The 264,946-nt window shown below is 46.0% G+C and overlaps 3 protein-coding genes across 3 annotated transcripts; 2 read left to right on the top strand and 1 right to left on the bottom strand.

The window, feature by feature from the left end:
• The first annotated feature begins 39,770 nt into the window (after positions 1–39,770).
• On the top strand, positions 39,771–157,834 carry LOC131294975 (protein O-mannosyl-transferase TMTC2). Its single transcript, XM_058323033.1, has 10 exons — positions 39,771–39,856; positions 77,932–78,487; positions 93,828–95,610; positions 117,486–117,600; positions 130,606–130,691; positions 144,122–144,366; positions 155,780–155,920; positions 156,046–156,130; positions 157,395–157,552; positions 157,658–157,834. Exons 1-10 carry the CDS (start codon positions 39,771–39,773, stop codon positions 157,832–157,834), a joined length of 3,432 nt encoding a protein of 1,143 aa, XP_058179016.1.
• A 101,563-nt stretch (positions 157,835–259,397) lies between these two features.
• LOC131282266 (uncharacterized) lies at positions 259,398–260,299 on the bottom strand. The gene is made up of 2 exons (XM_058311680.1): positions 259,900–260,299; positions 259,398–259,822 (listed from the first exon to the last, which is right to left on the bottom strand). The coding sequence occupies exons 1-2, from the start codon at positions 260,297–260,299 to the stop codon at positions 259,398–259,400; spliced, it is 825 nt and encodes a 274-aa protein (XP_058167663.1).
• A 2,480-nt stretch (positions 260,300–262,779) lies between these two features.
• Positions 262,780–264,183, top strand: LOC131281182 (uncharacterized). The gene is made up of 3 exons (XM_058310442.1): positions 262,780–262,874; positions 262,937–263,694; positions 263,761–264,183. Exons 1-3 carry the CDS (start codon positions 262,867–262,869, stop codon positions 264,021–264,023), a joined length of 1,029 nt encoding a protein of 342 aa, XP_058166425.1. The 5' UTR covers positions 262,780–262,866; the 3' UTR covers positions 264,024–264,183.
• The last annotated feature ends 763 nt before the right edge of the window (positions 264,184–264,946 follow it).

Here is a 264,946-nt window from a genome sequence, read left to right as displayed (position 1 = left end):
GAATTGATGATTTGTCTTGATTTACATTTAAATTAGTTTCCCCCCTCACGGCCGGCGATCGTCGGTTTGTTCTTAATAAAATCGTTTGATTGGAGAAGCTCGAGAGTTGCTTGCTGGCGGTGGATTATTCTCCGCCGACGATGGATGTCCCGTGCTGGGTACGGATTCCGTGATGTGTAATGGAACAACCGTCACCAGCGACCTCCCTTAAGCCGCAGGCAAACCAATCTTCCGGCTTGCCATCGGAAATAATTCCACATCGGAAATGCTGGCGTTAAAACCTCCGATGCTGCAATTGCCCAAACCACAAGTCATCCGTAAAACCGCACGTAATTTCGTACGGTTGGGTAGAAATTTCCCCGCCTCGCCCCACAACCCCCGATTGGATCCGGGCCAAATGCAATCCGGATGTGCAACGAGTTAATGGTTAATGGTTGTCGTACGATTGCATGCGGCACTTGTGGACGAGATTGCCTTCCCAGACGGTAGCTTCTACTCCTTGCGGGTAGATTTTTCCCAACTACCCAGTTTTTTTTTCCTCTACACCACACGGAGACTAATTCTGCTGCAGTACGACGGTACCTCAACGAAAACCACCAGGCACCCGGCACGCAGCCGGCAATTAGTCGAAGAAAATGGAAAACAAACCATAATTAATGAGTTCTGCATGGTGCACAACCCGTACGATGTGCTGATGTGTGGAAATGGAGCCGCTGATTGGATTTTCCACCCCCAACCCCGGGGTGGAAAGCAGCAGTCCACAACATTGCGAAAATGTCTGGCCGCACGGGGGGAGGGAAGGTATCCGAGATTTTGTAGAAAACAAATGGTGCCGGCAATTGGAACGGAATAATTGGAGTCTTATTTGCGAGCCTTTCGATCTCGTTGGTGTGGGTGCGGGGAAAACGATGTCGCTTCAAGACTGATTTTTCAGCCCGGCAAACTACTAGAGCTTTTGCTGACTTTTGCAGAATCTTACTGATAAACTTGTCGACAGCGTTTCTTTGAATAGAAAAACAAAAAAAAACCATGTTCCTTGGAGAAAATTTCCTGGCGCGAAAATTCTTCTTTGGCAGCTTCTTCACAAGCCAAGCTGTCGCCTTGCGGAACTAGCGAAACCCCCCACAGGGAAATGAATTCCTAAGACATGCTCTCTTTTTCGTTGAAAAGATCGTCTTTTACCGTCAGCAGGAGGGGGATTTTATCGGATCGAGCTTCTCTTCGCCGGTGAAAACGTTGAAGAAATCCTTTATTTGCTTCAATACTGACTGATAAACAGCATACCGCCAGTCCGCATTGACTGTTTACGGGACACGAGAAAAGTTTTCGTTGCCGGATTGATTAAACGTTGCTGATAGTGCTTGACGGCATAACCATGGACATACTAAATGGTGGTCATTTAGAATTTGCTTGGCTAGTTGGGCTGACAATTTTGGAAAAAATGATTTTAAAATTATTTCTTTAAGGCTTATCAACAGTTTATGAAATTGAATTGTTTACCGAGTTTGTTCATCTACTTACTTTATAAAATGACAACGATAAATTAAACCAAAATTTGGTGCAATGTTGTGTCTCGTATGCAGATAGAGAAATAAATATTAAGTTTTAATACGATTGCAAACGATTTGATTATGCAGATTGCCGATTACGGTTATTTTCTCATTTTTTTGTTTGATTTGAAACATTTCAAAGATCCCAAATAGAATGATTCTGTTTCATGAAAATATAAAGAATCCTAAAATATGTCCATCCCATCCCCGTTCATCGAAGGATCGAAGACAAAACGAGATCCTAACAGAGTGCAGTTCAGCATCATTGGAAAAACAAGGCAAACAGTTTTTCCCCTTTTCGTTGCGGGAAAACTCTTTCTTCAACCGATACCAAACTTGATCAAAGCATCCTTCGACTCTGTGATGTTCTCATCTGGGAGGCTGCTCCTTGCTTGGTGTGTGAGAAAGAGAAGATAAAACTTTGCATTCGAAGGAAACCGAAATCTTTGGTTGAGCGAGAAAGTAACACAGCCCAGGGTTGCGATAAAGAGAGGAAGAGAGACGGCTCTATACGCCTGGGACATTATTTGAGATAGGAAAAAATGTCCTTCATTCACACTCACTTTTCCGGATGATGTGGGATATTTTCTTTGGTTTGATTCTTTGCTAAGCAACCAGTGAGAAAAAATAAGTCTTCTTCTTTGGTTCACTTCTTTTTAAATCGAAAAGCGGTGATCATTTTGTGTATCCTTCATTGTATACATTATCTTTTCTTGTTTTTAAAAGCCAACCCCGTCACATCCAGCGGGAAATTGTAATGATTGTAAATCATCAATTATCGTAATCGTTTCGACAAAAGTAAACATATGAACATCTTGTACCGTTTTGGAGTAAGGCATCCGGAGGGGGCTTGCTGTACTAAAGTAATTTTATATCACCTCTAGGCGTTCCCATTTGGTCGTTCCCTTGGTGCTAAGTACTTGTGGTTCCTGTTTTCCTAAAGGGACCACGCAAGACGCTGGTTGATGAATGTTGTTCAGCCCTTTTAATTTCAGGCCCTGGCATTGAAGTAATCAAGTATGCACTCGAGTCAATGTGATGGAAAACACCCCGGAGGGGTCGTGCCTGTCCATTACCTTCGGTACCGCCAAACGGATAAGACGAGACGGTTCAAGGTTACCGGAGGGAAGTAATTGCTCTGCTCAACAGAGTGCAGCAGTAATGAAGAGCGAACATCCGGCTCCAGACTCGGGAGTGGTGAGGGTTGAGCATCCGTGCGGTTTTGATTTGAAACGTTGGCTCCAAAAGGAAATGGAAAATTAAACAGTAAACGCAATGGAAAGGATTCGCCCGGGGGCAGGGGATAAACGATGACATTTGGTGCTAGCGGCAGCAATTCGTCAAACGTTCGTCAAGCACATGTTTCCGATGCTTTAAGGGTTGTCTTTGGAAATGAGGGGAGATGGAATCTGGCCCTGATGCTAAGAGTGAAGTGTGTCTCGGTTGTTGATGTTTGCCTCAGGGAGAAGGGCCATTGAGTATGTTTCATTTTTCTTTAGGGTTAGGATTTTTCGAGAGTTTCAAGTGGATGTCGGGAATAAAGGACAAGTGTACCGGGCGTTGATCACTTATATTATCTTGTGTTATAAATTGACATATCAAATTTGAAAAGAAAACAGTGATTTTATAGACAATGAAAATTTTCATTCTTGTTAAAACAATTTGTTTAAAAATATTTCATTTTTAGGGGTCATAAGGATTGAGCAATAAAGTAGCATATTTCAAATTACAATGAATGCTGTTGCTTATTCGATTCGGGTTTTTTAATTCATCCTTCATTTTTCTACTTCGTCTAAAGTTGAATTATTTGAAACTCCAACGAAAGCCATTTATTGTGCCGTTCCTTCCAGAAAACCCTTCCGTGGGAGCTGGCGTGGCCAAAAATAATTCTCTCCATTTGCAGCCTGATTCGATTCCAGCCAACGTCGGTCAATGCTTGATCCCATCAACCGTCGATTCGATTCGGTTGACAATTCGAACCATTCTTCTCGAGCGTACGCACCGATGCACAACATCTCTGGCAGGGAAAATCGAGGGAAGGAAGTAGGGCAGCAGATGAAAGGCGGGGGTGAAAAGTGTAGCCATTATCACCTTCCACCAGTCAAAACCGATTTTCTCAATCTCATGAAAACGAGACGATGAACGAGGCGGGACTTAGCTTTCCACTTTTTCTTTGTGTGTGTGTCCACCCCGTAGATGAGAAAAGCAAATCATTCAAATCGGATCAACACTTTTCGGTGGAAGCTGAAAGGATGCCGAACGTTTTGCGGGAAGCACGCGAGACGGTGTCCAACGTGGTCCACCCAGTGGGAGTGATGGTGGAAGCTTTGTGTTTGGTCATTCATTTTCCTACCCTACATGTCCTCTGGTGGAAGCGCCCGTCGACGTTGTTCGATGTCCTCTGGATTTGCATGCGGTAGGAAGTTTGGAAAAATGGGACGGAAAAAACAATACAACGAAGGAAAACAACCGAGCGGTTCATCGCATTCAACAATGCGAGTCGATGGTGACGACGAGACATCTACCTCGCTACCGCTAGACCATGACGTGCGGTGCATCGATACCCGCCGAGTTGATTCGTTTTCCATTAGGGAGGCAACTGATCCTTGGGCTTTCCCGACCAGGGTCCGGCCGGGTTTGAACTGGTCATGCCTTGGGATTGGTTCGCTTTCGGTCTTCGTTATTCAATTCATCCGTTTGGAGTTGGTTTGTCGGGCAGCGTTTTTCCGAGGGATAGCCGAGGGAAAGGAATCCGCTTGAAACTGTCAGGACGTGACTTTACAGGATCAATCTGCACCGCTCATACGCAGTGGGGAAAACGGACAAACGACTCCCTAGGGTGCGTCCCGTTACAGACGCGGGAACGGATGAGGTTTTTCGCACAAATTTTCAACCCCATGCGATCGCACCGCAGGGACACGTTTCTGTTTATGGGACAATTTTCCCAAACTTGACCAACTCGTGGGGGGGGGGGGGGGGAGGGGGGGGGGGAGTTGTGGTAGGTCGTCTCACTAGCATGCGAGAAACCGATCCGATCTCGTGTCGGGATAATTCATCCGGCTGCCCCGAGGGGGACTGATACGGCGTAGTGCATGGAATGAATATTTCAATTCGATCGGTCCGTTTAAGCTCCACGTGAGCGTGTGGTGGTGCTAATGGTTGCGGGTTGGGGGAGGGAAAGGGTAATCAGTTATAAATGCAGGCACCACGAGGGAGCCCTGATTCTGCGTACGGCTTCATTACGGGACGAGCAAGTTGATTTTCCACCGGCACGTTGCGTCGCTGGGGCAACTTCGTAACTCCGGGATGCTGACCGAACCGATGGTGGAGAAGCCGTGAGTGCCAGCGGAAGGGTTTCCCAGGAGGGTGGAAAAACGTTGCCATTGATTGATGAAAGTGTCATTTGAGATGATAACTGCACCAGCCTGGGGATCGGCCCTTGACGGATCCCGTGGTGCCTTTCGGGGAACTGGTGGTACTTGGCAATCACGTTCAGGTGAAACACGAGATGAAGGCTTGACGCTATGGTTGAGGTCAAATGAAGCTGGGTGGATGAGGATAAGTATGGTTAGGAAAGCGAGATTCCGACTGCCCTCGGGGACCTGTTTGTCCGGGAAATATGAGGTGGCATTAGTAAATTAGGGTTATACCCGATGCGTCATTGGACCGCAGCGAGTTTAATTTGTGTTATTCCCATTTGACGCTTCAAGTATCAATTGTTGTTGTAACATATATTAATATAAGGACTGGAATGTTTTTAAACTCAAACATTTCAGATGATAGGTCTATACACATTAAGCACGGTGAAGCACTATTAACAAGACGTGAAGAGTTGCTTCAATAATGAAAAACAAAACACAACAAGAAAATGAAATTTGAATTTAACGCTCCGAACAATAACTTTTTAAAAGTTTGGACTAGTGATGGTTTTTTGAGCAGCTAAAATGCCTATTTAAAAGAATCGAGTAACTGTTTTGGCTTGAGCGCTGTATTTCATGTAATTTTATTGTATTTCATGAACCAAGCTGAATACGATGTATGCATTTCATCAAATTTATTTATTTACTTGTAAACAGAAAAATTACAGAAAAACATCACATCATAAAGGACATGGGTGAATCGATTCCCTTAAATTACTCTAAAGTTTTTGTAAATCCTGTTCTGACTAACAAAACAGACATGTAATTTTATCATGTATCAATTGCATACAACGCTTTGTCATCATTTAGCTTACACAAATCCGCTTTTCGTGATTCCTTTCAGCATCCCTTTTCCGTGTCAAAATACCGCAGAACCCTACCATTCTCTGTATATTTGGTTGAAAAACACCATATGCGTGGCATCGCATAATCCCGTGCTCACATTTATTTATCGAACACATTGAGCAAAATCAATATACTCCTCGATCGTTTCACCCTCATTCGGCCGCGTCCACTTCATTACATTACCGGCGATCAAACACCCTTCGACATGTTGTCCCTTCGTTGGATGTCATTTTTCACCCCGCACCCAATAATCTGCTGCGGCAGTTTTGAGCGACCATTAACCTCCCGATGGTAGCGGCAACAATTGTACCGGGCCGGTCAATTTTTCCACCAATCGAGAAGGGGATTGTAGTGCGCACGCAGCCGACTTTCCCAACGGTTTTCGTCCGATTGCGGGGACGAGATGTCCTGTTGAATGTACTCGAATCGCGCGGGTGATGGTAAGTTATTCACCCTTCTTACATTATTTTCGTTTTGTTTTGCGTCACAAAGGGGGGAGGGTTTTCCCACCAGAATACCGATGTGCATCCCGCAGGGCGCGCTTTACAATGTCCCTCTTTCGTCGAATGTCTTATCAAAAGGACTCTTTAATCAAATATAGACAACCGTCGGTCGGATCCGAATTGCAACGCCGGGTTCCCTAGAGACGGGCAGGAATGTGATTTGTTTGAATTTGATATTCTCCCCCGTCTCTATTCCCCTTTGTCCAGGATTCCCTTCAGCCTTCGCTTTTCCTTACGATAACATCACGGTCACGAGCAAAATTTCCCCCGTTAATGTTCTCGTGTTCGGTTGTCAGCGGGGGATTCTGTCCCTAGCAAAGGGAGAGAAAGACTTTATTGACATCCTGCTCGTTTTCCCAATTGAAATGGCCAGTTGGTGGTGAACACTAGAAGGAGCGGAACGTGAAGCCAAACGTAAATTATTCACGTAGCAATTTTAACGAATCTTCGAGCCGCCCATTGGCATAATTATTCGCACTTTGGGAAATGAGGATAATGGAAATTCCTTCGACCTGCTATTGGTGGTACGGGTGAATCGGGTGGTGGCATTCTCTTTGGGAAACCTCTCAAACACCCTCATTACGAGTGCACAAATGTGACCGGGACGGTATTCACGCAAACTGTCAAATATGAACCATCGAAGCAAAACCGACCGTGGCGTTGTAAAATAAAACCGTGCGTGGCAACCGGAACCGCGGATAACGAACCACTGACAGGGTGCCGTAAAATTAATCAAAAAATGAAAAAGCAACGGAAATGGAAAAATCCACAGCCAGCAGCCCAAGACAACCACGGTAGGAGGATGGTAAGCCGATGGGAATTGAAGGCGGCGGCTTGTGAGAGGAAACACGACATGCTGCAGGCCACCGGGCGATAAGGCGAATGGCGAAGAAGGAGATCGTGATACGCAAGCCATACTTTGTTGTCGCCTGTCAAGCGCCTGCCACGTGTTCCAATGATGCGTGGAGGAAAATGGCGAAACCGGGGGGCCTTCGGGCGGCGGCATCCCATCGCCCCCTGTGGAAGCGGAAAATAAACGCATAAAACAATCCCACAGCAAAACAAAAAGCAGACAGCCGCAAGAAGGCATCTGTTGTTTCGGCATTGCGCTGGCGTATTTCTAATGTTTGTGCAGCATAAATTATTCATCACTAATGGAGCGAAATACCGTACCGAAAATAAAAATAAACGTTAAAGCCAACTGAAGCAACACCGTCGACGATGCGGACGAGCTTTCCGAGTGTCGGGGCGAGTCCGGGAGGAAAACCACTGGGCCCGTTAGTCGAATGGTCAGAACGAATCCGATGGTTGTGGCGTTCTTCGGAAAGATGACGACGGTGAACGGAGCCGTGTCGTGTAAAAGAATGCTGCACCGTGGAAACACATTCACGCGTTGTAATCGTAAAGTAACATAAAATGTTTAGCAGAGTGCCGACCGCGAAATGTAAATGCGAAAAATGTTGCGCTGCGCCAAAGAGACCGACGAGGCGAAACAGTGGCGTGGTTCGATGATGGGATCGCTTCCCGTACGGGATGCTTATAAAAGGTCCTGGCCTGGCGAAACGGCTACAAGACTCGTAATGCGTTTTTATTGCAGTTCAATGGAAAGGCATGTGGTATTGTGGCACTGTATGTTCCGTGTGCCAGCTGAATGGTGGAGGAAATTTAATACGGTACATTATGTTTGTTGTGGTAAGAGTTCTTCAAACGCACTGCTTCTACAGAAACCGTTAAATTATTTATTTGAAGTCATGAATATATTCGTGGAAGTTTAATATGGCTACCAATACTCAATTTCGAACGAAATCTGAATTTTTTTCGAAAGAAATTCCACAGCGATAAATGAGACTTTCAATTCAAGCAATTTAATTGTTTATTTAACCGAGTTAACAAAAATCAACAAGTCCTACTATTTCTGGAATTTCGGACGACAGATGCCAGAACACTGGAGTATCCATTCCGTCAAGGTTTATTTATGGAAAGATTCCCTTAGACGCCCCGGTGAGCCTTTCCAAGTACGATTGAAGAGTTTCTTCATTTAAGACTCATTGAAAATTCATTGGTATTCCTGGTAAGGCATTCTCATCCCCACCCTGCCCACCCGCCTCCCACCAGGAGCACTAGTGCAGAACCCACCTCTTGTGAAGAAGTTTATTTTTGTATGACTCAAGCCACCGAAAATCATAATTCTCAATTACGTTTCAAGAGTTTCCCCGGGCACCCGGTGGGCTGGGAGCTCGGGTCCCATTTGAAAGATGTGCCCGAGGAGCGCTTCCGGAAAAGGGATAACCGGCGCAAATACCGGAACCTTCCTGCTCGCAGTTCGGAATCGGGTTTTTCGTTTGAAGTTTCGAAGTCATCCATTACGGGCTGAATTATTCATGGGCAAAATCACTCAACTTATTTAAATTTGACTCAATTAAAAATGTCGCCCGGTCGGTTTTACAGCAGCAAAGCTGGTACCCCGAGCCGGTGGCCGAGCGCGTGGCCCTCCGGAATGCCCTGGGAATAAAAAAGCCAGACCGTCAGCTGTGTTATGATGGATCGCTTGTCTGGAATATTTGATTAGGACGTTTCTGTGACTGTGCGCACTTCAAAAACAATCCTACCGAGAAAACGTTATTAGGTTTTGCAAGCATACTCAACTTTGTCAAAATCTTCCAAAAGAATTCCATACCATCGTGACGCGTTGTTGGAGAGCGTTCATGACGCTAATGATTAAGACGCAACCCGAACACAAACGCTCATTACGCTGCGGTACGAGACGGCAAACACTAATCGAATCATTCACACTTTTTCGCTCACGAGCTGCAGAACAAATAGATTATGCCAGGGCGAAGGAAAACAATCCCTTTCCCCCCAACGATCGTCTGTTCTTCCACCGAATCCGCTAATTTGTCCATCGGTTAGACTGGAAATGGAACCAACCGTCGGTGGGGTTCATAGATGGCTTAATTTGATTCCCATTTCCACACATCATAATCGTTCCGTTCTGGTGTTCTAATCGAATTATGCAGCCGACGACGCTTTGGCTGCTGCGGTGTCTTGAAATGTGAGACGTTGTCGCCGCATTCTTGGCGCAGCTTTGGATGGCAACATGGCGTAGACGCTTTTCTGCTGTCGTGAACATGTTTTTGAATGAGGTTAGCAAGATTTGATGCTGTTTAAAAACATCGAAAAACGTATTCGATGGATATTCACAAGAGGAAAATAAATAATTATTTAAAAAATATGACAATTTCTTGAATGAATCTTTTGATATTGCATAAGACCCCAGCAATGCTTTGAATGAATGAATATCGACAAAGCCATGTGCCGACTATGTGATCGATTTCAGCCACCAGGTCTTGTCATGTGCGTATTCTTTTTATACGCTTATTTCCAATCACATTGTCCTGCGAAACGTTTTCCAAAAAGCGACGGAATTTTTTTTTCGATTCGGCCAATTTATATTCTTTGCCATCGACAGCCGGTTCGGGTTTGGGTTGTGGTTGTTTCCGTTTTTATTTGTACTCTTTTCCGCGCTCAGCTCGCACGGTGCTGCCCCAGCAACGGGTTGCAAGTTTTGGCCAGCTCCGCTTGTTGCTCGTCGAAGGCCATGTTTCGGTACCAATTGGCAAGTCAATATTTCACGATAAGTTATGACAATTTTATTACGTCTATTATGAATTATTGGCTAGCTCGGCCCGGTCGTCGGGTACGCTGATGCTTCGAGAAGATATCTTCGATCTGTCGGTAACTACGAGCCGGCGTGGAGGGGCGAGATAAGAGAGGGGACAGCGAATAGTGACGCGGCCGAAAACCAAATTCGTTTGATATTTTGTCCAGTCTCTAGTAGACAGCTGTCAAAAGTACCATTTTTGGAAATAGGCGGATGCCTTGTTGGCCAGTAGATTGCCGTTTACTATGTCATGTGTCTGGAAAATACTATTTGAATAAAACAGCAATTGTTGCCTAAACCGGATTCGAATATTCGTTATCCAAGATTGATATATAAGAGAAAAGGAAATGCATAGGACTTCATTATTTGAATCATAAATAACACTTCATTTACAATTCTAAGTGAAGGAACATGAATCTTATCAATTTTTTAAATAAACTCGTAATTGAATTCTGGTGAATTGATAAAATTAAACGTTGCAATAAATGGATTATAATGAGAATCATATTTCATATTGTTAACAGTCACATTCACTTCTTGTAAAAAAATAAATCATACATAAGAAAAAATTTTGAAACCTACTTCCTATAGTTTGTCTTGGTTGGTTGCTATTTGAGAAATATAAAATAACTCATTTAATGTTAAAATAACATTGACTAAAAAAACGCAGTTGAAAGCTTTATTTTTTAACAGAAATAACTTTCGTTATTTGAACCCTAATCCAGTTACGTAGTGACTTTTATCTAGTTTGTTTGGGTACTTAAATGCCCATATTTAGAATTTCAAAAGTATTCTCTTTGTTTTTCTCTCGACAGCTGCAGAACTGTCGCTGACCACCGGCGGAAGTCCGGCACGTCCGCTTTACCATCGCAGCGTGAACCGGCGAGTATTATAGCGCCACTCATTAAAACTTTACAGCCGCTGGATCAATGTAACTATATTTAAACAGGACAAAAAGTTTCCCTTTTTTGAACCTTTTGTTTTTCCGTTTTTATTTTTCCCACTACCACCTTCACGGTTTTCATGAAATTTAAAAGTAGAGGGAGTAAAGAATAAAAAAAACAGATACTCACACATACAGATACTTCACTTGTGAAGAAGATCCACCGGATTGGCGGTGTCCTTCTCGGACAGACCGCTCCGGTGGACAATGCTCTTAGCGATGGCCATTAGCATGCTTCCGGTTTTGCTGTCCGCTGTGTAAACACGGTTCAACACTGGCCGGGGTTCGCTCGCACAAGTACCTGCATAGCAGCCACTCCACGATGGGTCGCTGTTGCACTGTCCGGCAACCGTAATCCCCCCCAAAACCGTAGCAACCCGTTGCCACCCTCGACGAAGTTCGTTCGCGTTGGCTTTAAAAGGATCGAGTTTTAAGTCTCATTTCCGCCGCTTCCGTTCCACCCATGCCACTGTTCCGGTTTTAATTTTGATTTCGGTTCATTCATAAACCCTTGGCGCTTGTTTTGGACCCATTATCAACCATCCCCATGGTGAGGATACTACTTCCGGCGATGGAGGGGGGAAAACGGACTACAAGGCCGGCTCGTGCCTACATTTTTTATCATAATGCCCTTTATTCTTCATTTGCATATTAATACAATTTTCATGTCACCACCATAAAACGACACGGGCGCGGCCACATTTGCACAAACACACGCAGACCCGCCACGGACCCGCTGGAGTGTTCATAAATTTTCCAATAAAACATGTTTCCACCACCAGCTGGCTAGAGGGAGCCAGAGAGAGAGAGGAAACGATAAGGGAAGGTTGTTGGGGGAGGAAAGCAACAGTGAGCTCTGTGGAAGATGGAAAATTATGAACCAGCTCACTCATTCAATCCTACCCTACTGCCCTTTGCGGACCGTTCAAGAGTCGTGGTGTTTTTTTCTGTAGTGTAAAAAGAATTGAGTAAAAAGTAGTTTATTTTTCCCCGACACTCACTCATTGACGCCTTCGGTTCCTCTGGAGAGTTTTCCCGCTGTGAATGGATGACTATTCCTTTCACTTCTGACGCTGTTGGCGTAGGATAATGGGGAAAACTAGTTGACTTCTGCCAGTGGTAATTTTGTTGTGGAAGGTCGCAAGTACAATGTCTCTGATAACCACGTGTTTGTTTAGTTTTTTAACCGTTTTTTCGTTCGGTGAATCAACAAAACGAGTATAATGGATGAATTATCTTCAATTGAGTTATGATAAAAATATGCAGCAAGGTTGATGAGGCAACCAAGTGAAATTAAATGAAAAACATAGACATGTTACACAAGAATACACTAACGAGGTTTACGCTTCCAATATTTTAACACACTTCATCAAAAGGATAGATTAGAAATTTTCCAAGGCGTATCAAACACTCAACACATATCGCTTGAGAATGGGTCAATACATTGTACAGTCATCCGCATGATAATTTCATGACTTTAGGTACAAATAGCTTATGAATTCTTTACTTCTATTTATACAGTTATTGATAGGTATGATAAAGATATTACCATATTAATTATATTGGTTGATGTACTAAATTAGAGTTATATATTATAGTTATTTAACATATTTACTCTGAATATTGGATTTATAAACAGGTACGTAACATAAAGTATTTCAATGGTTTTAATTCATGGATTGTAAATATGTCATAAGAAACAGATGCTTTCTTAATGCCCTTACTCTTATTCTTGTTTTTATAATCATCATCTCTTATTCCTATTTTTATTAACATAAATTATAATGATTACAACGATGAAGAACCGATAATAAAAGGATGATTTAAAATAATGTTGAGTAAATACGTGTTGTCAGTGATAATTTTTTGAAGAAAACCCGTCCCTTTAGTACATATTACGTCATGAGATCCGTGCGAAGACGGCCGTCGACGGATGCCAAGAGCTTTTTTTTCCTAAGGGTTCTAAAACACGTGCCAGAGAGCTCTGCTTGTTAATTTCACCGCTATCTGAAACCATTTATACCATCACCCTGCCCTCGCCTTGGAAGGATGAAACAATGGACAGCAAGCACACAAAAAAGATGCTTGCATAAAATATACACTGGTAAGCCTGCACACTAAGCGCACCTCCCGACCCCTGAACGACCGTTTTCACGCACAGCATCTTCTCGGCGGCGAGTGTCATCCTTTCGCATGGGAAAAGGAAAAATTTGACCAGGAATGGGCTAATTATTCGGACAAGTCGGGCTCTCGACCGTGGCCCGGTGCGTTGGGCATAAATTACACTTTTCCTCGAGAGAAAAACATCGCTTCCGCTGCTTCGCTGACCTTCTTGCGGCCGTTTTCCGGCAGGATGGGAGGACACGAACGACAGTTTCTTGTTCCATCTTCTTACCCCCTGACGTCGACAGTTCACGGTCCAATTACAAGACGCTCGGGTCGGCCCCGGGGATGGTCGGTTGATAATGGCGTTTTCTGCACCCGAAAACTGGCCGTTACTGGCCGCTGCTGCCGCAGGGGAAAACAGAGTGAGTGTGACGCCACGACGCGGCAGAAGAAAAGCCACCCCAGTATTCGTTGAACGCTACGAAGGAGCTGCGGAAAGCAGATGGTGAAAAAAGGGATCCTTCACTGCAAACGGAAAGGAAAAGAAGAATATCTCACTTTCCTTTCGGTTTCCTCCACCCCCCTCCCAGCAGGCCCCACCCGCCTGAGAGCCCTCGCTTCCGGCAGTGGCCCGTTTCCGGTAGGCACGCACTTCCTGAGGCTCGCCGTATCGGCCGACCCGGGTGACACAACAGGCGGCCATATTTACCACGTCATTCCGCTGGCTGCGTGAGGCCGGGGAAATGGCACCACGGGGTCCCGAAACCCGCGCGGGTGTGGGATGACATTTTTCACCCCGTTCTGCGGCCCGCTGTGTCCGTTTCCAGCGCTTCCACGACGCTTTCCGGCAGCGCAGAATGATGTCATTTCTCACCGCATCCGCAACTCATTGGCGAAGGGAACTGCGCGGTGCGCGTCGTGGGGCGAGCACTCCGCGGGTCCTGGACACCCCTCTGCCCCGCGGTCCTCTACCTTGACGTTGTCGCCGTCGTCGTCCTCGTGGTCGTCGCTTTCGATGGCAGCTTCGCCGGACGGATCCGGGAGCGATATCGTCGCCACGGCTCATTTGTTCTAATTACTTATGCACCCAGAAGGTTGTTTAATTAAACGACTAAATTATTTATCGCCCACGGGCCGACCGGGTCGGGTACGGTGATGGTCCTTGGAAAAGGAATCCACAATGTCTAAGGGGGGGGAGGGGAGGGAGTTCCTTTCTCCGAAGCACTCTGGGCGAGCGGATCCAGCGAACGCTTCGCAACGTTTGTTTTCATTTTCCAAAGCAAATAAACAGTTGTACCTACCTCTCTCGGAAAGTGTTAAGGTGTGCATCGGCGGGCATTGTCGATGATGGCGAGGCAAACAAAATACCCGCTGTGAAGTGGGTAAACAAACGAACCCGCAAGCCGGGCGTTGAAAGTAGTCGACTAATGTGTCTTAAATCTGTTAAGACGCTATTTGCCCGCAAGAGAGTATGTGTGTGTGTAGATTTGTAGGCGAGCTGCTACACTCATTTCGACAACCGAAATAGTGTAGGTAAATGATAGAACGACAACTTAAAAGAAGTTGAACACTTAATTAATATAAAATCAAGTTTCTCATAGACAATTTTACATTTCTATTTACCATATAGCATTCTTAAGAATAGATCTTAAGAACGAACGTCTGTATCGTCATAAGAAAGTAGGTCCCAAGAGTGAATCACTGTTTGAATGCTGAAAAAACAATGCAACAATTCATTAGATTCATTTGATAAGGATGATCTATTTGATTTGATCCATCTGTCTTTAAAATCCTGTCATTTGATCTGTGTCTTTTGATAAGCAACTGAAATTTGATTACTTCTGTTGAAAAAGCAATGCTTTTAATTTGATTTGAATGTTCAGCCTTCTCCCTTTGGGTTCCGATCAACAAAAATGGCCTTTCCTGGGACGATCGTTTGATCTTCCCGGCAATCCTAAATATTATTTGGGGCGTCCATTTCCGAACACACCTCAAATGGAGCGCCCCCTTAAGCCTTCGAGGCTGTGGGTAGACTTTCATTAATATTAATTGACTTTTTGTTGTTCAGCTCGGTCCACCGAGACTGGTGAGTGAAATTATTCATCCAAGCATGGACTTTCAAAATCATAGACTCACACCAGTCCAGCATAATGCCAGTCTTGATTCTGCTTAATTTTATCCACACTACTTCAGTGCATCTCCCGTATACGGATCAAAAGTACACCATTTCTCCTTGGCTTGGACGAAAACAACATTCACGATCGTCACCAACAACCTAACCCTTGACGTCGTTTCGTCCGTACGAAGGCAATTTCAACCGACCTGGGGCCATTTTTGGATGCACGAAGATGAAAATTTGTAACTATCCGCAAGACCGCTCACTCCATGCCCTGTTGAAGCGGGGTTCGAGGAACTGGTTGCTTATCAATTAACTATTCATTGAGTGAGCGCACTCCACCATGAAGCCTCATTCTTCCTCTTGCTATCCACAAGCAGTTCATTTTTGTCTCAAGATCAAACGAAATGCCAAAGTGGCCAAAAATCCAGTGTTGTTTCTCACTCAAACAGCAAAGCAACAAATTGTGGTTGGGAAGCCTTTCTTCTCTCTTTGCCATAAGCTTTGGACATCCGAGAAGCAGAAGATTATCTTTTCGCTCTTAAGACCCCGACGATCCGACCCGATAGGAATGATGATTTTACGATGGAAAAGAAACGATGGTAAAATATTTATAAAGATAGCAAGTGTTAATTAAACAACTTCGGCTACAAGGAAAGTTGTCGGTTGAACCAAGGCCCAGTGCGGCAGGTCCCAGTGCGGCAGTTTCCACCGGCGACCGGGCGCCTCCACCGGGCTCCAACCCACGGGTGGGATCAGTGGGAAAACGGGTGTTTCCATATTAATTTGTTTTCCCTTAATCTTCACCTCCGGCCCGGCACTGGTGCGTTTGGCGATACACTCCTTTCGGGTTGTTTTCGCTCTACACTCTCGAGAGTACCCAATTTTCCACTGGATTACAAACTTTCCCGAGTGCTCCCGGGTCTTTGCGCGAGCGGTTCCGACAAAAACTCGAAAGTCTGCACGTCTTGCCTCCGTTTGTCAGGGAGGCAGCGCCTTGGTTGGAACCGTGCGGTAGCATGTTATAAATTTTAATGGTACATCACCTCCACTACGCCATAGTTGGTGTTCAATCAGCCCGGCCTGTACACTGGGTCCAGTCACATACACATACACACACACGAACGACCCTCTATCCTTCTAACCGGGTGAAGGATGGTTTGAAAATTTGAACCGTTAACGACCGCTTGCAGGCAATTCGTTACTCGTACGGTAGAAGGAGCGGGCAGAGAAGAAGCACTTTAGGAAAAGTTACACACTATCGTGTCGTTTCTTTCTCCCAACCACCCATGGTGTCCCGAAGAGGCAAATGCATGCGGTAAGGTCACGGAGAGTGTGCGCAAAAGTTTGGCGTGTTTCGTTTAAGTTTGTGTCAAAGATACTTCCGGCTGGTTGATCTGGTGTAAAACTAGTTAAAATTTCATAAATCTTCAAAAAGATTGCGGTAATGAGTTTTGAAACCGATGCCGATAGTGTAAAATTGTTGCCGTCGTTTGGTGGCGGGAAAACCGGAAGCCGTTCCCGGTGCGATTCTCGGAGGGCGTGTGTTTATGCCGAACACCATCCGCTGCGAGACGATCCAAAGTTTCACCCGAGCGGAACAACTAGTTAGCTGATTGTTGAACCGAAACATTTTGAGGAATTATGCTCGTGAAATCGTACATCCCACGACCACATCCCAGCACATTTTCCGGGATGTTTAAGGGTTTGAAAAGTGGGTTTGTTTGGGCTGATCTTCTTTGAAGAGACATTAGTGTACGTTGAAGGTTGGTGGATGGTAAACAGCAGCACTTTGCAACTATTAGGAGAAAGATCAGCATGCGCGCTGAAGTTGCTAACCAACTCGTTGAATGTTTACTTAGCTGTTTAATCAACGCGTGCATCCTTCACCTAAAGTAGATGGAAGCGATGAACCCGAAAACATATTAATTCGTACTCGTGATCAATTATACGCCAGAGCATAATTTTCATCACTATGCAGAGTTAATTATTTGATGTGAAAGCAATTTCTACCCTTTGTTTGTCTTTTTTCATTTTCCCGTATTTCCGCTCTTTTCAGAAGTGAAAATCTTATTTAATTGGTGTAGAAATCCCCTTGAATCGGGTACCTTTTTGATGTGGGACTAGCATTTCCGTAGCATTTGTTAGTGAATATGCTCCAGGAACAAAACTCTGCACGGTGCAAAACCCGTTCCGGAGGGATTCTGTGGAAATGAGGGAAAAAATTGGAACATGATCCCGACGAATGGGGAGTAAGCGCGAAAAAAATGGCTCACAATTTTAATTTGCTACGGGTTTGAAAATTACACGAAACCTTCAGAAAATAAAGCCAGAGTGTACGTTCATTCAGGCGCAGTTTGGGCGCGGAAGAAAAAATATGATGAAAACCGAGACGCGCTGCAAACGATGCCGTAGGAAAATTTTTAGCCTTTGTTTCATTTCGCTGACCACGGTGGAAGTCTGTATTTCTGGTCACGGTATTCAGTTGGTCAACGTTTTTCGATAGTCCGAACGACCGACTTAATGAACACTGCGCTTCGTTGGAGTCTCCATATGAACGAATGCGCAAATTTTGTTAAGTAAATGAGCAATTTGTTTTAAAGGGCGTGGAAACTTTTTTTTTCCAATCGAGAATTTTGTGAAACCTTCCAAATATTTTTAAAATTTTAATGATTTGATATGCTATGGCACAGCGGATCCGAAATTACTATTTAATGTATAAAAAAATGATGGAGAAAATAATAACTGAAATGTGACAAAAAGGGAAAACATATAGAAAATTGCTCGAAACATAACGTTTCAGATTCCGGATCCCACTTTGAAGAATTCTACTTTAATTTTTTTAAATTGAATTTCATTTCCTCTTAGCAATGCTGCCTTGGGTTGACTGAAATTTCGTTCCCTCGACGAGTGCCAGTTTCTTCCGGGCTTCGGTGCAATTTCACGCCGATTTTATAAAGCAATTAAACGAAATGTGTGGTGATTAAAGGAATCGCACTTTCATCAGTACTTTTTCGACGCCAGTCGGTAGAGTATCTTCTCGATTTCTTGCGCAAACTGTAGGAACGGTTCGTTTTACACTTTTTAATTCCACCGTTTCGCACTGTCTCGCTGGTTCCCTTTTCTTTCTCTGTTTGCCCCAATAATGGTACCTAACTGCAAGGGTACTTGCGCGAACACTCCAACTAGCGATGAAACTCGGTAAACGGATTGGGGCAAACTTTTTTTTTTCGTTCACGGATGGCGGGATGGATTTATTCCGATTTCCATGGCTGAGCCGTGTGGGTCGAGTGGGAAGTCGTTTTAATTAAATTAAACCGATGGGTAAACGATAGGTGTAATTTCAGGCCTTGTCGACTGTCTACACCATATATGTTGTAACTGGTTGGTGTTGGTGCATGCACATTGTACGTTGCAATTTGTTATTCATGAAAAATTCCTTTCTTTTGGAGGTACTCTGATGGAGCCGTTTTTAGGATCTACTGTCCCAAACAATTTAAAATTCACCAAACAAGTGTTCAACTGTGGACTGTCAAAAGATCAAATCTAAACTTAAAACACCTCCCACGAATTTTCATCTACACGATCCTCGAATGCGGCTACTACGGTTGAGGTAGTTTAATTCAAACCATTCCTAGTGCAGCATCATCTGGCGGAAAGTGTTCGTACCAGGGAAGAAATTGTTCCCACGGTACAGGATCTTTTCTCTTACCCAACACTCTCTTACACTCTAACGCCGAGCAATCAGCCCACCCTACCGCGCTGGAGCAACTCGTGGAAAATCTTTCCGCCCGTATGAGAAGAATCTCGTTCGGGTAATATTCGAGACGGAAAATAGGAAAATAAACACTCCGACGACACCCCAATCCGCGGGGAGGGGTGAATCGAGTAGGCGAGGGGATGCTAGAGCGAGACAAACCGGGGAAATTCTCTTTGGCGAAAGAGAGAAGCACCGTCACGGTGAACGACGAGCCGTGAGAGTGTGGACCATGTTTTCATCTCCGAAGTGTTTTCCAGCAGCATAGAATGGTGAGAGTGTTTTCACCGCAGCATCCGAAAGGACCAAGGGCTATCAGGGCTGAGCGAACGAGCGGGGAAGGGGAAGGGTTCGCGGAGTGGGATGACAAAACAATGACCATGATAAGAGTGCCGTTGCAATAATCAACATTTACCACCTCACGCCTTCCAGCCTCCGCTCCGATGGGTGGTGAATTTCCATCCAAATTGGGACTCACTCAACTCACCACCGTCGGAAAACTCGTGGTGAATATGTCGATGGAAATTTGCATCGCTTCCGAATCCAAGCAGTCCCTTCGGGCTCTCGCATTCACGTGTCGTACATGTTTTCGGCGCATGCTCCGCATGGAAATGATGATCGAAATTCAAAATTCGAACATACACTCATTTTCCTCTCAGTCTCTCGCGCTCTCACGCTATTCCCAACGACGTTGTGTTTTTCTGCTCATTTTCCGGTCGAGAAAGAAGCCACAAGGGTATTAGAGTATATTTTTTTGTCTTTATTTACCTTTCCCAGTGACTAGTTTCGAACACGGAAAAACACCGATTCGGCTCACAGTCGCCGCTCTCGCGTGGAAAATGAGTGTTGCTCTCTCGGAGTACAAAATTTTTCCAGTGCGAGCATCTTCAATGGCTCAGCGATTTAAATGAAAGTTCGTGCGAGCGTTCGGATTTAGTTGCAACCGTGTCCTTGCGCCGAAAGGATGATGGCATTCAAGCGCGTCTCGCGAACCTCGTAACGTGACCGAGAAAAACTTTTTCCCCGCAATCACTTACCGTGGCGGTCGGAAAACACTCCCTACATTACCCGAGGGAAGGCGAAAAGCAAAACGCAAACGTTTTAGAAAATTCAGCGTCAACGCGAGTGTGGTTAAAGATTTTCGCTAAACGCTGGTTAGTTCATGTGTATTGTTTTTCGTTTCACACCATCGTGCAAGTCGGTGGAACGCTCTCGATTCCGGACTCCCCGGTGCGAGGAATTTCGGGCAAAGTTCGGAGATAAACACCACCATACGCTCCGTCCCGAGTTACCGTGCAGCAAGTATTGAAAATTCGCTTGCCATTAGTTAGTTAGCCCTCAAGAAAGCGTGAAAATGTATGTGTTTTGGTGGAGGTGGCTTCCTGTCCGGAGAGGCGAATCGAAATTTGTTCCTAGTTCTTTGTGAAAACGAGTGTGTTGAAACGCCTTCCTTCAAGAAATAGAATTGTTCAAAAGTTCGCTCTAAACTTTCATCGGAAAACTTTTAATGAACACAATGTTATTGCACTCTAGAAAATCATAAGAAAAACTCGTCCTTAAGCAAATCGCTACATATTGCTTGTATTCAAACCATCTTGAAAAAGGTTTCCCTTGGCCTTCGTTCAGTTGGTTCCAAAATCGATCCATCTGTTCCGTCTCGTCCACTTTCTTTCACAAACGTCACCTTCTGAAATTCGAAAGCAAGTTGTCGAAATGCAGAGCCATCACGCAGCGTGTGCATCACGAACGACTTCAACTGCCACAGCTTGGAGCACATTTTCTGCTCGCACAATTTTTCCACCCAATATTAAAGTGGTACCGGGTGCGGTAGACGGGCAGACGGAAGAGCCCGTACCCGGAAAGCAAAAGAAAAACTACATAAAAATTGGAAGTGGGCGGACGGTATTCCCTTCATGATCCGCCACATCCGGTGATGCCGCTCCGGTGGGAGTGGAGGGTGCCAACGGAAGAAAATTTGTCGAAGGTGGAGGGAAAAAAATGAACAAAAGTCGCTCGAAAAAGTATCGAAATGAAGAAAGCGTGCCACAAGAAGAAAAAAAAAACACACTCGAAAAAGAATGTGTCCAAGGACGAAAGCGTATTACTTAAGCCATCGAAGCAACAGCGTACCGAGCCCGATCGTACCCGGTCGTACCCGGTTTTCCCCCTCAAAAGGGGGAAGGGATGGGACGTCGAGCGCAACATGAACGATGGAACGAACATCTTGCTTTTCCATTAAAGTGATTGCAGTTTTTTGGCCGAGAAGCGTCCGCCCTTCGCATTCGTGCGCGTCGTCGTCGGGACGGGTTTTCGGGCTCCCGGGAAGGGAAAGTCGTTTGTCGTTTTTCACTTCCCTCTTCCTCCCAGGGGGGGTGGTCCTCGGTATTTGGCCCGGTCGGGGGATGACACTTTTCGCTAAAGCCTGTAGCCTGTGTACGGGAAACGGTTCCTTGCTTTGCCGTCGAAATGGTAAGATTTATGTGCTGCTTCAACAATTTCTAGCAGCCTTCCTCAAAAGATTTCCCCATCGAAATCGACGGTCGGGCGAACCCGAAGCCAAGTCTAAATTATCAACCAAAAATGGCTCCTTCCACCATCCGGACGGACGAGTGAGCGGAGGAAAATCCGAGGCGGAAGCGTACACAGGGGAGCCGCTGTTCGGGCTTTCGGGGCAGCTGTTTTATCGAAATTGAAAATTAATTAATTTCCCAAGTTGCATCGTTTACTCCGCCCCGACTTCCGGTGTTGCGCCGAAACGGAAGAGACGGAAGACGGAAGCGCAAGGCGGCGGTGACGAGACCGGCAACAGCAGCAGCATCCAAGCTGAGGATGCCTCTGCACAGATTGTTGTCTTTTTTTAAACTCTCCGCTCACTGTTTCTTCGGAACATCTTTCAAATTTTCTTTCTATGTTCGGACGGTGTCTTATGTCCACCTTCGAAAAACGAGCTTCGGTTTTCGTTTCCACCGAAAAACAAAACGAAAATTGCCTCGATGTCACAAGTTCCGTTTTGTGTTCTTTTTGAAACAGTTTTCTCAAACCCCAAATGGGTAGGTTTCCTTTTCCGTGTTTCTTTCACGTCCTTTTGCGCCAGCACCGAGCATCTTCGGTGAGGTTCGCAGAAATTTCTGTAAGAATCCTTCCAACCTTTTTCCTCTACTGTTTCCTTGCGGTAGCGAAGGAGGTGTTTAATTGGCGCCGAGACGCTGACAGTTCGTGCCGTTACCGGTGGAAGAACCTTAAGTTCCGCTGCGTCTTTGTGGAAGCCAACGGTGGGGAAGCAAACAGACACCGTTGACATCTGCAGTGGCTAATGAGAGGCTCCGGTACTTCAAAGGAAACGCGACGAAATCCGGCAGAAAAGCGGTTCGTCTGCAGCACCGTGTCCTGTTGGTTATTATGAGACGTCTCGCTGCCAATGGGGCGCATTGTCTCGATGGTCACGTCGTCCCGTTCGCCGTGAAAGGGCAATGAGATGGAAGAAAATCTGGGGGGAGGATCCCAACAAGGACCTAAGGTTTGGCGACCGGTGTATGAGTTTGTGTGTGTGTGCGTGTGTGTGTGTGTGTGTTGGCGAAAGGACGCAGTGACGGTATTTCTCGGTAGCCCGTGTTTGAAGACAGGCGGAGCCATGGACTGCAGAAGATCCTTGAAAGAAGAACGCACTTCAACCGGAGCGAACTTCGTGAAGTGTTTATCAGCTGAAAGTGCTTAGAGAAGACCTAATGGTGCCGTGATATTTTGCTTAATTGGTTATGTCTTTTCCCGAGTTGAAGCCGTGCTGAGTAAAAGAGTGGATACTCTATTATAGTGCATTCGACTGGGGGAAGTAATTTATCTGAATACGATAAATAAACTATAAGTTTGTTTCTATAAGCCATAAATTCGAAGCATCGATCGATCCGAAAGTGGCCATTTTCCCAATCAAGCCGCTTTTATCCTACGATAAAAGATGAAACGAGTTTTCACTTTTCTTATCGCCTCCCGAACCGAAGGTGTGCCGTGCGATGAACATTGCGAAAACTTTTTGCATAAAAACTTGTTTTAAATTACGTACAACAAACAAGAGAACGCAGCGAAAAAGCAACAGAAACCGGGGACGCTCGGGGCCAGCCAGCACTTCCCAGCCAGCCCCCGAGTGTTGCTCATAAAATTCTATTTTAAAACTTGCAGAAATCACTTTAATTTCCCTCAACACACAACAACCACAACCGGGTTTGTCCTGGTACGCCGCTTGCTTCCGTTCATCCGTTCGCTGGAGCTAAACAAACGCTCAAGGTGTTCGTTCGTTCGTTCGTTCGGTCGGTCGGTCGCCTCACCGGGCGGGGGCTGATTCGGTAAAGTTTTCCAACCCCAACACCACCCCACGCCCACCACCATATATTGGCTGGAGGCAAATAAAAGCTCAAGCATTCGAAACCCGGCGCTTCGCTTGTGCGCCCGGGGAGAAAAAGGTTTGGGCTCCGGGCATGTGTTTCCCCGTCGAACGTGTGCACCAGCGTCGTATTGCAAAGGAGTGAAATAAAATAACCAAACCAAATAATGGCATGGAAATGTATCCCCTATGCTCGGTGTTTATATGTGTGTTTTATGGTTTGCTTCAAACAAAACCAAACGTACAGCAAATAATACAACATGAAAACAAAACCCCTCGATTGAGGCAAAAAGAGAACAAGAAAACGAAACAGCCACCGGTTCAGTTGATTTGCGCCGCTCGAAACCGGGTTTAGATTCGCTTTGTGTCTTTCGAGGAGGGGGAACGCAGGGTTGAAAGGAAGGAAAGAAAATCAGTTGCAATTTGCAAACTTTCTCGATTGAGAGATAAATTTATAAAGATCCAGCACATAAAAGTGAAGTTTTGCCAGTGTTTTTTATTCCATTCGTTTTTGCACTTTCCCGGGCCTGGCCGGGCTGGGGACGAGTGGAAACCCCTGTCGGGGTGAGGGCACCGGATGATGGCAGTTGAATTGTTTCGCTGGCATGACGCTTTTCCTCGTTGCGGGGGGGAATTTGAATTTGGTGCTCGCTTTCTCGACGAAATGAAAGGAACGCCAAATAAAAGGAGAGAATAAAATCGCGAAATATCGCGCACGAAAATTGCGATCCCCCTCTAAATAACCAGGCGGGGACGGAGGATGGGGAGGGGGAGAAAAATGGCTGCTCGCTTCATACACCCAGACGCAGATTTCGTTTGATGGCACATGGTTTGCCTGTTTTTTTTTCGCCATCGTCGCATTTTCCGTGGGGTACCAGGATGATTTTTGCTCGCAAATCTTCCCACCAGAGGCCGGAATTGGTTTGGGAATGTTGTAGCCGCGCCTGTAGAGCCGGCTGGTCGGGCGGGGCCATTCGAGCCTCCGGCCCAAATGCAATAAAGTAGTGCTTGGGGCCCAGAATGGTATAAGATTCTAGAGTGACTTTTTGTTTCGGTTTTGGTTTGTGCCACAGTTTTGCTGATTTGAATTTCGCCATCAATTCTGCCGAAGACACACACACACACACACAATCCACGGGAGACAGTTTTGTTTTGCTCGCGAGAAGAAAATCACTGAATCGCGAAAGAGGACACCGAAATCCACCCGAACCAAAGTGCGCGACGCGGGGGGCAACGGGAACGGTGAATGGGAAAACTTTCCGGCGACCTTTGCGAGCGCCTTGGGAAGGTTTTTCCGGCCGTGAACGGTATTATATTCGGCAATGTCTCACACTATCCGCCACCGCACGCGCCCCCGCTCACACTACAAGCTCGTCCTATTGCTATTTACATCCGCGCAGATATACGATTACTCTATGTTTTGCTTTGTTTCGAAACGCAAGAGGTCGTCCTGGGTGGGAAGCGTGTCGAAGACACTTCGGTTTTATGATGGTATAAATATTCCTCACCAACACGGCACACGCTCGGTGCGGGATTGGCTTTACGGAGGGTGAAGTGTTCGGGAAATTGGAACCGTAGTGCAAAGAAATCTGTCCTGAGAAGACGCCGTTCAAAGAGCGCTGATCATCTGGGGCTCGGGTTGTGATTTTATTTACCGAGCAAGCAAATGAAACCATCACGCGGCAACAGACTGACGGAAGGGCCCGAAAATGGGCTGTCTTAGCGGTGTGTTAGTACAAGCAGAGAAAGGGTTTTCCCTCTTACTGTGCGCGTAGCTAACAGTTGGAAATGTTTAAATTTATCTTTAAGCCTGTCTCTGTTGAGAGTGTCATTAAATGAAGCTTTGTTCATTAAACCCTGGACGGGCTGGAATGTGATAAATTTATCCACCTTTCTTTTTTCTAAATTATACGCAGAAAAAAACTGAATTCTGGAGTGAATAATACTTTACGAATGACCCAATCGCTAGTTTAGTTTTGTTTCGGTTTTTCACCATAAAGCCGCAAAAGGGTTTTGCCCCGACAAAATAATCGAAAATGTGCTGGTAATAAAGAAACAAAAATAAAACAAATCTTTGCTCCACCAGCAAAGGGGGGAAAAAAAACCGTCGGAAACGGAAAAGCGCAATATCCTCCATTTGTTGTCCGTTTCATTCAGCTTGCTTTCATTTTGTTCGTATGCCCATCGTATCGTTTTGAGGATTTCTTCTAACGCAGGTACGGGAAGTAGGGATATTTATTTCGCTCGAATCGAATTGGGCAATCGGACGGTTTCGGTCTGGTCCGTTGTAGACGCTTTGTTCATATCCGGATCCGGATCCGAGGGTCCGTGTGCCCCAAATGAATCCTCATTGAAGATGGACACGTTTCACACATTTGACGTGGAACACGTGGTAAGTTAAAGGCGGGAAAAAAAACATACAAGCATTGACCAGCTTCCAGCCTTTTTCGTGTTTCTTTGTGGGCTTTCCCATCGTCTCCCGGTTCCGGTTTTTTTCCGAGCTTCACAAAAATGGTCCATCAGTGAGCGTATTTGTTCACGAAAACAAAGCAGAAAAAAGGTATGCTTGGAGAAAAAACTCTCCTCCTTCAGAAACGAATTTTCGTCATTTCCATCATTCGCCCGACCGATGGGTCTGTCCAGGGGTTTTTGTTCCTTCCTTTCTGGGTTTCATTTGATGTTATTATTACGTTTCTTTCACCGCTTCGAAGGACAACGGACGGAGCTCAGTGTCAATTTTTGCGTACACACTTTCTTTTTATGCCTCCCCATTTCCACTCGGCAAATAAATGTTCCGAGCACTGGATTAGTATTTCTTCCGTCCTCGGCGTTTTCCGTTCTACGAAATCCGGTGTCGCGGCAACCGCCCGACGAAGACCGTTATCGAAGAGTTTTCCGTTTCGTCGGCGCGATCCTCAATGAAAAGCTTCCCTCGTGGGTGCCCCGACTCGGTGCGATATCGAGCCGTGGAAGAGCAGAGGAGAAAAAAGGAAAACAAATAAAAGGGACATTTTCCTAAGAGAAAAACTTTCATCGGCAGCCAAATAACTTGCCTTTTCCGAACGCCGAACTTATACCCGACAAATAGAGGGCACACCCGGAACGAAGTCCACCCGGCGAAACGTCGTCAGTGGTTTTTCGGGTAAGGGAAAGAAAAACACCAATCCCAACGAAATCCACACCAGTGAGATTGTCTTTTTTCGGTTGTTTTTCTTCTCCGCAGTCGAAAGAAATCTTCGTGCGAAGAAACACGGACGGAAAAAGTTCCGAACGAAATATCGGAACATCTCCGCGGTCCTGCGGGGAGGGCGAAAGTGTGGAAAACATTTTGATGATCTGACTTCAAACGAGAGTGAGAGAAAAAAGAAACATACAAAACTCGGGAAATCGGTTGAGTTTCTCAAGTGACGCACGGGGAACACTGGAACCCCGAGGAGGTGCGGTATGCGGGCGGACGGAAATGAAGTGGATGAGACGATATTCGATACGCGCACGGATGCAGCAGTTTGGCTTCCGTCGCTAATCCTTCAGCTTTAGCCCAAGCCAGTCTGAAGGTATGCTCGTGTCGGTGGCGTGGAAACTTTATTGTCTCCTACTTTCGCGGCGACACACGACGGCAGAATTTGCACCATCGAGTATCAAGCCAACGCGCACACACACTTACCCACAGATACTTCATACATGCATGGTGTTTAGGATGTCTGAAAAATCCACACTCTGCGGGAAGCCAGAAACTCATCCGAAGCTTTTCTTGTCGGAAGGAATATCTTCCTGCAGCAACCAAGTCAGGTAAAACCAGTCGGCGACGCATACCTGACCCGAGGCGATTTCTGCCAGAAAATGGCTGGGGGAGAGGAAAAACTCAAGTTTTCACCAAACTTGTGAAACTCTAGTTTGCTTGGGGACGAGAAGCTCGTTCGTTGGCGTTGGACCGATGAAAGGGCGACGCGTTGCGGAGAAGTTGCCAAAAATTTACATAAATAGTTTACAGCTGAGGGCAACGTGGTGAAAATTGTGTAGCACGCGACCCCAAAACGTTGACCGTGGCCAGAGGATGGCCCCGTCTCGCTTCCTTCTGAATGCATGTAACGAAAGAAAAACGGCAACTACAGAGAAGCTGTATCACAGATGACAGAAAAAGGAAAAACAAAGCAACCACGTGGAGACGGTGCCCTGCCGGCATCGTCAACGTCAGAGAGAATTGCGTTTGTTTCATCACAGCAACCTCTGTGACACCGGGTGCTGGGAAAAAAGTTTCCGATAAAGTGATTGTTCTCAGCTGTCCACGGCGAACCGGCATGGGAACGATGGTCGGAAATAGTTGTTCCCTACTGTGCGGCTGCCGAGAAAGGATACGAATTACCTCAGTCGAGTTTAGCCGGAAAGGAGTTTGGCAACATCTTTGAAACAAACCTCCGCACTTTGGTGGATAGTTTTCGCTCGGACAAGCCTTTCGTTTCCCCTCGACTGAAAGCCGACTGTACGCTCTGGTGTTTGTATTCTTCGCTGTGCATAAACTATGTTTCCGCTATTTCTTTTCCATTTTAAATGTGATTAGGTTTCCTCTTCCAGGCACCGAGGAGGAAAAAAACAACGCCCAACGCTAGCGAAATTGTGAGCGAGATAAAAGTGCTACTTTTGTGCCACGGCAAGAATAGAGCGCGACAGAAAAAAAAAGTTCAAAAGAATACCGCCGGCGGCAGAAGCAAAAAAGGGTCACGCAGAAAAGTCAAAAGCTCAAGTGGAGTTGCGGAAAGTTTAAATATTCCGGCCAGCAAAGTGAGTGGCGGCCCTGGCAGTGGTTTGTCTCGGTGGAGTCGGTGGCGGTGCGTGCATGCGGAGCGGAAAATGCGCCAACCGTGAACCGTAATATGATTTTTCCAGCAACCGTCAAAAGCCGCTCTGCAAGTGAAAGAACGTTTTAGCAACGATGGTACAACGCAACAAGTCAAGGTGAGTGAGGCGTGTAATCGGCCGGTCGGGGAAGTAAGTGTTCCAATCGAAACTTTACTTCGCTACACGGTCTGACACAGGCGTTCACATTAATGACGTGTTTGATAAATTTGTTACGGGACCAAAGGGCAAAGGGATGGGAGTCCAAACTTCAGTTAAGTTAATCGAAATTGAAAATCATTTTCCGAGCGGAGCCAACATACATTCCGTTTCGTTTTCTGTGTTGTAATTCTATGAAACCAGTGTTTGACCATTACCCAACCAACAGCACACATTGGAAACAGTGCGTCAAATTCAAAAGAATAGAAACATCCAGTCCGCTCGAACTGCTTGCCACAACAAACATGACAACATGTCAGCTTTCCTGCACAATTTAATTATGTACCACGATCCATTACGCTGTCGTGTGGAACAAGCAAACCCTACGCACGATTGGCTCTTTCCAGTAATGCCACTGCATTACCAACCGGCTGTGTTCCAACGAAACAGCAGTCTGAATGAATTTCCGCCTGCAATCGGACATCGATCGGCGGTCCACGTCGTGCAACTATTGGATGCAGAACTCATTCAAGTTCATTATCATGAAGCTGGGCACGATTATAGTGCAGTTTGGGTGTGTCTGTGTATGTTTGTAATACGAAATCGATTTGAATCGACCTCGTACCAGAGATGCACCGGAATGAGAATACGGTGCATTCATTTACACATCGATTTGTGAGTATTTGAGCGTTGTTGATTCGTTTCTGGTACATTCCATTATGATGTCGTTATCCATTTCAATTAATCAGTTGGCCTTAAGCTTCACCCGAGAGATATACTGGTAACTACTTAATTTGATCACATTGCTAATAGAATGTATACTTTTCATATAATCGCTCCTAACACTACATACCACGTTGCACTAAGTCTTAAACAGATTAAAACAACTTACCCTACATTCAATTTAGCTTAATAGCCACACAAAAATATAGTGTGCATTATAGCCACTTGCCCTAGTTCTATATTCCAATGCCAAGGTCTACGAAGCTCATTTTAATAAGAGGTACACGCGTTAATCTTTAATTAAAAGTTTTCCTTGTTCACCGCGCATACGACTCCGCATATCCTCGGGTTCGATGCATTTTCTTCGATGCTTGTTCGTTCCACTGACCAAGCGCCCAAACTACACCGGGTACGGGAAAGTATTAACGAGGATTTCAAGCCTGCAAAGCGGCGGTCCCGTTCATTTCCTTACACCTTGGATGCACCTGGTGCTCCAATCGCTTGGCGGCTTCTTATTCGCCGAACGCTTGCCGCTACCGAACGATGGACGGGCGCTACGAAATAATTATAAAACTAATTTCCTTCCCATCCGCTTCGGCGTAGTTGGCCACTGAGCGGGGGCGTCCTGTGTTGGCCTTTTCCCTGCACTGCCTGGACGGTTTTATGACAAGATCCCGGAAGAACTCGTAGCGGAACTATGCTTTGCCAGCTGAGTTTGAGCCACCACCTACCCCGAACGGTGGAGTCCATTTCGATCGAAGCGTATCATCGGAGGACTTAGTTTTGGAAGCCATTTTTTACCAAGATGGCCTGCTTCCCGGACGTCATCGTTCGGTGCTACGGCTAAAGTGGCCAGTCACTGGTCGGTATGGCAAAATGGTGTGGCAAGGTTTCTGTAACAATAAAGTCCACTTGCATCGATAGTTCCAACCATCCTTCATGGTCAGAGGACGAAGAAGGGAGATCTTTCCAAGATAAACGGTCACCAACCAAAGGGGGCATCGGCGGGTCAGTGGTGGGTGTTTTTGGGAAGTACGCTGTACGTTGCTCCTGTGTGCCCTGAGGAACGGTAATTTATATTCATAGGCAAGCATTAAAACACCATTAAGATAATAAATTACGTTTGATTAAATCTGCATAAAGCTGGCATGTAAAAATTGTTGTAAAACTTACCCACCTCCGATGGCCTTGCCTCGGCTCGCAAAATCCGACAGCGGGCCGAGCTCGTAACACATTCAAAAACCCTCACACATACTCCCGCTCCCGGTGGGCGAGGAAGGCGGAAAAATGGCAACAAAAGAACGAGAGTGAAACCTCGTTCCGAGCAGCATTACCGGGAAGGCATCTTAGGCACTGGTTGGAGCTACACTTTACGGATACCATTAAACTGCTGATGAATACACGAAACGGCGGAACGCTACGAACGGCTTCGCTCTCGCAAGAGGATAAAGCTCCGGCCCGAAAAAGGATGCCTTCGCCGGGCGCGGACTCGGGCCGTGTCGGGCTGGCAGAAGGGGTGAAAGTGATTATGAGTCGCACGTAAACCTCCAAGGAGCAGGCCCCAGACCCCCGGAGAAGAGGCGAGCTGGCGAGGAGGGAAGGATGATGGGCGAGTTTAGCTCCACCCGGCGGGGAATTATTAAAATGTGAAAGACGATGATGTGCAGCCCGTTATGGGCGGGCTGCTTCCTGTTGGCGAGATGGAAACCGTCCCGTGCCGCGTCCATTAGCCGAACAATGAGCTACACTGTACACTGCAGCATACAGGGTCGGCTTCAGCAGCAGCATCGTTCGGTTGTGCCCTTACCCGGGCAGCATCGTTAGGTTTACACAAGTTAGCACCGAAAGTTCGCCGTCGTAAAAACGAGCGAAAACGGTGGCTTGGCTCTTCTCGGGAAGGAGTTGATGAGATTTACCCACGGGTTTCTGCAGGTTCAGTCTGGCAAGTTTAGCTACTCACTTTAGGGGCTGTGGGAATGGTCGTTTGGCGCACTCTGGGCGTCACACTGTTTGTTGTGGCCTCATTGCCGCTCGGTCCCAGCCGGTGCCCATCAATGTCATTCACTGGCGCGAGCTGAAGAGACGCAAGCTTTTATGACGCAACTGCTTATGCACCGAAACGACCTTCCGTGGAATGTGCTCGAGGGATTGCCAATTCTCAGCTACTGCCTGCAACGGGGCTGGAGCCCCTGGTGGTTGGAGGCCGCTTTCTTTCCATGTTTGCTTCCGTTACCCATTTTGATTTGCAGCGTCAATCTGGAAGGCGAGGATGGTCAGGAATTAATTAAAACTAAGCTTAGCACACAGTCAACGTACCGCGGCGTATGGCTAATGTACGAAATCAATGTTACAAGCCCGAACTTACTAAATTAATACGCCTCACCACCTCGTTATAAGCACTCAAATTTCACTAATGATGGCTTGAATGTCAATGATAATTACTATGGTTCACATACAACACCAGGGTAAACACTTGAACATGATTAATTTGAAAAGGGTAGTTTTTACAACATGGTGTTGAACCATTATGAAGAAGACCGCTATTTTACTTCCGCACTGCCTACGGTAGAAAATGGGCAGGACATCATTATCCCCAGTCATCACACCTTTCTCCGGTCAGTTTTAATTGGTATGTTATGTTTGTATAATTAGGAGGGTCTGAAGAAAATGCAACCCTGCAGACAAAAATCCTGATGGTTGCAAGTTTCCACAGTACTTTTAAGGGTATACCTTTTACGGCCAGTCGTAATTAGTATCTCACCTCATGTTATGATAATTGGAGGACAATAAATCTTTTGAAAATGTAACACTTGAGAAAAAATTCTCACAACGCTTGCATGAATCCCAGTTTAGGATTCGGCTTGCTGTGCCGACTAGTAACTCTTTTACTCACCCTTGGGGTTCAGATCCTTATATGGGATTCGAATCTCTATGACGACTAGCAACTCTTTTACTTACTCATTCACTCTTTCGGGATTCGAATCCCTGTTAAGGATTCAAATCTCCTCGACGACTAATAGATATTTTTACACGTTTCAAATAACAAAAGAGGTTACTTAAAGATTCGAATCATCGTGATTATTGTTCACTCTGATTAACATCTTTAAAAAAAAGAGTTGTTATTCTCATGATAACTTGCGGGAGCTATGAACTCGTGATATAAGAATTAAAGAAAGTTAGTGAAACATGTTGGTTTCTCCTCTCCTATGAAACTTCCTACTACCGCAAAATTCGAGTTTGACTGATGCATAGAAGCTAAAAACATATATAAAATTTAAAAAAACAAACTAAAAAGCTAGAAGCTAAATGGTCATTATTTTCGCTGGCTGTTTTGCGGTTGACAAACGCGACCGATGAACCGGTAGCCCCCGGTTTTCCTAGCGACGGACGGTTCTCCAGCCCGGGCAAATCCGACACCACACCACGCGGGAAGCAACCGAAATACGAGCCCTCAACCGGCGCAAACGAGCGGAAACGGCAACAAAAACACTTTTGACCGCACCCGGGAAATTCGAACCTTTCTCGCACCCATTTTCCCGAACGGAGCATAGAGGCCGCCGCCAGTGCGTGATGCCGATTGAAAACGTTAGTAGCATTGAACGGAGAAAGAATGGGATGGCATTGGGGCGTGATGCAGGAAGCATCCTGTCGAAACGATCCACGACAGTTTCGAGCTGCGCCACCCGTGGCCACCACAAAAGAACCATCACGCACGCATCGTACCCTTTCCGGTCGGAATTGGATTCGCTAAATACCAGCTGGTCGCGTGTTTTTGGCATTCGGTCGCGGTTGCAATCGATGCGGCCGGCGGTCGATAATGGATGTTTTAATTTTCATCGATTCGCGCGGAATTAGTTTTCCGGTGAGCTTGAGCGTTTGCCGGGAGAACAAAGCGGGAATTTTGAGGATTTGTGCTGCAAAATATCGAGATTGAAATTTACCCACAGTTTATAAACAGCATCCAGAATTTACATTCAGCTCGATGCGTGCAAAGGGGCGAAAGCCCTTAAGCCGCTTCTAACAAAAGGCTTTATGGAATGATTGTTTTATGAAACTTTCATCAGCTTCCTGTTTACAATGGTCTTGCTGCAATGGAGTGGTTTTTTTTAAATCCTTTTTTCCAAGGGAATATTATTGTTCGTAGGTTCGTAGGTTGACTTATGATTCGAGCGAAAATGATTGCAGAAAAAACAATGCATGAATAATAATTTTGTTGGCAATGCCCCTCATTAGGGAGTTTTAAAATTTGCTTTAAGCTGTCAGTACTTAAGAACTAAAAACTTGAAGTTTTAACCGCAAATTGAAAAGTGCACTGTTAAATATATTAAGTTCTTTTTTTTAGTTTGAAATGAAGAAACATACAAATTAAAATCCTTGCACCAGCTAAAGAGCAGGGAAAGCAAACAAAGTTACAAAAACAAACTCATCAGCACACAAAAGACGGTTGAGAAAGGAAAAAGGAACGAAATTCCATCCGTCCAAGGGGGAGCAAAAGTTGCATCGTCAAAACAGGACCGCTTGGGCTCCAAACACTCCCCAAACAAGAAACACCACAAGATGTCACATAAAAATCATTCTTGTCTAGCGGTTTGCGTGTGTGATGATGCAATGAGCAGGAAGCCAATGGAGCTGGAGAATTGACGGGAGGGAAGACCGGTATCGGCTTTTCAAGACGAGAAACGAACGGGAAACTTTCTACCGTCCCCGGGCGACCGGGCCGAAAGGGGTGGAGTGTTTGGCAGTTTGAAAAGTTTTCCACCCACAGTTCGGTTCGGTTTTGCCGGGGCTTTCCCATTGGCCCTTGAGGAACGAGCCTCTAGCTGACAATCGAAAATTTGCATATGTTACGGATCAGCAGTCGAACGAACCGCTGGCAGAGGGAAAGCTAAAGAAAAGCTGTTTTTTTTCTCCCTCCAACACACACACACACACAAAATACACACACACACCCCGAACATTCGAGTGAAATGTGCATCTGATCGGATGGACAGCCGACGATGCCATTGGGGGCGGCCATTTTCCGAAACGTCCGGGTCACGCCGGGATGCCGAATGGTAGACACAATTTTTGCCAGCATACGGGCCCCGTTTTCCCTGGCGGGCTTCTGGTGGCCAAACTTTCCCCCTTCGGGCGCTCTCACAACGCCTTCCTCTGGCCGCGGGAGCCGCGCTTCGATTGGCCTGCCCGAAAGCGAGGGCTTCACTGCCAGTCTGCTGGAAAATCTGTTCCACACGAAGTGTTCCCGCGTCCGGCCGACCTTCTCGATTTCCGAGCGGTCGCTTTTCCGTTTTGCGGGGTTTTCGGGGCCCCGGCCAATGCAAAGTTCATTCCGTGACATCCTGCAGATGCTTTTCCCTTGCGTACGTACACCACCGTCGCCCGCTAGTGCTTGCCAGAGTGCCATTGCACAGTAGTGTGGGCCAAGCGGGAAAAGTGATCGCAGAATGTACGAAGGAAATGGGAAAGTTGCAGAAAGTTTTCCGTTTTATTTATTTTCCAATGTTGATCCCGAGACTCCTTGAACGGAGCCGGCGCGGGTTGAAGAGCCGGCCGAAGGCGTGTGGAAGGGGTGGAACAAAATGCCTCGGTTGGAAAAAGGTTGAAGAAAATTGTCTTCTCGAAAATTTCATTATCTGAAACTGCCTGCAGGGGTGTTTGTGCGGTTGGGTAGCTCGGCTCGGCCCCCAAACATTCCTTTTCCCCAGGCCCGGTTGTGGCCCATTTGGAGCAGTCCGACGGAAAGCGAAAGAGAAAAACTGCTCGGCAGGAAGAATACGAAGCCATCTTAATTTTAATGAGCATCGGTTTAAGTTTCAAGCACCATTAATGCAACCCGGTCGAGCGAGCGGCCAGCGAAAGGAAAACGAACAAACGCTCCGCACCGAAGGGAAGAAACTCCTTTTTTTCTGAGGAATTTCGTGCAACGGGCCCCGTTTTGGCCATTCCATCGCAGCGCTTTTAACCCTGCCATTTGGTGGTGGGGAGGCAAAATGAAACCTGGAGAATGCGACAAATAAAAGCGAACGGCAAATCTAAATAAAGAGAAAATGGCGGTGAAAATTAAAGTTCACTCGTTTGCCTACCGGTTTTCCCGGCTCGGGTTTCGTGCCGCATCGTTCTTTCACCTTTTGCTCGGTTCATCCCGACTCCACTTTTGGAGTACGCTCGTACGCGATCCAAAATTAGTATAAAAGTTTAGATTGTTTCCATTCTTTCGACGGAGAGGTTTTTTTTCTTTTCGTCCGTGCCTTTCACAAGCTCGATTGGAAAGTAAGGAAATCTCACAAAAGGTTGACGGATTTCACACGATTGTTCGTACGATTGAATGATGTGAAAAACTGTTCCCGCACGTGAGTGTGTGTATAGTTTAGAAAAGGTTTTGAGTTTTGGAACTGAAAAAGCAATTTGATCAATATCTAACCGAAAAACGTACAAAACCCAAGAACAAACAAAGGCGTCTCTGTGCTGCTTCTTACCAGACGGAAAGCGAAGGTGGAAAATAAACCGTCAAATGTGATTTTTCTCATCCACTCCACACTCCACGCTCCAGGTGGAAAATCCATCGCACCGATGGGTAAATAAATCCATCACAATATGTACTTGCTTAACCCTCCAGCTCCCTTTGTTGATGGAGCTTTAAGCTTTTCCGTTTCATTTTCTTTGCCCAACACATATGCACACACGTCTCCTGCATTGCGATGCGGAAAAAAAGTGAGTTTTCCTTTTCTTCGGTCCCGCCACGGTAAAGAATGGTTCATTGTGCACACACACGCACCAACACGTACACGAAAAAGAATGGCCATTATGCGTTCGGTTTTTGGGGCGAGGAGAAGCATCTACCATGAAGCAGAGCGCAAGCAGAGCAAAGCGAGGAAATAAATTACATTTTGGCTAACGTTTTGTTGGCCCTTCCTTCGCGAGGAGGTATTTTTCGGGCCGACCCGAGGAGGCAGGAGGTGAAACGCGGGCCTTTTGCTCTTCGACATTTCGGCCAGCACGAGTAAAAGACTTCCGGTTTGGGAGAAGAATCAGCTGCGAGGCGGAAGTCCATCTTGTTCGGCTGCACTGTTGCACCTAATGGTCGAGTTTTCCGAACTCAACGAGGTCAAGTGCAGTTGCTCTTGAGGTTTTAAAATAAAGAAAAATTGCTTTGAATGCAAGAGTTATTTTTTCATGTTTGAAAGCTTTTTCACTAGTGCCTACTTATAGCTCGTTGTTGACTTGACTATGTATGGTTTTCATTCTCTTTATTTTTGAAGGTTTCTAGGAAAACACTTTGGATTATTACTTGGAAGTCCCGAAAATATCTATAATGAATAGTTTAATTGTTGACATTAAAATGCTTGCAATGTCAAGCGATTGTAATCCGCTCGTCAAAAGTGTGCAAATGGTTCCATTATATATTCGCCCTCCAAAAGGGCTTTCCACATTCTTTGGCAGCTCCACCACGTGCACAGTATGTAAATCGTTATCAGAACCTTTCGCTCCCTCGGTGCATTAATTTTGCAACATTTAGAAACTGCTCTCGCATCAGATGCACCGCCAGCGCAGCCCGGCTATGTCGAGCGCTGGCGAAGGTTAATGAAAATCCCCCCTCCCGCGCTGAGTGCACTTTTCACGGGCTCTCACCGTTCTGCCGGAGAGATAACCGCGCATGAAGCGCACGCCTTAGAAACGAACGTTTGCAGCGCTGCATCGAGCCGGAAGGTGACGGTAACGATGCCCGAAAATTCCAATGAAGCCATTCATTCAACGTCCAACACTATCCTTCGCACTCAACCCCCCCCTCAGACGGCGACAAGAGTCACCTTTTCGCCCGGGAGTTTTCCCTGCAGGCCCGCGGTGCGAAAGGTGGTTTGAATTTGAATTTTTGATTATAATTTGTACGTGGAAATGTTTAATTTTGGCATAAATCACGTTAGCTAACTTTGACTTGACTTCGGCTTGGCCACTCCCCACTCCTCCCCACCCCTGCCCTCTCCCCATTGGTTGCGTTTGGTACAAAGCGTGCAGGCTTTTATACCGGCAAGCCGGAAAATCCGCAAACCGCCGTGTGTGTGTGCTGCACATTGAAACACGCACAATGACGCTCGCACACGTACACGGCACGGTTGGGTGCACACTCGTTTCCCACGCGTGGCACACGTACGCTCGCACACATCACGGCCACGCGGAACGAGCGATGAATTTCGAACCGGAATGCGGCCCCGAAAACCTGCCGAGCGATCCAATCCAACACCCGGGGATGCAGTTATGTGTGCACAGGGAAGTGAGAGGGAGAGAGACAGGGAGACGAACGGGGTCCTGAATGGAAAGCTCAGGTGAGATGACATATGCAATGAAAAGCCAACCCAATCTGCTGCTGCTGCTGCTGCGTCCTGGTGGCGCTGAAGCTGATGTGTAATTTTCATACCGAGATCCTCGCTGCCGGGTCCAGGACCACCACCCGGCCGGAAAAACCCCGGCAGCCTGATCTCGATGATGGCGTCCCTTCATCCGGTCGTTGAATATTTTTCGGCGAATGGATACACCGGAAACCGGAGGCTCGGGGCAGCCCTCTTCAGCTCATTGTTTGACGCTGAATGAGCGTTGTACGATAAAATCATACGTCGACGCATGAATATGTTCCACTTCCTCGGGGTGTTTGGGTGTGTGTGTGTGTGTGCCACGGACGGGTATGAGTGTTCATCATCCGAGCCAAAGTTTCTGCCAACCGAAGCGTATCAGGGGAGTGAAGTTTCATTTCGTACAACGAAATGGAACGCTGTTTTTTTTTCAAACCATACTGTTGAACCAGACTTTAGTTGAAGGCAGAAGAAATAAAAAGGCTTATCCAAAACCTTCCGAAACCGGGATTGCCTTCGGTGGCTAAAAACTCGCAATGTGAGTGTCTTTTGGGAGATTTTTGCAACAGTTTAAAAAGCTCTCTGATGAATGGCATATATTGAAAGTGGGAAAGCAAACGATCGCATCGCAAGCGTACCGCTCCATTTGTCCGTGCACCCGGTTTGGTTTTCCCGTCGGTCGGATGTAAAATACCTGTTTCCTAAGCACATGCACAACTTTTGAGCTCCATTGTGCCACAAAGAAAGGGGCTAATTAAATGTAACTTAATTGGCTATTCGGACATCGCTTATTGCAACTGTTGTCAACAAATTATGTAACAAGCAAAACTTTTATCGCATACAAAATAGAGAACAATTTTCTACATACAAATCGAGCAAAAAGTTAACGGGGGAAGACCGTTACCATAATGTGTCCGGGGGCAATTCCCCGTATCGTGCAAATCACCACCGCTCTCGTGCGAAGGTGATATAAATCTGTCTCATAAACTGGAAACATTTATGCGTTCGTCTCCCGCGTTTTTTTTCCGCCCTTCCCTTAGTCCACACCCTGTGCCACTTATCGTAATTTTTTGTGTCCTCTCCAGCCTGTAACATCGGGCATAATGGATTGAGAAATTGGAAAACGGTCGAGCGAGTTTTTCCCATTTGCCGTGTTTTCCACACACACACCTCCTGGCTGGAAGCTGGGTAATGCACATTTTTCCCACGTGCTGGCCGGTGCTGCACTAAACCGATTTATATCCCTGCTTTCTTCCTCGTTCTGCTTCCTCCCCCCCTACCCCTCCGCAAGCCACCAAAGCGTATCAATTTATTCAGATTTAATGACCAAAGCCGGGACAGTATTGAGAATTATCGGTTTTTACTGTTTGCCCAGCATACCGACCGATGCTGCCGTCTATGTGTGTCTGTGTGTGCGTGTGTGCATGGATAGAGAATAAATGTTCCATAACCGGGCCGACCCAGCACACACACACACGCATACGTTTTACCCTCCAGTGTCATCCCGGCATGCTGGGAAAATCCTTTCGGCCTTTCATCTCTCTCGTGGTCGTCGTCGTCGTCGTCGGTGTCGTAATGAACGGCGTACTGTAGTTCCCAAGCTCAGCGCCATCGGGCCAACGCCGTGGGCTGCAAAATTGTGCATAAATTGAATTTCGATACGAATTTAATTACGATAATCTGTGCTAGTGGACCGGAAGGGGGCAGACGAGCAAAAGGTCCCAATCGGAGCGAGGAGCGGACCATGCGAGCGGGTGGGTGGAAAAGAAACAACCGGACCCCCAATGCGAGTGGCCACTTTATTTCGATATATAGGCTTGTGGCGTTTATGTTTCTTGTACCGCTGATCGATATCCAATCGAAATGCTGATTCGATGTTACTCTCGCCATTCGTTCAAACCCGGGCGCCATATGGAAGCGCTCGGCGTGTCCATTTTGTGAAAGCGGATTGGATAAATGCCGATGGTTGCACTTCGGTTGCTTGACGCGCACCATCGAAGGGCCGAAAGGGGGGGAGGAAGGTTGGCCCCCGAAAAGCCCTGTCCGATTCGCTCGCTTTTTCGATTGTATGTGCTCCGTTGGGGGTGACCTGTTGCGGAACGATTTCGGATACTTTCCGGAAGCCTTTCATCGCATCGCCATTCGAGGGGGCGGGGAATTAATCTAGAATCGATAGTTGCGAAATAAGCAATCCTCTTTCACGACCTCGGGAACGGCCTTCCTCTCGGGGAAAACACTCGCGGGCCCCGGGTTAGGGGAGAAAGGTATCATTTCAAACCAAATGTGGGATTAAAGCGATGCGTTTATTCGGCGTGCACAGAGTATCGGTATAATTGTTCACCAATCTTTCCGTAGCTGTAGCCACATGTTTGTGCTGAGCTTGTGCAGAGTGCAGATACTAACCGGAATCTATTCTTTCAGCTTTCGTTGCAGCATGGATTACGTTAGTTTAGGCTGTTGCTCGCTGGCCTTCGTGCTGTACATCAACACGCTGAACGCGGGATTCGTCTACGATGACAGGTAAGCGTCAAACAAATCGCATATATCGGTCTTGATTACCTTCAATTTTGGTTTATATAGGTGAAACAAATCTTTTATTACATTATCTTACATGGGGTTTCATAATAAATAATAAGAATTATTTTTGTATTACGTGTGAAATATTTCCAAGAATATTTGACGCGGGGTTAAACAAAATTTTTTCTTCCTCTGGTCCTCAAAATAATAACCTTTCTTATGAACTTTTAAAAGCAAAACTCACAAGTTATTTTTTAATAACCGTTTTAGTTTCTTACGGGAAAACATTTTTATATCCAGGTTAATGGTTTTCAAACATAGTTCTAAATTATCCGTTACTGGCGATGTTTTATTGATTACCTATGACATTTTTTTTTATTCGTCACATAGTTACAAAACAAATTTACGTTTCTCTGCTTTCCAAGAAATGTTTGGACTTCAATTTTCTTCGAATTTCACATTCCGTGGCAGTAGTAATGTTATGATGATTGGAATATATATTTGAAACTCGTTTTCAATACAGTTACTGAGAATAGGTACAGTGTAAAAGCTAGGAAGGACATCCGTATGTCCCAGATTTCTTCGAATTTCGTACCTAGTTAAAATCAAACCACTAAACCTTACGGCCTAGATATTTTTAGACCATTTGCGAACGAACTCAACAGCATTCGAAGGAGCGGAAACGAACATTCATCCGAAATTACGCCACAAAACGACCCAATGCCGATTGGAACGGTGTGTCTGCTGGCAGATAAGTACATTAAGAAGATTTATATTCAAATAAACCGTGCTCACTTACACAGCCAAATGTGACACATAATAGATTATGCAGTGTATTATCGCAAACGCACCGCCACCCCCTCTATGGCCCCGTTCGTCTCGGGGAAGGAAAACCGCTGGCCGACTACAGCACGGTCGGCGATGGAGGAAATAGGAATCCCTTTTTCCTCGAGCCGGGACATCTTTCGTCCCTCGGCGGCGATGAAATGGTTATTATTCCATCGCTTCAGGATTATTTCTGGCCTTTCTTGCGGTTTGGCACCGACGGCGGCCCGTCCGTTTGGTAACCACAAAACCCAAACGCGATCACATGGACCTTCGGGGTGTAAGTGTGCGTATCTATGCGAGTATGTGCGCTTTCGGGTTGCGTAGGATTCAATTTATCTTCCCACACGCGGCCGAAGTAAAAGGGAAAAGGGCCCGTCAGGGTTAACCTCACCTGACAAACTGACGAGCCGGGCCTGGGGTTGTCAGACGGTGTCATCGATTTCACTTCCGAACGTGCTCGCGTACGGCTGCGAAGACGCTCAGTCAAAACAATCGTCCTCTTCGAGCACATGTGTGCATCCACGTGAGTGTGAGTAGGGGTGGGTTTTTGCCTTTCTCGCACGCACATAAATATCGAACGCCTTCGAGCTCTGGGTTATATGTGATAATGATCCTTTCGGAAGGAAAGTGAAGGAGGGGGAAGAATAGGCACCTTCCCCCACTTCGCCAGAGTTTAGTTATTCGAAACAAAACCTCCTGAAGGCCTTATGTAGATATGGAGCAATTTTCCACCTCAACTTGCAAACGACTTCCGCTACCGATTCGTTTCCGTACGCACAGAGGTAACTAACGATTATGGGGCGCTTTAAGTCGCCCTTGGTTGCCTTTTAAATCCACAACCCGTGTGCAAAGTGGTTTCCTCCATTCGACCGGAACCAGCTGCACATCGGTTTGTGTTTTTCAATCCAATAGGAAACCGAATGACACCGCTTTCCGCTTAAACATCGGCCACAAAACAAGACCCAAGAAACGCACGCGTGCGGGTAAATGGAACACAGGGTGAGGGGTTGATTAACGGAAGGACAATCTGCACACTAATTCCCCCGGCTCGGAGGACCCACTGCTACGGCGGTAGTGTGTTCGTGTGTTCAACACCTCGGCTCCGTCGGAAGGCCGGAAGTGATTTGTTTGGTGGAAAGTGAATTTGTAATTGTCGGTAATTTTCTTGTCGGTTAGAGTGAATATCCGATTCTTGAAACAGGGGGTTGAACAAGGGAGTCGGGGGTGCGTGTAGCCTGGCGGTGGCAACAACTGGCCAGCGGCGGTGAGATATTGGAGACATTATCGGCAGCCGAATCTGGGAACACGTAACGAGGTGCTACGAACACCGAATTCTCCCGACGAATCCGACAGCACTTTGACCCTGCGGGTAATTATGTACACGCTATCTTTCGTCACTTTCGCGCCTTCGAGCGGGGGGGGGGGGGAGGTTGGCAATGGTCCTGAAGGGAGGAATGAGCGAGAAACGCTGTGGGAATAAGGATGAGAATTTATTGATTGGTACCACAGTGATTACCTTCCAGCAATACAACAGGACACATTCTGCGGGTGATTCTCGGAAACAGTTTTGTAAATAGCCCTTTCCGGAGGCTTTCCCATTTAATGAAAGCAGTGCTTAGCTTGGGGAAAACTATGTTTTAGACAAACATAATAAATAGGTATACAGAATGTTAGTAATAATTACCAGTGTTAAATTCTCAGAAAACCTTCATAAAACCATCTCATCTGCTGAACATTTTCCATGATGCATGATTGTTACCAAGAATTTTCTCCTCACGTTACATGAATGAATCTTCATTTTAGACGCAACCATTCTATATAGGACGCTAGCATGAAGTACCGTCCAGCAGCCATCGTATCGGGCGTCAATGGATCGACCTGCAATGCGGAGTTTCCGGGAAAAAAGCCCACACCCTAACGAACGGGTTGGTCAATTTCTGCCGGGCGACCGAAAGAAAGGCGTGCTCGTTACGCCAGATGAAAAGGAAACTTTTTCACCGCCCGATTAGAACAAACGTGTGGCGCTGAGAGGACGTGGTCGTGCTTCTCTCGACGACTAATTAATGACGCATGCGAGCAATATGAAACCTTCCCAGCGGGAAGTCCGACACCAGCCCATCCGCTGTGATGATGATGATGACTATGATGAGGATGAGGATGAGGATGCTGACGGGGATGGGATCATACTGCAGTGTAGAATGGCTGGTGTTCGGGAAAAAAGGATCTGATTAATCGCCATAGGATGCTTTTTGATGGCTGTTATAATGGGCTATCGGATGGCTTGCGTTTGTGGTGAAAAAACGGGCATATTCGTTACCATATTGTTAGGAGTTTCATAATGCGGTACAAATATGAACCCCCGAGGTAGCTTGTTTTCAACATCTCTGAAAATGGTTCAAATTTGTTGATGAGTCTTTAATAATGCCAGTCTGGAAGCTTATTAAGCATGTTGTAGAAATATTTCGCTGATATATGAATATCGTAATTTAAAAAGGGGTAATTATTTTTGTGTAGGAATCTTTGTTGGAACAGATTCATTTAATATAAATTAGTTTGTTTTAAACATTTTCCTTAAAAATATTGTTCACTTTTAACCCTTGCCTTAACATTTTTATTTGGGTACAGTAAAAGATATAATCTGAAAAGTTAAGCATTAAAATACATGTTTTGCAATTTTCAGCTATTTAAAATCTTTTCAATCGCCAAAAAAGGGGGAAAACGTTTTCCGTGTAGTAACAAAATATATTTTACGATCTTTTGTGACCAGTTCAATACGGCAACTCTTTCTATAACGTATGCTTCAAACTTTTCTGTGCCATCTGCTGCAAGAAAAGTACATGCGACCCGGCCAAATACACCTGTCTAGCTATTTTGATCAAATTCCTCACTCGATGTGCACTCACATTCCACGAGGTACTGGGCGTCTCCATCGGACGGTCACGAACCGTTTTTCCGGCTGTTTCGCCTGCTGATTGCAGCTCGCAGGTGGAATTCCGTAATAGAGCTACCAGACACACCGGTCGGTGCTGAACATTTAGTGCTACTCCGTCTTGTCACTCACCTTTATTCCGAAACTCTAGCAACTCTTCCCCGCCGCTCGAATCCGGCAAGGAAAAATACACATGTCGGCATTGGGGCACGGGCAAGGGGAATGTGCTGCGCCACGGCCCTCGGTAGTCAAGCATCGAACGAACGTGGCTCTTTGTTTTGTGTCGGTTCTTTCAACATTGATAAACTATTCAATTGAACATGGAAGGAATGTATCAGCGAGCACAAATCAAACGAAAAACGACCGAACCGGAAGGGTGCGCGACCATCCACTCCAAGGGTAGGGGGGAAGGGTTGGAGTTTTGGACAAGGAAAAAAGTGACCAATTGAATCACTGCTCCCGGTAGGGGCTGTATGAGCGAAGCCAGCGCCCGACGGTTCACTCAAAGGGGTATCGGGCCGACGTGAACGTTTAGCGAGCCGATGTTTTCGGGGAAAGGACCACCGGGTGAGGGTCGTTGGACGAACATGACAAGCCCGTGTACACCGTGCTTCGCCGGAGAACGCGTGTCCCGCCGTGGCTCGTGTCGGAAACAGTGGAAATAAAGCAGTAACAGTTGGAGACACGGAATGGGAAAATTGAGCGCAACGGATCGGTTGTTCTACACAACATGATTCGAATAATGATGATAAAATGTTTCGGCATTCCATTTGTGTGTTTATGCGCCCTTGCATGTGTGTGTGTATGGCTGCGTTAGTCAGCTTTGGCAGCTCGCTCATAAATCATCCACCTGCTCGATTATTAACCAACTGACGATAAACACATTTACCTGTGATTGACGGAGAATTGTTTGCGGGTGGAAGAGAACAGAAAAATGTATCAGGAAAAACGGTAGCCACATGATAAGGAGGCTCCCTGACATTGTTCGAACTAGGATCAATTTGTATTGAACGAGCCACAATGTAGAGTAAAGAAAAAAAGCAACGGGTTTGATTGGGAATGGATTTGAGGGAGAACATGAGAATAATGTACGATGTAATGGGGAAACAATTTGTCGAATAAATATTGCAAGAAACGCTAGGATAGTATCGCTTGTTGAAGAATGAAGAGTGATTTATTTTGGTGTATGATAATTTAATAATGGTGCACTATCATGACGGGCAGTTAGTAAAACCTTTAATTGGTACAATATTTTCAAGATAATTACGAGAATTCTTGCTTTCTGTGTTTTATTAAACTGTAAAATTTTCACATATTTTCACACATCACAAACATGTTATTAATTTTCAATCATACACTGAAGTATACCATATTCTATCACATCCTCTGCATCAACATGTGGCTTGTCATTTATTCCCCATTTTCTAAATTACTTCTTCATTCTCGTCCCTTATTTGAGACCGACAAAGTTCGTTGGTATGAAAAATTAACCTCATGATTTTAAAGACGCTTTTCTGCTTGAGTCCCTTCACGGGTTGGCATCGATTTTTCCCTTTCTCCCGACTCCTAAATCCATTCTCACTGCAAGAAAAACACACACGCCCCTGGTCTGTGATCATCAGGCAGACAGTCACAAGGCGTTGTTTGTTCCGAGCTCGCAAATCAAGAAAAGCTTCACCAGTCCCGGAGACGACCGGGTTTGAGAAAAACGAAAGCAGACACGCGGTGGAGTTCTTTTCCCGCGCGACGGTGTGGGTTCGTTGGTTTCGGTGTGGTTCCATCGTACGACCACGAACATTACCGCCAAGCAACGATCCGGGTGACTTCTTCCTTTCGTCTACGGTGGCGCAGTATTATTCTCCTATAAAAGCAATCTAATGACAATGATTGATGAAAATTATGATCTAATGCTACCGAGGGGGGTTTTCCGGGCTCCGTTTGGAGGGTGGGGGTTTCCGAATGAAATATGTTTTGTGGTATTTTCGGTGCGGTATTTCCATGCCTTGCGGTGTACCGTGCATCGACCGATGGATTCTTCCATTTCCGCCCCGGGTTTGCGATGGAATGCGGGAAAAGAATGGAAAAGAGTGGAAAACCGTCCGTTGCCCCACGAAACGGTACGGTTGTCCAAATTAATAACGAACCCGATACCGGCGGCGGGTATCTCGATATCACCGAGCGATTTATTTCGAGATCGGAGCGAACGGAATTCGCTGCATGACGGGTTGGCATTTCGGGAAATCGGCGGTTGTGTTTTCTTGGGCCCCCTCCCCCTCACGAATTTTGCCAAACCTCCCAACCAACCGCCCATGACTGAAAGCGGTCGTTTTGTCGTGGTTGTAACAACTTCTCCGATCGTATCTGGCGCACCGGCCTCGGAGGAGGTCATTTGTCAGGAAATGGTCGTCTCCTGTCGGAAAAACTGAACCGCTGCATTCAGCCCCCTCCCGCTCGGTCGGAAAAGGGGCGCGCGATGGGAAAAGAAAGAGGCAACGTTGGGCCTGCTGCTGAAAGTGATCGTAAAAGTGATTTTATTGACCGATACGCCGAGTTGGCTATTAATTCCTGACTCGCATAGTTCATACCCCCGAGATAAGGTTCCCGGCCTGGGGCCGAGTCCGGTTGTCGTCGGGTTCGTTCGGTCCGGAAATAGCGCACGGTTTCCGCCATTCCATTCCGATCCGGCGGATGGCGAAGAAAATCGAACCCTCACGCAACCGATTTGGCCACATTTCCCGGCCGGCCGGTGACCCACATACATGCGGGCACTGGTACACACACACACACAGGCAACGAAGGCATAGTTTCTGCTCCGTCAAGCGATCAACAGTTTTTTCGATAGCAACAGTTGCTATTTCCGGCACCGGCGCCGATTCAAACCGCGGACGGAAGGCACGCAATGGTGCACGAAAGGTGCGTTATGGAAGCCTTATGGCGAGATGGCGGCTCTTGCGTATTTCTTACCATGTGCGGATGGAGATATTCATATGGTGTCATTCGGTGGCATGACGATACATCTGATTTATGAAGTGTTGTGAATGCATTGCAATTGATTCCATACATCAATGTGGGATAGAAGGGTTTTTTTATCGATTTATTTCCGTCGATCTATAAAAACAAATAGGAAGGTAGAAAAATTTAAAAGTTGCCAAAAACTCAAAATGTGCTAATATCTACACATCTATGGGACTGATTTATGTATTCAAGTCTTACAACGAATTATTCATATTGTTGTTTGAAATGAACAAGGATCATTGCTGAAGTAAAGTGCTTAATGTATACGAACTTAAGGAATGTTGATATAACTGAAAGGTATTACAAACTATCTGTACTATTTGTATTGTCAAAATATTTTAAAATAAGAGCAAAATTCATTCTATTTTAATACATTCTATTTTACCATTTATTCTTTCTCCCCGTTCACTTGCAATGCAAAATGAGCTCAAACTGAACTGATAATCGAATCCAAACGTTTATTGAAACAAACGGCATTAATAAATACGATTAACTTTTCTGAGTGCACGCATAATTTTGCAATACAGATAACATGATATTTTTTTATCGCCATTAAACCGTTTTTATTTGATCCTGATCTGCTATCGTGGTTATTTGACAAGTTCTGTTGGGTTACAAACGACGAACTGAACAACCAAACAGTTTAATCCCGCTGTCCGTAATCTGGATCAACTTTCAAACCGACCAAATCAGATAATTATTTATACAAAAATATTTACCACCATTTCTCTGCCGTTCCCAAGCCCTGGAGCATTTCAAAGTTCGTCCCCATCCGCCCACCGCGTCACAAATTTGTCTGATCTCTTTGTCGTACTTACTCATCCCAACGCCAGCGCGCAGATTAACGGACCGTAATGTGGCGCAGATTAGCAGCCGGCGGGTGCCGGTGTCGATTCCGAAAAAAAAGCCCCACCACCGGATCGACACCTCCCGCCCGGCGGAAAATGGAGTAAAATGAGGGACGGAAATGAAGACTAAACTGACCCAAGTTCGTCCATTTAACGCCGGCCACCACCTCCTCCGCAGCGGGCGAAAGAGGTCTTATCTTAATCGATTTAATGTGGTCAATTTATTTGTAGCCCCAGCCCGTCCGTGCGTTTCCGGCTCTGTCCCCCCCCATCCCCCGGTGGTGCCTCACTTAGGTCACGTTTCTTTCCCATTTGTCCCCGCCCGAAGACGGCCAACCATCGACGTCGATCGGCAACCGTCGCTAAGGACCGTTAATTCCCTGTGTAATCTCGACGAGATTAAGCACAAACACTTAATTCCGTCAGGAGTTTTGGCCGCGTGTTGTGCCGTTTGTTGTTTCAGGCGCAATTTACACTTGGCAGAGTTCACGCGCTGATGGCGATTCCGGTTTCCGTTTCATTTCGGATTCGTTTGTGCGCCGTTTCGTATCGAACCACTATTTCGCCCCCTCCGACGGTGGAAAACTCCTGCTAAATGGCTCCGGCCGATTCCGGCACCATTTTTGCTGAAAGCCCATCTCTTTGGGAAGACAAATATTTGCTCAGAACCGCTAATCAAAACGAACACCGTCCCTCCCCGGTGGCGCCGGGCCGGGAATGCCCGTTTTGCTCGATGGAGTGTAGCCAAGTGACACACCGGCAGAAAGCGGGAAAAAGGGCAATCGGTGTGGAAAAACAAAATGATAACCAAAAAATCCCCTGATTTGTCGATGTCTCGAATCGAGGGGTTGTACGCCGCCGATGGTTGGCGGCTTATGAGTGTCAAGAAAAGAGAATTAAATCCTAATTAAATCAAATCGTATCCGATCGAAGAAAATGATCTACGAAAGCAAACGAGAGGGTCTTGGGATGATGAAATTTAGTTGCCGTGGAAGCCATTATTTATTTACCTTTTGCTTTTTATGACCTTTGATGTGCGTAACAATTTATCTTCTTGTGTTACGATATGCCGACGGAAAGAAAATCGAATTTTTATCCAATTCTGATGATTCTTTCTGATGAGCACGCCCTTGTAATAGGTTAACAAGCCATCTGGAAACATGAAATGTATGAAACAATGTTCATCAAAGGCAGTCACTACAGAGATAAGGATGACTATAGGACCTGCTTTTATACTGCCTTTTTTATTTTTGCTGGTTCGCTTCAACGTGTCGATCAAATACGAGTAAAACTCCCTGCCTAACAGAAATGCACAGTGATTGTTTATTTGTAAGGCAACCGAAGTGTGACAAAAATCCACCACTTTCCAAACATAAATTGCTGTCCCGATATGACGCGGGTAATCGAGCGGATTAATCTAGTGTGATAAAACCATCATCAAATCAACATGACCATGAGCAATTCTAATCGTCTCGCTTCCGGTCGAATTGTGAAATGACTCGTCATCCTTATCTCCGAGTCTATCTCGTCATACACGAGTTCCGAATCGTTCCGGTCAAGCTTAAAGGTACTCGTGGGCCATCGGACGTGAAAAGACCAGGGCAAACGGGGAAGTGAAAAAGTAGCACGAACCAACTCATCCACGTTTACGGCCCGATCTTCTCGTCTTTGCAGTTCACCTTTTCATGTGCTCGAACTGGGAAACTTTTCGTGTGTCACGAGTTTATGCATGGTCATGATATTTTATTCCGTCCCTTGTTTCGCATTGTGTCCACGGTGTCAATGAAACCGTCGAAACCGTAGCTGTTGGTGCCGAATATTTCTTGCTTTGGTTTTCCGGAAAGAAAAGAAGTCCAGAACAAAACAAAACCTGCACAATAACGTGCTCTTCCCCTCCCTTTGCTAGGGGCGGGAGATAGCAATCTGGGCGATGGTATGCGTGTCGGCCGGGCAGGCGTGCAAGGGGGAATCCTTAGCGGGCTTTAGCGTTCTAGTCAAGCGTAACCTCGCCCCCGCTTGCCGCTAAGCTCTCTTGCGACCAGCCGGAAAAACCGCAAACGCCACCAAGGTACCAGCAAGGAGGCAGGGCGCACCAGCACACGCGTGCCCTGCCTTACCCTGCCGTGACGAAGCCATTTTTCCCTTTATGTCGACGGTACGAATTGCTAAACGAGCGGGAAAAAATTACCTTCAATGAAGGCCTCCCAAAAGGGAAAGTCAAAAAACGGGGGAAGGAAAACACCAGCCAGAAACGACAAAAGTAATGGAGGAATATTTTCCGGTGGATTCTAAGGCGCGTTTCGTAATGCTTTCCGATGGTGACGCTGGTGATCGATAGTGACAATGAACGTTTGGTGCTTAGTCTACCCGAACAAAGAGTTTTATACACCTTCAACATTCTTAGGAATGCTTCATGATGTCATATTGTTTCTATAAAATATGCTGGATTCTCACTTTACGAACAAAAGGGCTTCTATTGTCATGTAAAAATTGAGGAAAACTGTATTCTTCCAAAATAATTGTTTTCTGTTACATTACAAAAATAATAAAATTATCATCCTTCGATCCTTCGAAAATTATCAGGTTACATGCATTCCACACACTTATTCACTACGTGAGTCTTATTTATATTCTTGGAAAAAAAGCTAAAATACATTCTTATGTTTTGGTTTCTCTTTTCTCCATTCCGTGTTCGAACAACGTATCTCATTTGGGTGAACCTCAGAGCGTAAAAATGAAATGACCGTTACAAGCACTTTCTATCGAAGGAATAGCTTTTACCCAAGCGTATCGTGTTTGTAACCTTCGGATAAGGCATGAAATCATTAAGCCAAACACTATTGCTTTGTCGATGGTTCCAGACGTGCCAGATGGAGAGAAGAGTAGAAAAAAAGGCCGAAGGACGTCGAGAAACGTTAAAGTTGAGTCGTTGTGAAACTTTATTTGCTAACGAGCGGTGCGAAGTTTTTGCCTGCGGTTTATGTTGAGAGTTCTTCAGTTTCGACTCTTCGAACGCCGCTTGTTGCTTCGGTAGCCACACTAAGATCGGTTTTTATGAGCTTTTGGGAGTTTGTTTTTCCGACCAGAGTGGTTCGATTTCGCTATCGAGTTTTGTAGAAAGGTTTACTTGTACGAGTACCAACTTAATATTGACATTTCAGGAAAACTGTTCTGTTGCATAATCATTTGGTCAAAAATAACAATATCGTTTGCTGTCTCTAATTTTCCCAACAGTTTATAACCATCTAGCCTAGTGTCCAATATTGTGTGGTAAATTATCTCTTGTTTCTCCTGCTGGAGGTAAATAGCATGTTGGGTGATTTCACGCCGGCAACAGGAAACCCCACATTAAATAAAACCTCATTTTTGTCCGTGCACTTTTTACGAGCACCGAAAACAAAATTAAACCCCACCCCGCCCCGGGTGGCTTCGGCTGGGAGGGCAAAGGTGAAAACATGGCACTGCTTGCTTATTACCTGTGCCTGTCTAATGCAGTCCTCCGGGAGTCCTTCATCCACCGCCCGAAGTTAATGGCATTGCCAATTTCGGTAAAATAACAGGATTTAATTAAATTTTTTCCAACCACCACCCTCGCGCCTTTCCCGCTTTCCCGCAGTGTGGTGGTGGTGGTGGGCTTCGCCACTCCGGAGACCAACAGATTCTAATTTAAATTCGTGCCTTCGGGTGGCACATCGACGCGAATGGTGTCCTCCGTGAGAGTTGCTACCCCGTTCCGGGGCGAAAGGAAGTGCTCGAGCTGCGCACTCACTTCGTTTGGGTGTCTCCGTAACAGTTCGAATCTTGCGCAACGAGTACCGAAGGCCGGAAGGAGTGTACAAAGTAGCGGCATCAGGCACACTAACGAATTGTTTTGCATTCCTCCCTGTTCAAGCCGTGTCTTCGGCTTTCCCGTGTTCCCTTTTTCGTGCCGTGCCAGCACGTGCGCAGCGGACCGTTTGCCACAAACTGCAGCCCGAAGGGTGCGAGATTTTGTGTTTCCTGTCTTGCGGTATTGACACCCCTGCGAAAGGTTGTTCCGGTAAGTGAAGGGTTTGGTAGAGCTGAGGGGATACCAGGAGTCAGAGCGGGGATGGGTTTGTTAGGGTGCTTGGCAGGCGTCAATGATTATCCACCCTCTTCCCCCTCCGGGGGCCAACATTACACATCCCAACATACCCGCCTCCCTCCGAACCTGCCCTAAAGTACTCTCTGAAAATCTGATAATATCCTCAAAGTAATCACCTTCAGCCAGCACCGACCCGAGCCGCCTGCAGCTCGATCAGCAGAAGAAAAGCGAAAAGCCTTTTCCCGCCTGCCTTTCCTCGTCGGTTCCGTTTCACAAGGTTCCAGCTCAGCGTTTCTGCATTTCAATAAAGTTCACCGTCGGGAAAATCCTTTCGCCGAAGCACCGGTGGCAGGTAGGCCGGGAGGAAGTAGAGGCTGGGGGGCATATGGCCTCGGTAGAAACAGTGGTACACCCTCGAACGCCTCTCACAATGTAGCGAGGCAGGCACAAACATTCCTCCATAAACAGGACTTTCCCAAGTAAAGCGGCATCCGTTGGCAAACCACGAGTCAGACACTCCCTTCGCAAGCGGTTCGTGTGTTTTTCAGCGTGCATTTTCGACCTGCTCGAAGATCGGGTTTCCTTTCGCCCAGAAGATGCCAGCGAACAACCTTTCCATGGCGCAGTTTATGCAATGTAAGCCGAAAACCCGAAACGTTTCATAAAGTTGAAAGATAACAATCATTTGATTATGATTACGCTTCGTGTCTCGCTGTCTCTGGCGCGAGGGGTGTCAAGGTGGATATTTGCAGCGCTTGTAACATTCACCACCGGGCTGCACTGATAATGGTTTTCAAATGGCAGTTTTTTTTTCTCTCTTCAAATCGACCTTCTATCCATTTCAAAATCCTTTATCGAGCCCTCGAAAGAAGTCGCTCGACATTTTCTTCAGACGTTGGAATTTCCATACCTGCAAGACGCTGGTGTAATCGACGCGACCGAGTTTGCTTTCCACCGCCGGGGGAGGGAAATTGAAACCACAGAAAAATCGCTTTCCATCAGCGCGAAACTAGAAGAAGGCGCTTTGGAAGCATTTTCGCTACGTACACAAGCGGCTCAGGTTACATTATTGTCGGCGGTGAAGCGACGGGGTTTTGAACGGTTATTTTGTGTGCCGGGCGCTGGTCGTCGTCGTCGTTTGCTTTACATTTCTGTGGGTGTTTTATGGTTAGCACCGCTTTCACTTTGCAACCGCTTCGAATTTCCCTGTCAGCTCGCGTCGGTGGATGGATCTACGATTGTTGTCGTTTCGTCAGGACGTTGTTTGAAAAATATCAATAGCCACGAACCGCTTTGCCGGTGGCTACGGCGTTTCGGGGACGCATCGCTTACAACGGCGGTGTCCTTTTCCCAGCCGGGTTTCTTTAGACTTCCCGCACCGAAATGTTTGGTGAATGCGGCCGGATCTATTTGTCACGGTAACCCTTTTTCCATGCCGCAGGGGAAAGGCCGGTGGGGCTGAAGAAAGTCAACTTTGTAATCAATACGGCGTTTTGGTTTGGCAAGCAAACGCAGCGAAACCGATGTGCTTGGTTTTGTGGGTTTTCGGCGGGGTTGGGTTTGTTTGATGGAGGAGGAGAAGAGATACCTCTGTTTCATTTCTTAGAAAAACCCTTCGCAACTGGATTGGTTGTTTTTTCTTTTTAAATGAAGGAATTCGAATCAATAATCGAATGCATAAAATGTAAAATGGTTTATCTTTGAATGAAAAATATGAAACAAAAGTATAACTAACACGTTATCTAACCAATTATTTTTTGTTTTATTTCAGGTAATTTCTACGTCCTCTAAACACTCACATTATCTTCCAAAGAAGTTGTATTCAGCGTAAGTACAACAAAATGCTTCAATTCGAACGATAAAGAAATGTCTGATTATCCTTTAACCGCAACGTAAAGCTGCACGCATATTTTGGCCAAATCCCTGTCCCGATAGACTTGATCCGCGTTGTGAATAGAAAATGACAAAAAGCTGCGGAAAAGCGGAATGGAGAAACATTTCCCAAACGATTGCACTGTATATTTATACCACAGCGATAAGGTCTTCCACCTGCCCATGGCCAGCGAAAGGATAATGGCTTTCGGGACGAGGAAAATGACACAGAGCAAGCAGAGAGAGAGATGACGATTGACACATACAGGAAAAAAAACCCTTAGAAAAGGAAAACAAGGGAACAACAAAAAATGATCATCATTTTTATGACATCGGAGCGGTAATGGCATCGCGAAAAATCACGCCAGTCGTAATTTGCCGGTTCATGGTTCGCTGGCCCCACTCCGCGGCGTTCGGCGTTGGTTTTGTTTTTCCACCGTGACAATTCGATTTCCGGACGCGGGGGCTTTCGGGCGTGTGGCGCCGCATGTGGTACGTGCGATATTTGGGGCCAGTTTTGTGCGAACGACATCCACATGCATATATGAATAGTCGTGCGTCAGCCGGCGCTTATCATTATTATTCCAACATGCATTCGCGTAGATTGACAGCTTAAATAAACGATCCACGTGCGATGTGGACCACGATCTGCTACGACCCACCCGCAGCATACCCTTCCAACCCCCTCCTCGTCGCAGTGTTCGTGGGCTCAAAGTTATGCCGCTGGTTGAAGCTGAAGGGCGTAAAAACAGCCGGGACAAAAACTGTCACAATCTCCCATCACGATGACGCTGCGACACGATGCGACACGGGCACACTCAAGTCTGCAACAAAAAGGAGAAAAAACATGGAAAAGAAAAGCCCAAACAAAAAATAAACTTTACGACCACATTCCGGGCCGATCGGAAGCGGCACGCAGCCACGCATGCCATGCGGACCCCCCACCGGATCGGTTGAGGAGCGATAAAATTTCGGAATGAGTTATCCTGATGCGTCCTGCGCAGAAATCTCCCGCCCAGGCGAGGACACTGTCACTCGAACGTACAACGGCATGTCAGTCAATCGGAGCTCCGGGGTGGGGCCCGGGAGGGGACTCGGCTATCATTTCCATCAAGCTCTCCCGGCGAGCGAAACGTGAAGTTTCAATCACTTTTTGCAAATGATTTTTAGAACACGCTCATCGCCGATACGGTGACATTTTTGTGCGTAATCAAAACGCTCGCTATCGGTGATATTGAACGGTTTTATCACCCAACCGAAAACGTATCGACGGTGATAAATACTTCCAAGAGGGGGAAAGATACCATGCTTTAACGAACTCGTCGAACTGCACTTGAAGGAATTTTTAAAGGAAATGCTTCGTTTGACTGATGTGTACCGCGACGTTAACGTACTTTCATACTATTTAAGATGAAGCTACTTACTAAAATCAAATGGATTTTAATTGCGTTGAAATTAAAAAACTAAAAAGAGAACAGCCAGTCACAGTATTCTTTCTAAATACAATTGAAAACTGAATACTTTGTTAACAAATTGAAAACTTAATCTTTTACATACTTTAATTGAAAACAAGAGAAGCTAAATTTAAAATCATACTCCTCTTCCATGATAATCGGTTGAATAGGGCTATTTTCCTTTCCTTCCTATTTTTATCCACACCCCAAAAACTCAACGAAATTTTTCCGAGCTCCAGTTTTCGATTGATAAACTACATAACTTTCCAAGGGAGCCATTTGTACTAATGCTGATTGCTGTTTGTACGATCGCAATTAGCTCGAATCGCTTGTTCAACATTACGAGCAGTGTTTGTTGAGTTCACCTTGTTTCGCACCTCACCAGCAAACGTTCTCCTTCGGCCATCGGAATTTAACCGAAAGCAAAACTTAGCCAAAGCGTCCATTACCGCTCGATTAGCCTACGGAGGGAAAGGCAAATGCGCCGGTGGTCGGGACAAAGGCAAACGAAATAAAATGAAATACAACACCATAAGCTGATTGTTATGGGCACCAGCGTCGTCAACGCCGTCACTTGGAGCAATAAAACATTTTTGTAATTAACCATCGGCCATCGTTCAATGTCGCGTGGGACCGTGGTGGAGACCAGGCGAGAGTCCCTGTACCTCGGTGCAGGACAGCTAGTAAGGACATTTGGCGACCGATGATGAACAGATACCTCCGACGGACAGGATGGCTCTAGGTAAGGCAAATATTTACCGGCCACCTGCGGGAAAACCACGTTGCCATCTGTTAAGGGAAACGCTTGCTAGAAAGACTGACTTAAGTAATCCTGCTAGTGTTGATCCTTTGTATGTGTATGTGTACATAGGTTTGTGTGTTTGTGCTATCAGGTGCCAGGGCAACGTCCGAGAGCGATGAATAATTTCTTCATTAGTTAATGCGTGTCGCCCACTAGACCGGGGAGAAAACAATGTCCATTAGAACCACTACAAACGAAATTTCGCCCGGAAGCCGGTAGACATTTTTGTTTTTGTTTTAGTGCCACCTCGTGCCCAACCTCGTTCATTCGGGTAGTTCGCTAGTGTTCGGCTCCATTTCGTAGGTATGCAAACCGCTGGCATAGCGTGAGACATCCCATTTGTAAGGCATCATCCTTCGTGGTTCGTCCCCATGGGAGTCGTTATTGTGATTGTAATGTAGAATTACTATTCATAAGGTTCGGTTCGACTCGGGCTTGTATTAGGTTGCGCTGACGGACGCAAGTTACAAAAGTGTGGAAGTAAAGTTGGCTTGATTCCGAATGATGAAACTTAATCGTGCATAAAATAGAGAGGAAAATTAGGCAAACACATTTCCGAGAGGCATTATTTTCTTTAGCACCTCACTTTGTTCATTGCCTTGGATGTTGTGCTACGGCAGGCGAGATTCAATGCTCGGAAAAAGTGTGGTTTGAGAATATAGGTGGAAAACATTACAGACTCTGGAGAGAATCATTACAATAAGAGTCCTCAATGGTTAAACATTAAAACTATTTTATATCTTTTTCAAACAGAAAATAACAGTAATCATTCAATGAAAGAATGGACTTTTTATTCTATTATACTTTCGTGGAAACAGATATTTATATTAGAATTGAAGCTAAGAGGATTTTGCTCGTAATAGATTCGCAGAAAACATGATTTGTACCCCACCGTGCATTCCAAGAAACTTCCTCTATCAACATTATGATTCCATTCCCTCGGGGAAAACTTACGCTTGTTTGTAAAATTGCAGTAACTAAGGCTTCTGTTTGCGGCGTAATCAGCTTAACGGAATTTCCTCCTACTGTCCATTCGTCTATCGCATTTTTGGCTGCGCTTACATTAGGCTTACCTTTTTTAGCAGTAAAACAAAAAAAATCCTAACCACCCCCAGGTCCATTCGACAAAAGCTCGGTTTGGTTCGCGCCATCGACGGCTGATGACTTCAGCTCGTTAATCTGACGGTGGATTACATTTTGGCGTTGATTTCCCTCGAGACATGTCGGACGGATGGCACCGAATGTTGTCTCCCGAACCGAAGCGCTCAATTGGACCTTGTTCCGAGCATTTTACGCCCTGGCGTCAGGGTGAACACGTTTTGGGTGACGAATCGAAATCGAAATGTCGCCATTTTGCTCGGCTTTAGGAATCGAGCTAAGGCCATGCCGGGTGGATCGAGGATGGATCAGCCTGTTTTTATTGCTCATTTCAAACGAACACGTGGAGTGGAGTGACTTCCACTATTTCCAAGCCAATGTGCACCGTTGGCGAGGCAACGAAACAAAGCATGAAATTGTTCCAAAGTGTTAAAAGCGTTACGGATGGCTAGCTTGTTCGCTCGAAACGATAGGTAAAGTCGTAAAACTTTGAACGATGACCATCCGTTTAGTTATCGGCACTATTGGACGGTTTACACTGGCGTCCGCAAATGAGTTTGGTGCACAACACCCGGTTTTCCAAAGTACTGTTTTTACCAACAACTATAAAATCATCGAACACGTTAAACAAGGTCCAGAATTGCTGACAACTGCAAGAAAGGAAATGAAAATAACAGCTTGTGATAAACGTCGGTGTTAGCATGTTTTGGAACAAAGCTTGAAAGAATTGTGTTTGTTTAATGTTGTTTTACCAGTTGTCGGTTCTGTTAACTGAATTTCTTTTCATTTATTTTATCCGTTTGTCGTTTTTTTGTTTTGGCTATAACTATATTTGAACATTGAATTTAACACTTTGTAATGTTCTGCAAAATGCTATCGTCAAAATTTACATAAATGAGGTACAAATAATCACCGATACCATATGCTTCACACATTACACACATTACACCCCAGGGCTTATTTTTTGTGCTCGATCGACATAGATCGGCCAATAATCAAACCATAATTTACACATTTTCAGGTAAACGTAACACGTCACTACCATTTAAACAAATTAAATATTTTGTTGCGTGTTTGACGTGGAAGCCAGCCGGCAGGAATTCACCCCGTGGGGTGCTCTTTAATTGATTGATAATATCGCACTATTTGCGTGTTTAATTAATAACGACGAATCCATGTTTTTTTTTTGCGCCCCAACGAACACAGAACCGACCCGCCAGGGATCCCCATCCGTCTGCCCGGTCGGACGATTCAATTATAAGAAAACTAAATGGAATTTTATGATCACTAATTCCAGCCCGGGGTTCGGGTTGGGCCCACCGGAGGCCGTGTCCGGGGTGTGTCGTGCTCCAGTGTTTCGACAACACATTCGAATAATTTCATCAACTGTAATGGGCCAGAAATGGAAACTCCTGGTCGCTCGACCGTGCGATCCACTTCGGGCTAAATCCGCACCGGGACTCCCGTTCCCGACACATGGACCCGCTTTTCCACCCTCCCCGTTCGGTCACCCTCCCCGTTGGCGAAGAGTCGAAGTAATTTGATTAAATTTATGTCCGACCGTGTTTTTCCTGATTGTTGTCCCTGGATGCCGTCGTCGGGTGGAACGGTTGTTGTTAACGTAACTTGTTTTTTTTTCTCGTAAAGTTCATTCCCCGTTACCTCACTGGAGGGATTACCGAGGCCGAGGTTTTCTTGGACGTGTTGTGTAAACGATACCCCCAGGAATGGGTAAGGCTACACAGTCAACAACTTTAATCGAAAAAGCGACGATTCAACGGTTCGCCAACGGGAAAGAGTGTTTTAAAGCACGGCGCAGTTTGATAATTAAAACTGTACGAAGACCATAAAACCGAAGGTTTTGCAACACACTACATTCCTACTCCGCGGAATAAGTATCGGCAGTAAAATTTACACTCCTTTTCACGATGGAACGGGAATGCGGGAGTCGGCTTAAGGTTTGAAGTTTCTGCCAAGCCTCGACGCGCCACATCCCAGGGTGGAATTAGCGTAAATGAATTCCGACGGACTTAATCCTACGCGCTGGTGAAGATCGTTCCCCCGCCCACTGGCGGCCGTTTTCCATTCCACTTTCCCGGGGCAGCGAGCTCAGAACGAGCATGGGAAAATCAAAATCGAAAACTTTTCCACCCACCGTGGGTGGGAGGGCTAGAACTTTTGCCTGCCAGCATCATCGGCGTATCGTTTTTTTTTCCTCCCTCCCATTTGGTTCAATTCTACTTCCTCCTAATACAGTTCACTCACTCGTCTGACGCTTTCCCGCCAGCCCGACCGGACGCCGCCGATGCATTAACGCTTCGAATGCCATGAATACTTAACAGCTCCGGTGCGGACGTTTCCACGGGGAGTGTTTGCACCTTTTCCGGACGGATTGAATGAATTTGCTCGCTCCCGCTCTCGACGGGGAAAACCTTTCCCGATCCGATGGCGATGAGGAAAAATCCTCAATAATTTAAATATTTTAATCTGCGTGTGATGAGAGACTTTTGGCGAACGGTAGAGCTGCACGTGTTGGTTTCACGAGCTTTGCGAAAGTTTCCATCCTCAACCACGGGGTAGCCCTCGGATGGAAAAGATTGCTCGAAGCGTGCCAAAGCCGTCCGTCCGTCCGTCCGTTCGTTTAAATCCCAGCCGGTCTTTTCCTACGCGACGGCGAATTAATGACTGCAGTAAGCCGATATTTAAATTTCCCTCCGTCGCACCGACAGTGAAACCCACGAGTTGTTACCATGGTAGCCAAGAATGGAGAGTATTGGCGTTTGGAAAAACAAAAAGAAACCAACAAATTTCACTCTCCGGTCGACCGGCGTTCAGCTGTTGAATGAACTTTCACCGGGCTCCGGGAAACGAAACTTGTGTTGCCTAATCCCTGATGGCCCTGAAGGGCCGGAAGGCCGCAGGAAATAAGTTCAAAATCAGGTCATCCTTGCGACGCCCGATGATGCAGTCGAGGACGTGGCTTCAAATAAACTTTTCCCGGCACGCTGGAAAAGGGTTTCCTGATGCTTTTACCCGAAACCGCACCGTTTCACGCCACGTGACACAACGATGCATTCTATCATACAAAGCTGAACTCCTGGAAATGAAAAGGGTGCCACCGCTTGACCTAGAAACGAGGTAATTATTCAATAACCTTTTTTGACTAAAACACATTTATTGATCGATACACCAAAAGTCATCACGGGGCGCTGACCTGTTCAGAAACATCCATTAATCTCTCTATTGGCTCGCTTTCGAGCGACCATCCATTACGGTCGAATAAATGACTGCTATATTTGTCGCTGTCCAAAACAAACAAACAAACAAACAAAAAATGAATGATAAAACATAAACATACTTCAGTACAGGGTACATACACTCTTTTTCCCTTTCCACGGAAAAGCTTCCGGTTTGACCACCGGGCGCACACACGTCCGCACGCAATTTGTCTGTCACGATGATGGACATTATTGACACCTGATATGTTTATACTCACGTCGGACATTTTGGTGCGTTTGTGTCCATCCAACCCCTCTTGTTTTTCTTCATATTTGCACAGTTGACTCTTCACCGATAACGGTGATTAAAGCGTGTCGGTTGTAATGTTAGCCACGTCGAGGAATGAAAATAAATAAAACTGTTTTTGTTCACATCTACCAGGTCAAAATGGGACAGAGTGGGGTGTAAATAAAGTAGATACAAGTTTGGATGGAAAAAAGGACCTTTTGAGAGTGCACTGAATTAAACAATGGTGAAAAACAGCAAAGAGGGTGGAAAAACCCTCCTGTCAATATGGAGCAGAAAATTCACAATTGACCTCGTTTTCCACGCCATGGATTGTTGGTGGATTTGTGAAAGGTCAAACCAGATATTGATCAACAAATGTCCCCCACTTTGGGTTTCACCCTCCGCATGCGGCTTTCCTGCCCCCGCCGTCGCTTGCTCGGTTGGACATATATGCGCGTGGTGCAACATCAGCTACAACATCGCCGTCCCGGTGGGATTTTCGTGATGAATTCATGCGGTTGTAGAAATGCCTGCCCGCGCTTTTAATGAAGATGCATTCCAGGGAGCATCGCATGGGGTTGTCGTGATCGAGGACGGCAACCAGGGGAAGCAACCAGGGAGGAAAATTGTGCTGCATTGCTCGTTCCCATTTTTCATTTTGGATTAATTACAAAATCAATAACGTTATCATTAATCAGGCACCGACAGACACACTCGTCACGCGCTTCCACAGCTGTAAGCCGTGTAGCATACGGAGCGGGAAAATTAAGCCACGGGAGGGAAAACACACATTCAAGCAGAGAAGGAAACATACGTTGGTGTACTTAAAAAGGGGTAGTTGTCACTTTGTCATAAAGGTCGCCAATGACGCGTATCGGGTGCTCGTGGATCGAACTTGGTGCTCCGTTCAGGCGGTGTAAAATCCATTCGGGAAAATTCCCTCCCCATCCCCATCCTATGGTGGTTGCAGTTGGAATAAATCATCGGTAAAAATATCCCCATGCGGACGGGGGGCAGCGATGCGGTTGTGGAAAGGTTGCGTGAATTCATCACGCCCAGTCGGCTGCGTGCAGGGGGAAAACGCGTGTTTTCCACCATTTTCCCCGGGGGAGACGATCCACTTCCATTGACATTCGGCACGCTATGGCAGGGCGAATGGGGGTGGCAGGATTTTTCACAATTTTTGCCCCTTTTTTGCACCCATTGAGTAATCTTTCGCTGCATCAAAGGTGGTCTGCGTCAACCACAATGTGTGCGTGCGATGATTGAGTACAGTTAAACATTCCAGCTTAATGATAATATTAATTTCCGATGCACATCTGCGTGAAATCGGGTGCGGGTGCGTTGTTCATACACATGATTATATTTATTTTTGCTCATATGGAACTTAAATTAGACACAACCGCCTCTTTATTTTTACCCTTTATTGGCAGACTGTCAGATCGTAATATGGGAAAACATATTTTAAATCAGTCATGTACTAAACAGTAATAAATATGGATTTAAGTTTATTTTAACTTAAGATCACGGAACAAATCGCAAATGTGGAAGATTATAATTTCTAACATATTTGAGTAAAATTTTAAATCATCTACACTTTATCCACCCTTCATATTTGAAACCCAACAAAACGAATATTATAATTTCCGTTCCATCTTCGAAAACAATATTTGTCAATATTTTTTTATGTTTGTTTCTCACTTGCGCAAAGGTAAGCATCATGCTGATTTCTTGTTTTGCCTGGCAAATATTCAGTTTTTCGTTGGTAAAACACATTCTACAACCGCTTCACATCCAATCCTTTCACTGAACTTCATTAGATTCATTTAAGCTTCGTGTTTATTTATGGCTGCACGTTGGGTTTGTTTCCCTCTTTTGCTTTTCACTCTACTATGAAAGATTCACCGCTTCTTAGCTACCCGTCCGTTCATCCGTTCCTTGTTTCCAGTTTTGTCTATTTTTTTTTTATGCATCAGATATCCTCTACATCGGTAGGATCGCCCTTACCTCCGATTATTCTCAACCCCGGTCTTACATTATGCAATATCTTCGCTTCAACGGTTTAACCACCGAATCCGACTCGGTCCGCTTGCTGCTGCCGCTCCAAAACCAGCATCGCTGGTGGGTTTCCATCGAAGCCAGAATAGAGGTTTTTCGCTGCCTCTTTTTGTTAAGCATAACAGTGTACCTTGGCTGCGGCCGGCCATTAGCACAACGCCGAACAACGTCCGGGAATGAGCGCAGCGCCGCAGTAATGAAGGCAAAAGAATCCTTTCAGGCAAACGGTGGAATGGAAAAAAAAATGCCAAACGCCAAGCAAGAGGAAAATGGGCTCTCATCCTCGACCACGGCACGCTGTGAAATAAGATATTGGACTGCGACGGACTCGTTCGTCTGGCTGTGGAAAACTGAAGCCGAACCGCCCAACTCCCCCCAGGTTGGGTGGTTTTTGCTGCCATTTGTCCAAGGGAAAAAACCGAAGCAAAAGAAACCGAGCTGCTCCTGCTGCTGCAGCATCCTGTGGTTGTGGATTAAATAACAGTAGAATAATAATTTATTACGTGCTAAAAATTTCTAAACCATACAGCTCTCGGCAGCGGGTCGATGAGTTGGCAAGCGAACCAGAAGCGGAGTCCCGACGATGGCAGCCGAGACCGGGGATACTAAATGGCATCTGATTATTCGGTACAGATCGTCGCGTTCTCCGCGGGGAGCTGATAGCTCCGACTTCGGTTGATAAACCGAACTGCTTTTCGCGCGATGAGCGGCTTTTTCTTCAGCTTGGAGTGACGGTTTTTCATTAATTTAACAATTCCCCCAGCGGTTGCGTCCTCGAACGATGCAGTTCGCTTGGGAAAGCGGAAGGTAAGGCCCTAGAACAGGGGCGTGGAAGCTAACTGTCCAACCATCCATCGACCAAGCTCTCCAATGCTCCCGGCAGATTCGACGGTACGAGCGAAGCGACGATTTGTACGTACGATACCCATCATAATCCCCGCTGGCCTGGTTTTTCCCCGTGCTCCCTTCGGCGAACGGACAAGACTGTCACAAGTTGTCACCACATTTCGTGAGCGTATCTCTGTAACGCGAGTTGCAGCAAAAACGACATAGTTTCCCCCGACGCAGTAGGAAGGAACAACCGGTTACAAGGGAAAGATAGTGAAAAATAAATATACAGCACTCACAAGAGATCCTTTCGACGGAGTGATCAAAATCCTTCTTCCACGAAAAACCGGCAAGCTCTCGAAAGCACCAGTTCCAAGGAGGGAAGATCACTGACGATTATTGTTGGTCGGTGTGGAGTGATATTCTATTCTTGACAGGTTCTGTGAAACCGGCTGTTTTTCATCGTTACTGAGTCGTGTTCGGTTTTTTTGCCTTCTTTCCTGTGCGCTCGTTACAAAGAAACGAAATGCAAGCACTCTTTAATGAATGCGAGCCGTGGCCATAAGTCTATTTTAATGAACGGCACGGGAAAACGGACAAAATGACTGACGCTAAGGATGATTTCTCGGAAAAGTCCGTAACGCTGTCAGCATGGTGCGTGAAGATTCAAGATGGCATCTTACTTGATCTGGTGCTGGCAAGATTTTATGATAACATTTTACTGTAGCATCGACTCTTGCAAATAATAAACTATGGCAGATATTAAATACCATAGAATTTCATGGAAAGAATTTCATTTAAACATCGGCACTGAAAAACACGCGTCACCAATTAACGTAGGACAAAAAAGAGGAGTTCTTTCTAAAATTCCTTCAAACAAAGAATAAAAGTGAAAAAATTCTGTGAAAAACAAAAGGAAATCATTAGACGACCGGACAATGCACCAAGAAAAGGTAGTCTGGTACTCGTTTACCAGATGCTATAACGTTGGACCACAATCATGTGTTAGTCGTTCGTATTACGGTCTTGTGTTCCGCGAAACCTTCGGGCTTTTCGGCTGCCAAAGTAAACAGAAAAAAAACCAGTACGTTGGATGGGACGTGGAAAATGGGACACAGGCAAAAAGGAAGCCAAAATCGCCCAACAACTACCCTAAATAATCTCATTACGGTCATCAATTGCGCCCACAAGTTTTGGCGCCATGGCAAAGAGCACACACCCTGGTCTGGTCATTTTCCGTTCCCATGGTGTTGATGCGCCCAATTGCAGGAGGGCGAATGTTTTGTACAATTTCACAAACCGCCTTCTGCTCGACTACACTTCCAGCCTTTATTATTTTGCCCAGCGATGACAGTAGGACCGTGGGAAGAGTGGTGGAATCGTGCTAGGTAGCGCCAGGCATCACCGAGGAGCATTCTTTAGGCGGCGCAAAGTCATCTTCATTATCGCTCGACTCATCAACGGGCTCATGGGTTGCCATTGGAGTAAGGAAGGTTGGCGTAAATTGACGCTTAATATATTGCATATCGTGTGCGAGTATCCGTGCGCTTGAAGGGAGGGTAGATTGGCCCGAGAAAAACCAGAAGTGAGGTCCGAAAAATAGAGAACTGAATCCACCATAATGAGCCGCAAAACGAACGCGCCCTCTTTCGTCGTTGAACCCATCGTTGGGCGGTTCTCTAACGTTCCACCTCTCGTCGACATCCGTTTAATCGAATCGAGATGGGAGGACATTGCCGCCTGAAGATGACCTCCGCTATCGTAGATTCTCGTTACACTCGCTGCCAGCCGGGGAATTTGGCGAAAGTGAGTGCCTTTTGGAGGGCACATCTTTAGAGGTTGCTCGCTGTCGGCTGCCTTCTTTTTCTCCGTTTATTATGAACGAGGCGAGTCGCCCCGGGCCCTGCCACGGAAAGCCGGTGGCCGCGTCTGGCAAAGTGGTTTACAAATTTCGCTCGAGATGTTTCATTAAGCAGTTTTGGTCTAATTATTTCAGAGTTATGTGGGCAATAAAAATGCTCCGGATGCAAGGAGCATTTCCCCGCCGCTCCCCGATCGGCGTCGTATTTTTTACTTCACCTTCGGAAGTCCTTCAGATGGTCGCATAAAACGAGGCGGGCAAAAAAAACGGAAACACCCGAAAACGGCAAACGCTCTCGGTGGATTCCGTTGGATTGGAACCAACCGACGAATGACGCTCGCATTGAGCGGCCGCTTCTATAAACGCGGATTACGGGGTTGGCCTACGGTGAGGATGGTGCTTGGCCGTCGTAAATTGAGCCCCTACACGATGGGCTCCCAGGGCCTGGCAAAAGGACTATTTCATCTGTGCAGTCATTAAACCCTCCGCAAAGCCCAGGCCCGGAATGGTGCAAATTGGACACCATTTCGGAACCGATTTACGGCATTTCGTAGCCGGCGTGTGCAAGCTTGGATTGGGTCCGGCGTTGTGCTTCAGCAAGTGAGAGGTGGTTGCGTGTGTGTGTGAGTGTGTTTGTGCCAGAAGCAGTGAAAGGATTTGGTCGAATTAGTGGGATTAGGCGTTGGGCCGGTACGGATTGATGAGTAAAATTTATGAGCCGCTCGAAGGCGCTTCGCGACAGGCCTTTGTGACAGCGGTGGAAATCTTGCCGAAATCTTAAACACCGTGTGCGGTTGTGTGTGTGTGCGCGCGCTGTGGAACATGTTTTCCAGCTACGTATTTATCCCCACCCCATCAACCTTCGGCTCCGGGGGGAAGCCATTTTGCTGCAGCGTAAGTAGCAGCGTTGCTCATGTTTTTCCCATAAATCCTATTACATGGCTTCTGACGCAATCGAGGAAAGAGTTTGCCAGTCGCGGAAGGCCACCGTGTGCGGCCGGTGTTAAAATATCGTAAAAAAGAATTATCGCTTCCGCGAGGCTAGCGGGGAAGCTAATTATTGACAAATGACGAAAAGTATCACAAATCGTTATAACAGAAGTGTTATAGGTGCTTGGAGAGCCATAAAAGTCCATTCTAGCGACACGTTGAGGTTATGGCATTTCCGATATTATTCGGGATTAGATAATATTTTGGAGAGCTCCTGAACCTTTGCCATTTAATATAACAAAAATAATATTTTACTGCTATACCCACAATTTTTCGTAAGTGCTTTTCTTTGTGAAATGCTTAAAATCTGCAACACAATTTCGCTCACGATGTATTTTTGGAAAGACTACTTCTCGTATCCAAGGAATTTGCGCATTCAGGTTTACATTTTTTGCCAATTTACGGTCGACCGGTGAAAGTAGCAGGGCGATGTTCAACAGTTGAATTGCCCCATTCACTGGTGTCCAGTATGGCTGGCCGCAAAAAAACTTAATGGAAAACCTCCAGACTGAGCCTTTCCGTTCTTGTTTTTTTCCACCCGCAAACAGCATTATTCGCCATGAGCGCAACCGTTCGAGTGGATTTTGTATTTGTGTTCTGTTTGTCCGACTTTGGTCCTCGTTTCGTTTTTGTTTTTAACCGCACAACAAACAGCATCGACCTGAACGATACCTGAACGATGCCCGGAACGACTCCACAAACTTGTCTGAAGAGTAGGGCAGGTCGAAAGGAGGAAGGAAAAAATATACCCTCCTCGAACGAACAACAAACTCCACCCACCAAGACAATGTTGCCTACCGATGGCCGCTTTTTGTCGTTCGCTTTTGATCTGCGAGTGCTTCAGCATCTTCGACGGTTCACGGCGTTTCCAGCGCGACGTTCCGACGTTCCTTGCTGACCCGTCTTCGCCCGCATTCCTCGTCCACCGATGAAGTAGAACTCGAACTGTTCAAGTTCGAAAACAACCAGCACACAAAAAGCGGAACCGAAGAAAGCGCAACTTCTGCTCGGGCAAGCTCGCGGCGGCTGTTTTGTTTTGCCAGCGTTAAACAAACTGCTTTCCAGGGCACTGATCAGTTCGGGGCTGGTTTGGAGTGTTCGTTGTTCGAAGCAAAAGCACTTCGTTCTGCACGTTCCGTTCTGTGCTCCTCACAGTTGATTGCATCCGTTGGTCAAAGCTTAGAGATGTTTTTCTGTTCTCTGGTTTGACTTACTGCTCGGGAAAAGTGCAATGTCTGCAAGCAGTTCGATCGATTGGAGAAGACGAAAATCGATACTGTCGAACGTGTCGAAGTAATTTCATTACGGATGAAAAGGAAAAAGGTGGAATAAAGTTTTCTGCTGCTCAGCAACAAGCAAATTCAAGGTATCTTGTACTTAAAAATTTTTGTAAACTTTAAAAAGCTTCTTAAAAATCATATACCCAAAGCATGTTGGTTTTATGCAAGAAATTTAAGCTTTTTACGTGAAATTTAATTAAAAGGCAGGTATTCCATGCTCGAGCTAAACTGGGTCAACCGGGCAAAAACTAACATGGTCTGTGCATGTTTGCCAACGTGTGCATTTTAATTTTAATCCTTTGACATTCGACCAACAGGTTTCCGGTTGGGAGCAAACAAAAACCTCCCGAAAACCCTTCACTCGGCTTACAACTCGCCCGTTTGACTTTGCTAAGTACGAGCCCGACAAAGTGTTACATTTCGGGATGCACGAATGGCACAAAAAAAAACCATGTACGGTACAGTTTTTCTGCAAAGTTGAAGCCATAAATGAAGCACGAGAGAACTGGGGACCCGGTTTTGCCCCGCTTCGTGCGCCCTTTCACCGAAACCGTAGGCAAGCAACAATTTGATATTCTTCGCCCTTGCGCCTCGGTTGTCCTTCCCTGGGCAACATAAGCACCTTTCCGACGCTCGGTTGGATCGCCGGGGTCGGGAAAGCAAACAAATCCTCCTCTAGGGAAGCCATGCCGGGAGGTTTTTGCTCGAGGCCTGCCTCCGCCCGTTGTGTGGACAAATTTGTGCGAATGTGTTTGCTGGTGTCTCATCGGAATTCTGGACATTGTCACTAATATCCCAGCGTATCCGCACGTCCTCGCATTCGGCATGTCAAACGGCCGGAGTACGGGTATTGGGCGGTTGAAATGTTTGAAGAGTTTGTGTCTCAGCGCGCCTGACGGGGGTTCGTGTGTTGATTTTCAACAGTCTCGTCCTTTTCACCCTCGGTTGTTCCGCTTTTCCCTATCAAAACCCTTATCCGAAAGGCTTTACTTTAGCAAAATGCGCTGAAGAAGTGTTCGGTTGAAGCTAAAATGAAACGGCATGCATGTGTGCCTTGTACTAGCATAAACTACCTTACAGTGCGCTTCTGCTTTCAGTTTCCCCCTTTTCTAGCTCAGTAAATACCCACGAATTCGTTGGGTAAAGGGTGGTCGAGAGTGGACAAGAGAAAAAACCTGTTTTTCCAACGGCTTCCGTAAGGTTCCAGTCCAATCCCACCCCCTACGGCTGTACGTATTCTTTCCGGAACCTACGCTGTCTGCTCTGCGCATATGGAACCAGGCTTTGTTTTAGCTTCCCACGAGTCACCGCAGTGGAATGGCAACTTTTCCTCCAGTCCGATTTGCCTGGCCAGCTCCCATGTTTTTTTTATCAGTCGTTGCCGGAAAAAGAACACACACATACACCCATGCAACCTGATAATATTTTTATTCAAAACACACATGTCTCGCTCGGGGAAAAAAGTTATTCTTGTAGAGTTCACCGCTGGCTCCGGGTTTTTCCATTCCGTTTCACCGTGCAACACCTCGTGGAAAGCTTTTCAACTGGTAATGGTTCCGGGAGTGACATACAGTTCCCTCTACGAGTTGACGCCATTTTTGCCACTTCATCAACTCCGGTTTCCTTACCAGTTGAATTTTTTATCTTTACTATATGCAACCAGAAGTTGCGTCACAGAGACACTGAAAACCAACTGTGATGGTTTTATGGTAAAACATAGAGCAAATAGGTATTCCTTGAAGCAGAACGTGTAAAGTTTCACTACAAAATCTTACAACTGCTAGAACGGAAAAATGTAGAAGAGATCTACATTTATTGTCCTTATTATAACATTCGACTATCGCATAAACATACAAACCCACATCAATTTAGATTTGAATATTGCTTGACAAGAATCAACGTAAAAAGTCTATCTCATATTTTCAATCTCTCTAAACTAAAATGACCTTTTGTTCCAATGGTATTTCTATATAATACACTCCAGCTACGGAATGAGGACAAACTCAAAGATTGAACGAAACGAGAAAACTATTCCCCTGCCGTTCCATGCCTGTTTTAATCATGCCAGTATATTGCAATTCCATAAAAATGAGCATAAAATTCTTTTTCATACACTCGACACATGCAAAACACACGCGCAAGTTCATTCATACTGAAAAGAATGTGTTGCATGAGTGTTTATCCATATTGCAGCCGGTACATACTGTCCTATGCGCTGTTCTTTTTCATGAAGTTCATTTTTATTCTCCTATTTCAAAAGAATGCTTGCATTGCAATGCTAACCCTGTGGTAAACATTTTTTTTCCTCCTTTGACCAACAGAAAGACAATTTTCACGAGTGAAATAAAGAGGAAAAGTGCTCCGTGCATGCTGCATACGGTGAAAGAACGCCAATGATGGAAGGAGAAAAAAACCAACCCCGGAGTGTTTTAGGAAGCAACTGTTGCGATGAGCTTTTGAGTTTCCAATGGAAAGTGATCAGCTAGTGTGTTCGAGCTTTTTTTATCAATGCCATACGTTTTTTGTAGATTTTCCTTTGGTAATTTCGCCCGGGACCAGAACACAAAGGAAAGCTGAGTTTAACGAAGTCGAGGAATTGAACTGAATGAACTAGTGGATGAATGATACTGAATAAAAATGCAACCTGGAGTAATTTTTTAAAATTAAAGAACTGTTTTCACACGTTTCACTGCACACTTTTGCAGTGGTTGTGTCAATTACACTTTTTTTTTTGTTGTGTCAATTACAATTGTTTGACAAAAACTAATTCTTTCTTATCGGTTTCTATGTTTTAATATCGTGCCAATTTTTGTTATAAAGAAAGTAAATTAATTAATCGTTCCCAGTTTGGCTTAAGTCCGCAACTCTTTTACATTAAATGAGCGGTTATATTAAGTAGTGGAAAATGTGTTACAAGCGAAATTAACTGTGTTCAAGAAAGTAGCAGTTTGTTCGTTCACTTGCTACACACATTATGTCAAACATCTTCGGATTTCTTTATGCATCGATTCTCAAGAATACCTTATATTTAAAAGTACTGAGTAAGCCGGATGAAAGGAAACAAAACACTGAAAACGGTTGTCAGTTGATTTCAGTAAGTTTTGCGCTTCCTTTTCGATCTGCAAATTGACTTTCTTTACTGAATTTTTCACTCTCTATTGCCTGTCTTCGTGATGGAACAGAAGGGGAAATTAATTTGCGAATAATTAGAAATTTAATTACAGCAACCGATGCCTTGCAACTCATCTGCAACGGAAGGGTGAACTCGATGGATTTTCAGTACTTCCATCGGAAGCAGGCGCAATCGACTGCAAAAACACGTAATCGTGAAAGTGTCCTTCGCTGCCAGAACGCTATATTTCCAATTTGCCGTTCTTAGTTAAAGTGACAAGAATAATTAAACAGTTGATGGTCGGTACGTGCTGCTGTTATAAATGCAACTGACAGAAGTAAATAAAAAATATTCTTTTGCCTATCACAAAGGCATTATTTTTACAACTTTATTTGGAACGCCGGAATGTCAGCAAAATACTAAAATTAAAACAGAACTTAATTTGTTTTGTGATAACTGTGGCTATCTTTGCCTTCCCCTGATGTAACACATTAATTCAGTATTCGACATCCCAATCTGAAAAGCATTTATCATTTCTCAGCAACACGTGTGGATGCTAATGTGACCGCTAACACCACGGGTTCCTTTCGGTTATGTTCACATTTGCCATCAAATCTACATTGAATCGATCCAGTGGGAGAAATAGTCCGACCGTTATCTTTACCAATAAGTCTAGCTATGTAACAGCTTTCAGCTTCCCGATGGTATCTTGCCTTCTCCCCAGAGCCTATTTCGAGTGATGGTATCTCAGGGCCCCACAAGGATCGCTGCAAGTGTCGCCCTGGAGAATGTAATGCATCAGATTTGTACATCAAAAATCCTTCGATTAATCATGCCCCCTAACGTAGCAGCTTCTTGGAGATGCTTGATAGCCGATCATTGGTTTCTCTGTGTCGGATGTAAGGTGTAAGGAAAACCGCAGACTGCTTGTGAAATTTTCTTCTGCTTCTACTTGTGTGCGTTACACGAATGGGTCGAGTGGTGGGAAGGGTTGAAAAGTGATCTGTTGTGGGATTTCTATTCCGGCTTATCCATGCCAATATTCTTAAGGTGGGCGACATGAAGATTTATGATGCATGCCCCCAGCGCGATGAGGTGTTAGTGCTGGAGCTTCCTCGCAGACGATGAAGAGACCACAGCCACAGGAGCCTCGAGCCATCGTCCATTGGTGAGCGTTATGAATGGTTACAGGTTATAATATACTACAAGAACCTCATGGCAGCTTCCTGGGAAGCTTGTACCGATGGCTTTGCATCCGTTGAAGGTATCACCCTGATTGCATCCACCAACCATCGAGGGATGAGCAGTAGATTCTGGTTGCTAGTACACGAGCGAGCCTCCTCGCCTATCCTCGTGCATTCCCAGTGACAGCTTCCGGATTCCGCCGAAGAGCTCCCCCACAGAGGACAGGTGTTTAATCCTGTGTCGCAACTTCGACCGAAGAAGCAACAGGAAGTGCTTCCGATAAAGGCCAGTGAAGAAACTTTTCGCCTGCTGGGAATATAGGGAACGGTCAGTTGATCCGGTCAGTCCTTCAACCGGCCAGCTCGGCAACGGTTTCTTTCCTTTCGCTCGCCATTTGAAGGAGGGGCCAGATTTATGAGCATCATTATTAAACGACAGCTTCGACTTTGGTTCATCTTTTCGTTCCATCACCGTCGGCATGGGCGTTCTCGTAAGGCGCAGTTACCGCAGCTAGCCCACGTTGGTCAATAAACCAGCCGGGTTCCCCTCCACCGTCCACAAGCCTTCCCGCAAACGGCCGAAGGCGCTCGTGAGTTCCGGCGTCCGGGAGGTTTGCTTGTTCCATAAATCTTGTTTGCTTTCCTCTTTAGGTCGGCGTCTCATTTTCACTGTGTTTGACAGCCGACTTTCTTGCCTATGGGAAGGAGCTGCTACCCGGGTGCTTGCTTTTACTTACCTTCCGATGTGTCCCCGATGTCCCCCCCCCCCTTCTCTACCCACGTCTTTGGCTGGCTTTTAGGAAGTGGCTTCAAGGGTGGCACCCCCTCCCCGATGGCTATTAGCTTCATGAAATGGACCGACCGAAAGTCATCGTCGTACGATTGCCTTTTTCCTCTCATCAGCATTATACAGCACAAACATCCTTAACGATGGACCGTAGAGAGCATTGCGCTATGGCAGCTCGAAGGAGCGAAAAGAAAGCAACAAGAATGAAAACCATACACAAGGCAACCTCGGAACGGAACAGATTGTACCGTAATGCATCATTGACAGTTTCGAGTGGAATCTAATCACGGCTAGAACGTTTTAGATTACGCCACTCATCGGTGGGGCCATTTCGTGGCCAAAGTCGTGGGCCGTCACCGCCTCACAATGGAAGAATGTTCGGTTCGGTGAAAAAGTACTTCACGTTGATGGTATATGAGCGCGTTTGAGACATCGGCACTTAAGTGAAACTGAAGACAAAAATGTGAATCACATATAAACACAATGATCGTATTTTTTCATCTCGAATTTCAGAAACAAGAAAGAGAACTATGATGTTTTTTTATATGAAAAACCTTAAAGCTTAAAGCTAGGTATATTTGATAGAAACAGATTAAGAAATCCATCATTGAACCTTTTCCTTCTGTCAAATGTCCTAATTTGAGATGCGACCATTTGAGGTAAACATACCCAACATTTCCTCAGAACCGACTTGAAATCGAACTCCACTTTAATCTGCCTTCGTTCACCGATCCATCCATCCGTTCCCCATTTAAAGCCGGCGCGAAACCATCTGGCACCCATTTTCGGTCCGGACGGTTCGTGCGGGAAAACAATACTGTGCTAATTTTCCATCCATTTGCGACGCGTTTGTTTTGACCGAGGCGAGCGAGCAGACGAGCGCTGTGTCTGTGTGAGCGCGTCCGGTTTCGAAACCTCTAAGCATCCGGCCATCCTCCCGGGGTTGGATGTAAACCGAAAAGTGGCACACGGAAAGATAGACCGGAACCGGGTGCCGAATCCTTCCAATAATCTTGCCAATGGAAAGAGGCCAACAAAAACAAAATCCCCAAAAGCATGAAAATGGACCGAATACGACAAACATCCTGTTCAACCACCGTTTTCCTCTTTCGACATCCAATTCGGTGGACGATTCAGGATTTTTCTTTTCGGATTTTTTTTTCTTTCCCCTGAACACCTTTTCCCAAAACGCCCCAAGACCTCAAACACTCCACCATTAGCGGGCCCGCTACGCCAGCGTCTATGACACCGGAAGTGGGGCAGGTAGGAGACAATCCTCCGCGTGCTGTCATGCGGCCACTGCCACAGGACCGATCGAGGGACATCGTGGGGGTGAGGTTTTCCGCCTTTCCCTCTGGAAGGGATTTTCGTTTTCACTCGTTACATCCTGTGCCAACACCAGGAACATCCTGGACCCACTCCAGTCGTCCGAACGGGGGTTTCTCCCGAACCTGTCACCGGAACGGTGGGCAACGATAGGGCGGAAACATTACCCCACCACCCTTCCTTTTCCTTCCCTTGGGCACCGCGCGTTTGGTTTTTCATGTTCCAGTTTTGCGCGTCGGTTTCGGTCGGTTTCGCCCTCCCGTCTGCTGAACGTTCGAGTGTTTTTCTTTTTCGCCAGCACCGGAAAAGCATGTGATTGTGTTTACTTTATTTATTTGCAATCTTGAATGTCATCATATATCTTACCGGGGTTCGTTCGTTTACACGTTCTCGTTCTCTTCTTTTCTCGCTCGCGCTACCCTGCTTTTGGCACATAATCACATGCTCTCAGGTTACTTGCCGTTGGCCCAAGTCTCCAGTAGCTCGTTTCCCAAACACTAAACTTGCTTGAGAAATGGTGAAATGGGTTGCTGTGGAAGAAATCGTCCCAATGCCACCACCGGTAGCTGTCTGGAGCGAGATGATTTTCCTTGCATTTGCTCCACATTTTCCAACTTCAATTTCCCCGGCGCAGCACGCTGCACCGAGAGCGTGGAAAGTGTATTCCTTGCCTCAACAAACCTGCCCCCGACTGCTTTACGGTGGGTTGTGTTTCTTTGTTTCATGTTTATTGAATTTTTATTCCGGCACTTCTTCACCGACACCGTGCGCGGGTTGGGGCAGGGGAGGCAAGATTTATGTTGGTAATGTAATGCACCCGTTGCCCGAACGACGGTGCGAGCAGATCAAACAAAGCTCCCAGGCTGGTTGGGCGGGAAGCGATTCGACAAACACCGCTCATTGTCAGAATGCGAAATTACGGTGACATGATGGCGTAAATAGACGCGCTTCGCTCTCCACGAAGTTGAGGTTAGGTGTGGCCGACCGATGGTACATTGCGTTGGGATAAGAATCGTTGTTGGGTGCACAGAAGGTTTTGGCAAACTCAGGCCTAACCCAACAACGAACCGACAGCGGTGGCTGCTGGGAAACTAATTAGCGATGCTTGGATCGGCAGACCGTCGGAATGCACAAATTATCTCGGATGGCAAAGGTAGTGAGCGGTTTCGTACCTTAATCTCTCCGTCCAACGTGGAGTTGCTCGCGCGAGTATGCACCGATGACGGGATGCAGGTCGAAGAAATTCCGCAATCACAACCAGCAATTCCGGTGCAGTGAGCTTATTATCGTATCCCAGCGAAAGACGACGAATTTGAGGTTTGCAGCTGGGAGCGAGTGCGATGCGTACGCGTAGTCAAAAACTGTCTGCCCCGTGGAACCTGGTGGATATTCACAGCGATTGATGCTGGCTGCTGCCGCACACACGATGAACATTCCTTTTGTTTAGCCAGAACCACCCCAGCATTTCGAACCTTGACCTGCATCAAAGATGGAAAACGCTTCACCGCGAGCAATGACATTCCTAGTAAAACAAGGTGATACTCGTGGGACTATGGAATGTTGGCTGAGGTGAAGTGTATGGTTTCTTCTTCCATGCTCAAGTCGTTTCAAAACGATGTAAGGAAGATGTTAACTAAAGAATTTGCAGAACAAATAATTTCAAAAATGTGTAACCTTTTTTTAATATAACATAACAAAGAGGTGATCTAAAGAAGACGTTTTTGATGCTTTTAAAGATTTGGATATCATATTTTTGGAGCTGTTTTCGAAGACTTGCTATCACATAAACTAAACGTTAAGGATCTAACCTAGAAACAATCAAAATAATTTCACATGCAGAACCTTTTTTCATCTGTTTTTTAAATGCAAAACGAGATGTTTCAAAATTTTAGACAAGAGGTTTAGCCTTGTATCTCCTTCTTATAAAACTTTGACTTATTAATAGTTTGGTATAGTTTGACCAGGAAGGCTCAGTATATTTCATAATTTGGTAAAAATAATGTACTTTTATGTATCACGAAGAAAGTTGAAGCAAACATTGAATCAAGACAGTTTTTCTTTGGATCAACGAGAAGTGGTAACATTTACAGATAATGGTATTGTTTTTGAATACAAAAGAGGCCCGTTTAATATCCTTCACAATGCCTGATGTTTTTATTTGCTTCTTTAAACGATCCTACACCCTACAACAAAGTAGGGTTCGTTATCGTTGCATAAAACGCCAAAGTAATACCCAGGTGCAGTCGGAAGCCCTCCAGTCCTGCAACTGAACAATCCATCGTCAGCTCATTCCCGTACTCACTCACCCATTGCTAAAGCCGGAGGATGAAATATGTTCATCAACTCTCGAAAGTCAAGGGATCCGTGAGCCGGGACAGTACTGGGAGTGGAAGGCGCCTGTGTGGAGGCGTACTCGGTGATGGATTGAGCGCGCCGATGCAAACCCTACGCCGTGCGGTGCCGGAATGTGTGCATGCATGTTCATTTACTCACTTCCCGTCACGAGTCAGGCGCGGTATCGACCGTGGCCCACGGTACTATGTGCGCCGTAATGCGAAAGTTGATGGCGTTGTGGTTTATAGGACGGCCCAGTTGCGCCCTACGCTTGCCCCCGTTTCCCCCTTTGGTGTGGTTCCTGAATTCACCCAACGAACCTTGAACACATCAAGTGCGACCCCAACCTGCATAAGGGAAAATGGAAGGCGCGAATGGGTGGTCGACGTGCGGGGGGAGGATTTGCATCGACGCGAGCTGAAATGCAAGTAAACGTTAATAGTCTGCATGATCGATTAGTTCTAGCATACCGCGGCGCTGCAGCATAATGTCTCAACTTTCACTGCCACGCTGCGTCGGTGTTGGTGGTCGAGACCAATTTAATCGTGGAATATTTCGCTCCCGGAAGGGCAATTCCGGGTCGGTGGAACGCATCGGGTAGGGTCGACGGGGGAGGTACTCAACTCCGATAGGGATTCGCACTAAGTGGCTTCGTTGTCAGCGGTATTAATGACGGTTATCGAGCGCAACAATACGATTATTGTAGAAAACAGCATTCGCGACTTGGCTATAGCGGGAAGCGCTAGGAGATTGGAGTTGGACTTCTAAAGAAGGATTAGCCGTTTCGGTAGTCTCGGTATGCCGTTTTCAGGCTGGAGCGATTCACGATACATAAATGTGTTATGCGTAGAGTTGTTTTTTGCATTGTTCAAGAGATTCATGCATCTTTTAATGCAGGATAAGTGAGTCCCAAATTCATTTATGTTAAAAGAACAAAAAACTAAAGACCAAAAAATGGGTAGAGAGATCCCTCACAACAGTGAAAGGATCATCAAGATTCGTGAAAGTTCCGTAAAAGATTCATGAAGATTCATTAAGGTTTCTTAAGATTCATAAATGTTTGAAAATTCAAATCCCAAATGATCCATGAATCAATCGGAATGAATCTTTGGTGAAAGATTCATATGAATGAATCCCGCCTAAAGATTCATAAGGCACAACACTAGTTACATATTCATCTTCATGAATATTTTGATTACACGATTTTCTAACGATTTAAATTGGTAACGTATAACTCACTAGCTATATTATAAGTAATATTCTATATCTGGTCAAGACACGACCCCCTTGTTGTGATGTAAGTTAAAAAACACATTCAACCATGTTTGCTCAAAATGAACTCGCCCAACTTAATGCGTCCCTTTGGCTTCCGGAAACCGGCCCAGTCATTGTTGAAAGTTGCTTTAAGCTCCTAATGAGAAAATAATTGTATCAAATATGTGCATGGATTATACTTTATGGTTTTAATTTATAAACACTCCAGTCGGCAAAGGGGTGACGCCATCAACGCCGGCGGATGTGGGACGTGCGTGGGCAATCAGGTAAAGAAGGCCATTCCATTGTGTGTCGGAGCCGTTGCCCGAGGATGTCTCAGAGTGTGAGTGGTATGCAATAAAGTCTCGACTCTCGCCCGACTCTGAAGGTGGAATTAATATGCATGAATGCAAAAGCCTTTCCGGCGCTGCGTCGGGACGGGACTCCCGGAACCATATCGGATGGGCGCGTGAACGTGAATAATGCAATTGCAGTGTCTGGCGCATCGTCTGCTAATTCGATTCCGTCATTAGTGCCCTATTAGACGGGTACGGGTCTCGGATGCCCCGAAGACGCCACTGCTTCGACTGCTTCTTCAGGACACCTGGCTGACTCTCTCCTTCGCTTCTGTTTCGTTTCTTTCAGGCGGGCGATCCTCGGCAATCCGGATGTGCTCGGCTCGGGCAGCTGGTCGCAGATGCTGCAGAACGACTTCTGGGGCACACCGCTGACGGACTCGGGCTCGCACGGCTCCTACCGTCCGCTGTGCGTGGCCAGCTTCAAGCTGAACTACCTGCTGGACGGCTTCAAGCCGTTCGGGTACCACCTGGTCAACGTGCTGCTGCACTCGCTGGCGACGGGGCTGGTGGTGAAGCTGGCCCGCCACATCCTGCCGGCGGCCCGGTCGGGCGCGGCCGTCGCCGGCCTCCTCTTCGCCGCCCACCCCATCCACACGGAGGCCGTGGCGGGCGTGGTCGGGCGGGCCGATCTGACCGGCTGCATCTTCTACCTGCTGACGCTGCTCGCCTACATACGGCACGTCCGGTGGCGGCAGTGGGGCGACGGGCGGCAGTGGCTCGCCCTGGTCGCCACCCTGCTCCTCGCCGCGGCCGCCGTCCTCTGCAAGGAAACGGCCGTGACAGCTTTAGTGGTGTGCGCGATTTATGACATCATAAAGGGATACGCCGGATCCAGAGATAAGGTACGCGCTCCAACTGCACTCCTCACCTTCCATCCCCTTTGCCCGTTGCCTTCCGCTCCTCACAACCGAAACTCACCCCTTTAGTACATTTAATTTTAAATATGTTTTATGTATACCATTTGCCACATCCCCATTGCATCAACATACCCCGCGTTCCGTTTGTTTCGCGTTCGTCGCAACAATAGCCGTGTACATAAAATAACGACTTACGGTGCTCCAGGGAAGCGGATGGCTTCGGTTGCCACTACGTACGCTTTGTGGCAGTTGCGATTTGCTCCGGGGTACGTTGAGAGGAACACAGTATAGTACACAGTTGAACAGTAGAATGAGCATTACTAAGCGCATTTGCTTGTGAAGTATGGAAAGAGATCTAGTCTCTTTTTGTCCTCATATCCTGCGAGATAAACAGTGTGAGTTTTCCACGAAGCCAAATACTAGAGATACTTTTTTATATTTTTCAATGAAAATGTTTTTTTTTAATGGAAGTTCTATAACTGAAAACGCTTCAAACTTAAATTGAAAATAATTTATTTTGTTTCTCGCATCAGTTTTGTGATATGCAATATATTTGTTTAATTACATTTTTCAGTAATTTGTCCAACGAAATTTTGAAGATTTACCAAGTACTCTACGCTAAAAGTAAAGGTTTTGGTTATTAAAAAATTGTTGTAAAGTAAAAGGAATACGATCCCTACGTTGAGATATTTTTTTTAAGTTGAATAAAACCTGTTAAGTTGTTTGTCATTTTTATCAGTTCACTTCTAACAACAAACAAACATGAAAATAATGATATGACATAACAAACATGAAAATAAATATGTTTCCTCTCTTCATGGCTACATACAAAAACACCATTTGACTTAATTTTATAAACATCTTGCTTTATTCATATGCAATACGCAATTTTTATTTTAGGTTGGTTTCTAGGGTTTAATAAATATTCGACAACTTACAACAAGCTACACTTCCATAATCCTCCGCTAACAGTTTGTTTTGACAGTACAGTACTGCGATGCCGCGCAGTAGATCAGGCTGCCCGGGCAGGCCATCTTTATCTTGATAAACTTTTTCGGACTTTTCCGATGGCACACGAAATAGTTGGTGTTGTCCGCTGGATCCGGCATTCGTCCCTCCAACCGACAGCGTGGAACCGCCGGTCGGGACGGTTTCTTAGTAACCGGTGCCGCTGTCGTGGTGATCTTTTTCACCGGTTTCCTTTTGCCCGGCGCGGGCTTCCGCTGCACCGGTTCACCTCCGGCCTTCGTAAAGTCCATCGAGGGCAGGAAGATGATCTTTTGGGCCGGCGTTTGTAGGCTGCTGTGGAGTCGTAGTTTTTCTGCCTCCTCCCGAATCATCTCCACGTACCGTTGGGCCGTCCGTAGCTCGCTCTTGAGCTGACCGATGTCGGACGCTGAAACGGAGCCCTTCTTGCGCTTCATCAACGGACGTTCGGTGGCCGGTGGGTTGATCTTCGCCTTGCACGGTTTGTAGGACGCCATGTCACACATGCGCGAGTGTTTGTTGAAGGCGGTAAGCGAGGGACAGGTGTACGACTGGAACACACCGTTATGGGGATTGCAGATGTAGTACCGGAAGCAGTCGGTCTTGTTGGGCTGCCGACTACCAACCATGCAGGTGACAACGGAGATCCGATCGTCGTCCGGGTTCGCTTCCACCAGCGGCAACATACTGTCCTTGTACTGGTCGTAGTCGAACGTTGAATCACCCAGCGTAAACAGCTTTCGTCTAAGTTTCGAACTCTTCACGCCCGGAGGTCCATCTTCTTCCGAATTTTGTTCTGCATCGGTCGAATCACCATCACTTTTGTCATCCTCAGAACCAGTTTCTTCGTTGTCAAACTTTTCGTTAGACTCGATTGCACTTAGCTGATCGATTCGTTCGATAATATCTCTCAGCTTATCGTAACTACCAGAAGTTTGTTCTTGTGGAAAAACAGGTCTCATTGGGTTTTGTTTATAAAACATTTGTTCATTTGTGCTGGGAGATTGTTGCACAGGCGTAGCATCAAACGGAGACCAATTTTTGGTGCCGAAATTCGCTCCTGGTCCGCTAGCTGCCGATGGTACTCCTGAGAAAGGATTGTAACCGTAGCCTGGTCCAAAGGGAGGCATCATTTGGTACGAATCCTTTGTCACGTATCTATTGCCATAGGCATCGTAGAGGATCTGTTGTGGTTGGTTGTACGCGAATGAATCATTAACCGTTTGCTTTACTGGCACAACATTACCCATCGTATTACGGTCCATTTGGAATGGACCATCAAGTCCGGAACCAACTCCCGGTGTTCGATCGTTCATCAAAGCGGACGTTGGTTTTGCTTGATCTAAAACGGGACTAGGTGGATTAACTGGAGATCCTGCAGTCGCCGGTTGAACAGGATTCACCGATATCGGTATGAAAATCGGTTTAACAACAGGTTCGGCTGGATGTGCGACGGTAGCCGGTTTTTGATTAGCGATAGCTTGTTGAGAGATCTGCAAAATGCTCCTTATGATATCCTCCATACCGGGTGGTATTTTAATCGGCGAATTGTCCTTCTCCCCTTCCTTCTCAGTGGCCGGTTTTCTTTCCTCACTCAAAACCGCCGGCTTTGGCCACGAAAAGGTGGTATCCTTAAACTGGTTCCCCATTCGGTTCAGCTGATTCTGCTGCTTGATGATCTCCTTGAGGTGCTCGAGATGATTTTTTTCGCTCAACGGTGGCGGCTTGCTTTTACTCTTCACACCACTTTGCGCGTCGTAGAATGCTAGAAAAGAATCCAGCTGCTGTTGGCTCAAGATGCCCGTCGGATTACTCGGGGGCGGTTTCGTTACAAAGTTGGATGGTTTCTTTCCAACGCTAATGGGCTTTCGAACGACCGTGGGCTCTACGTTGAGCTGCTCGGTGCTTCCATCACCGCTCGACTCAAGCTCGTTGAACTCCAGCGATAAGTCGTTTGCTTGGACTGATTCTTGCGATCTTTCTTTACTCCTATCCGGAATCATGGTCGTTCCCATGGTGTTGGTGAAGGCACCGTTTAGGTTCTCAATGCCATATACGTTTTCTTCGCTATGATCATGCTCGTTCTCCGACGACAAGTCACATTCCCAGTCACTATCTGCAATTGTAAAAAGATAAAAGAAAGGCATCAATTTTAACGTCACATGACCTGGGCACTGCATTTTTGATTCTCCGCAAATCACTTTCGATTGGTGTGTGTGAGGTTTCTGATTCGACAGTTTTTTCGGTTAGTTTGTCATTTCAAATGGTTGATGAAAACATAAAGATAATAGAAAAGGGGCAGCCAAAGGGTTCACATGGGTTTTTTCAAACCCGATGTCGTTCCCTCGATCGTGCAGAATCAATTAACACCCTTCCGTCGGCTGCCGTAAATCACGGGTGGCGAGACGGAAGAAAAGTTTCACTTGTCACACTTTAGAACTGGGTTACATTACTAGGGTACGCTGTGGCGGCCAACGATCGGCAACCGGCAGAAATGTAGTCCCATTTCACGGGCAGTTACAGCTGCCTTCTTTGCCATCGGACTGTGAATTGATACGCTTGCTAATACGGCCTTGTTTGGCTGCTATTTCGACTCTCTTGGATTTCAAACTTCTAAACGATTATCTTCCAAAAGGTATATATGCGTTAGTAAAACTCACCGGGAACTACGCAGGTGCCTAAGTTTTGCATGTAAACTAGACCTTTCTGGCACTGGGCCGCTACCCAAGCATGACTTTCATCAGCTAATACTGTACACCGAAAGTACTGATCGCAGCGCGATGAATGCGGTCTTGTAGCTTCGATACAATCGTCTCGGGTTTCTACCACTTGCGCTGACGTGTAAACGATAGATGGCACCAAGAGTAACACTACTGCTGAAAAAAGTCTTGCCATTTTAAGTACAGTTTTATGCCAATTTTAAATACTTTGAGTAACACTATTTTAATATTCCTTTTAAATACACTGTTAACACAACGGTGACCGTCTAACTAGATCAACTGCATGCTTTGCGACATTCTCTCCGTTTTGCGATGTTTCTCCAATCCACTTAATGATTACACGATAATGTTCCGATAGTTGTACACATCCAAGATGCTGGTTAAAGTGGACTGGTGCGATGTTTGAAAATGTGACTATATTCTCTGCCTGTTGCAACGGGAATGAGATGAGACTGATTCACTGGAAGATGCTTTCCCCGGCTCAGCGTCGTGTGCTAAAGAAAGTAACCCGGTCTTAATTGAGTCGGGAACGCCACAGCATACTCGTATGCTTCAGCTGCTGGAGCCAACAACGTGCGATATGTGAAAGAAGCGGAGAAAAAGAAATGGTGAGCAGTTCGATGTTTCGCAGCCGTGATGAAGAGGTGAAAATTGTTCAACAGCTCTGTTTACTCGATATATTAGAGTAAAGTATCTCAGGCAACGCATGATAAACCTGGCGTCAACGACTCGTGAGCTTTCTCGAAACCACACTTTCACTGTTTTCACTGCGTTTGTGGCATGCACGGGTTTACTACAAAAGATTGATTGAATACTGTTTTATCTTTTAAAGTTTAGTGATGAGGTTTTTAATAATTGGTTGTTGATGATCGTTTATGATTGTTCAGCTGTTAACAAAAAAACGGAAATAGTAATGTTAGTATATTTATCTTAACATTTAAACATCCAAGAAGTTTTAAAACATACACAGCCCAAATATTTAAAAAAAACTGGAATTGCAACCATTTTCCTGCCTTATGCTCTACGAGCGATGAGTACTGTCATCAGTTATTTAATCGTATATTATGTTGTGGTAAAGAATCTTTTCCATCCTGTGTAGGTTCGTTCTTTTTTCGTTTGATTTAATTTTTCTATTCCATATCCAATTTGTAAAATATGATTATTTAACTTATTATCATGTTATTCTATGTTTATTATTGATGAGTTTACCCATGTCAAATTTCCTGTTATTGTGAACTGTAAGTTTGTACAACATACAGTAGAAAAGACCCATTCATAGTAGATCAGTGATTCGTTAATCAAAGTCATTCAACAAAAGCTGGCACAAATTCGTTTTTCTTTTGGCAAACAAACTCGAAGCCAATCGGACGAAAGCAACAGGATATCAAAAGTGAAACCTCCTCGGAACCGGGATGGTTATGAATTTGTATTCATGTGTGTGCTCCATTTGTTTGCGTGTGAGTTTGTGTGTGCGCCCATCCGGAATGGAGGATACGAATGAAGACGATAGCGAGACTGAATGAAACTATTCAAAGCTCCGCAATTTCGCAACCATTTTGGGGCAAAGCAAGCCAGAACGCGTCCCGTACGGACGCATGAAGAAGCGAGAAGAAAGTCCTAACGGGAGTGAAAAGGAAATTGGAGAGGAATAATCAACGGTACCATTGATCAAGAGCTGCAACCGATGCTTTTGTTGTCTGCCAGCTTTACGACCCGGTGGGTGGGTGAGTGGGTTTGTTTCCAAGGACCAGCTCTGACGTGCCCTTCGAGAGACGAATGAAACGAGAAACGGTGGGAGAAAAGAGCAACCCAGAACGAAAATAGCGCTCCAGGTGGGTGGTGGAAAGCGGTGGCTCAATCGATCGGGTATCAACGGGGGAAGCGAGCGAGGAGGAACGAAAGGGCAAAGCAAAATGGATCGAGAGCGCACGTCCTTTCGGATTCAGCTCCAGAATCGCAGCGGGACCGATCCGGAATGCTTTACAATCATCTTTCCCGGTGAACAACCGTGAATTTAACTCCATTCAAATATTTGCTTTCACTCTTCTCGGATTCCAATTCCCTTCGACAGACAGTTCGGGTTCGTCGGGTGTGGTGGCTTGTATGTGTGAGTGTGCTTTGGGACAGTACCTCCATCGCAAGGAGTTTTGCACTCGGGAGTGCTCCCCGGGTAGCTTTTTCCGAGGATTCGCTCTACGAGCCAGTTTTCTATTTTTCTTCCCTCCTATCCTACATCACCTTCGAGGGCTGCTGTGCTCGTTTTTCTCGCGTGATTCCTGTTTTTATTTAGTCTCATGTTGGTACGTTCCGGTGGAAGTATTTTTAGCCTTTCCTCGAATCTTCATTTTCTTTTCAACCCTTCCCTGAGCATTCTCCGGATGCAGATTGGTGCCGGTAGAAAAGCGATAAATTTGGCGCACGTCCGTACGTCGCGCACTTTGGCGTGGGGTGAGGATGGAACCTGCGCAGTCGCCTTAGTCTCACCCGACCCGGAGGTTCATTGACAATAACTTCCCAAGTGTGCACAAACGATTCGCCCGAGCGGACAAGCACGTTCCCGACGATCCCGCGCACGCAACGAGCGGTGAAGAATGGGAGCGAAAAAAAAGAAGCTTGAAGTGCCTGCCCAAGATGGTTCGAGTGGCACATTCGGAAGGATGGTCCCAGGGAAAAGGCGACCGGATAAACGGATGCAACTGCTGCTGCTGCACCCGATCGATGCCAGTGTGGAGGTCGGTTTGCATGTTCGCTTGCGTACGTGAGAGATTTCTTGCACACAATCGAATGTTCCTAGTAAACAGATTTATTTCATCCGTTTCGGATCAATCGGCTGACGAGCCCGGCTGGGCGTCTCCATCGGCGTGCTGCCTTTGTTCTTGTTCTGCGAACGTGCGCCTCCGTTCCGGGGCGGGGGAAAAAACGCGCAGCACGACCGGAAGGATTTATGGGACATGCTGCACATGACTCACTTACGGCGAAGGATGGTCAAATTAACTCTCTAACTATCCTGTAATGCGAAGGATCAACAGGACGACTGAAGGAGGGGGATTTGTCGATCAGTGAGTCCCTACATCTGTCTTTCGACGAAATTGTCTGCTGCTATCGAGTATCGGATTTTAGAGTATTAAATGGCAACGCTTCTTTTTGTGACCAACAAGCAAAAAGATTTCATTTGCTTTAGCACTGATTTCTCACCCTGAAACGGTACGACTTTTTTTTCTGTCGCTGCCACTCATCTGCATACATTTTCACTCCACTCAGCGACAAACACCGATCGATTTCATTCCATTTCCAATCGGGGCCCCCCGAATCCAATCAAGTGCAGCACAAACATCAAACGTACTTTACAACCGGTACGCAAATAGACTAGTGACAACCGACTTTCGCCCGGTCTCTTGGCTGCTCAAAGCTGCTTTCGAGCGGATCCGCCCGAGATGGCGTCGATGCCATCTAATATCCTGAACTCATTTTCCCGACCCTTTCGGAACGTTGGAATTTAACATCTCGCCTGCCGGTGCAGCGTGCTTCGGGTTGCGGGGGCTTTGATTTGCCCCGCATCGGTTTCCTTTTTTCGTATGCGTTTTCCATTCGCACGCAAACGACTTTGTACCCCATTTGCATTGATGGAAAATCCAGCAGCATGCTTGCACCCGTGGTGGGTGCCGGGGGTGGAGTGCATGGCTTAATTCGGCTCGATTTTCCGATCTTGAATTGAAGTACGTCAATTTAAGTTCACCTATTCCCGGAGCTCATGAATTCCAGCTCGGTTCGGGCTTTCGTCGTTGATTATGGGAAAAGTTGCTCCATTTTCAGTCCAAGTGGCCAAGGGGAAACACGGCGTGGCGATGACGCAAAGGGCACCGTTGATGAGCTCGTGAATGAAAGGGGTGAAAAACATCTCCTATTATCAGCCACTAGTGTTCCGCCACTACCCGTGTGTGTGTGTGCATGAAGAAATCTTGTCGAACACCAGTTGCTAGGTATCCTTTTGTGTCGCTTCGAGAGCACTCTTGCTAGCACACTTCTGTCCATTCGAGGGCCCGGTTCGGGGTTGAGACACGCTTTTTGCAGCACTTCCACCCAACAGCATGCAGCAAAATGCTGGCAAGAAAATTAATATTCTACACCACGCCGCACGCCGAACCGGCTGAACCACCTGAAGCGGGATCGCTCCGTTTCACCGTACACGTAATCGACACGATTGTCGAAGACGATGATCACAATAATAACGATGATGAAGGCGAGGTGTTCGGTCGCGGATCGGAGTCGGAGGGACGGGAGGTCGGTGGAAAACTTTTCCTTCGCTGCTCGGTGGTTAATGGCAAATTTTTCCTCCTTCATCTCACGCTGTCCGAACGGGGTTGCTCAATTTCCTTCCGCTTTGCGCCAGTCGCTTTTCCGCTTCCCATCAAAGGAAAATGGCTCGCTCGACGGGGTACAAAACATGCGTCCGGGGAGAATAAACGAGCTGGTTGTTTCATACGGATACCCCTTCCTTCGGTACACGGTTTCCCTCTTTCGTAAGAGCCTTGTGCTGCTGACTAATAGCTCGCAAGTGGACTACATCAGTTGGTTGCGAAGATCAGGCGAACGTTGTTAGTAGAGTGAAAAGACAAAGCAACAGTGTAATACCGAAGTGCTTAACATGAGAGCTGTAGAGATTGTTGGAAGGAAAAAAAATATCATAAGCTTCAAATGAAGACCCATCGAAAGAGTGTAAGAGGTTTCAGGTGGCTTCAGAGATGGTAGAAAATAATCTTTTCAATCAAACTTTTGGATATGTTTCGATTACACAGAGCTTTCATTCATACTTTTATCTAGATATTGTGCAAGAGTAGAAATTATAATTCTTTGAACTAGTTTTATCAAAACGCCGAGGCTCTGCCTATGTTTAGAATTGGCTGCAAATAAGAATTAAGAAATTGTGGCAATAATCCTTTAACAAGTGGCATACATTGAATAGAGTTAAAGTAACCCACTTTGTTTTTTTTTCTAAAAAACTAAGATCGGAGGATTTTCCGTGGAAAAAAGCGGAATGCAATCCAACGCTTGTAAACCGTGGTCAAAAACTCGAACGAAAAGTGCAAAAGACACGTGAAACTTAATCTCCTTACGGTGGATAAACGGGTTAAACCGACTCGGTTTGGCGGATGCTATGCTTCAACAACGTGCGTTTGTTAGAGGGTTTTATTTCAAACGCCCATGCAAACAGGGTTCAAAGGGAAAACTTATTGGATTCTGAAGAAAGAAACCTTTATAGTGCCTTCATGAAATATTTCTGACTGCCCACGTCGCTTCTAAAAGCACTAACAGAAAAACCATCAACTGGTAAAGAGTTTTTACAAGCAAACCAGTCGATTGGTGTGAGTGATCTTTGTCGAAATGCGAGCGAAATCATAAAAAATGTTATTTAAGGTCTGCAAAACCGGTTAAATATCATTTAAATATTTTATCGTTGTAGGCTATTGAAGAGAATTCTGAGAAAATTATTAAAAAGTATGATCTAGAGTAATTAAATGTGTTGCAAATTTATATGCAAGACTTTATTTTCGATGTGCTTCGTTGGTTTTTTTAAATAAGCCTTAAGTTGTAACTTTCTCGTAAAGAAAAACCAAACTACAAGTTCACTTCTACTTTTACAGTCCTTATTTACCAGTTCACTTTATCTAGGTAAAAAATTACCTCAGTTTCAACACTCCACGCAGACTTATGCTCTCCATCGCCGATGTAACGAACGAGTAAAGCCCACGGCTACAAGTGCTCGCACCAGCCCTTCAACGTTGGCAGCAAATCAATTGGATCCGCTGCGAGAATTATCTTTCTGAATCAACCATTTCATCGCCGATTAGCAGTGGCCACGAAGGCATAAGCCGCACATGGTGGAGGTGGGTTAAAAAAAGCACAAACGCTTCGATAAGCGAACACCCGAGCAGAAAAAAGGGAAAACCAATGAGAGAGAGAAAAAAAACCTCTGCACAAACGAATGATGAAACGGTTGATCGGAATCAACCGCAAACCGCAGAAGAAATTCACTTCCGTGCTCGTTAGCAATCGATTCCCTTTACGCCCATGCCGGACGGATTTAAACGGAAGCGGTGTGTACCACCGCAAGGAAATGAACGTAAAAGCGATTTCCAGAAATCAAGTGATGAGCCACCTCATCCCGCGGCGTCGTTCCCCACCTATCGGACGGTACCGATTGGTGGTGGGGAAAAAAGCAAGAAAAATTCCCAACGGGATATGTTTGCATGACGACGGGAGAATGGGGCGAAAGGAAAAAACAACACACTGTTGCAAATGGAAATTTCTGTTTGCCCAGTCATCAGCATTATCGGTCTGATGATGATTATTGAGTGTCTGGTGGCCCCGACTTTCCCTCTCGACGCTGCCCACCAATGCTAATAATAATAAACGATTTCAAGACCAAATGAAACACAGGTTCTGCAACGTGGCTACAAAAAGACGGTGAATTGTATTCGCCTTGGTTGATTTATTGTGTGAGAAATATGAATTAAATTTTTCACATTTAAAGAGCGGTTCAATATTGATCTGATTTGAACGATGAGCAATATATAAACCACTATGGTGGAAACATTTTTATTGAACCCAAAACTAACAAGAAATACAAAAAAGAAATGAACGAAAATTATATTAAAAGCAACAAGAAGTTTTTCTTAGTCGACCCCTGTTGCATGAAAAATGTAGCTCTTCGACCATTAAAACGACTGCGAAAGCTCCTGCTCCGGTAGGTTGAGGTTTTCCCCGGGTGTCTACAACTCTTGGCGTCGAATCAAAGCCAGCTCAACCGTAATGGGATTCTGCTTTGTGAGCTGCCGGGCCAGGGCTCGAATTCAATTTTACGGATAAGGATGAACTTCGAGCCACTGATAAAGGGGAATAGTTTACAAGTTTTACAATCAGTTTGCCAGGCGATCCCCTCGCACTTCTCTCCACTGCAATCGCTCGAAGCGCCCGCGCGTCTGGCGTCAACTCCCTTTCCTGAAAGCGGCCTCGGTTGCGGCAGCCATCGAGCGCAAAACTTTTGAACTACCCGAACTAATCAGGCTCCGTAACCTTTACAGCTAATTGGCAATTTGATACAGAATGGAAACCGAAATGAATTGAAACTTCATCGTGGTAGCAGGCGCCGGTGGGTAGGGAACCTTTATCACCTGTCCCCCGTTCGGGTTTGGGTTCACTCCTATCTTTCCATCAATCGGTTTCACCGTCCCTCGCCAAGCTCACCGCCCGGAGAAAGAAATTTTCCACCGATGGAGGCGCCTGGTGATGGTTGCTTTTCATCAGCACACTCCGATAGCGCTGGCATCTGATCACTCATCCGGGCGCAGAAGAACCTTCGTTTCGATCGAGTTCGGTGAAAAACTAAAGAATTTTCAATCCCTAGTTTTCTAACACCGAGTCGGAAAATTGGAGCCTGTTACTACTGTGAACCATTTAATTGAGCTTATCTTGTGTTAGGAACGTTGGTAACGGTTGGCAACGGGTAAAGGGATAAAACCATGAACATACTGGAGGAAAACTGCACTGCCTGAGTTTTAAAATAAAAAAGGTTCCTGGAAAATTATTAATTGAAAGTGTGCAATTAAATCAGAAATCTCAGAGTAGAATGATCGGAATTGGGAATTTGTACGCGATTGAACAAAGCTCACCAAGACGAGAATTTTTCAACAAAAAATTCATTTTATGAAAAACAATTGTGATACATTAAAATACAACTTCATTTAGATGAGCATCGTAAAATATCTGACGTACTACAATTATAGTGTTCGATAGTCATTTGTACGACCAGGTGTAAAACGACATTTCCCATGTAGAAAGGGAAGTGAACTTCTTCCTACAACAGGGAAACTATTTTCATTTACACTTCTTCATCTTACAACCACCCGGAGGTAATGGAAACCAAATAAAAAAGTGTTGTTTGCACAGTCGTCTCGTCGACTCAATCCAGCATTGATAAACGGTTGGACTTTTCAAGAAAGAAACACAGTGGGAGGAATCCGTTTCACCCACGGATGCATGAATGGTTTTGCCAACAATGGCCCGAGCGGCACCGGCAGCTGGAGAGCGGATAGTTGAGCAACTTTTCTCATCTCATCAAGTTGATCCCGATGCAATGTTGAAAGGAATAGTTATTATTTAGTTTTTATTGTCGGTTTTGCAACGCTTCTGATGCTGTTCGTATTTCGAGCTTCCCGTTTCTGATTTCCACTCCAGCTTGGCGGGGTAAAACTTTCACCGGATGATTCGATGATAGCAACGGATCGATCCACCGTTCCAGCTGGGGAGAGAGGCGTGTCGGCGAGAGGGTTAAAACTCTTGCTTTTCAGCGTACGAACCTCGAATCGAACAATGGGATGGCCTCGATGAAATGAAATTATTCAGACATATCCGATTCTTACGACACAACAACCTACTCTCTCCTCGGCAGGAATCAACAGCCACGAAGCCCGGCTTGAAGCCTGGGTGAAAAACGTTCCCCTACTGCGGTGAACGGGTTTCTTCTTGAACAACGTCAAAACTTCCGTTCGGTTGATGGTTGCAAGATTCCAACCTAATGAATCTACCTCGAATAGCCACCGGGTTTTGTGTTCGAGATATAGAATTTGTAGGCCAACGCCTAAGCCGAGTTGGGAAGGGAAAACTTTGCGCCCTTACAGCGACGACCCGTGCGTTGGGATAGATCGTTCAAAAGCGATCAAATAAAACTTGTAAGAACACCCTTCACCAATGGGAAGTTTTGGTATCCTGTTCAAAAGCTCCCGTTCATTCAGTTGTTTTTTTTTCAGGTCAAAGCAACCGTTGTGGAACGAACGTTGGAGTGGTTTGTTTGTCGGAAAGAAGGAACACTTCTGGGTTGTAAAAACCTGGCCCTCGATCTACGGTGAATACGCTCGTGGCGAATAAATTAGTTCCAGCAAACTGCAGCAAGCGAACCGATCGGAAAACTTTACACTTTCCATTCGCACAAAAACCGCGACGACCGTAAGAGAAGGAGTGGAGAAAGGATTAACTTTTAATACGCGAAGACGAACGGTACAAGTAGACGAAGGGAAAGCGATCAATCGAATCGGTTTTGCCGGACGGCATCGAAATTAAAACCCTCAAATCCATCCCCACCCGAGGTCGAATGGAAAAAAAATATCCGCCCCCCCCCCCCCCCCCTCCCTTCAGGTAGCTCAATAAAACGATGAAAGTTGAAAGTCACCGAAGGTATTAGCTTTCCGACGCAGCAGCACTCAATCCAGCAGTCGTTCAATGCGAGGTAAAAAGTTTTTACCGATCTCAAATGGAATTTCGCAAGTTGCGCCCGCTCCTTGCCATAAGTTCGACGCTCGGCGCCCATCCATCACCATCCTTGCGCCCCGCCATCCACCCAACCGATCGAACTGAAGACGCTTTTGGCCCTTCGCAACGACATCGCTCGTAAATGCGACTCACGTTCCCCGGCTGGCACCTGTTCTGTGACAATATTTGAACGTGTCCTCGGGACGGGATGCAGTCTCGAACCGGCTCGGACGGGATGGTCATTTTTCTTCCACCTTCCATCATATTCCATTAGCGTGCGGGCGCCATCCATCCGTCCCACGCTTCCCAATCAGAAGGCTACCTTTCGAAGCAATCATGTCCCGTTCGGTGTACCCTTCGAGCGTGTCTCCGTACGGACGAAGTTGAAATCCTCGAGCTGCTAGCCATCATCAATCGATTGCCACCATGCCATCCGTTCGCGTTTGGCTTCGGTTTTGAAAAAAGTGCAAGCGAACGCGTGCAAAGAAAGCCACCTCGTCTCCGCGCGAGGAAAGGTAAACCGGATGAGGTAAGAAATATGTCGCAAATAAAAATCTACTTGAGCACAAACATTGACTCTGTAATAGAATAATCCAGCGCCACTCGGAACGAACCTCGTGCTCGTGGCGAAGAAGCGACGCTTCCACTCGAACACTCGGCCCAACCCCAACCGCTCGTCCCGATGGGACGAATTATTGGCTGTATAATGTATTGCGCGTGTGTCTGCCTTGGGCTCTTCCTTCGACTGTCCGAAGACGGTTCATCGGGTGCTGGGGTGGTCTGTCTACTGTCCGCCCTTCTCCCCTTTTCCCACACCTAAATGCCAATCATCTTCGACCGGCGAAGGCAGCGAAAATCTTTTTATTCCACCATTATGAACCCATCAAAAGTCAATGATCGTTCCCGGCGCGTCCGTTTCTCCTCGGGACGTTCTGCATCGGCGGGACTAATTTTTTCCCATCCCTTCCCTCCACGCGTGCCTGTGCTCATGCGGTGGCATTCTTCCCATTCACGGTCGCTTTCACCACGTGGTGGTTGTATGATTTATTTACGCTTTAATTAAGGCGGGATAAATAATTCAAACCGAAACGAAACCGAACGAACGTTTTTCGGTAGGAGCCGTTTGCGGTTTTTCTTATGTGAGAGATAATTTGGGACACCAAGAACCGGGACTTGCTGGTTGTGTTTATTTTGGTTCTCGTTGCGTAATGCTTTATTAGTAAGAAAATCGAATAACTTATCGTGCCGGAAAGTAAGGCTAAAGAGAAAGCAACCATGTAGGCCATACTGATGGTAATGATTATTTCTCTTTACTAAAGTTGTGTTACCAATTTCATGTTATACATCCGCGAGTAAGACTAAAAAGCCAAGAACTGATCATTTTTGCCAAGAAGTCTTAAGCAAACTTTTCACATGCTTTAGCAAAAATGAACATTTTATTTCGGTAGACGAGTCAAAGCACCTGTCAAAAGGGTTCTAGTAGTAGAAAGTATTTGTTTTTTAAGAACAGGATGTCCAAACGCTTGCGCTAATTAGAACATGGAAGAGTTGTGTAATTCAGATTCCAATCCATGAATCTGAGAGGGTCTTTGCCTTTTCATTCATGAATCTTTAAATGTGAGATACATGAATCGCAATGATTCTTCAACGGGTGAAAACTGATGTGTAAAAAATGGGACACCCTTTTTTTTTTTTTTGATGGCCCATGAAAGAATTGTGGAGATTCGTGACAAATCCATGAAAGATTCATGGAGATTCGATAAGGTTTTGAAGGATTTGTTAAGGTTTGAAGATTAGAATCCCGAATGATTCATCAATCCATATGAATGAATCTTAGGTGAAATATTCGTATGAATGAATCTTACCAAAAGATTCATAAGCCACAAGACTAGAACATCGGTCATGAATCGGGAAACACAACTGGTAACTTACGCAAAAGGGAAAAAAATGGTAATGCAAAGGGCAGACATTTACCGGCTATGAAGAAGAAGTGAAGACTAAAACAATAAAATTAACATCATGCTTGGAGGTTAAAAGAAACAAATTTCCTAGAATTACACTAAAATGACGTTACTTCTTTCACTATTTTCTCGATCGTGTCAAGTGTCGCAATTTGTGCAACGTTCAATACCGCAAGCTATAGGTCAAATTAACCCTCTATGTAGGGCTATTTCCAGAAAATTTCCCAATTCACTCCCTCCCTCCCAAACCATCACCCAATCACTCCCCCCATGTGAACATGGGTTATCATCTTGTTCGGAAAACTAATCAGTATCTCATTACTCATCTCGTCCTTTCCCCTCCCGCTGCAGCACCGTGCCCGCAGCATCGGCGTTCTGGCGCTCGCGTTGGCCGTAATTGTGCACTGCCGCCTCACGCTTCCCCGGCCCGCGACGCTCTTCTCCAGCGCGGACAACCCGACGGCCAAGAGTGGCTCCCTGTGGACCCGCTTCCTCACCTTCACCTACCTGCCGGTGGTCAACTTCCGGCTCCTGCTGCTGCCGGACGTGCTGAGCTTCGACTGGGGCATGGACGCGATCCCGCGCATCAGCACCATCTTCGACCGCAAGGTGGCGCTGGCCGGTTGTTTCTACGCCCTGCTCGGTTACGCCCTGTGGGCCAGTGGCCGTGCGTTGCGGCAACAATCCCGGGCCAGCGCGTCGAGCGGTGGTGGTGGTGGTGTTGGGAAAGGCAGTGGGACGTTGCTCACCAGCACGAGCAGCTTCAATCGGAAGCTGGCCAGCAAACTCACCCTGCACCGACTGCGAGCGGAGGGCCCGGCGGTGCTGGCGACGGGCGAGCCGGACGGGGCGGCCTGTGCGCTCTGCAAGCACGACATCGGGCTGCGGCACACCGTGCCCTGCCGGACGCTGCACAACAACAACGCCCTGTCGTCCATCATCTGCGGGTGTGCGTACGCGCCGGCATGCAAATATTTATCACTCTCGCCTTCGACACTGTCCAATTATTTCTGGCGCCCGGTCCCGGGTGGCGCGGCAGCAGGAGGGGCCACCGGTACCGGTACCAGTTCCTGCAAAGGCGGCAGCAACAATAACAACGACAGTGCCAGCATCAACTTCAACCAGGGCTTCCCGGGAACGATGACGAAGAAGTTCGCCTGTCACTGGCCGCTCGCCGGCACTCCCCCGGGCGGCCAGGACAAGCAGCCGCCCCCGGACCCGTTCCCATTTTCGTTGCTTCCCGACCCGTCCCTCTCCATGTCCTCGTCCTGCTCATCCACCTCCTCGTCGTCCTCCTCTTCCTCCTCCTCCTCCTCCTCGTCGACCTCCAGCTCTTGCGCCTCGTCGGTGCGAGGCGACAGTCCGGACGCTTCCACGGATGAAAATCTCTCACGCGGGACGCCGGAAAACTCGCCGTCGGCCGCCCTGCTGATGTCGGTCGCGCTGCTGACGCTGCCCTTTCTTCCCGCCAGCAATCTGCTGTTCTACGTGGGCTTCGTCGTGGCCGAGCGGATCCTGTACCTGCCGAGCGTCGGCTTCTGCCTGCTGGTCGGGCTCGGCGTGAGCGGTCTGATCGATGGCCGTATCGGGCCGCACCCGAGCCCCCGGCCCTCCTCGGGCTCCTCTGGCGGTGGCAAACAACATTCGATCCATCGGAACCACGTCCGCCGGAACGCGTCCGGCGGCGGAGGTTCGTTGCGGAAGTGGTGGGCTACCGTGGTGCACGGTGTGGCGCGGGGTGTGTGCGTTGGTGATTGTGGTGAGTGTGCCACTCGGGGCAGTGAAGTGGTTAGTGTCCACGATAATGCCGCCAGCGGCAATCGTATCATCGTCAGTGATAACGGTGCTAACGGTGCTTCCGGTGGTCGGTTTAGCAAACATCGCCACCACAGAATCGTCAGCACGGGCGGTAGTGAGGGTGGTGGTGCTTCGGGAAAAACACGCCCGACGGTGGCCGGCCGCGGTGGTCAGCGTAATCGGAGCGCCAAAGCCGCCAACCGTCGGCGGCAGCTTGTGCTGGTGTGCGTCGGAATTCTGCTGGTGGCGTTCAGTGCGAAAACGGTGCACCGCAATCGTGACTGGGCGGACGAGGAAAGCCTTTTCCGCAGCGCGATTGCCGTCAATCCGCCGAAAGGTAAGAGACCCCCTTTTTTTCTGCTGTTCACCATTCCAAACACTGCAACAAAAAATAAACACTGGGTCTTAAATCACGTCCCCGAAAATAAAAGGAATAAAACCCCCATTGCATGGCACACCCTGGCAATGAATGTGAAAGGAACCAGCCTACCACCCCTTCCCCCTTCCCCCCTCCACCCCACAAAGAAAAGAAAAAAGGGATTTCCCTTTTTCCCTGGGACAAAAACCCATTTGGCGCCGAGGTTTGAGCCTTCCGGTTGAAAGTGGACGGTTGAACCCATGCTGCCCGTGCGTTCCCGGGTTTGTTTTTCCCTCTCCTCACCCCTCACCCGTCTCTGACTCAGCTTAAGTGTCGCACATAAAGACGAACGCGCGTCGTGCGGACATAAAAGATAAAATTTAACGCCCTTTTTACCCGCACGTTGCTTATCTACCCCCCCCCCTAGGCGAAAGTCTCATCTGCAAGGACCGATGACGAAGGCACACATTTTTTGCCCTCCCCCTCCCTTTAGCTCCATCAAACTGGTCACCCATCACTTCTTCCTGCGGCATCCATGTGGACGTTTTCGTTTGAAGTCTCGCAAGCGCCCGACCGCGCGGTTAGCGATGCGCATTCGCCAAAGCCATTGACATAAGCATTTTACGCGAATTTAAAGTGATTCAAGCGTACACACTCAACCGCCGGGTATTTACGGCCGGTAGAGGTTTGTGTGGGTTTAAAAAATTTACAATCATCCATCCCGAGGCCCATGCTTTAGTGTGCTTTCCCTTTTTTCTGCTGGTCATGACAGTTACATGCTCATACTGAATATACTGGAAAAAGGCTGGTTTTTCTCAGAGATTGGTGCAGCGACGTGAGCATAAAATACGGCCATAACGTTTTTAGGAAATAAACAGGCGAGAAAAAAATGTTATACCGCCATAATTCCATGTAAACTTTAAAAAGATTACGTTGCGCAAACGTAAATTGAATTTTCATCTGGAAGGCAAATTCATTAGACACATGAAAGTGAAACGAAACCGGTTCTATTATTTCTCGGTTCTGTATGTTCAACTCAAATCTCAGCGACGAATTTCCTATAAATTGTTTTTCCTGCGGCAGAAAAATCAAAGAGCCTTCGGATTAAAGAAGCCATCATCAAACCAAACGACGCTTACGTTCTCCCAATGGACTGTTACCACATATGGTGTGGGGAGGATTTCCACAATTTTGGATTGCTGAATCACTCAACCGCATTTCGCGCGATTGCGGTGCGATAAGGAAAATTCCCTCCCGAGTTTGACGAAGAAACTGTTGAACAATTCACACTTTGAAGAAGAAAAAAAAAACATCAACCGAAGTACGAGCCGATGAGAAACCGCATGGAATCAGTCACTCCGTAAGAGGGAAATCCCCGCCGGGATTCCTGGCTGCTTTGTCACCCGAACCGCCCCGGTTTTTCGGGGGTAAGCCGGACGTATTTTTCCTTTCGCACCAGTACGGCTTCCGGGGTGCGATCCGGCGTGGAATGGAAATCCGTCTTCCGAATGCCACAAGGTGGGTTTGGATGTGAAAATTGATTGAGTTCCAGGGAATCTTCGCTCTGCGACTGTATGTCTCCAGTGGCAGACGGTTTCGAACGGTGAAAGGCCAACCCGAAAAGGCTTAACCGGGTAATGGTGCAGCGTAAATCATGGGCTTGCGTGAAAGTAAAATGAAGAGCTAGAGGGTAAGATCTGTTTTTTCCGTAAGGTGCTACGATTTATTTGGCCTTCAGTTTAAACCAGGCTTGGCCAGTAGATTATGCTGAAGAGTATGTCTTTTGATGAAATTGGTACAAAATCGCTTTTTGATTATGTTGTTCACCAGTAAACCACGTGATTATAAGGAAAATATGTTTAATTCCACTCATGTAAGTAGATTACAATTTTGCCAGCAAAAGTCTGTTTTGTGTAACCATTTCCGGCTAATTAATTGATGGCGCATTTAACTGATTATATACCCTCCCCCCTCCTTCCCCATGGGTAATCAACTCCCACCCAACCCTCCTGCGAAACTCGAGACGGACATGTCGTTAACGATAATGGCGGCGGTGGTCAGTTGTTTTCCACTCAGCTTGATTACCCTGCTCGGGGTAAGCGGGACGGTAGCAAAAATTGGTGTCTGTTTTTGCTGGCCTTTTAAATCAAGTGCCCTCAAACCGGCAGCTAATCACACGGTACACATCATTCGCAGCGGCCATCATCGACAGGCCGGGGGGGTTTCCCTCGAACGCGAGTGCGCTCGCCGACACCCGCTTGCATAGTTTATGAAAACGATAAATCTGACCCCGGCAGCCTAATTGATTAATCACCAACCCCACCGACCCCGCCCATCGCCGCCTCACACTGCCAGCGTGGGCGACAAAGGAAACATGAGTAAGCCAGTTGGAATATTTCGGAAAATTCAACCCTCCAACGCAAAACAAAAAAAAGGCATCCCGACCGAATTGGGGAGTGGAAAGTAACAAGTATGGCATACGCGCGCGCGGGAGACGCAGGAAGGAACCATGCGACTGCAGGACGTGGGGAGTGAAAAAATGAATGATAAATCACCAACTGACCAACCATTCGTGGGTGTTCTCGATGGTGGCCACAAAACAGATAAACGACAGCTCGACTGCTTCCGTTTGTTTTCCTTCTCCGTTGCAGGGGGGAGTGGCTTTTTTTCACCGTTTTTGGCACCAAAACGATTCCCATTTGCTTTCCCGAGGGGCACCGTGGGGAGAGGGAGTGGACACTCGTTCCTTTCGGTGGCTTTTCATATTGCCGGTCAAACGTCTTCTTCATTTCGGTCGGTGTCTGATGGCTTATGGCGTACATGATTTGTCATTTTTCTGACCTCCAGCCACCGACCGGGAAGGGTGGTTGAGGGGGAGAGGGGGGAGGGGGTCACCGGCCCGCTAATGTTGTACCATTATGAGCTGGTGTCAAATACACGGGGCCACAAAACACTCCGACGACACGACGCATTACAATGGAGGGGGCGCACGTGGTGATGATGACGTTGAAATCGGTGCTGGCGACGATGGCCGACCGGAGACGGAACCGACGGGAACCGCAGCGACTCTCGGTTCAATGACAAGCGAATCATTTTTCATGCTAAACCGCTTAATGCTCTCCGGTGGTCAAGAAAAACGGCACCCGCTTTTTTGACCGATGCAATAGAGATGCACGAAGGCCACACACTGATAGGTTTTAAGAGCAACGAACATTGCAGGAGTTTTATTTAAGGAACACAAAAGGAAACGAACAGAAAAAAACATTAATTTGAAAAATCTGATATAGAATATGATAAAATGTGTGACTTCCTGATTAACTTAATTTAAGCAGAAGTTCGAATGTTGTTTAATATAAATATGCAAGTTTCAATTCGTCGAAGAATGCAAACATCAAAAACAATTTTGTTGAAAGTCAACTTTAAAACACTAATTATTTCAATTTCATTATCCTAACGACATACAGTTGCTCCCAAAATTGAAAGTACTGTGTCGATTTGCTCCCAATGATCTTGTAAATAGATTTTTATATTTCCAATTGGCTTTGTTTTAAGCCATTACCTAATAAAACACCAAATTTAGATCTCACAAAATTCATGATACACCGTTTAGATCCTTTGTGGCCTACAGGGTTCAAGACAGCTTGCAAACTTGTTCCACACGTAACTTGAAGTTTTCATTTTAGTTGCGAAGTGGAGGAGTCAAAAAAGGAAACTGGCATTGATTTGAGGAAACAAATTATTTCACTGTCTTGCAAAGTATATTCAATGCAAAAAAATGGTGACATAGTTGGGCGGAGACATTCTACAGTTCAGCATGTTATCGACAGATGGTGATACGAAGGAAAAGTGACGAATAAACGCTAATAATCCCAAAATGGTACGGCAAGAACCAACCTCAAGTATATAGCATAACGTAGTTATAGAAATTAAGCAGAGTACACTGTTGCTCATGCTGCTAAAATCGGAGCTGAAAAATGTGTATGAAAAACAGTTGAAGCGTCGTCTTTGAACGAAAACAAAAACTAAGTGAAAGTCACGCAAGAACAGCTGACGTGACCGAAAATCATTTTCCCTTACAGCAATCACGGACAGTTTGAAATTAACACGGTGGAAAAACGCACATCACGCTACCAACAAGTGCTTTGTCTGGTTTGTCCGGAAGGCAGAATCCAACATGGAAAGTGCGAAAGGTTGCTCGTCAACGCAACCGGACGAAAACGAGCGACGAAAAACCCGAACAACACCCGACTCGAATCAGTTGGTAACCACCTCAATCATTATTATTTCACAATCGCACTTTCTGTGATTTAATGCACTGCGCTTCCTGCGCAGTTCCCCGGTTTGGCCGGATCCCGGCGACACCCGCAGTGACCCGCATCGGATGCGCGTCAATATGGCCGGCTGATGGGTTTGTCTAGGAATCGAGTGAAAGTCCACTTCCACTTGGGATTGTCCGGTGTTACTGTCTGTCGCTGGCGACTGGACCTCACCGTTCGACGCAATCTCGACAACGTAATGGGATGAGTTTCACGTCGTTAGCTGCGGCCATACACCCTCCTCCATGCCTCCATTCCGGTTGACCTAGTGGAACACGCCAGTGCCCAGACGGGCGCAACAGTCGATCCGTGCGACAGAAAATCAATTAACAGCATGGGCGCCAACGCCTGCACCGCATTCCACCCCATCGAAGCGTATGCTCGTTTTTGTGTGTGTGTGTGTGGCATTCATGATCCACACGATCCCAATCGATGTCCCGTCGCTTTCCGGTGAGCGCCAAAACCGAAACCGTAGACCGTCAACATCGTCATCGTTGTCAACGTTCGGGGGAGCGCTCACGGGAACACCGTCCAGCGTGATTTCCATCTCCCATCAAAGCGTTTGGCACGATGAGGGAAAAAAAGGGTTTGGCCCATGAGACGAGACTTCCGCGACGCAAACCCGGACCAGGCAAAGGATGGCGATTGCTTTCCACGCAACAATGCGTCGGCTGATGGATTTGACAGGTTATGTTCCCGTCAGGAGGCGGCGCGTGACAGTTGATGCGCAGCATCTGCCCGATAGCCGTAGCCGTTGGCAACGGCGGAAGTGAACACTGGATAAAATTTATTACTACAACTTGATGATGCCGCGGGTGGAAGCAAAAGCGATCAAAGGAGCCAAGCTGCTGCTTTCAGGTGACAGTTGTGTATTTGATTTGCTTTTTGCAGAGTCAGACGAACACAATCAATCGGAAGTAAGAAATGGTGTAGAGTGAAATTATCAAAATACTGTAGTGCCTGCAACGTTTGATGAAGCAAAGGTTTGAATTAAACCTTCCATTCCATGATTGGCAACATCTTCCTCATCAAGCTGCATCCGGTAGAGCTTAATCCTTCGAAAGATTAGTGATCCTTCTGCGAACGAAAAAAAAACCTACGCGTCATTCACTTTGGTGTCGGCAAAAATTCACGTCGGAGGACTTCACCATTGCCGTGCCAAGAGCCTCAAAACGACCACTTCAGTGCGAAATGAAATTTTCATCCCCGAAGGTTCGTCCAAAAAGCGATGGCAAATACGATGCCGCACCGTAAATGTTCCGTTAGTGTCGTCCCGCATGTGTTTTGCTCCTTCCAGGTTAGGTATATTTCTTCCACACCAAACCTCACCTGCCCGGCCACGGAATGTGGCAGCCATTTTTGCGCACTTTCCGTCCGGTGGAAGGCACTTGGCTGGCCCGCTCTTTGCCTCGCGCCCTTCGCAACACACAATTCGCAATCATATTTTTCCAGTCAATGTATTTTCAATATTATAATCCACTCGGTTGGGCGGGAAATGGCACAAGCAGCGAGTGGGTGATGGAAAAAGAAATTGCCATCCACCTTCGCAGCATGAGGAAATACGACTGTATGTGCGTGTGTATGTGCCTTATCGGCAAAAGTCGAACGCAAGGTTCACTGTTAACTGTACGATGTGTTTGGTACGGAGTGCCCCGGGGTCGACGGGAGTCCTTTGGGGTAGGTTGCAGGGATTTAATCCGCAGAGAAAATCACTCGTCGTCGTCGTCGTCGTCGTTGGTCGCTGTCGATGCGGTGAACTGTGTCTGCCGAAGGAAGCTCGATGCATTTGCTCGCGTTGCATCCACTGCCATTCCCACGAATCGAAACGTCGTGATCTTCCGGGCATCGGGTTGACATGTTACTTTCCGGAGCAGCTGTCAAGTGATTGAAATGGATGTGTGTGAGCTGAAGCCGTGAACGACAGGGCGCTGAGGACGAGTTTTCACGGAGAGGAGGGTGCATTTTAAAGCAGAAGTGTCCTATCACACGGTACATCAGTGGGCGCTTTGTCGTAGTTTAATATTTAAATGCACAAACCTGGTGTGATTTTGGGAATCACTGCCTCCCGTAAGCTGCAAAACGATAGCTCCAATCGGACCAATGACCGACCAATTTGCTGCAAAAAATAGAGAGGAAAAACATTACCTTACCAGGTCAGCATAATCTTGGCTATCGATTCCGTTAGGTAACGAAGGATTCCCATTAAAGGGAACAAGCGAGGAAAAAAAAAACATCACATCGTAAACCCGGTCATGTGTAACTAACGGCCAACTGCCGCAGTGCCGCACACGGGTGCTCCCTGCTGAGAATCCAGAAGCACACCAACGCCTCTCACACATACACACACACACACATCCTCCCAGTATCAGGATTGCTATCGATGCGACAGGATTGAATGACCCGAAGCGAAGGTCGAACTTTTGCGCTGAGTTGCACTTCGAAAGGCGCTCATTCCCTCGTCGCCACATATCCATTTTCCCAGAAGCGTGTCCCTGGTAGTTGTAAAGGTAGGCCGCTAGTTCCGTTGTGCCACAACAAACGCCCACAAACACACACACACACACACACACACACACACACACACACACACACACCGAGCCGCACACATATGGATGCCTGTGGTTTCGGCACGGCCGTGGTCGGATGCCTTTTATTAGTTCATCGAACGGTGGATGAGCTCATTTGAATTTTATCGAAATCGTTTTGCCGGCTGTGGTCGGTTTTTGGGAGCCGAACGGAAACACATCCCCTCGAAACACACACATACACACACATGGGTGGGGAGAAAAGTGCTACCGGTGCGACCACCGGTAAACCGAATAAAAACGGCCACGAAAACCGCCCCTTCGGTGAGAGGGAGGTGGTTGGTAACGCGAGCCCTCTACCACCGTAGGCCTGAGGTGGAAAATTCGGAAAACTTCCACCACCCAAACGGTTGGAAGTGGTGGATGTGGTGCTAGGGAAGCGATTCCAATTCCCGGTATAGATTAGCGTGGGGAACAACTTCAGCCGTCGGTTGTGTCGATAGTCAAACGGAAGTTTTTCGGAGCGATTAGAAAAAGTAAAACACTGGAAAGTGGCAAAGGAACAGGCAAGTTCGGCCGAGGTGGGGATTATCAGTGTAAATGGACAGATTATCATTCTATTAGTCGATTTTTCCTACGCCAGCCAAACAGTGGTCATTAACCGTTGGTAGGGGTGGGAAAAGTCGGCACTTGGGAGAAGGTTTGTCTGTTTGGAAAGTTACGCCACATTAGTTTCAGTTTATCGTAGAGAGGAATATTAGTGCTGATGTTTTTACGTATCGTTTTGTTTCCCTTTCAAGTGCAGTTTGTACTTTTCCGATAGAAAATATCGAAAATATTATTGCCGTTTGTTTCACACCGGAAAGGCAAACATTTTTCATCCCAAGAGAATCTCCAAGCCCGGTGGGAAAACCATCCCACATAGATATCCATATTGCTCTACCAAGTATGGCAAACCGATCCCAGTGTTACTTCGTGGAGGGAAATAGTATACAGTTTGCCAAGCGACCGGGGTGAAATTGTGCAGTAAATTATATTTGAACAGCGTAACGGTTTATGGCTCCGTAGCTGTTATTTTTTTTCAATGGGAAAACTATGTAGAATGGAACCAAATTCAGAATGGTTCTGTTTGGAAAAGATTTTGTTTGTTTGTTTAGTTTTAATCTTACACTTCACTGGATGACGATTATAGGAAAACAACAATTATTGTGTTGCACTCAGGGAGGAGGGGAAAAAAATCCCACACGAATACTGACGAATAAATCTGGTTGGATAGTAAATTTCAACCGTTTTCAATTAGCAGCCATAAATTTCCAACGATTAGGGCGAGATTTTGGACCGTATCTCATGGTCGCTTTGGCATTTGCGCCGAACAGGGGCAACGAACGAACACATGTTATCCCGTGCATGGAATTCATAATCCCACACTAATGATCCTAATCCGGTCGGCACTACATCGCGCGTAATGCCAATCGATAAAGCCACTCTCACTGCAGCACAAAAAGGCTCCCCACCCCGCCCAACCGCCCGACGACGATTGATCTTTATTCACGGAACGTGGTCGTTGCGCCACGTCCCGCCGACGCGTCCCCTTGCCCGGCGGTGCGCTGACTAGACGGTGCTCCCGGCTTCAGGCCGGCTCCGAAGCGCGCCCACTCATTCATTAAAACATAATCACCCGCTTCATTCGCCATAATCCCACTCGGGCGCGAGTGGCACGATCGATTATTAATAAACAAACTCGACCGGCGCGGAGAAACGATGGAAGCGTGCCCGTTTGCCGATCCCGGTACGGCACTCGAGCCACTCATTAGTGGTACCGGAGGCAAATTGATTAAAGGTACAAATTATCTAAATCAAAATCATTTACCCACGATCTCACGCCGGCTAGAGGCACGTGAAATGGGCAACGAATTGACAGCCCATTATCAGGGTGAATTGCTTTGGAGAGTTTTCATGGATTCTTTTGGCCGGAGCTTGTGTACCAAGTAGCCATAAACAGTTGGAAACGAAAAAAAAAACCGAAAAGTGTCTGCCCAAAAGGAGTCGTAAACAACTCGTTTATTAGCTTTCTTTTTTCGACTGACACTACTGTTACTGATAGTGTTACTCTCTCTCTCCCCGAACTAACCATGGGGCATGGGATGTAAACAGTTTTCCCGGAGTTTCCCCAGAGTGGGCTCTGCCCAGAACGTGAGGTAACTTTGTCCACCCGTACACCGACAAGGCAATGCGCCAGGAAATAATCTACCCCGGCCCGGAGAACTGCCAGCTTTCCCAATTTTCACTCCACCCGTTTGTCGCTTCCGGATTTATTTCACCCATTTACACCGTATCGGACCGTTTCGTGCGTCCATGTGTTCATCTGCTGCGCCGGGAAAACCGTTCATTTTTTACTACCCTACCCGTGTGTTGCAGCTCCACTTTTCCATTTTTCTGCCGGAAATTGTGGACTCCGCACACCACCGAAATCCGCTTCCGTTTCGTCCCCGTTTTGCAAAGTTTTGGAAAGTGGGATGTGTATTTTTATTCTTTTTTTTTTTTGGGCAAGACAAGTTTCGAGGTAACCGAACGCGACCTACGACACGTGGCGCTCCGGAAATGAAGATATTTATCTACCCTTCCGTACGGTTGCCACTTGCTCTAGCGGGTTTATTCTGCATGCTTTCGACCCCGTTCACTTTACAAATGACCGCACGGTTCATGTTTTGATTTGTAAATTTTGAGCAACATGTAGATTCAGTGATCCTTTTCGCTCGCATCTTTTCCCATGGAAAACTCTTCCCCGATCGGGGGGTGTTCGGTTTGCTGTCAATAACCCATAAGGGTGGAGTTTTGATCGGAAATAATGAACGTTATATTTCACAGTATTTCAATCAATACGAACTTGAAGCAACGAACATTTATTGCCACGATTCAGTCTTTAAAAAGTTTGTTTACTATTCTTGGAGTCCGTTTTTTATGCAGTTCTAGTTTAATGTTCAGTTCGAAATTACCGTTTGCTATTTGTTAAAAAAAATCCCCATAATTTGCAGTGAGCAAGAAAACAATCACTCTATTTCACTTTATTCGAAGGTCCCTACTGCTTGGTTCTGTTTCTAGGTGATTGCAAAACTATTGGGCTTAACTGTAATCATAAGCGCCACACCGAAAAACTCACATGGTGGTTTGTGGATTCACATGTGGCGAAAATAGAGGAAAAAATAATCCAACTGCTGCCAACACCGAGTGGAGTATTTACGGGACACGGATAACCTCCGTTGGCCCGAACGGCCCATTTACCGGGCGTTAGCAAATCTCCCCAGACGCTGGGAAGGTGGCCGGGCCCCGGGGCGGAAGACCGGGAAAACGATTTTTGCTTTGCAACACAAACGGCACGGGCTAAACTGGAGGCGGAAAAATTTGCTCCAATTTTCCACGATCCCAATTGCCCACAAATTTTACTCCTTTCTCTTGCCCCCTCACCGTGTTAGGTTTGAATTTCCCTGGGCCCTTGGCTTCCGAGCGGAGATTCAGCCGCCTTCGAGTTCGTTAGCGCTCGTCCATTTGCTGGCCATTTCCCGCACGCTTACCGGAGAAACTGCGCTATAGCTTACACTTGGGGGGAGTGTTGGTGGAGGTGGTGGTGGTGGTGGTTCTTGCTCGGCACAAAAACATGAGGCCCGAGGCCACGGTTACGCCGGTCGTACCTGGGAACCGAGGTGTGAAAATAATGTCTGATCAAAGTTGCTTCATTTCACCCCCGGGAAGCGTATAAAGGCTTCTCGATTAAGCTTTGAAGTGGTGGGAGGGCAAACGCTCGCTTCCTGCGGTGCCAGCGGAAGCGGTAGGGCAGGTAATCAGGAAACGGGAAATATTTCTTCTTCCCCCCATCCTCCCCCGCCCGGGACCGTTGCATTTGGCCGCATCCGTTGCTTCGGCCCGATTAGCCATATCATGGTTAGAGAGGAGTTTGTGTGCTGCTTTTTTTTCACCAACTTTCACCATTTTTTTCCGTGCTCATCCTTTCGTGCACTCGCCCCGGCCCGGTTATTCGGCCTCCGGCGATGGCAAAAGTTATTCCCCTATCCACCGCACTGAGGAACCAAACCTGTAAACATATCACGGAATTTATATCTTCTCTTTTTCATGATCCTTTCCATCTCTTTCCACCAGTTGGGTCACTTTTGCCGAGTGAGTGTATTTGGTGTAATTTTTCATCGATGTGGTTTTCATGCTACCGCCCCAGGCCTCCCCCCTCCTCCCCTCCTTACCGCACCGATCCCACCTTGACCGGCGCCCTTTTTGGGGTGAAAATGGGTGGGTGTGAAAAAACATCACCGGGCGACAGACGGCGGTCTGTTTTTGAGGCAGAGCTTTTTTCGTCGGTCGCCCGAAAGGATGTCGGTCGGAGAATTCTACACCTTGTGACCTGTTCTTTCCCGTTTGTCCAGCGGTTCAAGCGGAGGACTACGGGTGGGGGATTCCGGAAAGCAGAAATCCTACAAAGACCATGAGACGACTACATTACGGAGAAAGAAGATGCTGAGTTCGTATTTATGGTCGGGTTTGGAAATCGTACGGAGTAGTGTTTTTTGATAAGGTTCGTCCACCCAACCCTACGGAAAGGGTTTTATAGGAACCTTTTGTGTGCCTTCGAGGGCCGATTTCAGCATGTGTGAAATGTTTTCCCCCCCACGTTCGGGCTTACCCGAAGAAGTTATTCACACAATTTTGACCACTTCCTTCGCAAGTGTTTTATTAACTTGGTCGACGATTGTATTACAGGGTGACAGTTTGGGCAAACTCTTTCGAGGAGATATTTCAATCGTCAACGACTGCTTTCATTCAAAAGTGAGATTACTTCCCTCACAGCTTTTCCTTTTGATGCTTCTTTGTTCCGTCCGATTCTAGCCAATTTTCTTCCCTGCCTTCCGCTGCTGAAACCAATTCACACTCTGGCTTACCACCGGGGTGGCATTGGAAAAGTTTTCCTTACATCAACCACATCAACCCAATGTCGTTCCAGCTCTCCAAAGCACACCAATGCGTCCTTGCCTCAGAAAAAGAAGACCTCATCCAACACACGGTGGTGGCCGACTGTGAAATTGTAGCTTGTGTTAACTTTCCACACGTTTTTTTATTCTGTTTCGCTACGCTTTACATCACGGTCTATTCCCTCGCCTTTAGGCTATCGAGCCAGTCGGAAAATTATCTCATTCGTTTGCTATTTCCCGCGCGCACGGCCAGGCCGTTTCCAACCTCGAAGCTCCCCGAAAGTTTTTCTTCCGAAAGGCTCGCAAAAGGTAAAGCCGCTTCCTCGTTTTTTTTTTCCTATTCTCCGTTTCCCGAAACCGGTTGTATCCGTTTTGTTTCGTCAAGGAATGGCACGCTGGGGTTCCGGGGGGGAAAGGGGAAAAAACGGATGGCTAGGCTGTCAATGGCGATGTTGGACAAGCGTGCCAAAGGGTGCTGGGAAAGTTCGGAAAATTGACGCCAACATCCGCGCGGCGTTTGCAGCGCTGGGGCAAGGGAGTATATTATCAATGATATAGTGGGCTAGGGAGTTTTTCCTCTGTTTTTTTTCTTTCTCGTAGGGAAACTATAAACCTTTTCTACACACAAAGTGCCCGGAAAAAAGGATTCGAAGTGGAAAGGCACGATCGCGGGAAACGACAAGGAAAAAAGTACCGAAACGAACCAATCTAGCCAGTGGTAGTTAATAATTTATGGTTATAAACTTGTCGGAATTATTATGAGCGAATGTCGTGGAATGATTTATGAGGGTAGTTATCGGCAAGCGGAGGATTTTTTTTCTCTCTCCCTCTCCCTCTCTCTTTCTCTGACTTCCGTTTCCCTTCGTTTTCACAAATGTTTTCCCCGTCCGCCAATGGGGATTCCTTTCCGGTGCTTTTTCCGGTACTTATGGCTAAGGTGAGCTTCACTTTTATAGTCACCAGTTCTATGGCCCTTACCCATTTCCTTAGTCCCGTTATCGCACGGGTGAAAGCGAGCGAGAGTTTTGATAATTTCTTCCGATAGTTTCCGAACCCAACCCAAGGTTGGGTGCGAAGGGGGCCGTCAAACGAATGTGTTAAACTTTTATGGAGCTAATTTTAGGTATGCTTCTATCGGGCCGGTCTCTATCGAACATGATTTAACACGTTGTTTAGTGTGCCGCCGTGTCGAAAGGGATGGCGCATGTTTGATTTTTTCTTCATAACTTATTTTGGCATTGAACAATCGTCTTATCTCTTCAATTTAACTAAAAGACTTGAACATGGAATTTAAAAGTTTCCACTACTGTTCAGAAAACCAAATCTAATTGGACGAGTTCTAACTTTCTGAGATTCAAAATGTGTATGTCTACCCAAGAATCGGTACAAAACCGTATAAACGCTACGAGTACGCAAATGATATGCATAAAGCTACAAGAAATAAAAAAAATTCGTTGCCAATAAAATGATAATAGAGAGAATTAATTTGCATGCGCAAGCCCAGAACCTTCCTCATACTCTAGAGCACCAATGTATTCAATCATTTTCAATCAGGAATCAATTTGTATCCACTCAAATGTGCAAACAAACGGACTTGATTCCGTGACTTTAGGTTGATTTATTCCTTCAAGTAGAAACAGCTTTTCATAAAAAAAACATGAAAAAATTAAACATTCCTCAGATACAAATCATTGATGACAGCTGCGTTGACACCGGCGGTAACGACACTGCCTGCTGCCAGTGAACAACATCCTCATTAGCATTGATAAAAATTTAGTCCTACCATCTGGGACGACTCCGACCGAGGGAACCACCCTCACTCCATTGCGAGTCGGAAAATTCCTTCCTCAAGAAATGATCGGTAAATTGAGCGAAAATCCGTCATCCCGCCCCTCGATCTCGGAAGAAATGAAAATTCCAGCCCATCCAGCCGCGAGGACCGGTAACAACTTCAACCCACAGCCTCCGTAAAATATGCGATAATCAAATGCCATCGTTCCGCCAGTCCCCAGACCCGTTTCGACCCCGATGGGATCCGGGGCGCAATTCAATCGCACCGTCGCGCGGGGTACGATGCTAAATCGGGAAATTTCATTCGCTTCGGCTCGAATTTCCGCTTCCCCCAGCCCGGTGCGCAGTCGAATTGGGTTTCCCAGGGAGATATTAGAGCACGCCCCGGTTCGATGGTTTTCTGACGGCGCTAGCCCCCCCGGTTTATTGAAATTCCTCTCCACATTGGCACGGACGACTCGAGCCAATTATAATCGATAAATTTTGATTAAAGTCAATTTCACCAATAACGCGCACCAGCTGGCCCTCGGCGAGGGGCAAGAAAGGGCCCTGGCTCCCGTTCAATCAGCAATTCTAATGAAGGTGCCTCGCCGATTTTACATCGAGCGCGCGAGTCATCAAACAACGAACCGGTTCGAACGCTAAACGGATGACAGGCAAAAACTGAAAGATCTTCGCCATCTGTAATGCTTTTTGCTTCAAATAAAACTCCCTCCGATGGTGAAGATGGACGTACTTCAAAATCATGCTTTTCAAGTATCTGGTGCTCGGTATTCACATGACGCTGTGCCTTCGAAAGCACTGGTCCTGCATCCGAAGAACGCTTGAGTCGACCTTTCGGCATGCCGGAGGGCAACATTCTCCACATCATCACTTTTCCGATGCGCGCGGAATATCGAACGAGCGGCGAAAGTTTGTTAGAGCACATTTGAAGAAAAAAATTTTGGAGCAAAAAATCGAATAAACATTCCGTCCCTACGTGGACCGGTGAATTTGAAACCTGCCACGACCACCCGACCTGGCAGCAGACATATTGATGGATAACGGCTCCCGGACACGGGTCGGTGCCATAAAAATGAAGCAAAACACGCCCTCCCCGACTTCGGCCGGCGGAGAACCAACGACGTGAAGTGATTTCGGCAAACGCACCACCGAAGAATAACACCCCGCGGGCCAAAATGGAAACGTGGGTCGTTTGGAGAGGACTTCTTGCCGCGAGGCGAGTTGCCGCCGATGTGGTCGGTTTGTTGTTTTTGAATTATGAGTCCGCACGCGGAAAGCAGAAGACGAAATGGCCCCTTCGACCGACGGCGAACGCTGTTGCTTCAACGTGCTGAGTTGAATTTGACAGTGATGCAAAAATTTTCCTACGGCAATTTTCACCACAAACCATTCCCACTCCGTTGCGTATTGTCAGTTACTTCTCATTCCCCTTGCTCCATTCTCTAGCCTGGCTGCCTCGTGGGGACGTGGGGGAAGGGTGCATAAATTTTCCCGACCGAGCAACAGCGTCCCGATGATGGCGGAGTCCACGGAAAAATAGGAACCTTTCCGCGGAGGGATGCATAAATAAAAGGTCGCAATCACTGACCGCGCATATAAAGTCGATGCGAAAATAAGACCGTGGCGCCGAAAGGTTTTTCTTCAAATGTCCAAGAAATGGATGGTGAAAATTTGGTAAGGCAGGCAAACAAAAACAAAAAATAAATATTCGGAAAAACAAAACACCGCGAAGGCAAATTCGTGATTCGCATAAAATTTACTGTCGCTCTCCGGACGCTTTCCATTTCGGGCGAACGGTGGCGACGCTAGGCGGTGGTACGTTTTGCGATTTAATGTGCGCTGACCTATTTACGGACAATTAGGAATCAATTTGCGACGGAAATTACTGCCGCAGGACTGCGATTCGTTCCGATTCCGAGGACTCTTCGGTGGGCACATAAAAACCGCGCGCATCGCTAGGAGACAGAATGGAAATAAATTATACCGGCGAACCGAACCGATACCGGTGCCTAAACCGCACGCTCTTCGAGCTTAGCGTGTACGAATGTTTTTCGTGGTGTATGGTTCTATTTTTGGAAGGCCGAAGGAATAGGTAATGGGCCCTGCAGGAAGGAACCTATTGAATTTGGCAGCTTGGAAAACTTGGTTTCCTACATAATTCGACATGCCATGATTGACGGTGATTTGTGCCGGGGAGTTTTCCTTCCAACTCGTTTGCGAGGCACGCAAAACTTAAACCGTGCGGTAAAACCACACCTTGAGCCGCTCGAAGTTTTGGGGCCCCAAAATGTATCGTGTTGGGAGAACAATCCGGGTTTCGGTGCACCCAGCCTCTTACCTACTTTCCTCTAGCAGGTTGTGAACTACATAATACATTTTCAATATTCAAATTAACCGAATTCTGTCATCATTCGGTGTTCGACTTCTCATGTTCTTCGACATGAAGGTTTCCTGCATAAGAGTTCGGCTGTTGTCTTCCTCCGAACTTTGCAGTGTTCTCCCACGGGTTTTACTGCATCGCCCACAGTCGATCAATAACGATCGAAGCCGACGTTCTTGGAAAGGTCTGCGCCATTCCATCGGCCCGGCCACCATTCAACTGGTTTTCCCAGCAGTGGAAAAATTGAGACAGAAGACGAAGGATAACATCTTCTCGCAGCCAACGAGCACAAACAAATGGATGGAATCGACCCCTTTCTACGAATGGGAATGGTGGCGACACCGGGGTTCGTAACAGCATTCGCCGGCTCCGGAGCACACCGGAGCGTAGTGGAAAAGCATACGGCCACCGGCACACGGTGGTTCGACAACATCGACCGATCCGGCGTGAACGGAACGACGTTATCGTGCTGCCGGTTGTCATTTGTTATCGTTATGCGCATACCTAGTTAATATAAATTTAATTCAATTCCTCCGTAAACGTCATTATAGATTCAATTTCAAGCCTCGGGATGGAGATAGTTTTGCGATCCTTCGTCGGGTCGTTCGGGTGAGCAGAAGGGGCGCTGGCGGGGAGGCAAAACGGGGCCCAGTAATGGACTTTTTCGATCAGATACCACTAAACATTTGTGAGTCGTTTTTCAAACCGGGCCCGTCGTTTCCGGCACTCATTTAAAGGTCACTAAAAAGGTTAGACACGGGATGAAAGTGTGTGGCTTTGGGAACCAGAGGGGTTGAGGAATTAATTAGTTTTCGTGTGGAGATTGACGTTTTAATATTAACCAGGACCAAATTTAAATTTATTTCATAATGTTTGGCTAGATAAAAATATACTTTGCAAATGTGACGCAACGAAATAAGAGTTTTAAAATCACTTACTAATTTTACTAAACTTTTAAAGATGAGTAAAAACTTGTTCGGCCTTGGACTCACTCGAGTCGCAGGCAATTTTCCAAAACAATTATTATCATCGTCAGTTCAGGTTACGAACCTCTAGTGCTCCGTAGCAATTACTGCCAGCCAGCTTCGTTCCACTTTTTCTCAAGTTGGTCAATATTTATTTTCTGCGCAACAGAAAAAGCACTCGATACGCATCGGTCCACTTTGCACAAAATTTTCCCCTCAGCATGGTTTCCGACGCTTTTGCAGCGTTCAGCGACAGTGACAGTGCGTTGATAAAGTTTTCTCAAGATTTCGGCCCAAGTTCGTTCGACCGGAAAAAGCTACACACAAATATGCTTCATTTGGGACCCGGAGGGAAGGAACGTTTCGTTCGGGGCCGGGAATGGGGAAGGAAGAATGCACGGGAAACCACCAACCATGACCATGCAAGCACCCGGTCGGTGGGAAAGTCCTTTCGGTTGAGTTGATCAATATATACCCCAAACAGGGTGCGCCAGGCTTTCGTGATGCAACATTTTGTTTTATTTACCTTTTTTTTCTATCGCTTTCGTTTCTCATTTTCAAAGCCAAGAAAATTAATTTCGATGGTAAGTTTCCCGCCCTGCACCACCCCCGTCGCCATGGGCGCCGTTGTTGCTGTTGTTGTTTTTTCTAAGACAACCATCGCCTACCCGTTTGGCGCACAGGCATCCCTTTTTCCGCTTCGATGGAACGAGGGTTCAAAAACATTCCTTCTGGCAAGTAGAAAGGAAAAGACTTTAACTTTTCCGAAGGTGGTACTTTAAATTTTCTTCCACCAATTATTGCTTGCCACTGTGCAGCACGAAAGCGCTTGATTCAGGGAATGACGCAAACCACATCACGTGTTCATGTATTCTCAAAACGAAATATTCCACAAAGAAAGTCTTCATTATTTAATGGTTTTTATTGTAAAGGCAATGTTTTAACAGTCCACTATAAATTATGTTAAATAATATCCTATTTGAAATAGTTTTCCTCAATCTCTAGATCACATTCTTAAAGCTAATGTTTTACATCCCACGGAGGTTTATTCTCTTTCCTGTACAATCGTGATAACTTTGAAATGGTATTCATGAATTGGGCGAAGTAGAATAATTATGTAAAGGATTTGTGACTTTGTTATCAACTGGAACTAAAATGCTCTCGATTTTTGGGCCTACATACGGAATGGCAAAAGATTAACGATCGAGTGTTTGGTGGAAAGGGAAAAGTTGATACCAAAAAGTTTTCCACAGGTCCAAAACCGAAGTGAGCTAACATCGATGAAAACGAGATTTGTTGAAAATTTGTTAATAAGGATCTTCGGGGTGGAAGCAGGCAGCAAAACCCAAAAGGGATTGCGTTAGGGTTTGAAAAGAGAAAACCTTTTCCACATACAGGTAGACAATCGTGTTGTGGATAGAATCGAAAAACCCACCCCACATGATCAGAAGTTAGTGTTTCAACATTTGTTTGCAACAGTTTAATTGATTTTAATCGCACCGCGGAAAGGGGTTTTCCCGGACCCAATGGAAACGAGTCACGAGAGATTTTTATCGCACGCGCAAGGAGCCGGCTTTAAAGGTAAGCCTTATTTATGGGCTTTCCGACACCCGCGGAAATCACCTTAACACATGGGATTCGAGGGAGTTCATCTCTTTTCAATCAGCATAAATTTTCGCACCGAATCCTGACCGAATTTTCACCGGTGAAATTGTTCGCGTCCAATCTTTAAAACGGTGCAAGGAGGAAGGTTGTGAAAAATCTTACCTTGAAGTTGAATGAGAATCAACGCGCGAAAGCACCGGAATTCACGCGTTGGCCCGAAAATCCTTCCATCTAACCGAAATTCTGATGACTCCAGCAACAACTCACCGTTTCACTGTTTTACAGCGCCATCCGCAGCCATTTGGGCGTCAGAATAGGGGTTTTTTTTTTATGCTAAACATCGCATTTTCTTACTTTCTCCTTTTTCGCTCCATCGCTAAATCTGCCCCCATCGTTAAGGACGTGTTGCCGGTTTGATTTTGCTTACACGACGTAACGCTAGCGCAACCTTCGTCACCGCGCCAGTTGATTTTCAATCCGCTGGATTTTTCATCGTGTAAACGTTGGCATGGAACGATGGAAGCAGCAAAAGCGAGCGAGCAAACCAAATCACCGTGTGTGCACGTTATTTACTGTAGCGAACCAGGTAATTTATGGCCCCGGTTTTCACGCGCACCGTACCCTCCGCAAGCTCGCGCGCGCCGAGGGGCGTATCTTCTGGGGACGAACATTTTATGCTGAATGGGAAGTTTTCGAAGGGGGGAAAAGTAATGTATGAAAAGCTGGTGGAGGCAAGCAGGTAGAAAAAACTCTATCTCACGTTCGGTAAATTGTTACCGAAAGTTGGAAGCTAATTTTTCTTCACCGTACCTCCAACCAAGCGAGTTCGTTTGACGTGTGCCTGCACACGCAAGCGTTCGGAGGTGAATTAATTAAACCTTGCTGGGCTGCTTGCTGCACTTGGCATTATTAATTTGGCCAGGCAACATTGGCACATCATAAGCATCGATACCACCCAATACCGTCCTGGCGAAGGAAAAAAAACCCCTTCTCAGAGGGGAACACTTTTCTTATGGAATTCACGACCCAAAGTATACGCCAAGACGACGCTCACGAGGGACTAAGTTTTTTCCCCGGCAAGCCAAAGAAAAGCCGGTATTATTACCAGCCGGCAGATTGTGTCTCGTGTGTGTGTGTATGTGCTGAGGAAACTCTCCAACATCAAAAGCTTCCATCGAGAGGTTTGTGGCAGATGGTGGCGTTCAACTGAAACAATCGTAATTTCGTTGCCTTCACCTTCAGAGTCGAAAAACCATCGGCTTCCGATTATCGCACGGTACGATGGATCTGTGTGGGGCACGGGGAAGGTGGCCGTATGGTGTCTAGCTCCCAAGGAGCCTGGCGAATGCGAAGGGTTGCATAGAAAAAAATATCAGAAATCCCAACGATGCCGTACGAATGTAGAAAATCTGCGAAAAATGAGCAAATTTCAATTCCATCCTCAAAACTACTGTCTAGGTAGAAATGTTTGGGTGTGTTTGTGAGTGTGTGTGTATACTTATGGGAAAATGCTCCACCTCTGCCCTCTTCCCACAACCAATTCCACTCACTCATTGGCACACATTACCAAGGGCCGTTGGAGTGGCGCTACATTTAGTATGAAAGGAGAAGATTTTCGGTACTTAGTTTCACCGAATCATCAGCGTGCGAGTTTCTCCCATCGCTTAGCTTTTCTTCTCGTGTTTGAAGTATCTTTGAGTGTATATATCTATGTGTGTGTGTGCATATGTGCCAGAGACAGAAGATAAGTCGCCCCATTACCCCGTAGCATTCCGGTGGAAAGGTGTATATCCTTGACGTTGGATCCTTTTGCGAACGTCAGCTGTTTTTGGGGGGCGCCCGAAGCGGTGTCTCACCCAGACCACCAGCGGAATGTGTAATGGCGCTAATTTTGTCCACTTGTTTTCTCCCCTCCGACCCACCGTTAACCACCGTAGCCCACGGTTGATTGCTGAAGCTAATGATTCCATGAGCGGTCGGAGCATGAATTAATGCCGGATGGAAGGGTGAATCACGGTGAAGCGGGGTCTGGTGAGGGAACGTTGGTACCATTACTGAGAAAAAAAACGCTTTCAATGCTCAAAAGAGCCATGAATGGATCTGTTTCAGTGGCAGCGGTATTTATCTTTTCAAATTCAAGTAGAGAGGGGAAAGATTTTGTCTTATAAGGATATTTTCATAAGTCGTTGTTACGTCGGTGTCTTCCCTCGTTTGCCTGCGAGAAACGGACATGAAATTCATTCGCCTTCGCTTCATGAACCGAATCGCTATTTATGAGCCTTACTTACGCTGCATGAAAGTCAAGCTTAAATGAAAAGTACGTACGCTGGCAGATTTTAAGTGTACTTGTACTCACTGGTTATTCCTTGTTTCACTGTTTAAAAGTATCTATGAGAAATCCCCATTCAAACACAAGACCTGCAAGTGTATTTTTTGTGTTTCTAATAACCGCAATAACTCTTGTGTCGTTAGTTTAAGTATTTTACTACCGCTGACCTTTATCACGTGTCAGCTTGTCAGATTTCGGTTGCCGCTTAGCAGCCGCTAACGGATTGCAGATATTTTGAGGCAAGCCGTTTTAGCTCGTTTTCTTTTTGACAAAGGTTCGACACGTAACGCTCAAAACTGGAAAATTCACCTCCTTCCTAATGGCCTTGAAGAAAAGGATAGAAAATCCTTTTTACTGGCACGGGTTTGGGTTCTACTTGGCCACTGTTTCAGTACGATCGTAAAGATGCCTAAAACGTTTTCTATGGAATTATCACGTCAAAAGCAAAATCCACTTTTGGGAATGACAGGAATTGACAATAATTCTACATAGTAAAATACTTTAAACATGCACTACAACCATCTGTTTGTATTAAAGAAAACAATCTTTATGAGGATAAAAAAAACGAAGTAACAAATTTCAGGTATAAAAGTAATTTCGTACCTTCATCATTACCTGGTCGCTCTTGCGGATGGAAATAACGATAATTTCGGTTAATGCCTTCGCGAAAGGTCAGCTTTTTTGAGTGATAATTTCCCTAATTGCATTGATATCAACACCATTCGTACCGCATCTTCTTACCTTCATCCTCGCAAAAGCTTGCACAATCTGTGTTTCTGAAAAATTTCCATCACATTTACTTGCCAGCACCAAAAATGGGTTCACCTTTACCCTTCGCGGGATGGGATGAATTATGTAGGGAAAAATGGGTTTACTAATGAGTCAAGTTGTGCTGCCGAAACCGATAAAAAGCATTTCTAACAGTTTGTTTTTTTGTTCTTCTATTTCCCTCTTCCTTCGGCAGCCCTCGGAAATTTAGGAAGTGTCCTTAGTGCGCAGGGCCGCTATCAGGAAGCCAAGGAGGCCCTGAAGGCAGCACTCAGCCATCGCCCCAACATGGCGGATGTACATTATAATCTGTAAGTATGCAACATGAAGATTTGACTAACTTTTAAGTTGCGTTATTGTATGGGTTTGAAAATGTCCTATGCTTTCCCTTGCTTATATTGCGTTGTTTTACTTATTATTATCATTTCAATAGTGGTGTTATCCATTGCAAGAAAACTGTTCGACTTCCAAACGAAAGGACTTAAAATCCTCCCAACATCCTCACCAGGCGAAGAAATATATTTTCATTTTAATGTGCCTCACCAATCCGTTCCATCGACCAGATCTCTTCCAGAACCCGACGGGGAAAACAAACCTCAGCCAGGCGCCAAAAGTTGAGTGGCTAAAACGGGCGAAACCGATTCTTTCATTTTGCCGCCGTTTCCCGGATTGGTAGGGAAAAATCGGCAAAAGCTAGCCACGGGGAAGAAAAAAGGCCGGGCGTAATCTATCAATTGAAATGCTAAACTCAATAAGATAACCTCTCCATAATGTCACTTTATTTCCGTGAGCCATTCGGTGGCACCATTCGGGGCAAAAAGTGTCGGGCACATCATGACGACCAGCGGTGGCTCAACCGAACCACGACGGTGCCGAACCGATGCCGGAAACCCGCAACGAGGAAAGGTTAGCCCTGGCGCTATAGTGAAGTGAAGGGTGGTAAAAGACAAACCCACACGAGGCAAAACAACCCAGAGGCCGATCAATATAAATAAGGAAAATCGAAAGGAAACGAATGCTATCTGACACTGCCCCGCCACGTCTTCCCCAGGCTTGACGGCGGAAGGAGCGGTGGATGCCGGTTTGGCATATGAATCTTGGTCTGGCAGGCTAAAAAAACGGGAAGATAAAGGACCCGATCAATATTCCCCACGATCAACATCCGCCCGGCTCCGACCCGACACTCGAGTGACGCTGTCTCGAGCCTATAAATTTTCCCTTATTTATTAGTTTAGCATAGGGAAACCCATCCGGTACCAGGCGCGGCACAGGAACACGACCCACGGTGGTGCTGCTGCTGCACGGGAAATGGAATGGCAAGGGCAATCTCTTGAAGATTTCATCTCGTCGGGGTCGCCTGGTGCGGATGAAGCGAGCTGAAAACCGTACGCCCCGGAAGAGTCCCTCGGATTTCTCTTGACTTCTGATTTGCGGCGACCCCGCACGCCCTTTACCTTCGCCACGTTCCAGCGTCGGCTGTTTATCGAACTTTCGCACGATAGCTTGGAAAAGCGAGTCATTCAACCGTTGCCAATCGGACAAACCCGGTAGGGCTTTTATCCTGCGCTCAGTTTTATGCCACGGAAAAGAGCATAGCAGGAAAGGGCGGAAGGCGCAACTCGTCGAGTGAGCGATAATCCAACACCAACCGGGAACTTTTAGGTCAACTTCTCGGGGAGCGGCGCGGGGAAGGTCGGATCCGCAGGGGCAGAAGGTTCAATTGATTGAAAATCCTACTTCAAAGCTTTTCATAAGGTTCAGATTAGCGGTTGAAACTCATTTCTGCTTCGAAAGGACACCAACAAGGAAAAAAGCATCCTTCCGCATGACGATTATTGAAACCACAGAACCTGAAATGTTCTCCACGTCGAGAGGGCGCTCGGCTTTTCAGGTGCCGTCGGTGAAATGCGGGTGGAGTTTCCAGCGGTTTTGGTTTCACTTTTATTTCTTTTCTTTATTCTGGCTATGGAGTGGGAGTATTTCTGGAAGATGAAGTAAGATACCTACATCGGGGAAAGAACTCGACGGCGTTTTAGAGAAATTTTTGCCTTGGGTTAAAGTGTTAAACCATCTCCAAGCGAACGTTGGTCTAATCCGGAATCTCTTTAAATCCTCTGTAGAGCAGGAAGGAAAAACGCTGTCCCACCTACCGCCTTTTTCTAGACTGGGAAAAGTTTCAGGAACGCTTTCCCCCCGATGTTGTCTCGTAATGTCTACGGTTTAATTCATCCTAAGACAAAACAGGACACTGGCTTAGCGAAGTATCTTGACGCGCGCTTGAAAGCACACGGCAAACTTACCCGGGTCTGCTTTTATCATCCATCCGTGACAGCGCTGCGCCCGGAGGGAGAGGACATTAACGTTCGCCACCGATACCACCAGCCTTTTCCCGAATCCGGAAGCTGTCGACATTGAATGGGACAAACCGCTGACAGCTTTATCGTGTCCGAAGCGCTTGCCCCGGAGCGCCACCGGCATCGAAGGCTGGCGCTTCCCTTTTCATCCGGCTTTTGTCTGGCATCGGTGCAGGGAGAGGCCAGAAACAACAGATAAATAACCACACTAATATATATGTTTGTTGCCGAAAGGCGAAAGATAGATAGGTTTCTTTTGGCCCAACCGAGAACTGATGAGAACCTGGACTTTTGGATCGGGGCATATTAAAGCTTCAGTTAAACTAGGACTAAAGAGATGAGAGATATTTCCAGTTTCGTGATACAAGTTCAACGTTTACAATTTTTAGTATTAAAATTTGAACTAATATAATACAAAGTTAATTTTAAAAAACGCCATGGCTTAGTGGTTGGATTTTCTTTTGGTAATAAATACGATCGCTGTAGAAAAATAGACATAATCCATACAAAAAATGGACTCATGATTTTCCCATTCGGACATAAGAAAAAACCAAAAATAAAACGGCCCATCAGCTCCAATGGGCACCGATTCAACCGGACAGGCGTTCAACTGGCTTAATTGATTTCCTTTCGCTGGAGACGTGACCGGTTTCTTTAGGTAATCTTAACAACCCGTCTCTCGGCTGTGGCTCGAACCGCCCCGGTTCTTGGCAGCAAAATATAATAAGCAATCAAGTGGCAACCATCAACATCGTGCTCATTGCCATCGTCGCCAGGCATCATCATCATCATCATCATCACCATCTTGGACGTCTTTCGCATGGCTGAAGTGTTCCGAGTGGTCAATAAGACCGGTCGATGCTCCGAAGCAGCTCGTAATGGAGTTGGACAGTTTTGACAGAATGCCAAGAAGTAGGGATGGCCTGCCTTTTCTTAAGCCCTGTTAAGAGCCGAGCCGGCTCAACCTGGCGTACCACCTGGGGGTGGTGGTAAATAATTCCTTGTGCGTCTTGTAAAATCGAATACTGTCGATAACATGGCCATGGAGAACGTTTTTGAGGCAATTAACTGTAAAAGCGGGGGAAAGTGAATACCATGTTTTGATGGTTTTATCGACTGTGTTGCACTTTATAGATATTTATCGCTGAAGTGACACCTTCTCGGTTTCTGTCATAAAGCAGGTCAAGTAATACAGGTTGTATGTACATTTGCAGAAAAGTCCTATTCATCTTAGCGTACTAAGGATTTACCACACAGCTTTCTTTAGAGAAAAGCTCGACTGCTGAATGCGCTATAAATCCATCTTTCCCGGCATGGAACTACTCAAAACGTGTGAGTTTTACATGGCTATATATAAAAGATAGACTCTCTTATCCAGTTCTATACTTCACAGCCCACCCACCGGCACCATCACTTGTTAGCTCGCCGGAAATTCCCGCTCCATATCGCACATACTCATAATCTTTCACAAAACGGAATGAGTCTGTGCGGAGCGAATGAAAAGTCCTTTGGCAAACTATTTCCACTCTTCCGCTTCCCTCGGAACGCTTTCTCAATGCGATATGTTACATGGCATGGTTGGTTACAGTCACAGCAACAGTCAGCAGAAAGATACATTTCTGCATACTACAATCGTGCAAAAAGGGCCATCCAGGGCAAAATGGAGAACGAGACAGAGCGACAGAGTGAATAGTGTTGGAAAGTAGTGTCTGAAAGGCCGCTCCGGTGGAGGGCCCGGAGGAAAAATATGTACGGCGAAAAAGAGGCGACTCGGCTCTATTTATAAAATAACTTCCCCAACCCACGCCCCCCGCCCGCTCGCATGCCGGGAAAGCTTTTCGTGACGTTCGCAACCGGTGCCGCGAGCGAAATGTATGAAAATGTCCTTCCCATTCGTTGTGTAAGGGTAAGCCCCGGTCGGAAGCTTTCTGCCACGTTCCTTTTTGCAAGTGGCGATGCAAAATGGCTGCGAACGACGCTCGTATGGCATTTTCGCTGTGTGAAAAAGGCAATGATGTTTACTTCCTTCAGCGCGACAATGGCACCACGAGCGAGGGAGGGAGGGAGGGATGGGGAAGAGGGGATAACTGTTTGCGAAGAAAGTCCGCCCCGCACCGGAGGGAACGGCGCCATCGGAACTGGCGGCACGGGTACTCATTATGAGCATTATCTTCCACTGGCACTGCTTTCGGCTCGTGAAAAGAGCCACATTATGAGCACTGCAGCATGGCGAACCCGTAAACCGGCCCGTGGAACGTGGGAAAAAATGGGTACGATAACAAACGTGAAATGCAGGGCTACGGCACAAGAGACAAATCCGAAAAATACGACAATCTGAATGGAACATTTGCAGCGGATGGGCATGAATTGTGGCCGGCAGCCCTTCGCGCACAGTGCTGGAAATGTGCAGAATTGGAGTGCCGATTCTTGTATTGCAATTTCTTCTACTTTTTTTTGTGTGCTTGCTCTGCTTTTGTCAATTGTCAATGTTTTTTTTTGCGTCCATCAGATGTTTATGATAGGAACCGACGAAGAATAGAAAACATTCATCCGCGGGAAGGAATGAGCAGCTTTTTAAGAAAAGGACGTGCACGATGGGGTACTTACGGTGACATTTCGCAGACTTTTGTAACAATCATTAGCCAGAATAAAAACGACATTATAAGCTGAAATGCAAAGACCCGTAACCAGAACCAGTATTTCCAATGGGTATGGTAATGCAGGGATAAATGTTTCTGCCATTTCAACATTCAAAAATGAAGTTTTCGATTATTCTTTTTCTAGTAAGCCACCCACAGAATAATAACATATTGATCATTTAAGACAATTTTCTTGAATTGTCTTTAAGTTGTTTAAAATGGTTGGTGATGAGGTTATAAGAAGTTAACCTACCTACAAAGTTTCCAACAAACACTGGTTTTCACTTCTATAAAACTGATATCTGTTCCTACCTTAAGAGAAAAAGAGTGTAATCAAGCTAAAAGTCAAAAACTAAATAAACAATGAAGCTCAACCAACGCCAAGTGCCAAATGGGACGCCAGAACCGGTGACCTCCGTCACGGTGAATGGTCAAAAGCCGTAACGCCGAGTGCTGTCGGAAACTCTCGCTGTGCACACTCCCTTTTCTAACCGCCTCGGCAGCATTTCCACCGACCGGTAAGTGGTTTTTCACTGTTCCTTCACAATCGCCACTCATGGTCCGCCCATTTGGCACGAGCAAATCCTTTACGGCAACACAAGCCCCTCCCCCCCCCCTCCTCCCCCCCCCCCCCTTGGACAAGTGGAAAGCGATAAACAAACATAGGTAAAGAGTACGGATGGAAGTGGAGTTGAGCGGACATGAGGACGCGAGGGGAGACAGACTGGTGCGAACGGCGAAAGTCAAAAAATACTTGCGGAAACGGTTCGGCAAAATGAAAATTAAAAATTAATGCGAACAAATTAAATAAACACATTCTAAAACTATAAATTACTTTCGTCGCTTTTCGGTACGGTTCGGTCTGCTCTGCGGCGTTCGCTGTTGAAGTTGTGCCGCAAATTCTGGGCTGCGAATGCAACCCAAGGACGATTACTTGGTGCAGGGGCCTGTTGGTTCGTGCCCGGCTGTTGTGTTCCATTTCCTGGCCCAGACGGGTGAAACAGCTTGCGGCTCGTGCCACCGACAACAGGCATGGAAGCTGACTTTGAATGATGGCGCTAACTGGAATTGAAGTTTGAATGGAACCGATTTTACTCCCCGGGGTCATGCGAGCATAATCTAAGTGGACGTAAATTGTTTTTAAGCGATCATTAAAATTTATTTGAGCTTTGTCAACTTTCAGACAACGGTCTAGTAAATTTGAATTCCTAATAATAATTTAGTTTGATTGAGTTTTATTAAGCGTCATCTGCAAACATTTTTATCCACTAAAATTGTTTAGTATAATAGACACAGATACAGTGTTCCGCTGCTCAAAAAACACTGCAATATATAGTGAACGTTTCTAGTGAACTGTCCTAGTTTGTCCGATTATTGCGCTCCGTGACAACAAACTCGTTCGCTTTTCCTCAGTCCACAATCATCTTCGCGAACCAAGCGCAGTTTCCCGCGTGCTCGGTTGAAAAATGGTTACGACGCAATGGCTCAAGCCCATTTCGAGTAGTCTCCTGCCAGCGTACGCGGCTTCCAGATACTAATGGGTCTTTTTAAATGGCCCACTGTGGGTGCAACATACTTTTTTTATGCCCACCGACACTGCTCGTGCAGCCCGTGTTCCACTCCGTTGTTTCGACGGAAGCGCGCTATCAGTCGTTGGTTTCTTCCGTTTCCGCACGTTCTGAATGGCTTTTCCTGCAAAACGGAGGAGCGCGCCCTTGAGGCAGCGCCGGTGATCGCGTTGGCGCCAAATATTATATTCACGTGCCGCAAACCGAACGACTTGAGTAAAGGTGACCGAGGACAATATGAGCGTGGAAAATGGAGCTTTCCCGAGATATGGGTGCCGTTTACGTCCCCCCGGGGTGGGGGGGGGGGGGAAAGCAAGCTGCCAGGCACGCAAAGTGGGCGACACTGGTTTTATTTATCCAAACTGTGCGCGTGCGGCCCGAACCTTTGGTTGGAAGGATTTTTGTAAAGGATACTTTTTTTTGCAAATGGAGAACATGTGTTCGCAAATGGGAAGACTTACGCTTATGTGCGCATTGACAAGGGTACTGGAAGATCCCACGAACAACCGTTATTGTGGTTTCATGGTTTGCAAAACGATCGATATTGTTTTGTTCGGGGTTGGGTGACCTTTTTGTCGTGGGAAGAAGATGTAAATAATTGTTTTGTTCAAAAGTTTGCTTTTCGTAAATAGAAAACCTTTTCCAACATCGGCAGATTCACACATGTGTACCGACAATTAGGTCGTTGAACAATGGTTTTGAAGCCATATTTGCCCTTGACTCCTTCATCTCATTCTCAAATATACTTAAGAAGGTTTTTCCAGTAATCGACTCCTACTACCGTTCGAAACTCTCAGACGTACCGAAATAACCCCAAACAAATGAAGCAGGTTATGTAACAAACAAACAGTGCAATTAATTACATTCGCTCGCTTTTGCACGTTACTGGATGGTGCTCGAAACGCTCGTCGTAATATCGAACATGGGATGAATTACTTCCTAAAAAAAAAGCTCTACCCTGGATCTAAAGTTGTTGACTCCACCGAATTAACCTTTTCGTTCGAAACGATCTTACACTCGAAAGCTTGACTGTTTTTACCCAAAACCCGAACCCTTATCGGCGCTCGAGCGGGAAACCAATTTCCCTCCCCCAAGGCAATCGGGCCCACCAATGTTTGTACAAATCCATCCGATGTTGTGGTTTTTCCAGTTCCAGAAACCCCTTTCCGGAGCGGAGCTCGATGTACGTACTCGAGTCGCCGCTGGCGAGCAGTTAGTTACGCAAACTACCGATGTCGATGGGTGCAAAAATCGAACCGGATTCGAAGTCGCATTTTCCTGCACCATGAGCTGACCGCACAGAGGAGGTGGAAAAAAGTGTTACCGTTCGCCCCATGGTAGAATCAATCCGGTGCAACGCGTTCGTTGGGATGCAGCAGTTGTTGCCCCCGGTGGTTTTGGGGAAGTTGATGATGCCCGACGTATACGTCCACGCTACGAGATAACAGGAAATGTGATTTCTCGACTGGTATGGACAGAAGCCCGAATTTATCCAACGCTAGGTAGAACGGATTGGTTCGATTAAAATACTCAACACTAAACCACCGTTGATAGATTCGTTGGAATGATCCATGGTAATGTAACTGAATTTATCAGTGGAACATCATGCTTCTATCGAAGCCACTCCAATGCTTTCCAATGTGATGTAATAAGTCTCATGTTAAATTAAAATGCAACGGTGGAGTTCTTTCCCCACTTAAGAATTTCCATCACTACGCGGACTAAGCATATTCTGACAAATTTTGCACGGAACCTGCAAATACATACATACCCCAATAAATTATTTCATGCCCTCAGCAAAGTCACCGACTCGACAGTTTCTTCTGCCAAGCGAGCATTCATATTCATTATTAAAACTCATTAAAGTTTCCCCCGCCGTCGACCGTGCTGGGAATGTGAGTGGAAAGTGGCATGGAAGGAGGAAAGCTACCGACCGCACGTCAAATGTTCGCCGGCCGGGGTTGCCAGAATCAGGGAATTAGCTCGTCAGTATGAGACACATTCACCAGGAAGGATGTAAAGGCAAGAATAAAATACGACAAAAAAACAACGCCACAAAAACTGCAGATCCTCTCCGTCGGCAAATGAATGAAGAAAAATAAATCCCGCAAACGAGCGCTTCGAGCCGAATTCCGAACCTGGCACGAGCGCACACTCGTACTCGAGAATGTCCATCAAACCTCATTTGTCTGGGCTTTCGCTCACCCCTCGGACCCGTCCCCGGGTTTGCAGCTGGGTGGGGGGTTTCCCCGCCCCCGCCGGCTAATCGGGCTGGACTGACGAGAAAATGATAGCCTCGGATGGAAGCAGATTTATCCTCGCTCGCTCGAAAAAACCCCAACGTTCGCCTGTTTCGTTTCACTCCAAGGACAACAATTTCGGGGTTCGACGGTCCCTGGCCGGTTGAACGGGGTATTTTTCCACCAGGCACAAGGATGTGTGTGGCGTGTGTGTGTGTGTGGCAGTTGGAAGCGGAGGATAAACATCGTGACGGATTCGTTTCGTACTGAGTAAATATTCATGTGTGGCATAATAAATTACTCATCCGTTTGCGTTTTGGTACGCCCCGTCCAACCCAACCACCCCTATCTCGTCGCCCGACTCAGCTTTTCCACCCCGAAACCTCTTAAAAGTGCCTTACAGAGCATGGGCACAGTGGCAAATGGCAAATGTGTCGTGTTGCTGGCTTGTAGGGTCGTGCCCCGAACAACGAACCAACGATGCAGCATCACTTTTCGAGAAAACGATAAAATTATGAATTTATAAGAATGTCTCTGCTTCACTCTACCGCCCCTCCCCCATGACCCTGTGCCTCCCCTCAAGCGCCCAAGCCAAGGATATTATATCTCCGAGCATGAAATTGGACACCCGTAAAATTCTCTTTAAAAAAGTGGGAAAAAAACCCAGAACACTACTCTGCCGTTGCCTTTGCCGAAACCGAAAAGAGATATACACACGGGTACCGGCACATGGCAGACGGAACAGACTGAATTGACGACAAAATAACCTCGGGTCAGGGAGCATCTGTGGTTTGACGAAATTGTATCCAGTTGTGGTGAGCTAAACGGTTTCAAAGAGCGAACAACGAAATGTTTCGTGTGCATGCTTCAGGTCAAACAATTGTGCACATCAGTCACAGAAACGATGTTGAAGTTTAAATGCGACCGAAAACACAGATTCTTTGTCCTCTTAATGTGTCAGTTGAAGAAAAACTCGGGTTTGTAATACAAACAAAATATTTCTATAAGGCATTAAAACTGAATTCCTCTCAAAGTTGCTACTCGACAGATGCATAATTAGAAAATTCAACACCGCATCATTTTATCGCATCCCATCGCGCTCTTACCCAGTACCAAGACCATCTTGATCAATCTCCATTTTTTGACGCCATCGCCCAGCAGGACACACTCCGCCAGGGTTCGCTCATCAAGCATCGATTGAAGTTTCGATCCACCCTCTGCTCAAGAGCCAGCAATCAAACCATCGTCGGAAACTGCTTCGCTTGTGAAAACTGACGCCTTGTAGTAGGTCCTTGCCACCGGGGCCCGGAAATCTCAACAAGGTGTCAGCCACACTCGCTGTCAATCGAGTCGCTCGGGTCCGGTGCGGCGCCGAGCGGCAACCGTTCCGGCACGCTGCAGTCGATGGTGTTTGATTAATAATGCATATTCATCGAATTGCAAACAGTCGGCCGCTGAATCGGCACTGCTCGGTGCGGTGTCACCTTTCACCCGGTTGCGCCACGCGGCTTGTCGGAAGGGGGTGTGAAAATGAGCGATGCATCCCTCACCCCTCGTACTACCACATCCGCAAAGCGGACCGGAGTTTCCCGGAACCGGAATGAGCGGTATGTGCTTGAAACGGGTTGGAACTTAAGTCTGTCCTTTGCTGAAACCTGCCGATGAGTGATAGGTAGATGGTACTTATCGCAACTTCCCCGTGCAGTCGATGGTGACAGGGACTAAAAGCTGCGAGAAGTGAAAACGGATGCTTGAGAGGATAGGGATGAGATTCAAACGAAAAAAAAAATATGGAGGAAATGCCGCATGCACCAGCATGCAGTATTGGTGTAATTTTGAAATTAATGGCGTCAGAGAGCACTTCAAACATCGGCTAAGGACTTGGAGCGCTCGAGAGCGAGCAAAGGTGTTTGATGGTAAACACTGAGTATCGGGTGGTGTTTCATAGAACGGTCGAAGTTTTTCATGCTGATCAAACAGGCCACTTTAAAAGATGCAGAACCTGTCAGCATACGAGATGCTCCTCTAAGTGACGTCAATGATTTAACCCATACTTTCGCAATATGTTGGTGAAGAAAAATTTATTTTTCTCTTGTTTTTGGTTTTAAACAAGTTTCTTGAAATGGAAAAAAATACATTACACGCAGTTACCTCGCTCAAGGAATGCAACGAAGCGACACAAGAAACACTTCAGCAGCACTCGCTCATTTCGTGCCAATTACACTGAAGAAGCACTCGAAGGCCGCCGTATCTGGTTTGTCGGCCGTGCGCGCGTCTAAATAGCAACCAAGGAACTCCTCTTTGGCGTGGCAAGCCACTAAATTATCACGCCCGGTCGTTCCGGCGTGGAAATTTCATCGTAGATTACATCTTTACTCGGCCTCGGCCCCGAGTGGGCATGCATGGGAATGGATTTCCAAGAAGCGCGCTTTCACAGGCTCCCTTTGTCCATCTTTTTCGCTAAAGTTGGCTAATTTTGTTTCCACTTTGCAACCACTCGCTGCTAGGTCGGATGTGTACAGTGGCGAATCTTGAGCTTTTAATTGCAACTATCTGAACGTCGGTGCGACGCGATGCACAATTTGAGGGGGAAATCCGCTTCTGAAACCAAGACCTTGCCTTTGGGAAGAGCATCCAACTGTCAGAGGGTCGGTTTGTTTACTCCTTTCATAGCGTTTCATTTGCTGTACACATCTTAAGCACAAAGGGTAACTTGAAAACCAAACTATAAAAATGATGCTCAAACATGAATCATTAACGTGGGTACGAATCCGTTGCTTGTTATCGTGCAATCCTTTACCCTTCAAGTAATGTTATTCATGCACGAGTTACGGTAAACCATGGGAATGCAATTTTCTTTTTTTTCCCGCAATGCAACTTTGACAGGGTTGTTCGTTATGTTTTCTCAATGTTGACGATATGTTCTATCCATGGAAATGGTGGTATGAAAAGCATCGATTTCTATTTTTCGGATTATAGCAATTATTCTTTTTCCTTTCCTATTTTTTTTCGATTTCATATGACTGCCACATACATTTCAATCTGCTCACGCTTCGTATATTTAATAATAATAATAATTTTCTCAGTTCGTTGAAGAAATGCTGATCACTAAATGATTTGAATTATTTGACACAACCACCCTTGCTTGCACATCAAGAACAACCTCTTCTGTATTTAGCAAAAGCGAGAGATAAACCCACAAACCCCAGATAAAACTATCACTTGCTCGCCATGACGTCTGCGTTGCGTCCGTTGGCTGTTTGTTGTTAAAGGGACAATATGCTACGTTTACCCCATGGACCACTAGGCCATTAACTATTCAGCGAACTGAGGGCTGAAAAATAGTTTGGTCTACAAGAAAATTAAATGCTATCAACGCTTGCGTCCACTGATAAACGGGAAAACAAGGGCTCCTAACAGCAGCAGCAGAAGCAGCAACAGCCAACAACATCGTTACTAGGCAAGAGAATTCCATTCTTTTAGCAGCTCGACGTCAACAGTGCTTTAAGGATGTAGAACAATGCGAGCACTCTGTTTCTGGCATGGCACAATGGCCATGCGTCTGCTGCAGGTTTTCCCGGAAGATTTTGCTCGTTGTCAACCGTTTTAAATGGTAATTCAAGCTGGCGCGGCGCCTTGCAAACACTCCCAACGGCCTCAGCTAAACGCCGAGTGGTGCATTTTTCTCACAACTAATGCGTCTGCTTGCGTCTCGCCAACGGAAAACCCCACTCTCCGGACGAGTGAAAGTGTGCTTCTTGCTTTCTCCTGTCTGTGAAATACACCAACAAGCACTATCGCTCGCAATCTGAAATTAGGAATAAAATGTTTTAACGAATAGCTAATTTTCATTTCACCCCCCGTCAGGTGCTGGGGAATGAGAATGAGATCGGCTGGAATTCGCCCTTCCAAACGTTTGCGAAGTGCAAAGCAAGGTCGGCCGATCGCGTCTTGTGATCTGTGCGATAAGCAACAAACATCCCCGTCGACGGGGAAAAAACTAACGATAATCTGTGAGCAGAAGGGATAAGACACCATCTTCCATCACATTTACACCGTGAGGGCCGGCAGAGGCGTAATGAACGCAATAATAAAATGTGCTTATTTACAGGCGGGCAACAAATTACGACCACCGTTCCTGCCAGACTGTTGAAGAGTAAGGAGAGGAAGGGACAGCGTGGAGCTAACCAAGTCAAAAGCATAAGATAGGGATCGATTCAAAGCCCTCTTTTGCTTGGAGGAAAGTGTTATTTTGTATCGACACGATAAGCATGAAGGACAAACGAGTAAACATCTATAAGAGAGTTCTATAATATAGTTCTTTAAAATTAGGTTCATTTTACCAATTGATTGCTTACTAAACATTCTAGTTTAGGTTGTTTTGATTCGTTTACTTTAAGTGTTGAACATGTATAAATATGACTCTTTCGTTGAACAGTTCAAACACACCACCGTTACGTTACAACTATTTATTTTCCTAACAATCTCATTTCCTATTTACATTTCCCGTTGCAGAGGAATTTTGCTACAAAACCAGCAAGATTACAACGAGGCTGTGGAGAGCTTTCGCAAAGCGATACGCTTTCGTCCATCGCTGGCACGTAAGTATTCCGCTGGATGTTTGTGCACATAATTTAGCAAACCCCTCATCGCCACCGTTAGCGTGTTGACGCTTACCTTTTTCCGGGGCCAGATTTACTTCTCATTCGCCTAAGCGGGACCCCCCAGGCTCCCGGCAGCGCTTGCGGGACACTTTTCGACGCAAAGTCTTTGCCGAAAATTCGTTCCTGTGAGGACCCTTACAGAGCGAGGGTGTTGGTGATGGTGGTGCCGGGAGCCGGTTGTTTTGAAAGCCTTTTGCCCCCAACTGCCTCCGATCGAAACACGAACGCCTTCTCTCGCTCGTACGGACGTATATTCTGACACTTGCGTCATCTGTCAGTTAGTGGGAGTCTTAAAGAATTCCGTCCGTCCCTATTTCAACCCCAACCCATTTCGGGGCTGAGCCCTTTTTTTTGCAGCCGGCATTCCATCCCACCTGCACCGTCCGGGCCTGAAGAGCTGAGTGGATTCTTATTTTGGGAGAAAATCCAATTTCATCCCGGCACACCCTTCGCAGTAACGACGCAACACCACCACCACTACCACCACCATCACCGCCATCGGGGTTTCCGATAAGGCTTTTGTCCTTTTCACGCCCGCCCACTCCAGTCCCCACCCAACGCAAGCAGGGTGCACACATGGCAGCACCATCTGGCGGGACGTCTTTTCCAACGCTGGGTTCCTCTCTCTCTCTCTCTTGGCTCGAGGTGGATGGCTCCATCCAATCTTGGCAAGTACCAAGAAGGAAACAGTGTGCAAGCAGCCTGGCACGGGTTGGTCGAAAGTGTCTTCATCCGATAGAGCGGACCGATGTCCTGCCACGGAAAGGATGGAACCGAACAGATTCGATACACCTAGACTTGGTTTTGGGGCGCGCGGGCAGCTCAAACCCACGTCAATTAGTGTGACTTATAGGATAAGTGTATGTGCCGGCCGGAGGTCGAAGCACATCTTCTAGCAACATCACTCGACCCTTGGGGGAGGTGCGGGATGTTTCGTAAAGTAGGAGGAAATGGGTGACGCTGGACAACCCCGGTTCCGGTTGGGTACCGGAAAGTAAATGGAAGCTGTTGGTCAGTAAATCGATGCGTATCAATGTTGGCAAGCTAGGACAAGATGAAGTGGATCTAAGGGAGGGGGGGAGTCGATAGGGGATAGGGGAAAAAATCGCCAGAAAAATACCCCCAGCGTCTGTCTAATGGGGAAGTGACACTAAGCTCTCCGTTGGGGATGACTTCGAAGGTGACAGTGAGAGTTGACTGAATGCCAGCATGTCCAGCCCAGCGTGTCCATTTTCCACTTACTTCCCTCCCAACCTCCCCCCCCCCCCCCTCCCCCATTTTCACTTCTCATCTCATCGGAATCCGGGCTGAAAAAAAAACCACCCGGTTCGGATGGGAGAAAAATCGATCGGAGGCTAATGACGCTTCGACGCACCCGAAAAAAACGGCGACAAGGGCGCCTTCTTCGAAGCCGATGGCAAATGTTGTCGAATCCCTTTGCCAACACGCTGTTTTTTTTTTTTGTTCGAACGACTTTCGGCCCCGTTTCCCTCCGCTTATGGTTCGGTGCGCTTGAGCTTGACGGAAATGTGCCGTGTGTCGCCAGCACACGGTAAGGTATTTGGGGTTCGGTCGATTTCCGGGCGCACACGAGTCCCTTGGGAGGAACACCATGTTTTACACTCGTTACACACACACACACACACACTCGTGAAGCGTACCCTTGTGACCGCGCCTCGTGACGCTCGAAAACAATCTGTCACACACCGAAATCCATCGGCCGCACCGCCACAAACCACCCGGTGAGTTTCGTTTCCATGTGGTGACGATTTGTCTTCCATCGGTATGTTCCGAATGTCCCTTCCTGGACTGCCTGGTGAGAGGGGGAACGGTTGGCCCCGGGGAGTTACGGATGGGATTTCGATGTCAAAAAAGTGAAATGGACCGATTACTTCCAAACGGAACGTGGAACACGAGGTACATTATGGTGCATGCTGTGGGTTGAGGTCAGACGTTCGTTGTTGTTTAAGCAACGAACATACCGACAACACAAATCGTTAAATCATTTCGAAACTCTCAGATAAAGTACATACACCTTTGACCTAGTTTTATTAAAACATCAAAATTAATATGAAAAAAATACTAGAATAGAAGACATTGAAAATACTCAAATGTTTTCAAAAGTAAAAGTTGATTTTACAAGAAAGTGCATAGTGAAAACTCTCTTATTTTCTCCAAAGAATATCTCAACATCAGAATTAAACGAATTAACACTTACTGCAAATAATTCCATCGTATGCTAAAAATCAAAATTTAAAAAATCCACGTCTTGATGTTGAGCATTTACTCGCTTTTACAACCAAGAAAGTGTACGATCCATCCCGTGTTGCAACCACAGTGCAACGCCGGCCATCGACACCATCGTGTACATGCATAATTAATTTAATTAGACTGAAAATTATTTCAATAGAACCCGATATGCTTACGGTAAAAGCCCCGGCATAGGTCGCAATCCGGCGAACGGATTTGGTTGTGGATTGCACAGTGTGGAAACAGTTTGGGAAAACTCATACGTACAACACTTGTCTTTTTTCGGGGAAATGTTTTGAACTCTTTCCATAAGTCGGTTCGTTATGAAGCAATTTTGTGTATAAATTGCATATCATGACAGATAATGAGCTTTCCAGCCCGAGAAAGGAGCGGAAAAATCACTATCCAAAAGTCAGAAATCGGGGGCGAAAGTGAAGTGAGGGAAAGCCAACTATACCTGGTAAACCACCGGTCGCTTGAGTGAGGTAAAAGTTCCCTCGTTACGGCTTAATAGAATACTTAAACGAAAAAGAAGAGAACAACAAGTAAAAGGAACCTGCATCCCCGAGGCCACTGCCGAGAAAAACGATATACCGTGTGGTGTGGGTTGGTTGAGGTTTTCCTTCGACCATGATTGGCCGTCGGCCCACCCCGCCGTCTAACCGTCCACCCACGGCCAAATGGACGTGGAACGGAAGATCGGTAAAGAAAACTGGGCCACGCTGAAACGGGGCGGCGAGCTGGTTTTAATGAGTCTCAAAGTACAGTCAACCCCCTCCGGCCAGCAGGAGGCCACATATGGGGAGGTTTCCGTGGTTAGCCAGACTAAATGTTTGCATAATCTATTCCAGGAGCGTGCATCTCAAAAGCACCTGAACACTATCGACACATTAACTCGAACCCACCCCCCTCTGTGTGCCTTGCGCAGGGAAATGCTTTTCTATCTCTCATGGACAACGGAAGGAGACGGGAAACGACCACCATCGGGTTTGAACTTATCGTCAACGGCCATCGGTAGCGATGCAAGCAAACCGGCTTCCCATGCCCCATTGGATGCGGCGAATGGAAAACGAGTGGATCCTCAACCCACCTCTCCTCCCACTGGACGGGCAGCGTGAAAAACATGCTTTTCAATTTTCCATCCCGATGGCTTTAATTATCGGCTGGCAAAAGTTGTACCGCGCTACCCGCTCGAGGTCTCTCCCCCCCACCCCCGCTGGTTCGATTTTTCGATACCTAACCGATCGTAATTTGCAAATTTCACCTTCCATTAATCACAATTTATTTTACCCGATGGTTCAACGCAGGCGGGCGGGCTTGGGTGGCGAGCGACAGTCGGGAGGAATCGATTGTGCGATTTACCAACACCTCACTGATTCGTTCGAGATCGAGTGGATTTGAATAATGATGATCGATCCCGGGGAAAGCTTAGGGCGCGGTAGCCAGATCGTAGGTAGAGTGGTCAAGTGTTTTCGTGTTTGTTAGTTATCATCGGAAATTTATTTGCTCTTGCTTACTGGCATCAATGTGTATCTGGATTTTCAAAGCATTCACAGTGAATTTAATCATCTTTTAACAACCCTCAACATACACCAGTGCTCACTACAATAAGCATTCCGGTAGGTTCAATGAAATATTTACAAAATCTCCTTCCAACAAATTTTGTTGAGCGATGTTTATCTCATCAGTTATAACACAAACGATCGAGGTGGTCCTGGTTTGTGGCACGACTTGTAAGTATTTAGACAGTTCAACAGAAACCGATCCGAAATCGGTATCGGAAAACCTTAACAGGCTCCATTATCCCATTTTTAAATTCTTTCGGAAAGAATCAACACCTTGACAAGTCAACAGCTCTTACAACCCAGTGTTACTCTGACTATCGGTATCTTGTGTTGGCTTCTTAAGTGTGATAAATATTTCACCAAGAACCCTATCGCATACGATCATTTATTCAGCCTTTCCAAACACACTATGTCGGGTTGCGTTCGTTGTGAAAGCTATATAGATATAGAACGGTCAGAGTCTTCTGGCAGCAAACAAAAGATATGCAAATGGGCAAAGATAGAGAGAATTAAAGAGAAAGACCAAGGTCAACAAAAGCTCTCTGGTACAGCTATATCTCTAGAAAATCATACACTTCTAGAAAAGACAAAACCCTTTAGACGCGTCCATCACCAATGGGAGAATTTATTTTCCGAAACCGCATCGTTCGAAGGCTCTGAGTTGCAGACAGTTTTAAAGACGTCAAGTGGAAATCGTGCCTACCTTCATCGTTAGCAGTCCCTTAACGGGCCGGCAGTGGTCGTCCATTTCCCACTCATGCCCTGATGGGAGGGAGCTTTTCTCCACCGATGCTTCTCGAAGAAAAAGGGGTTGAAATGAAAAGGTGTGATTCCGGTTTCTCGCCGTCATTTTTCTTCCCTCTCCTCCTGTTCCGAGCAAAAGGGCCCCGTGTGCGCCCCGAGGAGCGAGGAAAGTTTGGTGACCGTCAAATGAAATGGGTTGACCAATTGAAATGTTTTCCCTTTCGGGTTGACCATCCAACTTCACGAGGCACGAGAAGGAGCACCACAAAAATAGGAATGAAATTGCGATCCTAGCCGCATCTAGGGCGTAAGGGATCTTGGGGGGGAAAAAAACCCAAAGGGTCTCGAAAAAGAGTCTATTCCTAACAGATTCATCGCAGCGCGCAAACGATGACCGTTCGGGAGAAAGAGAGAGAGGGGAGGATAAAAGGGGCCCTTGGAAAAGGTATGCGTGAAATTGATGATTTCATTAATGTAAAACGGTTGACAGTCCGGTCCCCCGGACCAAGGGGCGAGGGGGGAGGGGGAAGATTTCCTTCGCGTCCGCCGGAAACACACCCACGCTCTCGGCTGGTGAGAAGGCGGAAATTGAATTGAAATTATACCACCCGGGGACCTGGACTTCCTGAGCCCGAAAACGACGTCCACGACGGCACGAGAAGGTTCGTTTTCGATCGTTCGTTTTGTTCGAGGGTGCCGGCAAACTTTCCGGCCCTTTCGCCGATGGACGGAAGCGGGGAAGTAGGTTGGAAGGACTGGGGGGAAAAAAAAAGTAAAGCCCGACGACCCGGAGTGATTAATCGTTTCGGTGTGGGAATTGAAGAAAGTAAATTATGTATGGAGAGTGACTGATGTTTTGAGGTCTCGGAAGATTGAGTTAATGTTCCGGGGGGAAGCACTATTAACAGGGTTGTTTCTGAAGCAGGTTGTTTTTAAGTTTTATTACTTATTTGGAAGCTTTAATATTATCTTAAGCTATTTTACAGATGAAAATATAAACGAAGAAATTGGCTTTGGTTGATAAAACATTATGAATTTTCCAAAAGAGGAGCAAAATTATAGATGCTTGATTTTCCACCCTCTAAGAAGCTGCAATAAACATGTATTAGTAGATCATTCCACCCACTTGTCGTGATTGTTTGATTAGTTTCTTGCACGAAACGGTTATCGGCATGCACTTCCACTTTTACAGCTGTTTCAACAGGATCATGAAAGTCACTTTCGTTACTTCCGTGGCAGAAACGGTACGGCAAACTGCAAACGCCAGCAGAACCTCTTGACACTTATCGAAATGTCCACACCGAACATGCGTTTACTTTTCCTCCGCCTCCTGTCGCTGCCACCCGATCCAACCCGCCCGTCGATGAAAGGCCCCGGTTCGATAATTTATGCGAGTGAAAGCTAACATCTTCCAGGTTTGTGCGGGTGGGTTTGCCTCGGGGCGCAAGCACCAGCGTATCAATCAAACTGGGTGGATCCTTCGGGGGACAGGTCCGATGAAAGACGGCACCCAACAGCATCATTCATCAACGCGCGAATGGCGGACCGTGGCCGGACGCACCATGAATTGAAACGCAATCAATTCCAATCCCGGAACCCCAAGTGATAATGTTTGCTTTCTCTCCCACCCCGCCTTCCGAAGCTCCACAAGAGTTGGGCGGCGGTGGTGGTGGTGGTTGTGGTGGTGGTGGTGTGCTACGCATCGGCACGCAGCCGTTGGCCAAAGCTAAATGAGAGCCTAATCAAACAGTTAAACAGCGGTACGGAACCGTCTTTCCCAATGCTGCTTGCGCTCCTCTGCGCTTGGGAATGTAACGCGCTGGCACATTGTTGATTCGGTCCGCAAGCGGCAAACACGCGCACGCAACGCTGATTGCGCGGTACGCCACGGTCAGAACAACCGGGACGCCGCTTCACACTCAGCTCGCCGAGTGGCCACATCGGTGGTTCGACGGTGCGACCCATAAATTAGTTTATATTTTATTAAACCCAACCCACCGCGTCACCCAAAACCACCCCGTCCGCCTAAACAGATATGACCGTCGCGCTGGGAAATAGTTTTAGTCACGCGCGAATGGACATAAAAGTCACACACACACGGAGAGGGTAATTGGTCCGTTTTTTGGAGGTTTGTTTGTGGAGCCCAATGAAAACGATGAGAGGGGCGCAAATTAGTTTCACTGCATCCTAATAGGATGCAATTGCACTGCGCGCTTACATTCCCCCGCACCGTTGAGGCACCCATTAGGATAGTTGGCAATAAAGGCTAAAACTGTTTCTGATTTATTATCACACAAACACACATGCACGCACCCTCCGTCAGTTTGCTTTTGGCAATAATTGGATATAATATGACAGGGTTCGGGGGAAGGACGCCGGTGGCGAAGAGAAGCGACCACGTCAGCAACTACCGGCGACACTCCAGATGGACACAACATTAGGTGGTCTGTTTACCTTTTCCCTGCTTTTCCCGCCACCTTCTTCCACTTAACAAATACAGCTGCACCCTGCGACAGTGTACAAAAGAGTTCTACCCCGAATGGCGTCGGGTTATTTAATTATTTATTTGTTTGTAATTTGTATAATTTAGATTTATGCTAGCGGCATTTTACGATTGATTAATCCCCGTGAAGCACCGTCGATTGTCACCATCAGCGGGTCATTGGGATGGGAAAGTGATGATTGAAATTTTCATTGTTTTTCGAACATCCAATCGGTACCGTCATCGAACGTGTTAGAGGAAGTTGACGCAAATAGGGATATGTTGTAGTAAAACGTTTTTGAAATTAATTGTTTTATTGGCTTTACTAAGTGTTGTTTACTGTTTCGCGGTTATGAGGTGTGGGGAAAGACACTTTTATTATTAAAATGTTTTTTAAATTTGATATTTTATACTCACACATAATGCCGTTGAAACTAAGATTTTATTAATCTAAATTTGGAGTCATTGCTTAAATCAGGGGTCGGCAAAGTTTGGCCCGTAAGAAAATTTGAGTGCTTCATACCAAAAACACATCTCAATTTTTTCACGATTTCATTTTGTTTTCTTCCCAAAATTAAAGATTAAAATTGTTGAACGAGGTGTTTCTGGTGTATGCTGCAAAACAAAATCCAAATTCAATGAAAATAAGTGTAAAAATGTTTAAAATGTTTAAATTACAAATAATGTATCTTTTACCTCCACTTTTTGTAATGTATACCTATTTTTTATGTTTATGTGTTTACGTTTTAAAAAGTTTATATCATTCAAAAGTACCCACTTTGAAAACATTAAATCATCGTTTAAGGTATCCGGCCCGCGCTTTCGGTTTCCTTTTAATCATTTGGCCCTTTTTAGGAAATGCCGAGCCGTGGTGCTTAAATCAACCCATCTTGTGACAATGCTCAAACAATCCAAATTATTGCAAATCGCTTCGTCGTCCTCACTTCCCATCCATCACTTATAAGCGCTCCGATCTAAGTTGGTGACGCTACAACAGACTGTTCAGTCGAGCAGCTACAATGGTGTAATTAGCGCATATCTTTCACGAGAAGTGCTCTCGCAACGGAATGACCACGACGACATCCGAGATCGCAAGCGCTTTTGAGCGAACGTCTGAAAAGACCGTCGTGAAAACAAGGTGAAATCAATTCCCGTCCACTTGCGACGTGTCCGATTGGACGGTTTCGTACCATGGATCGTGACTATTGTCACGATGTCAATCGGTAGCTCGCGACAGCTTGATGGCCAACTACATCGAGCCCGTCAAACTGGCAAACCATCGCGAATCGACGGACGGTCGAGGCTGTTCGGTAGTTCAGCTTCCAGAACGACCTCCGAACGGTCGAGTATCGGTCGCTGCCTGCTTGTTAGGTTGAGAGGGTTTACTTCAACATTAACCAACATCAGAAGGCTTCCGGAGAAATAGTTCACCGTTTCTCCTCAAATTCACGGGTTCGGGTTTTTTTTTACCCGAACCACTGAAACGATTCACCACTAGGCTACATGTAAATGCACAATAATGGCGTATTTAATCATTTTAGTTTATACGATTTTATCATTACCACCGACGTTCATGACGTCCGGTGATTCCGTTTACTAATACATTATTCGCAATAAATACCTTCGAGTGGTATTGTAATGCGAAAGCTTTCCCACGATAGCAAGGATGGTTGGAACGTTAACGCAATCGCTTTGGTGCATCTTTTCTCCCCCGGCATGCAGCAGAAAAGCATTTCCACTTCGTCAACTTTCATCGAAATGTTGCCCGTTTTGCAGCGTGGAAAACGATAAAATTCGCCTCCCTGCCGAAGAAAAACTTTACCCATTGTTTCGTGCGGTAAAAATAGCATGTACAAAAAAGGATGCAGAGTGCCCCGGTGCACGATACAACAGTGAGAAAGTGTGTAATTTGGGGAATCTCGTGATTCATGGAGGGTTTTTTTTTCCCCCTACATTCCAACTTCTATAAATATGCCGCCACGGTGCAACAATAAGAGGCTTACGGAGAATATGTACTCCGCCCCGTTCCGGGAAGCAAAAGTACCGAAAGCGTGGAGCAACTTGATGCTGCACGGAAAATGTGCAAATCTCCGCACATTGGAAAATAATTGGCTCACAAAGTACGTACCATGTTATCTCGTCGAATGTGGTAACATATTCTAGAGAGTGGGAATGGTGACTACCGCATTGAAAAAGGGAAATGCAAAAACCAATGAGGGAGTCCCGCAGAGCAGGCCATGCAGCTTGAAGGAAGTTAAGTTAAGCCTTAAAAAGCTTTTCGATGAAAGTAATTAGCACGAATTTCTGGTTGCAAACTGGGAGTGTGTTTAAAGTTGTCCAGAGCAAATAGAGCGTATCACATTTTGCATTAATTATTTCCGTGTGTAGCTTACTTGTTCGCCGTTGGATCAAAACTTTCCATGTGGTAGATGCAGTTCCGCTCGAAACACTTTCTCCATAAGCTCCGATTTAGGCGACCTTAATAGAAGAAATATGTCGGCCAATGATTGGCTCGCAATCATGTCGATTCCAAGTGATCTACGAAATTAAATTCCGTTCCCCTAACCCTGCCCAGTCTAGCGCCCTACACGGAACCCCCCCCCCCCCCCCCCCCCCCATCACCCTGGAGCATTTTTCACGAGTCAACAAACCACATATGTGATATGATTTTGAAGAAAAATATCTTTCCCTTCGAACCTAACCCGAACCGCCCTCGATTCTGCCCGCAGGACACAAACAAACAGACGTTTCCTCACGTCCAGTGCATGCCAAAACACACCCACACACACACACACACCCACTCGGAGTCTGGGACACAAACTAGTAGTACACTCGCTTGTCAACCTCGATGGCTGCGGTGCGAAGGGGACGAAAATATAAATGATTTTTCCGAACCATTACTTCCAATTTTGTGAAATAGATGATAATTCAACTTTGCTTTCCGATGCCGCTCCCAACACACACGTGGCCGAGCTCGGGTGTTTTCTCTGTGGCCGTTGTGTCGGATTTTCCGGGCTCTTCCAGAAGCACTCCCAAATGGGTGAGTGCTGTGCGGTAGGGAGCTGCGGCTGCGGGGGAGAGGTTGTTAGCTGTTCCGTTTCGAGTTTCGAGCGCCGTACAGCAATACGACACACCGACGAGGCACGAAATTGTGACAGTGTCCAGTTTCGCGTGCAAAGAGATTTTCTTTTTTGTTCGCCGCCTTCAGGCACTTTTACGGCAGATGAGTGCCCTTTTCTAAGCCTCCCAGGCCTCCGTCGGTTGATTTCACCTGAGCTAGGAAACACGGTGTGTGTGTGTGTGTGTGTGTATGTGTGTGCATCGTTTACCGTTTGAAATTTAATCATACCGAGGCAGAAGAGAGGGCACAATCATGCCACCCCTTTCATAACGATTTCTGCGAGCTTCGTTGGAGCGCAAAGACTGGCGCAAAAGGCATCTCTCAAAAATGGCCGTCCGGTGGATTGATGTCGGTGTGCCATCGAAACCTCTTTCCCTTCCCCGGCGTCGGGTGAAGCATGGCCAAGCAAGCAAGAGGATGCATTGAATAAACGTCATAAACGAGTCCTCGCGCCCGGTGAACCGACTCCGAGCGAGAGAGTGAGAGAAAGAGGGAAAGTCAACGGGTGGGAACAAACCGAGCTAGTGGCCTTTAAAATTTATGACACAACGACTGCTGCGATGGTGTTGCTGGCGCTGAACGATGACTGAGCCAACGTGAGGAAACCCCAACCAGACCTCGGTCACATCCCTTCGAGGCATATCGCACAAGCATCGGCGCGTCGGAAACGAAGCAAATATGAGCTAGTGATCAGGCTGCGACATGGTCAGGAGTCGATTTTTCCACCACCACTCCCTTTGCAAGAAGAACGAACCGTGCCTTGATTGGGCGAAAAAGGCTTGCGGAGTAAAAATGGAGGCGCCTGGTGGTTTGTACGGAACAACGTCCATTCGCCGATCGACGGAATCGTACATCTTTTGTGTGCCGTGCTGCCAAGGGACATCTCCCCCGCCCCAGACGGCTGCGGGACATCGTTAAGGGAGTTCACGATTTTACTTCAACCACGAAAAAAAAAATGAAACGGAAAAGAATTTCCTTTCGCCGCACCTCCGTTCGGTTCGGTACGTGATCAGATTTCCCGATATGGTGGTATGGTGCGTCAAAATGGTTTTCCGCCTGCTCATGTGTGTGTGTGTGTGTGTCTTGGATGGATAACAAAAAAAAGAGTTCCAGACGCATAGACACAGCCAGTCGCAGTATCACCTCGTGCGAACTAATCGGAAGGAATTTGTATTTCAGACTCAACACAACCGGACATTTTCCCTCCCCCGTCCTGTAGCGAGCGAAGAAATTGAAAGCGATGAACTTGCATGGAAAAACGTGGCAAAATGAAGCACCTTCCTTTGTGTGCATGCAACGTTTTTTTTTTACACTGAGTTGCTAGCGTACACTCACGCTGGGAAACACGTTTGCTTCGCGGTCTACATGGGTGGCTGCTCCGTGGCGGAAATTGGTTGGAAAAGCTAGCGGAAAATATTTGACGCTCGTTTGGTTTATGTCACGAGAAAGTGTACCGGAATGGAAGAGATATATTGTAACCGAATCCATTTGCAGCATTCGGTACCGATCATTAAACAATAAGTTTTCCACGCCTAGAGTGAAAGAATTGATCGCTTAAGGGGAACCCTATTTTTTACCTGTACTTGTTTACTCGAACATGCATTTCACCGCTTACTTTAAAGAAAAATTTTAAAAACACTTGAGGCTTGCACCGTGCAAAGTGTGCTTTATTCATTCGGAATGCAGAGATTAAAAATGTTTCTCTTTTTACCTGAACCTCCCCTGAAAGATTAAAGTTTTTTTCGCTTCTACTCCGGTTGGATGCATTGATCAAAAGCTTGTTCTAATATTCATAAGACACCTGACATTTGTACTCATTCAACGTTCATTTCATGGGATTTAGTTAATTTTTTTCTCACTTTTTATCCCTTCTGTTTTCGCCGGTCGGCTTTATGAACTCAACTTTCGCCATGTAAAAAGAAAACACAACCGTATTCAGCATCATTGGAGGATGCTGAGAGTCGCCTTTATCTACGCTCGGTTCTGCAACACCAACCACATGACACTTATCCCCAAACGTCAAGTGTGTGTTTGTGCACCGCGCAGCTTTCGTGCTCGGTGTTGTGCTCGGAAAAGATGAAAAGCGTATCCTTCGGTAGCCGCCCCCCCCCCTCCTCCTCCTACACCTCATCCGTTGCTCATTTAATATTTCATAGTAATTATGATTACACCACTTGCCACGGTATGGCCGTTTCGCAAGGGAGCATCTCCTGGTCCTGGAGGGTCCCACGGTCCGGGCACAAAAAACTAAAAAAGAGTCCCATCAAAAGAGGTCCTATCCCACGCCCATGAAAAGGTAGGACACAGTGAAACGACGATGCTCTCGGAGCCATCTCGTTGATTTGGTGACGGCGTATCGTTCACGCTTCCTTAATGCAACTCGTTCGCCTTAATGGATGCGACACCACCATATCGGAGTGTGGGGTGCTTGTTCCAGATCCCAGCGTCCCGGCCGTTGCGGACGGATGAACCATCTCAAGATTCGTCCTGCCGATGAGCGGACGTCACAACGGTGTGACTCCGGCGTTGCTGCTGTGCTGCTCTTTTTTTACGATTTCGCTCGTCGTAAAATCACGCTAAAAGGCTTGCGGGTTTCCTGCTGCCGTAATACGTAAACATCCCATCCCCGACGACGTGCTGCGCGGAGGTACCCGGGGTAGAAAAATCACACGAAGCCGTCAATCTACCGTACGGAGATGAATGCCATTATCCAAATGCTGCACAAATCCTTAGACGCGAGCAAAAAAATGGAAAAACAACCCATCGCTGTATGTTAGCGAGACATATAGCTGCCTATCTGTGGCGTGGATGAGGGGATGAACTTTGAGCGTGCTGCCATGGGGTTTCTTTGAACTATCTTTTCATGTAATGGATGTGCTTGGCGTACGCTTTAGATGTCACGGGACATAAATGACACTTCTTTTAGCTTACACTCGTTACTCAAAAGTATCGTAAATGTTTAAAAACCCGTTGAGATTTTGAAATGCAGTGAGAAGATAACATTAAAGTGCATGCACATACGTTGCATTTTTATTGGGTTACTGTTTCACTTACATTGACTATATCATTAATGATGTAATAAATTTCAGGGAATTAGTTAAAAAATTTAAATAATTAAAATGCTGCTATATTACATCATTTTATTGAACTCTTGAAGGAAATCCAATGCAATTCACGCTCGTCATATCTTTTCCTTACTTCACAGTCGCCTATCTGAACCTAGGGACCTCACTGATAGCGCTGGGTCGGTGCCAGGAAGCGGCCAGCGTGCTGCGGGAAGGCTCGAAGCTGGACGGCACCGGGCTTCGGGACCGGGCAGCCCACGAGAACGCCCGCATCGGTGCACTGCTGCAGCTCGGCAATCTGTATGCCGATCAGGGAAAGCTGCAACGTGCCCTCGCGGTCTACCGGGAGGCGCTGCACACACTGCCGGAACGATATCCGCCCCAGGTAAGCATTGAGCAACTTTTCCAACCCCCTTTATAGAAACGGAAAACCGGAGGTTTCAAGAACCTTTTGGTACGATCAAAACCATCTTTAATTTTGTGACCTTTCCCATATCCAGAAGCTTTTCGCTTCCCAAGGAAAGAAGCAATTTCACACCTTGGCCAGATTTACGGCTACACAACGTCACGTCTCGAATATCGTTATCATGTCGCTTCCAACCCGCACCATTCATCGCTACGCGCCTCTCCTCTTCCTCACCCGGTGCCGGTACCGGAAGTGTTGAAAAGCTTTTAATGATTTCCTTCCGCCTAGCTGCCAACACCGGATGGAACCTTTTTTTTACCATCGCCTCCCCCACGTAAGGGGCGTTAAATTTGGCATCGCGCGTACACCGGAAACCGAAAAACACAAATCCCCTCCCCCCCTCCTCCCCCCCAACCCTCGGGAACCGACTACGGAAACGTGAGCAACGCACTATGGAGCGAAAAGAGCAAATTGCCGGGATAAAATTCAGAATCAAATGTTTTGCAATTTTTTCATTGTAATATCGTGTAATACTATTATATTACACGAAATTATGATGTTTCGGGACAATCCCGCCAGGTGGCGCTGCAAAAACCTCATATTTTTGGAATTTTCTATGGGTGCATTATTTTTTAATTTTTTTTTTTTATACTAACTTAAAGATTTTTTAAAGTTTGATATAAAACAAACTAAATTTACTACAAACTTCCATTCAAAATATTGTCATCTGGAATATAATTGATATTCAAAGCATCTAACGCGGACATAACGTCTCCTAACGAAGAGCTACTATCTGAATATTCTGAACTTGTACCATCATCTTCTTGGGTTTGAATTGGCAAGGGACTGTTACTATTTGAGGAGCTGTAATCTACGAAGAATGTTTTTACTGCGTCTGGGTATGGAATTTGTTTTTTATTTTTCAACGATTTAGCCAGAGATATTGTTGAAATGTATGGATCGGATGATTGTAATGCTCTCATAAAAATGTCTTTAATATTGAATTCTCGTGACATTTTACGGGCGTGTTCTCTTCTATCCCTTCTGTATATTTTATTTCTACCTTCTGCTGCTTCCTCTCCTAAGGATCCCAATGGAGCTGGGGCATTTACAATGATTTCACCTACATGCGCAAGAACTTTATGGACAGTGGAAGGCATTTTGTACCAATTGTAATGATGTATGTAAAACTTGTATGTATCTTTGCAATATAGACTAATAGTTTTTGGATTTAAAGGCTGTGAACAGTTGATGGCTATTAAAATATTTCGAAACCTTTCTATGAGTTCTGTTTCTATTTGCAAAATATCGCTCAATTTTTCTATGTTTGAAAAAGCCCGACGACAAACATTTCCCGTCGTACTATTTCCACCCATTTGCCTTGGTTCATCTACTTTTACACCAAATTCCTTGTACATCTTTTCCAATACAATTTTTTTTCGATCATTGTACATGCTTTTAAAATTTTTAGTAACCTTCCATTTTTTAAATTCAATTCTGTACGAAATGTGAAGCAAGCATTCGAAAAATCTGATCCAACAGTGCAGTGGAGATATTCCATAAGATAAATTCTCAGGAGTTGGAATAAATCCATTTTCTAAGTGCTCTACACTGTTCATTTCGGTTGGTTTTGCACCACATATACAACATGTTTGCATAGATAGAGTGTCGGTTAAATATGCCAAAATTTTTCCATCAATTAAACTCATGTAAAATGAATAGTTTACCGTCACATTACTTGTTTCATTTAGCTGAATTGTATAAGGAACTAACCTGGTTATTTGGCTTTTGATTTCGTCTACTGTTTGTAAAACTTTTTCTTTTGACTCTTTCGCAAACTCGATCACAATTGGCCTGCAAAACCTAACACTTTGAGGCATCAAGTTTATCCAGATGATATCTGAATCGTCACTGATGAACGAAAGACGGATAGGCGTTAATGCCGATACTAATAAATCACTGTCTGATGCAGTATTTTCTCCGGAACCATGAAGCGGTTGATTGTAAATGCTGTGTCCACTAGATCCGTCAATGCCCCACGAGCACAATAATACGACGCTTAGTGAATCACACAAAGAAGATGAAAGGTGTCGCAAGATTTCTGCCTTTTGTATTTCAATTATTCTACACGCAGTGTGATTAACCAACTCTTGTAGATTAACTTCAGCTTTTGTTTCACTAATAGAAATAAAATCTTCACTTGGTGCGCAGGTTTTTTTAAGTTTGTTGATTTGGTAATATGACGGAAAAACTTTTTTTGATACTTTATGCAAATCATTATACTGGGATTTTGAGAAACTATTGTCTATAAAACATGCCAACGCTTCTTCGGCAGATACTAAAACATCACTTTTGGTTGTCATTGGCATAACACTTGAAGGATTTTTCAAAAACATGTCTATCATACTCATCAGCCTTAACTGCTTTTCTTTAAAAGCTAACAACCTCACTGAGTATAATTCCTTTTCGAGATTGCCGTTGATATCTGTCTCTTTGGCCACACTTCGACGTTTATTCCTCACGCAGAGATCATTAAACTCTTTTTTTGGCCGTCCACGACTTTTGTTTTCCGTATAGGCACTAATGTCAAATGGTTTGTTCAACCAGATTTTCGAATCCTTTTGAAAATTCTTCGAGTTTCTAGCACATTTCTTCAATCTAGCCTTGAAACTTTTTTCCAGTATCATCAACTTATTAGTCACTTTCAATTTATCACACGGTTTGATGCTTACTTTACTTTCAATGAACTGTAAAGCATACCCAATGTTTTCCTTGCAAGAAGCATTGTTTTTCAAAACGTTTATGATATCATTGATTATAAAGGAACCCATCGTGAAATTATTAAATCAATCTCAGATAGATTATTTACTTGAAAACTAAAAAAACGTTGTTCGTTCTCCAAGGAGCTTTCTGACAATTGGTGTTTATGCTGTTCAAAGTAAAGCTTGAATGATGTTTTTATAAACGAACGTATGTTATATATGTATCTTTTCAAATGCATACCGCTATGGTATGCCGTTCGAAGGTCAAAATTTTAACATCTACCTTAGCTGTTACTGTATGGTTAGGGTATATTGTTTTCAAAAGCAAATATTATCAAATATTTGTGTTCACTTCTATGAGTTATCCACCCACAATTAGCGGCGTTTTACCATTAGGGTAGAAAAAGAGTGACAGGTATATCTACCCAAAATTCACGGCTTTTACAGGTAAGGGTACAAACAGAACAAAGTGTTAGTGTAGGGTACATTTATTATTATTTATTATTTTAGTGTAGGGTACATTATTCCGAGGAATTTTGGGTATAAAAAAATGGGTTTGTGAGCTGTAGAACAAGTAAAAGCGACCTGATACATTCAAAGCAAACCAAACCAAGTTTCATTCTTTGCCAGTGACTTGGCTTGTCTTTCCCCTTTTATGTGATGTTCAATCACTACCCTGCTTCACATTTTTCATTGAATGAGAATTTCAAATTTGAATGCATTGAATGAGAATTCATATTTCTTACCACACATGATGCTGCATATGGCATGATGGAGGCGCCTAGTAGCTGATAAACTATAAGCTTCACATCTAAAGTACAGAATAACGTAAAGATGCGCGCGTATGCGCAAAAAAAACTATCATTTATTGTTACAAAACATTCTAGGCTATAAGTGGGTATGCATCATATTACAATCTTTCGCAATCCTTAGCGATGGCATAAGGTTAAAAACAGAAAATTGAAAAATTTTCCGGGAGTTTTGCGAAACAATGCTTAATATTTTGTGACATTCAATTTCAATTAGCTTAAACTGTCAATAATTTTAAAGCTTGATAATAAACCTTTCCAAAACTGTGCTTGGAATCCAATTCCGACCATTATTATAGGAGTTACAGACCTTCAAAGTTGATGGATTTTTTTCAATTTTTCACGCAATATTTTCACAAATCTTGACTTTGAGAGGCTGTTTCTCAGAACCTGGAAGAGCAGAGGCTCTAGTTTTTGGGTCATTTCTTAGTTTCATCTTGTAGTTTAAGAAAACATGTCTCTTTTTTCTGAAATCCAAAAATGAATTTTTGATTTTTATCCCGGCTTCGCTCCATCGTGCAACGCCCGGCGGCGATCGTTGGTAGCCCACCGGCGAAAAATTATCACCGGAAGTAGCAAATCCGGATATCAGAGATTTTTATAAACACCTTCCACCACACCCAGAAGGTGGGCTGGTGGGGAGCTAGAGCCAACCCGTCTCGAGGGGGAGGGTGTTGTATCCAGCGCCAGTACGATTCGTTCGTGTGCCGGTGACGTTTCATATTTATAGTTATTGCCATTGCCCTTTTCCTTCGACTTTCTTTTCCCTCCGGTGGCCGGCCAAGCTCCGTTTTCGAGCGTTTAACGCGATGGAAGCCATCGAACATTGCCGCCGTGGCTAGTGAACGGGAAAGGAGCTAAGATTTTCACTATTTCCCGCTGGATTTTCCCCTCCCCTTTACCATTTTCTCCTTCCCATCACATGGTGTCCTAGTTCGGTAATTCTCTTCCACACCACGAGTGGGCCACGCTGGTTCGAAAAGTGTTTACACTTTCCCCTCGTAAAACGAACCGCTTGATCCCGTTGTTTCGCCCTGGCACGTTGGCTTTTCGTCATATTTTTTCACAACAACCTCGTTAACTCGTAACACCCATCCAACCCCTGAATGAATGGCTCTTCCGGTTGGATTACTGGTAAAGCTTCCTATACGAAAAAGAACACTAGTTCTCGTTCAAAGAACTTTTAAAGTATACAAAAAAATACTACTACGTACAAGAAAATCCCTTTTTAGTACTTTTAATTAAAAAGCATTGAGTAATTTTTCAACATTTTACCAATAGTAGAGCTTCTAGTGGAGAAAGTTGCCCTTCAAAACCTTCAAGGTCTGAAAATTACAATCCCGAGCCATTCTTAACCTCATGTCTGTAGGTTCTGTTTGCAAAAGAACGCATAAAAAAAGGATTTCCTTCGTAAGGAAAACTTTCGTATTATATTTTCCCTCCTTTCTGTTGTATAAATTGGGATTTTTATTAGTCTTATAACAAACCCTTCCCGTACAACAACACCAAAACCAAAACAATAACCAAAGCCGACGGTTTGTCGAAGAAGAACTCTCGGTCGTTCCGCGCCGAAATCGTCCGCCACAATTCACGGCGATCCGCTCGGTGTAGTTTAGTTTTATTAGATCGACAGTATTTCCTGGCATTTTACGAGCAACCAGACAGCTGGTAGGCCATATACAACGCCAGCGTGGCTGAGGGTTTTTGCAAAACAGAGGCACCGAAACCCGCATACATGATGTTTGATGCGCTGCATGGCGTTTCTCTTAAGCCGTTTTAGGTTCGGCGTTGGAAAATATGTGAAATTGAAGGCTTGTGGTTGAGATAATATCGTGGAGATAATAAGAGTAGGCTATGCGTTTTAAATTGGCAAACCGTTGATGTTCGAAGCAAACGTCAAAAATGAATCGTTATATTTTTGCTTTCTGGTGTTCCAACAATTTAAAATGTTTTGAATTGTCTGTACTTGTGGTAGGTTTTATCCGGTTTTTATTGATTCGTTCATTTTCATCCGTCACCTTTCCGAATGTGGAATTCTTAGAATCGATCAGTAGTAAACATGTCTTCGGAACAAAATTTCACGAAATGTTGTTGGAAAAGGCAATCGATATTTTGGATACAAATATTTCCATTCAGAGATTTACTCTGCCCTGACACACTCCTTTCCGGTGAAAAGCGGTACAGAAGGACATACACACGAAAATAGACACACACCACAATCACTCAGCAGGAAAAGCGAGAGTGGAAAGTGCCGGCGAATGGTGGATTGAATAAAATATTCCACCATTTCCGAGAAGCGCAATGAGTTTGTGGAATTGAAACATAACTTCCATCCCGGAGGAAAGCCGCCTGCCGTCCGAAAAGTTTGCCTCAGAGTGTCCTTCAACGCCAACCACCATCAGCCGACCAAAAACTCTCGCTCTAACACACACACACATACACTGGTGCGCATCACCAGATGGTCAATCCAACAATTTTCTCCCCACTTTAGCTTGACCGGAAAACTTCGGCTATCTTCCGGAACGGGAACGCCGAGGGACGGCGGAGTCCGTGGGAGTAAAATATTTCCGCAAAATATGCACCGTTTTGACCCACTCTGAGTGCCGCTCATTTTCCGTTTCCACTCACCCTCCCCCCTTCAATCGGTCGGGCGAGTGAGAAATGTGGAAAATTATTCCACCAGCCGGCGCTTGTTGCCCAACTAATAACGTTCAGCTGATATTTGTATGCGGGCTTTTGTGCCCCGAAGGCGTCGAAATGTGAGGAAAACTGAGAGTGGATTTTATTAAGAATTTTTCCGACGCCTTTCCCGCACGTTTTGTAGCGTTTAATATAAATAGTTTGAAGTTTCGGGGCATGATTTAGATTTAAATTATTGCATTTCCCTCGAACTTATGTTTGAAGAATGTCTTACAAACCATATCCGAGCGCATGTTGAAAGTTAAATATTTCCAAAGTCAATTGTGCTTTATTTGTGAAATGAAATTGTTGGTAAAAATTTCCAACTCAAAACAAAACGCCCCATAAACAAAGCGAATATGAAAGGAAGTAATTTAAATATGTTTCAGTCATGGGCTTTTTTTCCTGTCCCATCTGAACGTTCCCCTCGCCCAACTTGCCCGAGGTAAAAATACATTTACAAAACCCGAACCGATTTGTTTGCGCCAATCCAACAAGTGAAAGTTTTCCATCCCAACCACCGTATGTCGCGCCCCACACACTTTGTGTCACCTCCATGGAGACCGCCCGCACGCAAAACCATCCCGCTTTCCCGGACTTCGTTATCGCTAAAGGACGAGTTTTCCGGTTCGGTGCAAGCGGAACCGAATGCAAAATGCTTCCTCTACCTAAACTTGTTCCGAGCTCCGTCCCGACTACCACGGGTTGTGCCTGGGTTGCGGAAGGTGTGTTGGGGTTTGTGTGTGTGTGTGTGTGCCGAGGCAACGGGAACGCGGTGAAGATAACCATTTTTGCTTGTGGGAGAAAAAAAATGAACGGATCCCGGTACACAATCTGTGACAACGAAGTTGCAAATGATTACACTTTGTGATAAACTGAAAGCTCATGTTTCATCCGTTTGTGGATAAAATTTTTCCCGTCACCAGGCGCCAAAACTCGCTGCTTTTGCACGACGGTTTTTTTTTTTGTACCGCGACGCTCCATGGTAGTTCGTGCTACGCTTTTGCTTGTTGGTGTGCACAGTTTAAAAAAAATGTCTTCCGTCTGAGCGAAAATTAAAGAGACGTACATTCCACGCAAACAATTTTATTAAAGATCACGCGCGCGAGAGGGGAAAAAAACGCCCAGCATAACCGACACGCCGGCATATCCGCCCCGTCGGGGATCCCCGGATGACGATAGACGACAAACACGGTAACACGCGCAGTTTCATTAGAGAAATGCCTTTTTGCCACGGTCTTGTTTCTTGGGGCATCGTTCATCTTCGCCGGGGACGCTTTTGGAAGGAAGAAACTTCAAAGAAAAAGCGCTTCCAGCCTGTGTGAATGACTCCTCAAGAGAGAGAGAAAGAGAATATGCGACCGGCGGAAAAAAAACGGATGTGATTTATGAAAACAAGTTTATTCTTAATTAGTTTCTAAGATTTATACCACGACGAACGCGGCGCTGCAAGGAATGAGTCATTTTCAGTGTTGCGAGAAGATGAAAATTGTTCCGTTGGTAAACTTTTCATTTGCTGCACCGAGCATCTCACTCGACCAACGCCTTGAAGGTACTGGCTTTCAGTCATCAAAATTAATAAAATATATTTGTATTGCAGAATGTTTCACCATACACCAACGATTTTAGAAACATCTTTTTTCTACCACAAAAGTAACTTTTGCATGAAAGCTCGCTAAATTCAGGGGAAAGAACAAAAACCTCGACTGTCCTCGCTCAAGCTTTTACTGTGCTTTTCGATGCGCATGTCATTTGCGTGCCGGGGGTGAAAATCCTCCGATCGAACCCGCTGCTCTCTGGCACAGGGCACAGCAAAAAGGGCACACACTTTCACGTGACTCGTGATTGAACAGGCGGCTCGAGATTAATTTTCGTCTAACTGTTGCACAGTTGGAAGAAAATCGATTAGCTGGCTTTAGAAATAATAATGCTCCTTCGCCCGGGACTAAATATTAGTTAAGGTGAAGATATTTGTTACATGTCTCTAAACCATTTTGTGGAACGTAACGCACCAGCAGCAGTTCCCACGGACAATCCAAACAAACTACAACTACCCAAAAAAAAAATGAACAAAATCAAAAACGTTAGCACCTCGTAATCCGTAAATGGTACCTCCGTTTATTGGCGGTGGATAAAAACCACTTGAAATGAGATGCGTGTAAACGGTGCTCCGAAACCATATTGACTTTGTTTTTCAATTCCATTTTCCTACCACGCCGAGGCACGGCTTTCGGCGAGAGTCAACGAAACAACCGTAAAAGCCACAAAAAAAATCCAAACCATCATCAACAAACTCAAACGGTGTCGAGAAGGTTATAAAGCTAGTTTAAATCTTTCCCGACCAATTCAATTCACACCGTAATAAACGTTTATCTATCTGGCCATTTCGTTTCGAGGAGTGGTTTTGCTTCTGCTACTTGTTCTTCGTCTTTTTTTCCCCCCCTTATTTTGTTGCGCCATCTCCGAACGATTTGCCCACCTGACGGGGTCATTCAGTGTCCCATGCCGGCCAGGACCGCTGAAATCGAATCTGACCGTTACGAGAAGCGTCGAAAGCACTCCAAGGTGCACGATAAAGATATGTTTATGGCAGGAAATTGACTCTTCCATTTTTCATTCCCACCTCCCACCGTACGTTGTTCCCCCCAGTCCGTCGGGGTGGAATTGGAACCATTTTCACTCCATACCCAGGCGCTTCCGAGGGAACCGAGATGCTACAGAATTGCTCCATTAAATTTTATATGATTTCAAATAAAATAAAATAATCAATTAAATTGTCCATAAGGGTAGCGATGAGGATGATACGTTCCCGGTTGGAAGCATTTTCCCACAGGTTTCGCCGCTGGATAGGAAAACTTCCTTCCTCCCCCTGCTTTCCACTGTTTTGGGGAAGCGCGTCCCCACTTGGGACGAATCGGCAGGTGATGAGTTTTGCTCCGTCCTCCGTCCAAATGGTGTGCCGGCGCGATAAGAAACCTCCAGCACTCGTAGATGCCACAATAGGAAGGTAGCTGCATCCTCGGTAGTTTAAAAAAAGAGCGACAACTTTTCCGCGTGGAAATTATCTTCCTAATGGGTTGCACGGGGTGCGCAAAAAGTTCCACGACATTTCCTGCACCTGCACTTTTCCCATTTTGCCCATCCAAGCTGCGGGTTCCCTTTTCGATTCCCGAACTCCTTTCACTAGTTCACCAAAGGTCTGCGGGAGGAAAACGGTTGATTCTTCCATCGGAGAAAGTCGTTTCAAAAGGATCAACCAACGGAGGATGTCACACTGCCCGGGTAGGAAAATTGTTGTCCAACGAACTGAATTCCTGGTCCGGTTTTGCATCCGTATGCTAATCATCCGGTCGGTACCGGCGAGCAGGAAGCAAACTTAATTTCAACTAAAGAATTTCCCCATCCTCCACACTCACAGACTACGCCAGATCCCGGGCAGCACCCAATTTACAACACACCAGAAGATCACGATAATTGTTTGGAGAGGAAAACTTTTGTTCCCTTCCCTCCCGCACCAAGAACCCCCCGACGTAAGAGATCGCATGGAAAATGGCAAAATTTGTGCACCCGCTTTCAACATCCTGGGTGGCTTAATTTGACTTCGGGTTTTTTTCTCCCCATCGAACTTTACGCGGGGAACAAAAAAATTTTGTGTGCAAAAAAAACAAGACCGTCTCTGTCGCTCGCGAAAACTAGTGCCCGGACGTCAAAGGGGACCGATCAAGTGCCACCGGGCCGTCGCGGAAAAGCGCGTGCACTCAGCCGCACACAAATTTCCCCCCCACAAAAACGAAACGGAATGGACGGTTATCGTCGAAAAACAGACGCTGGTAATAATTGGATAATCATTTCTAATTAGAATTCGAGCCGCGGGGGAAGGGAACATTTTCTGTGCGCCACTCGTGCAAACCGGGGAGGAAGTCTTCTGTGGCCCGAGACCGGGTTACGGGATGATTTTTCCGCTCAAACTTATCTCATTTTCACTCCTTTTGTGAAGAGTTTAGCATTCGCAAGCCATTTGGAACACACCGGTTTGATGATAACGGTTCACCTTGCGCGGATCTGTCGTCGTCGTGGACGATCAAAGCCATTTCCGTTTGGCCCGTGTTTCGTGATTGTGTGGGTTGGGATTTGTCTTTTGGATGGTTTCGATTCGTCTTTCAATGCATTTGGCTGGCTTGTTTGATTGCAAGTGATGTTCACTTTATCCTTCCGTTGAGGGTTGCAAACGTTAAGCGAGTAGCATGTCAGATGAGAACCAGTGCAAGGTGCTTTTCTTTTCATTAGTTCAACTAGAAAGGCAAAGGCAAAATTGGAAAAAAAACAGAAGCAAACTTAAGTGACATTGCAGCAATTTCACCGGTCAATAGTAAACGAAGCAATTGCAGCTTTTACGGTTACGAGCGACACATTTTTCCACTCGCCCCGGGTGGTTCCGTTTCAGCATTCCACTTGCCTCACGAACGCGCACGATTAGGAAAAGCGACCACCAGTCGTTTGGCAGTCGGAATTATTACGAGCTTAATGCTATTGTGCGGTATTGGAGCGCGGGTGTTGTGTATCTAAATGTGCAAAACGTGTGCGCTGTGTATATTTTCATTCCCTGGCACGGCTGTGGGAGTGCACGCAGGCCAAAGGCCATAATCGAACCGCGGAGTGGGGCGGAAGAAGCAGCACACGCAAACTTTCAATATGGAACACAAAATTGCTCTTTTGAGAGCGAGGAAGTAGTACTGTTTTTATTTTCACCCACGATTTTTCCCGATGTTCACCATGGTTTTTTTTTTTGGAACAATGCGGATGCGCCAATGGTGCATTTATGAAAATTGTTCCCGTTGCTTTTAACGCAATGGTGCATAAACGTAATTTGAAAAATGAACATTTTCTCCCATTGTTGTGAGCGTTGGAATTATTAACACTTTATTATGGAACTCTAGACACTGCTATAACATAATTCTGTATTTTTATTTAAACCAAGTATGTTTAGGTTCCTTTCCCACCAAAACATTGTTTATCCATCTCGTTTTTTTTTTCAACAAATTTCAAATTAAATTCTCCATGACATGGCAACCCTGTCAGCAGCGTGTACTAACAAGCCCCCGTCCACTGTTTTGCTCTCCCATTCCCCCCCCCCCCCCGCAGGGTATCTACCATCGACTGGGTGACGTCTTCGCCCGACTCAACCAGTGGACCGAAGCGGAACGGTTTCAACGGGCGGCCCTCGAGGCCCAGCCGGATCACATAGCGGCCCACCTGTCGTACGGCACGATGCTGGCGCGAAATGTAAGTGTCATGTCACCGTCCCCACCCCCCATCTCCCATCAACGGAGCTTCTTCCCCCGAATCATTGCCCCGACGAAATCATCTGACGAAAGTATGTTTATCTTTTCCCATTTTATTCTATACAGGGCAGCAGAACCTCCGAAGCGGAGCAGTGGTTCCGGAGGGCCCTCCGGTTGGCACCGGACGACGCCAGCGTACACCATCATTACGGTAAGCATCGACAAATCGTCGAATCGGAACACCCATTCCCCCCGGGTTTGGTGCAGTCGGCACGGAAAGCTCACACAAATTGTATCCGAATCGGTGCAATGTGGGTTATCTCAAAGCGGGAGACTAGCGGCGGCAACAACAACGGGTTACACCCACTCTCCCACTTGAAAAGATGTTATTGAAGCAGCACAAGCAGCAGGATAACGATCTGAGGGTGACTTGAAAAAGGGATTCACATCGTACGAGATGGCGTGGCAGTGATCGTATCTTGACCCTAGAACCCTGCAATCCCCTCCCCCCGGCAACCCACTCCGTCCCGTCCCGGGAACGGAGCCTTTACAGCTGCCTGCTTGGACACGTTCCGGATCGGGGTCCGTTCGTCCCGAGGCGCATTTCCCCCCACCTCCACCCGGCTAAGGAAATGGGATGCACACAAACGTCAATGCCATCATTAGTCTCTGTCAGGGGGGGTTTTCCCTTACATTTTTATTATTATATCTTCCACCCGACGTCGTTCTCGGGCTCGGGTTCCCAGAAACGAACGGATCCTACCTCTCTCAACGGCAAACTTTGAATATGTGTGTTTACCGGTTTGCATTTCTTCCTGCGTTTTTTTTTATTTTCACTCCCGTTTGTTAGCAGAAAATTCGAGTGAAATAATAACAACCAACTTAGAACCGCTTCACCATCGTTCGGGGCGGTCTTGGAACGGTGTTCACTCACACGCAACAACCCCCCCCAGTCCGAGGGTGCAGGGACCGAACGAGGATCGAGTCCGCCCGGGAAACGGGAACGGAAAGGATTCAGTTGCTTGGGAGAAGGAAACAAGAAGGAAAAAGATACGACCCCCCCGATTCGGTAGAGTAGAAAGTAGCACGGAAAGTCAACAAAGGCGGCACGATCAAGAAAGAAATAATTGAATAGAGATTGTTAGAGGAACTGAAAAATCTGACTCGAAGAATACAATATCAAGTATCCAATTAGGTTGCTCCAGTGAACGCTTTGCATACGAAAGCGGCACGGTCCGATTCGGGGTGCCGGAACATAAAATGGATCGAAAAGTGCAAAGGAAAGCAAGCGAAGATATCATATTTTACGCTTGATAATTTGTTTTTCTTTTTTAATATCGATCGATCACCCTGTTTGTGTGTTGCAATTCCGACGTTTTTAATTCGTTCCCTTTGCTCGAAAAAGCCAAAATAAGCTATATTCGTTTTAATTGCAATTTCGTTCCACTTCCGTTTTCGTCCGCCTCCGATTTCAGCTGAGTTCCTGTCAGCCCAGCGCCGGCCGGAGGAAGCGTTCCAGTATCGGGTGCGGGCGGCCGAGCTGGCCCCGGAGGATTACGCCCTGGTGGTGGCGGCAGCCTCAAGCCTCCGGTTGCACGACCGCAAGCTCGAAGCAGAACGATGGTATCGTCAGGTAAGGGCTCGACAAACGAACAACGGCTCATAATGCAATGCTCGCTCACGCACGTTTTGTATTCTCTTTCTCTTTCTTTTAATCCATCGACGCACACCACGGTAGGCTGTGAAATTGCGGCCACAGGAAGCCCGAGCTCACACCAACCTCGGTGCGATCCTGCACCTCTTGGGACGGTCACAGGAAGCGGCCAGCAGCTACCGGGAGGCACTACGGCTGCAGCCGGACGATCTGACCACCCTCTCCAATCTGGCCAAGCTGGGCGTACCGGCGATATCCTGAAATACGCCGTCCCAGCTGCACCCCGGTCGACGGCCCGGAAGTTGATCGCAACCACGCAGCGACGGAGGGCTGGAGTGTTGAGCAGGGCAACATCATCGAGGGCCAACCGACGGCCGAGGAAGCAAGGAAACGGACATTAAGCATCAGAAGTATCGAATGGGATTGCCGAGAGACGGAATTGATTGAAACTGTTGTTCAGACCAAGGATAGTTAAATGAGCAGATACGCATTGGGTGTTTAGGAAAAAGGTATTGCTAGTGAAATTGGATTGTACATAGGCGCCGATTGGAAGCTGTTTTGAACCGGATTGTTGGCAAGGGCTGAGAAAGTCGGTAGGTTTAGCTAGAGAAAATGGTTGAAAATTTGACAATGGAATTCTACGGCAAAAGAACAGACTAGACAACGGAATCGTTTTGAAATCGTGCGAGCAGGTGGAGTAGGAAATCGAATGTTTTGTGTTGAAAAAAAAAAAATGGTAGGAAAAGAGACCCCGGCAGTTAAAAGGCACGGTCCGGATTGACAACGATATTTTTAACGTAACGTACGTGGGGTTTGAAGGAGATAATACAGAAAACAAAAAAAACACAGAACGTTATAAACGCAGTTACCCCCTTCTTGGCCAAGAGTAAACAAACTCGCGCTAGTAATCATATATTGTATATACGAGTTTAGCAAATAGAAACCTGAAAATGAAACACAACTGTACATAGAAATAATCAAACATCCCAAAAAAGAAAAGCCGGACAACTATTGAAACAAAACAAATTACAAACTGGACGATACCGTTCAGCAACATCCACACACACACACACATTGGGTAAAGATTATCGAGCAATGAATAACATTTATTATCGAGCGAGGATAAACAGACACAATCACAGGCATTTAATAACATGCTGATGAACGCTGTTTCATGGAAAGTATGGAAACAGCTGACAGTCATGGTTATCAGTCGGTCGGTTAGAGGCAATAGTTATTTGTTTTCATTTCAAAGCAAAATTAATCAACACCTCGCCGTTTTGCAAATGCCAAACTGGACGCCGGAATAACAAACGATATTCGTAAACAACGCGTTTCCCAGTTTGTAACAGTACCAACCAACGCATCGAGTAAACAATAAAACCCAAACAAATAGCATCAAACAATCCAACATGAAATATATTTAATGCAGAACAAAGCGCTGGAATAAACGAACAAAGCAGGCAAAGAAACAACATAACGGAAACAATAACTGACCAGAGAAAGATCAGAGTCGAACAACAGCAGGCTGTACAAGGTAGCAGACGGATGAAGATGTGAATGCCGAGATTGGGCTATTGGGCCCTTGGGTTGTTTTTGTTTTCTTTTCCTTTGTAAACACGATAAATCTACCATCGACAAATATAACACACTATACGCGTTCGTGCATCCAGTGCATCCGAACTCAGCAAAACAATATACCAATAATGAATAGGCGCATGAGAGAAGGTATAAAGGCAAAACAAAAGAACAAATTAACAGAAAAGACAGAAAAAACACCCCCTCTCTCTCTCTCTCTTGCATACACAACCACACGAACAAACAAAGTGAACAGACACACATTTATAGGCGGGCCGAACGGAGCCGGTCTCGGGCTCGTGAACGACGGATACATTTATGAATAAAATGCAAATTTATTAATGAAAACTTTCACTTGGCATTGGTTTGTGTTTTTGTTGGATTTAAATTTAAAATCATTGCTCCGCACGAGATTGACGGAGCCATATTCATGAGCGGCACCGTACGACCAAATGCGTAAGTACATTTATTTCGGATGAAAAATTAATAAACCAGCCCGGTTCGGTATCAAATCAATTGGGTTATTTTGTAAAAGCATTTCAGGTGATCGTTCAAAGATACATATTTGCGTATGGCATTATGTGTTAAAACAACGCCCCATCACTTTTAAAATAAGGATGAAAAACAATTCCATTATTTTCTGTGGAAGTGTACAAACTCAGTATAATCTGCATCATTCATTAATTTTCCAACAACGTCCCTTCGGAAGCAATATTCATTCCTTTCACACCAGCCATACTTAATACCATATGCCCGCTTCAAAATCGGGAAGGAAGCAAATTTGATTTTCCCAGAAGCTAATCGAAGCCCCACGCATCAACGGTTGAACGCCACCGAGCCCCCCCCCCCCCCCCCCCCCCCCCCCACCCCATAGGCGGCGCGAAGCAGTCGAGGTGTCGGTGCGTAACGATGGCGGAAGCGGACTTATACGGAAGACTGGGCGCCTCCATGGCGCTGAACCCTTCCAAAACTCTATGGGGCGGGAAATCCAGTCAAGGGAGGGCGGGGAGGGAATGTAACAGCTGTAGTTTGCTTCACAGTGTAACCCATCATAATGCGCGCCGAAAGGGACGTACCGTTTGTAAGAAGCGGGAAAACGGAGCTATGCTTAATTATTCATATATTTACAACGGCGCCAATCATAGCAAGCGGCACACGTGGTGCTGGAGAAACATTGTCGCGAGGCAAAATTAAATTAGCAACCACCGAAGCAAGCCCTCTCCAGTGAGGGTTCCCATTACTTCCCGAAAGCCTGCTTCGATCGGTGTTGGTTGTGAAAAGCGATGGAACGAGGGTTCGAATTGTACCACCTTTCCGAAATGGCATAATCATAAACTGTCACTCTTAACGGTACACACGGTACACCTCATCTTTCGTCGGCTTCCTTGCCAACCTCGAACCTCTCAATCAACGAGCCAGCCGAGCTGGCACTCCTTTTTCCAATTAGAATCCCTCCCAGCCGCTAGCTGAAACCCAATCAGTTTACCAACTTTACGATACGGGTCTCGTCGAGATTAGAATATTTTTCATGCCTTTATTACCATCCAGGGAAATCAGTCGATTTTCGGCCGTAGCCGGTGGTACACAACCCCGAAATGGTCGGGGGTAAAATCCCATGGTCTCCGGTTCCGGTCGACGAAGCGACGGCTTTCGGTTTGAGGGTACGATGAAACCGTTCCACCGCACCCCGTCTAAGGCCGGAAGCACGGTAGACAACTTTGGCCTTTTATGAGACGGCGAAGCTTTAGTCACTTCATTCGATGAACCGAAAAGCTGGCCATCAATGGTTGATGGTTACGAGCCGGGCCGAGAGGTCGGTCGAAAGGTCAATAAAAGTATTGCACACCGATCAGAGCCAATGCCCGAGAGATGAAGTACGATTGTTAATGTTACGAATTGGAATACGGGAGTGTGCCCTTTTCTACTTGCCCGGGGCTGTTCCAAATGTCCTCAGAAAGTTACACCGATGGAGTAGTCTTGTTTATGGTTATTGGCAGCCTTTGAGGCGTACGATATGAGATTCTGCACAAGGCACCTTAAGTAGTTTGGCATCGTGCTGATGGCGTACATCTTTCTATATCTTCAGTACTCCAATAACAATGATTGAATTCATTTAAAATATCTTTTGATTTTTTTATAACCAATCAATGCAAAGAGGAATTATTGCTATCTAATTCTCACAAAAAGATCCTGTAAAATATTGCATATTTTCTTCTAGATGTTGCTCCAAAACTTTAGCTATAGCGTAGGAAGTTTACAAGAAAATAAAGGCACGGACTTTAAACCGACTGTATGAAAGAAAAAAAACACATGATACTAAAGTCAATTACCTTTGAAGCACACCACGTTCAACGCGTTTTCATCAACCGCAATAAATTTGTATTTGTTTCACTTGCCACTGACAGGTGGAAATTATCGTCGGATATAAATCTGCTCGCGTAACCGTCGCGTGTATGTTTGTGCAGCGTTTTTTTTTGTTTTCCTTTTTCATTCATCTTTCCCCAACAGCCCTTATCTTGTTCAACATTTTCATGCAGGTGTTTCGAGTGCGAAAGTGCGGAACACAAAATAAAGAAAGACAGAAAAAGGTTGGCAAAAATGTTGGAGGCTGCAGCCAGTTTTCCCCCCGACATACTTACTGTGCCTCTCGTAGCCGGGCGTCCGGACGAAGCGCCCGTGGTCCCTGCGATGTGATTTATCGTGCACACCGAATACGGGATACACAAGCGAGGGTTTCCAGCGGAAAGGCAACAAAATGCAAACATTACAGCGGTCCAAACCGGGTCGCACTGGACGGTTAGAGGTGGTGGAGACTTCGAGTGGTTTTGAGATGTATTTAAACTTCATAAAATATACGAAACAAACGACGTGAAGGTTTGTTTGATGACGGTATATGCCCAAAATGTTTCACCCATTTCTTCCCGAACAAAACCCAAACAAACACGTGCTCAGTGTGGCGATTTGCAGAAACCTTCATTATGGCTGAAGTAGCAACAATTTATTTCGCAATTTAACCGAAAAATTCTGCCACCAGGTGTCGTTTGTCGTCTAAGGTCTCCCTTTCTGTTTTTCGATATAAAATAATCACATAGTGAACCATGAGAAGGAACATACATTCCATAACAGTGTATAGTGATATGTTTAAATAAGCTGCATAATTCGTTTTCGCATTTGCATAATTCGTTTTCGCAGTCTTAAGTCGAAAGAAATGGGAACTGTAAAATTTCCAAATAAAATTAAAGTAATTCAAATTTCAAACCACCAGATTTCACAAAGGATGGCAGTTCGTTGCAAAGTTTAACCGGTAGCAATAAATAAAATTGCGTCCTACAAATGTTATATTTCTTAATAAAGTAATATGAAATGTTGGTTGCTAAATTTTTTCGTTATTACATTTTCATCATGATTGATTATATTTCAACGGTTCTAAGAAAACCTTGTACGTAGCATTTTTCCCTAGTCTTTTTTGTGTTTGTTGGATAACGCCAAAGAAGCCGGAACTACTTCGCACGTTCCCCTTCACACACCCTTTCAACCTGAAGGCTGACGGAACCCCATCACATTCCTTTAGTTTGGCTTTGAGATGAAAATTAATTTCTCAACCTAACGCGAACAGAAACCCTTCCCGTGTCACCCGTGGCCATTGGCAGCACCGCGGTAAGCTGCTTACGCTTTTCCACCAACCAAAAAAGGGGTGGCGTTTGGGGAGGGGTGAAATTTATTGACAGTATTTTTCATAATCTTCAATACACCACCACAAGAATGTCGGCCTCATCGGGCACTTCTTTCAATCCCCGGGCGCTCGGCGATGGCGGCTGGCAGTAGGATCAAGATAAATCCTCCCGTACCCATCCCTTCTCTTCACTCCCTTTTCAGGCCAGCCCCCCACCATCGCAAAGTCAGTCGCGGCAAATGCTGCTCGCTGTAAATTGCGGTCAGGGCATTAATCGTCATGAGTCGTCTTACAGCGACAGCCGGTGGTACAATCCAGCAGCTCGCTCTAGTTTAGTAAAGGATAAGCACACCCCCGCCCTTCTCCCCCCTTCCCCGCACTGCCCAAAAGCGCCACGACCAGAGCGTCACGACTCGGCAACCACAAACACCACAAAACGTGCAAATCTTTCCGTTGTTTCCGACGCGCCACCGTAATGCCACCGGATGCGGTAAATGTCTTTTCATTTTACCGGTGGTTTTTATTAAAAAACATAACCTCCACGCCGTGGGGGTTGATCGGGTGGCAGACGGATGCTCCAGGAAGACCACCCGGTGAGGGGAGCAAAAGCTAAAAGAAGAAAAAACGGAACTAAAGACGCCCTTTTGGAGCCGTTTTGCTACGAACAACCAGGTTTCCCAGGTACGGCTCGCAAGTTGCTCAACGGGGAGGACAAAGTGGAAAATAGTGAGAAAATATCGTGTCACGCAGGTGTCCTTTTTGCGGTTGGCCATCCATGGCGGGAATAAGAAGGCAAGCGGTTTTCAATATGGTTTAATTTAAAAATATCTCATAGACCATAAAGAAACTTGCTCAGGTGCTGGAAGAAGGTGAGCATTAGAATGGTTTAGTTTGAATAACAAAGGAAACCCTTTTAAAAATTGAGTTATTATTTTTATGCTTCTTTTGAAATCTTTTTCCAGGTGCAATACTAAATCTGTAAAATGTTATGCTAATTATAGTACACAACCACCGAAGGCCACAACAACCGCTAGAGACTGAAGCGTGTCTTGGTTGTTTTTGTTTTCAGGATAAAAAAAACCTTTCCATTGGAAATCTTCGTGTAAAAGCACACTCTAATTTAACACAAAAGCTTTGCGCAACAACAGAAATTCATCACGTAATGGAACACACAGCATCTCTTTCACGGTCCACGGCGACCACCCTCCTTGGTACTGTTGGTGTTTGTGAAACATTTTCTGAATTAATCTTCAACTCATATCACACCGCACGACCCGACCACCATTTTCCCTGCCCGCAGATAACCAGACCGTGGAGCGAGAAAATGTCGAGTTCACGTGAACGGTAAACAAGCTTTTCTACATCCCGGCTCGTCCGCTCGACGTCAGCAGACGGTGTTTTCCGGCGTCACAGACCCCGGCCTACACAGCCGCGGCCCGAACCCGGCTCCCAACCGTGTGCGCAATTGTGAAACAATGGAAAAGGACGTTTACGGAATGAGCGGCGGGAGGGTGAACTGCACAACAAAACACCTTATTTTTCCCAGCTTTATCTCGCTTTTCTTGTAAAACGCACGGTCTAGCGATCGTCCCAAGGCCATGCGAAAGAAAAAGGGCAGAATAATGGTACAAGAAATCGGTGGTAAATGAAATTCTCTTCAGTTGTGAGTGCTTCGCGCAAAACAAAAAGGTCAGAGCGCTAAGACTGCTGCCGGCTTTTCCTGCCCGGCTGTGTCGTTGCATTCCACGGCCGTGGTTTCGATGAGAAAGCTCACCACTTTCCAATCGGTAGGTCTTGTTTACACTTTTTAAGCACTTACCTGGTCAATCAACTATTTCAGTACCGTTCGGGGTTTCAACGGCAATCAGCTTACGTCAGATGTACACGAAAAACAAATCAATTAACATCTGTTTAAGTTTATATTAAAACCATAAAGTAAAATTAAAGTTTCCTTAAAATAACAAAACTCTTTTCGACACAGCCTGAGAAACAGAACTGAGACAAAATGACTAGTATGCTGAGTAAAGAAATTATCGTCGGTAAACAAAAAATCAGTTCTATAAACGTGTTGACCAAGAATAATGAAACTTATCAGGGGAAATCAATTCCTACGGTATAAAATTACAATGTCTTGCTTATCATATACACGATTTTTTCAAAAACACAGTAGGCAAGCGTATTGAAGCCCAAATGTAGGAAAGAAAAATGCAAACAAAATATGAATAATTGAAATTGATGACTATAAACAAAAACGAAAAATTTGAAAGTCAAAGTTTTATAACAGTTTGTTTTAGTATTCGTATTACTTTTAATTGATAGATTCAGCTATTGTTGTATTGAAAAGAAGTTCAGCTATTGTACTCACTCGAATGAATTTTCTTGTCTTTCGAATTGATTGTATGAACATTCACAAAGTAAGTCTGAATCATGACGACTCATAGCCATTCCACCTCCGATGGCAATGATGGTTGAAAACTTCCTAGAACGGGCACTATAATGCGAAAGCTATGTTTCCTGCATCATTTTCCCTCACCAAGGTGCGCTTTCCTGCATAAGTTCAGCTCAGCGCCAGGACAAAAATCAAACCGAAACCAGGCCCATCCGAGTACAAAACAAAAAAACGAAATCAATGGTGACTTAATGGTGCTGATTCACTGCATCTCAAAAAACACCCAGACATCAAGAAATTTCATTCCAACACGAGGCATTCCCCGTTCGATTGCAAAAATGTGCCTGCCTTGGTGGGGAAAATGTTTTCTTTAAAATTGCCACACTTCCGTACCGCGGGCGTTCGTGGCGCGCAGTGTTTTAAGGGCGGAAGGACACCAGCGCAACTGTGTTGCCATTCCGGTCGTCGTTCATCATCTCATTGGCAGCTATTTCCGGTTTGCGAAAAGTATCCAAAGAAAAACGTCATATCCTGGGGAGTTTGAAAAAGGGGCTTTCCTCCCACCCTCGGCTGCTGTTGACTTTCACAATCAGGGTTTTCATTCCAGGATCGTCGCAAGGCCCGGAGGGTTGGGTATTGCGGATCTCTGTTTTATTTTCTTTTTTGAAAAACGTGCCACCGGAGATGTGCTTTTCGCACGGTGCAACAACGAGTTCGATTCACTTTTTGCACACTGAAAAAAGAGAAGGGCATTTATGGACACAAACAAAAACTGAAGCAGAAATTTATTGAATCATTACGTGTATAAATTAAGGGCTTCAAATAACTTTGATTGTTGTCTCTGGTATGTTGTTGAATTTTCTAAACTTCTAAACTTCTAAAGTCGGATTCCTTTTAAAACTATTTCCACCTTTTTCGTCACTTTGAAACACTGTGCACAACTGGCAGCAATAATTTGCTCACAAGCCCCCCAACAGACGACGAGCAGCCACCTCAGCCCCCTACTCCATACCCCCACCCACACCAAAGCGGGAGGAGAAACTCCACCGGAAATCATTGAACGTGGCAAGCAGCAGTGGGACCGAACGGAAAGATCACCACCATCACCACCACCCCCACCCGGGCACGAAGACGCTCGGGCAAAAAGGAAAACATTTTTCGACAGCAATTAGAGAAATCTCTTCAACTGGAGCACGCGCGCCCAACCCCTTGGCAACCCTGGTCCAAATCGGGGAAAATACGGACCGGGGGCAACGGAAAGTGCGGCCAAAGAAAGTAAGAGAGAAAGAGTGAAAAAAAGGACGTGAGCAGAAAAACTGAACAGTTTTTCCCTGGGCGGCAAGCGGGAGCTTTTAGCGCTAGAGATTGTGGGGATGTGATTGCTTCCGTCGCCCAGCACGCGCACAATGCACACACACAGGGTGTTCCCCCCGTGTGTGTTTGTACATGCGACTCGAAAACTGACAGCAGCAGTCTGTCGAAATTAAGAACTAATCAGAGCTCCCGGGATTCCCCGCAGTTTCTCCGCTCGATTCCGGCGATTCGACCGGAAGTTCTCGAATTCCTTGCCCGCCAACCTCTTTCGACGTTAATTCCACAGCACAGGAGAAAAACAGCATTAGTTGGCAAGTCTACTGGAGGTTTCTGTGCGTGTGTATGTATGTTTCTTCTCAGGCTTCGTCTTTTCGATTTTCTACCGATCGTTTCCACCGTTTTCCCACAAGCATCCCCTTCCGAGCTATCGACGTGCACCGGAAACTGCCTGGCGAACCCGCGGGAAAAAAGAGAACTTATTGGAAAGGGATTGATTTACGAGCCAGACAAGTTCCCGACGGCACAACCACGTGAGGAACAATAATTTGTTGTTCGTTGTTTTCTGGTGGTATATAAGCTTGATTCCTTTGCGCACCGCGTTACCTTATTTTTTCCATTCCTCCAACCGGATGCAGTTGGTCTCCACTTCCATCCTCTCCGGTGTACTTAAACTTGTCGAAATAACTTCAATCCTATTTGCCCTAATGAGAACTCAATTGCAGTTGCGTTCGCTGCGGAACGGAAGACTGCGCCCGGTTGGTTGTGTTTGATTTTCCAATTTTTCATCGCCCATCAGCACCAATCGCTGCAAAGTTTGCTCAACGAACGCGAACAATGGTGTGAAGGCGGATGATGTTCATTACGGGAAAATTTCTACTACATCAGGACGCTAATTGGCACGTAGTGTTTATGAGCAAAATGCTGTTTGTTACTTCAAGTCATTGCATTACGGTTGCCTGTCAAAAGCTGTTTAATTAAATTTGTAAATTATTTTTTCACTAACCGAATTTGTTTTTCAGTTATAGTTTTAATAAAAAGCTAAATGTATAGATAAAAACACGCTATTTAATTCTTATAGATGATCTTCGATCCATTCCAATTATTCCAGAGAAAAGAAACAGCTCACATAATAAGAAAGACGATCGTCAAAGTTAGCATCAAGATAGGAATTGTGAACTAACGATATGGAGTGTATCTCATCTTTTCTTAAAATTTTACAATTAATTGAGATCTGTTTCAAAATTTTTTAATATTAAATTTTAAAAAATCCTTGGTTATGGTTCAACAAGTGTTTCACCTTACCTTTCCAGACAAACGCGTGAAAGCTAGTAAAATAGAGCTGACCTCTGGAAAACGGTGGCGTTAAGAGTATCGTAAACCGTTTAACCACTGCCACCGTTATTTCCAACTCGAAGGTGTGTACGCCGGATTTATGTCCGCACCGCGTTGACCGTCTTGACCGGAAGTGCTGCGGCGTCGGCTTCGACAAGCCCGGTTCGCGTGGCCCTGCGTGTGTTTCTGTCGTCTAGAAGATCAAGTGCAAGTACAACTCCCGACACGTGTTATTTTACGTCCCCAGCCCACCCCGTTGTCCGTGTGAGATTATTGCCTTCAAGCGGTGCGTGCCTGCATTACGCCACGCCTTTGGTTCGGCTGGAGCCAACCAAACTAGTTCCTTAACAATTGTTTCGCGTGATCAAACTAATTTCAAGGATGTGGGCAGAAAGTTTCGCCCCCACCCCTGCGTGCCCCACGGCCACCACGTAATGACGTCTGACAAAGCACGTCAAACTGTTGACGGGTTTCCGGTACGCTCCGGACCACCTCGACACCCGAGCGAAGCCATTCCCGTGGTCTGATTTATGCCCTCGGGTGGCGGGTTTTGGCAAAAGTTTTCCACCCCCTCCCGAACTCGGTGGTTGTGCCGGGCCATTTTCCACCCGTGCCTTTGTTGGCTAATTTTTACGGCCCAAGGCACCTGAATCGGTGCTGGCGCAAAGGGGAACGGCTCCTCCGGTAACGGTGACTTCGCAATTAGCGATTTAATATTTATTGTGTTTACATTACTGTGCGGAAAATGTGATTAATGTCGGGATGAGCAGGCGGAACCTGCCTCATTAGGCGGGGGAGGTTGTTGATGTGGCTGGCACTGGGCTGTGGGAGAAAGGTGTCGGATGCGGAGGGGGGGGGGAGGGCGCGTGAAGCGTGAAGCGTAATTTTCGATGGAATGGAATTAGCCAGATTGTTGGATTGGGGCTTGCGCACGTGGGGCGCTCGCGATGGTGGATTAGTTTCTTGACACGCACCACCTTGACGCCGTGACGGGCGTGAAGCTCGCCAGTGGAGAACAAAAACCAAAAGAAAGACATGATGTGACGCCGTGTTTGTGTGCGAGTGTGTGTGATTGTTTGTGCGCCCATCCCGATCGAGCGAGTGCGTGAACCGGCTCGTTTATTATGCAAATTAGGTGTGGCATTTCGAGCCGCCAGCTAACATGCTAACACCGGTCCGCCAGGACCTTGGGATAAAAGGGCGCGAACCTAATTGACGAATGAGAGGAACAATGTGCGGGAAATTCGCTTAAGCTGCAGATAAGCGGGGAAGTATTGTAACAGTCGGTTGAAATTTCACACCCGCCACGTTGCATAAGCTGAAAAGTCACTCAGTGAAGCAATATTACTTCCCCGGGAATTCCAATCTGGTTAGTGGAAAGCATTCCACTATGGACTTCCGATGGTAACAATTTTTCGTTTCTTAAATAAGATGTGAGCATCTTTTTTGTTTAGAAAAAAAACAGTGTTAATTTGCATAAAATGACAAAAAATCTAATCAAGTAAAAGCAAATAAACTAAACTACTTATCATTATGATAAATCTGCTACCCAAATATAAAATGAAACATGAGATAAACGATACATCCCATATTTCAAATAATAATTGGAGTTTTCTAATGAATTGCTTTAATTATGAAGTATATGTTTTGTTTTCACAAACAGTTATCACATAATTAGAGTTTAATTATTTAATTCTATTAACATGATTGTAAAATTTAAAATTTGTATTATCGTATACGCTCATGTTGTTTAGCCTGATGCCGTTGACCCAAAAGGTGCACATTGGAATACGTTCCCCTAATGACCAAATTCTACGAATCTGTGGGAAAATAAATCTGGCCTTGCTGATACGATTTCCTTCCGAACGGTTGCATGCGTTGGTTACATTTTCCAACCTTGTTTGAAATCTGCCCAACACAGACGTTGTCCCATTCGGCACAAACAAGCTTTATCATTTCACGTACGTGCCATTTGTAACGTCAATAAAGATAATGTCCGTGCAGCGGACGTGTGAAAATGGGTTTGAAAACAGCGCACCAACACATTTTGACGCCGGGTGCCACAAAATGGTCCAGGAGCCGAACCAGCCCTTCAGTAGGCAACACACCGCACGGATCGGACGGCCATCACAAAGTCTGGGAGCCCTTGAAAATGCGCCCATCACGATGGACTCACAATTCGCCACAAAGTTCCCGTATTCCTTTCGGTACATTGTAATGGACACATAAAAGTCACTAACGGGCATTCAATGCATTCGAATGCAAAGCCCTTTCAGGATTTGCTACCTTCCGACCTTCGCATCGTCGGATGCGCAAGGAAAATCCCAAGGATAACCCAGCCCGAGATCTTCCCGGGGCAGGAAGCTTACAATATCTATGATAATTTTAGATGCCATCCATTGCTAAGCCTTCGGTTTCTTCCTAGGCCCACTCCCGCGTCACGCGTGTGGCTTCCCTTTGTCGCAGAAGGCAGAATCCTTGCACACTAAATTCTCCGGCGGGCGAGTGGGGGAGAAAAAGGCTTTACGGAGAGGAGGAAAAAATATTCCATAAAATAAAATAACCTTCAATCTTGCTCCGATTCCAATGGATTTACATACTCTTGTTTTGCCGTTGTCGTGCATATCCTTTTTGACTTTTCCTCCACCAATGGGAGGGGGGGGGGGGGGATATGATCCTTAAGTTGTCGTTGCTGGCAAGCTTTAAATCGAGTTTGTTGTCAACGCATTTTCGATTGTGTTGCCCGGCTGTCCCAAGGGCGGAGCCGAGAGTGTATGTTCGACTTCGAAATCTCTTGTAAGAAGCAACCACACTAGCTTTCAGTTATCCGGCAGAGGGACAAAGAACCCAGACACGGCTGAAAGGAAGGAGGAGCGGGATTTTCTTTTTCTTCCGTATGTCCTACCATCGAAGAAGGACACGTGCAGATGGATCGTACGTGTTTCAATGTCCCTGCACTTCGTGCATGCCGGAGTTTCTTCGAAACCACGAAGCCCAAGGCATCGGCTTGATCTTGGGCTCTCGTTCCTTGGAAGAAACCTCTCGAAACCACCCCGGGCCTGGGGCTGAAGTTGGACCCCGCACTGTTTGTGTGTGTGAGTGTATGTATATTTAATGCCGGTAGACATAAAATTTACATGTTTGCCGTTGGTTCTCGGGATTGACTTCTGAAGGCATCCGGCCCTACCTGACGACACAGTCCGGGCCTCAGTGCCGTCTGCTGTCGTCCCTCCATTCGTCATTTTTACCGAGGGCTTCTGGCTTCAGCAAGCAAGGAGCCGTTTCTTTTCCAAGAACATTTATCCGAGAGAAGTTGGATTTATGCGAAAGATGGAACAATTTATGGATATTGAAGGATAAATCAATTTCGGACAAATTTTCATCAGCAGTGGGTCCGGTGAGAACCGGTTCCGGTTCCCGTGGCGATTCACATTCGATTCACGTCCGGCGACCACGCATTGTCCACCCACGGAAGGCTTGGGTGTCCGTTTGCAGTACTATTTTTCCTTGCCTCGAACAACAACCGGCCGGACAACCCACAACTTCCGTTTTTCGATAAACATACACGCACAAACTATGGAACGTCAATCTTCAATTTGGTCACGTACAAACGTTACATCGTTTCCGGTGGGGTGCTGCTGACCGGTTGATTCATCGCCGCGTCAGATTGCTTCGGTCCGGCCGAAAGGGACGTGCCACGCCACGCACCAATCATCATTCACATCATCGTCTTCATCGTCGAGCCCAAGCGAAAGAAAAGCCTCCCGGTTATCGACAGCGTCCCTATATGTGATCTCCGAAACACTTGCAGCTGCCTCCAATTTGTGCGCCGGCATCTTTTAGGATGATGATTTGCCACTCTGCGACCCGGAAAACAAAAGCACAACGTCACGATAATTGAACGGAAAAAGTAAAGCCTAATTTATTTACTTTTCCCTTGGGTACACTCTAACGGATTCCGTTCATGCTTCGAATCCTGTCAGTAAGCAACATGATGATAGGAAGAATACTGTTTCGATTTACAAAACTATGGGCGGGAGCAGTTGTATCGATCCCGAAGCTCATTTTGATGAACTACTAGATAACGAAACATAAGTGAAGTTCAAGTTGATAGTATAATATGGGATAATAACTCACCAAGTAGCAAAAGACTGGACATGGTATAAAATGGTCGATAGACTACTTTGAAATATCTACAATTTTGCAAAATAGTGAATTAATGTAGCATCCACACATAACTATGCACCATTAGAAGCACAATTGCCTGAAAAATCGAAAAACATTACAAACAGTAATAGAACCGAAAAGAAATATTGTCACTGAAAATTCACTGCTCATGATTTTTAAAATTTTTACTCATTAATTCTTGAATGTTAGCATTGCCATTTTTAGCAGTATCATTAGTTTTTAACTGTTTTTACTGTCAGCTTTATTTATTTTCAAAATGTTTCTCTCTTTTCATTGCATTCTTTGATTTCAACAACTTTTTGTTTGTTTTTGTGTTTCAAACACACTACAACTTGTTATGTTTAATTTCTCATTCGTATCATTCGGTATTTCAGCATTCAATATTCAAACTAGTCAATACATTCAAGTAGGTTTAAATTTGGATTGAAATAAAAATATTTGCTGAAAATAAATTTTAAAAAAATACGACTTACATAAAATCATTCCTATATTTAAGAAAAACCAAAACCGGTAGTTAGTTATGTTTCGTAAATTAGTTCTCAGAGATAACCATTGTCTAGTTCGGATCTTACAAACGATTCCTGCAGGTGTTCACACGCTTCGATTGGAGTAATCTCTTGAATTCAAATAAATTAAGCTCGCTCTTCACGGAATTTCTGTCATAGAAGACAACTCTAGCTTAAATTGCCTCCTCCATAGACTCTTGCCGCCATCCGCCACAAGCGCACAATTGAATGCAATAAATAATAACACCCAGCGCTTGGAATGGCCATTTTCCAACGAGAAGCAACAATGCGCTCTCCCCTTGCAAGCTACAATTTCTTCGCCGAGCGGCCGTGTTCGATTTGCACATTAATCGTAAGCCACATATAGGATTGTTACCTTGTAGTCGTATATCTCCTGGCTGGCTTGGCCGGCGGCGGAAATGACAAAACCTTCCTGCCGCCGTGCCGCTCGAATTTGCTGCCTTCCCCTCCTGTTGCCACTACTCTTTTCATAAACACTCACACGAAGAGTAGTTGGTCGAAACGATAAGGCGTTGGGTTGAACTAATTGCGAATCGCTTCAGCACGCCGAAAGGTCTTATATTTTGCACATGTCCAGCTTCCGGTGGCTGATGATGCTTGATGCCTACCCGGTGTGTTACCCGGTCTACCTGCTCCCAACCCCCGCGCGTTCGGAACCCTCCACGTTCGTATAGGACGTGCTGTGCTCGGATGAGTTATTCAGAGCACAGGCTCATTCATTTTGCAAACCATTTCAAAACATCAACCTGCTTTTGCTGCCCATGCCCACCGGATGCAACCCTCCCCCCCTCATGCCGCCTAATGACCGCCCGGCCGGGCTCCATTTCACAAATATCGAATCGCAATGCATCCATTATCGTTCCCGCCCGCTCTTCGGCCGCATTTCTGGTGTCGCACCGCCCCATTGCATTGACATCAGTTCCGGCAGCGAACTGGACGCGAACAAACAAGTGGCCTTAGCCTCGATTGCAACACTACCCTTTCTCCACCCCCCGGTGGTCCGAGGACGTCGGTGGTGGAATTTCTAAACAATATTCCCGTTTTTCAATACTCTCCCACCTTCCACTAGCATATTCATACACACTTACACATTCACACACACACACACACACACACTATTGACTGCTAATGATTGATAACCTTATGTTCGTGCTCAATGTGCTCCCTCGGTCTGCCTCTCCAAAAACATAGCCCTAGCTGAAATTCTAATACTCCATACATCAGCCGCCATTCGAGTTCGCGAATTCGCGCGACCAAAGTCCGCGGAAAAACTGATACTAGAGCGCTTCGAACGTGTACGTGTGCGTGTGTGTCGGTGTGCTACTATCATCGCCCGGGAAAGTGCCACTGATATGTGCGGCGCAAAACGTGGGCCCGAATTGTTATGGTGGCAGTTTCTGCCCGAACGCGGGCGGGATAAATCCGTCGAAATGCAAAACGAGCCACCATGAATTGTGGATGAGTGTGTTGAATGATAAATTTTCGCCACTTGCCAACTAACCGTGCGTTTATTCGTGTGGATTGGACACGGTGTGGCACGTCCGAATTCGCGGCGGTGAAGCGTGGATCGGTTCGATATTGTTCAAGGTTTTGAGCTTTGCATGTGGCCATTAATTGCATTCTTCTCGGGAGGAAAGTTGTCCGACATTTCTACGGCTTCTAACGGAAAATCATTTTCAAACGGCAGGAAAATCATTTTCATACTTTTCATGAAAACTATGCACAACCATACCCGATTTGAAAGATTAATTATTTCAGCCAACTTGTATGGGATTATTAGACATTTCTTTACAAGAACGTAAATCCAAACATTGGAAATTCAATAGCGCTATGTTTGTCGGAATGTTATCCTAACAACGCTACACAAACCGATGGTAAACAACATGCTCTCGGTTTAGAACGGACACACTCGGAGAAAGGATAACACCGACCGGGACCAAATCGAAATTTCTTTTCGGCTCGCCCGAAAAGAAAACTTCACTGCGAGTTGAGACACGGACACGGAAAAAGTACAAATTTCCTGTCATAACAAACACGAGCAACTCACCTTTTCCCAACAAACCGGGGCTCGCACTTTCCGTGGAGCCAAGGCGTGCGGAACCAGGGGCCGATGGGTATAAGGGAAATATTTTTACAACATTGTTGTTGCTAAGGTTGAAACCAATATCCGGCCCCAGCAGTGGCTAAGCATCACATCCGCAGGGGAAATTAAAAAATAATATTTTCGTCACTTCTCGTGCGATGAGCGGACGAGCTTTTCCTGTCGGTTTTTTTCTATTCTCTTTTTGCTCACCGACGACACCTTGTTGTAGGCCGTTATGAGTTGAACTTTGTTATTTTGAGCATGTTTCTTGCTTTGTTTCATACCACACTCTGAACCAACAAACCGACGGCGCAAGGTTCTGGCCTATAGTCTTTCCTTCCAGGGCACACAGTATTATGTTTGATGGGGCGGAGTTAGAAGGCACCAACTCGAGCACTCAAGAACCGAAATTTTTTGGTATGCACGTATGGGATGGGAATGATTTCTTTTTCCTCTCTTTTCCCACATTACACACATTTTGGGGAAGGTAACCGCAAACATTTGCACAGGGTGTGTGGTTCGTTCTCGCAAGCGAACTTCACCTTCACCGACCAAAGGATACTTTTACTCGCACAATTAAAGCAACCCATGAGGTGCGCTGGGTTGGTTGTTGCCTGATTTCACTGGAAAAGGTTTGTGAAAATCCACAATGAACCGTCATGTTTCCAAGGCAAAGTTCATTAAATGTAGCATATGGAACGTAAGTTCGCATGCAGAACCAAACCGCAGGTCGGTCCACAAAATAAAAATAAAAACCCCAACCGGACCAGCGTGCGTCAGGGGATGATTGTGGAACCCCTTCACTTTATGCTCATCCCTTTCCGAGAGTCATCGGATGGAAGTTTTCATTTTCATTCCATGACCCTCCTTGAACCCTGCAGTGCAATGAAAGACGCAACCCGTGGACAGGATGGAGAGGCGAGGGGTTGGAATGCATCATACCATGGTGAATACACTTCACTCACGTTGGCGTGAAAATGGGATGAAGATGGCATCAAGTTTTCGGGTCGGGTTTTTCCTCCCCCTCCCTTCGATCCGGTCAACCACCATGTTTCCATGGCGTCGCTGGACATTTGAGGATCAACGCCTGGTAGAACCGGAGTCGGAGCCTCGGGGCCCGGAACGGAACCACTGGATGTGAATGTGCACGCTCTGGCCAGATGGAACGGAATTTAAATGCTTGTCCAAGACAATCATAGTGGTTCGTTGCGGCGGGCAACCCGAACCCGGTTGGTTTTCATTTACAAATACCGGTCGAACCGGGGGAGCACACGGGGATATAATTGGTACAAACAATCCGAGAGGGTCTAACCAGTACAATGCTCTTTTTGCAAAGGGACCAATTTGAGGATGCAAAATTAGTTCATGATACAAGAATTGAAATCAAAATTGAGTATTCAAATTGATTTTTCAACGTGAGATTTGTTTGATTAAATGTAGATTCTTTTTGTACATGCAGTCATTGGAATGAATTTGAAAATTTGCGTATTTTTTGTACTATTTCAATGAAATAAGTGATTGAACCAGAAAATAATGAAAAAGTTATAAATTTAGAAACATGTAATTTAATTTAAGTATGTGTTAAACTTTTAAACCTTTGAGCTGTTGGCCAGACAATAATGTTTACGTCAACAATAACTATTCAATCGCATTTCTCGCAAACAATAAATTCAATAATAATGCAAACAATAACTATTTGTTCGTATTCATCGTATTCTCACGGGGAATGTGATACAATATTTATTTGAAATTAAAATGTCTTATTCGCTCCAATGGAAACATTTTCGTAGTATACCAATGTGGCGATCAGAAACAAACTACGCTCAACAATAACAGATACAAAACGAACATGGCAAAATTGTGTTGTATTTAATAAAAATGTATCTCTGGTGTATCATATTCAACATTAAAACTCACCAGAAATTAACCAACCGGAAAACAATTGAAACAAAGTTTCATTTCATACACCAGCTTTTGGAGAAATCGCATTTGTCCACCTTGCCGTGCGCTGGAATCACACAGTTCAGCATCTTCTTGTATTGCTTACCTTCATGTGGAAGCACTAACCCGCTGCCAAGATCGCTCGCCATCGGAGGACATTCCCTACATTTGATAAACCATTTCCTGCCGGGAAGAATGCGACGACAGGCGTCCAACAATGATGTCACGAGCCATTCACTTCGAGCCGAGCGTACGGAACCATTCGTTTGCACGAATCCGTCTCAAAATAAGCTTAGAATAGAGTGCGCCTGCCTCCGTTCCTCTGCGCCACTCGGTGGCCGGTGCTCCTTTGCGTATCCTTCGCCAAAAGCGTGAAGGAAAACCATCACCTAGTCGTTAAGCGTCTCGTATTAATCCGTTACTTTATATGCACATATAAATTACCGCCTCCGGCTACACGCCGTCAACTGTGCGGAATTAGAATTCAAAGTAATTTGCGGCGAGTACGAGCGTCCCAGTTCCGACACGGGAGCTGCATCCGAATGACAGTTGACAGGCGTCGTCCGTCCGTGCAGTGCCGGTGCAGAATGATTGTTGTTATGCGAGAAACAAACCTCAAAAGTGGTGCCAAGCCTCGTGTTGCTTGACGGGAAGTGCTCGATCTCGGGGACCGGGTCGCTGAGTGTTGACCACGGCAAGCGGCAAGCGGCAGCGCTCGGCGGCTGGCTTGAGGTAACGTGTTGATTCCGGTTCCCATTCCCGATGGAAGTACCCGGGATCCTGTTTCCATGCTCAGGAATCATGCTGATGCCGTTGATGAAGAAAGGAAGCATTCGAGCGCCTGGAAAAACTGTTGCCAATTTCGGTTCATTATTCTCGTCTGCCAAAAACCGACCCACAAATACACAACCACATACACAAACACACACAGCCACATGGGCACACATATACACATCTCTCATTGCGGAAAACACAGGGCACCCAACCGAGCGGCTGACACTTGCGAATGTCGACATTTGGCCACCAGCAACTGGTTGGATTGTGCAGGCGAATGGGTCGTGTTTTTCCCGCATTTCTCCTTCACACCCCCCCCCCCCTTCCTCCCCTCTCCCTTCCAACCCACGGGCTCCGATCCGGAGTGAAAATTAATGCATTTCACCACGATGATAGCACCCGGTTGAGTGTATTGAGTTCGTTTTGAAGCCTTTGTGCATCGGCGGTGCATCCGAACTACGGACGCCGCCAACGAAACGCTGTGCTTCTCCGTTTCGACCGTAAAAACGGTTCCATTTCGGTTTGTGGGTTTCCCGCGCCCTCCCGTGTCCCGGTCGTCCTACCCGGGTTTTTGGTAAGAAATTAACATTTGAGGTTTTTGAGGTGTAATCTGCCAGTAAATTGAATCGCCGGATGGCTGCATGCGTCGGGCCAGCGGATATTCATTGGGGCACATGCGTTTTCGGTGATAAAAGGGTACACTGGCGCTGGAATGAGAGAGTTGCGTCATCAAGAAGGTTGCCTCAACGTGGCAGTTTAGTAGAACACTTTTATTTATCAAAGGAAAAGGAACCGGAATTTATTTCATTCTTCAAGTGCATTCAAACTACACAACATAAGTGACTTCCTTGGCATGAGAAACCTTGACACAGATTTGGTTTACTACTTTTATCATCCTTTCGCTTGAAAAGCAGCGATAAACAGCTGCATGCAAAGTGCAGTTCGCTTGCCCGCTGGAAGAGTTTTCCGAAGAAGCTTAAAAGGTTAACTGCATTAAAACATTTCTCGCCATGAATTTTACAACCAGCTTGAGCTTCAATCCCGGCCAGTGTATTGAGCGGTGTCGTTAAGATGGTTTTTTTTGTGTTTCTCGCGTACCCTGACGTTTTATGCATCCGAAAGTCCACATTGCGGATTTTACAACCCTGCGCTGAAGCTCTAGTTTGCCAACCGTCTCCGCCGCGGGGTCACATTTTATGACATCCATCTGAAGCCCGTCCGCTGAATGCATCATTTATGCTACAGTTCCATGCCGAGACTGCGGTTCCCGAGGTTCCCGGGAACGTTCGGTTGCTCGGCGAAAGAAAATTCCACCTCAGCCCTTTAAGCCCTTCGTGTGGTTCTAATTTCTCTCATTATTCAAAAAGCAACCGCCTCTTTCCACCCGTTAACCGTCAATGAAATATAATAAAAAGCTGCCTTCCGGCCCCCCGGGGGAAAGGTATTGTGGATAATTTATGCAATCATTTCAGCCAGTATTTCAGTTTGGTAAAGGAAAATCGTTCTTTCTATTTGTGGCAGCGGGCTCGTGCTTCCGCAGCTACTTCTGGGGCATTGCTCCTTCGAGTGTTCCTTTTGATGAGATCATTCGTAATTGTTCCGCAGAAGCCGCAAAGGGCGTCCTATAGTGAGTAGCGATTTTTCATCCCCTCTCAAAGGCGGAGGGATTTTGGAAAAAATAAAAATGGTTCCACCAAAAGCGCGTATTTTTCACTTCGAACCATTGCAAGGGACCCTTTGTCTTCAGAAGGGGCATTAACATTAACGCTTTCATCGGGAAGAAAATGTTTCATTCTCCGCAGTCGTCGGTTAAATTATTCATTGCAATTAAAAGCTAGTTAAACTGTGTCAGTCAGCTATCTTTCTTCTAAGACTTGGTTCTTAGTAACTTCAATAAATACATATTCACGGTACAATGCTATATGGTACAAAAGTATAAAGTAAGAAGATGGAAGACATTAAAATCGTCCGTCGTTCGGCATCCACTAAAGTAAAATGTAAATGTGTAAAGCACCTCGTGACAACCGATCGATTTATCGCGCCGTAGGTAATACTTTTGGACGCTTTAAACCCAAACACTGTGATCACTTTCGGAGGTTTTCCCACAACTTTTTCCATCCCCCCCACCCATTCCCTTTCTTTGTAGTGTTTCTATGAGAAATTTAAATTTATTTTCCTCTTCAAATACCACCGTGACGATGTATTTCATTAGGATCTTTATTGTGGTTTTCATAAAGTCCTAAATGAAACTTGGGATTTCCAAACGGGTGGTGAGGGTAGAAAGTTTCCTCTACGGTGGAGTTATTTTCGGACAAGGAAAGTTGCTTGCGGTCAGTGGCCAGCTTGTGATAAACTTTAGACTATCCCAATCCTTTGTCTTGTGGTTAAGTTTTGTCTTTTGTTTAATCTTCATCCGAGGAGAGTCGTGAAACATGCTTAACTAGACCCAAAAGAGTTTTTGTTCACTAATGCAACAAAACCCTAACTTTATTGTTTGATATGTCACGTTAATTGTTTGGAATTTTTTAACAAAACTCAGCGAACTATTTAGAAACTTTTTTTTAAAAATGTAACTCGTCAAAGGTTATTGGAAATTCGAACATGAAAATTGCCTTCGTAGCACCCAACGAAATCGTTCCCTCACGAAGTAGCTGCTCAATATGTAGATGTGTAAAATGAATGACTCAATAAAATTTTACTCATCGACTCATCTGCGCCAAAACGTTACAGCCCTTGCGGCGGAACGGACGTTGAGAATCCGTTTTACACTCACGCTGCTTCTGTAGAAACCAATCGGCAGTATTCCCCTCGGGGAAGGAGACAATAAAACCAGAAAACAATCAACTGGCGGCACAATTTTCCCGAAGAAAAACCACCACCCAAAACCCACCTCGAATCGCACGTATGAGCAGGGAAATGGGTGTCCCGTTTATGCGTTATTACTTTGTCATAGTCTCTACGGGTGTGGTTGTGTAGCAAACACCCACAACCACGTGCGCGAACACCGGTAAACCGAGTGTTGAGGTCCAATTTCAAAACCCTCCTCTGAAGAGGCATATACAAGGGTTTCTTTTTTTTTTGTATATCATTTGAAACCATTCCCGCTCCGGCTGTAAATTTAGCGATATGGCGACGCCAAAACTTGGGACAGTATTTATTAGCGAATAAACGAATATACGATCTCCCTGCGGAAAATGCCTACTCGGTTTCGGATGTGGATTCAATTTTCATTCCATTCTGGTAAAGGGCCTTCCGGGCAGCGATATTTATGCACAGCTTCCCGGAATGGCGATTGGAGCGGGGAAACTCAACCAGCCGTAAGAAAATTCATTTCGCAAGACGCTGGATACGAGGGGTTGGTAGGTTGATTTTGAGGGCTGCGTTTTGGTGCGGGGTTTTGCAAACGGGCCTCCAAATGGGCCATATTTAACGGCAAGGACTTAATGAAACAACGTTCCATAAAATGGCACTAATTTATGAGTCGAGGGGCGAGCGAAGGAATATCACATTTTTATCATGCATTGTTTGCAAAAGAGAGTTTTTGATCAAAGTAAAGGTGTTGCAAATGCAACGTGAGTGAGAAAAACAAAGGAATTCTTTAAGAATTTCGCTAGTGGAATAAACTAAAAAATTAGTCCTTTATTCGTATTGGATTTTTTCACACTAAGTCTGTCACGTCTGTGGCCCCCCTTTATATCCTTTTGCCCGTGAGTTCCACGGGCAAAATAATACGTTGGTACTCAGCCCGTTACGTTAAGCTGCTATCGTTACAGGGTTTCTACAAACCATTTGTAACAAAAGGATTTATGAAAATGTTACATGGCTAATATTTATGTAGTGCAACTTTGCTTAGCCTTGGGTTTTGTTATGTTTCGTTTACGGAACTCTTAAGATACAGGCACTAACTTCTTGTTTTTCTCCATTTAACAGTCGCCCAAGCAAAGATCAACTAATTTGAAAGCGAAAACGGATGAATAATTGAAGCTATAAATATTCCACCCGAAACATGTCCCCGCCATTCGGATGAAACCGTATCTCGACGGGATTCGAAGTGAATCGACTTGAAATCATCAAGTGTATTTTCCAACCCTGCCCCTCCGTCGCGGACGACACTCGCTTTCCCTCTTCCGGGAGAAAGTTTTTGATTTATTCATTGACGAAATATTCCTTTTGAAGCCGGAATTACTTTGACTCGCGGTGTCTAATCGGTTTCCGGATGCTTGGGTTTATTGATTTTCCGGCTTTTGCGGTATTTGCGTGGCTCGGTGGTGCGTCGCATGTTTGCCTCGCAGCGAAGGGCACCCGAAAAATGCTCCCCGGCAGAATTCGCTCCCATTTCCTCCGGCCGGGGGAGTTATTTACCAGAAATACCATCCAATACCGCCGAATGTGACACACCGAGGGGGGTGTGCTTGGTTTAGAGAATTATGCCAAAGCTATGCTATTGATTTATGTCGCTTCATCGACAGTTGCCGTGCCAGAAGAAAGTCCTTCAGCAAACCGTGGGAGTATCTATTCAGGGAATTGATCAGAGAGAACGGTAGCGGTAACATTGCTGCCATAATTTCCACCCACCAGAAACGCCAAAGTGCCTCTTTCGGAGGAAGTTAACAGATGATTAGTTCCACACCAAAGGACCCTTTGGGGACCCAACGAAAAGGGACTCACTTTCCCCAACCAAAAGGAAGATGATGGCTCCTTGAGAGCAGCCCTTTCTCGTCGTCAACCGTGGCGTACGGTTCCAGCCCTTGCCGGCTCTCGGTATCAAATTGCTACCATTCATTGCACATTCCAGGCACACTTGAGACCGGACGAGGTGACAGAAATACTAATCAAAGCTCGCCAATAGATCAAACCTTCGGCCCCCCCACGAAGCCTCAGATGGTGGGGCGTCCTACACAGTGTCGTCGACCGCGCGAGGATGGATTAGAATGTTGTGGAGATAATGTAGAAATCTCCCCGGGACAGCGCCCTACCTAAGGCCTTTGCACTTTCTTTTGCAATTTGCTACCTCGAAGGTCCTGAAGGTCCTCGAGGCACGGATCGATTCGCCCGTTAGGGACGATAGCGATAGCTCCATTCCGTACTCCGATCAAAACCTTAGAATCCAAGCCATTAGCAACGACCGTGCTGATAGGAATACGAAATTGGTGCGTGTTCTCCGGACGACATGCCAGCGTCTCCCTGCCCTCCGTTTCAAATGGAGGGGATCAGCCCCTTGTCCATCGGTTTGCCCAAAAGTGACCGATAGTTGTGATCCTTCCTAAGGCGTTTACCTTCCGAAAAACACGGAACGCGTTCGAGAAACGATCCGAATGTGTGTATCTGTGACTTCACCCAGCCCCGACCGGTTTGTTACCGGAATTGATCAAATATCGACAATGTGTTCACCAACCGTTCGAAAACGCTCGTCTAAAAGACGCCTCCCCAAAGCGGACGACCGGATGCCGAAAAAGCAAAATTGGCCCGGAGAAGGAAAACCCAACTCCCCCGGCACCAAGGAGGAAAAAAAAGAAAACGTGAACATGACACGTGGAGAAAATCATTTTCACAGATCCTTCATCTTCCATCATCAATTGTGATTCCTCACACTCCAAACCGACGGGGCTTGGCGATATCAAGGTCGTACGAAAGTGAGGACACCCTTTTTCCCGCTCGCCAAGCTCGGGATTTGGTTCGGCCGATACCATCATCATCATCAGTCTCCGCCAAAGTGCTGATAAATTGCTGGAAAATATTACAAATTAGGCTACCATTCCATCATCGTTTACTTCCCCGTCCTGACTCTGTGTTCCCTACCCTGTCCCATCCATTCCAGCTTTCGTCCAAGCCCCCTCTAACGCGTTCCAGAACGGGTCCGCGAAAACGGTTCGCTGCTTTTCATTTCTTTCTATCACTTTTGGGCATGTACACGTTAGACTTTCCTTGGCGTTCCGGTTCGGTCCTCGAGGAGGATGGAGGCCTCGGAAGCGTCCCCCTTCCCCATGCCGTTGCTAATCATTCCATCCGCTTCCGGCAAAACGTTGCTCGAATCCATTTTTCCTCACATCGGGTTCGACCAAGGGCCGGCTGCCGAAAACGTGAGTGAATTCCTTAAACATCCGTCTCCCAAAGCTGTCAGATCGTGGGGTTTGAGAAATACTTCCTCCGCCACCCTGTGACCTGTTGTTGTTGTTGTTGAAGTCCTCAATTCCATCAAGAATAAAAAAAAACGGACCCGGTTGAACAAAACTGGTCCAAACAATTTCAGCTCCGATTCTGTTACGGAGTCAAACCTCCAGCACAAGTCTCACTTGACCAGCATCGCCTAATTCGTTTCTCGTTTCTGTAAATGTGGTCTGCCACATTAACCCTCTTACTTTCCTTTTCACCATGGAGGTATTTTTCCAAGCGTTCTTTTTTTCACTAACTTCGTGTGTATGTGTGTGCGCTCCATAGATTCATTCTTAATTGGAAATTCTTCTGGAAGTATAATCCATCCATCTCAACATTCTCTGCTGCTCATGTTGATGAGGGTTGAATTTTCGCATCAATTTTACCCAAAAATGTCATTCATCGCGTCAAAGGCTCGTCTCGCCGGGCCATGTGTGCGTGAGTGTTATACAGTGAGAGCGAAAGAGAGAAAATGAGAGGGGTAGGGTTTCCTTGCCACTTAAAGTGGGAATGAACAAAAAAAACACAGATTCAACGACGGTTGAAGGATATCGTGTGGAAATCAGATCAAAGCTTAGCATGAAACAAGTGATTACCATTTTTGCCTAAATTTTAACAAGTTCAGAACAGAGATTCAAATATGTTATGATTCGGAATGAAATTTAAATGATTAATCTAATACCTAATCTAATATAACCTAATCAAAGCTGGGCATAGTATCAATCAAAGCTGGGCATAGGGATTACAAGATTTGTTATTTTTATCTTGTAATCGGCATAACGATGTTTTTAAACAATTTAAATAAGCTTATTAAACTGGTTTTAATTATTTTTTCATTTCTTAACGGATTTTAAATCAATTTTTCTTTAGAATGTCGCGCATTAACGATTAGCGGTTTATTTTTATTTTTTGTCATATAGAAGTAACGTCTTTGTTACAATTTTCAAATGCACATGTTTTTAAATGTAAAGTTGATACAAAACTGTATCAAATCGACATGGCAAACCCGACATTGAGAATCACTGAATTTACCTATGTTTGTTATATCTAAGCACTCTAAACCTAAGACTTTTGCAACCACATAATAAACGACTCGTGACAGCTGTTGGTGTAGAGAAAAACCAAATTTTCTTCTCTCAACTTTCACTAATCCATCCACTAATTGCCCGTTTATCACCACTCACATCCCGTCCCATAACGAAAGTGCTCGTTACTCTCGCAGGTGCTCAAGAAAGCTCATCTACTCATCACGCCGGCATCAGTTATAATTCCCTCCATCCTCAGTGACGTTCCCAAAACATCCCCTCGTACCCTCGAATCCTTTGAGACCTCTGAAGGTATGTACGTCCCTTCGCTACACCGAGCACCGATTTCCATCCTCCAGAAGCTGGGCCAGTACTTGAAAAACTTTCAACATTAAATCACATCTCGGCAAACTTCCATCCCGTACATCCGGCCACACTGTCGCACGCTTCAACCCATTCGTCCGGGGAGGGCGGGAGAATGCTCGTGAAAAACCTTTCAAAACATTATACCTTTCTTACGCCGGTGAGTCGCCGCCTGGGTTTGCTGGTTTGCTTCGGCTTGTCATTTGCTTGGGCTAAGCATCGGGCAACCGTCTTCCGGTTGAGGAATGTGAGAAATAGCATTGAACGTTGAGTAAAAAGTTCTGGAGCTACTACTCGACTACGTGGCAATGCAGGAGGAAAGGTGTGATGTTGGTTCGTTTATTTTTTTTCAACAGCCTTTAGTTGAACACTTTCCCCCGTCAACACGACGAGTTACGATCCATTTATCATGCGTTTAATATTTTTATAGCACTTTTTACGACACATTAACTTAACAATCACAAATAAAAATATCTTGCAGCAATAATAGCCTTGCATGCTCGCTCCCGGAGATGCCGGATTCACGTTCGTTTCGATTTTCTTCCCCCGCCAAACCAGGAAGTTGGCGGGATGATGACGCCTTTGGGATCTCGTATGGCTCGTACACGACGGTGTTACCGTTAGGAATCCGTGTGGCTAGACGAATAGAGTCTTCCGGCGCTCGTCTACGGAAACACTAACTTCTCAACCCTGATTCCATCGCTCCCTCACTGTTTCCCAATCCAAACTATATACCCGTTTATATCATACACCATGTCACCCGTGTCGGAAAGTTGTGCAGCTCACTCACTATCGCTTTATACAACACACCCGGAACGTACACATGGTCGGTGATGCTGGATGTCGAGGGTTTCCGTTTTGCTTTAATGAAACAAGAGATGTTGCTTACTTGTGAATGTAAGTCATTTCCTTCTTTGGGTTTATTCACCTCACTCTTGATGCGACTCTTTAACGATGATTTATTAAGAGCAGTAAGAGGATGCATTATGGTGAAAAGCGTTACGAAAAGGTTTAATTGCACAGCAGAGAGTGAAAGTGAAGAGATATAATTAATAGTTTGTTTGAAAATGTTGCTTTGCGATGCTTTGAAAATGAAATTAAATCAAATTTATCGCAGAAACGAACTAAAACCTAATTCAAAAACATCTCATAAGAGTATCTCCTCTGCAAACTCTACATAAAAGAACGTACAAAAGCATTGCTTACTCGTGTAAATTTAAATCTCCTCGGTAAGAGCTTAGCTTTCGTACTCAAACGGAAAACGTTCACGCTAGGATAAACCCACGGAACCACACGGGAGGAAAACAATGGCATAGCAAATAGGACGCACAAACTTCCGCCTACGAGCAAACTCTTCCTTCGGGACATGTGACAAGGGGAGCGGGAAATAAAAAGGGAAAGTAAAAAAACAAAATACTGATGACTGCTGACAGACTTTGCAAATGGATGAAGAATAGATTGGTGGTAGTTACTGGTTACGACAAAAAAAAACCATAGACAAAAAGTTTTCTTCCACATCCGTGGCGTTTCGTGCCGATTTTTCCTATCCACATCACACATCCCACCCACGAGAATTGTGACGAGAAATTTTCCGCCCCGTTTGGGGACTAGTCCCGCGCCGAAGCCCACCGAACTGTGGTGGAAAACGCGAAATAAATGCGGAAAATGTCACGCTCGGAGCGCTTAGACAATGCGCGCGAAAGTAGGACGAACCCACGAAGGCGTGCTGGTTCCCGGTTTCCGGCACCTGTTTTTCCCGCTAAACGGCTTTTTCATGTTGTTGCCCCGCGAGCGCACACATCACTTTGTCTTACGTCTTATTTTGTTCCGCACGGCTCAAACCCCTTAGGGGACATAAATTCAGTGCTTTTCCTTCCGCCAACTTGGTCGTTTTTCTTCCCCCAAATTCATGGGGGAAAAAGTAACGAAAACACGCGTTACATATAGTTCATCACTGGGCGTACGAAAAAAAAACCGGAAGTAAATCTTACACACCGTATATCCGCACGTTCCTTGTTTATCTCAAAACAATGTTCTATTACCTTTTTCTTCGTTTACTGAAAGAGGGCCTTCCATCAACAAGCCCATCGAAAAAAAGAAGAACCTATAGTTAACAGATTGGAAAACTTGAGGAAGACACCCTGAATTCCATATAAAAATAAAAATAGGGAAAAGGAGTTCTTAAGAAAGTCAAAATTAATATTCCAATGTTAAAAATAAAGTTAATGATATTCTACAAAAAGAGAGACGAGTAAGATAAACCATTGTTTAAGAAAATGTGTCACTAATTTAATTAAAAAGGATAATGATGAAATGGACCATATTTCGCTAGAAAAATCAACTCCAACCAAAGAACCGTAAAAGTATTTGCTATCCTGTCGTTAATTTCCTCAGGTTTTTTGGAATTTTAACGGTTTTCCCCGACGCCACTCGCCATGTTTGCGAGATGCTTCTCAAGAATCCAATCATCACTCCATATGGTAATTAATATTCAACCTGAGCACGGATCATCGCACGTCTTACCGATGAATTGAAGCGCCCGTAAACGAAAGCATAATCTGCTTTTAATACCACGAAACGGGCTGCCCCGCCCGCTGCAACCCGTGGTTCATTTGAAAAATGAAATAAATCTCCAACTCCTACATCATTAACGAACAGTTTTATCTGCCGTGGATTAGGAAAATGTTCCACCTAAGCCGCCAAACCAGCGTGTACCTTTTCATTGCTTCCGCGTTTTAAGCGGGCGGTTTCGGTAGAAGAAAAGTGTTTATTGCCTTTCACTCCAACGCCGAATCGAAGCGCTGCTGCTTCTGTTTTCACTCCTGCTGTGGTTAAATCATGCAGAAAAGCATTAAAGAATTTAAATAAATTACGTTTATGAAGTTTCACTGCCAAATTTATTTACATGCACATTCGAAAAGTGCTCCCTTTTTGTCGGTCTTTCTGCATGGGCGGGGTAGGGAGGGGGTTTAGCTTACCCGAAACCCTTTCCCTACCGCCGACGAAAAGCGTGAAAATGGGAAAAGGGATCCAAGTTTCCCGTGTACATCCATCAACGCACATCCTTCGAAATTCCACGCTTGCCGAGTTTTTATCAGCCGATGCTTCGAAGAAGCGGCCACTCCCGCCTGTTGGTCCCCGGTTAAACGGAATGCCTCTTCCAGATTTTCCACCGAAACATGCATACACACACAGACACACGCATAAGTATCGCTCAATCTCGACGTGCGGTGAGCATATTTTCCCGTACCATACCATGCACAGCCTTTTCGGCACACCTCACTCACCGGGAAAAGCCATCGCAAACACGCACGCAAACCCGACTTGAGATTAGCATTCTTTATCCCACTTTTCACCCAGCTGTGTCTTTTCCATCTGATACGTTTTAGCCCTTTTTTGACATATGTTTTGCCACCCAGCGTACCTTTCGCTGCCGCAAAGCACGGCCACGGCCTTGGACGAACTCCCCGGGCGGTGTGTGGTAGGAAAAGGTAGCGCCGGAAAAAGCCAACTGAATGGATGGAAGGAGACGGGAACCGCTTGGGAAAAAGAAAAATGCTGTCATGTCACGAGAGTACGTGCGCCCCGGTCCTGACGCACCAGTCAGACACAGTTTGCTAGAATCCATTTTGTAGGCCTAAACCCCTTTTCTAAACCACGCAGCGTGCGGCCAATTCCTAACCTCCACCCTTCCCCCGCTCCACCCCATCGCCTCGTATGCCGGGCTGTCACAAGTCACATAAATGCCACCCTTACTCACCCTGTCAGCGACGCGCAAAAACTGTTCATTTTGAACTGTACGCGAGCTGACGAGCTGCTTCCAGAAAGGAGCTTCAACTTTTCTTACCAAAAAACAAAGTATAAAACAAAAATACAAAAAAAAACCTTGAGAAGGCTGAAGAAAATTCGTTTTTCTTTTCTGACAACTTTTCCACATCGCCCTGCTATTTTTCCCCGGGTCACCCGAACGATAACAGAATCGCCAACAGCCGGGAGGGAAGTAAAAAGTTCTAAATTTCACACATCATTAGCTTCCAACTCGGAGGAAAGGTTGGGTTTTCCCTTCCACAACCCATTCGACCATTTTCGGCTATGACGATCGCAGGTCACGATCAGACCTAGTCCCCCTTTCGTCATTTTGAACGTAGCTGATTTGAATTAGATAAAGACAGTTGAAGTTGAAATGAAGCAATATCACAGATGAAGCTAACAGACGATGGTTTTGGGAATGCATACCATGCCGGTTGCTTGGAGCATATGGTTGCAGATGAACAAAGCAGTGCCTTCCATGCATAGCCAAGCCTTATGGTCATTCGAAAGGATTTTTCATTCCACCACAGCACATCGTTTGTTTTCCTCTGATTTTATTATAACACACTGTTCGGGATAATATTTCTCGAAAAGAAATAAACATCACGCCTGAACGGACACCTAATACATCACAGCGTAGATGTTAATATTGGGAAAAAAGGAAGGCAACAAAATTACGCCATGCATCAGTGCGCGGTACCTGATTCAATCCATATTTTGGTAGCTTCACCTTCATCTTACGGGTCCACGCCGGCATTCAATATTCATCATCCTTGGTCCCGCTTTGCATATGGGCTGATTGAGTGAACAAATCGTACGGGCGAAAGTTATATGGCGAAGGTAGCAGTATGATTTATGCAACCTGGCGAAAAGTGTAAGCTAAGCAAGGACGAGCGAGTGAGTGGATTCTACACGATTTTATTACATTCTTTACGACTACAACAGATGTGCTTGAAGGAGAAGTAGAACATTATAAGCCTTGTAATCCAAGATGGTAGCATGTGAAATGTTCTCTTAAATTATGAATATTTCATGCTTGATGCGAGAACATAATATAAAAGGAAAATATATACCCAACATGTTAATGGAAACACTAAATCTCACCTAATTAAATGTAAATAAGTGGTTACAGAAAATACAACTTTGAAGGTATATCAATTAATTCGACACGCAAAACTCATCTTCCAAACCATCCTCTGGCAAGACTAGTTGTTTTGAGAACGGCGTAAGGTAAGTTCAAAAGGAACATTGGCAGCACTGGTACAAGTGAAACAACAAAGTACCAAACACCGAACACAACGCTCTTTATCATCCGATGACAATCTTCTTCTTTTTTCTATCTACCGACCACTTCCTCACCATTGCCCTGGTCTTCCGTATGGTTTATTCATTTTTAATGCAGCACACTCACGGAATTCATTTGTCAAAGTCATCATCGACAACAAGGCAACGGCCATGCTGCTGGTCCCGCTGCTGTGTTTCTGCCGCCGGATACAATGAATCCACCCTTCGCAGAGCCCATCTCCCATGGGGAAACGCCGACGCTGCTCACCGCCAAAGGTCGAAGGTTATCTTAATGCGAGGCCACGAGCTCGTCCACGCCACCAGTCCAATTTCCCAATGATAAACGACTGATCCTACAGGTGAATGGTACGGAATTTGTCATGCTCCTAATGTCAGGCCCGGGTCGCAGGCCACCCCCGCTCCCCGCCTCCAGGTCCCCCGTGGCCCCCCGGTTTCGACTGGCCATTCGACCGGCAGGGGAAACTCGCTAGCTAATGGTTTATTATGTCCCATCAAACATGATCCAGATGAGGCATTTTTCGGCAGCCTTCCGTACCTAACCCCGAGCGAGCTGGATAGATGGTGACTTGTTCGGAATGTATAATTTTCGGCCCACTGGCCCGTTGTTTTTTACTCCACCCTCGGAGGATACTATCCTTCGCGGAAGCTGCGCTAACGATATGCTGCTTGTTGTTGTTGTTGTTGTTTCATGCCCCTCCCACGACGCTGCCTCGTTAGCCTCGGCCTCTAGCCTCGACGCTACAGCGGACGATGAGAACACAATCTACCCCGGGAAATGGAAACATTTTAATGATGTCACAATGATCAAATTGTATCGGCCACTCTCCCCAGGGCCCGTTGTATCCGACCGGGGCAGGGTTCGCGTGGGACTTGAGCTGGCTGAATGCTAAATGACGAATGGCCATCGAGCGATCCTGCGGCGTCCGAAACAAAACGAGAAATGGTGTGGCCGCATTATTAATGTTCAATAATCAATTTTACCTATAAATTACCAAAAAAAAAGGTGTCTTTAATTCAGTACTCCATCATCATTACGAAATCGAATGAAGGGTCTTTGTTCAATGTTGTCATTTTATTTTATTTTAACCTTCCCCAGGTAAGGTTAGCGGCTGGACTGCTTTTAACAAAACAAATCAATCAACAAATCAAGCTTTTTCTTACTATTTTGATCAATATTTTTAACAAACATATTATGATCAACTTATGACATACCACAGTACAAAACCTTCAACGTTTTTCATCATAAAGATTATATTGAACAAGTAAAGTCAATATTGTTTAGCTTCTCACGTAAAACGGTTCGCTAGTGCGGATTTCTAACCTTCGATATATTTCCAAAAGTCCAAGGTCTTTTAGACTTGATACAAGTCTATGGAAATTTGCACACTTCTCCACCTTGTTTGCATGTGACGTACGCATGACGGACAAGGCCAGCGTTCTTACAGCGCCTTTCAAACATGCGCCCCATCCGTAGCTTGTTATCTTCTACCGTGAAACACAATCCACCCCGAAGGACATCCCGCACGGGAAAGGAAAGCGTCACAACGGGTCCCAGTACCGGCGAAAACGTTGTCGTACCCTTCGAGTCAGCCAAAATATATATTTAGTGACACCCGTTGTAAAACCCACCCATCAGCCGGGGCTGGCGCACCGCGGGGAGAAAAGCCAATTATGCAGACAGGCAGCGCGACTTGTCGGGTTAGATTTATGTATGTTTCGTATGCGACGCTGGTTCGCAGAAACTTCGTCCCCAACGTCAACCCGCGCTAGGGCCGGAGCGGTGGAAATTTATTTCCGGATAATGATATCCTGCTGGATCAAATGATATGTGTCAATTTACAGCGATGCTGAACCGAAAAAGGGTACCCTTCAAAATGGGATCGAAAGTGTGCCCGGCGCCCCAGCTTCGAGGAAAGGTTAACTCCAATGTAAATTCAACGTGACAGCATTGGTGTTGGGCGTTGCTTGGGTTTAGTTGACGGCTGAAGAGTGGCTTCATTGGATTGAGAAGAACCCTTTTGTTCCCTTTGAGTGTTGTTATCGTGACACGATTGAAGAAGGCCAATTAAGCTAGACCAATTTCTGCTAGGACTCGAATCAAACAACAAGATGGGATGCACGCTAAACTTTCGTAATTTTGTTTTCAAAGCATTATCCCCTCTATTTAGATCTACTATATAGGACGATGTGATAGTTTCTACATATTTCTTCCACTAACTACACTACATAATTCAACCATAACATAACTTTTCTCTAGCATTTTTACTTCAATCTTTAACGAACTTGATTCAGCACTAGATCAAAAAGTTTCTTGACTCTTTCGTCTATTTGAACTTTTCCAGTCAATTTTTGGATCGATCCGTTGTAGTTAATAATGTATACGCCTCGCAATCGACGACTTTGCTATTGTTTCGAATAAAGTTTTCTTCTCTTTCCACAAGGATCAACCATTTTCCCTCGTCATCGATGCGTTCTGAACAGCTCAGTCAGAACAGAACAGTCAATGTCAAGCAAACAAGGAACATTTGGGAATAAAATCCTCTCCCTACCTTTTTTTAGATACAATGAAAATGTCATCGAACTGGATATTGAAACCCTAGGTTAGCCACGGTCCAATGGGTTTCATCAATAAAAGTACATTATTGTGTTTTGCTAGCCACTTTTCTCACTTTGACGAAAAAGAAATGTTGAACGCTACTGCACTCTGTCATAGAAAAATATTCTTTTTATGACTGTCGTACTTAACCAGGAAGCGGTTAGCCTGGAAAAACTTTTTACCATGAGACTTATGACATACGGAGGACACCTGTGTAGGTCTGACTGTTGTAGTTAAAAGTTTTGGCTTTACTTCCCAGTACTTTGAGACATTCTCTATGTTACTTTTGTCTGCTTGTCATGTCGATCATATGACCGAAGATAATTATTAATTTTCTTTTCCGGAAAATACATTGTTCTTCTCTTATGAAACTTGATCATGTCTGCAATGTAATTCATACAAAATAATCAATTTGCTTGACTACTCATCAATCAAAAAGTGGCAGTTTATAACTACAACCATTTTGGAACATGTCAAAACCAAATGCATGTGCTTTCCAGGAAAGGATGCGAATTACCGGCTACGTCCAACTACCAAAGCATAGCACCACAGTGACTTGTTAGGTCACCCTTTTTCCAGCCCCGAACCTCGCAACAATGAAATCCAATCAACCACCTACCAGCGCTCGAATGAGGATTCTCTTGACTTCGCCCCCGTTCAGCTTCCACAGTGAACGAGCTGCTTCCCAAATGAGATCCACAATAATATGGAATACACATTTTCCACCAGCGCCACTATCCCCATTGAAGTGAGGGAGCATATGAAGGTGCTTGCAACTTTTATGTTTTGTTTTTTGGTAAAGTCCGGGTGCGTATAACATACCGGGGCGCACCAAAAATCGATAACAAATTTATGAAGTGTATGGAAATTGCTATCGCCATTAAGGGTTTCCACATTCTTCACGGGGCAAGCGAGCGCCAGTTGATGACAGCTTTTATCACTTGGCTCTTCCCAAAAGGTAACAGCACTGCGAGCATCACGATGTCCTTCCATTTTACGGTGACGCTTATTTAAAAAAAAATTATGTATAATTTTCATTTTCCTTTGCTTCCCTCTTTTAGGGAACATTTTGGCTTTTTGTGCTGGAAAAAAAACGATACCCCATCACGCATTCACGCATAAGTTAAATCATCTTGAAAGGGGAGCCAAACCCAACTGGCCGTCCCTAGGTATAGACGAAGCGAGAGGTTGCTGAAAAGGATAAATTAAAAAAGCAATTTGGAACCCAATAAACAGTGGAACGGAATAATGAAGCAGACGCCTCTTCAACACGATATGGGCTTGCTTTTATGCGTTGGTGTATATTCTTCTTGATTTTGATCCTTTTGGGGCAAAAAAAACCATTGTGTCGCAAGGGTCAAACGCCTGATTGTCCTCTGCTGATTTGTCTTTTCTTTGATATTGTGAGCAGTTTATAAAGCGTTTATTATGCATTAATTTGTGAATATGCTCAGGCGACCAAAAAGGTTCATTTAATTGAACAAAATTGTGCCTTAATGCTATGCTAATAACTGCCATAAAATTGTATAATTTTGAGGAATAATCCTGTTTGAAACATCTTTTCTCATTCTTGTGTTTTGTATATCTATGCACTTGATTCTGTATTTATACTATGTTACAACTGGTCAACTCAATAACATGCTTTGGAGGTTTCGGTAATGGAAGCTGCAGGGAGTAACAAAAAACCTTCCACACATATTCAACATCCATTTGAGCAACATTTTATGGAGCTGAAAGATTGAAAATTAAACAACATGAACAACAAAAAAAGGAAAGTCTCACAAATTTGACATCCATTCCCTCCTTATCGGGTGCCGCGGGAAGTGTAGAGGACATGAAAATGGCACTCAGCTACACGCTTCTTGGCCATTAAAGCATCGTTCGATCCACGAAACATATTCCCCTCATGCTGCGATGTCGAGAGCCCAGAAGCGCGCATGTAAAGCAACATGACCCCGGCCCGATGATGGTGCACCACACCCGGTTCGGTGAAAAAAAAAAACCTCCCGATCTCAAAATTTTCATATCATCCAGAGCGACAGAGTGGGTACGATGATATCCAGTAGGGAATTCAATTGCTTCTCCATTCGCGCTCCGTTACTTCACATTTCCCTGCGCTTAACTTTACATTCCGGAGGAGTGTTGTCCTTTTTTTTTTAAAGCTACAACCAAAGCCCCTCCATCACATACCGTCCCACGCAAACGCTTGCGCTCGATATTAATGATCCGTGAGCACTCACTTTGACAAGCGCGTGGGGTGTAATGGTTGGTTAAAAATGGCTGGCTTAAATATTTTTCGCTTTCGTTTTCTAACCCCCTTTCTCCACTCTGCAAAAAAGCGGAAAAATCGGTGTAACTGAATGTGGTAAGTTACAGGGGGCGCGGGAAATAGAGAGAGAGAGAGAGAGAGAGAGAGAGAGAGAGAGAGAGAGAAAAAAAATGTGAAAATTACATCGCCCTCGAGCACGACAAAGCGGCTGTATTTATCGGAACAGGTGTAGGAATTAATTTTTCCACCGCTTCCAACCCCAATGCCGCGATACCTTTCCGTCCGGAAAATAGCCCCCATTTCGAAGGTCGCAAAAGTTTATCCAAAAATTTCTCGCCACTTGCCCCGACCCGCCCTCATCAGCTAGGAAAGACAGAAGCGAACAAAATATGACGGAGGATCAAGGGAACGTTCGAAATTGCACAACTTTTCGGCACGCGGCAATCATTGGTGGCACCGTTTTCACGGGAGGCGGAAGATTGGCTCGTGATTAGAGCAGGAATTAATTTTATGGAAATCTCAGAACTTCCAAAGTTCAGGGGCTCGATCCCAACGGAAATCTAAGTATCTAGAGAGGCAGACCTTAGAGTAGAATCTAGGTGCGATATGGTTGTTATTTTCTCGTGCGAAGAAAAATGATTTACACCCGAGCAAACACAGCTGCTCGGCCGCAGATTGTAACCGCTCTGGGATGGGCCAATTGGCCGTGAAATATTCCCCATCAACAAACGCCTCGCGGATCGGCTTCAGCTACGGGCTGCCAGTTAATGGCTGCCGCGTGTACTTATTTATCCATTCAAACGGCTAACAAATAGCTTCACTAATCGAATCCCGGGATGGTCCGGGGTCGGCGAGATAGGTTCACTTTCCAGCCATCATAAATCATTCCTTGCGAAAAGCCGCAACGGAGAATATGCTTTCAGGCGGGCACACGTAATGTGGGGTCGGCTGCCCTGTCGCTCTCCGAACGTCCTCGAAGGTGGGCAGGGCGCACGCACACTGTGTCGATGATTCATCCAATATCCATCGACCGGCATCCAACAGGTGCAAGCAGTCGCCGGTGAAGCGTTTGCTCTCGCAAAACCTCCGGTCAATATAATAAAACATTCTGCTGAAAGCCGTTCACGGCACCGCTCGGTTGATGTTTACGCTGAAAGTGGTCCAGGTGGGGCGGATAAATGTGACCACCCCACCCATTGCCACACGCGCGCGCAACAATTCGCTTCGCCACACTTTGTGTACATTGCACCGGTGGATAAACTCCATTATCGGTACACGTCGATAACCCAGCTCGACGCCCGAACCCACCTTTTGGCCAACCGAACCAAAGTGCCACCCAGCGCTGCGGGGACGGGTTCGACGACGCTGCTGGCCGGTGGTATTAAGTGCAAATTTTCTTATCACTTAAGCAATTTTCCACATCAATTCCTCCAACCGGTCGGTTGGTCGGTCCGTCTTATACCGGCGAGCGGTGACTGCAACCTAAGCCGGGCGACTTGCCGAGGTCCATCTTTTATCGTTCACTGCATTCTGCTCGGAACGTTCCCATCTGCGGAAGCGAGAAGGAGTGAGTGCTCCAACCAGTGGTGCGGGATTAGTCCTGCCCCAAGCCTTCCTCCCAGGCACACGTTTTCGTCCATGCAGATTTAACAGGCTGGAATAATCCTGTCTCCTTGCCCCCAACTCTCGCCACTGCGCTTGGGTAAATAATAAACACGAACACACTACTACACAGCAACGTGTTACTATGAGGCCATCGAACGCAAAGATCCCTATGTATTTCGAGGATAACATCCGCAAGAATCTGTGGCAAACAACTTAGTGTTTACATACATGTTTTTATAGGGTTTCCTAGTGAACGGCATTTTCACCTTCTTGGTGTCACGAGTTATTGTTTCAAAATTCGTCTAATGTCTGGATCATAATCTATTTGAATTTCATATATAGTTTCAAACAGTTAGTTACAAATAAATAAAAAAATATTTGTTTGGAAGTTCGTACAACGAAAAGAATACAAGCGGTTGATGAACAGAATGGTGGGAATGTGGACAAAAGAAAGTAAATTTTAAATAGAAGTAGTAAATAAAGTTTATTTATGGAGATGACTACTTCTCCGCTAATCACATGGCATTATTGACGACGACTTCTACGATTTTTTTTTAAATAAAATATTTTAAACTTGCCCTCATTTAATATTCACTAATCCTTCGAATTTCGTTACAATTCAGGCCTATTAAAATACTCAAAGCAACTAACACTTCTCAGAATATGTGCTAGATTCACAGGAAACCAAATACTCAGAGACAAAGTTTGCCATTATCTTAGCTACATCTTACTAGGTTCAACTCAACAGCATCCCTTACGATGCTTCCGATGAAGAACCGACTTGTGTCTCCAAATGTTTGCGCCTGTAACATCGAGCGTAGAGGGAAGCTCATCAATCTCGCACGACGAGTGCGGAAAAACAACACAGTGTCTGAAAACGGTCACCCGAGGAGGATGCTTGCCTCCCGCCTCCGAAGGTGTGGACAATCTGCGGAAAGTTTCTGTGCGCACATTGCGGCCAGACAAGACAACTGAAAGAAAGTTACAGCGGTTTAGTGCTTCGTATAGTTATCCAACCGACTCGACTGCCTCGAGCGTCAAGTGTCGTCGCTTCCCAGTCGCAGGAGCTAGATCTCTTCCGTAAAAGCCAGCTGTAGTGGAGTCCACTTCAACCACGGCTAGCCAGTGGTACTCGCCGTTTTGCTAGCGATTTTTACACCGCCCGGAATACCGTCCACGCCGGAAAAGGGGAACCGGGTGTGGCAACAAATTTCATAACTTTTCTCATAACTCATCCTGACGAACGATGGCGTCTGCTGCTGACTGCTTTGTAATCACACAACATTAGTGGCGCTGCGATTCCGGAAGACAAACCCGGACCACAAGCGAATGGCGAAGCAAAGGCGTGAAGGCAACATTTTGCCGTCGGCGGGTAAAAAGTCCGCCGCTTCCGGTTTCTACCCCCCCCCCCCCCCCCCCCCTCTTGGAGTGTGAATGGTGTGATGGTCACTGCGTCCAAATCGGTTTGGTTACGCCTTTGGGGCCGGAGGACAATGACGAGCAGTAATTATGTTGGGACGCGTTGGCAGTCAAAAGCGCCAGCGCTGAAACGCGAGCCATATCCTGCAGACGTCATTGAGAATAAACAGCTATCCGCTCGGGGAGGAAATTAATCCCACGGAAGGTATGCTGATGATAAGCAATTATTTCCATCTCGCTGAGCGATTGAGTCATTAGATGTGACTTAGAAGGTTTTTAGCTGTTCGTTGTTTGGGCCATCCGATAGCATCACAACAAACTATGCGAAATGTTATTTATCCAACAATCAAGTATACTTGTAAGATACAAAAAGCAACGGAAAGTGCCAAATTAGTTCTGTTACAAAATAACGAAAGAACGGATAAGTTGAAATAAAGAAAAGATCGAAAAACTTGAAATCGCCTCAGGCGTTGTTGAATCCACCAGCGAAAAAGAAAAGATAAACTCCCTTAGAGCCAACATTTGCAGATAGTGTTTATCGGAACAGATTAAAGCTAAGGTTCAAATGCTTTCGAGTAATACGTTGAACAACAGTCTAAAGAGATAGAATTTGGATAGTAGAGCTGTAAGCAAATATTTTGAAACGTTAAAGACTTTATTTTTGCTCCTTATCTTATCTGCAATATGCAGTGGGAGTGTCTGCTTCCATAAGCGTTTACAAATACTTTTCCCCACTGTAGTAAATTTACAGAAAAACTTTCCAAATAGCAATATCTGAGCAAACTGCTGCTGGTAAAAAAAAAATAACGAAAGAAAGGTAAAAGCTCCCCCCAGTATTTCAAGGCACAAGCACACTACAATGAAAAAGCTACTTAAAACAAAACCCCTAACTAACGCCGTTTCCACAAGCAACAATTTCCTCACCTCGTGTGGTCTCCCGCTTGGATGCCGTTCGAAAGTAACCCTTCCAGGAGCAACAATTTTACCCCCTCGGGAATCGCACACAGACACACACACAAATACATACACACAGTTACACCCAAACACAACCATCCGAAGGGTGTTGAACCACTATAAAAGGATCTCCCGGGTGGGGCCGACCGGGGCTAGGTGCGCATGTTGTTTACACGAGCTTCCACTTTTCGCAAACCAACCCTGGCACAAGCTGTTCGTTGGAGCTGTAAGCTAAAGTTTCCACTTGGCAATGGTTGGTCTGTCCGGGAACAACATCTTCCACCTCCCCCCACCTCCGTACGGGGAAATGTTTTAGCACTGATTCATGCCCGAGGCTTTAAACCACCAGCCAACACCACTCCACCGGTGTGCTGGGGGGAGGGTCCCGGGGCACCTCCGAAGGGCGAAGCCTCACTCAAGAGCAGGAACAGTGCTTTTACATCATTTGCTCATCAACATACCGACACCAGTGCCCATTTTCCAACCGTTTCCCATTTGAGGAGCTTGGAAAACATGGCCCCTGTGTTGCTCAACATTTCAGGCTTCATTACTCACGCTGTATTAATTCACTCAAAACTCTCTAACCCCATCTCCGCACAACACGAACACGATCAACCATTTGCTGGGCCCTGCCCGACTCATCTCGCTTGGCACCTTCGCTCTTACCCCAACCAGACCATGAGAATGGTAATCTATAATTTGAACATCCACCAAACCGAGCCATCCACTGCTGCTGTTTCTGTTGCCAGCGTTGATCCATCATCCGGCGTTGCTGGCGAGTGGGGAACTTTTTCCCCCAACAAACCGGAAGAACAAAGCGCCAGAAGTCTCCTGGTTTTCCTGGCCAGCAGGAGGGGAGGAATTGTCCGGGCTGGCAGAAGGAACAATTAACGAAAACAATTTCTGCCAAACCGGTTGTCGTTAGTGAGCGTTAGTCTTAGAAAAACTCCGCAGACCAGGAGGTCGGGGTGTGAGGCTGGTGGAGGAATGGAGGAATTATTCCCTAATCGCTCAAAGTACGCTAATCGGGAGCCAAAGTTTTAATGGAAAAAGTGTTTTCGGTTGACCGAACTGGGGGAAAATGGGCTACGTGGGGGAAGGATGTTGAAACTCGAGGTTTCCAGTAGGTAATTAAACGATTTAATAACGATAACTTGCTATTTTGAACCGTGTTTTTTTTTTTCTTCTGCCTACAAGCAGCGCTGTTAACAGCACAACTGCTGGTCCGAATAGCGGAACATCTTCTGAAAGTGGCGAAATTTTATTTTCTTAATCGTCGTTCCGTTGAAAAGAAACGTTAAAATGGCAAACTTTCAAGCGCTTCGATTAACTTGTTCCCTCTCAAATGGTCCACTGGGCAAAACAGGAAATTATGCTCAGGGAGCACAATACAGAAATAATGACCGACTTCTCTGAGCACGGTAAAGTTGAATGCCCCACATTTGGTAAGCATTTCGACATCAATATGAGACTATATAGACTAGAAACAGGTTTTAGCTAAATTTGTAAACGAGGAATGGTTTATAACTTTCAATCGAAGCATACTCTAATTCAAAATTTTGTTCGAGATCCACTTTGAGATCACCATCATAATTAAATTTTCATAAAAGCATTTACATCAGTTAATTAGTACTTTTATTTTTATTTGTTTGTTCCCCGTTCAAATTAAGAAGTTCAAGCTAATAGATACTTAGAGATACGTTTTGTTGCTTGTTATTTGTTACACTGTATTTTTTTTAAGATTTTAACGAGTTCAAGAGGCCCAGTTTCTACTCAATTTAATTTAAATTTTCTATTTATTTATTTTTTTCGTATTTTAACACAAGTAATCATTACATCGCACACCCTCGTTCAATCCGTAATTGGTACGAAATAAAGTCTTAAAGTTTCAGCTCCCCAACGTCGTCACACTATGCTTTACTTTTGGGTGCATCTTTACAGCCGGTAGTATTTGTAACGCCTGTTTTTATGGAGGACAGCTTGCTCTCGACCAATAACATCGTTGTAATCGGACACAATCATAATTTTCCATGCCGTGGCGAAAATTTCACTCTCGGTATGGATGGAAAAAAATAAAGACAGCGAAAATGAACAACAAAAACAAGCCCCAACCAAAGCACACTTCATTGGGCATCGGAAAAACGATCCTCGGCGTGGCAATAAAAGTGACAATTTCGCTAAAGTCATCCTACTTTATGTGCACGAAGGGCCTTCCAGGGATCGATTTAATTTCCTTCCACCATTTATTACTGTATCGCGCCCCCTCCCCGAAGGCGAACCCCGCCGACGGTTCCTGCAAGAAGCTGGTCCTTTTCCCGAACACTGCACGACCGACCCTCAGTCGCGGCGGTTGGATTACTTTACCCTCGTCACCCGAGGGACTCCACGGCCAGCGCCAGACCGGAATTACAAAGTGTAAAGCAGTACCCTCCCGCGCCCCCAATCCCGCGGTAGTTTAAGTTTCGATCGCGTTTAGTTGCAGAGTTCGTCGTTCGGGTTGGTTTATCTTCCGGCCCTAAATGGTTGATGGGTTTGGGGTGTTCCCCTCCCGGCTGACTTTTCGGCAAACGTTGCCCCATTCTATTCCGGCGATTGTATTCGCCTTCCTCGGGAAAATTTACCTCACTTCCGACATGAATAACTCGCACACACACATAGACACCAACACAAAATTGGAACCGGTTTCGATTAAAATCGGTGACGAGATCGTTGGGGCTGTTTGGTGACCTTCTTCGCATGTTCTCGTGCCGCTTGTCCCTTTTACGTGAGCGGTTTCGTCCTTCTCCGTGAGCGAATATCGAATGCCAGCCGGTAATAAATAAATTTAACTTCTTTATCGACCGAGTGCCCCTTACCGGAAGCGATGTCAACGAGGGTGCCATTTTAAAATGGGTTACATTTTACGGCGTCATCCGCCCCTAAGCTTTGATGGTAAATTCGGTTCAAACGACCTTCGGTGATGGGAAGAGTATGATACGGACCAGAATCTGAAGATTAAACTGTTATGTTCTATAGAAATTTACTCCACCCAAGTTTTCAAACAATATTCCTTAAAAAGTGCCTTTGGAAAACAAGCAAAATGCAAGACAAGTTCAAAAAACGCATTTATTTTTCTATGTTCATTATAGCACCGTCAATGCCAATAAATCATCGACAGATTTTTTGTTAAAAATTCCCAAAATCGAAATTTACACTTTCCCAGCTGCCAATAAACTTCGCCAATGATGGATGAAACTTACTAGCACCAACTTTACAACTCAACAGTGTCATTAACATATCTTTCCATCGCCGAAAGAAAGTACGGAGTGCTATTCCTTTTTACAAATTCACCACAATTCCATGCTTTTCCCCTGCCGTTGGACGGGAAAGAAATAATCCCTAAACCACATAACCACTGAACTGAATCTGTCTCGAGCAAATACACTGCCAGAAGTCGAGACTTTTGAACATGAAGATGGCCTCGGGAAGATTACACAGCTGCTACCAACTACCCGGAGCACAATGTTTTATAAGGAGTGGTTTTTGTTTTTTTGCTTGGATTGGTGAACCAATTTCACCAGCACTCGTTTTTCTTCCATAGTTTTGAAATGTTTTTTTTTGTTTTCTTGTGAGAAATTTTCGTTCTTAAAATTCAGAAAAGAAAAGCTTAAATTACAAAGAAGTGTCTTCAAAAACTTCACTCTATCCTGCATTAAGCTGTAACCGAAAGCCGGCAGAAAAAAGAGAACAGTTCATGTTTGCACGAAAGATGAATCCCACAAACGTAAGGTTCTACAAAGAAAAGCCCTTTGCCACGAGGGGAAAAGTTTGATTTACGCTTCGAGATAATCCGGACGGCGCATTGAAGGGCATTCGTCCGAGTCGTCGCTGAACTGACGGAGCCCAAAAGTCAACCGATGAGAATCGCAAAGTGATGACCACAATCACAACTCGCCATTCGTCACCATCGTCATCGTGCAACTTTTTGCACAGCCGGAGAAAAAACGACGAGGTGAAGAATTTCCCAAAGTTTCCAAAGACAATGAGAAGAACTCCAACCAATCTATTTCAACAAAAGAATGAAATAACAATGAAAGAAAAGCAGAAAAACTACCTTGCGACAAAAAGGAAAACGCCCGATTGCAAACTTGTTGATCAGCCTGACGAGCGGTAGGACAGTGGCAAAACTCTCATTCAAAAATGATGGACGTGGTCGGTCGTGAGAATGCCGAACCCCGGAGCGATGTGCTCTGCGAGTATGTTGTTCTGTCCTTTGGCCGACGGTTGCTTTGTTTTAAAATTTATGCTGTCGTCCATTTTTTATGCCGCTCCACGCTCCCCAGGAAAGGGAAGAAAAACGCTCGAATTCACATCCACATCCACGATCCGTTCGGCATTCAGGACCCCCACCACTCGGTCGCCATTTGCCATCTCGTTCGCTTTGTTGACTTACATTGTTAGGGCAAAACGTCACCGGCTTCCACTTCGTGCCATGTTAAGTATTTTCTTTTGCACTCCTCTCGGTGCTTTTTTGTTATTTATTCCCTCCCGTAAGACGTTCGCTTACCGATGCGCTTCACTTTGCACGAGAAGCCGGGGATTTGTAGTCGAACGCGAGCTGGTAAGGGTAGCTCCCCGTCTGTATTTGATCTGATCATTATATTTACATCCGACGGAGACCTCGTAAAAAGAATGCTTTTCCATGGATAAGATATCCAATTTGGAACCGTACCGGCGGCGGGAGGTAGGTAGGAACTTACCACCGACCGTCTCGCGAAACATCATTGACGCTGCTGACACTGTTGCGTTCGGTTGACATTGTACAACATCAAAGCATAACATCGGGACGGTGGCACCACAACGCACGATCTTTTGCATGCCCCGCAGCGCCGATTCGATTGTTTTCTTAATTCGATTTTATGATCGTTATCAACTTACAAATTCACTGTCAACGCCAAAGTGCTCCGCTAACGAAGTTAGAAAACTTCGATTGTTTGCCTCGACGGGAGGATTGTGCACGGATTGCGAGTTTTAATCAACTTGTAACGCGATACAAATTTATCCGGCAAATAAACGAGTTCGAAATGCGGCGGAGGCTGTGTGTTGACGTTGCTATGCGAATGGAAACAGAAGAATCATTTGATTGAACGTAATGAAGCACTTTAGCGAAAGTTTGTATAGCTTTGAAATCGATGTAGACTGAAAAGCATGATTTATTGAAACAAAAAAGGTGTTACCGCAATAAACCAACTGTTTCTGCTAATAACTTTTTGTTTGTAATTTTCATTCTCTAGAGTTCATTTCGTAACTAACAATAACCTTATTTTCCCAACAGGAAAGCGTTAAAATGATTTCGTTGATTTATTTACATCCCACTTAAAGTTACCAAGCGGTTCAACTTTAACATACAATTCTTGAAATCGTTCATGTTTCACGAGAGGGTTTAAACTTTTGCTTACTCGGAAATTGTACCCTACACGATCTGGTACTTGTTACACGCAAAACCAAAAGAAAATTTTCCAAAGCGTCTACTCATGTTTTTTCCTTCTCTCCTTGCAAGCTTCAGTTTTCACGATGGTGCAAAACGTCTTCGTACCGTCGTACGAAAGAGAAAAGCACGCAGAACTTGGTAAAATTCCTGACATTTAATTTGGATATGACAAAAGCAGTTCGTCCGAAAGTTCAACATTAGCCACGAAGAGCCCACTTCTGCGGGGCGGATAAAAGAGACTTTCCAGTGTCGAAAAGCCTACGAGAGAAACGTACAATCGGTATGCGATTGTGTCTTAGGAATGGGGGAAAATAAAACAAACACCTTTTCCTAGTAGGTTTCAGTTTTCACATAGAAAAGTAAAAATACCCTAAACCTTACCCCCAAAGATACCGGCTCTTGATGTGTACAGCGGCATAGAATGAAATACGTTACAGGCTTCTACAATTTCGCTGACGTAAACGGATTTTTCTTTGCCTCCCTTTTCGTACTCTATTTGATGTAGTTTAAAGGTACTAGGTAAAACGGCCCGGTTACACGGCCCAGTTACAGGTCCCGGTTCCAGAGCCCGTTGACAGGTCCCGGTAACACGGCCCGTTTACAGGGCCCGGTAACACGGCCCGTTTACAGGGCCAGGTTACAGTGCACGTTTACAGGGCCCGTTTACAGGACCCGTTTATAGGACCCGTTGACTGGACCCGGTCACAGGGCCCGGTAACACGGCCCTTTTACAGGGCCCAGTAACACAGCCCGTTTACAAAGCCCGGTAGCACGGCCTGTTTACAGGGCCCGGTAACACGGCCCGTTGACTGGTCCCGGTTACAGGGCCCGGTAACACGAACAATTTACAGGACCCGTTTACATGGCCCGGTAAACGGCGGTAACACGGCCCGCTTACAGAGCCCGGTAACATTGCTCATTTACAGGACCCGTTTACAGGACCCGTTTACATGGCCCGGTGTCACGACCCGTTAACAGGACCCGCTTACGTGGCCCGGTAATACGGCCCGTTTGCAGGGCCCGGTAAAAGGCCCGTTTACTGGGCCCAACCTTATGGATGTAGTTTTATTTTGCGTTGGTTATTTTTATTCTGCGTTGGTTATTTTCATCACGTTGAAGAACCACCTTTCCCAAGATTAAATGCAATGTTCGATTCGAAATTGTCCCCAAAATCACGAAAACGTTTCATTTCGTAACTATTTCAAACTTTTGAATGAAACTGTATAGCAGTTTTCCGCTTTGCTTTATTTTTCGGCAAAGTAACCATCGATAATCAATGTAACCATCGATTACCAAAAATTCATTCAACGTTCATCAAACCGCGCAACCAATCAGAGCGCAAGAAAAATTTTCCCTTCCATCGTGCATCCTTAGTATCCTTAGCTACAGCAGCAAAGTGCGTGGGATAACCGGAACGTCGAAATTGTGCATCTCAGTTTCGCGCTCGCTTCACTCGTTCAACGGTGCTATTGCTATCTAAGCTCAAGGTCGAAATTGTCGAAATTGTCGAAATTGTTTGCATCTCGCTTACGTGCTCACTTCGCTCAATCGTACTGTCTAATGGAACCACTCAGTTAGCGGAGTTTGTATAGCGACTAGGTAAAACGGCCCGGTTACACGGCCCAGTTACAGGTCCCGTTTACAGGGCCAGGTTACAGTGCCCGTTGACAGGTCCCGGTGACAGGGCCCGTTTACAGGGCCCGTTGACTGGACCCGGTTACAGGGCCCGGTAACACGGCCCGTTTACAGGGCCCGGTAACACGGCCCGTTTACAGCTCCCGGTTACAGGGCCCGTTGACTGGTCCCGGTTACAGAGCCCGTTTACAGGACCCGTTTACCACGGCCTGGTAACACGGCCCGTTTACAGGGCCCGGTAACACGGCCCGTTTACAGGGCCCGGTAACACGGCCCGTTTACATGGCCCGGTTACAGGGCCCGGTAACACGAACAATTTACAGGTCCCGGATACAGAGCCCGTTTACAGGACCCAATTACCACGGCCTGGTAACACGGCCCGTTTACATGGCCCGGTAATACAGCCAATTTACAGGTCCCGGCTTCAGGACCAAAGCTTATGGATGTAGTTTTATTGTTGATTTTATTCTACGTCGGTCATTTTCATCACGTGAAGCACAACCTTTCCGAAGAGTAAATGCAATGTTCGATTCGAAATAATCCCCAAAATAATGAAAACGTTTCATTTCCTTCCTATTACAAACTTTGAATGAAACTGTGTAGCAGATTTCCGCTTTGCTTTGTTTTATTTTCCAGCAAAGTAACCATCGATAATCAATGTAACCATCGATTACCAAAAAAAAATGTTTCCTCTCCATCCTGCATCCGTAGTATCCTTAGCGACAGCACAGCGTTAAGGGGAAATTCCGACGCTCAGGGGAAATTCCTACGCTTAGGGGAAATTCCTACGCGGTAGGGGAAATTTCTACGCGTAGAAATTGTTTGCATCTCACTTTCACCCTCCCTTCACTCGCCTTCAACGCTATTGCTATCTAATGCCAACGTCACGTCTAACTGTAATTTAAGAGGGCGACTAGGTAAAACGGCCCGGAACACGGCCCACTTGCAGAACCCGTTTACAGGGCCCGTTTACAGGGCCCGGTACCAGGGCTCGTTTACAGGGCCCGTTTACATGGCCCGGTTACATGGCCCCGTAACACGGCCCGTTTGCAGGGCCCGGTAAACGGCGGTAACACGGCCCGTTTACAGGGCCCGGTAACACGTCCCGTTTACATGGCCCGGTTACAGGGCCCGGTAAAACGGCCCGGTTACAGGGCCCGGCAACACGGCCCGTTTGCAGGGCCCGGTAACACGGCCCGTTTACATGGCCCGGTTACATTGCCCGTTTACAGGACCCGTTTACATGACCCGTTTACATGACACGGTAACACGGCCCGTTTACAGGACACGGTTGCAGAATCCATTTACATGGCCTGGTAACACGGCCCGGTAACACGGCCCGTTTTCAGGGCCCGGTATGGAAGTAGTTTTATTATTAATTTTATTCTGCGTTGGTTATTTTCATCTCGTTGCCACCTTTCCCAAGAGTAAATGCAATGTTCGATTCGAAATTGTCCCCAAAATCACGAAACCGTTTCATTTCCTTTTGTATGCCCAGAGAAAACGGAAACTATTTTAATACGATGGTGCAAACATCATCACGCATAGGGTACACGGTGGTGCAAACATTATCACGCATACGGTATTTGGTTTCCCTTAGCAACAGCATAGCGGTTAAGGGGAAATTCCGACGCTGTAAAGGGGAACCTGACGCGTCAGCACAGTGCATCTCATTTTCGCCCTTCCATCGCTCGCTCACTTCTCGCTATTGCTATCTAATGCCAACGTCACCTTTAAGCGCAATTTTAGAGTGGACTAGGTAAAACGGCCCGGTTACACGGCCCACTTGCAGAACCCGTTTACAGGGCCCGTTTACAGGGCCCGGTACCAGGGCTCGTTTACAGGGCCCGTTTACATGGCCCGGTTACATGGCCCGGTAACACGGCCCGTTTGCAGGGCCCGGTAAACGGCGGTAACACGGCCCGTTTACAGGGCCCGGTAACACAGCCCGTTTACAGGGCCCGGTAACACGTCCCGTTTACATGGCCCGTTTACAGGGGCCGGTAAAACGGCCCGGTTACAGGGCCCGGTAACACGGCCCGGTAACACGGCCCGTTTACATGGCCCGGTTACATTGCCAATTTACAGGACCCGTTTACAGGACCCGTTTACAGGACCCGTTTACAGAGCCAGGTAACCCGGCCAATGTACAGGACACCGTTACATGGCCTGGTAACACGGCCCGGTAACACGGCCCGTTTTCAGGGCCCGGTAATACGGCCCGTTTACAGGACCCCGTTACACGGCCCGACAACAGGGCCCAACCTTATGGAAGTAGTTTTATTATTAATTTTATTCTGCGTTGGTTATTTTCATCTCGTTGCCACCTTTCCCAAGAGTAAAAGCAATGTTCGATTCGAAATTGTCCTCAAAATCACGAAAACGTTTCATTTCCTTTTGTATGCCCTGAGAAAACGGAAACTATTTCAGTACGATGGTGCAAACATTATTACGCATACGGTAAATGGGGGTACACGGTGGTGTAAACATTTTTACGCATACGGTATTTGGTTTCCCTTAGCAACCGCCTAGCGGTTAAGGGGAAATTTCTACGCTGTAAAGGGGAACCTGACGCGTCAGCACAGTGCATCTCACTTTCACCCTCCCATCGCTCGCTCACCTTCTACTATTGCTATCTAATGCCAACGTCACCTTTAAGCGCAATTTTAGAGTGGACTAGGTAAAACGGCCCGGAACACGGCCCACTTGCAGAACCCGTTTACAGGGCCCGTTTACAGGGCCCGGTACCAGGGCTCGTTTACAGGGCCCGTTTACATGGCCCGGTTACATGGCCCCGTAACACGGCCCGTTTGCAGGGCCCGGTAAACGGCGGTAACACGGCCCGTTTACAGGGCCCGGTAACACGTCCCGTTTACATGGCCCGGTTACAGGGCCCGGTAAAACGGCCCGGTTACAGGGCCCGGCAACACGGCCCGTTTGCAGGGCCCGGTAACACGGCCCGTTTACATGGCCCGGTTACATTGCCCGTTTACAGGACCCGTTTACATGACCCGTTTACATGACACGGTAACACGGCCCGTTTACAGGACACGGTTGCAGAATCCATTTACATGGCCTGGTAACACGGCCCGGTAACACGGCCCGTTTTCAGGGCCCGGTATGGAAGTAGTTTTATTATTAATTTTATTCTGCGTTGGTTATTTTCATCTCGTTGCCACCTTTCCCAAGAGTAAATGCAATGTTCGATTCGAAATTGTCCCCAAAATCACGAAACCGTTTCATTTCCTTTTGTATGCCCAGAGAAAATGGAAACTATTTTAATACGATGGTGCAAACATCATCACGCATAGGGTACACGGTGGTGCAAACATTATCACGCATACGGTATTTGGTTTCCCTTAGCAACAGCATAGCGGTTAAGGGGAAATTCCGACGCTGTAAAGGGGAACCTGACGCGTCAGCACAGTGCATCTCATTTTCGCCCTTCCATCGCTCGCTCACTTCTCGCTATTGCTATCTAATGCCAACGTCACCTTTAAGCGCAATTTTAGAGTGGACTAGGTAAAACGGCCCGGTTACACGGCCCACTTGCAGAACCCGTTTACAGGGCCCGTTTACAGGGCCCGGTACCAGGGCTCGTTTACAGGGCCCGTTTACATGGCCCGGTTACATGGCCCGGTAACACGGCCCGTTTGCAGGGCCCGGTAAACGGCGGTAACACGGCCCGTTTACAGGGCCCGGTAACACAGCCCGTTTACAGGGCCCGGTAACACGTCCCGTTTACATGGCCCGTTTACAGGGGCCGGTAAAACGGCCCGGTTACAGGGCCCGGTAACACGGCCCGGTAACACGGCCCGTTTACATGGCCCGGTTACATTGCCAATTTACAGGACCCGTTTACAGGACCCGTTTACAGGACCCGTTTACAGAGCCAGGTAACCCGGCCAATGTACAGGACACCGTTACATGGCCTGGTAACACGGCCCGGTAACACGGCCCGTTTTCAGGGCCCGGTAATACGGCCCGTTTACAGGACCCCGTTACACGGCCCGACAACAGGGCCCAACCTTATGGAAGTAGTTTTATTATTAATTTTATTCTGCGTTGGTTATTTTCATCTCGTTGCCACCTTTCCCAAGAGTAAAAGCAATGTTCGATTCGAAATTGTCCTCAAAATCACGAAAACGTTTCATTTCCTTTTGTATGCCCTGAGAAAACGGAAACTATTTCAGTACGATGGTGCAAACATTATTACGCATACGGTAAATGGGGGTACACGGTGGTGTAAACATTTTTACGCATACGGTATTTGGTTTCCCTTAGCAACCGCCTAGCGGTTAAGGGGAAATTTCTACGCTGTAAAGGGGAACCTGACGCGTCAGCACAGTGCATCTCACTTTCACCCTCCCATCGCTCGCTCACCTTCTACTATTGCTATCTAATGCCAACGTCACCTTTAAGCGCAATTTTAGAGTGGACTAGGTAAAACGGCCCGGTTACACGGCCCACTTACAGGACCCGTTTACAGGGCCCGTTTACAGGGCCCGGTACCAGGGCTCGTTTACAGGGCCTGTTTACATGGCCTGGTTACATGGCCCGGTAACACGGCCCGTTTGCAGGGCCCGGTAAACGGCGGTAACACGGCCCGTTTACAGGACCCGTTTACAGGGCCCGTTTACAGGGCCCGGTACCAGGGCTCGTTTACAGGGCCTGTTTACATGGCCTGGTTACATGGCCCGGTAACACGGCCCGTTTGCAGGGCCCGGTAAACGGCGGTAACACGGCCCGTTTACAGGGCCCGTTTACACGTCCCGTTCACATGGCCCGGTTACAGGGCCCGGTAAAACGGCCCGGTTACAGGGCCCGGTAACACGGCCCGGTTACAGGGCCCGGTAACACGGCCCGTTTGCAGGGCCCGGTAACACGGCCCGTTTACATGGCCCGGTTACATTGCCCATTTACATGACCCGTTTACATGACACGGTAACACGGCCCGTTGGACCCAGGACAACAGGACACTGTTGCAGAATCCATTTACATGGCCCGGTGACACGGCCCATTAACAGGACCCGTTTACAGAGCCAGGTAACCCGGCCAATTTACAGGACACCGTTACATGACCTGATAACACGGCCCGGTAACGCGGCCCGTTTTCAGGGCCCGGTAATACGGCCCGTTTTCAGGGCCCGGTAATACGGCCCGTTTACAGGGCCCAACCTTATGGAAGTAGTTTTATTATTAATTTTATTCTGCGTTGGTTATTTTCATCTCGTTGCCACCTTTCCCAAGAGTAAATGCAATGTTCGATTCGAAATTGTCCCCAAAATCACGAAAACGTTACATTTCCTTTTGTATGCCCAGAGAAAACGGAAACTATTTTTGTACGATGGTGCAAACATTATTACGCATACGGTAAATGGGGTACACGGTGGTGCAAACATTATCACGCATACGGTATTTGGTTTCCCTTAGCAACCGCCTAGCGGTTAAGGGGAAATTTCTACGCTGTAAAGGGGAACCTGACGCGTCAGCACAGTCCATCTCACTTTCGCCCTCCCATCGCTCGCTCACTTCTCGCTATTGCTATCTAATGCCATCGTTACGTCTAACTGTAATTTTAGAGTGGACTAGGTAAAACGGCCCGGTTACACGGCCCAATTACAGGACCCGGTAACAGGACCCGGTTACAGTGCCCGTTCACAGGTCCCAGTTACAGGTCCCGTTGACAGGTCCCGGTGACAGGGCCCGTTTACAGGGCCCGTTGACTGGACCCGGTTACAGGGCCCGGTAACACGACCCGTTTACAGGGCCCGGTAACACGGCCCGTTGATTGGTCCCGGTTACAGGGCCCGGTAACACGACCAATTTACAGGTCCCGGTTACAGAGCCCGTTTACAGGACCCGTTTACCACGGCCTGGTAACACGGCCCATTTATAGGGCCCGGTAACACGGCCCGTTTACATGGCCCGGTTACAGGTCCCGGTTACAGGGCCCGTTGACTGATCCCGGTTACAGGGCCCGGTGACACGACCAATTTGCAGGTCCCGGTTACAGAGCCCGTTGACAGGATCCAATTACCACGGCCCGTTTATAGGGCCCGGTAACACGGCCCGTTTACAGGGCCCGTTTAAAGGGCCCGGCAAACGGCGGTAACATCGCCCGTTTACATGGCCCGGTAATACAGCCAATTTACATGTCCCGGCTTCAGGGCCAAACCTTATGGATGTAGTTTTATTGTTGATTTTATTCTACGTCGGTCATTTTCATCACGTGAAGCACAACTTTTCCGCAGAGTAAATGCAATGTTCGATTCGAAATTGTACCCAAAATCAAGAAAACGTTTCATTTCCTTCCTATTATAAACTTTGAATGAAACTGTGTAGCAGATTTCCGCTTTGCTTTGTTTTATTTTCCAGCAAAGTAACCATCGATAATCAATGTAACCATCGATTACCGAAAAAAAAAATGTTTCCCTTCCATCCTGCATCCATAGTATCCTTAGCGACAGCAAAGCGTTTAAGGGGAAATTCCTACGCTGTAGGGGAACCTAACGCGTAGAAATTGTTTGCATCTCACTTTCGCCCTCCCTTCACTCGCCTTCCACGCTATTGCTATCTAATGCCAACGTTACGTTTAAGCGCAATTTTAGAGTGGACTAGGTAAAACGGCCCGGTTACACGGCCCACTTGCAGAACCCGTTTACAGGGCCCGTTTACAGGGCCCGGTACCAGGGCTCGTTTACAGGGCCCGTTTACATGGCCCGGTTACATGGCCCAGTAACACGGCCCGGTTACAGGGCCCGGTAACACAGCCCGTTTACAGGGCCCGGTAACACGTCCCGTTTACATGGCCCGGTTACAGGGCCCGGTAACATGGCCCGTTTGCAGGGCCCGGTAACACGGCCCGTTTACATGGCCCGGTTACATTGCCCATTTACAGGACCCGTTTACAGGACCCGTTTACAGAGCCAGGTAACCCGGCCAATTTACAGGACACCGTTCCATGGCCTGGTAACACGGCCCGGTAACACGGCCCGTTTTCAGGGTCCGGTAACACGGCCCGTTTTCAGGGCCCGGTAATACGGCCCGTTTACAGGGCCCGGTTAAAGTCCCGCTTACTGGGGCCCAACCTTATGGAAGTAGTTTTATTATTAATTTTATTCTGCGTTGGTTATTTTCATCTCGTTGCCACCTTTCCCAAGAGTATATGCAATGTTCGATTCGAAATTGTTCCCAAAATCACGAAAACGTTTCATTTCCTTTTGTATGCCCAGAGAAAACGGAAACTATTTTAATACGATGGTGCAAACATTATTACGCATACGGTAAATGGGGTACACGGTGGTGCTAACATTATCACGCATACGGTATTTGGTTTCCCTTAGCAACCGCCTAGCGGTTAAGGGGAAATTTCTACGCTGTAAAGGGGAACCTGACGCGTCAGCACAGTCCATCTCACTTTCGCCCTCCCATCGCTCGCTCACTTCTCGCTATTGCTATCTAATGCCATCGTGACATCTAACTGTAATTTTAGAGTGGATTTTCAGAATGTTTTTATTGCTTAGGTTTCCATGTAATTTAAAACATGTCCCATAATCTGACCGTTTCGGTCGCTTTTTTGTTGACCGACGCATCTTAACAAACCATCTACCAATCATGCCCAACCGTTTGGCCCATTTCAGGCTCTTCGTTGTTGAGAAATTCTTCACCCGGCATTCCAATCATTCACGACCCTTCGCAAGTATCTGTTTTGGAGCAGTAGCGTTTACCTCGGCCATATCCGGCCATTCACACGTCATCGGATGCTAAATCCAGATTCAGAGTTAGGCAATTTCTTACACCAAACCGAAAACATTCGCATTCTCCACCATACTCTGCCTTTAAACTTGACCTAATATTGCCAGAAAAAGGCCTGCAGCAATGGCCACAAGAAATCTATCAATCTTATTTTTAGAAAGGAATCGAAAGCACGAAAAAAAAAACGGTGAACACGCCTCGTCGATCGATCGGTTAACCTGACCTTTTTCCATCCCGTTTTGGGCATTCATAAAAATGGACCTTTTTCAATACTTACAATTTTATGACCATTTTTGTACGTGCTCATTGGCTCGGCGAAAAAATCGCAAAAATCGTTCGTTGTTGCTAAACCTTTGAAGATCTTCCCAGCATCGGCAGCACCAGCCTTCGGAAGCACATTTTCTCGAGAAGTTGGGCTGTAAAAAGAAAGTAACCTTTCGTTTGCCTACTTTTGTTAGAGTCGCACTAAAAGTTCTGTTTATCAAACAATAATACTATTCGAGTCTCGTTGTTTCCCAGTAGAGAAAGTCACTTCCCTAGGCACACATTCGTCATTTACAGTGATCCGACTTTTTGGGCAGGAGATTTTTCGCCCCCGAGCGTGTATTTTTTTCACTCACCCCGGCCCCTTCCGAGCTCCGAAACAAAAGCGGGCCACTGAAACTCGATTCTCTTCCCGGCTGAACTTTGCCCCCGAGTAGCCTGAACTGTAATATTGGCGGAGTTAATTTATCGTGTTTGTTTGACTTTGTTTCAAAATTTCATTTCAACTCGCAGCCCTCGGGGTCTCGGCCGAATTCGTCCAGCGCGCTCGACGCACCCCAGCGAGCCGAAAAGCGTCTTCCGACCGTCCATTGGTGGCCTCGACAAGTCGGCGTACCCTTCGTCAAAGTTGCGCCCGTTTCTGGTGATGTGAGGCGAATTGTTAAACCCGCCCCGCGTGCATGGGAGGGAAAACCCCCCGTTTGCGAAAGCAAACACCGATCCGACGCAATTTGGGCGTGTGATGGAGTGAAAATGGCTGATAAACTGGAAGGGAAAAGTTTTGATAGGTTTTATCTCCCCATGGAAATCGGCACCGACCGCCTGGCTCCCGGCGTGGCGGAAAAATCAACTCTCTCTCTCCCTGGCTTCGAAAAACAAAAGCGTTTGCGTTCCGATAAAACTCGCCGAATCAACGTCGGGCACGTTCGGAGGGTGAATCAACGTGCACGGGGCTGGGAAAACTCAAACCCGAAAAATGGTCGGTCAGAGACGCACCCCCGTTTCGGGGTTCTCTATCAGCCTCGATATACAGAGCGTTCTACTTCCAAATCAATCGTCAGCAAGGAAACCGGGGAAGGAAAGGTTAGTCTCTAATGAGATTAGATCATTTCAATTTTCTACACTCAAGCCCGGACGTCCTTGTCCGTGGATTTGGACGGGGAATTGAATTCGAAACTCTTCCCCAACTCCGCGGAAGGGAGCAGAGATATGGTAAAAAGGGGGTGCGGTAGGCAAATTTGCCATGAAATAATATACCGCTCGATCACTTCAAAGCACCAGTAGCCGCTGTGGCGGAAAATCATCAGTTACGGCAGGTGCTGCCAGCCAAATTGGCCCCACCGAGCAGGAAGGAAGCAGTAACAAACTAACGGAACCGAAGTAGCGCTAACCGCGGAAGACTCGTTTTAAAATTAGCAAGCTATTTTGCCGTTTTCTGCCTTGTTCAATTTTAATCCTTTATTTCAGCAATATAAATGCAAATTATAGCTCCCGAGGCAGCGAGCTGCTTGTTCCGCTCGGCCCCGTTCGAGATGGTGACGGTCTTCCCGTTTGTTCTCGGAGCCTTCCTTGAGCGTTCTCACTTTCTCTTCTGATCGCGCGGTGGAGAGTTTGCTGCCGTCGCTCCGTCACGGATGGCATACCGCTTAAATTACGCTACATTTCTGGACAACAAGGACAAAGCCCCGGCGTCGCACGGTAGCTGACAGTGGCGTTTACCACAATAGATCCACGATCCACGTCGCCAAACGGGGTAAGACCGGGTTCGCTGCTATGCATACAATTAGATGCTTATGAAGGATTTGCTGCTTTCAGGTTTCCACCGGTCGTCTCCTCGATTTCGTGGAGACGGCATTCCGGTGGATCGTATTTTGATGAAGATGTTGCATACATTTTGCAACTTAGGCGGTATGATGTCTTTTCACTCGCGCGCGCGCAAAAAGATACAGCATGAGCAGAAGCACTGCACGGTGGAGAACTGCTGTCGAGCATCGAGTGAGAATCATTCGCCTCGAAAGCAGGCGAGCGTTTCCTTCGGTTCGGTTAAATGCAGATTACGTTGCACCGTTCCATCATACCTGCCCGGAGATGACTTGTTTTTCGCGTGCAACGTCCTCTTTTCCCATGTGCTCCTAACATGCACGTAACATTTTGCCTCAGAAAAGCAATGCCACCACCGTTTCGGTAAGCGGAGATGAAGCGATTAGCTTTCCGCAGACTTTGTTGATAGCACGCACGCTTCCGCTTGCTTCCAACAACGAACTGCCAGCGAACTGCTGGCTCCAGTGCGGGCCGTTTTCTTTGCAGTAAATAAACACCAACCATGGGACCGAGCGACTTCACACATTCCTCTCTCAGAACAACGGCGTCTCGACTTACCTCAAAGGACAAGCCATACCGTACACCATCACGTGCCGGTGATCCGTGTTCCATGGGCTGCATTCATCAGGATTTATGATGGCCCATGCATTATCCAGCGATGGAACATGGTTGTGCAGAATCTCTGATAACACTGTTCGCCCGCGTACCACGTCCCAAGGGGCATCGAGATACCAAACTTTTCATCAACCCTGTTCTGGCTGATCCAGAATCAACCCATTACTTCTCAATCAAAAAGAGCCGCAGCAAAATTGCTGCATCCAGAAAAAAGCACACCCGTCCGATGCAAACCACCAGACGCGGGACGTTCTCTGCTGCAAGCAAATAGATTTTGATTACAAACGTGAAACGTTCTTTCTCGGTGACGGTTTTCCACGACAAAAAATTGAAGCGATAGGGTTAAAAAGAATAAAAAGGGGAAAACAGTGAGTTGTTGAATTACGGTTCTCGTTTTCAGTTATTTCTACGCAGACGAACTAGTTTTTACACCACTTCCAGCCTACCCAATTCGGATGGCTTAACGGTGGGCAAGAAAAAAAAACTGGATGAATAGTAAAACCAATCCACCAGTGTGACCATTACTAGCTACCAGACGGTAGACAAACGCATTCCAACGGAAAGTCTTTCACTAAAAGACTAATAAAACTCGCTGCAAAAAGCTCACGATGTGTGGTTGAGGATAAAACTTGAGTCGAAGGATTCAATTTCCAGCTGTACCAGAATGTGCAGGAAAAACTGCTTCGCAAAACAAGAAAGACGTGAATGAAATCTGAACCCAGGAGAACGGTCTCGTCCGCACATGATTTAGAATTCTACACGACGAAGCATCGAACACACAAAGCACCAAAACAGCGTGGAGGAATGAAAATCTGCCCTTTAAAAAACACGGCACTGGTACGCTTGGAGTTCGCATTTACTTTCTGCGCATCCCACAGTCGGTGGGAAAACACAAGCCCGAACCGGTAGAAAATAAAGGCACATCGTAGCCGTTGCAACCCGATCATTGACGGATCAACTTTCACCAAACTATGATCCTGAGGGAAACTTTATCATTCGTTTATCGCGAGTTGCACAACGAGCATTTCCGTGCCGAACCACCACTGTCCGGCGGGCATTCGGCTGAAAGCGGACACCGGGATGCATCTGTTCGGAACACACAAAACACAACACGTGATCGAGCTCTGTTTCACATAAACTGGAGAATTTTTCATCACGAAAACAACGCCCGTGCACGTGTGTTTCATACATGCATGCGATGGAGACGCATGGTGGTTCATGAGAAATTTGTCAGCAACAAATCATACCCGTATCAACGATACGTTAAAGCTGATAAAAATTTGTTCATTTGTTTGAAAGTTGATGCAACGCATACCGTAAGTAGATCAATCGATCAATCAAATAAATTTTCATAAATTTGATAGTAAAAACATCAGAACAACTTTGACAGTTTGTTTGAAAAACAATCATCAATCATTAAATTAAGCATGATTAAGCTTTAAGCATTAAATAAGATACTCGTGATCTTAACAAATAAAATATTTAAACTATTTTAACCTTCTTCTCATACTATACAACAACACGAAAAATATAGCCGAAAGTAGTGCTGTTTCCGTCCCTGGAAAACAAAATTGATATTTGACTTGGAAATATTCACCCTGTTTGAACTTGTAGATGCCAACCGATGCCATTCTTTTAATTTGAAGAAAGCCTACGAACATATCTGGGCGGGTTGTTGGAAGTTTTCTCAACATGGCAAACATGTTACTCGCTTGGGGCGTTCGGTGAAATCAGGAAGAATTTATATTCTCCAGAAGGTCCCCCAAACTAAATTAGTCGAATCTTGGATGAGTGATGAAATGGACCTTTGTACCACCACCACCAACAAACATTTTTCGGATTAATTTGGTGAAATTTCTATGTTATTTCAGTCACCGGCAGGACCCAACAAAAGTGGACCTTATGGTTTTACTGGTTTTGCTCTTGAGCAAGTGTTTGAGGGTGGTATTTATTATGCCGATGATAGACGCTCCATTCTCCCGACACACATCAATGAATAGAGCTTTCGAATTTGAATGTTAACTCAATTTCATTCTCACTTTCCTTTCGACACCCCCGCACCCACATCACCCGGCGGGCAACATTCGACTTGAGTAAGCCGCACTGATCCCGAGCCATTATTGCCTCGAAGGCACCGCCTCGCTTCCCGCACACTCCCACTTCCGCCCGCAGCCAAAGGTGAAAGTGGACGCTTGCAAACAAGTTTGCTGAAAACGGACGAGGATCCTGCCCGCCTTTGTGTGGCACGTCCGGCGGAGTGGGGGGGAGACAAAGGGACGTTCCATGCTGGGACGAAGATTGAAAGTAAATGCCGCTGCAAAACCGGAGAGGTTATACATTTCTACTAACTTGCGAATGCCTGGGGCATCCGGTCCTCTTATATCGACCGAATCCTTCGCTCCACTCGAACACAAGAGAACCCGAGGCCTAACGTTACCCTAATACCGTAGGCCCGGGGTTGACGAGATTCGGAATCATCCGGGATCGGTCCGCCTGCCCGGCGCATGCTTTCAAGTCTTTGGACCTTTTGTCCGAAAGCCACCCCACGTCGGTCGAAAACATCGAGAACGCTCGAGAGCGCTCGCATTCCCGCATCGGGATCGCCCTGCTTTCCCAGGCGCCGCAGCAACCCCCCACACAAACAACCCGCGCTTCCCCGTGGCAAAGCAACATTTTCGGATGCGATGAATGAGCAACAAATATTCATGATTCATAATAAATCTCAAGGATTAGTCCTTATCCAACCGTCTTTGCATATACATACACGATGCCGTCGGAAGCGCCGGCTAACACGACATCGGAGTACGGTTTTCATCTTGAAACCTCCCTCCTCCTTGCACCGCCCCGTGGATCACTTCATGCGTCTTTAGTTGACCGACATTCTTGTCGTCTCCGGGATCCGAAAAACTAACCTTACCTGGGGGCCTGCGAACAGAAGATATCTCAACGTAGAGCGAATACCTTATGGGCCAGTGTTGCCACCGTGTTACCTTACACTGTTGCGAAAGAAGGTACGAGTCCCTCCACCTAACGAACTTATATCAATGCATGAAATTTTTATGGCTGCTTATTGCCATTTGTCCTGCGCCATTCCGTCGCTTTGATGTTGTATTAGCAAGGGAAAATGTTTGTAATGAAGGATAAGTTTACTTACTGTTAGAATGCTTCTATGTTTTTACGAAATACTCAAACATGTTGTTTCACAACCTTGTTCCTTGTGCAGAAATTATAAAAAGTGATTTTTTGATGAATAAAACTAACCAAACTAATGATTACAGAAGAATTTATTAATAACTCACGTCTGTTTTAAATGAACAATTTCCATTAATCTCACATCTTTGCCCTTAGACAGGTCATCATTTTTGCAAAATCAAATTAAAACTTATAGCCACATCATTCACTCCATGCCTGAAACACTTTCCTACGGCATTATATATTTGTGTCCCACTCTCGGTTAACGTTCCCCCAGGAGTTCATTACAATACCCTGGTAGAGTGGTTTATGCAGATTACAATTAATCAACCCTTGCTTAAAACGTAAACAGCTCCGTTCGACCACCTTCAAAGTTTTTCCCCTCTCCATTGATGGCCTGTATTATGCTGGGCGTTTATTTTAACCTCACACTGCGTGGTTAAGTAAGTAATTGTAAAATACTGACACACACATATACATGGCGAGAAACCAAAATTAAAGAAGACAACACCGACACCGGAGATGTCCACAAGCGGTGCCTGGTCTTATCATTTGACCACAGTGTCTAATGAAAATTGACACAATTTTCATTAAAAAACAGTTCCTTGAACGCGTCGCAAGTAAAAGCATCCCTCCTCCTGAAAGCAGCATGGTCCCCGGAAAGACTCCTGCTGGTTTTTCCCCCAAACCGGCCACCTCACCGCGCGTGCTACAATGAGATGTCCCGGCTTGACCTCGATCCGCTTGTCAAATTAAATTATGTGCCATCGTCCGGGTGTTCACACGGCTAGCGCATTAGCATCCTTTTTGTGTGTTTCCTTTTCTATCGTCCATTTTTCTCTGCTCCTGTTGATGGCGCCACCGTTGTCCACCTCCCTCCCCCCGTTTGTGCTCACATACCTAGGAGCGCATCGGTTCGGTTCACTGTTCGCTTGTCACCGGTTGATGAAATTAAATTGATGAATATTCACTCATCATCACGGCCTGTTGTTATTTGCTTTTTATTATAATTCACTTCAGGCGCTCGCAGGAAAATGCCCGCAAGGGATCGGAAAGCCTATCCGGCCGGGGGCCGCTTTCGGTTGGAAAAGAGCAAGATTTGACCCGGTGGCATACGCGCCAAACCCGGAGCGACAAATGGCCCTCGAAAGCATCGAGCGTCATCCAGCGACATCCGGCAGTCCTCATTTTCATCATTATTCCGGTTCGGTCCCTGAGTGCGTAGCCGCTCTGGACGCTTGTTATTCCTGACCACATCCCACACACACAGCGGAGTACATTCGCACGGCGTACGGTCTCGTAGGAGCATAAATTATCCTTCCGCCTTTTAAACCACCACCGAGGCCGAGGCCTGCAACGGAACAGTCCAACTCATTTAGCTCCTCGCTGTGAGACTCTCATAGGCCAGTCTCATAGGTAAAAACGCGCCCCGGGGAGCTTACTCATTTGGAACGACCTCGGGGACGACCGGACGATCCGCATTCCGGAAACGTGACCGACTGTTCCCGAGTTTGCCGAGTGAACGGAATGCAAAAATCACGTCAACTGTCAACCCCCTTCCCCGTGAGGACATTAGCGTTTGGCTGCTTCGCGAACACAGGGCAACCTCAATTTGATGGCAATGCCCTCCAACAGGTACCCCAATGGGATGGGAAAAGAAAATCGCCAGCAACGGATGAGCGATGGTCTGCGCTCCATTAGGTGCAATTTGAAATTCCAAATCGGCCAAACGTCGAATCTCGGGACGAATAGTTCACCCACACTGGCTTTAGCGAGCTAAGGACGCAGATTCTGCGAGCAGGTTCGTGGAACTGTTTACGCGGCTCCTGACGTTATTGTAGGTGGTTCGGAAAATTCAACGCATGATGTGCGTTTGCAAGTACGTAGTTCGGAAAATCACAACACGGAACATGATTTCCCGGCCCGCTGACAATTAGCAGCAAATTCTAAAAACATCGGACCGTAATGACTTCTTCCAACACCTTCGCAATTAAAAGCAGAGTGTTCTAGCTTTTCGAAACTTCAAAATGTCATATATTTTGTCGTTGATATGTCGTTATATTTTGTGTTTGCAAATTAACCGTTTTGTACATAGAGAGCCGTTCCGGTTACATCATTCAAAAACTTGTTATTTTAAGAACTTCCGCTTCCGAAACTCTGTATTAGTTCCGTTCGTGAATCAAATCTGCACTTTGTTGAGATTGTTGCTACTGCATTTATGATCGATTACACGAGCGAAGTCATCAAATTATAGCAGCGAGCTTGTTTTTGTAGCTCGACTCATTTGGAATTTTACCAATGTGTGTATTATTAGCTGCGGCCAAAAGCTATAATAACATTTGCTCAATTGAATAAAAGGTTTACACACATCAATCAATGACATGAACTGAGTAAATATGGCGTTTTTTAACAAATGGCAGTAAACACGAAATTTGTAATGTATAGCCAGCCATGTTTAATTATTATGCTGGGCAAAAATGAATCTCCACATCTTCAATTAAAATATTTGAACGGTGTTTAAGACTGTAATTAACCGCCGGAACTGTAACGGAATGGAAATCGATTACGCTTTTGTTCCTGTTGGAATAGTGATTACAGACCAGGTGACCGGCGACGACGTCAACAATACGGGCGTACAATAATCAATCGATCTACCTCACTCCCGCGGCAACCGCAGCCTCTATCCCTGTTTTACCTTTCGAACCCTTTAGGCCTACTGCAAACCGGGCCGCGCAATGAGAATGCATTGACGCAATGACGAGCCGTAATAAGAGGCCAGCATTAGCAGTAATCAGGAGGACTCGCAAGCAAACACATCCGCCGGATATCGCAGCCGCACGAAACACAATAGCGCTCCAGCGGGTGGGTTGGTCCGGTGGTAAAGTGGATTTAATTATGTTGACTGCTTTTGAGGTTCATTTTGGGTTCATTACGCCGCTGTCCAACGTCGACTGCAACCCAATATAGGCGCTCGGTGTCCTTTGTCCTGTGTCCTTTCTGGTGGTCATCGTTTGCAGAAATTTGCTGATGGAACATCATATTGAAATTCGGTGTATGTTTGTTAACATTATTTTGAATAAGCTTTAAGCTGTTATAAAGAAAAGGAAACCTTTATCTAATGCTATAATAATATACTATTTTTAAAGTGAGATCCCTTGTTCCGGGGATTTTCTTCATCGGGAGAGTGATTGACACCACCACTCACAACAATTGCAGCCCAGTGCAATCCCACACAATATTTCTAACACGAAAAACGCTTCTCTCGCGGGACAGAATAAATTATAGAACGCCACTCCATCACTCCGGAACAGAATAACAATGTACAAATCTCTCCTAAGCTTCCCATATTATTCTCTACCGTGCGGCAAAACCTTAAACAAACCGGCGAAACCTGTCCCTGTTTCGTGCAAGTGCATACGAAACTGCATCGCATCAATTCCGTCCGCCCGGGAGCGAAAGAACCCCGACGGAAGGACACGGTAAAAATGTCGCTGCATTTCTTGCGCAGTTTAAGGATCAACGTTTAAGAGGGCAATTTATGAGCGCCGGCTTCGTTGCACCGAGGGGTTTGCAGGCGAGAAAACGTTTCGATGCCACTTCCTTGGTTTACATTTAAGCCGTCAGCTCAGCGCAGCGGTGGCGGGTACATATTATGATCATGTTTTAGTCAGTGCTTACAAAACACCGACCCACCACCACACCCTCGACCCCATTGGTGCTTTTTGGAGGATATTTTGAAGAAAAATCTCCTTTTTCCAAGCGATGCCAACCACTATCTCAGCCAAGAGCAAACTCGTCTTCTTGAAACGTGCTCAAGAGGTTGTGCCGTTAGGAAGCTTCCGGACTTACCCGGACGTCAGGGGGAACTCATAAACATGCCGCAGTGTCGTGCCTGGAGAGTGCATTCAACGGGGAAAAATATTACACACTTGCATTCGGGAAAAAAAACAATGGCCATCAAGAAAAAAACAGTGAAATACACTTTCCTTCCTTATTCGTCCGTCCAACTAAAAAAAGTAGGCTTACAAAACATGAAGAAAGGGAGGGGGGAAGTAGAAAGGCATGTCCTTAAAGCAAACGTACTCGGTGTGCCATTCTTCACACACGGTCCTCTTCAAAATAATCATGCACTTGTGCAACGAAGCGAACAATGCCGAATACGGGACACAAAAGTTCGTGCTCAAGAAAAGCGGGCCGTTTCCGGGGTTTCCCCCCCCGTGAGTTCGTCGAGCAAGTTTCCTATCCATCACTTAGTGTCCGGCCCCCTGTGTGGCAGTCCCGGGCGAGTGCCATCCAAAACCGAAAGTAAAATGACAGAAAAATGCTTTCGTAAAAGAATGTTTCGCCCTGTCGCCTCCCCTCCACCCACCCAAAAACGTGATTGTGTTTGCGGTGCAAAGAAGCAAGAACAACACCAAAGTGTAAACTTTTTCTCCCCCCACCCCCCGCACTCCCCGCGGGTGGACAAAACCCGTTTCCGCCTCGCCACCGTTCGATCAGGTTGCGGGAACTTTATATTATTGAAAAACTTTCACCCAAGCTAAACGGCAAACTTACCCCCAAGTCAGTTATCGGCTGTCGGCCCCGGGCTGTGGTGCCCGATTGGATCCGGTTCGGTCGTAGCCCGCTTCCGGGCTGGAGCCGGATACAGGTCTCCGGATCTATAGCGGTTCGCGTTTGTTTGTCCAATCGTTTCCTTCTCGGCCGATGGATGGGAGAGAAGAAAAAAAACCCGGAACGGCGGTTATGTGCAACCAATGGGATCGGGTTGTTACTTCGGTTGCTTTCGGCGGTGGCTGGAGTAGCGTCCCGTGGCCGTGCGGGTGTTGGCGTGCCGGCCAACAGCTGTCCGGGGGAATGATGCGCACTGATCGGTTTAGTGTGTAAACTTTAAATTAAAATCCAAACTTACTTTCTGTCATCGGTCTTCCGGAGGCAATCACCACCACATGTGGCAAAAAGTGAGGAAACGTGAAAGTCGAAATGAACGGAAAAATCGATACGGTCATGACACACCACATCCTATATTAAAAATCGATTAAAATGGATTAGAAAAGGAACCAATAAGTAATCAACAACTGGTGTACGAGATAAGACATACCGTGTGATAACTCAAATATATGCCTTCATTTAAAAATCACATGATTTCATCACTTTTGTGAAGGCTAAATTGTAAAAGTTGGGTACATAAGTATAACAAGTAGGACTAAACCTATCCTATTTATACCTTTTAAATAAAATAAACAAAGAGCAGGTTTTATGAAACACTTTACCTAAGCTGTGTTATAATTGTTTTTTGATAGAAAGAAAAAGTTTTGCTAAAAATAACACGCCATTTGAAATGAACACTATCTTACAACAAGAGTGGAACAATATAAAAACAAAATGTTAATACTTTTGGCATTAGCAACTACAAAACCCTTTTGGCCCCCATTCTCCGAAAAAAGTATACACATTTAAATAACTATGTTTCGCAATGTCTGTTAAATAAATATCTTGTTGTCTCGTAGTCTAGTCAAAGTAAAATTAAAGTAACTTTTCCTGGAACTGCTAATTGATTCCCTGATCACCTTGCTGTTCCATTAAACTTAGAATTACACTCGACAGGGAATTAATATCATTCCAGCAAAACAGTGTTACAAGCAAACCGACGACCGGGAAAGGAAGGTGATCAGCACGGAAGGGAAACAACAAGCCAACATGCGTTTTATCACCATGAAAGTAATTTTGCTTCACACATCATAAAGTTCAACAAACACATCACAAAAAGTGCGCACCGAAGAACGTGTTCGCTCTCCCCGTAATCTCGTGCTTCGCGTGCTTCGTTGTGCTCTGTTTGCCTAGGGACGAAGACTAAATAAAGTACCAAGCGCTAAGCTCAGCATTTGACGCGAGGCGTCCAGCACAACACCCTAGCGTATGCCATTCCACTTTTTCTAGGAACCGCCCCTCCATCCCTCCCTGTAGAAGGGACTGCAAATGCGTCCGATTATTGGTGCCGAAGTCATCTCGATTTCGTATCGTGCTGTTAATTTGCTGCGACTTTACTGCCCCATCCGAGGCCGGGGCAGCCAACACTCACCCGATACCATGGCGATGGCCATTACGTTTAATGATTCTCGACATCTTTGCCACCCTGCACCCCCTGGTCCCGCTTACATCGATCAATTCGCGCCGGACAGCCGAACGGTTCGGTTTACATGACACACATTTGCTCGCCCGCCACCATCACAAGCCCATTCGTCGTTTTATCGCGACGGTTTTAGTTACTTTTTACGACCAACAACAAACGACGCGCACTAATGTGAGGCCAATTTTCAGCATTTTCCATCACCGTGCGGACCTGTACCGCACCCTCCGCCTCGCAACGGTGTAGGGGTGTCGAGTTGTCCAGGCTCTAATTGTAACGCGCGCTTCACCACCGAACAATCGTTCGCATCACGGCTCGAAACGGCTCTCGGGAGACACATTTTCCGATTTCCTATGGAAAACTGCATCGCGTCGCCGTTGCAAAGCCCCCACCCCGTTTGGGGGGAGCTTCACCATTGCACCATTGTTCGACCGGGAACATAAACAGCTTTTGTTAGCTTATCTGTCCGGTTGTAGCGAGGAAAAATCGTTGATCGTTGTTCGTGAAATAATTTCCTTTGTGTGTGATGTTTGCTTTCCGGGGACCGATGACCATTCATGACCCGAACCGCCGTAGTGTGCCGCCATAGAATTTCAAGTTTCCCGCGAGAGTTTGTCGGCTAGCTGATCGGTGGAAAAATTCTGTAAATGCTCAGTAAAACACACTTCATCCGGTCTGCTACTAGGTGTAGCCTTATCGAAAATGTATACATTGCCAGCCTGAACCACCTCTGAAGTCAGTCACACTGGACACGGTTACTGCTGGTTGACCATACGTTCGGTGGTGTTTTGTTTGTTGTAATTAGCTTGCTTATGTACCCCGCTGCTGGCACCGTACAACTACACCTTGGGGGATATCAGTCAATGTTTCAGCGGCGGACATGAACCAAACTGTTTGTTGTACGCCAACGAAACTCGCGACGAAACTGACGGCGGAACAAAACGGCACCTAAGCCTCATCAACTTTGCAACGCTCAAACAACATTTCTCCCGCGTGTCTAATCCATCCTGCCGCCGGATCAAGGTTCCATTTGGCCAAACCGGCCAACCCGCCCGGTGGCCGGCTTTTGTCCGGAAAAAGTTCAGAGAAACGAAATATAAAAAAAAACGACACCAAAACGAATCCCCCATCACACCACTTGACACTGAGCCATCTTTTCACGGACCGGCGAAACCAAACAACCACGCGGCCGGCCGGACGGCGCGGACCGTAATCTTGTTTATCACACGTTTCATGTGAATTGAAGATTGATGAAGATTAATGTAAGCTTTATTTTCAATATCCGGTCACCTTTTTTTTTCTTTGTTTCGTTGTTTTTCCGCCTCATTGGGAGACTTAGTTTTACGCATATATATTTTGCGCACGGAGCTGGTTGTGCCTGCGGGTCGAGTTGAAGCGGTCGGTTGTTGTTTTACCGGTACACCTGAGCCTAAGGATTAACCATTTCGTGCGTACGAACTCAACCGATGTTGGGCAGGGTTTGATGTAAAAGATAAATCTGGAAGCACCAAAAGAAAATAGACTAATTTTGTCTTAACCAATGGTTCATGACATTTAAAAATCAAACATTATTTTCCTGCGAAATCACTACCTGAAAAGGTGAATTAAAGCCATATGCGCGCGGTTTACTCCCTACTGCTAATTATGATCTACCTAACAGATGAACCCCAGCCAACATATTTTCACCACTCCAAAGTCTAATTGATCACGCACGGTAACGGCAACGACAGTTATCCACGTCGTAATCCCACCGTAGACGGGTTGTCTCGTTATGAATATGAACCAAAAATTAACTGATTCCATCGATGGACCCCAAAACTACTCGTTACTAGGCTCACGTCTACCATGGCGATTGATTTATAATGGCTTTCGCTCCGTATGTCCACCCGGAACCGAACCCTCGTTGCTATGACCTCGTACAGTTTTGCACTCGCAAGTGCTTTTCCAACTCCCGAGCAACTCCCGGGCCTCAGTCTCACCGAGGGCAATGAGTGTGCATCCACTGCAGTGTCCTCCCCGGCAGTCAGCAAAGGGGAAACGACAACCAATTGGCTTCGTTAGGTGCAAATCACATGCGCTCGAATTTATTACTATTTTTGGACACCACACTTGCCTACCATGGATGGCCATCTCGTTACGGATGCTTTCCGATCGGCAAGAACCGGCGGTCTGCAATCTCCGAAACCTCCAACCCGTCGACGAAGCCAGTATGATCCCGTGCATGATTGATTAAGCCCTCGACGCGACGCTCCGACCACGCGAGCAACGACGATAAGCGTTCAGCCCCCCCTCCCCCCAAAACGTGCCATTTTAATCCGTAAAACGGACGAACGTGTGAGTGTGTGTGTGTGTGTGTGTGTCGGTGATAGTGACACGTTTCTTCTGACCATGACTGATTCCAGGATGGACACATTGGGCTGTCCCGGCGTTCGGTTACTCGATCATGACGCCCATGCAGACATGCACCATCAAGAATTCATAATCCGGAATCCGTGGTTGTGTGCATGTCACGCAAGGGTTTGCTATCGCACCGTAAGATCATTGAAATCAGCATGATTGAGTTCGAGATGACGGAGGGTGATGGAAAACCGTTGGCTTCTGAGTTACATTTGATCCAAAGTTATCTCATCAGCTTCAAATAGCAATTAATTATCAATTTGAGTGTGTAACTTTTCTGCCCCCAAAATTTTATTTTATTCTTCATGATTTATTTGATACAAAAATCATTGATATTTTTCGTTAAATCATTGTTCAACATTAGCAAAGGAAAGACATACAATTTCCTTAATACAGGAACCATTTTTACAGGAAAATTAATTACAAATAATCTAATGTTTCGTTAAAGACTAGCGAATAAAGTATGAAAATAAACTAACGAGAAATCAAATTTCACCTTTCATTGAAATTCCATCATTAGAACAATGAATATTGCTCTTCATCGGAACAATGGTTCGCAATTAAAAAACCCTTCCACCCCAACCCTTCCCCATTGATGATGTCGTTACAAATCATTGCTCACCACCACTGACAACCGGCGTTCATCCATCACGTTGCCGGGATTTAGCGATGCCACAAATGGATTTTATTAATTTATTAGCACCCACTCATGGAAAACCGTAGCCAGAGGTGCACAAAACACACACACAAACACACACTTTTTCCCTGCCATCACAGACAGGTGGGGCAGTGGGTGGAAAAAATTACCTAAACCATCAGCTCGCACTCGAGTGAGTTTTCATTTCCAGGGCAACCGGCTGAATAAATCCATCCACCCCCGCATCGCCCGTCGCGCCTTGTTTTCCCCTTCTCATCCAGAGGGTTTCAACTGTGGCGCAAAGTGGTGCCCAACGTGGGTTCCCTGTGTCTCACACGCTGGCAAATCTGCGGACAGACCAATCTGCCGTGCACCACCTACGTCTGCGTGTACGTGTGCGATTGATAAGCAGGACATTGTTCATTAGTCTAATCCTGTCGATGGTCGATACCGTGCGTGCACGCACCGGATACGGGACCGAGGCAAGGATTTGTTAAATTAGTCGCCTACAAACCTCACAGCCTGCACGCCGCAGGGATGATGAAGAGAGAAGGAGAGAGAATGGGTTAGTGCCTATTTTCCGACCGGCAACGTACGGTGAGAGGTGGGATTAAACTACGGAAAGAGTTTTTCGGTACGAAAGAGTGTGTCATCCTTACCACCACACACTTCCCGGTGAAACCTCTGAATACCCAATCACTGCAGCTGCACCGACGTGGAAACCATTATGGAATTGCAGCACTAATCTAGATTGACAGATGGGGAAAAGTGTCCTGGACCAAAGCTCCTTTTATCCCACCGATAGCATTGGGGCAGGGAGTGGGAGGGGAGAGGTACATGGACGCACTGGTCCGATTACCATTTCTCTTGATCACACAGTTCGTGCCTGGAGCAGTTCCAATCTCAACCAGACCTTGATGCTTTTTTCACGCTTTGTTTGTGTTTTTAGATGAAAAGCAGTCCCGTACATTGATATCGAACGATAAAGGATCCTATAAACATTAAAGCAACCCTCATTTATTCTTTTTTAACTGCTGTTTATTCTTTAGTTTCGGGAATCTAATCAATGCGATACAGCTGAAGCTTAAAAAAAAGCTTCTTTCACATGCCAATTAAATGAACCAAATTGAAACCAAACCTGTCTCAGACACTGAAATATTATACCGGCAACGTGGTTTTGTTTCTTGTGAGCAAATTAAATTGGCAGGCGATAAAGGAAAAAGTTCGTATAGAGCTGTCACTAGAGGGATAGCAAATAGGGCAGGCAAAAGTGTTGCCAAAGGTACCGGACAAAGGTAGCAAAATGGGACTTTCATGACGAAAAAAAAGGGAAATCGGATCCGAAAAGTGCTGCGTTGGCTTTAAAAGAAAATCATTTCTACCCATCGCCGGCCCAGGCATCCCAGCCCAACCTTGTCACACCGACCGGACGCATACCGGTGGCCGGTTCCGGTTAAACGGTAAACCACAATCATCATTCGCAATGCCAAACCGTATTTTGGGTTTGCGAACGTTGTAAACACCCCTGTATGGGCCGCCCACACAAAACCCCTACCGTCCGACGGATGCTCGGTGTCAGCCGAACGGTCAGCCCCGAATCAATTGGAAAGCACTGGCCGAGGACAATAAATTTAAAGGAATCCAATTTATCGCTCCGACCGGCTGCTGCCCGTTGTGTGTGTGTGTGTGTGGGGGGGGGGGGGGGGGGATTTTGCGAACCCGAACCCAGTCATGAGTTAATTTTTCCCGATTGCTTTCCCGGGCCCGCAGCCAGGACCACCTCCGCTTGCATCTCCAACAACCCTCGGGATCGATGGCGCTGGATGTGGAACATATTTTGTACCCAGCACCGCAAACCATTCGTACAGAAATGTCCCAAAATCAACTTAACTGGAACATGGGCTCGAACGAAAGAAAGAAATGGAAAGAAAGCTAAAAAAACCTGCCACAACAAAACTCATCGGTATCAGTTGCTTCCATGCGTCACATTTTACGATTTTCCGCAGCAATAATCCCCGGAAGGGCCCGTTTGCAAAACCCCAAACCCGAGCGCGTTTGTTTGTGGTGGCCCATAAATTATGCAACACTGATACGCAACCCTCCGGGAAGCGGTCGATCCGCTCGTTTTCCGATATTAATTTATTTTTACCTAAAGTTACTGATAACAAAATATAGTCTTTGCGCTCCTTGTTTGCTTTGAATCTTAAGAAAAACAATTTCTTATGCCAAATAAGAAAACTATATCCCCCGTCGTCTTCCTGAGCCCCAGAAGTAGGAAAAGCTCGCGCCTCCCGCACTCCCATTCAAAGAAGGCAACCTTCAATATGCGTCTACTTCGTTCCTAATGTGCTCAATTTGGAAAAGGGAAAACTTTCCCCAAACCAATCAGCGAAAAATCCTTGTTCAATTGTTCAATTGAAATCTTTAGCCTGCTTTCCTTCAATCAACGGCCTTCGCTCGTCGTGGCAGGGGAAAAGCGCGGACCGATATCCATGGAAATTAACGCTTTATCGAGATTTACAACGAAATCGAAAAACTTCCACCAGTTGGTGGGTTCGTTTGTTTGCTTGCTTATTCAATCGTTTGTTTGCGCTATCCACCCCCGGCACTCGGTTTGGAGGACTTGCGGAAGGTGTAAAAGCGAGCACGGAACTTCTGGACGTGGAACTCCGGGAGGGAAACTCGCGCCCAAGTCGCCCCCGCGCTAACCGTTTTAGCTAAGACATTCGTTTTCGCCTGGACAAAGGTTGGCTCAATTGGATCGAGGGGGGGGGGGGGGGGAGAGAGGAAAAGCAAAGAAAAGCTATCCTCCCCGGAGCCGGACTTGAGCCCGAGCCGAGCATTCATCGGAAAAGAATGAACGAATGCGATAGAGGAAAAGTTTCTGATTTCTCGTCAGTCTTAATTGGCATTAATCAGCTTACGGTGGGAAGTGATTTCCAACTGCCAATGAATGAAAAACTTGCCCACACCGAAAGCTAGTTAGGAATGCCTGGCCAGTGAAGGAATTGCGAGCGTGAGTGGTACGGAAATTCGGTTTTTCTTTTTTCTTTTTTGTTTAAGACACACCCAAACGAAATTCCGTTCGTCCAATTTTCTCAAGCTGCTTTCGTATCCCTAGAAATTGTATATCCACGAGAAAAAAAAAGGACAGAAATAAAAACACAAAGGAAAAACCATCAGATCTTGGGCCGAAGGTGAAAAGCGAGGAAAAACAAATCTCCTTGGAAAACATTTCTTAAGACAGAATTCCTCGATCTCGCACAGTTTATCGTTCATTTTCGAGAATAGTCCACAGGAATGCGTTGAGCTACATGTGACTGTCTCTGGCAAGAAGGAGGCCATTCCGATACCGGACCACGTTCCTGCACGTTGCCAAAGTTCATGCGAATGGAACACTGGTCCCGGCTACATCCCCCGTACCCACCTTCTCCCACCACCAACCGGCGTAACCGTCCACAGCCGTGCCCTTTGCGTCACGTCTAATTCCATTAATTTGTCTCTAATGAAAGGACGGACGACGTAGCAAACTCAGGTTGCTGCGAGTGGAAAACGGTAATTTGATAAGCAGCAAACAGACACCCGCCTCGGGCTAGCAGGACTCGGTTGGCAAAGAAATGGCTGCAAAGACGGTACCCGAGACCCGGATCGGCACGGAGAATAAAAGCAAACAACCGATGGGCACTAATGAAATTTAGTACTGACCAGGCATTAGGGTTTCCAAGATGGAGCCGCGTCGGTCGAACGGCCAGAACCGCAAGATAAAACTTTTGTCCCATCGATCCACTGGAAAGCAAAAAACACAAACACGCTCACGCACACACAACCACCTTCGCATTCGTAACAATAGCGTAACAAAACTGACCAACCTTTATCTAGCGCTCGCTGGAAAGCGGAGTAACTGCGTGCTGTGGAAATTTGTTTCATTAGAATCTTGGCAGACTCTTTCACCTGCTTACCATAGAGAGTGCGAGGGAGAGAAAGAGAGAGGGTGACACTCCACTCGGCATTTCATCTTTCTGTGGAAAACGCAAATGGAAATGTCATTCAATTTACTGGTCCGCCTCTAATTTAATCGAATTCCAAGCCACTCTTCATAATTAAATCGCACAACATCGATAGAAGAAATAACGTTGGCTGGCAAAAAGTCGACTTTGCAATACACGCCAAGAACTTCGAGGGTTCATGTTTTCAACGTCCCCAAGAGACTCGTTAACAAAGCACGAGTACCACACCGAACTAGAATCGCTTCCGTCCGTAGTTGATGATTAATTTCACCCTGAAATGCACCCTTTCGTGTGGCCACGGAGTATACGAAACAGTCATGTGCGAGTTATGCATTGATTTACTCAGGGTTATGAGAACAAAAACTAGACGCCTTGACGACTTCTACCTCTGGGCTCCAACGACTCCATGTGTGGTTGATTGAAAATTTCTTAATCCCACGAGCAAATCACCCGCCAACATGCGATGGCGGCTTTCAACGAGCCTAACCACGCGCTGATTTCTGTCACCCGCTCGAACAACGCCAAACGCAAGCATGAAAGCTCTTCCGAAAGCTTACGCCACCGACAGCAAAACAAAGACCTCCTACAGAAACCTTCCTAGGTGAATAGAAAGGGCCTTTCGCACACGCCACTTTCGCTCCGTCAAGCACCGACTTGCTTCAATCCACGCCCGAGGAAAAAATGCATTCCCGCGCCGTAATTTACACTCGACTCAGCACCTTAGGAAAAAAAAGGATGCGAATAAAAATAGTCACTTCAACTAGAGCGTGGGGCACTCACTACCCCCTTTTGCATTGCGAAAACTCAAGGGGAAGCCGGCATTAAAAGCGACATTTCCTTCGCGTTTCCAATTGCACACAAACAAATGGCCTTGTTATTATCGTGCCGCAAGCTTCCGACGGATGGCATTACACATTTTCCCACATATGCAAGAAATATGCCGAAGAAAGAACTGGCTTTGACTGAGGCAGAAAAACAGAAGGAACAATGTTCCCTCCACCGAAACGAAAGTCATCCACGCGATTACACCATGGTAAGGGAATGGGAAAAACAAGAGCTAAATTGTTTCCGCAGCTTTTTACCCTTCTGCTTTCGGTGGACGAAGTTTCTTTCTTCATTCTTTAAAGAACACTCGATAGCGTTCCGAGGGCGCCCAGACATCGTGATGTCCTTGCACGAAGGGTCGCGCAGCTCGTGGCCTTGTTTTAGGTTGCAGCACGGGTCACAGAGCAATAACGTGTGCATTCATTAACGGATGTCATGTTCGTTGCAAATTTATCACTCCAGTAACATGCGGCACGAAACTTTGCCGAACGAATCGGTTAGGCTTGTTGTAATTTGATTTGAAAATCGAAGCCGTTGATCCTTCGTACTGTGATGACGTGTGTTGTTGATTGGGAAAAACAAACATGGAGTTTAGTCAGCTTGGATGTTAGCACAGAGACATATCAATCAAAACCGATGTGGGCTCAAGTAATACCAAACAAAGCACATTGGTTGTAGATTTTCCCTCACCTGCAAAAAACAAGGTTAAATTCATTACACATTTTTCCACAATTTGCTGTTTTCGTAATCATGTCCTTTCTCCTCACAGTAATAAAATTTTAGGCAGGCTTCACGGAACAATAAAACACAAAAAAAGGAAAACATGTTTTTCGCCAAACACAAAAATGTAAATCGGCCAACATCGCCATGAATCGTCAGCAATTGTGCCTCAATGGAAACCCGACCCGGTCGCTACTTTACACGTCATTCTTCGCTACCTCGAAAGGCCAAGTGCCCCTCGCTGGGACATAAGTCGGTGAGGTAAAAGAAGGAATACGCTCGTTTCGTAGATTATTTCCTTCATTTATTTTATTTTTTCATTTTCTCGCCCCCCCCCCCCCCCCTCCCCCGCGGTTGAAACGGTTGGGAATGGGTCCAGTCTCGAATGGGGCAATGAGCTTTCCGCTGTTGGGGTGTTTTTTTTCATCCCTCCCGATCCCTCGCTAGGCTGAAGCAAAAGACAGTGCGCAACCGGGGAACCATTTAACATCCATCTCTTGACCACCTTTTCCTAGGTGAGGCGTCCGTGTTCCATCCCCTTCGATTGCCTCCACGACAGGACAACGAAACGGCGTGAAGAGCGGGAAAATTACGCCGGTTTAATGAATAGCATTAAGAAATCGAAGTTCAGCAGCGGGCGCGAAAGTGTGCAGTGAAAAGAATGGCCATAACACGCCCCCGGCCGGCGGCAACGGAGAAAAACTCCGAGCCCGGATGGTGTTGATGGAAATTATGTTCGACGTTATTGTAACGTTTCACTTCACGCCCGAACGGGGGTTAGCGGGTGTGTGTAGGGGGTACGGAAGGATATTTTCCTGCCAGCCCTGCAGGAAGGATCGGAGGGCTTTCATTACTTTTATGATGTATATTATCATAAAGATTTTCAAATTTCCTTTTAGACTTCCGAGATTTTTCACACTTTTACTCGTGTTATTTTCTTTTCTCTCTTTTATGTTTCGGTCATGTTCGAGAACCGAGCATCGTTTCTTGAGCCGTTTTCTTCGGAGAGGGCTGAGCGTTCAGTTTCCCAGTTTTTCCTCCCCCTCCCCCCACTACATCATTAGATCTTTTTCTACCTCGTTTTTTTTATCAGCAGGGTCGAACGGCGTCAGGTGAAACGGAAAGCGAGTTCGGGGGCCCGCGAGCAAGTGCCGGAGTTAAACGGTTTCCACTGGAATTGTGGATTGCCACGCTCGCCAGCTCGGGCGTCCTTTGACCCATTAGGTGGATCGCGATGATGAAGGAGGGGGCCCCAAAAAATTTGCAATCGACTGCAAATTGACGGAATTTACCATCCGGCCGATACACCCAGCACCATTTTGCTCGCAGGGAAATAAAATGGTGGGACGATCAAGTGGGAGGCCATAAAAAAAGAAGTGTACTTAAGGTGCTGCAACGCAAACATCGTTACGGCTCGAAGTGATTTATGAAAATTTCTAGCTTAACATAATTTCCTCAATGTACAATTTTATGTTGAAATTAGCCTCGTGATCCTTGGGGGCAAAATGTTTGGCTTGCTTTGAGGACATAATCAATGGGTGTCTTGTTTTTTTCTCGAAAATATATTATGAAATCAATTTTAATAAAGATATAATCATAACAAATATTTTAAAACTGTTAAGCAAAATATTTGATAATTTTATGTTCATGAAAAATTCCAATTCTAACACATCCATCTATTCACGTGAAATGCAATTAATTGATTTGACCAAAAATCACAGAAAATAAGCTAGCCAACATTCGACGCTGCAACGCACCCCAATTAAAGCTCGCAACATCAACAACAAACATAAAACAATACAGTTTAGTGAAACACCGCACGTGGTGTATCACTCGCCTGCCGACGGCGCGATGGCTGCGAAAACATTTTCGCAACATAAACACCGCTGCCAAACATAATTATGCCCGAGGAATTCGAAATCGTGCACCAATCACAACGTGCACCGAGCGACGGAAGGGCTAAACCGTGCCACATTCGCCCGGTCTGCTTCTGCCGGCCGAAGCAACAATGCGCTTTCCCAAACAGGGAAAACCGCCGGCGGGCGAAAGGTACCCGCGAGGATTCATTTATTTTTCAATCAAAACAAAATAACATTATCATATCAATGCAACGGTGGAAAAATTATGCAGATTTGTGCCATTAACCAAAACGGGCCCCGCGCCGAACGGGGTTGCCAAAATCGTTTACGGGCACAAGCGAAACCTCTCCCCCCTCCTTGTGGCAATGTTTCCGTCATGTTGCAAAATTTTCCGATGCAGCGTAACTTTTCCCCTCCACTTCCACGAACGATTCACAGGCAAACAATGGCCATAGCTCGTCGGGGCGCGGGGGGCAAGCATAAAACGGTGTTTCGAAATTCCATCAGCAGGTCGGTAGGGGGGAGCAACGGTGGACAGTTTTCTGCTTTCCCGGACATGTCGTTTGGCGGCTCAATCGAATTTCGATAGCCGACGACCGGTGCGTTTGAAAATGTTTGCTACTGGGGTGATGCATTGCACGGGTGGGAAAAGGGCACGGGACACGGGACGTAATAAACGTCGAGGGCAGTTCGTTCGGGAAAACCCTATTCCCGGGGAATGCGGCCGCCGGCAAACTGGAATCCGGAAAAAATCGTTTAGCCGCCATATCCGAAAATGCGCTACAATTATGCAGGTCACAATAGCAAGCATACCGCCAGCGACCACCGACCGTTTTCCACAACGGCCCGAAAATCCACCGCCCTCTCTCCGCCGCCGGAAACTCCCGATATGAGGCCTTTTTTTCGTTCCCACCCCCGGCGCAGAACAAAGGCGCCTACCCGGAAAAACTCTTATACGAAGTGAATTTTGATGATTATGATGATAATAATAAGCATATGGATTATGCATAGTCACGAAACGGTAGCAACAGCCCCCAGCCAGCACAGCCGAGCACACGAACCAACGACCTAAGCACCACAAACATTCACCGGATCAGAGCGTCGAATCAGTAGCAAGGTGAAGTTTTTCCTTCACAGTGGAGTTTTTCATCGAACCACAACCCAGACCCGACTCAACAACTGGTTCTCTGTTCTTCTCCCAAACACAGAACATTCTCGAGTTGGCTTTAAGCAATGCCAAAACAGTAGGAAAATTGTTGCGTTTCGAAAGGCACTCCCGAATAGTTTTATACGATCGCGCATACAACCGCTGCGTTAGCTTCATGCGTCATAAGTGGTTAATAAAAAAAGGAGGTTACTAAAAGCCAACGACGTACCGTGGCGCCCGGAGCGTTTCCAAGCACATTTTTCCGATTGCAACGGTGTGTGTGTGTGCGTATCACGAGGTCATTCATCAAACACCATCCATCAGCAGTATGATGGAGTTATAAGCGTCGGGGCTCGATGAAATAAGTGTATATAAAACAGCAACTGCGTGATGTGGATTCCTTATGCGCCCGTTCACTCATGCAAGCGCCCCGATGCAGATGGAACGGATACGAATCACATTCATAATCGTGCAATTGTTTCTCCATCGTTTCTGTTGTTTCCTTTTTTTATGGTCATTGCTCACGGTCACGATCCATCTTAAACAGCAGGGCGGTAAAAACCTGAGTACTGACCTTCGCATGAGGCGAGAAAATAAATGCAAATGGTTTGCGGAGGGAAAGCCTCGATGAAAGTGAAGCAATACGTTTATACAACCCGCGAAACTCTCGAAATGATCACACCATCACGACCATACGAGTCAGAATATTGATTATGTCTTATACTTTATTTACTGATCTCTTATTACAGTGTGAATTGGTAATTAATTCCAGAAAACAGTCTTCGAAAGATAACCCTAATGAACATTATCCCTTTATAATTTTCCCGAACTCAGATGGATTATTTCTATGCATGAAGAGGTATCCAGTTTGGTCCTAGGTATCCTACCCTGCCATGCGACCATGTGTCTTGGACCACCAATTTGATGAGCCAGCAGTGAGCACATTAAACCGCTCCATCGGATCTAATTGTTGATGTAATCCGTAAACCACGCCAACTAACTATTCGTTTTGCTTCGGGTGACAACTTTCATGTTTCCTTCTCCCCCGAAGAAGCAACAGCAACATAAATCGATCCGATCGATGAACCCCAAATGGACGCTCCGTGCCCCCGGTGCGGGTGCCATCCCATAAGGCACGCTCAATTGATCAGAATAATTGGTCATCGGGATTGTAGTACAATCCATTAAGCTTATCGCAACGATGCGACGCGTCGATAAATTATCTTTTGCCAGGTCACTCTCCCTTCGCCAAGGCGCAACACGTCCCACGTAAAATCCCCTTCGAACCCACCGCCTCCCACCCCCCGAGGGGACTCCACTACTGAGTGCAGCAACCTTCGCGTCCGCTTTGCCGGCGCGTCGTCACCATCGGGCCGTCCCCGGAATAATAATAAGTGGATTTTCTTTTTCTATTAAAATTTCACGCACCATCGCACCCGCCTCGGGACATGCCATTGCCGTTCGGCTGCGATGTCGCAGCATCTCGGAAAGGTAATTGCGCCCAAAGTTGGAAGCTTCGTCCTGTCCTGCGTTCGGACGCAAATGGAAACACACCATCACCGGGAGCGAAATCGTGGACTGAGGGCTGAAGGCGAACCGAGAACGGAAAAGAGAGAAGCAAAAACAACATCCTTACACCGTCGCGCGTTCGTCTTAATCCAGCCATCCAACAGCCCGCAGCCAATTGTCAACTTCCCGTGATGTTTCCCGGCCACGATTCGGCCACGGGTAACCCGGCACCGAAGGCAAATAAAGCACGACGAAACGAACCCCTCGGAACTAACGCGCGTGGGGCACGTTGGGGAGTGAAGAAAAAGGAAGCAGGGCAGGGCCCTGTTTCAAGGCAAAAAACCGAACGACCGAACGAACATCTCCCGCGAGAGCTTATGCATAATCTTACAAATGTTAATAAATCTTTTCCGCTTTTCATTTATTTTTCCACCATCGTGTGGCGCGCCTGTTGTCGTTGCGGCTACGCCACCGCAGCGCCCACCGAGCGAACGAAGGAAATGGACAAAGTGAGGAAAATTAAATCCACTGAATTCAAATCCACCCCTACTCACCCGCTACCGGCGTACGTCCACTCCCTTCGCGCGCGAGCAGCAACCAATTCCCCGTGGCATTGGCTCACGCCGGCAAGGATTCCCTAGAAATAAAGAGACTAAGGTATTATAGCTGTACGAATATATATATATAGATACATATACATGTCTCCACTCCCAAGCCATTCGCCCCCAAGGGCACCAACCGGTGGGAGAGGGGAAACGGAAACCTATTTTTTCAACTAATTTTCCACCCAACCACTGGCGGCATTTTCAATTTATCCCACCACCAAGACGACGGACTCACCGCCTCATCTCGCAAGGGTCGACACAAAAGAAAACAGACGGCAGACAGAATCGGCGAAATGAAAAACGGCTACCGTGGATTGGCAAAAGCACGACCAATTCCTGGGGATGGTTTAATGAAAGAATATTGCGGTTTTGTTCGGGGAAGCACACTGTTGGACAGATATTATCCTAGCTGGCGTGCGGCTTTTACGAGCAACGGTTGACTGATTAATGTCAGACTGGGCAAGTTCGGGCTACTGCGACCTTTGATGGCATCAACAGATGTCAAGAAACCACCGATAAATTGATCAAGAAATCTTTCCCATGATGCTTTTCACCGAAACAAAGCCTGCTTCAATTCGGTTGAAAGTTAATCCGCTTACATTCAACACGTCGCACGGATAAACCCTCTTTACCCAAAGGTGTGCACAAAACCTTTTATGTTATCATCAATCTAAGCATCAGCTTTGGGGCCATATTCCAGCGAACAACAACCTTCCGAGCCGAACCCGAACAGTCGGGTTCAATCGAACCACTCAAACCACCAACACAGCATTGCTACAGACTCACCATCCGAAAGCTTCAAACGCTTGCTTGGAAACCGTCGACTCTCTTCAGCTGATAATCTACAACCTTCGCCCCCTGCCATCTCCTTGGCAAACACCGATAAGCATAACTAATTCGTCGAAAGGCGGCCCTTTCCGCCGTAGGTGGTGGCAAAACAATTTCCGAAAACAAAACATCTCATCAAACGGCAAGATGTTTATGAAGTGCCAACCCGATGGAGGCGCCTGGTTGATGTTTTCTTTTAATATCAAATGACGTCCCGGCGATCGCGCGCGCGTTTCCGAGAAGGGAGCGTTCCAAACGTGGTGGTGTGCCGATTTCGTCTCGATGTATCGTGATTATATCATTCCCAAAAATCGATTCTATTTGCTAGAAAACGAGACGACACCGGGCGAGGTCCCGGGAAATGGAAAACCGGCGCAGATCAAAGTGAAATCTTCATTAGAATCGTGTTTTATCACAAAGCCTGAGTCGGCCCTGAGAGGTAGCGCATCGAATGCTGTTATCAGTGTGGGTGCATATGTTTGTTGGTGTGTGTGTGTGTGTGTGTGTGCGTGTTGTTGTGTGCCGATTGGAAAAACATATCCGACAGCAATGGCGCCCAAACGCTAAGCACATTGATCCAGTACACACAGGTTCGGATCACTTATGATAATCAGTTTCCAATTAGTATTCATTTCCTCCCGGGGTGCTCTTCCTCCCCGCTCCTGCCTCATTGAAAATGCGTTGGAAATACTGCTTGTACACACCAACACCTCGGACGCGTACAATCCATTATTCGTACGATCAGACTTGCTACGACTTCACTCTCGAACAGGAACCCAAACTCGAACCGTATCAGTTTCGGAGCATCGGAACTCTCCAACAAACATACCTACGATCTTCCTACACCACACTCAACCCTGGACTAAACCTAAGGTATAGGTATCAAATTAATTAATTTTCTCTTCGTATTTTTGTGACCCTAAAATATTGTACGCAAAATGCAATCCAACCCACGCTAGGATACGGCAGGTGCATGGTTCCAATGTTGCAGCCTGCACCCTTACCTGCAAGGCCGACCGCCTCTTTGAACCAATCCACATCGGCCAGATCAATGCACATACGGTGGGTTTTTTGTTCATCGCATCCTGCACATCCCAAACACCCAAAGCCAAACGAAAGAAAGCTGAACGTAATTGAATTTTAATGGTCAAACAACCTCCCGTGGAACGCACGCTGCAGCCTACCGGAAGCTTTTGCTCTGGATCCCGTTCCGCCAGGCCGTGTCTTTGACAGCCTGGGACACGTCCTAGGACAACCACAACGAGCGACGCGTGCCTACTACTTCAAACGCACCGTCGTACCTCTTGGACTCGCCAAAGAACACACCGTGCCCGAAAAGGTGGCCGAGCTTTCCGAAAGTGGCGTTTTTCGTAAAAACGACCGCACCGAAACGATGACGATGGAGTGCCATAATCGTTCCGTTGTGCCACCGCCGGGTAATTCGTATCCCCGACGGGATCCGTCGGCCCTGGTCCGGGAGTCGTACCAAATTCAATAAAGAACCAATCACTTTGGCGATAAATTAAATTTTTCAAATTGGTCTGTTTACTCGCAGGCGCGAGAGGGTCGACGTTGGGCGAGTGGGATGAAGAAAGTTCGTCAAATCATGCAGGCCAACTCCCTGCACGGGGACTAACGTGCATCGTCGGCGTAAGCCGGATGCATCCTTCTGGTTTGTTGGACGCCATCCGTTAAAGCCGGCTTTTGATTAAATTATTAACAAGGAAGGTTTCAATTTCTTTCCCCAACTCGCTCGCATCGTCGTTATTTTCTCTGTTTGGCAAAACCTAGTTTAGTTTTTCCTCCAACAGCTTCCACCGAGAAGAGAAAGAAAAATGAGAACGCCAGTATCGCGTTCAAAGCAGCATGTACGACCGAAATAATTGTCATTCACCCGTCCGATGCAGCGCCTCGGAAACGGGTTTTTCTCGAGAAGTGCAATAATGTGCGATGAAACGCACACGTGCAGAAGAAACTTCTTTTGCGAGGAATCCATTTTTTATATTGCCATTCTTGCAACTTTTTCCCAAGCGTACATTTTAAACTCAACCATGTTCGCCCGGCAGCTCGGGTGGAAAGTGTCTCTAATTAGAACTATTTACATAATTATCCACTTGTAAAACTTACTTTCAACACTTAGTATTTTTCCCCCGTCGCAACCCGTGCACAATTAGTTTTTTTTTTCAACTTCTTCCGCTTGCCTCTGCCATTTTGCTGTGGCCGTACGAAGGGAAATTCCTCAACAATGTTAACCCGACACAGGAGCGCGAGGCGACTTTCATCACGTGCCGGAAGCCAGTCAGAATCGTTTCACTAGTTTGACCAGTGTTCCGTCAGCGGCGATGGCTTTGGCCCTGGCCCGGGGGCTCGTTATAAGAATGCACCCTCGCCGCTCTTCCGGCCGCACGTTCGAGAAAACTTCGAAGCAACGCTGGCTTTGAAACCCATCCGAGGACCGGCGTGGACAGAAAAAAAAATCCCCCGGGGAAAAATATCTTCTCAGGTAGCCCCGTTCATGTGTTTGCCTGTTTTCCAGTTCCTTTCCACTGTGTTTCGGAATTTAATTTCTTTTTATTCTGCCCCGACGGGGGTGAAAGAAGAAATTGGTGAAACTTAACGAACTATCCTTGGGAAAACTTTTACCGCCGCGAGAAGTTAATGTAATTTGCTAGCGTTTTCCTTTTGCCCTTGCCCGCCGGTCCGTGTGATGGAAAACAGTGGAAGAAAAACATTTATAAAAAACTTCAATAAATAAAAGTAAAGTTTTGAGTAGTTGAATGGAAATGATGAACGGATCAATTCAATTAGTTTGTCCGTAACTTTAGATTGCAGAACCACTTTGGTCTGTTTGTGGGTGTCCTAAAAGCTTACCGGTGCTGTGAAGTTGGAAGTAAGAAAGGTTTCGAAAGCGGAAAATTGTACAGGTACATTGAACAACTAATTAAGTTTTTACCAAAAGACAGTTTAATTCTTTCCAAAAACACAATATAAAAATGGTATATCCAATTGGTTTTATTTGTTAACCTGTTTCATAATCCATTTCAATTGCTTTATTAGAAAATAAACAAATTGCTATCCTGAAATATAAATTATATTTCCTCGATAGAAAATATTTTCCTGAAGCTAGTAAAGTAAATAGTTTCGTCCACAAAATAAATTATCTTAAAATAAAACCCGAAAAACTTAAAAAACGGCAAGCAAAAATGCCATAGGCAGGTGGTTCAATCTCCCTATGTCTGAATCTCTGGAGTGTGCAACGTTCTTTTGCATGTTGTAAATTTGATTCGATTTGTCTCATAATCATTGGTAATTTAATGCTAGATTAAGATTTAATTCGTTAATTCTCTATTGATTGGATTTCATTTGTTAACGTGTCCAAGTCCACTTAAACCTGTTTCATCTGCTGTCGATTCAAAATTAGAGAATCATTCCCAGTCAAATTAATTGCTTGAGTTATGTATTTTTGAGCATTTGCTCAAGAATTATCTCTTCACAGCCATTAAAACGACGTACCGTGAATATTGAACTTCACTTCCAGCTCAATATGGGAAGGCTGTTTCACAGATGGTCTCCAACGCTTCTTAGAGAGCCTCCTTTTCCCGCAACACTCATGTTTGAACTGTGGCTAAACTTGCCTAGATCGAGCGAGAACATCGCAGCCCGTGCAAGGTGCGAACGGATCGAGCCAGGTTCCGTCCCGCACGATGCAATATTTGCTCGGTATTCGTTCCGGTTGGTTAGAAATGGGCGCTTCCACTTCAACACCCCGTCGCCGTGTGCTGCCATTACAGACGCCTTTCCGGGGCGGAAGCGCCCGGATCCGGGCACCATGCTCCTCCCACCATGGCGAGCTGATCGGCTGAAGTGTCGGCTATTTTCCTGCAGCACGGCACTGTAACATGTGTTCCAATGTGATAATATTTTCATTATATTTTCATGTAGTTTTAATTAAAACGATGCAACATGTGTAGCGAAGTGAAAACATTTTCATTATAGAAAGCGAACCACTACGAGCGGCGTCGACAGGGCACCCACACAGCACCATGGGGCGTAACGGGCCCGGGGACGGCGCGGGAAAAAAGCGTCTGAGCTGGTAAAAATAGGAATTCGTGCGTAATAGCAGTCACTATTAACCTCAGCAGCAGCAAGCTCGCCGACGGTGAGCGCTGGAAAATGGCCAACCTCCTTGAGCTTATGTTGCGTGCTTCTGGTTCAGTTTTCCGACTTTCGTTTTCCCCCACCCGCTTCACCCCGGCCCGACTGTCAAAACGAGTGCCGACGAGAGTCAAACATTCCATTCCACAGCAGGAAAAGTACTCGAGATTTTCTCGAATCGAACAGCATTTGCTGGAAGGGAAATCCTTTCCCCGGGTGTACGGAACGGCTGCGCCAGCTGACTTTTCCAACCCCGGGCACGTGCGTTTGCGAAAATTGTGTAGACCTCTAAACTAGCTTCGTTTCTAGTGTTGTGCTTAATGAATCTTTTGGCGAGATTCATTCATATGAATCTTTTACCTAAGATTCATTCAGATGGATTCATGAATCTTTGCGGATTCGAATATTCAAAGCTTAATGAATCCTTCGAAACCTTAATGAATCTTCATGAATCTTTCATGGTTCTGTCATGAATCTCCTCGATTCTGTCATAGGCGTGGACAATGAGACCAAAAAAAAAAAAAAAAAAAAGGTGGTCCCTCAACCGACTTTTGGTTGGTGACTTTACACCATTTGGTGTGTCTTTGGGATTCATGAATCTCGCGGCGAAAGATTCATGAATCCCTTATAAGGCAGAGATTCATTCAGATTCATGAATCTGAATCCGATTTACACAACTCTATTCGTTTCTAATTGCCTCGCCGCTTCTTGGAGACTGTTGAAGCGAAATTAATTTAATTGAGCCAGACAGTAAACTGATGCTTTCTAATTTTAAACCATGAGCTACCCAAGGCGGTACATTGACTTTTAGCAGTTCTATTTTAGCCAGTTTCTGAACGATTCCTTTTCATGCTATAATTAAATATGAATGAATCAATTATATCACTTTCAAATCCCTTTTGAAACAAAATATATTTCTGTAGTGTATGCCAATTTAATACAGTTCATGCTGCATGTTGTCTATTGTGTTGCGAATATGTGTTTTCCTTTTTATTTTCCACCAACAGCATTATAATTTGGTTTACTTCCACTTCGACGCCTTCCTGCCGTACTTCATCCTCCTAGCGAGGGTATTTATTCACCGATTATCTCCATTCTTGTTAGCCCTGTTTTCCCCCACCCATTCACTCTCGACAGGGTTCGGAAAGGGTTTTGAAGTGTACCCTTACCCGCCAGCTTCCAAGCCACTCAGGGTAACGTTGTTGGATGGAAAAATCGGACGTCATCAACAAACGAGCGCGCCGGACGTCGGGCGCACACTTTTTCACACACTTTTTCGAGACACTGCGCCACTTCATTTACATAATCCTTTCGTTTTATTCCACCGGCCGATCCTCGTGGCTTACGAGCGAGTGATTTTTCCCGCAATTTTTCCCACATCTCCCAAGCACCCGACCCCTTCTTTCCCGACCGGGAAACCCATTGGCTCAGCCAATGGTAACCAATGTTTTAATAAACTTTCACATTTCAACAAGTTCCCCATTTCTCCACCGATCGGCAGGAGAAGGGGGACTTTGGGTGGGGTGGTGATGGTGGTGCTGGTGCTTCCACAAAAGCAATTTTCATCCTTGATGCGAAGGGCAGCGGCACGCTCACGCCGGTGGCAGTGGCCACTACCGGGCTTGACCGTGCCATGGTGAGCGCTGTGATAATAAATGGAAATGAAAATAAGATAAATTCCTATAAACCTCCCCCTTCAGCCGTCCCACGGTTTCTTCAGCTTCAGCGAAAGAACCGAACGTCACGTCGGCCAAAGTTTGGTAATCATATTACAGCGCGTTTTTCGGTTAGTTCGTTCGTTCGCTCGTTCTCCTTTGGTGATCCCACTTCATTTCTGCCCGTTTTATTTCCGAGCGGCTTGTTTTATTTGTGCCCTCCCGTCCCCGGGCCCTAAGCGAAGCAGCTTCACTGTTTTGATGAGTTTCCCAACGCCACGCCAACCCTCGAGCCCTCAACAAGTGCGCCTGGGATCGTTGACTTCGCCAGCAGCCCAACCGACAACCACTTCCGGACCACCGTGAGGACAAAAATAACAATCCAAAAACGAAAACCGCACAGCATAACAATGGCGCTGACCATGGGGTAAGGAGGGGGGGGGGGGGGGGGGGGAAAGGAAACTAGCGAACCCAACCAGTGGCTAGTGGTGGGCTTCGCACGAGACTTCCATCATAATTTCATTAATTTGCCACAAAAACGAGAAGACAAGAGAATGAACGAAAATTGTCCCACAATTCGCCCTAAGGAGGCAAGGGCTGACTCTGTCGGTTTCGAAAAGAGACACACGCCGCACGGAAAGGAAAAACCCCCCGGTTCGTTCACAACTCTCTACCGAAGGCGTAAGAAAAACCGTCCCTTTCTCCGGAAGGATGATTTCGGAGCAGATGGCATCGGTTTGGGAGGGAAGGGCCATGGTCGAAGGTCTGTTCCCTTCTGGTTCTCGAGGACGCAGATAAGATTCGGACCGACTCAACACCGACCAGCACCGGAAGTGCTCGACCGTCCCCTCCTCTCACCCCGCCCGGTGGACTGAGGAATGATAAAGTTAATGTGTTTGTTTAATGATCCTCAAATCGAATTACATCCCGCCGATGGTGATTGATTGCGCTGGAAATGATATTAGGGAGGGCTTGCCGGTGCCCCCTCGCACCGCTCCACCTTTCTCCAGGCCCCTCACGAGGCCTAAAAACAATTGCCAGTTGCTCGTCGGAGCCGTTGTGCTGAGTTGTGTTCGTAGACTTCGCAGGAATTGTCACCCGGGAAGTCAGTTTTGGGAGCGACCTTACGGTAACTTGCAGAATTTTCTTTCCTCAGAAAAGCCTCCATAGAAATTGTTCACAGCTCTGCTGGGAAACGGTGGACCATTTTTCATTTTCTCAAATATGTATGCGTTTCGGTGGGAGTTTCTTGTCGCTTCCATCGGTGCCGTCCATAACCACCTCAAGCGGGCACAGCCTCAGGGCTGCGGTATGTTTCAATAAATTCTACGGATGGAAGCAATCAATCTATCGGCAGAATTTTGTTGATATAAAGTTACCGTCAACAAGTATCCCAACCTTTACCTACGCTGTGATTGAGGCACCGTCGGGCACCGGTACGTCGGTAAACAACCAAACGACGTGCCCGAAAGGCCCCGGTATGAAAAATTAGTCCGCCACGTGGCGCGAAGCGCGTTGACAGTGTCGGTCGTCGAGAAAGTCCAACGCAACTCTTTGGAGCGAAAGGCTTTTCCGCCTGATTGAGGCAGCAGCAACAGGCTCGAGGGGCCAGTTCGCTGGCAACGCTGGCGTCTATTTACTTTCGATCTTTCATCTATCAACGCTGTAAGCGTGAATTGATTGTATGGTTCTAACGTTCAGCGCTTTTCCCTCCTCCTCCGCTCGAAAAGGTTCCATTTTCAACACGAAATTTCTCCTGAAAGAGCTTCGCCGATGGTGGAAAATTTGTCTTCCCGTAACTCACTCTGTAATCAATCACCTGGTTTCAGTCTTTCGGGCAACCGATTAATCTCTGAGCCTTTGTCATGGTAACAAATCTGCGACCCAAAACTTCAGCCCACTCTTTTATGTTTTATTATTATTTTTGTAATAATATAGAGTGACAAAGTTGTTCGTTGAGGGGTGCGCGTTCTTGAAAATCCTACGCAGTTGAAAACGGCTCCGTCCTCTCGTGCCGAGTACTCGGAAGTTTGCTTTTCCATACGAACACGTCCAGTTTTCCTGACAACAATTGCCTTCAGCGGCAGCCAAAAGAAAGAGAAAAGTCGGGCGACAAAAAAAAAAGAGGCTACGAGGATCATCCGCCCATTCACATCTCAGATAAACGAAATGTGTCAATGTGATACTTCACCCTGGAGGGGAACGGTGTCGGAACAATGCCGTCCGTATGCCGGCTCCATCCCGGCACACCCCTTTTACATGGCCTTCCGTCCGCTTTCCACACCGGAGGGCATTTTCAAGTTTTTCCTCCTACCGTCGGTTTGGCCGCCTCGCTTAATGACGCATGAAGCGGAAGATCGACTGGCGTGAATTGAAATTTTGATAAATCACGCACATGACTTTCGGAAAAATGGCTTTCTTATCTCGCTACCACCCGGGGTGGCGCACCATCTTTCTATCCGTCCCCTAAGGGTGTAGTATGTGTGTGTGTGTGTGTGTGTGTGTGTGTGTTGGTTTTTCTTCCTTCGAAACGCAAGCGCACGCTACTGCACGCACTTACCGAACGCTCCCTTTGCTGCCGGTTTATCTTTCTCCTCAGCTTAGCTCCCATACGTTCGTGCGACCTGACTGACACGGTTGGAGCTATCGAGTCATCAAAATAAATTGGAATCTTCGGATGACATGAAGGAACCGCACCGGGTACCGGGCGCCTCCATTGGCTTTACGGGCGAAACAAAACTCCCTGTTTTTTTTTCACGAAAACCCCAACCGAGTGCCTGTGGAAGACCAGAACAGAGATAACTTTGCATTTTGCTGGACGGAAATGTTATCGCCGTGCAACCCTCTCGGGTCCGGGTGCTTCCCGCCGTGCGCCCATTGTTCCATTCGGCGAGTCGATGGAAATGACAAACGTTTATAAACATCTCCGTTCCATCTTTCCGCCGACGCATGCAAATGGAGCAGCGTGCAACAAAGAAACATTTTCACTTGCATCCCAAGCCGTCGTATGCAAATGTCCGCTTTGTGTGCGCTGGGAAAAACAAGAGATGCATGGTTGGGTTGGGAGTTACAATATTGAATCCCTTAAAGGGGCAATTTTGAGTAAAACAAAATACGGAAGAAAACGACACCATCGATTTTAGTTATATGTTTGACTTGACTGAAACCAATCCTATTTTAAACAACTAACTCCATGAAGATGGAGACAAAAAAACGAAGATATTTTGTTTTTCGTCCTGTTCTAGGCTTATAATTAACAAAACATACTCAACGATTGCTCCATGAAATGTAAAATAAAAAGAAAGGTTTTTTAATCTTCTCTTCTTGTGGAAATAAAAGATTCTTATGATTGTTTTAAGGGTTAGAAGAAATGCACGTTCAATTTTTAACATTACTCCGTAACATAGGATAAAAAGAAAAAGCTGCCCATCGCCCTCAACAAATGCGTCATTCTCTACAATGCATCAAAAGCAGGACCAGTAATGTGGCTCTAAAATTATCTCTGGACGGTGGAGGGAAATTTCCACCACACCGCAACAGCCACAGCGACCGAAGATCGTGCTGCAAACCTTATCCGGTCACTGGACGTGACGTGAGTGTGAGAAAACCGTTGGCCATTTTTGCATTCGATGAAAGGAGGAGGTTTTTTTTACAGCATTTACTACATGTGCATAAAAGGAAGGGAGTTAAAATGATAATAAGATGGATTGCAAATGACTCGGATAAACTCAACACTCACACCAACAGGGCGTACCTTTTTCCTACACTCGGGAAAAAAAACCTCCCAATGAAGGTGTTGTTGCATACGTAATAGGAACAAGAACTACCTGCCCCCGAAAGAGGAATGCATTTCCCGGGGGTGTTTAATAAAAAGCACTACCAACTCGTAAAAGAAAAAAATAAAGATGAGGAACGCTATGAATAGTCTCTCCATTACGTCACTCCGCTTGCCTGCCGTGCTTCCGAGGTGGAAAATAATGCACTTGTAAGCTCACATTCTCTGCTGCACCCCCGTTTCACCGGACCTCTCGTCAGTCACACTTTTGTACCGAACAATCGTTGACCTTTCGGCCCCATCATGGAACGACGACGTGCTGACCAACATATGCACAACTCCTATCGGGATGATCTTGCACGGTACACCCACCCCAGAGGGACACTGGCACACATTTCCCAGCGGGACACGATGCAAAGGGTACGTCGGGCGTTGCCTTTCTGCGTGTAATGCAACGGAAGAAAAATGCATCCTCGTTTCCTCTTCGTCTTACAAAATAACTCACCTCGAGGTCTCCTCTCGGCCGAAATGGGCCATTTGCGCTTTACATAAACCCCGTCCATATGGAGTTTGTATGCATATGTGTCCGTGACCCAGTCTCACCGTATGGGGCTCGGGAAAATTTATTTTAATGTTTATTTTACGTGAAATGTTTGCTTCATGAATCTAAACGAGCACAACCAAATAACAATCGCTCACCAATATCGCCTTTTCCTTTCCACCCCCTGATGTGGATTCGGAATCTCTGCCCAGAAATACAGTACGACGAAAACCTGTTGCGATCGGGAATGATGGACAAGATTCGTGCCACCAGCTCGAGCTACTCGTACTCTCGCTCGGCCATCTCTCGCACAAACTCCTCGCCGTAACGACCCTTTGGCTTCATTGGCTTCCTGGCTTGCATGTTAGGCATGTCCAGACTAACGATGGGGTGTGAAGTGATGAGTGAGCGGGGGGAAACGATGTTACTTCATGTTTCGTGCTGTGATGGTGGCGGCCCATAATTGGCCGGACGGACGAAATGATTTGTGGCGAACGGTCTTCTTCCAGCCGACCCGCCGGCGCTCGGTTTATGTTTTATTGCCAGGTTCTTATGCTGCAGCGGGTTATTTCCATAAACTCCTCGAAATGCCCGAACCGGAGCGCTAACCAATTATTATCATCGTAAAGTTGTGGAACTCTTACCGGGCCGGGTTCAGGGATGGTGTTGAATGGGGCTTCTAAGGTGAAACGGTTTGCGTCTTCAGCGGTCTTGAGCATATGGTTGCCATATCCATAACTGTATACATGATACTTAAACTAAATATACCGTTTGTAATAAACATGTGAAGCGCATTGTATGGTATCTCACGGTAGTGTATTCACTAGTGGCGTATTGCAACTCCAACTCCAAGGAATATTTATCATAATTCTGAAATTTTTTAATTTTTTATTCCACCGGCAAAAGACGAATCCATCAAATTGTCAACATGAAATGTTATAAATTATTTTGTTTTCATTTCCATCGCTTCTCTTAAACAAAGTGTATGGATTTTTGAAGTAATGGATTGGGAAAATTTTAAATTTTAAATTATTTGGATTGATAATGTATGCATTTCAATGGCACTAATTTGTACGGGAAACTACGATAAAAAAGAAACTTCTAACTATAGCTTAATTAGAGTGTAGCGTCGTTCATGAAAACTGGTTTATGTAAAACATTTTTTTGTAAATCAATAATGTTTTTGGTCCTAAAACATTATTCTCTAAAAAAAATCCATTCATTATTAAGATAATACCCAAAAAGCATTATCATGAACCGTTTCTTTATCAGAAAATTGAGATATTTCACGTCAATGAGCTGATCCAAAGATTGCGTCAAATGCAATAAAATCCCATGACAATATGCATTGCGCTCACAAAATGCAACCCAAAGTAACTGGGAAAACCCAACCGAGATAGTGGATAGAACGGGCCACCGACACAACAAACCACGAGGAAACTCAGTCCACCACCACCAAACAATTCGCACATGTGCCTCGACAACTGCATCATCATACTTATGAAATATGGAACAATTCTTCTTGCGTTTCATGTTAAATAACCACATACTGCATGCACCACCAGCGTCCCGGCGTTGTGTTTCATATTCTGATGTGGTAAAGGAACGTCGGGACTCCCTGTTTCCAGCTTTCCTTCCGACGCATTACCCAAGTGTTTGTTTTCAAATAAACTAGATGATCATTCCACGACCAGTTTCTGTAGCATCCCTCCCCTCTCCCCTCCCTCCCCACGCCTCAACCTTCTCCACCAGGCCTTTCTTTTCTGTGTTTGAAGGGAAAGGAAAAAGGTTGAAACTTTTATGGAACAATTTCCCAACCGACGAACGAGGAATGAATGGATGCGAAATGAGGAGCAGCAACAAAACAAAAAGAATCCAGCCGAGAATTGTGAAATAACATTACCATGTTCTGCGTTGGTTCATTTTCCTTCGCCATGATGTCTTCTACCCGACCCGATGCTTCGCACCGTAGCGAACATTCAGCAGGGTGGTGTTTGGTTGACTTCTCCTCCAGCTCCAGGAGGCGTTGAGTAAAACACCGCAACATGCGAGCAGCATGTTTTCCAGCATGGTGAAATGAAAATGTTGTACTCTCCGCCTCCTCCTCATCCTCCTTAAGCTCCCCTTCTGTGCTACTTTCTTTCCCTACCAACCGGACTCAAATCGAAACGCCTTGTGCACGTGTAGGTCGAGATGAAAATTATGCTCCTGCGTCTTTAGCAATCCAAACCGAAATTGATCTGTCATTTCTAGCAATTGCGAGCGTGCTCCCCCCCCCCCCCCCCAAAACCCACTCTCCGAACCTCTCCCCAGCCATTCCCACCCAAGACGAAACGTTTCTTTGCAGGCCTCCTTCCTAATCATGAACGATATCATACGGTATGATTCGACTCTTACATGCCTTTATAGATGTTTTATTTTTCGTTGTTACCATTGCATGCTACTTTCTAGGAAACCGTCCCCCTCCGCCTGAAGACCACTGATCCTACCCGAAATCGTCTTTTTCGATTTGAACTCGGTGGAAATTGGATCACGCTGGCAAAGGCAAACCAGCTAAGGCATGTTGCAGGATCGGCGGACGTCACTTGGGAGACGGAATTTGATAACCGACAGTGATGAAAAATAATTTCATTTCAGCTTCCTCCATCCATCCGTTCGTCCGTCAGTCACCGCCAACTACCAAAAGCCATTGGCCTACGGAAAAATCAGCCCAACACATGTTCTCAATCGTGTTACATCACACTCATGTTGATCGGTGCTGGACTTGATGGGACCGACGGAGCAAACCGTCATTTCGAACCGGGTGGTTCCTAGTGGTTCGAATGAGGTTCAATTCGATCGCTTCATTACTCTCTGCGAAGTTGGACGACCAAATTCACGTTAACGTAAGTTTAAAATTAATTTAATAAATAAAATAATCTACGATTGATAGTAAGCGATGGAAAAAATGTAATTATTTGGTTGGGAAGAAATCCTTGATGTTATCTTATTTGAAAATCATAAGGTAAAGCTGTCCTACTTAAAATAATATTTACATAATTCTTAATAATTAAAAACTTGAGTTTCTCGTATTTTCTTACGCTCTTAAGTGAAGCATATGGAGTAAAACAACTCTAAATCCAACTCTTTCCCATTTTTGGTTCTTTTTTTAAGATTCCATGCTGATCATATGGTACCCTCGCTCAAAATCATCATCCATGTTTTATCGACAGCACACGGTCAACGTGAACATTTCAATCTCTAAGAACTACGAACGGTTTCTTAACCTCGTACCATACTGAACATTTTTCCCGATCAACCCCAACCCCCTCGGTCTACGGTGGACCAGCATGAGCAAACGAGAAATTGAAATCATAAGTCAACCGAGTGCAAAAGTTTTGTCGAGCAAGTTTCCACCATTACTGGGGTAGTGTTCGGAGCGAGCTGGAGGAAAACTAGTCCAACCCTACCATTCGAAAACTTACCACGTGCATCAGTGGTCGTTGATAAAATATGTACATGTTTTTCTTTCACCGCCCGCCTAGTTCCATTTCGAACATTTCACCGAAACAACCCAACACGAAGCCCGGGCCGGCTGATTTTCCATCCAGAAAGCTCATAATTTGATTAGAGATGCTGCAGCCGGAGAAAAATCAATAAATACACATGGGTATTAATTTTTCAACAAATTCATAAACTTTTGAGCTTTTCACTGCAAGCGTGAATGGTGTTTTGCTGGGTTGGTTTTTTTCTTTATTATTATTTCGTTTCCAGAAACTTTCTGTTTTTCCATTCGATCCGAAAACCGACCGACCAGCGACGGAATCGAATTCGTTCACGGTACGATCCCCCACTGAGAAGCGGTGCACATGTCGAATTGGATTTGTTCAGAAAATTTATCGAAGCTTTAGATTAGCATCGAGCCGGAACGAAGCGGCCACCATCGGTCCCAGTCCCCGGCGTGTGGTGGAGATAGGAAAAATTCGGAAAAGTTTTCACTCCCTTTCGGCACGTTGTAATAACGTTTTCGCAAACGAACGAAACCTGAAACGAAATGAGTGCGAAGAGTGAGGGGGAAGTTTATATATTACGTGTAGTCGATCGAAGAAATCGACTGAATTGGATTGAAGGCTCCAAAAGTTTAGCATGGCGCAAAATATTTCCGAATTGGACATTGCGTCATATGACAAGTGAAATTTGAGTCTATAACGTCATGGAGTCTCAATAAGCAGTTCCCAATAGCACAGCCCAGCAGGAAACCGAGATAGTGTGGGAATTCCCCTTAGAACCGTAAACAAATTGCTTTCGGTTGGGTTGTTTACGCACAACCTATGCTCGACGGTCTTCTGTCCATTGAACAAGAACTCTTCCAACACATTGTGGAGATGATAATGTGTCATCAAGAAACAGACATGACTCATAAATGCAGCAAACGATCGTCATCTACATGAATACGCTAGCCGATTGGCCTATGAGGGATGATCCCAAAGGTTATCTGAACAGCAAACAACGGCGATAAGCACCAGCATCGGTCGAGAGTATTTCAGCATCTCAAACGCCGTCGATGCAATTCAGTTTCAGTAGCGAATCGGTAAAGGCAAGATGTCTCCTCGAGTGAATTTGATTCTGTCCTTGGTGGTAACACTTTTGGTGATCGTCGACGGCACTGTCGGTCACGGCCACGGCCGTGGTCACGGTCATGGAGGCCACGGAGGCCGTCATCACCATAGACATGGGCACCATAGACACGGGCACCATCATCACAATCCCGTCGTAATTTCGCTTGCCATCTACGAGCCAAAGGGAATCGAAGTAAACGTCAGGAGACTGAACGAATCGGTCGAATACTTTGCGGTGGACTTGGCCATCAACCCGGATGGCAGCGGAACTCCCGACGCTTCGATGAACACGTCCGAGGTGGTGTACGGCAAGTTCATCCTGACGAACACCGACGTGGTCATCAGGCCGGGTGATTTCTTGAACGTCTCCTGGACCATGGGATATTCGAATGGGAATGTCACCCAAGGTGAACAGATGCTGCGGGTTTATTGTAAGTATCCGAGTCGATCTAGAGATTGTGGACTACGGTTTGTTTATCTCATGTGAACTTTTACATCCCATTCTAGCAAGCATGATCCGGCGGAACTGTTCATGTGAAAGTACAAACCCGTCCGAGGTTCCCTCCAAAGGTGGCCCCCGGGTAAGCACAACTCCGGCACCGATTTCTTCGATTCCACCCTGGACTCGTACAACGACCACCGAAGTCCCCCGGTATACGACGCGTCCTACCATTCGGTCGGAACAATCAACTTCTCCCTCTTACACCGAATTCGAGGGCGACAGTGCCGACCTAAGCTACACCGATGAAATGGACCACTTCGACTGTGAGATCGACCCGAGCACAAACCTCTGCCGGTCGAGCTATTTCGATGTCAGGTTAAATGCAGACAGGGTTGATACACAACCATCGAAACTCATCGCCAAATCCAGCCACGAGGACGATGTGCGAAACCTGAAAGGAATCATCGACACGCTGCTGAAGGAACCGTGTCTAAGGGTACCGAGAAGTAACTGGCTGACGCTGTCCGTCTCTTCGTACTCCGGTGACAGCAGTGCCGATCCGTTGAGTTATGTGCGCCGTAGCCTTGGAAAGCAGCCGAAGTTGAAGGCCCTGGTCAATAGTGCGACGCGAAGCGCACGGCTCGACAATGGAAAGATCCGTTTTGAAATGGCAACTCAGCTGGACAAGCAGATGATGCTGTATCTCTCCAAGGAGGTTGGCCTGAGTTCGGTCAAAGACTACGACCATCGCGCATAAGTTGTAGTGTAGCTGTAAAAGGAAGTGTTTTTGAATATTTTGTATGCGAATACAAAATGTTTCCTTGCTCCTTGCCTTTTTCGTAATATTTGTGAGCTAAGACACATGTATGAGTCTACCGGATTACAAGAAGAATACACATACCGCTATTTTCGAAAATAAAATGTAATCACTCTTTTGCAATAAATTATTATGCAGTACAAAGATGTATGCTTGATTGAGAAAACAAAAGCCCATATTTTATTCAATTATCAGCATTTAAGCGCACAAATATTCTCACCTCAAAGTACTGCCACTGTTTTGGTGGAAAACAATTCAAGTGGCCAACGCCATCAATAGAAGAAAAGTTTTATTAATTTGATTAAAAATTAATATTCGTATATTCAAACAAATTTAAGTTTTACCCTATTTTGATAATTTTCAAACGCTTCAATTTCTTTGGTACAAGTGAACAACCATTGCACCTCTTAAAAATTCAATGATCTGAAACAAAATGTTACTACTGTGTTAAAAATAAACGTTTCTTTTTATAATAAACGTTTATTATATTTATTATATTTATAATAAACGAAACATTAGCCTTCAGCTTTAAGGGCGTATATTTTATGAAACGTTCTTTTTGATACTTCTTTTTGATTTCGTTTTGTCACTTGTACCCAAGGTAAAACTGATGCTGATAAATGTTTTGATAATTCTAATATAAAATTCTAATATCATACACAACTTATACTTTCAATCGACAGAAAATACCATGAGGCATTTTTTGATTCTGGCTTACGTTAAAAATATATTCCATTTTAAACGAGCTAAACCCCATCATCATCCATTCTCATCAAACCCACTGGGATTGGTGCGCACTGTAAAATAAAACTTCCCTGTGTGTGTGTGTTTCCCAAGGAGAACCGTTTTCTTTTACAACGCGTGGTAGATTCTCGTAAGCATAACCCACCGCCCGGGTAAGATAAAGGAGTAATGAAGTAAACCTGTATTTATTGCCCAGCGTACCTGTTGGATGCCGCAAAATGCGTGCCGGCAGCGTGCGGTTTCGTTTCCGCCGAGGCAATCAACTGCACAGCCCGACTATCGCTGCGGGGCTTGCTGATCGCCCGTAATCTTCATTACAGTCATCATGAAACGCACGTGGTCATATAAAAAGAAATTTGCAGGAAATTCATTCCCGGTTCCAGGCAAACGCCGGAGCACCTGCGAGCCGAACGTGTCCCTAACATGCCTTGGGTTCGTTCTGCCTTCGGTTAGACATTGTACCTACATATATGGTGGCGTGGTTGCTACATTTCGACACCATTTTCCTACCGCCTCCTTATTCCCCGTTTTTTTTTTTGTGCGCTCCAGTACATGCTGCACACGAGGCCACGACGATAGCGAATCGCAAACTTGGCGCAAAAACACGATCCCTTTGCATCTTTCCTAACCTAATAAAAGACTCCATTATTACACGCGGCGCCAAGGCCGGGAAATTAGTCGATAGACTGCAACGAACGCGCGGCAACCAGGCCTTACACGTCGGCGGGAGAAACAAAAACAAAATAAACCACCAACTTCCTCACACTCCAAGCACACATTTTCCTAAATCGAACCCATTCCATTCCTTGGCGTAAATGGTGAACAAAAGCGAGCGGGAAAATTAGGTTAGCGAACAAAAAGGGGAAGCGTCCAACGTAGGACGAACATAAGATAGGAAGGTGAACATGGTGCAGGAAAGATAGCACAGGGGGAAAAAAAAGGCCCCCCGAGTGAAAAGGAAAAACGCACCCGCTCGTGCAGGAAAAACCCGTTGGAGCGCCGAAAGGCGGCACAGTCTTTTAATCATTCATGAAATCATAATCATAATAACGCCCGGCCTCAACTTTTCCTTTTCCTTTTTTTTCCCGTGCACCTTCAGCCTTACTTCCTCTTTTGCTGTTGCCCACTCGATGGTGGGGGCGAAAAAATGGAACACAATTTTCACGCGCCTTTTGTTATCCTTTTGCGCGTGCTACCTTCGAAAAGTCGTTTCGCAGTTCCTCTTTCCCGGCTGAAAATATGAGCTTGCTGACGGAGCACGGTGGAAGGAAGGGGCGGGAGGGGTGGAATAGGCTTAGATGGGCCGCTTTCCCGACGGAACGGTTAGCTACACCCATCCCGGATGCAGTTTCCGCAGACGACGGCGAACGAAACATAACATCGTTCCGTCGGTGTTACGCATGTTTTGCGATTTTCCCAATCGACGTTCCGTCCTTTGGCTTCCTGCTGATGGTGGGACTTTTTCTTTCGCTACTCCTTTTCTTTTTTTTGTAGGTGTCATAATTTTCCTCTCTCCTCGCTCGCGCCTTTCCCGAGCCCCCTGCGAAGGTCTTCGTTCGATTTCGTTTAGTCATTTACGGGCCGGGGCGGGTGAGGGTTGCTTTCCAACTCCGGCTTTCCGTTCACCATCCGAACCGTGCACCTTACTTCACTCTGCCGAGGCAGACTAATAAATCATGTTTCTCGTTCAGCGTTGCGCCAGCCCCAACCCAGTCCCCGGCTTTCACGTCCTGGTCCGATCATTCACTCATTCGGTGCAAAACCCCCAAAGAAACACCAAACGGTGCTTCCGCTTCCATTGTGCACGGAAAAAAACGAGGGCGGCAGACGAAAGGAAGCTTGGGCCCGGGGCAGGGGCAAGACCAGTCGAAAACCGAGTGGTGCGGAAATCCAAAAGCATTTTAGGAAAAAAGCCTCATCAAACCGGCGGAACACCCGCTCGCTCGCACCGGTTCGTTGTGCCGAAGGCGAGAAAAAGCACCCGAACCCGAACCTCTAGAAATGGGAACGCGTTTGGCTTTAGAAGGCTTCCGGCCTCGGGTGGGTTTTTCTTCCGCTTTTCTTCACCACCGAGCGCGGCACCACAGAAAGGCTAATATCTCATCACCATTATCATCGCCAACAGCAGCAATTCGTTCGTCATAATCACGCTCAAGAGCATCATCAAAACGAGCGACATCCGGGAAAATGGGGGTAAAATCGACACAGAACAGAAATGACACCGGCACGCTGAATGGAAAACGAAGAGAAGGGATTAGAAACCGCAGGCTATCATCCTATCTGACGCCATGATCCGAAGGAGGAATGCAAATGTAAGAAATTTTATAACTCTCTATACAACCATTTGGTTTTTAATTATGGAAATGTGTTCATAGAAATCTCACAAAATTCCATCAAAATCTGCCAACACTCCGCCGATATTTAGGAGCTCCAGAATCTTCAGCTTCTCCATGACCGACCTCACTTGAAACGCAATCCCGTCCGCGTGGTCTTCCACCTTCACTACCATACTCGACGGGCTCCACCCGCCGCCAAAGCCCGGTGAAGTCCTCTTCGATCGCAGGTTCAGCAGATCCAAATATTGCTGGACGTACTCCTTCAAATCGGCCCGCTCGTTCCGGGGTTCCGATCGCAGCACGAGCCAATTAGACATGGCGCCGCAGGCTTCACTTCGATTCGATAGCGCACGCAGGATCATCCGCTCGAGCAGCTGCACCTCGGACAGGGCTCTTCCTTGGGCTTCCGTAAGGGCCGACGGTGCCCGGTCCCGGCAGACACATCGACCGATGGGTTTTATCAGTTCCTCTACGGTTAAACGAGAAGTGAATAGTGGAATGAGTGTGTGTCGCGATCTTCCCGATCGACGATGGTGGGTCGCTTACCTCGAACAAACACTCGTCTGATGGGATGTCGTCTGGTTGTGGTCCCGTTGGATGTGGTTACGATGTACTCTAGAACGTCACCGAAGCGAGCTACCAGATCGGGGTTTTCTAGCATAAACTTCCCATCGATCGGCTCGGTGGTGCTGTTGCACAAACCGCACTCGAGGGGCTCCGTTTGGCCTCCGTAAAACTTCACGTACAACTCCACGCTGAACTTCACCGTGTCCGGGTTGTAGTGCGTCCACAGCCGGACGCCCTTCGGTGTGAGGACTTCCACGAACACTTGCCCCACCTTGTGGCCTTCTTGTTGTTCGTCCGTTCCACGAAACCAGTCTAACAGTCCACCACTTGAGGTGTGAAGTAGCTGTAACGCAAGCACTAGTACAATGTGGTGTTTCATATTTGGTGTTTGAAAAGTTATATGTTAATATAACTACAGGAAATAAAACTACATTCGTTTCAAGAAGGAAAATCAAATAAAAGTTTAATGAATCTAAGCCCCACACAGTAGAAACGAACAAATACGAGTGGATTGGAGCCGATCGTAGTACGCTGGCAACCATTCTTATCTCACGCTCGCTTGCATGTAGTTCAACAAATAAACCCCTGACCTACTGATCACGTTTACATTCCTTGTTTTTTCGTTCGCCGTAGATTGATTCATGGAGAGCAGTTTTGTTTGTTTCTTCTTTTTAATTCCGACAGCCATCAATTAACGAACCGAAGCCAAAGTTGAAATAAATTCATTAAAGAAATAATTTGCCCCACTCTACCGCCCCCCGGTTTTCTCGGCAGGAGATGGCGTGTCCGGATCGGGACCAACTTATCGGGATGAAGTTGGCATCGAAGAACCTGCAGAATCGCACGTTTGCCACTACCGTTTGTGCCGCGTTCGCCAGTACATCTTGTGTCTGCAAAAAGTAATTAAGCAAACAATAATTTATTTCACCAGCACAATTCATCTCCCCGGACGGGCGGAACGTCCTTTGGGGAGTATGCCGGAAATGGCGGTAGCTTAAAAATTCATTATCGCCCGGGATTTCCCATCGCCATCGAAATGGAAAGCCCGGGTGACGACTCGTGCCCGGCTGATAATGGGCTACCCTTGGCGCCGAGTGGCCTCACACCCACCCATCGGGGGTTCTCCGGGCCCCGATTCGGTCGGTGCGTGTTTTCCCCCCGCGCACCAGTCGTACCATTTTCGGACCCGCTGATTGGTTGCGGGTGCGGAATTTAAAAGCAATTACGCTAGCAAAACTCTTGCCATTAAAATTATTTTAATGGTTGCGTTTCCGTTGGCGCGCGTTTAATCGAATTCAATTATTTCATTATGGATAAAAATCCATCCAGCACACTGGAGATGGCGACCGGCGTAGATGGTTATGGGATAGAGAGTGGATTAAAGTAATCCTGTTTTTTTTAATCACGTAACAGGAAAAACACGTGAAGGAATGATATTCGCAACTCACTATTTTTTGCTTGCAACTTATGTTGCACTAATGATTTCATTTTCGCAGAATTTCATCAATGTAAAACCGATATTCTCGTTAACCCTTATTACCACGGCCACTTGCTCATTTCAAATTCTATTTCTGCTAGCCAATCAAACTTTCCAAAATTGGCAGCCTAATTAAAAATGGACAACCAGCTAATATTTAGTATGGTAGCTAGACTTCGGAAAAGGTTTACCATATTTTACATCAAATAAGAGTCCTGTTATGGTGGGAACCTATCAATACATATACAACCCCGAACTACATAAATAATGTGCTTTGATACTGTAGGAGAAATCAAAAGCCATTCACTTATCAGACAGGGCTTGATTTTCCCGAAGTGTTGTGGGCACTATCCGATGTGTTTCTCTCTAAAATTGCGCTTTCCCACCGCCACGCCAGTCGAAGCACGTAGTACCGCGAAAAACTTAAGAACATTATTCAAATTTTAACAAAATCCCTTTGCTGTACTACCGTTGCGCATCGACGGATGCGTTCCGGTGAGCGTTTCAACATGTGTTGAATGTACTTATCATGATTTTCATTCAATGCCGCGAACGCAACTTTTGCATGTTGCTACACGACCATTGATATGAAGCCCAACAAACCCCTCGAACAAACATGGCAGTCGAAACTTTTCCTTGTTTTCCATCATTGTTTCCATGGTCCATTGTTGCGCCTTTGAAGAGATTCAGTCGAGTTGAGGCCGATAGAATAGTTGATTCACGTGTACATGAAAGTTTAAATTTATCGTGAATAGAACAATGGCAAACATGAAAGCAGATGAGGGTGACGTACTTTTTACCGAAGCAAATTATTTTGAGTGTTGGTGCAAATTAAGATAATTTTATTCGCTATCGTATCATATATCCTGTTATAACAGGATACGTTTTGCTGTTCGGGACGGGAGGATATCTCATGTTATCCCTAATTTCCCAAAACTCATCGTGTGGTTTTTGAATATCTTAATCCATTGTTTCTATTGGTCAAACACTTCTCTTTTTCAAATGCTACATAAAATACCAAAAATCCGTTGATTTGTTAAAATTACTTGTGGTCGGAGCTGCTAGTTCATGGGAGGTGTCAAATTTGAAAGCTTTGTGATAGAGGGTGGATATTAATATTTAAATTGTGAATCAATCCGGAGCACTTGGAACGGAAACTACTTTTTTGATGAGCCAAGTTTCAGTACTTCAAGTAATTAGTTAACGAAGTATATTATTTCAAGTTCCTTAACAATTTTGTTCAATTATTACGCCTGAATCAAATTGTTCGCTGTACGTGAACCAACCTGGGTGCATCGTTCCGATACATAACCTTCAGTGGCGAACCCATGGGTACGGTGTGGATCACTAAACGCTACTTCAAAACAAAGAAAAATAATAACAATCACGAGCACGCCGAATTGTTTTGAATAACTCAGGCCAGCTGTTTGGCCATTTAAGGAGACAAATTTTGTAAAAAGTACACCGCAATGGATAGGTAGGTCGCTACGGGAAGATACCGCACCCCAGTAACTACATCGTACACTGCTTAACTTCCAGCATGTCGTTCGACTACGATCAATACTTTTCCGAGGAAACGTTCGTCATCGACGACTTCGGCGAAATCTGCGAGGACATTGTGCGGATAGCAAGTGCGAGCAGCGCGTATCTTTACAAGGATCTGGACAGTGAGCTACGCCATGACAGCCCTCCGCCCGGAAGTTTTATCGCGTCGAACCGTTGCTTCGAGAAAGAGGTCCCATCGCTGTTCTCCGAGATGGAATACCTTACCGAGGTGTCGCCTGAAACTGACGCGGTCTTGTTCGACCAGAAACCGGCAACGAGAGCCGTAAATCCGACTGAATTTTCTTGCAAACGCCTAGAACAAACAAACTCCAAAATCGGCATCGATAGTGTTTTCGCGGAATCTTCTCCCATTCGATCAGATAGTGTGATAGAACCGGCACCAACTGTTGGCAAGCAACCGGAGAAACCTGTTAAAGACACCCCGCACGCCGGCATCATAACCGATCCGTTGGATTATCAGCGCATTCTGAACAATTACCTCCAAAAAGGACGTCGGAAACTAGAAGCCAGTTCCTACTCAAAAATGAAAGCTTCCTGCCAGGCCAAGGAAAAGATGCATACACGTTCTACCTCAGTTGTCGAAACGGTCACAAACGCATCGATAACAGGAAAGGGTCGCGGGTCATCGCTTTTAGCAACTCCGATCGGTAGTAGCAACTATTTGCCGAACCACGGTTCAACAAACAACAACACTGCCACAGTAGTGAAACGACTTGCTTTTCCATCAACCGATCTCGTTCTTCCACACACTGCCGATCCTGCCCGGCTGTCGGAAAGTGGCATCGACTGCCAGCTACCTTCCAGCCCAACGTTACACCGTGGCCTGCTTAATCGCCCCATTGCGAGTTCGATGAAGACCGCGACCCCCCGTGCGTATCGTTGCCAGGATTGTAATGTTTCTTTCCCTTCCAGCGAGCTCCTGCGTAAGCATACCTGCATCATTTCCGAACAGTACCAGTGTCATCTGTGTTTACGCGAGTTCAAAAAGCGGAAAACGTTGGACCATCACATGAAATCTCACGACAAAGTGTTCTCCACCGATGACGATTTGCGAAGATAAGTCACGGAATTAAAAGTTAACGGTGATATAAGCGGCGTTAATGATCTTGAATATTATGCTCTTCATTGATGATTGATACCGAAATGATAAAACATACCTTGCTTTTAATTGTTAAATTTTCAAAGAACCTGGACTTAAATCCTGGACTGAGTATTGTGTTATATTAGATTTCGTTCAACTTTGTCGATTTAAAACTAACTTATTAAAATTTTACTAACGAAGAGCATGATACGCATGGATTAACGCGAGTTTTAATTTGGTTTTTTGCAGTCGTTTGGTTAAATCTACTGTTCCTTTCCGTTACAACAAACAGTTGGTTTGTTTCAAAGTGTTTTATTTCATTCGTTTCGCTTATGATGCGTGTTGTTTCGGGAGTCTCTATGTTAAAATGTTTTTCGTTAAATGTCTCGTTTGTCTTGCCAATAAAATGTTCGAAGATTCATCAGGCAATGTTTTCCTCTTACAAAGTAACAGGTCTTCATCTTTTAAGCGGGCTATCAACTCTCCTCTCCTGCTGAGCAATGTTGAAAAATCCTCCCTCTTATCAGTTCTTGAAATAGGATGCTGACTCTGGGCTGACAAGAGTACTCTTTTTTACACCATTTTGTTTTGGCATGAGAACCATATGTAATCGGTCATTATAACATTCAATAATTATACATTTCAGTTACATCATCCTCTTCACTTGTGTAATTTGTTGGTTTTTCTTGAACAATCAAATCAAAATCAGCTACGTTTAACATTCCTCCACCAAGCTCTAAAACCTTCAATTTATCGATGACCGTCCTCATTTCCACTTTTACGCCGTTCTGCGTTAAATATGCATCAACTACACTGTTCGCCAAAGGTCCTAAACCGTCGATCTGCGCCAGACGACTCGTAACGAACTCTCGATAGTCTATCTCGTTTGTTGTATTTTGAAA

This window comes from Anopheles ziemanni, chromosome 2 (assembly GCF_943734765.1).
Source record: "Anopheles ziemanni chromosome 2, idAnoZiCoDA_A2_x.2, whole genome shotgun sequence".
In the NCBI taxonomy this organism is placed as follows: Eukaryota; Metazoa; Arthropoda; class Insecta; order Diptera; family Culicidae; genus Anopheles; species Anopheles ziemanni.
This window is presented reverse-complemented; position numbering and strand designations above follow the sequence as displayed.

What these genes read in the sequence shown, in the direction of transcription:
- LOC131294975 (XM_058323033.1), top strand. Translation starts at nt 39,771, where the DNA reads ATGGATTACGTTAGTTTAGGCTGTTGCTCGCTGGCCTTCGTGCTGTAC. An exon ending in TGCCGTCAATCCGCCGAAAG is followed by an intron (nt 95,611 to 117,485) that starts GTAAGAGACCCC and finishes TTCCTTCGGCAG; the next exon opens with CCCTCGGAAATTTAGGAAGT. An exon ending in CGGAACGATATCCGCCCCAG is followed by an intron (nt 144,367 to 155,779) that starts GTAAGCATTGAG and finishes CCCCCCCCGCAG; the next exon opens with GGTATCTACCATCGACTGGG.
- LOC131282266 (XM_058311680.1), bottom strand. Translation starts at nt 260,299, where the DNA reads ATGAAACACCACATTGTACTAGTGCTTGCGTTACAGCTACTTCACACC. An exon ending in CAGACGAGTGTTTGTTCGAG is followed by an intron (nt 259,823 to 259,899) that starts GTAAGCGACCCA and finishes GTTTAACCGTAG; the next exon opens with AGGAACTGATAAAACCCATC.
- LOC131281182 (XM_058310442.1), top strand. An exon ending in ACTTGCTTTTCCATCAACCG is followed by an intron (nt 263,695 to 263,760) that starts ATCTCGTTCTTC and finishes ACTGCCAGCTAC; the next exon opens with CTTCCAGCCCAACGTTACAC.